The sequence below is a fragment of the Xiphophorus maculatus genome, chromosome 8 (assembly GCF_002775205.1).
Source record: "Xiphophorus maculatus strain JP 163 A chromosome 8, X_maculatus-5.0-male, whole genome shotgun sequence".
NCBI classification, from domain to species: Eukaryota; Metazoa; Chordata; class Actinopteri; order Cyprinodontiformes; family Poeciliidae; genus Xiphophorus; species Xiphophorus maculatus.
The window spans coordinates 12,140,369-12,382,075 of NC_036450.1; the positions used below are offsets into that span (position 1 = coordinate 12,140,369).

Sequence of the window (241,707 nt, forward strand, 5' to 3'; positions counted from 1 at the left end):
TGACTCTCTGTACTAAGCTTCCCGTGTATGTGTGTGATAATTGGCTGGTCCGGAAGCCCCTGGCCCGACGTCATGCCCCCCAGAGGTTCCGACCAATCAAGAATATCCGGCCCAAAACCTGACGAACCCCCACACAAGTTATTAACCTGACTGATAGCCACTAATTCACATCAGGAACTCTCTGTGGAAACGGGAGGAAGTGTAAATATGAAGGTCATAAATCTGGCATTTAACTGCGAGTCTGAACTAAGCACTCTTCAAGCCTGACCTGAACGGCAGCTGTTGTCCGTCTCCTCTTAGATGGTGAGGGAGTAGCTTAGGAAGGAGGGCGGAGAAGAGAGGAGAGAAGGAGGTGGTGGTGGTGGTGAGGGGTGAGGAGAAGATTTCAGCACCGGAGCTGTTCACGGCTGGCTTGGACAAGACTGTTCTTTCTGCTTCCCACCGTGTGCGCTCTCTTTGCGCGACTCGGGATAATAAACCGCGGCGCTCGTTCATCTCCCCCTGCGGGGCGAACGGCGGCGGGCGACGGAGAGACGCACGTACTTCATTCGAGTCAAGTCTTTGCCATGCTGAGCGGCCGGGATTGAGACAGGGAAGGTTAAAGTCTCCAATAAGTCACGGTGAAGAGCGACACATCCCGTTTACTGGTGAGTTACCGTCACTAAACCCAGCCTCGGTGCAGGCGTCGTGTGATTTCTAATTTTGCATGATGTAAATAAACAGCGAAATTGTTGTCCGCGCTCAGTTTATGTCGCCTACTCTTGCATAGGTGGATTTGCAGGGAAACCTCATCAAATATGCGTGCAGGCAAAGAATATTTAGGTCAGCATCATTATGGGTGTGGATGAATGCGATTGCTGTTAAACTACTATTCCCCTCGCAGCTGCTTGTGTTTCTCTGTAGTAGCACAACAATGGACACAAACTTGATTTTAAAAATAGAAGAAGAGTATATAGATGCCATTAAAGGAAGTAAATATTAAAACACCTAAGGTTTTCAACTACTCTGTATAATATGTAGAATCCATTCAGGGGTTCTGCAACTACTGGCATGCTTGGATGATCTTCCCTGCTGCAGACACCAGTTTAGGCTGCTTTGTCTACTTTTCCCATGACTGTTGCACGGGAGAGTGCTGCTCCCCATTAAGCTCTCCATCAGTCCTGACCACTGGCCCCTCAAAGGTCCACAAACAAGCCGAATGTGTTGTTAACCTTGGAGCAAGTCCTACTTCTCAGCCTGTGACAGATCCCTGCAGCCTGAGCTGCCTCGCTGCTCCATGCTTTTTGTAAAAACTCTCTCAGCGCCTTCGACTGGCACAGGCTCTGTGCCTCGCAGTGTCTGAATGCCAACATGGTGTCTCCTGCTTAACGACGCATTGAGATTTAAATTCCTCCTCCATTCATCCCGTTCTCTCCCTCTCTCTCTCTCTTTTTTTGCTCTGTTGAAAAGCTGAGTTTAAAGCCCCCATATGCATTTGCTGAGCTATGAGCATTTCCTTAGAGTGTCACAGTGGAATGGTGGGATAAGTGGCAGTGAGATGCAGGAAGGGAAGAGTTCCTAAGGTTCTCACGCAAATCAGTATGTTTCCTCTTGGAGCAATCAGGAGTCAGTCGTATTTAGGGAAAAGCAGGAAACCCATACTCATCCATTTGGATCTTAATGTTAAATATTTCTTGCAAAAATGCAATTTTTGTCATTCACTATTACAATCCACTTTAAAATCAAGTAGAATCCACCTGTTTAATGCAATCACAATATAAATACAAGTGTTCTGTGAAGACCTCAGAGGTTTGTTAGAGCAGTGGTCCCCAACCCCCGGGCCGCGGACCGGTTCCGGTCCGTGGACATTTGGTACCGGGCATGAAATAATTAAATATTTCCGCTTTATGTATTATTTGAGTCTGGAGGTTCTTTTATTTTGAAAATCCTTTAACCGGATTCTCTCGGTTACGTCTTGCGCGCAAACATTGAGCCCACAAGCAGCAAAATGAGTAAGAAACAGATCAGATGTCTTGACAGGAGAATAGATTTATCCCGGTAGGTGATTCCCACATTCCAAGCCCGCTCTTCATGATATGGCGACCGGCTCGTTAATGAGGCAATGAAGCTTCAAACTGCTTCGCCGCGTAGAGACCAAGCGCCCTGTGCATAAGCAACACTTCGGATGTCATTGTCTCCCAGGTGGGTCTGTCTCGTTGCGGAGAAACAAGCTCAGGGCTCCCATTAGTCGTTATCCTGAGTAAAAATTTTCACAAAAGTAAAATGTTCGTTTTTGTGGCGCATCTGTATCTTATTTTGAAGGGATATGTAAAAGTTACCATAGCGACCAGAGTCAGAGAGCGTTAGGGCAGTGGTCGAGACGAGATGAGAGGAGTAGAGCTTGTGAGTCTTAAGTCTGGTTCACACGGCACGATTTAAGGCTTGTCGGCCGATTTTCCAAACTTCTGTGACCACACACGACACCAGCTGATAAAAGTACAACAGGTTTGATTGGTACACACAGCAGGAGCAACACACCACACAAGAACCGATTCCACTCACGAACATCCCGATTCCAGAAGAAAATCCAGTAAAACCCCCAACATACCGTACGTGAATTTAGAATAATCAAACACGGATGACGATGTAGAAGCAATAGTGATAGTTTGTGGTCTCATTTTAAGCGATAAAAGACGTAACAAAAAGAAAAGGCATTTGATAAAAGATGGCGGGAGCAGCCGCTCTATTTGCTGCACTATGATTTGGAGGTGAGTTATGTTTTTTCATAGTTAACATTTTTAACTGAATAAAATAACCGCATATAATAAACATGTATAAAAATTACCTTTACATATAGTAATAAGCATTTCCACATGTCACCTCTGATGTCCACCGGACTCTCAGTTGCACCAGGTCAACTGTTTGGGATTCCTCTCAGTTCTTACGTCACCACGCTTTCTGATTGGCTACCTGTGACATTCAACAATCTGCGATAATCAGACCAAGACAATGTTGAATAGGCCCAGTTTTAGATCGGGCATATTCAACACACCACCACGTAACACACCACACACTGCAGGACGTTGAAAGATTGTCGTAAAAGGAAAATCGGGGCAAAAGAAAAAAATAAGGCTTTAGCGGGAACACCAACATGCAGAAGCATAAACTGACGGTTTCTTCCCCCTTCCTCCTCCGGGTCGCAGCAAAATTGCCAAGCCTTGACCTGTCCGTGGTAATAAAAAGGTTGGGGACCACTGTGTTAGAGGACATTAGTAAAGAAATGGCATCATGAAGACCAAGGCTGTGTTTAAATTTAATGCAGCGTTAGCTTATGAATCAATACTAGTGGCCAGATGCCCTAACCCAAATCTTTATTATGTTTTCCACAATGGAAAAGAGTTTCAAGAAGTAATCCATGGTTAAAAGAAAGCCACGAGAAATCTTGCTTAAACCAGAACATTTTGACTCGAGTGCAAAATTTTATGTTGCTACTATGTAACTATGCAACACAAATCTGTAATCAACTTCCAAAAACTGCAAAACAGATGAAATTCTGAGTTTCTTTAAACCGAGGCTAACTAACCTATTTAGAGTTTCATTTAATTAGTAGTAAGTGGAACCTAGATCAACATATTTAATGTATATTTGCTTGATGATGTTAATTATGACATTTGACAAAATGTAATGCTTATTGCTTGTTTCATAATTGATGAGTTTATGATGTTTTTTATGATCTAAAGCACTTTGAGCTGCCTTGTGGCTGAACTATACAAACAAACAAACAAACTTTACTTATGTGCAACATAAAACCCAATGCTACTCCTTCTCCTGGATTGGCTGCCGTTTGCAAAACAGCCAATCATTGCCATTTGTTTTCCTTGCTGCTGATTGGCTGTACCCCCAAGAGTGAAAATAAGGAAGACTGTTTATGCTAGCTTCTGTGGTAGCGTCAAGACCATTTCCACTGTATGCATTAATGTATGTTATTTGTGTTTGAACTATCAAAATAGGCAGAAATGTGCTTCTCATGTATTTATAGATTTTAGCTATTTGTGCTCCTAAGACCAAATACTGGACATTCACTGTATATCAAGAAATGGTCATTTGTTAGAACATACTAAGACTAAATCTAATGTAAAATGTATGGCCAAACTTGCACAGTGATGTTAACAGATCCTCTCCATCAAACTGATGGAGTTTGAGGTATTTTGATGGTTATATAAATATTACAATCTCTCAATACTTATAGCTCCAACTACAGTGAAAGGTGGTTTGGCAAATATTGACTCAAGGGGGCTGAAGCGACAAAAAAGTGAAAAAGATCAAGAGGTATGATTACCTTAGCTGGGAACTGTATTTGTGTTTGATGATTGTAGCTGGCTCAGATCTGGGTGAACTCGTTAGAGTAATTAGTTCCAGTTCTTTGCTTGCCTGGTTTCTGAGTGAGATCCTCAGCAAGAGGCGGACTCATTCCCACGAAAAAGCATGCACAGTGATCTGCTCATTTAAAAACTTCCCTGCCTTCTCCAGGACACGGAATGAAAAGGAGGACTGGTTAGGATTCAAATCAGCACATGCCAGTGAGAAACCAGCTTTGGGAACGGAATCATACAGTCAGACAAATGCATACAAACTCCTTCCCCCACAGTATTAGAGAGAGCCAGGTACAGCTTAGCATCCTCTGTACAGTGAAAAATTTATGAAAAGGGAACCAGCATGTAGACTCATGCCAGCCTAATGTAGCTTGAACACAGAGATGCTTTTACTGGAATTTAAATTAAAGACACATAGATCTATTTATATTTAGCATCCCAAGCTTTAAGAAATTCTCACATGAGCCAAGTAGAGTAGAAAAAAAATAAATAATTTGTTGAGTTCCTAACACGATATTTTCTCAGTGCAGCCAGCTGTAAAGTGTGAACAATAGAACAGTTGTTATTATGAAGGAGTGATAAAGCTAAGAAAATATAGAACTTGAAATAAAAACAGAGATACAAAGTTTATATAAAACTGGCCTACGCATGAGAAAACAAACCAATTGCCTAAATGCCAACAGTTTAATAGGCCTTTATGGTACTTTTGTAAAATTTATCAAAGTGTTTTAGATACAGTACCATCCACTCTTTGACCCGAATAAAAAAAGTAAAAGTAAATCTGTATTTTATTGCAGTAGCTTAATGTCTCTGTAAAAAAGTGAAGCATCAGACATCAAATTTTAAAAAATCATTTTTAAAAAAAAGAAAACATGTCTTTTCAAAATAAAAAATAAAAATCTGATCATGATCAATTTCAACAATTCAATAGAAAAAAACTTCATGTTTTTATAAATATCTTTAGTTAGCACATCTTTGGTCTGAGGCTGAGCTGACCACTGGATAATGGTGTTGCGTCTTTTAGATAGATGGGACTCTGCAGTGACCAGTACAGACCCTTTTTTACTTTAGGATCAGAATAGTTATTAAACAGAAACTTACATTGTTGAAGTAATCCCAGTTTGGTACCTAACTCTACAATTTTGGATTTCAGTTTGATTGTTCAACTCTGAGATTCTGTCTGCATTTTTCCTGTTGCGGAAATCCTAGTGCCATATCCTGAAGAATTCTGCAATGACTGTCTTGGATCTTCTGCTTAGTAACACAAAGTTTTCTCTTTACCTTGGTTTTATTCAGTTTTATGAAGGACTTTACATAGAGATCAATTTCTCTTTGTCATTCCTCAAAATTGAAAACACATGAGAACATACCAGTAAACTATGGGATGGTAAGAAACCTAGTCTCCAAACTGAACTCCAACAAACTGCAGTGAAACTTTGTTTAGCTCTGTCCTGCTTCCAGCTTCTCTGTCTGTGACGAAAAAAGCATCTCCCCAGCATGATTGTGCCACCGCCATAATTCACTGTGGGGATAATATGTTTCGAGGTGATGTGTAGAGGACAGCAGAGGAGGGAATACTAATGCTGACTTTGGAGTGCCCTTTTTTGTCCTTAACTTAGAAAAAAAGAGCAATATCATTTTGCAAAAAATAGCCTGAGGTAGAATTCAAAATTATTAGAGCCTCAATGTCATTGAACCCTCAGTCAATTTACTGTTGGTGCTGTTAACTGTCACAGCATGAGACAAGTGTGCTTGTCTGAGATAATTTCGATGAAGTCACCAGATTATGAAAGAAAGCATTCAAAAACGCAAAAAGCACTTCCAGATATTTGAAGAAGAATGCTGTGGAACCAACTTCTTAAATTGTTCCTATTTATATGAATGCCCTCATGAGAGTCATCAGCTTTCAAGCGCCAGCAGTCAGTCTCGGACGTCTGCTGATTTTAATCAAGAGCATTTATAGACGGTAAAACTTCAACAATCCTCCAGTGTCTTCTGTAGAAAAACATAAGGTTTCAGTGAAAAGAGTAAAAAAAAAGGAAAAATGTTTTCTCAAAATGCATAAGAACATGCTGAACAGGTTGTGAAAAATAAGTCAACTGTAGATTTCCCTCAACATTTTCAGAATACTCAGCTGAATTGCACGATAGCAGTAGAAAAAACATTTCTTCAGCCATATACGTCAGGTTGTGCCCCAAGCAGCGGCCCAGTTTTCCCTCTCTTTATCCGGATCTTTTTTTATCCGGGGGCATTTAAATCATTCACATTGGTCTTGGAGGGAAAGCAAAGATGGCAGAGGCAGCTGTTTCTGCAGGAGCCTGGTGATCACCGTGCCTCGGGGATCTTTATCCCTTCCTTCTCTGCTCGCATCGCCCATCGGATGTAATGCAGAAGCTAAATCAGAGAGACTGCTGAAACTGCTAGAATAATTCTGAAACAGGTACTACATAAAGTGAAACGGGGGGGGGGGAGACAATCTGTGCAAAACTGTTGTGATAGGTAAGCAAGTTTTGGCAGATGGAGAAACAAATTGGCTGTAAATAAGAGGCTGTAAAAGCAATGCTACTAAAACTGTAATTTTAGGTGGAGTCATAGCAAGCTAGAAATCTTTCAAATAAAAGTTTATTTCTTATTCCTAATTTAGTCTTCTTGTGTTTCAAGCATTGGACACATACAGTATACATGAGAAAAAAACTCTGCATACTGATCCAGAAATCCTCGATATAATGGTTTTATTAAATTAAATCTTTAGTGAATATCATCACTGGGAACATTATTATTGTTACTGATCACATTATTTAAAACAACAGAAGCAATTCAATTAGAGCGTTAGAAAGAACCAGAGGTTCTGCTGCAAGTTATGGATGAGCTTTTCTTTTTTCACTTCTTTGATCGACTACGGCACATCTGAACCTGTCAGCCATCACCAATTTCTCACACTGCTCTGGTTTGATATTGCTCTTTTCTTATAGTCTGTTTCATATTTTCAACTCCACTGAGGGTTTTAAACCCATCTCTTTCTTCACCAGAAATCTTCCAGAGGAGCGGGTCAAATCAGGACTCGATGCTTGTCATTTCATTACTTCAGTAAAATGGCTTTGAGGCTGGACACTGATCAGTTCTGCAGTGTGACACAGAATGCTGGCCACCATTAAAAATTGGTTAATTAGGAAACAGTTTCCACAAGGGAACAGAATGTTACTAAGATTTTTTGAGTTTTGTTTATATTCTTCATTCTGCTGTGTAAATAATAACACATGGCTTTGCACATGGTCTGGTTTCAGTCTAATCCCACTTCGAAACTAAGCTAGAGAAAAGGGCTTGATAGTTTTGTCTTAGCTGATAACATATAAATGAAAATGTTATCTTTTCTAATAATTTAGGATGTGGTAAAAGTATTCTCACATATTTCCAGATTTTGACAATCACAAACTGATCTATTTGAAAATTGTTTACACCAATACCCCTTAATAAAATCCAGTGCAACCAGCTAGCCTAAAAAGTTGCATCATTTTTACATGGAAGATTAACCAAGAAACACCAAGAAGACCAAAGAACACAGTCACTAACAAGAAAGGATGAATCGTAAAATTTGACAACAGGCCTATGGCAACTGTAAGAACTTCAGAAATCCATGGCTGAGGTGGAAAAGTATTTTGACAAAACAGATACTAGTTGAACACTTCTCAAATCTAACAGAATGACAGAAAAAGGTAAGAAAAAAGGCAAAGGTGTTTTTGGCGTTTCCTATAAGGACTAGTAATCATGTAGAAGAAAAGTCTCTGGTAAGAGGGGACTAAAGTGGAATTTTTTGGTCAATAAGCAAACTGCTGTTTGTGGATGGAAACTAATAATGCACTTAGCCATGAAGACATAATTTACACCTTGAAAGGTGCTGGAAGCATCTGCTCTAAGGATAATCATGAGACTGGAAATCTGAAACGGGGAAGTTGAAAGAGACAGGATGGATGAAGCTAGGAAAATCAGAGGTTCACCTTGCAGGAAGACAAATATGCAACTAGAACTACAGTGGTGGGGTCTAAATGCAAACACAACACACACAAAACATAAATAAACATAAAACACGTATCTCTCTTCTCCATATCGATAAAATATTTTGTGTTACTACATCACATAAAATCCTAAAAAGATGCCAACTTTGTAAGTCAATACTGTTTTGAGAGCAGAAAATGTATTACACACTGACAGAGATGGAGCCTGAAAACACGACTCATGTGTTTCATGATATTGTTACATTAAGAGTGATGCTGGAAGTCTTTTACCACTTACTCATTCTGCACTTCTATACCTCTATATTTCCAGAAGCTTCGAAAGACAGAAGCCTAGAAATTTTGCTCGATCCATTTTTTTTATTTCCAGAGGCAAAAAAGCGTGGAATGATACTGAGATATTACATCTTCATAAGCACAAAATGCTTTGAGAGAGGGGGTTTTCAGAGTTATAAGAAATGTATGCAGGCAGCGCAGCATTGATGAGCATGTTCATGTAACCTCTTGTTCTTATTGTCTGACTTGAAATGTCACGCACATGAGCGATATTCCCTGGAGACGTGGATGTCCTGAGAAATGTTCTCCCAAACAGAAATTACAGGAACATGTCTGTTACTCAAGCTCAAGTTGTCTGAGAGCTTGTCCGTAACTGAGAATGCTCAGCCTCCTAATCAGTCTGGAGCAGACGTTCAGACTCCCCTAAGACACTGTAAACCAAGTTATACCCTTTACCCTATGAGCAAAATCTAAATATTTCTGCCAGAGAAACTGTGCTTCAGCCTTATCTCTGTGAAACCATTTTTTTTGTCTGAACTTGATGTAATTTATGTAAAAAGGATGGTATCATCTTTACAAAATGAAGAACCAATATATCTTGAAAAGATGAAAAGGAGTACTTTTTTATTATTAAAGTTTAACTCATATTTCCATCCAAATTTAATATACACAAAGACTGAATAAGTCAAAGACACCCTTTACATTTTCATTTAACAAAAAAAAAACAGTGAATTATTTAGAGTACATCCACACAGATCAACTAAACTAGAACTTCACTAGGTGAAATGCATGAAATTGATTATTTCTATGTTATGGCGCCTATTTTATGTGTGTGTGTGTCTGGCTTGCCAGATTAATGCTCTCCTTATGTTTCCATTTTTCAAATATTGATTGAACGATGCTGCTTGAGATGTTAAAAACATGGGCGGTTGTTACAAACCTAATAACTGCGAAATAATTTCCTTGCTGGGATGAATAAAGTAATTCTATTCTATTCTATTCTATTCTAATCCTTCCTTGAACATCTCGTAACTTTAACCCTGGCTTCCCTGGTTTGTTGTTTGTTGGTTTACAATGATGTCTGTTCAGTAGTTTTCTCTCAAACACCTTTAAGGCTGTCTTCATAGAACATCTCTATAAATACTGAGATTCTAATTACAGGGAGAGAAAAGAGGTATATTTTTTCAGAACTAAATGAATTAAATCAATGCTTTCCTCTAAACAAGTCATGTTGACTTTACATTGATGCCCAACTCAAATTTTTATCTCAAGTATATTTTTAGAGTATTTTTACAGAAAAATAAGCCAGATCTATATTTATTTGTTCTTCAAAAGCTTTTCAGTTTAGTAACCCAACGTCAAGCTGTCAGTGATGAGAAAAAAACAAAAAAACATCACATGTCTCTCTGGAGAGTGTGACGTTTCATGCAGGTACTGAGCAGCACAAACGTTGACAGTAAGGCGCAAACGAAAAAAAAAACAACTATTTTGATCAGTTTGACAGGCTGGTGGTCAGAAGCTTTGGTATCTGAAGTTGCAAATGGCAGGTTGTGCAGCGCCATCTGATGCATTTAGGTATCACAGTCAGGTACTGACCCACTTATGTCAGCTACAGCTTGTACACTGCGTTGAAAGGAAACCCGAAAACAAAGGGACAATATTTAAAATTCATAAGTCAAACTAAAAAATGACAAGGTCCTGTGGAGAGTTTATTTTCTTTTCCCATGGCATCTTATAACTGCTCAGTAAAGGCAATACAGAAGCAGATTTTTAACGGATCCTGTCTTCTTTCATCTGTCTGCTTTTAATTTTAAAATGCCAATATTTTTGTTGTTAAAAATAATAATATGAACATTAAAATTACATTTTTGACAATATTTAGGGACAGCCTAATGTTCCTTACCCTTCTTGCACTTAGAACTGGTTAGTTTAAAACCACAGTACTGTGTCACGTTGGGGTTTTATGTCACAGACAATGAAGGGAATACTTTTAAAATCGGAGGGGAATAACACGATTTGTAACATTTTGCCATAAAAAATATGAATATTGTGGGATGTATATTTACAACCCCTTTACTCTGAAAATACTAAATGAAAATCAGTCCATCCAGTAAATTGAGTTCAAAATAAAGGTGTCAGAGGTTTGTTGGGGAATATTAGAATAGAATCGAAAATATGAATATTTATTCATGTTCTGTCTATTGAGAGCATGTGCAATCACACAAAGGTAAAACAAATGATGGAAATACAAATACGTTACTGTACAGTACAGTAAGGGCAGGTTTACAACATAAGAAAAAAAACAAAAATGCAGCTGAGTAGGTTAATTCAGAGAAGAAAATGTATACAAAATGTCCTTCTTAGACAATATCCTGAATTCTAAACTTCTCATGGAGCAGTGTTCAATCCATCATCTAAAATAACTGGATCGGCTATGTAATAAGTGTTGCCCTACAATGGCATGCCCATCTGAACCAGTAAACTTTAGGAATTTCACAATTTTATATGATTATAATTCAGAAATCAAAATGGTAATTAATTTCACATATGTTGTATATGGAGTGGTATTTGTCCAAGTATTATTTTCCTTGGTTCAAAGGGTACCAGGTGTCGTGGATTTAACCTCTTTTGTTAAATCCGCAGATGATGTGCCACACTTAATGTATTCTGTTCTATCTTTTACTCAAAATAGAATAATGAAATAACTTTATGGTAACAGAGTGTTGATTTTTGTTAGTTGAGTCAGAATTGTCCATTTGAGTTTGTGGGCTGAGACAGGAGATGATCCATTTGGCCCTCATGCAAAACACCATGTATCTTAGAAAAATAACACCTCACAGGTTTCCCTAAACACACCATTCTTAGAATGAATGGTGGTGGTGGAAGCATCATACTTTTTTGTCAGTAGGTTCTTGGTTTCTAGTAACCAACAGGAAACTGAATAAAGGGCGAACAGAAAATCTGTTGAGTGTTGCTAAAGAGCTGACACAATGGAATTCAAAACACAAACAGAGCTACAATGGAACTGCTCATTCATCACAGCATATTCAGGTATTAGAACAGCCTAGCTAAAGGCAAGTCACAAAATTGATTGGAATCTTTGACAGACTTTGATGTTCAAAGATATTCTCCATCCATTTTATTTGAAGTCAAATGGTTTTTTTGTTTGTTTTTTTTTTTGCAAAAATAGTCAAAAGTTATAATTATCTGCTATTCTGTGTTAGTCAATTGCATAGAATTTAAATAGCATGTTGGTTTTTGTGATTGTATTGTGATAAATGTGTAAAAGTTCATGATGTGTGTATATTTTTTCAAGGCACTGTATGGACCCGATCAAACAGATTCTGTTTTCTATTGGCTCTGATGTTGGGTGCCTTAGGGGGTGTAATAGAACTGGATTTCTTATTATTGTTCCTTATTCCTCCCTCATTGCATGTGAGCCCTATTGACTTTGCTGGCTATTAAGGAACAATTTGTTTTCTGTTTATTATCTCATTTAAAATGGAGCAGCCCATTAGCTGCACTGAACAATAACAGAGGATCCAGCTGAGGATCCAGCTGTGGTAGCAGCGTTAGAGTGATATATCAGCCTTGGCTTGCTCGTTTTAGGCCTCACCCTCTAGCATCTCTCAGCTTTTAAGCTTGTTGTTTTGGTGCTGGGCGGTAACAGCAGCAATTCAAAGCCTTCCTTTTTTATCCCTGGTGTCTAATGACTGTCTCTGTTCGATGCCTATGTGAGCACTTCACTGAACTAAAGTGCGAGGGCCAGGTCAGTGAATAATTAAGTTCCTGTAATAGTCACCTGTGCCATTATGTGCTGCGAATGCCGCAACATCTCTTTTTCAAGTTCAGATATGAACCTTTGCACTGAAATCTTTAAGTATTCATGTGTTAATTTGTGTCTTTACCTATTGGTCGTCCTATTGGGGATTATTTGTGATAGAGAACTGTGTGGAAACGTGATGGTAGACATTGCTTAAAAAGGAAAATAAAATTGTAAAGAGGCTTGAAATAATCGTTTATACTGAAACCTGTTCATGAGTCATCATTGTTTACTCTCATCACACATAAGACCCACTCATAGCTGAGGGCTTTTGGTTCAAACCACTTGGGAACGGTCCCAAGCAACTTTCCCAGGAATAAATTTTAAGTGTTAAAATATTATATTTTTACAATCTCTTATATGCAATGTTACACCTTTGAGTTTATTTATACACATTCTTACAAAAGTACTGATATTCCTTGAACTTTTTCATTACATCACAGTAGAACCACAAAACAGAGCATTTCATGTCTTTTTGTTCTTGTGGTGTATGTCTCTATCAGCTTTGCTCATCTAATCACTTATTTCTTTATTAGAAAATAACTCAACACTTGCCACAAATTCTCATTCTTGGCACTGGCTGGTCTATTAGAACATCGATATGAACCATTCAGCACAGGTTGAATGCTTAGGGTCATTCTCCTGCTGGAACAGGAGGAAATCATGAATTTGTGTTAGTTTTCTGCTATAAGTAGGGTTTCACATATATACATAAAAGTCAAATTTTGAACTCATCTGACCAGAGAGCCTTCTTCTACTGTGACATTGGTTCTTGGCTTCATCTTGGAGTCATGCTCTCAGAGAAATATAAGTTGATAGGCCTCAGCTGAAATTAATGACATGTGAAATTCAAAATATGGAACATGCCATTGTAGTAAAGCAGAATGGTGTTGATTTTAACTGTGAATGGGGAGCATCTTTGGCTCTAACATCACCATAGCAACTATTTGACACTATCGACACACTATTAAAAAGCTTTTTCTGTTTAGGTATCACACGCATTGGGACTTTCTCAATGGTTCCCTTTATTCTGATCAGACTAAGATTTAGTTTTTTAACAAGAAACTCTGATGCATGGACTCGTGGTATATTTAAAACAACCAGACTTTAAGATTAAAAACTATAAGATCCATTCACAGAAAATGAACTATTAATGTTTCTTCAACAGGATAACATCCCCAAAATATGAGGCTAAATCCACAGATTTGACCAATTTCAGCAATAAAAAACGGTATATTAGAGTTTATTTTTATATCGTCTTTTGCACTTACTTGCAAGAACCAGAGTTAAACATTATTTAACTCTGGTTTACATAGTTGGACCATTTTCTGCATGGAGAAAATGGTCCAAATCCAGGACTCAAACACCAAACTACCATGTTGAAGACTACGGATGCTGCACATGGTGCACATTATCAACCAACTTAACCATCCAGCACCAAATTTAACTTTGTTGAAGACTGTGAGTCAAATCGTTTTTGAGCTCCATATAGTCTATGAAGGCTACTCAGGGCCTGATGGCATATGGCCTAAGAGCCTTTTAGACTTCTTGACTTGGAAGGAAGAGAGGGAATGACTCGCATTTTACTCCAGATAAATGTGATTAGGTTTCAAACAAGCACTCATGTAGAGCATGGATGGATAGAATTGCATTTCAGAGCAAAGACGCATATCCCATGAGTAACATAATCAGGCTGAATACACAATGCTGCTTTTCTCCACAATGCAATTGCATCTCACTTAGGCGGAAATGAGAACATGGTCGGGTTCTCCACTTCTTACTTCAGCAGGAAAGGGAAATTACGTCAGAGTTGACTAGAGGAACGATATAAATATAAGCAACCCTGGTTGACTGTATGATAAAGGCTGCAAGATGACATGGGTCTGGGTCAGTTTCAACTTCTAGCAGGATAAACCCCAAAACATACAGCCAAAGCTAGGATATAAAGATATGGATCAAAATGTATTCATCTGTTTGAATTACCCATTCACAGTCCTAATGTAAACCTCTTGAGATTCTTTTGCGAGACTTGAAAATTGTTATTCACACATGATTCATCCATCTGGCTGAGCTTGAGCTATTTGGAGGAAGAATGGGCAAAGATTTATTTTACTCAATGTGCAAATGTGGTGGACAGAAATCTTTAAAAAAAATGGCAGCTGTAGTATCACCAAAGGTGGTTCTACAAAGTATTTACTTAAAATGGCATAAAATACAGATGAACTCCACATTTTTAAGCTTTTTAAAGAAAATTGAAACTCATACATATATATATATATATATATATATATATATATATATATATATATATATATATATATATATATATATATATATATATATATATATATATATATATATATATATATATTGTTTTTTACTATTCATGATCATTTACTGCTTTGTATTGGTCTCGCAAATCGAATTGAAAATTATAAGTACCATAGGTGCTTTTGCAAGGTGAGTAAGTAAATGCTACTCCAATAACCTCTAAAATTTTATATGAGACTAAGGTCATTTCCTATAAGTGTCAGTAAAGTAGAGCTTAATAAAAATATTTTCTTTTTTCATAGAGGTTGAATTTTAAATTCATCATATCAAATACTCTCAATATCTTGAATGTGTAAAGTCATTCAAGAACAAACCTCCATAGGTTTTTCATTAAAAAAAACAAAACACCTCACATAATTTTGACTTTTAATTGGACAGTATGTAATGAGATAAAATAAATGAGCTTTCATTGAAATATCACACAAGTATACCCCAGACAATATATTAAATTAGTTTGAGGTTATTGGATAAAGATCCATCTTTAATTAAACTTTATATAATCCTGGGCATTGAGACCTCAGCTTGTTACTAAAAAACAAAGCAGTGTGCATTTTGACATCGCTCTGTCCCAACCGGCATGAACTTATTTAGCAATTTGAGCAGCAGTTGCTCACTTGTTGGCTCAGACTGCACAGGCGACTAGTGACTCTTGCAATTTCACCAACATTCTTCCCCTGGACACTTTTAGATACTGTTACTATTTTGGTTTAGAGGTTTAGAAATGCTCTGATCCAGTCAAGACGGCCTTAAAACTTAGTCCTTCTCAATTTTAAGTGATTTTAAGTGCTCAAATCCTTACATTTTTCCTACTTTAAGTACACTAACTTTAAGGAGAAAATGTTATGTAAGATTGTGGTCACAATCTTACATAACACAAAAATTAATGTTTCTCCTTGTGTGTCCATGTGTGTGTGTTTTTTTAAAAGAGAAAAAGAAATAAAATGCTATGAAATGAATAGATATAGTTTAAGTTATGTAGATGGGTGAAAGTATAGGAATTTTTAATGAAGTCAAACAACTATAAATTTAAGACAATGGTTTTGGCACATTTCATTGTAAAACCTTGAAAAAGATGTTTGACTGCAAGTGGCATTACTCTAAACCTTTTACCCCAAATTAAACATAAAAGGGATATTCTTCACATAAAAACCCATCTGATGACCTCTTTGATAAATCTATTATAACATTGCTTGTTTACTTTGTGTTTTAATTGCATTTGAAGAAACACAGCTTTAAGTAAATAATGCTCCAGCATCACCTTCCCACACACTGTAGCATGCAAAAATTGATCACCAGCTAAGAGAGCTTGCTACAGATTTTTCTTTTTTTTTACTTATAAATTCTGTGGCATGATTGTTGCAGCTCTTAGATGCCATAAGATGCACAAAAATGTCACTGCTAAGGGAACACTGCATCAGTCACTTGATAATTTTACTTATTGTCATATTCAGACTCACTGTACTGATGAACATCCTCCTAAGTCAACTCAGTGAAGCTCTAACTGATACACTTTGACCTACTCACTGAAGCTGTGAATGTTTTGAGTATTATGGGTTCCTGTTTATTGTTTGTAAAAATGAGATGATCACATCCAAAGACCGGTAGCTCATCCTGTATGTGGGTTCCTCTCCTTGTCCTCCAACTTCCATCTTAATTCCTTTCTCTAAGTAGCTGTTAGTTGTGAGTTGGTGCATGTCTGGTTGTTTGTTCGGTGTGTTGCACTGATTGACTTATATAGGATGAAGCATGTGTCTTGCTCAATGACCGCCGGAGCCCTCTACCAGGATAAGTAATATACACCCAATGGATGCTGTCTTTTGCAAGCAACACTTGTCTTTAGATTTTTGAATGCAGTTGGTTCCACTGTTTTTTATTTATTTACAGGTATCGGATTAAAAAACAGCTGTATGTGTCCTTTTACTAGACAAATATGTACTTCATGTTTTGCTCTGTCACATGAAATCCTTACACAGTAGAACAATATTTTTGGTTTTAATGTGACAAAATGTGAAAAAAGTGCAAATATTTAAGGTATTTGATGGCATGTTTTCAGTAGCCACTGAAAACATTCTTATGTCTATAGAGCTTCCAACAATAACTGGATCATTGGTTTTGCAAAGGCACATGACTCATATTTTCTCCTTCCAGTTATTCCTTAGAATAACAAAAAGAATTTGACTCATCAGCATTGAAATGAGTTAAGAGAAAACAAAACTTGGCAGTAAAAAAAAACAGTACTATTGATTGTTAGACGCCAGGAGAGTGGGTGAATTTGCGTGAACTCATCGTAGCTCTGATAGTCAGCTGGTGGTTGGATGAAATTGACAGGCTTTTATGTTCTCGAGTTGGGATTGTAAGCTTAAGTCTCAGCTCTTCTGTTCGTAGAGATATGAAAGTGTTGAGGATGCGAGAACCAGTGAGGCAACAGAAATTCTAACGAGGTGAAAATTCTCAGTTAATCATTCCCGATAAGCATTTGTTCATGTCTGCTCAGGCGTAATCCGGGATATGATGAGCTGCAGAGAGCCAAACACTCATTAACACAAGGTTTGGATGCTGTCATTGATATGCACAGTAGCTATTGCTCATGTTGAGATGAGGCGGAACATTTCTACTTTAATTCATTAATTTCCATTAAAATACTATGTATTAAAAATTTTAATTTCTATTACATTTAGTTAACCTAAAAATAAAAGCAGGTAGATTATCTATTATGTAATATGCATGGAAAGATGAACACAATAGCCACAAATGACTCCTGTACTGTGTACAGTAGAGCTGAAGACGTTTTATATTAGTTTATCAGTATTCTATGCAAATATCATGCTGCTTTTATCCATTATATTGAAAAGTTGCTTCTTTGCACCATCAGCTGCTCCGGGGTTGCCCCAACACAGAGGCAGCCTTCTTTTAATCATTAGATAAACTTTTTTTCTGTGTTCCTGGTTCTCGTGCTGCTGCCGTAGCAGAGAGCTGCAGAGAAAAGCATTCTCTTTTCCACAGGCTTATAAAAATATGCAACATATGCTGACTAGTTGAAAACCCAATTATCTAGAGTGCATCTCCAAATCCCATTCGAGCAATAACATTCAGCATATTTGTGCTATGAAATTTCATAACACATTGTTTTACTATGTTCAGTGTCGCTGCTTGGTATGTATATCTACTGTTTACCACTTTTTCTTTGGATGAAAAACACATTCTGGATGTCTTAGATGTTCTGTCCCTTGCAAAAGTTTTCATAGCCCCTTGACTTTCTACTGTCAAAGTTCAGAGTTTGTAGCAAGACAGAGAAATACATTTCACCAGATACAAGTCATTTCTTTTCAAAGCTGAACTTTGCCAAAGTTATTGCAGCTATAAATTCCACCACTGAAAAAACTACAATCCCAATGTTGTGTGCAGTTTTTAGTTGTAATAATTGGGTGAAAAAGTTGAAGAATTTGGACTGTACTGTTCCTTATACTGGGTATCAAACTGAATAAGAAGCTAGCACAGCCATTACTCCCTTTGTCAGCAAGTTGCAGAGTCACTAAGGCAGTTCAACTTAAACTCTGCTGCTTTCGGTTTGACCCGAGTGCAAAAGGCAACGTGCACTGCAGTTCTGAAAATAAATATGGTTGGTTAAGACAGGATTCTATCACAAAAGTTTTAAAAGTTTTACAAATATAGATGTTAACTATATTAAAGTGTACTCAACTGTGTAACTTGTTACATGACTGAGTTGGAGGTGTAATGGTTGTGGATTAGCTCTACTTCTTATCCACCTTCCTAAAGTGGAAGGATATGAAAGAGAAGGTTTGGGTTGTGATAGAAGACTGTTTGAAAGCCATTTTCAAAAATGTGGGCTCAAAAATTGAGTGCATGTTAAATTTATGTGTTGTACAAATGGTTTAGGTACAGTAGTGGACATTTGATTTTGAGGGGTCAAGCTTTCTTAGTCAATATAGACAAATGGAGAAACATCTTAAATTTTGGGGTTATCAAACTTTATTTGCATTTGAGCTAAAAACTGATATAAGTTACATTCTTGTCTCCCTATTCTTGTACTAAGTCAAATTTCACAATGAAAATCAAAGATGTGAAAAGTTATACAATTATATATTTATAAAAAAAATATGCTTCTTTCCATTTCTTTGTAGACATGGGAGTGCTTATGTCAAAGAAGCAGCAGGTGGAGAAGGTGCAGAAATGCAGTGCGGTCGTCTCGGCCTTCCAGGCGGGCATTAAGGATCGTGCAGTCAAGCAGACAGATGCGGAAATGGGGGAAGGTGAAGAAGATGCCAAAACTTCAGCCGGTCCCAATGACAAAAACACCGAGGAAGTGAAACCAGAGGAAACAGACAATAACGCAGGTCCGTCAACCTCCCAACAGTCCTCAGCTCCAGTTAGAGATGAATGTAAAGTTAACCAGGAAGCGTGGTCGAGGTTAAGGGACGGGAAAGGTGTGGAGCCTGAAGACCTCGACAAGAGGCATCAACTCACGCCTCCTGCATTTGTACGACCAAAAAGGGAACCTGATGATGACCAGCCTGTTGAGGTGGACCTGGAAAACAAAGAGCAGGTATTGATTATATTACTGATTCTCTCTGGTAAAGGTTTCCCCAAATGTTATTGACTTACAAACAGTAGATTACTCTCTTGGTATCTTTATGAATAATATTTATGCCCTAAGATTCTTATAATATATGCTTTTCATTTATTTTACATAAGTTCTTTCAGGGCTGAGCTTTCTCTGTTCCAAACCTAGTATTTTAGTATTCTTTTTTCCCAGAATACTGGCAGATGAGCTGAAAAGTCACTGTGTTCTTCTTAGCTTTTGTTCTGCAGTGTTCTTATAAACACACAAAAAATTAGTTAGTTTTACTCCCCTAATATGAAAGGTACTAAGTTTAGAACTAAGTTTAGAACCATGCACATAAGGCAGTGCATGGTTCCACTTCACAACCATGCACTGCCTTATGTTAGTTGCATAAAATCCCAATCCCATAAAACCCCGATATAATACATTGGAATTTGTGGGATAAGGTGTAGGAATACTTTTGCAGGGCACTTTATCAGTTGCTATCTTGTCAGTATCAGAATACAGTACATGCAATACATCTCAACAAAATATGAGACCAAAACCACAGTGAGGAATGTGGAATTATTGGACGTGGCAAAATATCACAAAATCTTTTTTTGTCTAAAGTCTACAATGTCTTTTTCCCTCTTCATATATAATTAGTCTTACTAGGGTACAGAGGTGATAAAATATGAGCTTGAAGTTGTTCCTATAGCCAGTTTTTGTGTCCCAGTAGCTGTGATATGTTGTCTTTGTGTATGATTGCTCTTCATGTTGAGCATGCTGTGGGCGGCCTGCTTTGGCTGGCTCTGAGAGGTGACTATTTTCAGGGTGACTCTGACTAACAGGAGAGGGAGTTCACACGGGCAACACCACCTGCAGTTCTTTTTTCTATTTTAAATGGAGTAAACACGTGGTAGAATCTGACAAGTTGCACAAAATGTAAAAGTAGGAATCCGTCTCCAGTAGTGCGAGTTTAAATAAACGTGTGTTTTGATTTTGATCATTTTTACCAGCACATAAATGTGAAGAACTATAGTGATAATTTGAAGTTGTTTGGTTTGCTAAACTTCTATGTGACACCAATAAAACCTAGAGAAATATTTCCGTCTCATTTGCTGGTGAACTGAATTTTATTTGGTTAATAAAGATAAATCATTCTCATAGTGTTTATGGCTACAAAAGGTGTGGGTCCATATGGAAAACCAAATGGAAAAGTTATTCTTGACTTGCTTCACCAGTGATATAACATATTTAGATATATATAATTAGAAAAGGTTTGAACAAGGTTTGACATAAAAGAAAAACAAACACATCCCCATACGTTTCAAACAGTGACAAAAAACTGGAAAAAAAGAAAACTGAGAAGAATAAAATATCCTGTTTTTTTGCAACTAGAACTCAATGTTGGATTTTCCCTAAAGAAAGCAAAACATTTCTGTATCTTACCATAAATGTTTGTGGTTACAGAACTGTTGCATGTTCTGTAATGAGACGATGCTTCGTTTTTTTTCCTGCAATAGTCTAAAGTTGCACATAGTTTTCTTTTCTATTTGGCCACACTATAAACACTTTAATTGGTTCATCGAACCTTCAAATTAGCCCTCTTTACTTTGAAGGCTGGAATGTTTGTTGGAGAACATTAATGAACAAACAGCACAATGGAGACCAAGGAATACAACAAAGCATAAGGTTGTGGAGAAGTTAAATAAAAAGCGGTATTGCAAATCAATATTACAACCTGTGGATATTGCACAGTTTAATTCACTATTTGACTATGGAACTAAACAAGTGCAAACCCACATGACCAAATAAAGTGTCAACTGACTCAACACTGACTGCTGATGAACCCCACAGGAAACATCCATACAATGTGAATGATAGGCTCCCATTTTCACAAACCTTTACATGTTTCTCAGCTTTTATAGAACCAGTCCTCTCTCACCACAACTTCCTAATTCATGATATAGTATATTGTGACTGACTGTATGAAATGCTTTTTTCAGTCTATAAAAATTTCAACTTCAGCTTTCTTTTGGTAACAAAAAAGTACAGACAATTTATACTCAGTCACCTTAACTAGTTTCTTTCCTCCTGATTTTTCTTGCAAGTATTTTTAATCTGTTCCGAATCAATGGATTCCTTTTATAAAAGAATATATATATATAATAAAATGTAAAATGTGTGGTTTTAACAGAAAGAGTTGTGAAAAAGTTCAAGATTTTCCTGGAGCACTTTAATCATTTAATTCTCATGTGATGCAATTTGAGAATAAAGAATATTCTCGATTGGCATGACTTGCAGTTCTCTCCTATGTTCTAAATTTTTTGCATGTTTTGCTATTATATATAAGATACTTTTTGTGGACATTAATTTTTTTTTAAATTATTTTAAAAAATCCAAACTGTCTTATTTTTGTCATATTTCAGAAGATGTGGCCAGCATACCATAAGTGTAATGATCTCCCTAGGCAATTTTTGAGTACACATAATGGATGTATTTCTTTTTCCTTTTCCACTAAATAGTTCCTTTATCTATTTATCTACTGAAGCACATAGATAAAATATTAAAATGTGAGGGCATCTTTATGAAAAATCTCTCTTTTCATGTGTAGAGACCGGCACTCAGACTTCCCTCCAGGGCAGTCTGTCTAATAGAAAGAGTGGTTTCTGCCATATTCAAAATATATTCCATCTCTGCCCTCTTTGTGACACCCAGCTTTTAACTTCCCCTTTGAGCGAGGCCATTTGGGAGAGCTCTAAACACTCCCGCCTGCCAGCTTATTCAGAAATTATCATTCGTGAAGCAGCGAGACAAAGAGACATAAAAGGCTCCTGCTACCTGAAACGCATTCTGGTGTTGTTTAACGTAATAGAAAGTAAAGTCAATGAGCTTTTAATGCCACTGTTTTCACTCAAATGACTGTTCCGCTGAATCATTCAGCAAATTCCCCGAGTTAAGCTTTCTGCTTTCTCCACTAGCCGCCGAGCGACGAGATGTGTGATGTCTGTGAGGTGTGGACGGCGGACGACCTCTACCCCTGCAGGATCTGCACGCGGGTGTTCCATGACGGCTGCCTGAGGGAGCTGGGCTATCTTCGTGCCGAGGCCTTGCAGGAGATGAGAGACACGGCCCACACTGTGACTGGCTGGAGCTGCTACTATTGTGTGAGTCAGCAAAGTCGTAATAATGGACATCCAGCATGAACTCACTGTATCGTGCAGTGTAATAGTAAGTAGGCAAGTTTGTATTGATCCTCAAAGGTCCAGCTGTAAAATGTATTCAAATATAAACTTTGTATGAATCTCAGACATGCAGAAAATGTGGCTACATGTGCATTTTCACATAAATGTAATCCCACATAAGAAATAGAAACCCTGGAATATTTTGATGGTATAATGTGGGAAAAATGTAAATAAAGCTATAGGATAATTATGGATTTACAGGCAAAACAACAAATCATAGACCTCATTATTCATATTGACCCGTCATATCATTTTAAAATAGTCACCCAGGAGCAGTTACAAATACTTTACAAATGCATATTTGAAACAATAAGCAATTTGGAGTTTAATGACTTGCCCTACAACATTGTGATATATGGTGAAGGAAAAACCTACTGTTCTCGCCGATACGCAGCGTTTCCATGTGATAGCCGTGGGATAATAATGAGACAATCTTCACTGTCCAAATCTGTGAGTCCTATCTTTAGCGACCTTTGATAACATCAAAGTGATAGGTCAACGTGACTCATTATAAAAGCCTGGAACATGTTGTTATTGCGGAACAATTTCTGGTTCAGCTGAGTTCCAACACATCAGATTCTCATCATGAATTCAGAGCAAATTCAAAAAATGCACAACTCCTCAGCAAACAGATGATGTAATGTTGTTGTGAAGCACAAACAGATGCCCGGCCTTTGTTAGAAGACTCTTCAAAGTGAAGTAGGGGCTTCTCTTTCTTCTGCCGTCCCTGAGAAACAAATTCCCTTTGCCAAAGCTTTGCTGTAAGGAAATGTTTTCCACTCTGTTGGAAAGGCAGTATTTCTGTCTGCGGCTGATTTCCTCGCTGTGCTTAGAATGAGAGCGGGGGGAAACGTTTTGATTTTGAATTCTGTCTCTTAGATTTGAAATGCTTAAAATTATGATGATTGGCTGCCAAAAAACATGGGAGAAATGCATGGAAAAATTGAAATCCTTTGAAGCCACTCATAAACCTGGCAGATGGACCTATAGTTAGTCTAACACATGTTGTTTACCTGAAAGGACACCTTGAGATATGATTTAAAGTCTTAATTTCTGTTCCTTGGAACGATCTGGTTCATGTGAGTTTTGTTGAACAAAAACTACCTTCTTATTCTTCATAAAAAAGGAAACTACTGATTTGTATATTGATTTAAAAAAAAAAAAAACAGTGACAGGCAGAGCTTAAAGGAGGCCATTTTTGTTATAAATACCTACTGTATGTACTACTGAACACATCACTGACATTATCCAGGCAGCATCAAAGATCTATTTATACAATCTGTTAGCCAAAGATTAGACAATATTATTTATATCCTCCATTCCCACAGGAGTCGTTTATGTGCCAGAGAACATATTATTCTTTTTTACACAAAACAATGTGAAATGGATTAGTGCAGATGCAGCAATTTCATAAAAGCACTTGATTTAACTGAGCTCTTTGACTGCTGGAGTCATTAGATGTTGCTAAGTAAAACACGTGATGGATGCTTTTTTTTTTTTGCAAAGAAAAAAAAAAAGCATCTGAAAATGCTGCTTATTGACAACAGCATTTGTTGTGTTTGATGATTTGTAATGATAGATGGTTACAGACTAAACATAACACACAACTAACAGATCTTACGCCTTATCAGAGAATAATCACCATATTCGTAATGAGATTTAATGCACCTGGGTAGACCTGCTACTCTTCTGACAGATGTTTTTATTATAAGACAAGATATCAATCTGAGATTCTCAAATCATAATACTCTTGATTTTACTCTGTCAACGTTGGATGAACTTATTTGGTGCTAATGAAGGTAACTTTTGTGGCTGATGCTGATTTTTTTAAGCTTGATAAACAAGATAATTGGCTTCAAATGTGTCAATAATGAAACACAGTTGAAATATGTGCTGCAGTTTTAACTCAGAATTAATTTTCTTGACTTTCTTTCCTTCTCAAAATACATTCAAATTTAGTTTCTAAACAACTTCTGTGATGAATGTGGCAGCAAGTAATCGTTGGAGGATGAGAACAAAAGAACGTGGTGCAAAACATGGGTGTTTTAGAATGACATATGCTTTTTTAATGTTTCTGTCAATATTCAATGATTTTGTTTTTGCTTAGTAGCCACATTTTTTATGCAAATCTATATGCTTCGACTTCCTGTCACTTTTCTGCAGGAACACCTGAATTTCCCCACAGAGGGGTAATAAAGTTTATATCTCTTCTTCTATTACATTCTAATGGTTGAGCATATTGATTGCTTCACTCTGTTTCATCTACTTGAATGAAAAGGGATCTTGTTTGATGATATTTCTACATATTAAAAAGTATTACCGAGAACTAGTTCTACATCCTTCTAAACTGTAAAATTGTTTGGGGCTAGTTCTTAAAGGATGGGAATCTATTTGTACTTCAATAAATATTAGTGGATATTATAGTTTCCATCGGGAGGTAATACTTTGTTCAGTAGGTCTAAATCTTGACTTGGGAATAAGGAACTTTTGTAAACACCTTTAATATTGAATACTACAACATGTAGATGGAAAAGAGTGTGTAGGTGGTGGTCTGTTATGTTTAAAAGTGCTACCTGAGTAAAAAATATATAAATTAGTTCCTGAGGTTGAGGAACTTTATCAAACATTGCTAAAGCTCAATAGTACTGTACTTCATTGGAAGTAGTATTTTTGGCAGAGGAACATTTATAAGTAATGCTAAACCTTGAAAATAACTACATCTACTTATTACTGCTTGGAAATAGTTATTTTTGGACAAAATGTTGTAGTTCTAAATAAATAAGTAAAACATTTGGATGAAATTGAGTTAAATGTCTCAAAATATTGAAAAACGTGAAACATGGACTTACATTTGAGGACACAACATTTTGGTAAACACTTTGAAGACCTATTGAAAATGCCTACAATTCCTTAAAATTAGGTTTTAGAGAAAATACATCATAAAATGTACAATATGACCGCAGTTAATTTTTTTTCAGAAATATAAAGTGTATCTTGTTGAACTTGTGTGTTCAAAGGATGAGGAACATTGCTCGGGTGTTCTAATATTGAAAATACATGCTTGGATGAGAATTGTTCTTCCGTGTTGAATCACAATAATTGCGCCTGTACGCAACAGATGCAATTACTGTGATTCAGTTTTTCATTTTAAAATGTCATCAACCTTGGAATGGCCTCCAAAGCCAGACACATTGTTGTTGTGTTACCTGGTATGAATAAATAGCTAAGGAGATAAAACAGGGAAGATTTTAGTAAGTTTCCTCCTGAGAATTATATTCCCATATTTACTGAAAACACAATTTTTCAGCACTCAGATGGACTGGTGAAAGCTTAAAGCATCATTATAAATATGGATGTTGGCTATCGTTTAACAGCAGGGTGTTTGGCAGTTACTGTGCTCTACGTAACGGCTGAAAATATAAAAATGCAGGGCATTGTCAGGCAATCTGTTGCTCAGTTACTGCTGGTTGACATAATGAGATCACGACTTCCTCTTTTGGGCTCAACTTAATGTGTGAGCAGTGGGAAAGTCAGGCATTTTTCTCACCTACTGTTTATCCCCAACAATCTTCCTCAAATAGCTTTGTGACGATTGTCTTTCTTTATCAGACTGAAATTTTTACTAATACCAGCATGGCTATCATATATGCTTTTCATTTCTCCAGACCTTTATTATTATTAACACAGTGTGTTAACTAATGTTCACTGACCAACCTCTGCAGCCTTCACAAAATAGATTTATTTATACAGATTTGAAACTACGCAGGCAGGTTATATTTACAAGTTGGATAACCATTGAAGCCAATTGGATACACATAAGTTAATGGATGGGGATCCAGGCAAAAGGAGTTGAATACAAAGGGACACCACACTTTTCAGATTTACTTTGAAATATTGAAGATCACATTTTGTTTGTGATCATCAATTTATGCATAATTATGTATAAATCTACCACATCCACTGCTAATATAAAAGCGTTGAGGTTATGAGACTTATGTTAAAAAAGCGGTACGGATACTTCTGCAAGGAAATCTACATAATCTCCTACATGTGAACATGTAGGAGATTTTTCGTCTTTTAGATTACACAGCATGTTGCAAGTTTTGCTTCAATGTGTAAGTTTATGGAAACCTAATTAATGAATGTTAAATTTAAGACTCTAGAATCTAAGATGATACTTTCTGTACATTTTGTAATTATTTTTATTGCCCTGTACCCTGCAGGACAATGTGAATCTTCTTCTAACAGAGGAAGAGATGTACAGTTTAATGGAGACATTCAAGCAGTGTAAGATCATCCCAGGTGAGTCAGTAAATATGCTGTATGTTTTTTTGTTTGTTTGTTTTTTTTTGCTTCCAGTAGAAAGTTTTATTTCAAGTTTTGTGTTGGTCACTGGTAGTGTTGGTAGCCTATCAATGAACTCATTCAGACTTTTGGTCACGGAAAACATTAATCAGATTAGAAGTCAAGTGGCCTATCATAACTCTGTCATTAGCTTTAAACACTCCAAGAATCTGGCAGTGTTGTAATCTGCACATTACAAAAAGTGGTTCTAAAAAATTTTGAGTTTTGTTGCAGAACTTTGTAATTTTATATTGGAAACAATACTTTGTGTCCTTTTCATTCCACTTCTATTTATTTTTCTTATATGTGTTGCTCTATCAAATAAATCCCAGTAAGATATATTTAAGTTTCCAAAATGTGGAAAAGGACATGCATATTGTGCAAGGAGTCATATCTGTCAGGTTTTGGTGATGTGTATAAGTTGACAAGACTGATCTACCATATTAAATTATGACGATAACATCATAATTAACAAAAATAAGTATGGAAACGTCAGCCTGTGTCAAGTTAATCTAAAGGATATGTCTTCCCTTAATCTTTTTTTAAATTTTTCTCAGATCTCAGTTTTTTCCTTGTTATCCTAAAGCTCGGCAGGATGACGGGTATAGGTGGTCCCGTCTTCGCTGACCATGAGTCATCCTAAACTAATTATATCTGGAAGACCAGTGGGTGACTAATTTACTGTGATGTGATGAATTGCTCCTTGCCGTTGTAGAGTCATGCCTCGTGTCAGATGAGCTGCTGCAGTACCGCCACTTTGTATCCAAGCAGCAGTTTGATAAGGACCTGAGTGATGAGCAAGAGGAGGAGGTCTTAGCCCAGTTTGCTTCTCTGGATCCTGAGAAGAAGGGTCACATCGAATGGTCAGACTTTCTCTACTTTGAGTCGCTGGCTGTTCTAAGGAAGTTCAGGACTGAGGTATAGTATTTGGATAGTGAAAAAACATATATGTGTTGTCATTAAAAATTGGAATAGAATAGAATAGAAAATAAAATAAATATCCTCTACTATACCATAGTGGCACAATTTCTATTAAACCGCAATGTAAAACTGTGTGTATAATATCACACCAATAATAATAAAGAAATTTAGAATATCAGTGTAGTAGCTAAGTTGGGGTAAGCTGAGCCAAAGTGTAAATCAGCCACCGCTGATTTGCAAATGATTTTGGCAAAAACTCTAAATAATGCCTTTTGCAGTAAACTGCATAAAAATATGTATATATGGTATGCGTGGTCTGAATAATTTTTATTAATAGAAGCAAGTACATAGAGTCCTGGTTCAGTTTGCCAGCACTGTTGTGAATTTATTTTCTTTTCTTATTTCTTCTTTAGAACTCACTGGTGCGTCTATTGACCGCTAAGGAGAGAGACAAGGCAAGGACGGTTTTTCAAGGACTGGTCATGGATAAAGACGGCGTGATCACCAGAGCAGAAGGCCGCCAGGCCCAGCAGTCCTGGTTCCACAAGCTCAAAGATCCTCAATCCTGCAATGTGAGGTGAGGGCTCAACACCTCGCCACTAAAGGCAGCAGTCTGGGGAGTTAGGATCTGATCTGCATGCAGACAGCAGCTGGTGAAGCCAGAGAAAAAAAAAAAAAAAAAGGGGGTGAACTGCTTCAAGTACTGGAACAGAGATGGAGAGAAAGAAGCAGTCGTTAAATCTGGTTCATTCCTGTGTCATAAATCATCATAGTCTGTTGTCACTAAAGTGCTCACAGCACACAGACACAAATTCTCTGCTCAGCAAAAATCAGAGGGCTGCCTAAAATGCTAAATGAAACGCAGCTTATAGATTTGAGAATTATTTTGTTTATCTATTCAAATAAAATTGCCATACAGAAGGCTTAGCCAGCAGTGCGATTCAGTAAGGTGTGGCACTAAGTTGTGTCACTTCATCTTTAACACTTCATGTCATTATTTCATTTCATTCTTCAATTTTTTTTCGCTATGGTAACAGATAGGTTTTTTTTTTTTTGCTTGTTTTTTTTTTTTCACAGTTTATGATTTTTAAAATTATTTCATTGGTTTATGGGTCTTTATAACAGCCTGGATTGCTTGATGTTGTCATTTACTTTTGACAAGCAGGTTTTTAAAAATATTTTTTTCTAGTAAAATTGGCGTAACAAAAAACTCAAACCTAAAAATAAGTTGGTCACTAGCAATAATCACCATGTGGATATTATTATTTTCACTCATATTTGACTTTGCAAGATTTCACATTTACAACATTAATTAAAAACAGATCTCTTACTAGCAACAGTCAATAAGCAATATAGTCAAAATCATTAGACATCTTAGATCAGAAATTTTGAGTAATTTGTCATGAATTTAATCAAGTCAGTTTGATTAAGTTAAAATAAAAAATAAATAATCAGTTTAATTCTATTTAGTTCAAATTATATAAAACCAGTTAAACAACTGTTTGAATCAGAGAAATATTTACAAGTTAGAAATGAAACTGTCAGTGAATTTCGTCGTTTCTCTTGTGAAACCAGTACAAATATGTGCTTCTGTGTGTGTGTGTGTGTATGTGTTTGTGCATGCACCTGCTGTGTTTTGTCAATGAAACAGACATAGAAAGTAATCTAATTTCTAATCAGTACATCTTCTGAAGGGCAAAAGCATGCAACAATCCCACAGCACATCCCACTTCTGTGGAGCTTTGTGGTCAAACTGGATCAAAGGAGAAATAAAATTTGAAATTAATTTCACAGCACAACACAGTCAGAGGCAACAACAAAACAACAATGAAGAAAATTTTGCTCTGCTGCTATCACATTGTTCAATTCTGAATGCTGAACTTAATTAAGGCAAATGCAGTATTTTACATCTTGTTCACGGTTCTTTTGTGACCTCCTGGTTAGTGATCAATGCAAGATTGAAACACTTGGACTAGGAGGCTAGTCCATCCTGGACAACTTCACCACTGTTCATTGTTTTCTCCATTTGTAGATGATGGCTCTCACTGTTTGTCAGAGATCTAAGTGTAACAAAAAAAAGTAGATTCTGACATCTCTAAGTGGGTAAATGCCTTTTCACAGCACTGTATAACAGTTATCATTTTATGCTTTAAAAATCCAAAGTAATCATTGCCCTGATCAATATATACAGTGCATTACTCCATGAATGCCAGGTAATTGATATAACCTTCTTAGAGTGCACTGCAGATATCTCAAAACACTAAAATCTCAAATATCTTTCATCTTCACCAGCATCCATCTGTGTGTGCATGTGCTTTGTGTACTGTTTAACCTCTTGTGCTGGTGCTGTCACATCTCCTGTGCTGTACCATTCCATATACCTCTCACCTATTCCCCACAGACTCATGGGATTCTGCTCTCCTATGACTTGTGGGTGAGTGTGACTCAGCACTGCATGGCCTGTCACTTTTTTCTCACTCTAACAGCCCTCATCTCCCTGTAGTCCTTCAAGTATTCTCAGACAAACTCTTGATTTAGATTTAGAGAGGAGAGAGAGTGGGAGATTCCTCTTAGCTCTGAACTGAGACGCTTTCTGAACATAAATCATTCAAAGAGGCGTACTTAGGGGTCAATGAAGTTTGATGAGCGGAGTGCAGGCTCTTTATGCCCTTGGGTCATGCTACACAAGGCATGGCTCAACAATTAGATGGCCTGTAATTACAAGGATTAGAAAAAAAGTCTTTTGTTCTCTTCAGCTGAGCTTTTCTTTAAAAGCTGTGCTTAACAGACAACAGGAAAATTTTAATCTAACACTAACACAGTCTTAGTCTTGCTCAATGCATGTTAAATATATATATTTTTTGTTTGATTACATTCACAAATATAGAAAGTAGTGTCTTAACGAGACATCAGGATATTAGTTAAACTATGACTTAAAATTGAATATTGCCCAGCCTTACTCAGAGATGGCATTTCACAGTATAATCCAGGACGACTACAAGAAAAAAATCCGTGTGTATCGTCGACAATCGGTCTCATTCCTTCATCATCATCATCAGAGCTACGCAGCATCAGCTGAGAATACCGCCTCATTCAGCTGTTTCAACATGACCTCCAAAGAAAATTACCTGTTATGATCTCGTTCCAAGTCTGAAAGCACAGCTTTCACATACTCACAATGACATTACTGCAAATCAAAAATGCAAATAACTGCTAATCCTCTATTCCTTAGTTAAATTAGAATATTTTGAAAACATTGCCAGTTTTGAAAATATTTATGTTTTATTTAACATTTATGCCAGTTATTATTTTTTTATGAGGCCGCCATCTCCTAAAGTCATACTTTTCTTCACTGTTTTATTATTTAGCATAAGTCATGTTGGACCCATCTGTGAGAGCAGTCCAGCCAGCTCTGGAAGCGAAAGGAGCAAGACCGATGAAAACAGGTTTGTATTTTTAGTGAAAACTAAATATTTGACAGAAAACAATATGCTCTGAAACATCTCCTACACTCTGTCTTAATTGGCTGATGCAACCTTGACTGTAGGTTGTTCCTGGGCAGCATCATTACTTGTAGCAAAACAATGCAGCCCAGAAGTGTTCGCAAGGACAGTGACGGCCCACTTCAAGCTAAACTCCCCTCATAAATGGCATCAAACTTACTTTTGACTTGTCAATAGGGCATGAAGGTACTGGCTCTTTGGAATAACAAGATGTTTTGGGACTTTTTTATGCTCTACATGATTCAGCAATAATTACAGCTACTGCTGTGGCTTACTCCGGGGATTCCTAATTGCACATTGGGAGTTGTATTAGGCAGAGCACTAATTAACAAAGTGTGTTTCATTTTTTATAACCTAATTTTCAAAGCATCAAGCGGCATATTATCATAAGACCTCCGTCTGATGGTCTTCTTAACTATATTACTTGGATTGATGGTAGTTTAATGCTTTGTAAAATAATCCCTCTTTATACACTGGCATGTTTTATATCTTATTTATGAAAATTATTTTTTTTAATGATTAATATGTTTTATTATATTATTAGTTATTATTTTTAATGTTAATTATTAATATTAATATTAAAAATATTAATTATTAATATTAGTATGTTTTTTAAACATAAAATTATGGTCAATTCCCTAGACATTTTTGCTGTGTGGTTTTAAACTTCCCAAGACGGTCATTGCTCATACTGCACTGCAGTTGAGTTCGGAAGCTGGAATTTCAGAGTCTCAACCTGGAATAATCAACAGAACCTACTCTAGTTTACAATTTAGACATAAAAATAATGTGGTTAACAAATCCCAGACCTCAAAATCCTATATGGCTGCTGTGTGCAGATACACCTCCACCACATGATGTTCCCACCTTCCTATCTCCAAATCCTTCTACAATAAAGCTGATCTGGTGATTTCTGGGGGTTGTGCATTTTGATTTTCTCCTTTGAACATGCATTGTTTATTGAAAACCATTGAGTTTTATTCTGGTGTTAACTTAGCAATCTATGTCCTCCTGTATTTTACTTTCCTTACTACTAACATGTATTAACAAGAGTTTAGTTCTCTCTATTCAATGTTTTATGTTAAAGACAAACAAAAAAAAAGTTTTCTGATGTAATAATAAACAAATCCATAATATAATTTTATAGCATGAGTTGTAGTTGTCTAAGTAACTATTTGTTTTCTTATATGCAATAGGCCATTGACCTGGGCAGACTTTTTAAGGGAGAGTGCCATCTACATTTTGGCAGCTCGGCCTAATAGCTCTGCCATGCACATCCGGATGCCTCTATAGTCCAGGTTCCTCCAGTGCGGCCTGCAGAGAGAGGAAGAGTGATGTAGTCCATGGATGAACAGGGGGAAGAGATAAACTTGCCGACATGATGTCATGACAAGTGAAACTGAGGAAACCGATTGAAGCACCAAGAGGTAGTAGCGAATGAAGCAATCAACAGAAACTCTCCTCTCCAGAGTCACTTCAGCATAACACAGGCAACATGAATGTGTTTGATACACAGACACCCCAAGTGGAAGCAGCTGTCATAGCTCCAAACTCTAAACAGTTTCCAAAACGTGTAAGAGATACGATGAGAAGGACAGCCACCCTCTTCATGATTGGCCGGTTTGTGAAATTTCTGAAACTTTGGGTGTCTCTATTAACACATAAGAAGCCAGGATGCTAAAAGTGACATAATGCCATATAAGGTAAATAACACTCATTTCTGAGTGAGTTCATTAGTGACAAGCTGTTACTCTGTTCAAGTATTTGTTACTTCAAGCTTCTCCATGTGCTAATGATAAACACATGACATTGCATTGGGTTTTCAGTTCAGAGCCCCTGGTGAATCAATGCTATCTACATACAATAAAAGCCAACTGCTACACATACCAATATAAATTATTATTCATTAAAGCTGTATTTATTCCTGTATCTTTAGACGTATCCTGTTTATCCCAGTTTCATCCAAGAATCTGTGTTCTTCTGAAATACTAACTGTGAAAAGGATGTGAACATTAATGAAAGCTAACCTTCTAAGTGACATGTATGTATATGTATATATACTGCCATATAGTCCTACTGCTTTTGTTGTGCTCTCCGAGCTGCACTATGACAAAGTAAAAACAATCGCTTATTTCGTTCTAATCACAATATTTGCACCGTGAGACTGATATAAAATTTAATCATTGTCTGACATAAACACTGTAATGAATTACTGAAAGAAAGTGAGATGTGACAGAGAAATGGGGTTTCTTTCCCAGTAGGCGTAGCTATTGAGAAAAAAAAGGTTGCCAGGAAAAGATGGACTGAAAAAGTGTAAATGAGATTTCCCTTTAAACCACTGGGGTATTGGACATTGTGTAGTGTATATGAAAGATGTATGCCTTGTTCTTTTAATGAATAAAGTGTAGAAATAAAATTTAACTTGTTGGTTGAAGAGATATGTCACAGTGTTGTAATAAACACTTGGATTTACACTTTAGCTTGTGTCCTGTGTTGTTTTCATAATGTATCAACGCGTTGTGGAGAGTGAAGTGTTGTCTGGTGCTAAGTTAGAGAGATCAACTAACCTAATAGTCAGTGATGCTGGAGGATGCCAGGGTACCTGGTGAAAACCCACGCATGTATGAGGAGAACATGCAATCTCCAACAAAAAACTCCCACCTCTGGGTGGGACTTGAAGTCAGGACCTTATGTCTATAAGGTAAGAGTGCTAGCACTTCAAGAGACTATTATCACAAAATCACTAGTAAACTTATTTGTACTTCTGGAAAATCTGATAAAATAACAGTAACTGAAGTCTACTTTAAGTTATACTTCTCTTTGGTCGCTTTAGTGGCCTTTATTTAACCGTTGTCAGACAATAATGCAGAAAGGGAAGGTCTTTTCACTGGTGTTTCCTTGGAGGCAACCATGACTGATCAAAACAAGAATGCCATCAAACACCAATCCCTTTTGTAGCAACTACTCTGCTCTTCTAATTCAATCAGAATGACAGATGCCTTGTGCTCATCAACAATTTGCCCTCACCTAACTGTAGGATCACGGACGTTATGCAAGCATGTCAGTTTGTGGCGGGGGTAAACGAGGTTTTCATGATTTATTATTAACTTCCATTAATTTAATTATGGAATTCCATCTCATCACTCTTCACAGCAAACTGGACTGCAAGCGATGCAAATTGCCACCATAAAAACTGAAACAGCTAGAATATTTATGTTTCAAAGCTCTCTGAATGTACCGTAGTCTCAATTTTGGACTAATGTTGCCACTATTCATTGTTTCAGTAATATTGATGTATGACATAGTATTTTGAAATTAGTAAACAAAATGTACATTTTCTTAGTTCACAGAATTGGATCGTAAGCTTGAATTTACATTTGCTCACAAAACTCAGCTTCTCCAAACTGAAAACATTTTACTTTTTCTGCCAATAACACAAAACTTATGCCAAGTTTCAGATTCAAGTGAAGAAACAATGCAAGGCAAAGAGTTCCACAGAGCATCCAGATGACCAGGCTTTTTTTTCCCCCAGGTGAGCAAATGTTTGTTTGTTTTTTTTTACATGAAAATAAATAACGCTAAATAATAACTACACCTAAGAAATATTATTAAACCAGAGTAACAAGGAATAAGTAAAAACAAGAAATAAACATGACTAGAAACACTAAGAAGGACTGAAAACAGAATCAAGACTGATCAAATGAAGAAACGAAGGAACACAGAATAATCAAACCTCAAAAACATAAACTGGCTTTTGTCTGAATTCACCTTAAACTGATTCAGTCTTAAAACTGTAGATTGAGATTTGAGTGTTCAAAACTCTCAGCCTTAAAATGGCCGAAGGTCATGGGGAAAGAGGTGTCTGCCATGAGGCTACCTTCTTCTTGCTAAGTGGACTTCCCACATGAAATAGTTGTTTACATCAAATGCTATTGTGCGTTGGTCTAGAAGTCAATCTTCAAGGACCGCTATCCCAAATGTTTTACTTATTCCCCTCATTCAATACAAGTGAATGAAATGATGTTTCATCAGCAGGCCTCTTCAGAACTTTGTCTTACTAATGAAGTAGTTGGACCTTTTGAATCAGATGTGTGGGAGCAGAGACGTCGGAAACTGGAAGAACACCGGCCACGAGGGCTGGAGATGGACAATCACATTATAAGTTATCTGGTAAGTGGAAAAGGACAACCAGTAAAAAGAATAAAAACTTTAATTTGCAGCCAGATAGTTTTTAAACCTTTGCTACATTTCCATTGTGTGCATACAATGATTGGAGTTCAATCTTGCAGTTACATTACTCCAAATATTAACTTGGAAATCACGCTGTTGAGATTGTGAACTAATCATGCAAAAGTGTGGGAGAAAAATGGTTTTGATGGGATATTATGCAATTGTTTCATAACAGATTCAATTGTTAATCTCTTGACCGTGCTAATTGCTGCACAAAATGCTTGGTCAAATGTGAATGAGTTTGATCATTTAACCCAAATAAACTGAAAATATATTCCTGATGAAAACATTTCCCTGAAAAGACAGAAATAGAAGCAATATGTGATTTAGTATTTGCATTTTATGATTCTAGTACCTTTTTCTCAAATGATAATGTTTATACAGTAAAGTAACTGACAGTAAACCATATATCTCAGTTTTTCATTGTGTGTTTTCTTCCTGCAAAGTCTTTACACAAAGAAAGTATTTGCTGAAATTGAAAGATTAGAGGCGAACACAGAGCAGAATCCCAATTGTTCCAGTTCAGCATCTTACATTTGGTTATATATTTTGCAGCCTTTTGTAACGGGTACCAGGGTTCCGGACTCGTCAGCAGCAGATGAAGCTGAAAAACAGCATGTAAATGAGCACACGGGAGATACCGTCTGTGTTACTCCAATTTCTTGCAGCTTATTTATTGAACAAACCAGCTCATTTAACTGTCAACACAGCCTAATTTATAGTTCAGTAATTTACTGTACATATTAGACATATTCCACCATTGACATAAACATCAACATTCGCTTAAAGTTTAAACCTGCATTGAAGGGTTTAAACCTTAAAACCGCAAGACCTCTAGAATGCTCAGTTTTAAGTTCATGACCACATTAATAAGTAAGGATACTTACCCAAAGCAGCCAGCAGGGGTTTTTTGTGTTCAAGCTTGCAGCAGGCAGCAGTTCAACAATAAACACCCCATTCTGACTCATGGTGCTGATTTTCTACAAGTTTCCAAATTCATTCTAAGCCATCTAGTTTGATAGAGTTCATTTTGATGAAAACAGTATATGGTTTGTTAGGGGTTGCAGCAAAAACAGCTGAACTAGAAGCTAAAATACACTGCCTGGCCAAAAAAAGTCGCCACCTGGATTTAACTAAGCAAATAGGTACAAGCCTCCTATTGGATAAGTACTGCATAGGCAATTATCTTTCAGCTGGCAACAAGTTATTTAACCCCAGCTGATGCAATGAGTAACTCTTCATTTCTTAAACAACCATGGCAAAAGACATCCTGTGGTCATGGAAAAGATGTTAGTCTGTTTAAGAAGGGTCAAATCATTGGTATGCATCAAGCAGAGAAAACATCTAAGGAGATTACAGAAACTACTAGAATTCGGTTAAGAACTGTCCTACGCATCATAAAAACTGGAAGGATGGTGGGGAACCATCGTCTTCCAGGAAGAAATGTGGTCAGAAAAAAAATCCTGAATGATCGTGATCGGCGATTACTTAAACGTTTGGTCAAATCGAAGAAAAACAGCAGAACTCAGGAGTATGTTTAATTGTGAACGCAAAAGCATTTCCACACGCACAATGCGAAGGGAACTCAAGGGGTTGGGATTGAACAGCTGTGTAGCCGTAAGAAAACCTCTAATCAGTAAGGCTGACCAGAAAAAAAGGCTTCAGTTTGCTAGGGAGCATAAAGATTGGACTCTGGAGGAATGGAAGAGGGTCATGTGGTCTGATAAGTCCAGATTTACCCTGTTCCAGAGTGATGGGCGCATCAGGGTAAGAAGAAAGGCAGGTGAAGTGATGCACCCATCAGGCCTAGTGCCTACTGTACAAGCCTGTGGGGGCAGTGCTATGATCTGGGGTTGCTGCAGTTGGTCAGGTCTAGGTTCAGCAACATTGTGTGCCCAAAGAATGAGGTCAGCTGACTACCTGAATGACCAGGTTATTCCATCAATGGATTTTGTCTTCCCAAATGGAACAGGCATATTCCAAGATGACAATGCCAGGATTCATCAGGCTCACATTGTGAAAGAGTGGTTCAGGGAGCATGAGACATCTTTTTCACACATGGATTGGCCACCACAGAGTCCAGACCTTAACCCCATTGAGAATCTTTGGGATGTGCTGGAGAAGGCTTTGCGCAGTGGTCAGACTCTCCCATCATCAATACAAGATCTTGGTGAAAGATTAATGCAATACTGGATGGAAATAAATCTCATGACACTGCAGAAGCTTATTGAAACAATGCCACAGCGAATGCGGGCTGTAATCAAAGCTAAAGGCGGTCCAACAAAATATGAGTGTGACCATTTTTTTGGTGGCGACTTTTTTTTTGGCCAGGAAGTGTATATATACATATATAAAAAAAGCTTTATGTTCCTCACAAGTTTGTGTTTTAAACACAAACATTTGACAATCTAAATTGCTCTCACTAGTGAAACACATCAGTCTGAGTAATTCTTCAAAGTTTGCTAAGAATCTGAGCTTTTTTGTTTGAATAACACCAAATAAAACTTTAATTTTTGCCCATATAAAACTCCATAGACCCAAGGAGAATCACCAGGCCTCCATAGTGCAGTGATCATATCTGGCCACAGGATGGAGCCAAATCCACATTCTCTGATTCAGCAAAGTGTAAATTGGACTCAAACTGCTTCAATTCACCAAAATATATTTTTGTCAACTCCTATCAGCTTTAAACAGTTTCCTCCACATGCTCATTGCCACACATTTACAATTCAGTTTCAAAACTAAAAATGAAACACAGAAGACAACTGTAGTAAAAAACATGATTCAGTGATAAAGTTGGAACCAAACCATCAGGGTCATTGAATGCAGGAGTTTTCAGTAACATCAACTCTTATCATTGTCCTTATAGAAACAGAAAAATGTTTCCTCCCTGCATTTTCCAGCCTTTATGAAAGAAATCTGGATAAAAAGATCTAATCTGCCAAAGAAATGACTCATTACATCAGCAATATTCACATTTAAAATGACTTCTCAGTCAGAGACTGGATTCTTTAAAGAACAATTACAGACTGGAAATTGTTGGGCCAATCTGATTTGGAGTGATAGGCTGGGATGAGAGAAACATTTAGACTGCTGGTTTATTATTTTGTAAAGAATAAAGCAAAATAAACACGTGACAAAGTTCAGCAACATAAAACCATTTGATTGTTTTCTTTTAGTTTTTTCAGCTATAAATCCCTCATATTTGTTTTATTTACAGTTGTGTATTAAAAGAAAATTATCTCAACTTAAGTATTTTTTCTATTAAAGTTAAAGTTGCTGCTGTTGATTCATTGGGATGTACAGTTTTATCTTTCAAATCTATTTCAGCTCTCAGTGTTTGAAAAATATTAACACCATAAAAAAGCAACAAAAAATAACTCTCAAAACAAGTTTAAAAATATAGAAAATCTATATGGAAATTGAAAAATATTCAAGAAATATGGACTTTAAACAAGCTTCTATATCTTCCTGAGACAATATCTGTATATTTTCATCTTATTTCAAGTTTACTGAGATATTTACAGTCAAAACTACACAAAATACGTGGAATGAGAGTTGCAAAAATAGACATAAATTTAGCAAACAACTGCATAAACCCATGTATCAAATTGTCCTCTTTGATGGCCTCTGAGGCCACTGCTGTTTTAGCACAAAATTATGGCCAAATCAAACTAGTTGTGATGGAAACAACATCCAGCAGAGGGCGCAGTTCCTGCTAGTTTAGGTTTTATTGCAGTCTGAGTTGTGGTTCACCATCTAACTTCTCATTGTGGAATCAAACTCAGGAAACAGTTTGGATTTTACAGAGCTGAAGTTGGCTTCAGATTGAGCTTCCAATTCAGGAAATGGGTAAAGGGCCTTTACCCATTAGGGCCACCTACTGGTTGAGCATTTTCAATCTGCTTGAGTTTAAAAGCTGAAATACTTGCACTCTTAAAATATGGGCTACATTATTCTACACCAATAGCAGAAAACTTTAAACTACAGATTGTGATTAGTGAAAATTGTGCCATAAATCCAGGTAAAAGCCAGGATCTGGCAGACAGGGGACAAGTTACTAGTTATCTCTCTGAGTTTTTAACTCTTCACTATAGCATGTAGTTATTGTTTCTAGTAATCTTTCTCCAGTTCACCTCTTGTGATTTCTGTGCCTCCATGGTTTAAGGATGCCTTGTTGGTCCCCAGATTCTCCTCCACTCCTCTGTTGTCTGCTGCAGCTCTGCTGTCCTCACATTCATCTGCCTGATTGTCTCCAACACCATTTGGATCTCACAAACTATTCACTTCCTGAAGAAGCTTCTCTTTAACATAACTCCTTACTATATTCTACATTTACCATCATCTGCCAGGCTGAACCTCAACCACACCTTGAACCAGGGAGCTTTTCAGAGACTTCAGTGACCTCTGAGGTTACTCAAAGTCGCTTTCTAATGGGCAGAAAGTGATTTAAACTCTGTCAGAGTCTAAATCACTTTCTGCTTAGTGAAATCCACCATGTCCTCCCTTTTCATAGAGAGACATGGTGACTGTGGTCCAGATACATTAAAAGGATTGAAATCAAACCTGTATTGAAGCTTCACAAATCAAAGCTTTAATGCAGCTTCATTTAGGGAAAGAAAAAAAAAAAAAAAAAAAAAAAAAAACTAGAAACTTGGGTTTAGATAATCTGGCCTGAATAATCTACATGATTAAAGTGTACATATTTTAGTTTTTGAAGTAGATCACATTAAAGATGCTCAAAGTAGCAAGAAATTACGTAGAATTGTCCTTTAGTGATTTCCCAAATTAGAAACTCCAATTTTCCAGCAGAACCTTAAAGGCCTGGTGTAATAACCAATAAAAGTAGAACAAAAATCATTTTCAGCAAGGTCAGATTAACCATATTGGCAGCTGGGCAATTTGCTGACCTATAACTTTTGCCGCCTCTCTTTTTATTGTTTTATTATGCACCTTATTTCTGTTATGCTAAACGTAACATTAATATCAACCAATACCCGATTGCTGCTCTCCTTAGCCATCCTCTCTGCTATTTCATTCCCCTTAATCTTATAATGTACTGAAACCCAAATAAAATTATCTGTAAGAATCATCAAATTGATTCTATGAAGTGTTTGTTTTATTTAGAGTTGATGACATGTTATGCTGCAACATGACCCTTCAGAGTAAGAGTCTTCACTTATAATTTTAAAAAGAGAACAAAATAAAAAGTTAAATTTGTACATTTATCTTGTGGCCATTTTTTAAACAGGCTCAAATTAAATGAGGACTTTATTAAGCCCAGTTACCTAAACATAAGTTCCAGTTACACCAGCTGGAAAAAGACAGATTCAGTTGAAACAACTGACCACAAAAAGACTTTTAAACCTTAAATTTCCAAATCTTAACTAAAGACGTGGATCTGGTTCCACAGAGACAATAGAAGGAAGCTCTGATTGGAGGAGTTCAGTCTCACCTGGAGCACAGCTGCTCTGATTGGCTGTCAGCCGTCCAGATCCTGTTCTGGGTTCTTTCCCACACTGGGGGCAGCTGGTACAGACCGGATCCATCAGAACATTCTGACCCAAAGCACAGCAGGATGGATGCTCCTCCTCACCAAAGCTGCTCCTGTGAAGACATTTCTTCATCACTGAAATAGTTCACTAGCAACAGGCTGGAGCTGAAGATGTTCATGAAGGTCCACAAAAAACAAGGGACCAGAAACTGTGTCAGAACATTGATGATTTCTGGTTTTAAGTACTTCATTGAATTATATTTGGTATCATGGCTGATGCCAGTGTTCCCAGTCTGGAAGATGCTGGGTTTCACTGCTTCAGTGGGTTTACAGACAATCTGAATTGTTGCTCTTCACAAGCTTGGTTGTTTGTTTCCATGCAACATTTTAATCCATATTAATTCATTCAGACCTTCATTCAAACTCTACTGATTTACTGACCAACATCCTTCATGTCCAACTTTAAATTAAGTTACTGTTTATTAAAACACCGAGATCAACCAGTTAATATCATTTAGATTTTATCTCTATAAAGTCACGTGAATCAGTTAGAAACTGGTTTCTTACGTTCTGTCTGATGGTCCAGGTTCATTACTCAAGTATGGAGGAGGACCTTTGGACCAATCACTCCTCACAGACGGACTGATGGATCCTGGAGGTTTTGCTCTGTTCCTTTTCCGATGCCGATCTTCCATCTTTTGGCCTTTTGGAGAGAGAAACCAGAACCAGTCAGTCCAGTGATCCAGTTCCAGTAACTGTCCTGTGAAGCAGAAAGCTGGTTCCCATCATGTGTTCAAAGGATCAGAGTGAATCATTTGAATGAATGAGTGAACATTTCCTATGAACTAGTGAACTTATTTAGCTCCCAGTGGACTTGAATGCATCATGACTCTATTGTAGCTCTGTATGGAGGGAGTCAGTGTGCAGAAGGTTCTGAGGGAGCAGCAGCTCAGGTCGGGTCCACAGCTCTCCTCCAGACAGAACCGGGTCCAGCTGGGATCTCAGCAACATGTCAGCCTCTGTGTGAAGCTCAGCAGGATTTCCTCTCAGCTCAAGAGACACAAAGCAGCTTTCAGGGACCACAGCATCCAGCTGAGGTACCAGCTGGACCCACTGCAAGGAATCATGGGTAAACAGCTGCTTCAATAGGGGGATGAAGCCCCCAAACACTCAGCGAGGCCTGAAACATATTTAGTCAATTGATTCGTCTCAGAATTGAAACTCAATATAAAGAGAAACATTAATGCAACATTTTTAGCTAAAAACTGAAATGTAAATAGTTTCTTACAACTGATATTGTCATGTTGAGTCTATATTTCTAGCCCATATGCAGAACACGACAGAGGAGAGCAATATATAGTGTGAGTGAATTTATTACAACAGCAATGATTGAATGCACTGAAGATAACGGGTCTATCCAGGGGGGGGGAAGGCTCACGGAGTGGTCAGCACACTATAAAGAACACAGCAAGGAGATGGTGAGTTCACAGGGTATAGGAGACGGGAGTGATGACAGTAAATTGGAATAATCTTACTTGTTGAACAGGAGTTGGAGATTTGGAGGGATAACTGCAGTGCTCGGGGTCCTTGTTTCCTTGTGGTCCAGCGCTTAGCCACAGAGATCCAGAAGGTTGCGAGGGAGTGTAGCCGGAGGGCGGACAGGTAGGTTCAGGCAGAACAGAGACAGAGGAGCGGCACGACTGCCAGTCGGAACATCCAGGAGGAACTTGCGATCAGCCGGAGGAGGTGAGTCTGGAAACTCGGGCAACCAGTGGATATGTTCCACGGCGTCACGAGGGAGGTCTAGTATAGGAAGCCAGGGGGAATCGTCACGAGGAGAACCCAGGACGTCTCAGGGAAACACCTGAGGCAGGAGACAACAAGGAGAATCACCAAGTGATCAGACACCGAGGAGGAAAACAGAGACTAGCTCAAGGGGGCTCAGCGGTACCGTTACTGGCTAACACTCAGGCATCGAAGTACTGGCAGTCAGCTCCTCTTGTACACCTTGCCTGACGAGCAGATTGATCACAGGTGCGCAGGATGACAACACACCACTCCAGAGAGAGGTGAGTCTGGCGCCATCTGGTGGCTAGATGGTGAGAAGCAGCAAGCAGACTCTTAAGGAAAACAAAGAACCCCGGAACACAACAGATATAAAATGTGTTTCAATTATTATTATTATTGCTCCATTTAAAAGTATTAAGTTATTTTAGAGGTGCACCGATTGCACATCAAGCAGGTTAATATTATCTTTTTTTGTTTGGTGACAAGTTTTGAAGTTAGGAAATATTTGATAAGAACAACTTTATAATTAAACCAAAAACAGTTGAGGCTGTAAAAGCAGCTTTAATGAACTGTGTGTCTCACCTGGACCAAAGGAGTCAGAGGACAAACCCAGCTGGTTGGACAGAGTCGAATCTCTGTGGTGAAGACGTTGGATCATCAATCTGCAGGCTCTCTGTCCTTTCTTCATTACAGCATCTATGGCGGCGAGGGCCTTGTCTGCTCTGGTTTGGTTCTTCTGAAGTATATTCTCTCTCTCCGAAAGAGTAAAGACACAATCTGATAGAAGGCCATCGAGGAGCTGCATATTTATTTTCTTAGTAACAGCACATTTGCTTTCATACTCTCAGGATAGCACTGTCTTTAACATTCCTCTGACAGTCTGGAAAAAAGAGATAGCTAAATTATTTTAGCATAACTCCAGTTTTACTTGGCATATCAGCAATTTAAAAACGGCTGTGTGGTTAAATAATCTCCACTCTAAATTCAAGTTGAAGTGAGACTCGGGGAGGCGGATTCTTGGGGCTTCGTCTTCCCAAGCCAAGTTAAATGGTGAAAAACGTATTTATTTATATTCCCTCATCAAAAACATACCCGGAGTATTGATTTGTTTCTTTTATGCATGTTTGAGAAATCCATTAGTCTTCCGAGGTAGCACGCAAAAGGAATTGATCTCACCATGCGCCTCATTTTCCACCCAACAACTTCTCCTCTCGTTGGAGCTGCAGTCTATCTGCTGTGATGAACCTTCCTCCTCCCAACACCCTTAATTAAAGAATAAAACAGCTACAACAGACCTGCATAAAAACGTAATCACACAGTTTGTACATTTACTCCATTTTACAATGACTAAAACGTGAAAAATGTTTAGTGAAATTAAAAAATATAACAAAAGACAGTAAAGAGCTCATCAAGCTTTATTAGTAGAACATGCACAAATGAATGGTGTGCAATGTATTTTAATTTAAACAGCATAATTTAGCAATGTGCATATTGAGTGAATAAAATATTTTGAGACATCAATCACAGAGCCAATAGGCAATCATGCTCATTTCGAACACCAAACGAATTCACAACTAAATGAAAATAACCTTGACCAAAGATATCTAGCATGGAAAAACCTCTGAGATATGAGGCACACACTCTTTTCATCTTTGGAGTCTTATATAACATTTTTGAGGGACTGAAAAAAAAAATCTGTCTTTTTGCATGTGCATATTTTTTCTACAATTGAAGTTGGGACCAGATTTCCAAAAAAGACAACAACAAAAAAAAGATACAAGCAGTCAGAACAAACAGCAATGATCACATTTTAATCCTAACTTGCTCCTCCACCTTTCTCCAACACATCTGTCAGGCCATTTTTCTCTCCCTTTAGGCCTGTAAAATCTGACTTGTTTGCTGGGTTCAGACTATGCCTGTGCCCTGTGTGCAGGTTGAGGTGTTCTTGCAGCCAACCCTTTTGGATGAATGTTTCATGGCACAGTGGACACCTGAAGGGCTTGACATCAGGATGAACACGTATGTGCCGGGTCAGTTTGCTCTTCTGGGAAAAGCCCTCCCCACAGACCAAACAGGAATACTGTCTGTGTTCCTTCAGGTGGCCCATGTAGTTCTCAAGGTGCTGGAAGATTTTGTCACACTTTCTGCACAGGTAGGGTCTCTCAACTAGGACGCTGTGTGAAGCCCCTATTAGTACATCTTCACCAGTCTTTGTCGACTGTGCCTCGGAGAGGTTAGATATTTTGGAATCTATCAGGTCTCCACCATGTTCCAGTTGGCCTTTGTGTGCATAAATGTTTTTATCTTGTTTTTCTTCATGTCCTACTTGCTTGTGTTGTTTTTGGGAGATGTCCACCAGCTTTACGTGATCTGCAGCACTTCTAATCTCTAAACCTGGGAATGAAATGAGGTCTTGAAAAACTTCATCCTTGAGAGCTGTTGTGGGGTTTTTCACACCTTGCTCTGACTTCAAAGTGTCAAGCTCAAATTTTTGATCCTCTGATGACTCCAATTTAGGTTTCACAAACTTCATGTCTTCTATAGTCACATATGTATTTTCATTATCCACCTTAGATTCGTGGCTGACCCCATCCATTGCCGGACCAAGAACCACTCCTTCCTCCTTTGTCTTATCTTCCTGGATGCTGGTGCTGGGCTGGGCCACATCCTTTTCCCTCCGATTTTCAAAACTGGAGCATAGCCAGCTTCTCTCTGGCTGCTGGTTTTCAGTTTGCTTGGAGCAACTTGAAGGTTTATTGGAAAACATAATGGGTTTAAGGAACTGCAACACAGCTTGACTGCATTTCTCTACCACCTCGCTCATCTGGAGGATGCTGGCTGTGCTCAGGTAACTGACCAGTTCTGCCAAAGGTACCTAAATAGGAGAAAAAAGAAGGAAAAACAAACATTAATTGCATACCATTATGTGAGATTACCTGTCTCTGATAAACCTTTAACAGCAAAAGGAAGCCTCTATGTTTCACCAAGCAGAGGGTAAGGTCAATAAACAATAATAGGAGCTCATCAAGTATGACTGCTTTCCTTATTCCTGTTGAAAAAAGCCTTGGGGACTGTGTGTTGAAGACACTTAAAACACTGTTACAAGGTGTGGAAGGAGTATTGTTTGGGCTGGAGGACTTTTTCGCTGTGCAACTTGCAGAAACTGAATCAAACGCACTGTTCAATGAAATCCAAATGGACAAACAAGCAGTGACACAATGTTATTTGAAAGGGAGTTTGCCAAAGTTCTTCTACCTCAAAACCGCAGACTGATAAAGTCATGCCTATAGAAGCTATTACTTCTAAAGGCGCTTCTACAAATGAGACATTCTTTTTTTCCATGACTGCATCTCTGCTTACTGAGTACTGCACCTCAAGAAGTCCAGTGTAGCAGGACAGCAGCAGCGTCTTCGCCACTCTCGCACTGGCAACTGCAGTCACACTCATCTCTGCCTGGTCTTCATAGAGCAGGAACTGATCGCGGAAGAAATCAGAGGATGCTGCAAGCACCACCCTGTGTCCGTGGAAGTGGACACACTGTTCCGCAGAGGAGTTTTGGCTTCTGAAGATGAGCGTGATGTCACAGAACCGACGGTCTTCTCTTAGAGCATTCATCTTGTGCAGGACAGAGCTCCCATGGGCAGGCAGACTGAAGTACAAAGTGTCACAGGAGCTTGACATGATGATCTTCCTTTATCTAGAGTGAATAGTTAGATCACAATTTTACTTTCCAATGATGGCACCACCATTATTTTTACAATAGTGATGGTGTATTCAGAGGTATTTGCAGGGTAGAGTTTAGTAATATAGTGTTTTGGATGTAATCCTAAAAAAATTTATGTTAGTTTCATCTGACCAGAGACATATTTGCGACTTTCTTGGAACTTTCCCTTCATGTTCCAAGGTGTGAGGATTACTGCAGTTCCTCCAGAGTTACTAAAAGGCCTCTGGGTTGCTTTTTTGATTAAAGTTCTGCTTTACTGGACTTTCAGTTTAGGTCCATTGCCATTAAGATGTTGGTTGAATCAATATTGAATCATAACATTGATTCAAAATAAATTAAACAAATATGGGCATGTAGATCCAAATTTAGATGATGGTTGAGTCAAAATTGATAAAGTATCAGTTACGGTTGAAAAGCTAACATTGATTCAACATGTAAGTCACCAACCGCTTTTTGTATTATATCAAGGCTTTAAAATGGATTTAATATTTCAGCCATACCATATTTTAATGTAGATTCACTCATATTTTATTGTCTGGGTGGTTATGTCTTGGTAGGTTTGCAATCGCTTGCTTAGTGTAATACAAGTTCATAAAGCAATTATAAGAATTGTATTTTTAAAAAGAATTGAAAACCATGTATTATGCTCTTTCTTCCCCACAACTATGCAACCCTTTGTTTTGGATTATTGCACAAAGAATATTTTTTACAAAAGTAGTAGTTAAAAGCTATTTTAAGTGTGTGTAATTGAATTTCAGTTATAGTTATGGTTCATATGATTAAAGAAAAAGGCAAATACAATTATCAGGCACAAGGATTTAAAGAAGCAGCCCCACCTTGTTCTGCAGGGTAATCCAGATATAGTAAACAAAACGACTCTTCTTCAACTTTATTGGTAGAAAAAGGAACTAAATTACTTTTTTCAGATTTTATGCACTTAAGAAAATAATAACTGGAAATTGTTGCTAATAGTCCATGCATGCATGAGGAAAAGAATAATCTCCCATCTCTGAGAAGTCTGCCTGACTCTGCGATCCATCTGCTCTGTACTGCAGACTCAGAGATTCTGAGCGACTCTGAAATCCTTAACTCTTTCAGTGCTTTGAGTAGGCCACAGCCGACCAGCAAGAGAAGGGGTGCAATACCCAAAATGAACCGTATGGTGGTGGTATTGCTCAGCAATATAATTATCACATACACTCATTCCCTTCAGACTGCTACTCAAAACGTTTGAGTTGAAACTGGAGCCAAACTCCTCTCTATTATGGTCTTCATGGAACAGAAACTGGTCCCAGAGGATTTTAGTTTTACCCTGCGGCTGTGGACAGACAGAGCTGCTTGGGTTCCAAAGGATGAGTGAGATGTCATGGAACCAATGTTCTCCCCTCGGTGAGTTCATTTTGTGCAGGACAGAGTCCCTACAACCAGGCAGAGTGAAGTCAGAGGCCAAATTTTTGAAGTCACTGATAAAAACAGTTGGCTTTAAAGAAAAGTTTCAGATCTGCATATGCTTTGGTTTTGGATGTTCTCATCAGAAACAGGTAACAAAACTTTTTTTTTTCCTTTTGATAACTGCTACTCCTCCCTGGTCATCCTTACTTTCTGTCTTATCTGGTTGGAGATGTCCACTTGTTTATTTGCGGTGGCTTTAGTATTAGTTATACCTTAGTCACACAACAGGTCTAAGTTTCCGTTTCTCTCAATTAGTTTTCAGCAAGGCTTCCTTTTTATGTTTTTGCAAGTTCACTGAATCTTTGTAATGTAATGGTCCCAGCTTGTCAGTTGTCGGTTAGTTTGACCTTTGGTGAATTCTGAAAAAATCTCCTTTACAAAATTTCAGGTTTTGCCCCATCAACTTAGTTAATAAATTAATTCTCTGTTCCTTCTTCTTGCAGTCAAGTCCCTTTTTGACCTGTTAGAAATGAGATCAGCGCAGCATTCTTTTACGAACACCTGAACAAACCTGATCTTTTGTCAATTTTTTTTAATTCATGTGAATTCTTTAGCAAAGTCGATGCAAAGTATCTGCGGTAAATGTCAAAATGTACTTCAGCTTCCTGTCAAGATATGGTTGAAATTAGTTAGAGGATGTGGGTCTACATGTGTCATATAAACAGAAGCAGAGGATTCAGCCACCAAATGTTGTACATCTGGACCATTTGTGACCTTCATTTTTGGGTCAAGGTCACAAATACAAACTTGACTGACTTGGGATAATTTTTGGACACACCTGAACTCCATTAACGTTTTGATTTATTATCTAAATGTTTTTGTAAGTTGCCACTGATGAATCCTTTCAGACAAAGTAAGAAGCAGACTTAACCCTCAGACATGAAAATGTCTTGATCATTTCAAAGATTGGGAATATACTTACAAAAGGTCCTGTTATGGACTCATTAGATATTCAAACATCAAGCATAAGGTATGAGTGCTTTATTTCAGAAAAAAAATGCAAACAAGTAAAAGAAGCAAAACTGATGGTGGACAATGTTCAAGCATTGAATCTGAGAGAAAATGTTCTCCCAAAACGTAGAAATCATTAGTGAACTGCTCTCTGCTCAAGATAAGAGAACTTTATATTCACCCTGAAATTTTGACTCAGCTTGTGAGTTTCAAATACATAAAGATATATGTGATAACAGCAATAGGATGGAGCTGCAGAGGCAATGTGGGAGTAACCTGTAGAGATTATTGTGAAAACGAGATCAGCACAGCATTCTTTTACAAACACCTGAACATGTCTGTATTCATTCAGACATACAGACATTACTTTTAATTATTCATCACAAATGCATGATTGTCAAGCATATGATGATGATCATGTCTAAAGTTACCACCTTTACAGGTACTGAAATTTTATTTGGTTCATTTTGTGGAAATTGAGGAACATGTTGAAGCTTTCAAATGAATTTGAGAGAACTACGAATGATTTTTTATTCTGAAAGTTTCTCAAGTGTCACATAACCGAAAAGAATGGTTATCAAAATGTTTTAATATGCGTCAGAATTTTATGACTTTTATGAGATCTACACTCAGTGGCCACTTTATTTGGTATGCCTTATCAGTACTGGTTGGACACCCTGCTGCCTGCAGAGCTGCCTTGATTCTTAGTGGCATAGGCCTAAATAATAAAATATATCAAAAACACAAAGATTTTGGTCTATATTAGCTTCTTGGCATCATATAGCTGGTGTAGATTTGCCAGCTCGCAAATCCATTGTCTTAAGGTTACTCATGTCCCAATCTTCAACATTGCAGATTTAAGTATTGCAGATGGTCGCTAAGACTGGATTGTGCTTCCTGTCTGCTCTTATCACATGCTTTCTGAAAATGAGAAAGCTTTTTTTGATGCAAAAAAGGTTAAAGGTAATTTTATTTATATAGCACAATTTCATCAACAAGGCAATTCAAAGGGCTTTACAGGAATTAATAGGAAATACAAACAAAATAACAAACCAAAGGAAAGAGCAAAAGAGGAAAAAGCTAATAATGTTGAACCAAGGTAAATAAACTAGATACTCCTATTCAGGGTTGGTAGATAAGTATAAGTAAGTATCCGCTGGTCTAATTCCTTTTCTGGTTTGGAAGAATAGGAGTCTAAAAAGTAGTTACTAAGATAGTTTTTCTGGGTTCCAAGTTCTAATCCCTGTTCTGGGTTGCTAAATAAGTGTAAGTAAATAAGTATCCTCTGGACTTCTGGGGTACTAGATAAGTATAAGTATTCTCTGGGCTTTCTAAGTGTGCTCTAAATTAGTAAAAGTAATGAGTACTCCACAGTTTCTAAGTAATAATAAAAAACTAAATGTTCCTGTTCTGGAAGATTTTTTTCTGGATTATAAGTTCGTTCTAATTCCTTTTCTGGGTTGCAATAATAGGAGTCTCTCTGCATCTAAATAGTGAGAACTCTACGGTTTCTAAAATATAAGCTAAAAAGTGACTAATAAACTAGAGTCTCTGGATTCTAAGTTTGTTCTAATTCCTTTTCTGGGTTAAAAGTGAGTACTCCACAGTTTCTAACAAAATAAAATAAAAAAGAGGAAAGGACACATAAGGCAACATTCAGACAAAACAAAGACGAGTGAAGGCGGTGACATCACAGAGCCAGGAAACCACGTTGCTGAGTCTCCCGGCAGAAGTCCGATAAAGATCTTGTTATCAAGGCATGATGTCCTTGGGAGCGTTCAGCTCCACAGCTGCATGGATAACAGGAGGGGGTGAAGTGGGAAGGAGCGTTATGTTTACATATCTTCAAGGAGATTGGAAATATGCAGCCCTTCCAAAGCAACACTGGGAAAGCCAATTCAGATACAGAATGTCTTAGGTCGGGTAGATTATAAATTTCAATCTTCCCTAAAGTCTCTCCGATACATCCCAATTATCCAGATTAGTTTGGTCATTCCATTGAGTCGAAACTAGCAACTTCTCCAAGATCGATTCCATTCCATAAGTGAGTTTTGGAGTCTCAGCTGGGCTGAGAGTCTCAGCAAGACTCACATCCAACTTGCGTCTCTGTCCACACCAACAGTCTGAGTGTTCGCTATTTCGGCCAAGTCTGTCCAAGTCCGTCACAAATTTCTCGATAAGCCAGGAATTCGCAAGCTCCAAACAGCAGAAATCCTGTTATCATGAATAAATCCAGGATGTATCCATCGGGGTGTGTCCCCGTAGGACAAGAGGGTTCTTCTGTGCCCAGTCTTCTCGTTGAGTAAATTTGATCAATTGCATTGAAAGACTGGCTGACCAGATCCATAATTTGTAGATTCGGAGGATGTGCAAAGAAAGGCTCCAAAAATATAGAAAAAGACAGGACAGGAAGTGTTGTGCAGGGAAAACTCACACAGTATATCACCCTAAGAACATCTTCCCTATAACAGAATCTTGTTGTCAACATCACACAGTGATCAAGGTGATCAAAGTTGATGGGAAGATGGATGGAAATAAATGATGCAGGGCAACTGTGGAAGAAAACCTGCTGCAAGCTGCAAAGCACCTGAGACTAGGGTGGAGTTTCACAACTAGAGTTCTGCACAACATATGGAATCATAATCATCAATGATCATCAAAAATACCTTAACTGATATGAGACTGATGTGCTTTGAGGTGTTCTACACTCCTACCCTGGAAACTAAATGGTTACCAACATTTTAAATGGCTATGGGACGGCAGAGGCTGCATCCAAGAATGTCATCATAAATTCATATCTTCCTAAAATTGTGCGTTCCTCATCTTGGGCACATTTGAATTCCAGACCAAAATAAAACACTTCTCTTAAAAATGTTAAATCTGACAGAACTTCAGGGATTCTGCAATAAAAAAAATATAAAAAATCAGTCTCAAGATGGGAGGAAAAGGGATTCTAAAAAGTGCTGGCTCAAGAGCTGGAGAAAACACACACCACACTTTTCAGATTTGTGTTGGTGCAAGCTTGTGAAAACTATGTGTCATTTTCCTTTCATTTTGTGATAATTTTGTTTGTGTAATACTTTCTTAAGTAACGCTACATAATAGCTACTCCACCCATATCCAGTTACTTAACTGAACATTTTAATTTAGCATAAACCACACACCCACACACTACCATGGAGATTTCCTGTAAACCCACAAACTTGTTAATGTTATTTCTTATCTGCCTGAGTGGCATTTGGAGCACTAGAAGAACACATAAAATTTATCTTGACATCGGTGTTTGTTCAAACACAGTTATATCATCAAACTGAATTCAAAAGGTTTTAATGCTGGAAAAAAGTGAGCTTTGAACATGTATGCTTGTGTTATTATTTTCGGAGGTGGTAAGAAATGATTTACATTTCCTTGAGTAATATTTTTGACTGCATTGCAATTTTAGAAGTAGCCTTAATACTTTTCATTTTTACTATATTGTCATGAATATAACCAAAAATGCACCACACGCAGACATGTTTACAAGCAAGAGGGACTTCTTGCTGTGAATGTTATTGAATGTTATTTTCAATCTGCTGCGCCATTTGGAGGTCAGGTGAACATAAAGTAAAATTATGTATTATACTTATAAAAGAAAGTTACTCAAGCATAACCGAGTAAATGTATTCCACCTCTTTTTTTTTTCTTACACGAGTACAGTTATGGGCAACTCCGTCCAATCTGAGGATTAAAAAAAGCGCTTTTTGTGATCAAATAAAAAGTTGGTTTGTTGTCCGAGGATAAATTTGAATGCGAGGGATTTAGTTGACTGTGGATTAAACGTACCCAGAAGCAACTTACTTGACCTGTCGTCCTGCTCCGCCCAAACCATCCTCGTCACAGCGCAGTCGGCTTCCCCACTGACGGACGGAGTCAAAGCAGTAGACGGGAGTAACTATCAGAGGTTGTACGCTTGGGTTCGTGTTATTTTGTTGTTGTTTCTTACTTCGAAGAACGCAGCAAGTCGTAATAAAAAAAAACAAACACCTTCCGCCGAGTGAACAAGGTGGAGGAAGAGATACGGGGAGCGACAGAATGGCAGCCGGGGACAAATTAACGGAGCGGCTGTCGACGACTGGGGATTGTAGCATAGCTAGCTAATGGGGAGTCGAGAGCTGGACTTCACGCCGACCTGAGTTCATTTGAGGAAACTCAGAGCAGCAACACACTGCGGCAAGCTGGGTAAGAGTTTGGTCGTTATAATGCATGTGTTACGCTATAACCATCCTTCTTCGCTGTTTCCTTATTGGCTTCTCAGTTGAGGTGTAAAAGCGCTGTTTTGTTGTTGTTTCTGTAACTTGATTGTCCGTTTTGCGGGTGAAAATGTTGGCAAACCAATTAGATAAGCCTCATCAACTGAAGAGAGAATTGTAAAAACACTTCATTTTCTGTATTGTTCAAGGGGCTGTGTTGTTCAAGGTCATACGGTCGTCATATGATCATCCGTCAGGGTAAAAACTAATCCAAAAATACTTACTCAGATATAACTGAATTCATGAGGTTGTGTTATAATTTGCACAGGTCGTCGGTACAAATGCAAAATGTCTAAACAAGCATGTCAAAACAAACGATTGACTCTGATCGATCTAGACAGCTGCAGCGTTTTAAAAACCGAACCTCGCTAATAATTAATTATGTCCCTGAATTTACATTGAAAGCTGAGAAATGTTTTAACCCCCTAAATTACCCCCCCAAAAATGCTGATGCATTTATTTGAGATATTGTCATAAAACGTCTAGCAAATTTGTTAAATGTTTATCTTTTTTTAGTGGTTGGAACAGTCAAGTAATACAATTGTACGTTGTTTTTTACTGTTAAATATTATACTTTTAAGTTGAAAAACTGTGACAGAGCAATATGCACGCATTGACATCAGTTGTGTAGACATGTACTACACACTAACACTTTTGCTTTACTACTAAACAACATTTAGTATAATGTTTAATGCCTACAACTGCTTGGTCAAAAACTGTTGTGGTAATATGCTCTGACATCATAAGTCTGAAAGTAAGGAAATCTTTCTTGAGCAGCTTAAAAACTCTGCAGCGAACAGCTCAGTTGTTTTGTATTGCTATATTTGTTCATTTCCAAATTTAAATGAAGTTTAATGTGCATTCATCACTTATACATCTCATTTTATGCCCTTTATATGTTGTTGGAAATTCCCAAATGAGATGTGCTAAATTGGTAGAAGAATTCTAAATCAGAGAAATGCACTTATTTTAAGTTTTGAGGCGGAATTAGATCATATGTATTTTCATATGAGATCGTCTCCGCAATGCATTAGTCATACACATTTTATAACCTTTAAAATCACCTGTCCATGTCATTTCACTTACTTTTTGAATTTCAGTGGTTGACTTCATAACCTCTTCCTCCTGTGTAATGTCTCATTGGTTCTTATCTTGGTTTTGTTATATGTATTATAAATTGTTAGGTTTATATATCTGGACACTGACAGGCTTACCAGATTTCTGTTTACCTTAGCATTTCAATCATACTTCTATAATGGGCCTGGGTTTAATGCTCAGACTCTCCTGGTATCCACATTCAAAATTGGATGAAAGTTTTAGGAGTTTCAGCTCCTTAACATGTGCCATCTTCTTTTTAAAGCTCAAAATGTAATTAAACAATTGACTCAAAGGCTTTTTCATGAGTAGGTGTGGGCAGTTCCTTTGTCGTGCCATTATCAATTAAGCTGATTAAAGGCCTGGAGTTGATTTGAGGTGTAGTGTTCGCATTTGGAAGATTTTGCTGACAACATGCTGATAAAGGAGCTCTACATGCAAGTGAAACAAACTATGTTTGCTAAGCTGCAAAAACAACAACAAAAACATATTTGAGAGATTGCTGCAACATTAGAAGTGGAAAAATTCAACGTCTGGTACAATCTGATAAAGTAAGAAAGCACTGAATGACTTGGATGTCCATGGAGGACAACATGGATGATTGCAGAATCATTTCCAGAAACCTAAGTCACAACAGTCAACCAGATGAGCACCACTCTTCAGGAGGTAGGTATACCAACATACCAAGTCTACTATAAAAAGAAGACTGCATGAAAGCACACAGAGGGTTCAGATCATGGTGCAAGCCACTCCTCAGCCTCAAGAATAAAATAAGCTAGATTGGATTTTGCCAAAAACATCTAAAGAAGTTAGCACAGCTCTGGAAGAACATTCTTTGGACAGACGAAACCAAGATCAACCTCTACCAAAATGATGGCAAGAAAAAAGTATGAAGAAGGCAGAGAGCATCTCCTGATAAAAAGCATACCACATTATTTGTAAAATATGGCTTGCGGTTTTTTTTGCTGTCAGTGGCACTGAGACACTAATGTTTAGTGGTAATGATTATAGTACAGAAACAGTCGATTGAATTCTGAGGTGTTCAAATGCAGTTAAATGTAGTCAAACAGATTGATATGTTTATGGCGTTTCATAATGCAAATGGACAATTACCTAAAACATTCAGCCAAAGCAACCAAAAAGTAATCCAAATTGTTAAAAAAAAAAAAGTGAAATGGCCCCTTGGCAGGTGTGAGTTGATTCATAGTCAGTACAAAACATCCTGAGGAAATCAGTTGTCTGTACCAACGATGCAACGGGATGAAATTCCACAAAATGATCAAAACTGCAAAATTAAAAAAAATTATGAATGAATTAAAGTGGCTGATTTAGTAATAATAGAGTTGTTTGGGTGCCAATGAAAGATTATTGTGCTAAATGATTAACAAAGTCAGTAAATTGGGGTAATGTGATGATGTTCAGGTGGTGTATTAGGAAGGAGATGATCTCTGGAGTTTTGTTATTGTCTGTTTATTTTTCTTTTTAGCTATTAAAAGCATTATAAAATTAGTTGCAACCTATTTAATCTCCATTTAACAGAAAACTTCTCCATTTCATCATCTTTCCTTTTCGCGTCTTCCATCGGCTGACTCTTTAATAATTTGCCTTGTGGTACATACTTTGAGTTTGTCCTAAATGTCCTACTTGTAGTCATGCTGAAAGTCATTGAAATATTAATCATTATAATACATAAGCTTCTTCAGTTCTCTATGGACAAAAAATATCCAACATAACAGTTTTTTTCATCTTTGATCATCTCAGCATGTTATTTGTCAGTTTTATGCTGCTCTGTTTGCATTCTCAGCATTTCTGTGGTCATTCTAGTTGAGCCTTTGCTACTACTTACCCCAGATCTGGAGATATTCTCATTCAATCTCTATAATGGCTTGGGAGACATTCAAGAGAACATTGCAAGCATATCAAAATGAGGGAAATGTGTCCCAGAAGGATCACAGAGAGTTCACATGTTTTCATCTGTGTAGGAATTATCCATTTGCAGATGAAGAGCTTATAGAAATGCTCTCTTCCTTTTCTATGTGAACTAAAACTGTGCAAAAGACATGCATTTTATGATTTAATATTTTATTTTCAAAGAATCTTGCTTTTTTGTAAAGTCTTTAAGCGGTTTTGACAAACGTTTTTGCTTTTCTTATAAAATAATTGGCAGTTTCAGACATTTGAAGCGAAAACCTGAGTCATATTGCTAAACAATGCTCTTATTTGACTGGAGTGATGTTCTATATAGATGATTAATTTCAGAAGTTGGCTCGTCTGTTTCTCTTCAGAACAAACTGTTTCCAGTTCAGATGTCCTGAGAATGTCTCTTTATTCTGGTTTTGTGTGTTAAAGCTTTAAAGTTTGCAACATTTGAATCAGTTTTGACAAATAACACTAATATGAACTCTTATTCTGACTCTATAATCTGTTAGAGGGACCTCTTGGAGGATACAGTAAGTATACATTCATCACATCAATCTGTGCTGGAGTTATTGTTTCTCCAGCACATATGTTCTTTTCTTCTTCTGATGTAGTGTTTCACTTGTATGTAGGCAGGGTTGATTCATTTGACAAAGAGACTTCAGTTTTCATTTTGGGTTTTACTGGAAGAAAACAATGGTGACAGTTATGATTGAGGGGAAAGTACATTCTTGGTGCATCTAAAATCATGTCTTACAGTTTTATTCAGGTCAGAACAGCAAACTTCTCTGTCAGCTGGTGCAATTACAAAAAAGGGGGTTGACAGGTTTAAAATGGAACAAGAAGACACGGCAAAGTTTTGCCTGGAAGATGTTCAGTTATTGTCATGTAAGCCTGGGTGATTAAAACTCCTGTTTGGTAATGTTGAACAGTTTGTCCAACACTGCCAGGACTGAGTTAAAAATCTATATCAAATAATTTCAGAATGAACTTAATTGGTTTTTGATCAAGGTATTTCAAAAAGCTGATTTTCCATAATGTTTTGTTTTAACTTTTAACAGAGCAATGCTTTCACTTTGATTTAAAACCATAGTAAGCAATGTGTGAAAACAAGTATGAACACGTGCAGGAAAAGGAAACTCCTGCACACCCGTCTTACTTTCATGGCTTTATTCTGTGGTTTGTTCTGTATGTTTTTCATTGATGATGTAATGTGAAAAGTTTTGCCAAAGTTATTCAGGTGTGACGATTTTTTTGTTTGCCAAATGGCAAATATCCCCAGCACCTTTGTTGAAGATGTGTATATGCTGAAAAAAAATTTATGCACTATGGAAAAAGGCAAGAAATGAAAACAAATAAGAAAATAAATAATTATTTTATTTTAAAATTTGTTTGTAATAAAATCAGCATCTCTACAATTCTTGTCATTCTTAACACTTCTCGTAGAACAAGCTTTTAGTTGTTTATAAGGACTCCCAATAGCTGCAGTACGATTTTCATCCTCACACCTGAATACTTTTTGTGCAGTTCTGTTTTGATTGTATTGTAATAAAGTGTAACTAAAGCATTTTAAAGTTATATTGCACTTTTTGGCCAATCAGAGTGTTTAATGTGGACATAGTTAATAAATAAGACTGTTGTGGGGGCTTTTGTATAAGATGAGGGCAAAAAAAATAGCCTTAGAATGAAAATGTTTGGTGTGTCACAAAGTGTTTGTCTTTTATTACTTACGTCATTTGCCTTCATTTTAGTTTCAAAGCACATAGCACCACAAATGTCCTGTGACTTTTACGCAAGCATATTTTTCGAAGAAAAAAGTAACCCATATCCTGTTTTCGCCTTTGAAAGGAGACAAAATGTTTCTACACTAAGAAAACATTTTTCTTAGTTTTCTAATTTTTTTGTAATTAGAAAAAAATTACAAAAAAAGTCAATTGTGTGAGAATGTAATAATTTATGTATGCTCTAGTCTTCTGAAATATGACAGGATTAGGCCAACTGTTTCCTGTTGCCAAATGGACATTTGAGGCGTAAGAAAAACCTGAATTGTAGAGAGGGTGGATATTCAGTTGTCAAATCAGTGACAAATCAATATAACATTTCAATTATGAAAAATAAAAACGTCTAGGATAAATTCAGATTTAGTTACAGCTGCAGCTCATGCTTGTGTCAGTTGATCAGATTCAGTATAAGTGTTATAAAGACTGATAGTGTTAGTTACAACCAGGCACGATTGAATGTTTGGCAAATTATTGCTGCAGCACTTATTTGAAAATCACCGCATCTTCTATATACTTTTTTTATATTATGAGCACAGTTTTAATGAGTGAGTTTTTCTTTTTTTTTTTACTCGATTAACCCATAGGCATTTGGGATAAATAAGTCCATGATGTATTAATAACTACGTTTATATGCACAACAATTTTCTGTCTACTGACCTTTGCAAACATTTGACTCTACCTCAATTTATGTTGCATAAAATTTTCCGCTAAGCGCTGACTGCTCAATTACTTTTAGTCACAGTGTGTGTCATTTGTGTTCACCCATAACCTCAATTACAACCAAAGCACTTAAAATATGTGCGGTTGGTGCTATATTGAAATGGCTATTTGTTGATTTTACCAAGGTAGGCTTGATCTAATTTATGCACAGTTCGGTCTTAATTTTGTCTTTACATTGATTTAACTTTCTTTGGAGCATTTATTTTGTTAAACTTTGATTTTACATTTAGCTTTTTCCTGTACTAAGCTTATAAAATGCTTTTATGATTTTTTTTTTGTTGTCTCTACAGACTGAAAAAAAAGAGATATTTTGATATTTTATCTGCTGTTGTCAAACAGGTTGGATCAAAAGAAATGCTGAATGAATGATTGATGCATCTTTGAAAGAAATCAAAATCACTCTTGCTTAAAAAAAAATATGTGCAGGCTAACTACATACTAGAAATGCTTGGGAACTTGTAAACTTTCTAAAACAAATACACTGTTGCATAAGCAAAGAAGGCGAGCCTTACCAGTAACAGGCAATATGAACTTTAGACAACATTCCTGAAAGTGACCAAAACAGTTACTTCTGTTTACTTTAGCTTAAATGATCTATCCTGTCATTTGGTGGCATAAAAGTGATGCAGTACAGAGATTCAACTGATAGCACACTGCGCTGGGTGTGTTTATGTTATGTGTCTGCGGTTAGTGACAGCATCTAAGCTATGAAATAGACAATAACATGACTTGGGAAATGGGAAGTTTTATTTAGTATTTTAAGGGTAAGACATCCAGATTGATCTTATATGCCAATAGCTACGTTTTGCTATATTTTCTGAGATTTTTATGGAAACCGGAAACATTTCCTCACCACATAATGAGACAAGTTTCCCTTTGAGATTGAATATTTCATCCTAAAAAAGTGATCTGCTCTATACTAATCAAAGTTGTGCATTTGGTTTTAAGGTGGGCTACATTTGGTATGATTTGACATCTTAAATTTTGTACTCGTTGATCTTCTACAACAAACAAGACTTCTGGCTACGATGGTGCAGATAGCACAGCTGGTTTGAGGTGAGGCCTGTGAACATTTTTGAGACGGGTTGTTTTGCACGGCTTCTCTGTAGCATACAGATGGTGTGTAAAGTACCGTCACACTCCCCTACTGCTGACTCCTCCTTCTGTTTTTATATCAGTCTTTGAAGGGGATTTCCCTTTTGAGGCGACATAGGCTGAGTTCAAAGGTGTTGATGCTTTTAAGTGATTGGAGGTTTAATGAGAAGATGGAAAAGCATTATTTGAATCGCTATCATTATTTTACATAGTTTGCCTGGGTTGCTACTGTTGACAACTGTTGCTGTTGGAGTTTTCTATGTCACTTGAGAAATATTTTGGCCTTTTCAGCTATGAGTCAGTGTGAACTGTCTTTGCCAGCTTTTCCCTTATGGACACCAGAACCTTGCAAGTTTTTCTCAGAAAAGCACAAAGGTACTTTCCTGTCAGGACCATGCCTCATTTTTCTGAGGTGTTGCTGTTTTCTACTTTGCCAAACCTCTATCATGTGTTTTTTATGCAGTCTTTGCAAATTACATCATAGAATTAAATAATTTTATCAGCATAAATCAATGAAACCAACTGATTCATTGCTGGCATTTTGCCCTGTGGGTTTTCACAAATTTTTAAGTCAAAAAGAAATCCATTGAAGTCTTTAGAGTGTTCAGCAGTCACTGTAGGATCTTATCTGAGGTCCTAATGGCGGGCTCTCTACCTGACAACTTCAGTGTTTTATATATTGTTTGGATTTGATTTTTGGCATACTAAAGGTATAGCTAGCTTGAGAAGATACAGGGTACAACTGCAAAGTATCGGAAAAACAGGCAATTTTGTTATAATTGTTAAATATTTAAATAACTTCTGCGTTTTACCTCACATTTTCACCACTTGTCTCATATTTTTTCCACCATTACAATGTCCACAACACTCTTCTGAGCTTGTGGGTCTTCAAGACCGCAAAAATCTCAATTAGAAATGGCCAAAAATATTCTTGTCATGCAGAGCAGAAAAAAATCAAGGCACTTAAATATAGTAACTTATCAAATACTGAATCCAAGATCTCCAAGCTGCAGTCTTTGACATATTTTGCAGCTCTACTGGGGCACATATCCTTGGACATATGAACTGGACCAGAAGTTTGGGTCGGATCAACCACTTAGATTCCTTTGTGGTGAAGTGAAATAATATTGTCAGTATAGCTGATGTATACTGTATACAAAAGTAGAAATTTTGAGTTTCTTATTTTTTTTTTTTTTGAAATGTTGAGCCAATAATATGGATATTAATGATCCATGTTTTATTTGCTTTTTGTCTGATAATATACGTTTTAGCTCCTATGCACACAGAAACCAGATAGCTGTCCATTTAAGGCAATAAAGGAGAAAAACAGCAGCCACTAACTAAATGAGTTATTTATCAGAAAATTACCATACCTTGCTATGTTTTACAGGACTAAAAAAGAATTAGTAGGGGTTAAAAGAAAAATCTCCAGCTGGTCAACTGTATTTAAAAAGAGAGATTCCCATAAAAAACCTGGAAATGTACCAAAAAGGCTTTTATATGGGAAAAATGGCAACAGGCATGTAATGGCCGATGAAGCCTTCTGAGAAGATTTCATTCTTTGTTTACAGTTTGCTCAATGTTTTTTTTATGAAGATGGTTAAAAGAAGCTTTCATATTCTAAAGAGAATACAATTTACTATGCAGAAAAGGGTACAGATGAATTAATGTGTGCACACAAACATATAAATCTTTTTCTGCATATTAAATAATGTTTATTAGAGGGGTGTGAGCTGAAAAGATTTATACCTACAAAATCTGCTTGACTTAGTGTGCAGAGCATTGTAGAGTATTTCAATTTCTACATCATGATGATGTTCCTGGTCGAGCTTAACAATAAAACTTTAGGTAAGTTAGACCTAGTTAGAAATTGATCTTTTTTCTGTTTATAGTGGTTATATTCTCAATTCTTTCACTTTCAGTACCTGTTTTTGAAAAAAAAAGTATTCAAATTTTTTTGAAATGAGCAACTTTGTCATGATAATTGCCTGCCTGACCCATTTTGGGGATCGTGCATTAACCCAGAGCTGCTAAAGCTGGAGCTGTGTTCCTCTGTCAGTGGCTATATTGTGCCTTTGTTTTCTGTCTTGTTTTAACCTGACCTATTTTGAAACTGCTGTTGAGTCATTTGTTCAATTTTTTTTTTCTTCAAATGTTTTCCTGTTTGGTAGAATTTATTGCATTTGTACTTCTAACTATAGTAACAATGGAATCATGCATGTAAACATAATAAAATAGTCAAATGATGTTGTTTCGTCATCTTTATCTAGCTTTTACTTAATCTAGCACTGATGCACTTAATTTGCATTGCAGTGCTCTATCAGAATTAAGGGATACAGACTGAAAGTTTGTCAAAGTTATTGTAGTTCTCCAAGGAACAGTGTTGTAACTTTAAAGGAAGCTCAACATGTTTTTGATTGAATTGCCCAGTTCATGTCAGTTGAATAGGAGGCACTTGTAGCTGCCAGTGGACCCGAGAGGTGATAAGCAGTAAAATGTGGCTGAACTGATATCCATAACTCAAGCAAGCATGGCTGATAACACACATCTGACTCACTGTCTGCAGGCTTGGTGATAAACGTTTTGGGTGTGTAAACAGCAACAAAAATTAGTGAACTGTCTTTTTTTTCATTCTTCTCTATAGACTTGTTTTAAGCTTCCAACCATGCAACCTCAGCAATGTCAGTGTCACCTAAAACAGAGGATTTAAAAATATTTAGCACTACAGTACTGTCCCTTACAAAAGCTTGCAGACACTTTAACATTTTGTCATATTACAGCCATAAACTTGGACTTATTTCATAGGAATTTATCAGATAAACCAACTTATGGTACAGTATAATTGAAGAAAAATGACATATGGTTTTCAAAACTGTTTTACATATTAAAAACATAAAAAGTGAGGCATATAATTGCATTAATGTCATTCAGATAATATCATAGAACCACCGATTGCTGTAGTTATAGCAGCAAATCTTTCTGGGTTTGTCTACCAGCTTTACACAGCAGATTTTCCCCCTTTTGTCCCTGGAAAATAGCTCAAGCTCAGTATGTTCTTTGAATTATTTGCTATGATGTAAGGTTTTTATTTTGGAAAATAAGGATAAAATCGAGATTGTGAGTATTCTGCAAAGGAGTTCTATAATATTTTTAACTTTATTGCCCAGCAGTGAGCCAGAAACTGACTCAACTGCATAAATAGACACATCTTCAGGAACTGCTGCGTTCACTCACTTATTTTTGACTTATTTCTCCTTTTGTTGCAGTTTTTCAGTAAGGAGCACATGGCCTTTATTCTGCTGACAGACATGGACCCTCTTTCTTCCAACCCTACAACACTTGACGGCTTATCCACTGACCCTGACCCCAAGCAGGAAGTAAAGGCAGTTACTTTAACTCTTCACCTTTACCACCTGGGAAAGACTGAAGAAAGGAGCAGCTGCTCAGAAGACACCCTCACATTTCCACCGGGAGAGTATGTAGCAGAAGAACTGTGCATCACTGCTGCCAAAGCTTGTGGTGAGTTCCCTTAGCATTTTACTTCTCAGATTTAACCTATACAACTGTCATATTTGTTTAGCTGATTTAGGTCTTTACTTAGCAAATCTTTTAATGGTTTTTGCACAAAAAAAACCAAAAACTCCAATCCGTTTCACTCTCGAACAATCATCTTGGGTTTATAGGCAGTTACTTACTATGCTCCGTTTACATATTTCTTGTTCTGCATTAGCAACTTTTTAAGTGTTTACGTACATCGTGTTCTCATTTTTAACATCACATCTTATTGTTCCTGTAAGATTGTTTGGTTCTGCTTTTGATGGTGTTTGTGTGCCTTGCTGAGGAACCACACCTGATCTAAATGCATCATAGCATTTAGATCGGATCGGAAAGTGTTGTTTTGTTTTAATCAATAAACAAATACGTGTAGTGAAAATTGTGGATAAAGTGTATGGTCAGTCCACCAGTATTTCTGATATTTAAAGCAAACAACAAATCAATAAATATCAGTATTGACAATTATCGAGATTGCAAATAGGAAACGCTTATATAATGATACGTTTTTCAGTCATATCGTCCAGCCCTAACACAAACTAGTATTGACAATATATTAAACACTGTTTGCTATAAACATAGATGGTACAACACAATACAGCACAAGGGTGCACTAAAATGCCATAAATTTCATTTTAAAAAATCTGAATGACAACCTACATATATTAACGCGGTCTTAAGGCCTCCATGTTTTTTTGTCAAGTATGTACATCTCAGTCTCAGTTTGTAAAGTTCAGAAGCAGTTCAGTGTATCAGCCAGTCTACAAATATGACCGGTATTTTCACTTCTAGTGTTGGCTATAGGTGTCCTTTGACTATAGCCACTTTCACTACACGTAGTTACAAATGCCCCCTTAACTAAAGACTGTACATGAATAAAGAGTGGCACACATGCGCTGCACCCTTGCGGTAATGGACAGATTCCACAGGCAGTCAGCAGGGCATACTAAGATACTGGATACTAAAGTATAATTTCTAGAGTAAAATTATGGTAAAAAGCTGAAACAGGTGGAGCTTTTGATCTGATTTCAGGGTATTTCTGGTTCTTCAAAGAAAATGTATCAAGATGACAAGACTTTTTGTTTTACTACACTAAGAAAAAGTGATTTTTTTTTTGTAACTTTTCCTCATAATCATGTACAGACAAAGTTTGCTAGACAGTTAGAAACGGGAGGTATTACATGCAAATCTGTGGGAGTCAGGGTAGTGATGCTGCTGTAACAGTGGTTAGTCCGTTAAGGACACATCTGGAAACAATAAAACTCTTTTGCTTTGCTTTAATGCTATTCTGTTTTACTCTTGGGTTGGTAGCGAGTAGAACTTCTTAAAAATATTTCCCTGCAGCCAACTGCATCTTGTATTGCTGAAAAATCCTGATTGTGCTTTTAGCATTTAGACAATGTTCTCTTTGTAATTTAATGGAAAAAGCATTTCTGTTTTTTATAGAAAACAAAAAATATTGTATCTATTATTTCCAGAAATTCACAACAAAGAAAATCAAACAAGTACTTTGATTTTGTTGCTCAATGGAGCAACAATTTCTTTGTTGCTCCATTGATTATAGTTATTATTCTTTATTGAACTCAGTCTGCTTTCACATCTTGTTTTAATTTTTTTTAAGATAACTCATATGTGGAAGTGTTCTGTTTTCGATCTGCTTCTTGCCTGTGTTTCTTCTTCCACAATCTCTTGCCCCATTTTTTTGATATGTTAAACAAGTTTTGCCTCTTGCTCTTCCTTGTGTTCTCTATCCTCTAATATTGAATTCCTCTGCAGCTCAGTCTGTTTTTTATTTACTCGTCTGTCTTTCCTGCTGTCTCTCTCTCTTTTTGTCTCTTTCTTGGTTGAACCACATTTGTATCACACGTGTGACATTGTTTTCAATGGTTGGGCACGATTACAGACAGACATCTTTGTTAAGTTTGTGTTCTGGTGGTCCTGAATAGGCATGTAACAAAACAGTATCAACATGTAACAATAACATGGTAATGGCTTGTAGCATACAATGACACCATCATGTATGTTAATAATGCAAGAACACATTTGCAACGATCATTAAACTTTAAATTCTAATGAACAGTAACTCTGGAACTGGAAGACATTTTAAATATCCAAATAAATAAACAAAACAAGTAATAAAATAAGTTAAAGGCTCTGTAAACAAAATTGTCCTTCAAAAAAGGGCTAGATTTTTGAAACTTTTGTCATTACGTTTTTGGTAGAAAGAGAAGAGAAAAACAGTAAATCATGCAAATGGAAAATATTGAGCTTGTTTTACTTTATCATGCAATTAACTGATTTACATCACTGCATTCCTACGTAGTGATGTCTGCAAAATGTATGCTACATTGCAAAACATTTTATTTTCTATTTCATGTTACATAACTTCTAAAAATAGCACAATGCATTCAATTTGACTGTGCATGTATAAACATTGCCTCGCAAAAGAATTCATACCCTTTCAACTTTTGCACATTTTCTCACATTACAACCACAAAACCTCAATGCATTTTCTGGGATTACCTGTGATAGACCAATAGAATATAGAGCTTTTTTGTGAAGGGGAAGGCTAAGGAGGTATGATTTATACATTTTCTTACAAATAAAAAACTAAGCAGAGTGGTGGGCATTTGTGTTTAACCCCCCTACACAGAACCACCATATTAATGCAAATCTAAGCCTCTAGTCTTATGTCTCCACCAGATTTACATCTAGGAACTGAAATTTTTGCCGTGCTGCATCTGCAGTTGTGCAGATGCTTTTTCCATTTCCAGATGATTGAACAGTGTTCTGTGAGTTGTCTGAAGGTTGGGGCATTGTTTTTGCAAACCATCACTGCCTTAAACTGTATGCTAAGTTTGCTTGGACTTCTGGAGCAAAGCCATTACTCTGTATTTGATTTAGAGGTGTCAAAGTGACGGACGTCAGATATAAATGTGTTCTTAATCTTAAAGATATTTGTAAGTTTTTGCTAACTGTTTATACTTTTCCTTCATTTTATAGTAAACACACCCAGTTCAGTTGTTTAATTTATATGTAGGCATTTCATATCTTAATGAACATGGGACTTGACTTGTTCAAACTTTGACATTACTTCCCCTGTTGTGGTTCGGCTACTTCCTTTTAAGCAGGACTTCTCATCTCTTGCACTTGCCTCACACTTGACTGCTTCCTGTGGTACAATGACATTTTCTGTCTGCCAGTTCCAGTTGGTATGATTGGTAAAACTGCTTACTTTGTTCTGGTGCAGACTGAAAAACAGTGGGAGCATAAGACACAATAATGCAAAGACAATTGGACTTAATTCTTAGTAGTTTGTCACTTTTACAATGTAATCACAAGATGAAACACATACAGTTCACACTGATTGTTGTCGTTATTAGATCTGTCACCCTTTATTGCAAAACTAGAGATTTTTGCAACTGACAGAAAACAGAGGGATTTTTCATCAGACAACGTTAAAATATCAGCCTGTTAAAATATACTACAAATCTTTGGGTGAATAAAGAAATGCTCACTGCATCTCAGGGTTTTCTTATTATTGAAGCGATGCTGAGGTTACATTTGCGAGGTGGTTGGTGGTTCTCTGGGGAATTCTCACAATGTTCAGCGGTGTTTCTGTAGATTTGAGACGAAAAGGTTTGAATGTAGTAAGCCACAAATTCAACAAAGTAAAATAAAAAATCTGAAGTTTTAGCAAAATGTTTTTTCCTGTTAAGCACCTGAGCTATTGCATGTGAGTCTTCATAATAATTAAGATTTTTCTTTTGTTTGGTTAAGTGTACCAATACAGACAGCTGACAAAGGTGCCTTATTTTCTTATTAAGTATCAAAAAGGTGGGTTAATGTCATACTTTCCTATAAGTCCACGTTTTAGTTTTCATTATGGCATTTATATTGGAGCTAAACTAAAAATTTAAGGATATTTGTTCTCTCTTTCAGGAATTAGCCCGGTGTACTGCAGCTTGTTTTGCCTGATGAGAGAAAATGACCGGATATATTTTCCTCCTAATCACATCTTCAAACTGCACAACTCAGCCAGTGAAAACCTGCACTTCAGAATCAGGTAGCAAACTTTAGGGGTTTTCATTCTTCAATTTAAAAAAAAAAAAACAAAAACAAAACTTGTTTCAGTGGTGAATATTTTTTTCTAGTTTTGCTGATTTTTCTTTTCTTTTTTGATATGCTTTTTGTCCAGATACTATTTTCCAGGCTGGTATAACAGCAGTAGCTCCTTCTACGCCCATCGTTATGGCTTGTCCAAAGAGATGGAAAGCCCAGTAATGGATGACTGTGTCATGGCCTACCTGTTTGCTCAGGTTTGTCTTAGTGCCTCATGCATTACAGCAGAAAATGTTGCTTAAGGACTAATCTTCTCTACTGAAGCTCCAACACTTCTCTTTTTGTTCTCATTTACCCTTTATAAGATGACAAGAAGAGCTGCTGGGTGGAGATAGCTTCTTATTTCCTTCTCTTTGACTGACTGGCAGTCTGCATGTCCTCTGTGTCAGCCCTTTGTTTTGTTTAGCTATGAAAACAGGAAGTGAAGTAGTAAGAGTTTTCAAGAAGCGCAAATGAGGAACAAGACTCGTTTTAGGATTCCATGTGTTTGCATGAGTCTTTGCATACAGGCCTGTGGTTTTGTGTATATGCCTGAGTTTCAAAATAATTTCTGCTTTTTTTGTCCTCACATTTGTGCAAACCTCACATGCACACACACCACACCACTTTGGTTTGACTGTTTATCTCTAGGGTTACTTTGTCACCATGAGCAGCTACAAAGTTTTTGCTGTATGTATATATGCACAGTAGTTGTTTAAAGGTTTAAGGTATCTTGTCTCCTGATACACAGCGAGCTGCTAACATAACATGTTTGACCTGCTCCTTTCACTGCTACATTTATTTTTAATATTTATACTTTTTAAATCCTTCACCTGTTGCAGTGGCGCAGTGACTTTTTAAATGGCTGGGTTCATATTCCGGTCAGCCATGAATCTCAGGAGGAGTGCCTGGGTATGGCTGTTCTTGACATGATGAGACTAGCTAAAGAGAGCAATCTGTCACCGGTGGATATCTACAATGATACCAGGTATTGGATACTTCCTCATTTAATATGGTAAAAATGGCTTGTACCATCCAGAGGAACGCTTCACACTAAAGACAGTCATTGACCCATTCTGGCACATATTCATTTGCTGAGTGAATATGAGAAATGTTGATGAAACGTAGAGCTGCAGCTCCGACAAATTTGGAAACTCCCCTGTTGATTAATTCATTAATTTATTGGGTAATTGGATAGCCATGTTCGACATCATTAGGCTTCTTTTGGAAGCACCATACTAGTATTTGAAATTAAAATGTCATCTGTAGTTTTCTTGCATAAAAGTATTTCTGAACAGCAACTCTGTAACAAATATAGTGTGGCTTGTACTGCATTTTTTTATGTATAACTGGTAGGTGTTCTCCACGAATTGGCACTGAATAGTTCATATACATCCATTAAAGCTGCAGTGTGTAACCTTTACAAATATGTTTTTTTTAATATATACAGTATATATATGTTAAAACTGTCACTATGTTGTGACAGTATAGCATGAGATATATATACGGTAATCTGAAAAAAATCAAGCTTGTCTGCCTCCTCCCTGTGGTATTGCAGCCATTTTCAGAAATACAGTGCTCAGTCAGAAACAACCAATCAGAGTCAAGAGGGTCTTAGCGGTGCTCAAATCCTCCCCCTCACTGAATGAAATATCTTTAATTTTTTTTCACCTTCATCTCCATCTAAAACCCGCCTGACCCCTTCCCTGCTTTAGCTACAAGTCCTTCCTCCCCAGATGCATGAGGAACCGCATCCAAGAGTACAACCTGCTGACCCGGAAGAGGATCCGCTACCGCTTCCGACGGTTCATCCAGCAGTTCAGTGAGTGCAAAGCCACTGTATGCAACCTGAAGCTCAAATACTTGATGAACCTGGAGATGCTGCTGCCCTCTGTGTACTCTGAGCGCTTCCAAGTGACTGACCTGTCCTCACGAGAGGTTACCATCGTGGTGATGGGCAACAAGGGCATCCTTTGGTCTAAAGGAAAAGGAGAGGAGGGAGCAGAGGAGGTAAAGGCTTTAATGAAAACCCAGAGGATGTTGATGTGTCGAGTCATAGGGGACAAGTAAAAAAAATTCCTGTGTTTACCTTTTATGTGACTAGGAGCTGGAGATATATTGTGATTTCCCAGAGGTGATCGACATCAGCATCAAACAGGGCAGCAAGGAAGGCTCAGCAGAAAGTCGCATCGTTTCCCTCACCAGACAGGACAGTCAGATCTTGGTACAGTGCTTCCCCCTTTCTGCACAGCTGTTACTAATAACTATAATACCTTTCAGATGTAATTATTGATGAAGAGTCTAGAGCTAATTTACTGCACATGCATGACATCCAGGAAACCTGTTTGTAACTTTGAATGTAAGTCGTGTCTCTTCTTTGACAACAGCAGAAATATTAAGGCTTTACTCAGAGCAATCTGTTCCCTAAGCAAAATATCTGCAAAATTATTGACAGATGTAATCAAAGTAGTTGAGAAGGAGCCTAAGATGAGATATTAGCTTCAAAATTTAATATTCTTTGCAACTCATGCAGTGCTGTGCAAAATTACTCATATGGCATAAACGTTAAGTACTTCTAATAAGTAAGAAGGATGAACTTTTAAATTACATTTTCAAGGACGCAAAAACGTTTTACCAGTAAAGCTTAAGTTTTGTAATTACCTTGTATTCACATTTTTATTTGAAAAAGCAAAAATATAAATTTATGTAGCCCAAAATTTACATTGATTTCAGTACATCTAGTGCAGAATAACAGTTCCATTGAATTATTTATTTTGCATCTCAAAGGAGCTGGAGTTCCAGTTGCTCTCCGAGGCCCTGTCTTTTGTTTCTTTGGTTGATGGATACTACCGACTGGTCGCCGACGCCCATCACTACCTGTGTAAAGAAGTTGCCCCACCAAGACTTCTCGAGTGCATTCAGAGTTACTGCCATGGCCCTGTATCGTGAGTTTCTCTGTTGTTTACTAAACCAGCACATGAAGCATGTCGTCATGCCCTCACAACCACAAACCTTTTAACGCAAAGGGCACATTTTGCTTCTTTGATCACAGGATGGAGTTTACAATTAGTAAGCTGCGTCGTTTGGGTAACTATCAAGGCCTCTACATCCTACGCTGCAGCCCCCGAGAGTATGACAAATTCTTCATGTCCTTTGTTGTTGGGGTAAGATGTTTTGAATTTGTTCCCCTGCGTCTCATTTGAACCAGTAGGTTCCAGGATTACGTAACAGCTATTATTCAAGGAGGACAACATTTTGTTTTTAGTTGCACTAAATGTTTGATTTAAGTATGCAATTCTATACAGGATTACTGCAGAATTTGGAAACATACCAGGAAAATCTTCATGATCCAATGTTTTTCTTTCATTTATTTCAAGTGTCTTTTCCTCCACGCTTTTATTCTTGTCTTTGCTCACTTTCCTTGTCCTTCATTGTGTCATTCTTCCTGGTGTCCATCCTTCTCTGTGCTCTTATTTTCTTGAGACTTTCCCTTTCAGCTTTCCTTTTGTTGTCTCCTGTTAATTTCTTCATTCTGTTTTTTTCTGCCTCTCTTCTTCCCTTCACTATTTCCTTGTTGTTGCACTTTCTTTTTTGCATTTTTCCTTTATTTGTGTCTTCCATTCTTCCTCTCTTCCTTACTTCTTTTCTTACTGTTTGTAATTCAGTTTCTGGTATTCCTGGTATAAGTCAGGTTAAAGAAAATGCAGGCTTTTACACATGTTAAACCACTAGAGGGAGCAATTGGGCTATTTTTGTATACCTTTGCAATCGTTTACTCTTTCATTTTTATTTGTACCTTCAGTACCACTGCTTTTAGTAATTGTAAATTTAATTTACTAAGAATAATAATTAAACATGTAGGGAAACTTGTTTTTGTTTTTCAGTATGAAACCATGGTGGATTATAAACATTGTCAGATTGTGAAGACGGAGTCGGGAGAGTTCATCCTGAGCGGTGCCAAAAGAAGCTTTGGTTCTCTGAAAGAGCTCATGCATTGCTACCAAAAGGAGGCGCTCCGCACTGATGGGTACACTTTCCAGCTCATCAGGTGCTGTCCACCCAGCCAGAAAGGTCAGAATTCAAATTAACATAATAAAATAACAATACCGAGAGTAGGGAAGCGTTAGGAATTGTTGTTTTCTTTTTTATATGTAATCTCTGTACTTTAGTCTTAACAGTTTACTCGATTGTACTTTTGGTATCTTGGTTTCCCCACACATAAAAGAACATGAAACCATTATACAAGAAGAAATACTGAAAACAGTACAGCCCAAGACAAGTCAGCAATAAATTTCGGTCATATTCATATACATTAATTGTAACATTACTGAAAAGTCAATTTATTTAAGTAACTCAATTCACCAAGTGAAACAGAATATATAAATTAAATCTAGACTGATGTTTTTAAGCCTTTATTTCTCTCAATTACATTTATATTTTCATTCACAGCTAGTGGAAACACTTGAATAATTTAAAGTTGGAATATTGCAGTGGACCAATACTACTTTAGATGCTTAGACATTCCCAAAATATTGTTATACTTACAACTACTTTCAGTCTTTGAAATAATTTCTGCACATAATTTCCATCCTTTTTTTTATTATTATGAAACTTGTTTCTAAATAAAATAAATGTCCTCTAAGGGTTGTGGTCTTGCTGAAATTATGTGCATGAAATTTCAAAGTCAAAGGTTTTTTTCCCCAGGTCCTCTTTATCTTTATGCTTCCACAGACAAATCCAACCTGCTGGTGTGCAGAAATAACCAAACTACAGACGTCCCTCCATCTCCATCACTTCACAAACACATCAGCCAGATGGTTTTCCACAAAATCCGCAAAGAAGACCTTATCTTTGTAAGTCGATGTTTAATGTCACCATTATCAATAACGGCCATATCTACACCTCTGTTCTTGTGATGTATAATTACTGGGAAATCAACTTTTTGTTGAATGACTATTGAAAAGGCTTAATTTTCCAGACTATAATTGTTATTTAAAAATAACATAAAATTCAGAAACTTTTTTATTTCCTTTTTTTTTTCCAATTTATTAACTTTCCATTGTTTGAGCTACTTACTGATTATTAACATCTTTTTGCATCAAAACTCCTTCCACTTGGGTTCAATTTAAATACAAAGGTTGAGCTATTTTTTTAAAAAATTGTGTAAAATGAGGTTATGCTGATCATAAGCTGTTATTTAAAGATAAACATTTACAGGAAGTACTGTGCAGTATCAGGAATATTTTGTACACATGCCTATTATCTCATAAACTAATGTAAAAATCTAGAAAATTATTTTAGGAAGTGTATGACATTTTTAATTAAACATTTTCAGAAACTCTGTAGGAAATGGTAAAAGAGAATAACTACTCCCCTAAAAGTGTCCATATGTACATAAAGAGTAATAATAAAAAAATAAAGGCTGGATGAGAACCCAAATTTATCCAGCCAGTGCATATAGTGAGTGTGGGATCTTGGGTCATAAAATTTCCATAGAAACAATCTATTTTAAAGATTTTTTACACATCTTTTCCAGTTACGGAAATTATTGGAAAAGGCCCTCTGCATTCTGGGTTTGACTCTTTGTTACAACTTCTTCTTTTTGATACTTTCAGTATGTCATTGAAATATCTCGGTGTAAATCTGGACGTGAACTGTACACTTATAATAACAATATAATAATGCTAAATGTAGAAACAAAATAAACAGAAAGGTTGCAGACCTAAGTATGCAATAACTTTTGATTATAAACAATTTTTGCTGCATCAGCTGCAGTCCTGCAGGACATGTTGGACTTTCTCTTCCTGTGACCTTTAGTTTACCGTATTTTTCAATTTCTCTATGAAGTTTTTTTTTTTTTTTTTTTTGCCAAAACACAGTACTCTGACATAGATCAGAAACAGAAAAAATGACAATTTTCCTTTCCTCAAACATATTGAATTTTTTATTTCTTTTTAAAAAAATTAGGAGCTTGTTTGAGGCTTCTTCATTTTGAGACAGTTATTTGGTTTTTGATGGGGTTTTGTCTGAGTGAAATATGGAATGTCATACTTTTTGAGAGTGGCTTAATGGCAATTAAACTGTTTCAGAATGAAAGTCTGGGCCAAGGAACGTTTACAAAGCTCTTTCGTGGTGTGAGGAAGGAACTGGGGGATTATGGGGAGGTTCACCAGATGGATGTGGCGGTCAAGATTCTGGACAAGGCTCATCGTAGTTTTTCAGAGGTTGGTCATGTTGAATGAGTTAAGTAATGATCATTTCAAGGGTTTAGATTGGAATAATTATGTTCTTGTTTTCTTCCTCAGTCCTTCTTTGAGGCCGCCAGCATGATGAGCCAGCTGTCCCACAAGCACTTACTCCTCATTTATGGTGTGTGTGTTTGTGGTGACGAAAGTAAGTAACGTACACCAAAACTAAAAAACATCCTTTCACACAATTATGGCAGATTGGTGTTTTTTTTTTTATATTCAAAATGAGTTGGTCTGTTTTATATTCTGGAACTAAGTAATTATTCTCTAACCCTCTGCCATTGTTTTGGACCCACAATTCTCAACAACTCTTTATATTCATTGATGTTTATGGTCCAAAGGCAGCTTTTCCATCAGACTGAGGTCTGAACATTTCCTTATTCAGCCGTTCTGCTCTGACTTGGCTGCTCTGTTTGGAATCGTTGTCCTGTTAAATGACTGAATTTGGGTCAAGATGTGGTTGTTAAACAGATGGCCTCCATTTATGTGGAAGAGTTCATTGGCATGGGGTTAACACACACACCTGAATGCTCCATACCCGCAAACCACAGGAAATGCATTTTATTAGTTCCTGATGCATAAAATCTAAAACTAAAAGAAATGTGGTTCCATTTGATTCTTCCTCCAGTCTATGTAAAGTTTTGATACAGTCTAGTTTTTACAGGTCTGGAGACAATATTTCCAGCCTTTCTGCTCTATTTTTTGTCTTTTACACACACCGTCACCTGTGAAAGTTGCAAAAGATGACAGAAGCTGAATGCATCACATAACAAGAGTTGCTTATTGAATTTTGGTGTAATTTTGTTTTGAAGAATTGAGCCTAAATTGCTGGAATCCTTTTGAAAGATTTAGACACAGTATTAAAGAAATTATAGATAAAACTGTCAAATTATTGGTGGAGCTGCTCTACTTTACTGAAATTGTAGGGACCAGAGTAATATATTTTCTTGCTCTTTGTCTTTACATGTATTTCAGACATGATGGTGCAGGAGTATGGAAAGTTTGGCTCTCTGGACATTTATTTGAAAAAGAAGAAAAACTGTGTCAACATCACCTGGAAGCTAGAAGTGGCCAAACAGTTAGCCTGGGCTATGCATTACCTGGTAAGACTTTACAAGAAATCCAGTCTGTCTTGTTCTGAATTAACTGTTTGTCATTTTAATTTTTGAGGCCTTCAACAATTCTAGTGCACGGTAAAAAAAAGAGTCTGTTTTCAATTTATTTTCTACAGGAGGATAAAAGCGTAGTTCATGGGAATGTTTGTGCCAAAAACATTCTGCTGATCAGAGAGGAGGACCGGAAGACGGGCAGCCTGCCTTTCATCAAGCTCAGTGATCCTGGTATCAGCATCACCGTTCTGCCTAGAGAAGGTGAGAAACTTCACGTAACGCATGAAGGCGCAAACGTCATTCCTGTGTGAGGCCATGTGAAAATAAAAGGCACCAGAACTGTTTGGTGTGATCTTCTGCTACCTGTACAGACACTGATCACCTCCACTTTCTGTAACTCCTGTTTTTTCTCTTTTTTTCCTTTTTTCTTTTTCTTACACATCTGCTTCCTAGTTCTGGTGGAGCGTATCCCGTGGGTGCCCCCTGAGTGCATCGAAAACCCCCAGAATCTGAGCTTAGCAACAGACAAGTGGGGCTTCGGGACGACGCTTTGGGAGATCTGCAGCGGGGGAGAAAAACCACTCAGCACCCTGGACTCCTCAAAGGTCCCACAGCTACAAATATATGCTTGATAAATATTGACTTTGTTTTACTATTAAGAATGAATTCAGTGATGGTTAAATTTGATTTTAATTAATTTCTCCTGCATTTTGAACAAAAATGCAAACGCTTCCCCAAACTCAGGAGAAGTGATGAAACACATACCCAATGGATTCTGCAAACTTAATGTCTGCGTTACCTACGTTTGATCATTTTTCCATGTGAAACTTCTGAACCTTACTGTATGCATCTGCAGAAGAACCTGTTCTATGAGGACAGGCACCAGCTGCCGGCTCCAAAGTGGACTGAGTTGGCCAACCTGATAAACAGCTGCATGGACTATGAGCCTTTACACCGACCCTCCTTCAGGACAATCATCAGAGACCTCAACAGTCTTTTCACTCCAGGTGGGAAAACAAGTAGAAGTAGAAAACATGTTTGAGTCTATAATAAGAGTTTATCTTGTGTGAACTACCAGTGAGCAGGAAGTGTATGGATGTAGCAGCAAACTGCAATATCCAACATGTTTGTCCACCGACTACAGTTAAACATTTAGCTTTTATGCACCATCTCACCACGTCTTTTGCTACCGATAATGAAAAGGACATTTTTGAAACATGATTTTGCAGATTATGAATTGCTGGTGGAGAGCGACATGGTTCCCAACAGGACCCGAGGGTTTGGCTTCCCGTGGGCCTCAGTGAGCCAGGAGCCAGCACAGTTTGAGGAGAGACACTTGATCTTCCTCAAGCAGCTGGGCAAAGTAAGCCAAACTCTCTGTGAATGCACAGAAACAGCTGTCATGACTACAAGGACTTGCAGTCCGTTTGCTAACTGTTTGTATAAAGTGTCCATCTTTACAGAGAAATAGAGATACTTCTAGAAACATATTTTAGAGAAATAATGTTTTAATTTAAGCCACTAGCCCAGATCTATTAAACAGTTTCCTTTGGAGAAATATTTTGGAATGAGGCATTGTCCAACTCTGTTGCACAGTACCATACTTGTTACTTTATGTAGCTTTTGTTTACATTAATCTAAGGTTGTTTCTCACCGGTGTTTCAATGTGTTCTCATTCTGCCTGAACGCTGCAGGGCAACTTTGGCAGTGTTGAGATGTGCCGGTACGACCCGCTGCAGGACAGCACCGGGGAGGTGGTGGCTGTGAAGAAGCTGCAGCACAGTACAGCTGAGCACCTTCGGGACTTTGAGCGGGAAATCGAAATCCTCAAATCGCTTCACCATGAGAACATTGTTAAATACAAAGGAGTGTGCTACAGTGCAGGTGTGAAAAAATGCCTCGGCAACTACCTGAAAATGTTTTTATTTTCCCTCTCAAACTTACTGCTTTCCCTCTACAGTGCTTCTATTTTGTTTCTTGTGTAACAGCAAGTTTTTATCAATGACATGTTCACACTACCTTTGTTTTCAATTAATTTTCTACCATGAAAACAAAGAAATCCCATTCATATTCAACCATCTTCTTCCTGTAGGTAGAAGAAACCTTCGTCTCATCATGGAGTACCTCCCCTTCGGCAGCTTGAGAGATTATCTCATCAAACACAAGGACCACATTGACTCCATAAAACTGCTGCACTACGCATCGCAGATATGCAAGGTAACACAATTAAAAAGCTTGCAGACAAACTGAAGTACATGCTGATGAGCCTGATGCTGATTAAATCATGAACTTCTTCCAGGGCATGGACTACCTCGGTGGCAAACGGTACATTCACAGAGACCTGGCCACCAGGAACATTCTGGTGGAGAGCGAGATGAGGGTGAAGATCGGCGATTTTGGCCTAACTAAAGTCCTGCCGCAGGACAAGGAGTACTACACTGTCAGGGAGCCTGGGGAGAGCCCCATCTTCTGGTGAGGACTGTCGGGGAGCAACTATGCTGTTTTTGTTTAGGCATATGTTTTTGTCAAAAGAAGATGGAGAAACAGCGACTGGCTGTCAAGAAGATGTAAAAAGATTAAATAATCTTTTTAAACAGTGAGGCAGATCAAAAATAGATTTGTCCAGAGTGCTGTTTGTCACACATGCATCAAATAATATAATTTTAATAGAAAGACACTCCATTCTGTATGAAGAGTGCAAGTTTTCGGAGATTTGGATGATGATTCTGGAACACTAAAATGCAACAAACCCCCTATGTGTGACATGGGAAGACGGGATCTTTTTTCTGGTGTGATAATTTCATCTTTTGTGTTCATGCCACATCCATCCACAGGACTACTTTATGTGGTTTCTAAATGCTCAAGGATTTAATCTTCTGCCTGAAAATTGATGTGAATAATTAAATGCCCTTATTTTTAAACGGTAAAGAGCAAAATGGATAATTTTTTTATTTGCATCTCTTAATGGATACATTAAAAGAATCTGCTGAATTTTGTTTATCCGTTTATTGGATTATTATAATAATTGTTAGTCGCAGCCGTAATAATGTCTTGCTGTTTGTTGCAGGTATGCCCCTGAGTCGCTGACAGAGAGCAAGTTCTCCGTAGCGTCTGACGTCTGGAGCTTCGGCGTCGTTCTGTATGAGCTCTTTACCTACAGTGACAAGAACTGCAGCCCCCCAGCGGTACGGCGCCTCTTTGTTCTTAGTTTAACTACCCACCTCACACTTAAATTAAATATCTTCATTCAAGTTGAGTTTGAAAACAACCATCAGTTTTACTGCCTCACATATGTGATCGGGACTCTTTTTTTTTTTTTTTTTAAACAATTATTGAGAGCAAACTCTTCTGTGTTGTAGGTTTTCATGGAGAAAATTGGAAATGAAAAGCAGGGCCAGATGATCGTCTACCATTTGATCGACCTGCTGAAACAAGGATATAGACTCCCTGCTCCTGAAAACTGCCTAAAGGAGGTCTGCAGCAATTACAAGTTTAGTGTTTATTGTCACCATAATGTGGCTTTAACTTCTTCCTTTTGCTCCTTCAGATTCACAAGATCATGATGGAGTGCTGGAGCAGTGACCCGAAACTGCGGCCCACATTCAAGGCCCTAATCCAGCGGGTGGAGACTGTGCGAGAGAGCAAGGACGGATGAGATGGACGCAGCGAATTCCTGAACTGTTGACCTGCTGGTGTTGACGTGCGCAAGTCAGTCGTCACACAACAATCAGAGTTACCAATGGAGTTTAGGTGGTGGCTGTATTCGCACTTGTGGCAGCTCGACCGCTTCATGAAGAAAAGACTGAAATAACGAGAACACTACAGCTAACTCAAAGATTTTCTCTGATGTTTTCAAGTACAATTCTACGTTTTTTTTCGTTTTTTTTTTTTGGTGTTTACAATACAAACTGCATTCCGAACAGACTTTCAGCCATGTGGCTGCACTTGAAATCACAAGGAAACCAAGAGGTTCCAGTTCTTCACCGGAGTTGGTGCTAGGGTCAGTCTTTAAGTGGTTCTGCCTTGCTTTTCCACCACTGTCATTACATCATTATAAACATCTCATCTAATTATTGTTTGGTCCCCCCCATCTTCTGAGAATGGAGGCAATTCAACCAAAGAAATAGGATTTATCCAAGTATTACTGCAAGCAGATGCCCCAATATAACCAACGTGGTTTATTAACACTTCTAAAAAACTGAGCTTTTGGATGCCTGATCTAACACAGCTTTTAGAGAAAGATTTATTAACACACCTGTGTTGAAGAACTGAGTCAGAAAGGAGAATAATCAGCTCTGACCACAGCCGTAAACCGGCTTACTTAAACTCTGAGATAGATCATTTCAGAATAAGCTGTGAAAAGAGACGGTCATCTTCTGTTATTCTTATGCTAATCTGACAAATTACTATTGTTGAAGCACAGTTTTTACAGTTTTAATAAAGCCCAAAACTAAATTCTGGTTTTAAACGTTTTAAACGTGGCATTTATTAAAAAGAGTTCTTTCCTTTGGTCCGATTGCGACCTGGATTAGCACGGGATTCCGAGCCCGGCTTAGATTTTGTCTTGGTGAAGCTCTGGGAACAGTTTGGTGGAAAAGGCTCTAATGAGACCCAGAGATTTGTTTGGACCTTCTCTGTTACTGTGGAATCAAATGTGCATAGATAAAGCGACTTGCAAAAGTATTTACACCCTGAGAAGTTTAACAAACGTGTGAAGGCTTCACCAACAACTGCATTAATACAGTTTAAATTATACACAGACAAACTGGATTAGTAATGAAGGGAGTTCTAAAGGGAATTACCGAACTGAACCGAACTGAACATTAACCGGTTAGTGCGCGACTTGCCAGTGGAAAAACGCCTATAGTGAATCTGGGGAGGCAGCTAGAGATTAGGGAAATTGCAGATAGGCCTTCCAACCTCAAAGACTTGGAGTTCATCACAAAACCTAAAACATTAAAGACCAGTGGAAAGATGAAAAATGTGCCCAGTAATTACAGGAAGAGCTGGACTGCCGTTATGCCAAGCAAGATTTTTCCATTGATTGTTGAGGAAGGTAGAGTTTTCAACTAAATACATGGGAGTTGTGAAGTGACAAAATTTAAAAAGACTTTAGGGGTAGGGATAATTTTACATGGCACCCTAAGTCATACACTTTGCAAGGTGAAAAAAGATTTTAATATCAAAGATATTGAAATGTTTGCATCTTTTTATTAAAAATTGTGTTTAACAACCATGAATGCTCAACAATTAAACGCTTTGTGGAGCCTGCATTGTGTGAGCGATCATCAAGTTACACTGTAATGCCTCTGAAAGGTTTTTATTTTAATTTACATATTCTTTTTTAATGCATCACACATTCTGAATGATATAAGGGTTCATTATCAGCCTATGGAAAGCTTTAAAATAAGTGGATGCCTATATTTTGTGCAAGCTATTAGTTTATTTAAAGAGTTTTGTGATTTCTGGTCAGTTAGAGATGCTGTCTTTTGATATGAATATTTGCATTACATTACCAACCATAAATGAGTGGTAAGAAGGGCTGCTTTGTTTTTTTTTAATTCATGTCACTATTTTGGGAATATTTCAAGGGGACCTATTATGCAAAGTTCACTTTTTGCATGTTTTTGTATTTCAATTTGGCTCTCAGTTGCTTGTAAAAACAGTTCATGTGATTTAAAACAAAATCACCCACAAAAGACTATTTTTTGGAAGTAAGTTCATATGAACCTCCAAATTATTCAGGCGCTGCCCTGTTACCTAGCAACCGTTGCGGAGCTCCAGCATGTTTTTTTCAGCTGTTTTTACCGCATGTTTGTATAGCCATAGACGTATCCTAACTTGTTCAAGAAAACATAATAGGTCCCCTTTAAGACTAAGTATGATGGATATTGATGACTGAAGGCTTTAAAGAAATTATGCATTTTGAAATATTTTTTAATGATCAATTTTTTCTGCCATAAATGACAGATCCTTATTCATATTGTTCTTATTTAATTCAGTGCCTTTACTTTGTTAAAAATATTATAACTGCAAAAATTCATAAAACATGTTGAAAAATTGGAACTTAAAAGAGCAAGTTCAGTTATGCTTACTTTGTTTAAAGCTGTGAAAAAGGCATCTTTGTTTCAGTTGTACAACTTTTACTAATGATGAATTTGTGTTGTTTATGGTCAAATATGTTAATTTGTAAAGTGTGAGTTTATTTCATGACCAAAGATTTTTATACAAAGAAACATTTATACTGCTCGGCTCTTTTCCACATTCATTTCCAGCCAGTTGGATTGAGCTTTTACTGTGAATGTAAATGATCACAAATGTTTGGTGTAAAAAAAAAACGTGTTTACTCATTTAATTCACAAAAGATTTATTAATTTTGATCATAAAGTTAAGAGATTGTATTTTTTTTCTAAAGTCTGGATGTTTGTTTTTGATGGCAAATAAAATTCAGATCTTTGCCTTTTTGTTATCAAAGATATAAATAAAAATGATATTTCAATCTTCCAACAAAAAAAGTCACTGTCATTTAAGCACAATGACACTGTGTTAACGAGTCGTCCTGCAGTACTTAAAATTTATTCACGTTCCAAGGAAGGCGACAGTCAACATACAGAACATGAATTTTATTAAAATAAATTCAAAGACAAACAGTTAATGGCTGCTATTAAACAAATATGAACCAAATGTTTCCCTTCTTGTTTGCTCAAAACAAATTATTGTACAGTGCCTAATCTTTATTATCACACCAGACTTTTCTCCTTTCTGCCTCAGCACAACCGTCCGATATCGTTCTTGGTGCAGCCTTGGTTACAGCACATCCCCGCCACGCCCAGAGAAAAGTTTCTCTTCTTCTTGGTCACTACAAGCCGGTCGGCTGCGTCTTTATTCTGCACCTGCTCACCTAAAGCTATGGACTCCCTCGGCAGGCCTGGGGAGCCTGAAGACGATTGTTGTCTCTCGTTTGTGACTGTGAAGAGGGTCAAGAGGTCAGCTAGCGAGTTGGAGGCAGCAAAGGGGAGAGGAGAGTTATCGTCTCTGAGATCTGTGTCATACTGCCAGGTCCTCCGCTCGGCTTCGGGTGCAACATCACCGAGGGAAGTCCAGTGGAACAGCTCTGGAGGAAGAAAAAAAATCATCCTAAATTTATTAAATATTCTTCTCCCGAGATGATTTTAGAAAAAATGACTTTCAAAACTATTTCAGTTGATCATAATAACCTTTCTTCCAACTTTTTTCAACATTTTTTTTCAATTTTATTTAAATCTCGACTGTTCCACAGAGAAATGCAGATTTTAATTTTCCCACCACATTAATAAAATCTCACTGTGAGATTGAGATCTCAATAACAGAGTAAATAGTTTGACTCACCTCCTTCCCCCTCTGTGGACCGTTTCCACCGAGAGCCCCCGCAGGTGAAAATGACAGCTCTGATAAACTCTCTCCCGCACAGTTTCACCCCATAGTCCCTGGGCACAATCAGTCTGCTCATCACATCGGCTCCCACGCTGTTGCATGCGCCTCCGACGCACATCACGGCCAAGGCAACGGTCACCTTCCACAGCATCTTCACTAAAGGCTGAAACTGTAACCTAACTGGGAAGCTGAAATGTTTTTTTCAGAGTTGAGGATCCTGCTCCTGACTTTTTCACCTGCAGAGTTCAATTAAAGCCCATTGAAACAGCAACAAATGCTCCAGTTTTTCCTGCGTCTTGCTCCTCTGGTTCTCTCTGAGCCAGTGGCCACAACCTTATATACTGTAGTCGGTAGTTCAATCATGGACTTGTGTGTTTCTGCTGCCCGGCCGCCCTCCCTCCCTTCTCGCAACACACACGCACGTCACTTGGATTGATGGCACTGACGTACTTTTGAGTTATTTCTTTGTTGCAGTAATATAATTGCGGACACCGTCTATGCACGTAGATAAAAAAATAAAATACAGACGATGAAACAAAGATGAATAAAATGTTTTTGATTTTATTTTTTTTCCAGAAAGCGACAGATTATTACAAAATAATATCTGAGACAATGTTATTGCAAGATTTTTTTTTTTAGTGGCTTTACAAATACTTTCAATATGTCAGATGCAAATTATGCAAGTAAATATAAATGTACAAATAAAAAGCTTTGGTATGACGACCCCAATTATTGAGTAGTGAAGCAGAAACTGACTAATGAGATGCTGCACCAATAAATAAGTAATGACGGACATTCTGCCCCCTAGTGGTCGGAAATCATCACCTACGGTAATTGTCAGGAGCAAATAATGAGTCATTGACAGTGTCTGCTTATTACTATCATTTGTATTTTATACCACAACAGCACAGTAAATGTATACATTTAACTCATCTAAAATCAGTAAACTTCATCAGCCAATCAGCTTTCAATAATGACATTGCTATACAAAATCAAAACAGCTACAGATTTATTTAAAGGTTCATGATGTAGACTTGGTGCAAACCGCAGACTCCAACACGTTCAAGGAACCCAAATTGGACCTGACAGCTGTTCTCTATGATAAAACAGAAATAGCACAGGTGAACGCACCGGTCGGACGGTTTGGATCTTGATTCGTGTCACAACTGATGAATCACTTCTCCAAAAAAGAGATGAGGCCGGTTTTGGCCCGGCGGGCCTTCTCTATGCTCTCGTACGTTGGCGTCCCCAGAGGCAGGTCCAAACGATCGTGCTCAGACGCCATGATATTCTCAGCCTCGCCTAAAGGTCCAACGAAACCAAACATAAATGGAATGCGGCATATGGATGTCGTCTTCTACCCAAACATAAGACAGTCATTTTTCTTCTTTAATCCAGAAACATTTTGTGAATCAGTAGTTCTGCCTCTGAAAGTCAGTATGTTTGAGCTGTACTACAATCAATTCTTCCTGTAAGACATTTAAATAAATTCATATGCATGAATGATCAGTTTGGACCTTTTAATTATGCTTCTAATTATCTATATATTTTATTTTACTAACACTGGCTTACGTTTCTGAATATCCCAACTAATTTTTAAGGTTCTTAAACAACATGTGTAAACTTTTGATGCTGTGTCTGTTAGATCTACACAATACGTCTAAAACTGCTCACCTAGTTTGTTTTTAAAGTGGCAGTTTCATGCATTTTCCAGGCACAGTGACATTTTATAGCATAATCAAGTAACTATGTTACTTTTAGTTGTTATAAAAATGGTGTAAATATCAAACATGACTTAAAAGAAATGTTACTTTGCAATTTGATGCCTTGAAAATGAGCTTCTGTCTGTGTAAGAAGCTTCTACTCTTTCTGACACTCCGCCCTCACTGCATCATCACAATGTTTCTCCATTATGCAGTTTATAACCGTTCTTACGAGAGCTGGACTGAAAAGTAGTTGGTATGTTGAGCTCAGCAGATTCAGGACAGACAGGAACTTTGTGAAAGCAAGCGTTTAGGCACTCCGAATGGTTGACTGGAGGATTTATCAAACATCCATGAAAGAATCAACGCAACACTCCAGCGTTTCAATTAAATAACATTATAATATGATATAAACCTAAAAAAGTCCCATTTATACAGTACAATCTCTAAAAAAACATTTAAAGTTGTCGTGCCATCCTTCCACCATTGACAAATAAAGAGCCTGAATGATTTTAAAACACAAAATCAAAACGACATTTATGTTCATGACGCATGTTTGTTCATATCTCAACAGAAAAAACCCCCAAAGAACATGTTTCTACATCTACATCCAAATAGCCTCACCTCTCATCCGATAAATGAGTGTCCCATAGGCGCTGTCCATCTGATAGGCAAATATGAAACCGAGAGGAATAATCGGAGCCAGCATGCCGGGATTTTTTCTTTTAATGGCTCTGAGGATGACCAGACAAAAAGAAGCAAGGTGTTCACATTTTTGGCAACACATTTTATATTGGTCATCACCCAATATCTTCCTCTCAGACTGTAAACAGTGTGGCTGTTCCACATCTCACCCTGCTGTTAGTCCCAATGTGGCCACTGTAAAGAAGGAGCCGAAGTATTTGAGAGACTCTCTGGACCAGGCAATCTGCATGGCCATCTGTCTCTCTCTCATCTGGTTCTGCATCAGGATCTGACGCTCCATCTATGCAGAAACACACAAGCATAAACAGATGCACATCAGGAAAGAGGACGTCATTAGACACTTAAATACAAAATAAAATGTGTATGAAGAACTTAGTTAACGTGAAAATAATAAAATAACATTTCAATTTTAAATAATTTGGGTTTGGTCCTTTCAGAATTGATCCCCACAGGAGCCTAGATGGAGCTAATCTGTTAAAATTGAACTTAATGCCAAAAGGCAAAAAGCTTTAAAAAAAAAAAAAGTACTTTTTGTTAAAACCTTTGCTGTTTAAGGTCAGATAATGTTACTTTAATTACAATTTGGCAAAAACAAGCATAATGGGAAGTTATATTCCAACTAGAAATTCAAAAGTCTACATGACTCAAGTTTATCAGTATCCTGGACTAGGCGACATGGCTTAAAAAAAAATCTCAGATTTTTTTAAAGCCAATTTCTGATTTTAATGGATATGTTTCATCACACTTTTTTGTTAAAAAGAAATAAGCAATGACAGAAAATTATTTTAAAAATAGGCTTTCAATCATTCCCTCTGTGAGTTGACCAGAATTCAAACTTGAAATAAAGAAGCTGTGAAACACGCCTATCAATCAAGATGCTCTCTTGATGCTTTCCTGGCCAACATATACGCAACTACACAAACCCAAAGAGTGCATTAGTAAAAAAAAAAAAAATTAAAAAATCCAGATTTTCCAAAAATTAAATCTTCAAAAACAAAACAAAAAAGATTACTTGATAAAATTAGTTCATTGCCCAATCCAAAAGTATCAAGTAAAAGGTTTATAGGACAAGTTTCTTTATATTTTTGCATATATCCCACATTCTAAAATTGAAACTACAGAAGGAGGCAGCAAGTCGGCCATGTCAGACGCTGCCGGGGGTAAATCAAGGTGGAGCCAGTCAGTCAGTCCAGGGTCAGGGATGCTGCATCCATGCTGATTAACCTCAGGAAGGTGAAAGCTTTGTTTTTAGTTTCCTGTTCGACACGCACACAATGGCCTGTGTCCATTTAGACAAATACATGCGTCCTGCAGAGCCCTACTGAGTGACATTCTCAGTTAAAAAGCCTTTTATTTTTTAAAAGTGAAAGTGTCAAAGATGAGTTTTTGTTTTCAGCCACCAGGGAAGTGACTCTGACCTGATGATGGTTCAAAGCTAGCATTCAGCTGAGCTAACAATGTATGTGAAAATAGTAAATTGGACTGTTTTCCACAAGCTGTTGATTTGACAAATTTACATTGACAGATGCATTGTGTCAATGTTAGGCGCAAGAAACAAAATTGCACAATTAACACAAAAAGATTTTCAAGCCACAAGAAACGACATCTAATTTTTGGGGAAGAAAATGAGGAGGGTGCAGGGGGGAAAGATGGAACAAATGAAATAAATTGAATTCTTAGGAAACTGAGCAAAACAGGGGCGTTTGTTTGAATGAGTCAGAAGCAATTTAATAAGACTTTATGAGGGAGTTGGCTACACTTCGATTCACTCCCAGCATGAAATGTCTTTAACTTGTCAAACGCCAGGCAAGGCCACTCAGTGCCTTCCTCAGGATGACAGTAGGCATGATAAGTAGCCTGGCAACCCATTATCAGCCACATCGGTCATTTCGCTCAAACTGAGGTCCTTAGCAAGTTGAACACATTCAGAATCTCACAAAAACATTCATAAACTTTGAATTTCTTCTTTTGTGGTGTCCATTAATATTTCACCCCCTTTAACTCTAATTCCTTACAATAAAATCTACAGCGAACAAGTGTCTTTATAAGCAGTAAAAAAAAAGAGCACTTAATTCTAATTTACTTATTAATCCTTATTAACATCAGAGGTCCTTAGAGAAAATCAGGGAACAAAGTAAAAAAATATAGCCTTTATGAAAAACAAGGAAGAACCTTCAGCAGATGATTGGTGGAAATTTTTGTCAAACCCCCTCAAATGCTAGGTGGTGAAGGCATAATGCTTATTGGTGCATTTTTAGCACAGATCAAAGATCTTATTGTAAGATAATACATTAACTGAATGTTTCAAGTTCTATCTAAATATTCCTAATTTAGCTAATTTACCTTCAAAAGACTTTAATACATGGATTTTGTGCTAAATTCAAATTAACCATCTACAGTCCAATATTCTAATTTTAATGTTGATTAAAATGCACACAACACTCATCAGCTCTGCCATTTGTACAGACTATGAAAACTACGACTTTCTTTCCATTTAACAATAATGCAGCACTTTGTATTGGTCTATTGCATACAGGGACGTTTGTTGGTTCTCACATAAGATGTGAAAAATTTTCAAAGGGTATCAAACCAAACATACAAATGCTTTGAATAATGTGGCCTTATATCTGTTGGTTTATTATGGAGCTAAAAATTCACAAATGCACAGGACAAGATTCTTGTGCACTTGTGAATCTCGTTCTGTGCATTTGTGAATCTTTTGCATTTGTGGATCTTGTCCTGTGAATTTGTGGATCTTGGTCTGTGCATTTGTGAATTATGAGACAGTTTTAGCTCCACAAAGTACTTAGGCGGGTCATACCGTCAGGCCCAATTTGTCGATCCACCTTAGGCAACAGCCTCTTCTCCAACATTAACCAGATTTTGTCAGGTGATCTAACTCCTTTTGTGCGTTTCCAGCTCTTCCTGAACTCCAATATTTTTCATATGAGAAAACAAAAAAGTCCCTGCTGGTAAAGACATGACGCATTTCTTGAAGGAGACCAGGTGGGTTAATTACAGACTTAAGTAAACTAATGCTAGTTAGTTTTGGCAAAGAGAGAAACTACACAGCAAAGTTAACCTGTAATCATGAGGCCAAAGCGTCACTTGAGGGTAAAATTACAGTCTAAGCTACTTACACTCACAAAGCGCAATCAACTCTTAAACTGAATTAATTGTATTTTCCTTAAATATACAGTTGGACTGAATGCGAAGAGTGTGATCAGCCGCTGTGAGTTTTATATTACTTTAACCAACAACGGTCAACTGTGGCAAAACAAAAGTCCTACGCAAGGAGTTTCAGGAAGTCTTGAGAGTTTGCAAAGGCAATAAACATACAGATGCATCACCAGGACTGACTGTGAGTGGTTCAGTCTTTTCATTGCACTCTGCAGGAAGAAAGACAACATTTGCTTAGGCATTCTTTTTCAAAAGTAATGCTTCAATACATACAAACACTCTCAATGTTGCAGAGCAACAGAAACGTCATGGAGTCAGTCTAAGATTATGCAAAGACTTCAGAGTTATAAAATATATAAATGAAGTCTCCAAGGGAAAACAAGAAGTCATGTAGGGAAAAGATATGTTGACGCTTATTTTTTTCTGATGCTTTCTATTTCTATATAAAAGTCAGAAATGTTTTGTCTTAATTCAGTGGGAAGTGTTCAAATATGGAGTTTGGAGTAAATAGATAATGGATAGAAGGAAGGAAGCAAAGAAAAAAAGTTAGGAGGATACAAAGAAGGGAGGCAAAATACAAGGTTAAAAAAAGGAAAGACAAGACAGAGGGAAGGAGGAAGAACACAAGCAAAGACAAGAAATAAAATTATGAATGAATGAAGAAAAGTAAGAGGGAAGAAAACAAGGATAGAAAGAATGAAGGACACACAGAAGGAAAGAAGGACACAAAGGAGAAGGTAAACAGTGAAGGAAGTGAAGAGAGGTAATTTGACAGGAAGGACGACACAATGAAAAAAGCCAAAGGGAGGACAGCAGGTAACACAAAAAAGACAGAAAAGAAGTAATGACCCAGGGGAGTAAAGACAGCAGGACACAAGAGAGGAAAGAAGGAAGTTACCGTAAGGAAGCACATGAGGACAAAACTGAGGAAGGAAGAAACAAAGAAAAGAAGAAATAAAGGAAGGCTAACAAGAACATTTACAAGGATGACAGGAAAGACACAAAGGAGGACGAATCTTAGGAAACATTAAGTCTGTGGAAAATGAACAAAATCTGAATATATAAATAGCTTTACACACCCATATTTTCATTGTCCATACTTCTCCAGACTGGAGTTACAAAAAGTATACTTTAGCAATGTTTCAAATGTAAAATGAACTAAATAGCTTACATCGAATAAAGGCATAAGTCGCAGTTACACTTACTGCAAGAGAGCCCTAGAGGGAAACATGGCCATTCAGAGTGAACGGCTGACTACCATGACTGTGATCTGGAAATGACTGGAGGTTTTAACCATGTTTTTTTGAGGAGTTTTAGTAGAAAGTTTCACACCTGCATTAAATCTGAAACCAACCCTTGGAATCCACTGATAGGACCTGCGACACGTGCTTACCGCACCGATGACTCATTCCAGGAAGTGGGAACTTACAGCAGCGTTAGACCCAAGAGCTTCGGTAATGAGAGTTTCTCTCATCACCGAAGCTGAGTAATGTTTCGAAGCAGAAACCCGCTGAGGCAGAAACTAATACAAGTCGATGGTTCTAGAAAGTGATGATGGTGCACATTAATGAGAACAGAAACCATGAAATGACCCAGGTATATACATTACACTTAACCGTAGAGAGAAAAGTCAAGTAGAATTCGTACTGATTTTTCATTGAATCTGAAACAGACTACAAAGGCTAATTTAGGTAAACAAATTCAGTCACTGCTCAAATAACTGCTTGGTAAAAGTCAATAAGGAGCCCATTTGGGATGAGGTCCAGCTAGCATCCTTTTGATCAAGATGCCCCAACTTTGACTTTGTGTATTTTAATGTCTAACTCCAGTTAAAGTCAAGTTTATCTGTACAGCACATTTCAGCAGCAAATCAGTTCAAAGTGATTTACATAAAATAAAAGGCTGTGCAGAAAAAAAACTACTTCCACTTCAACTATCTGGAATAGCGTCCAAAGCACATATGGAGGAGGAACTGTGATGCTGCGGGCCTGTTCCCATCCAAATAGACTTGGAACATTGTTAAAGTCCGTGGCTTAATAACCGTTTATTAGAGCATTTTGAATAGCTGGTTGCTTCACACAAGGAAACCCAAAATTAGCTCATTATTAGATCTCTAATGCTTCTTTAGACACAAAGTTTAAAGCATTCTACCATGACCTAAGTTCAGTAAGAAACCTGTGGGGTGAGCTGAAGAGAGCAAACATAACAGAAGCGTCAGGACTGATCTGAAGAGGCTTGTTCACAGCAGGAGTACAGCCAAACCATTGTCTTATAACGCTCAAAGGATTTTCTCAAGATAAACGTTGGAGTTTCCGAAATCTTTCAATGAATGATGATGATGCAATAAAAGTTGGGTTTCCTTCTGAACTCTTCACCGACAGTGCCAGTAAATATGGAACGGTGTTACTTGATGACAACTTAGTTGTGCTGAAAACTTTGATGAGAATTTAAAGCGGTACGTGTTCTTGGAAACGGTTCAAACGTTCTGCACGCTGGCGACATCACAGAGTATGACAAAGTGGTTTTGAGAAAGGCCGGACAAGCCGAGACAGTGACTGGAAACAGCAGTGAAGAAAAAAACAATGAAAAGAAGAAATGAGACATGAATCCAGTCTGAAGGTGACAAAGTGAGAAGAAAATGAGGCTAAATCCAAGCCAGGAGCTCACTGACATTTATAAGGGCTTCAGCCTGAATCAAATTTGGGCAAAAGCTTGAGAAAAAAAAATGTGCAGAAATCATCACAAATCAGCCTAGATATTCACACTTCACTGTAGCAGCTGTTGGGAGGGGAAGCAGAAGTATATAAGTCAAACAACACAGAGGGAAGCACACACTCAAAACAAGTAGCACCTACATACGATCGATTGCTTTTTATGCCACACTGATAAACTCAAGATATATAGTAACCTGGAATAACTAAGTTTCAACACAAAGTTTTAATCAGTATATCTCATAGATCTCTGATTGGTTTCTTTTAAGGCTTTTTCTCTCCAAATAATACAAAATAGAAGAAAGATTTACAGAAATACATGAGCTCCTGAGGAGATGACACACTTCCCAATGATTAATATTTCATAATCATATTCATAGTGTATTGCAAGAACATGTGGTTATGTGACAATGAATATAGTCAGTATCAGGAGGTTGCTCAGTCATTTTGGCTTCATCAAGTTTTGATCACCTGTGAACTTTAACAGGAGTTGAATGACTTGGAAACTAATAATAAAACATTGTAAAATGAGTACCTTTTATTTACCATTTATTTAATTTTTATCTGAAAATAACAAGTCTAAAATTTAATTTTCTATTGACAATCAATGGAAGAATCTTTTATTTGCTTTATAGCAACTAAGGGCACAGAAAGACCTCCTTGCCATCACCCTAATCATTAGCTTCCTCCACAGATTTACTTTAGGACTCTGACTGAACCACTTTAAAATATTAATATTGCTTCCAGTTAGAAAGAGCATGCTGGTGAAATTAAAATACTAGTTTAAACCTAATTCTGCACGTGGTATGAATAATTAAGTGCTAAACTGAATTATTGTTATTGTTATTGAACTGAATTATTATTTGGATATATGGCAACAGAATATACCAACACATATTGGAGTTATTCTGGTTTGAATACATTCTTCAAGGAGATTCAGACTACTTGTTTGGGGGAACTAACACTCATATTAGGACATTTAAAGTTAGTCAGGCAAACTGTACCAGACATTATATTGATTTAACCAAACCCGTCAACTGCAAATGCACAATACAAGAATTGTAGAAGTGGATATGATAATTCAATACCTTATCATGAAAATCACACCCAAAAACACTTTTAATTTTGAACGGCAAACACAAAGAAAATCCACAAAACCCCACGGGGTTCATGCCAACTTCACCCGCAAGGAGATTCCAACCAACAACCTTTTACATGTGACCACTGCACCATCATGCTGCCCCCTGTCACAATCTAGCATGTGCTCAAAGAATACAGAACCAACTCTATGAAATTCCTGGAGAGACTACATTTCAGGGAGGTTTCTCAGTAAGATGTGAGCAGAAGTTCACTCTCTGCAATCGTGCAACTCAGTTTCCAAATGTTCTCTGTGTAACTTCTCTACTGGAATTAAGTTGACATTTACATGCTGTCACAATCCGATGCAGAGGCGTTCTTCCTCTTTGGCAAAATTATTAAGAATAATACAAACCAGTTTTGCCATCATGACCCTGCAAAGACTGAATATAATAATATATATATATATATATATATATATATATATATATATATATATATAAATAATATAATGAATGGAAATCCATCTAAAAGTCTAAATATCATCAACAAACTAAAAAGTTGCAAGGTTGATGTTCTGTACCTCTTTAAAAAGATGCATCATTTTGAAATGAAAAAAAAAGTACATCAGGGGAGCAAAACATGGGCAGCTTTTCAAAAGGAATCAAGCTGGGATCTAATATCCAGTGTTCTTTACGCCGCTTTAAGGTTGTTGTTTTGTTTTTTTTTCATTTTCAAATTAGTTAATGTAGAGTGCAAGGCAAGACCTTGGATCACCTCCATGCTCACATTAACGCAAAATATGGTAGAGAAGAACTAGCAGCCAAATATTTTTCAGAAAAAAGACAATGCCTACGTCATTTCATTGCTTGCATTTGCTTTTTAAGGCATGCGTCAGGAAAATCAGACCAATAGCCAGTAAATGTTATGGTGGATCTCTGGAGGCCATTATTCAAACACAATGACTGCGTAGCTTTGACTTAAGGCAACAGCACGACAGGGATCAATTAACCATGACCGATGGGACGTAAAAAACAGACAGAAAGACATTTTTGACATCTTAATGCAGGGGGAGGCAACAACGTAGCTTTGTGTAGACGTTTTAAAACGACAAGGGTCACTCTGACTTATTCAATTAGGCAAATTAAATTTCAAATGCAAAAAAATAAAGTAGTTAAATTATTTCATATAATTGACCAGTAAGAGCTCTCACCCTCAGTGACCCAGGACATTTTTACTGAATGTTTCATCTACGCCACATTTTTATTTAATTTTTCACGTTGCTTAAAGTATTCAATTAAACTGTATACAAGGTGATTCTGAGTGTGCACTATAAAAACTGAAAGCAGCTAAAGACAGTTGGGGCTATGAAACAATGCAGAGCCACTTCAGTAATGCATAAATATGCATCTAATATCCCTCAATGAATCATCTTCAGGACTCAGATGAGGGTGCTGTGAAATTCAATTGCCAAACCTTTGGCATCACTGTATTGTGTTGTATTAGTCATCATCTTCCACGTTTAAAGCTGAAAAAAACTGAGAGGATTTCAGGTGCAGACCACAGAGAGACCCTTTTGGGTCTAAATTTTATAATTTCGTTGACATTATGACACTCACGAATCCCACCTGCTGCTCGACGGCTTGCAGGCATGAATGAATCAAACAAAATTATCTCTAATGGACAACATGGGTGGGGAGGGGAATAATATTTTGTTTGAATTAAAAAAACATGGAACAACAAAAAATAATAATGAGAGCAATAAAATCCTGTTTTCTCCAAATAGAAATACGAGGACAGCTTTGAAACGGTGGATTTGTGACTCATAACAAAACAAAAACGCCTGACGGACATGAGAGGTTAGTGTTTCATTCTGATGTATGGATGTAACATCTACCCAAGTATCCATGCTGTCATATTTTGAGTACATTATTTAATGAATCCAGGAATCCATCCTATCCTGGAAGGCATTTGCTTTAATCTCCCTTTACTCTGCTATACCTAAAAAAAACCAAGAGCAACAAATAAGCTCCTTCATTTATGTTTCTTATTTTAGAAACAATAGTGCAATAACAGAATGATTAAAACCAAAGAACACAGACAAGTAAGGAATAAATTTTCATACGCAATTATAAGTGGTCTAGGTCAGTGGTGTCAAACTCCAGTCCTCAAGGGCCACTATCCTGCAGTTTTTAGATGTGCCAGTTTTTAGAGGTACAAAACACTGGACTGAAATGGCTTAATTTCCTCCTTCTTGTGTAGAGGCCTGCTAATGACGTAATTATTCTATTCAGGTGTGGTGCAGCAGAGGCGCATCTAAAAGTTGCAGGGCAGTGGCCCTCCAGGACTGGAGTTTGACCCCTGTGGTCTAGGTAACAAAATGTTCACCTCTGTATCACGTCCGACAGCTCAGTGGAAAGAGCAGATGTCTTACAATCTGAAAGTTATGGGTTTAATTTAAGTTTCCTCCTGTCACATGTTGATGTGTCCCTAGGCAAGGGACCCAAACCAAAGTCAATCTGTATATTGGTATGAATGTGCGACTGGTAAATGTGGCTCTAAAGTGTTTTATAAATTCAGCCCATTTACACCTGTTTGAGCAGTAACAGAGGCTTTTTACCTCATTAGTGGGTGTCTTGGTATTAAAAATATTTATTAGGCAGAATAGAAACCTTTTATTGCAGGTTTACAGAAGGTTTGGTGAAATATTAACATCGTGTTGCGGACCTGCCCATTCTTATTCAGTTACTTTCAGACATAATGTCTTGTCTCATTCTTGAAAAGATACATCCAGAATAGCAGTGACAGACATGATGAAACCAAGGTTCTTCTACTAACACATTATTCAAATGTTCAACTTGGTGGTGATGCATTTTCAGCATTATGATTAAATCTTCAGTGCATGAGCATGGTGACGCATCCTGCTCAGCAACAACTAAAACCAGAAGAACCTAAGCAAATATCTTAACTTTCCTGGATATATATTTGAAAGGTATACATGTTATATATGTATAAGTTTGTTAAAAAACAAAAAGTATTTTAATGTATATTCACCACACCTTCAGTGTATATATATTTGCTTCTGTTGCTGTTGTTCATCTCTTCTTCTGGGGTGGTTGGGTTAGGATTTTTTTTTTCTTTTTATACACACAAAAATTGTAGCCTATTTAAAATATGAGCTCTGAAAATGAAAACCTTAAAAACAAAAAAGTTAATTCTCCTGTGACACAAGAAGCACAATTAAAGAGAACATGGGCCTGCTCATGAAAATGGCACCGTTGAAAAAATAGGATCAAATCTGCCATTCAAGACAACTTAAGATGCACTTTTCTGTGAACCTTTCAGTAGCAATTTTGCTAGAACTCAGGCTTCTCATCTGTCTTTTTAGTCAAACACTGCACAGGTGGCTCATTTATAAGACTAATTTTTTTGTTTCTCAATATTGAAAAAACACGTACTCTATTAAAAATATAAGATGCAATGGAGCTAATCAGCTAATCAGCTTAACTCATGACCTGAAGCAGTCCACAATGATTTTAGTTAATGAACTGATGCATCTGTTAAAAGTGTAACAGCCAAACTCCTTTAAAGTACAGTACGAGCTTTTTCTGGTGTTGGAGTCACCTTGACTTACCTGCAACCGTGAATTGTTAAGCATGAACTCCTGCTGCTTTTGTAAGTTTGCATCCATGGATTTAGACATGAGAAAGCCCATGTTTGAAACTGGGAAGTAAAACATAGAGAAAGACAAAATGTTATTCTGCAATTGAAACAAAAGCAACAACACTTTTTTCATGTTATAGTGACCTTGCAAGGCTACAGAGAAAATACGTCCTTGTTTAGCATGGGGTTAACTAGCAAATATAAGCACATTCGCTTTTTATTTCTATTATAAAACCGAATATTCTGCATTGTGCATTGCTTAAAAGCTTGAGATAGTTTCATACATGTTTGTCTCAGTTAACTCGGGAAACAAGTGAGAGGAGCTAATATGGCTAACCTAATTACATAGCTTATTCTGTTCCTCCTTAAAGGATTTCGTTTTAACCCATTAATTTTAAGTTTTGGCTAACTATAAATAAAAGTTTTACATACCTATAATACTTTGAAATGTAAAAGTAAGAGGAACTATATTACAAAAAGAGAAACATTCAAGGATGTTTACAAAAGCAAAGACAACGTGAGCTGCAGTCCTAGAAACGGAAGTTTATTAATGCCTTACTTCCGGGAAGATCTTCAAAATAAGTTACATATTATTGTTTTTATTCGTTAGTTCTTAACTTAGAGATGTCGGGTTTATAAATAACAAAAGCTATTTCTTAGTTTCTGCACAAATTAGAGTTAAAAATGGATTAAATCTGTTTGCCAGCTGCTGTTATTATTTTGTGTCCAGCAGTGTCTTCACACTGCTGCAGAGAAGACAAAGAAATGGCTCCCTCTGTTGAAAAAACAAGGTTTTAAAGATTATAGAAATAAAACAAAAGTTTTAATTATAATAATTCTTTTTAAAGTTAAAAATCTGAACTAAGAACCTGAAGGAAAAAACATTTATATATCTCCAGAAATGAGGAGGAAAAATAAATAAAAAAGCTGAAGATATGTAGAATTTCTTGCAAGTCTACAACACATTTTACACTCTATGCATGTTATGGACATATATTCAGGCTAAAAAAAAGAGACTGCAACCTTTGATAGTTCAATTATTTCTAGGGATTTATGTATTAGAACATAATAAAATCAACTTGTCCTCTACCATCATCAAGAGTGAAAACACAAATACTTCCATAATTTCAACAGTTATTAAAAAAAGACTTAGCCTGTAACTTAAGCCAAATATTTTTTCTTCTTCAATACTTCCAGACAAAGTAAAGCCAATTTTTTTGGTATCTCTGTCTTCTTATGAACTTTAACCTTCACCATATTAAGGCGAGACAGAGAGATGACATAGACTTTAGCGCTTGTCTTTTTTATCTCTCTCTTGGCTGCACAGTTGGCTCTTGAGGTAAAACCTGCTGTCTTATTTCTTTTTTACTTGTGAATATATTTATACTGTGCTGTGAGCACTTCAAATTTCTTCTTTGTGCACACAAACTTGGGCAATAAGCTCCTTCTAAATAATGTTTCTCTATGTAGAATGATGGAGTTTTTGATTGCTTGTTGATATTATAACCCTTCCCAGATTGATGGGTAGAAACAGATACTTCTCTTAAGAAATTGCTGACGTCTTTCCACCTTGGTATTCTGTTCAGAGTACTCTCCTATGTATAACATTTAGGTGTTCTTACCTTTTATGATCACTAGATATTGTGAATTTGATTAATAAAACTAAGCGGTTACCTTCCCATTTACATCCTGTGGGAACATCTAAAGAGGACTGAGTTCTTCCCACAAATGTTTTTCCCAAAAACATTTTGTTTAATACACACAGGCACAAAAATATATGTTGTGTGTTTCGCCAGTGCTTTAAAATTATAATTCAAATATTTTCTTCATACTAATCTATTTTTTGGAGGATAACCCAGAAACTTTAAGATTGACTTACCTTTCATTGGGACTGCAAAAAAAGAAAGAGAGGAAGAAAGAAACAAAGAAAGGATGAAAGAGGCAAAAAAACATTAACAAAAAAATCTTACCAGGGCTTTTTCTGGTAACATTATTTAACACTAACGTCTGAATTTAGCAGAGGAAAAGCAGTTTCCACACAAGAGTTTTCACCCATCTCAGAAATCTTTCCTGTTGTGACAGGTATCATTTTGCCTTAAGTCACAGAGGAGGTAGCATTAACAACAACAGCTTTCCAGGAGATGCATTAAAAAATGGTAAAGGATTTTAAACTCTGAGATAACATTAGTACTGATAGAATCAGACACAGACTTTTACTACCGGAAGGAAATTTGTTGTGTACCAGCTTGCACAGGAAGAAAAGAAAATCACTGGCAAACCCACAAAATTTTCCCCAGTCACATTGTAAATATATTATGGTGATATGTGCCAGAGATAAATAGTTAAATTATTACATATATTTCTTACAGGACAGGTGGGAATTCCACTTGACTGGCAGCAAGGCTGGTGATGGAAACTCAGGGTTATTTAAATTTCCGTTCTTTTGTTTGTTTTTTTGTTGGAGATTACATCTTGTGAATGTATCTGTATTGTGTTGGGAACATTGTTGTTATTCTGGATTGTACTTTTAGAACGGCATTTGCATACGGTGCTTGAAAAACCACAAATTGTTAGCTATATGGCACAAGATACAATAAAGAAACAAAAGAAAGATATAAATAAACAAATTATTTATTCAAAAAGTAGCCAAAAGTTTTCCCTTTATCTCTTTAAACCAGGAATATGGATATTTTATTCAACAGTTCTGGCTGGTTTGTCTAATTTATTTATTTATTGGTCGTTTTGGTCATTTGCCTATTTTAGCAGTTCTGATGTTTTCTTATTCAATGTTTCTACAATCAGTTACTTTCAGGGAACAAAATACATTTGTGCAGTGGAAGATTTGATAGAGACAGAAAAAGATATGTTGATTCAACTTTTTAAATAAACATGATTAGTCACTGGCAGCAAGATAGCCACTTAATTTTCATACTGTCCCTGACAAAGCACTGTCCCTCCTCCACATGATGCTGCTCACTGCCTATCAGCTGACCCTTTCTTACAAGAAAGACAAGTCAGCTATTTAGAAATAAATGGAATAAAAACAGTCATGGTGAGAAAACTACAAGTGCACCATGCACTCATGTGGTATTCCTATTAGTAAGTAATATTCTACAAGCAGGACCTCGACTTAAGTAGCTGGTTGGCTACCAGAGCTGATAGTTGAATATCAACTTGTAAAGTCACCCTGTTATGCTCCCAGAGTTACTATAACCTTGTATATTCACCTAGTCATAAGACAAATCGAATAGTTTCAGTTTTGAGTGAGTTGTTACTAATGCTGTAATAATATATGAGCATTGAAATTAATGTCTGTGGTAATTTATGCTTTCGTTTTTATTCTTCTGTGTTACTTACTGTACGTGAGTTTTTATTATGTTACTTTACATGCGATATAATTTGATTCACGGTTTATTAAAGAAGCTCCTGGTTTCTCATGTTGGTGAGAAATCATGGTTAAGATCTTGATAAAACAAAACAAAAGCAAAAAAAAAAAGAAAAGAAAAGAAAAATGCGCCGTCACTTTTACGGTAATAGTGACTGACTTGGCTTAAAAGAGTCTCTGTGATTTGGAGAACCCCGAAACACCACACGAGAATGCGGGGGGAAAACAGACAGTATAAAACGCACACTGAGTCAGCTGGGATTCATTTCTTTACGCCTTCACAGTTCCTGGACGTTTTTTACGCTGTTGTCACAAACTACTGACGTCGCACCTCAACTGCAAAGAGCTCGCCGCGCTGATTAGGGAGGCTGCCAGTTACAGTGGAAACTGCTTCTTCTACTCGTTGTTTATGGTAAGTGTAATTTGGTTTTTATATCTATATTTGAAAAAAGAAACAAGTTTAAATACTTCTTTACAGCGTTTACTTACAGTTTTATAATTTTTTTTAAAACACAGTGAACACATAGTATGTAGTAATAATACTATTTGTGAAGTCCCTGATGAGCAGCACGCCTCAACTTTATTCATATGACTGAGTTCAGTTAGATACAGCCATGCGGTGTGGGTGTATTACTTAAGGAGGAAGGACCTCCTCTTTATTAAAAGCGCTCGAAGAAATTATAGTATCATTTAGACGTGAAGGAAGAAGGAAGCAGCACATGAAAATACAAAAGGCTGATTGTATCAATCTGCAGGTAGGACAGCAGTTTGAGTAATACTCTGTTTTTAGCTTTCAAATTTTTGCTTTACTTAGCCACGATTAATAGTTGCAGGCACCTATTTTTATTACTCATATAGTCATACTAACGTAATACAAGGGGAATATTTAAAGGTATACCTTCGAAAGGTTTTTAAAAAACCTTTTGTCTCTCTATTTTAGTAGCTTAACTATAGCGTTAATTTAATGTATGTTTTGCCCCACGTTAAAAAAAATATTTTTAAAGGTTAGTTATTTGTTAGTACTACAATTTTTTTTAAAAATTATTTTATATTATATATATAAAAATATATATATATATATATGTATATATATATATTTTTTTTTATTTTATTTTTTATTTTTTTTACAAATCTCCTTTTATGGAAACTGCAAGCGTTTGTAAATTACTCCATGATAATTTATCTAGGTTTTTATGCTGCCTTGATAAGTCTGGACAAGTAGAGGATTTACATTTACATCTCAACTTGATTTTACTATTACAGTATTTTGAGTTTTCAAAAATAAAAAAGCAATGTTACCACCTGCTAATGGAATGCAGGTGCCAACTTTTACCAACTGAGCTTTAAAAAAATCTGCATTAACTGTCTGATAGTCCAGTCCTTATTTGATAAGTCAGAACGTTGGCTGAGACCCAAAACCATTTTCAGCATATGTTGTTAAGTCATTTGTGGAAGTCATAGGTGGTAAGCACTGAAAACGTCATACCGTTTCAGTGTTACTATTTTGTACAATAATTCGTAAAACAGATTCATGGCAAAACCAGAGATGACATTTCACAGTGTGAAAATATTTAGCTGTTTCAATGAAGTTCTTAGTTATGAATCATTCTGCCGAAGAAATATGATGTTATCCACAGCTGAACACACATTCTTATATTTTTTGTGGTTTCCTGATGTTATCTAAACTAAACATTTTGCAACAGTAAGAGCTTAGTCATACTTAGGTCGGTGATAAAAAAAAAATGTATATCTTAGCATCATGTGTTGTTGATGATCACAGTGTCATGCACTGCAAAATTTTCAGCTGACCTTCATCTGCAAAGTGACTTGTGATTATCTGTGACCAAAGGTTTTCAATATTTTGTTTACACTTTTTATTCATTCTCAGATTTCAATGGACTTGGTCATTGTTGTAGCTCTTGTAGTTCTGCAAGTGTCCCTGCAGCCATCTCTTGCAGGTGGGTAGTAACTATATACTTGTGAAACATGAGGAGTTTCTATTTCTATTTCAATTTTACACACAAGCTAACTTAAATCTGCAAAGCAAGCTTGTTACTTAAATGAACCTGAGATTTAGTGTGTGTATGTTATGTATTTTGTGCAAGTTTATTCTAAAACATCTACTACACATTATTGTCTTGCAGCCTTGTTTACAGTGGAGGCAGAGCACACTTCATATAATTCTGAGTATGGAGGAAATGTTGTGATGGGCTGCAGGTTTTCTTCCAAACCAGCAAATTCTCAAAATGACCTCAAGGTTATCTGGCACTGGATGGACGACAGTCCAGATCAGGAAGTGATACGGCTAGTAGGCAACTTGGAGAGCTCTTCTTCTTCGAAGTTCAAGGGTCGAGTGAAGCTTCTCACTGATGAACTGAAAAATAGCTGGGCAAAGATACAGGTACTTCTTTTCTTTTTATTTATTTACTTATTTAATATGAACAATACAAAACACACTGGTGTGTTTGTATTGATATCTGGTCAATACAACACATTGGCATCTGGTCAATTGGCATCTGGTCAATACAATTTGTTTGTCAATACAAACAAATTGACAAACAAATTGTTTATTGACAACACTTTGTTTGTTGTCAAACACCCTGACAATACAAACAGGGTGTTTGTATTGTCAATACAATACAAACACCCTGGTGTTTGTATTGTATTGACCAGATGAGTTATAGTTTAAGCATTATGGCAAACATGCCATTTTTTAATGCCTGGCCACAAGAAGCTTTTCTCTGTATAAAAATAAAAATAAAATGTTTCTGGCACCGAATCAGTTTCTGTTAACCAGAGTTTACATAACAATTGTCAGATGACTGATGAGACAGTTGGGTAATTTCTTTATGACATATGTTGCTTGCCTGTTTGAACTTGCCAACACATTTTATGCTGCCAAAAATGAATGACTTTGAAGTTTGTTCGTTCTTAATCCTGTTAGGGCAATATGTGCATTAACAATATGCAACACAATTTTATGATTTGTTGTACTTCATTAAATGCTTGGAGACAGAAGTAGAAATGAAGTTATGATTCAAGTTCATTTGAAGTAGTTTGTCTTATGGTACATAATGATTTTTTCCCTTCCATCTCACTTCAAAGATTTCAGATCTCAGGATCACTGACTCTGGGACGTATCAGTGTTTGGTTCAAACAACAGAAGGGACCGATTATAAAACTATAGCTTTGTCAGTTGGAGGTAAGATCACTCTTTGAGTCTGTTACGATGTGCATTTTTTGTTCATTACAGCAGAACTTTTGTTCCAGGAATGGTCTTGCTCAATGACTGTTGCACATGGTTATTTCTGGGCAGTTAAAAGTAAAACTAATTTTGAAAATGAAAGTAAACCCATCACTGTTCAGTCTGATAGAGAAAAAGCTTGAGACCTTTTCGGATGCAGTTCCTTGCAGAGGTTTTCACATACCTAAAACATTTTTAGACTTTATTGGGATTTTGTTTGATCTTTTGAGACAATAAGTGCAAAAGTAGGCATGCACAGACTTTTACTTTAACAAACAAAAATGGGCAAAGTTTGACATCTACTTATATCCAGTGCCTCCAAAACATAAATGTGCTTTAGTTTAAGCCAATCCATTATGTCTGAACCCAAACACAACATTTGAATTCTTATTTACATTATTTATTCTAATAAAATGTCGCTAATCTTAATTGTTTATTCTTTTCTAGCACCATATCACTCAGTCTCAAAACAGATTGAGAGGACAGCAGAGGGGGATAAAGTGGTGTTAACCTGCCAGTCTGAGGGATACCCTCAGTCTCCTGTTGTGTGGCAGGATGGGCATCTGCAGAGTTACAGTTCCAACACCACAACCACAACAACGCCAGACGGTCTCATTAAAGTCGTCAGTCAGATTGAAGTCAGCTCTTCAGAGAAAACAAAATACACATGTAACTTTACAAAAGACCACTCGTCTGCAACATTTCACATTCCAGGTAAATTCTTAACATTTGTGAAGGTTTTTTTTTTATATAGTGATCAAAGAACTTGCTTCAGAAAGGTACTAAATGGGCAAAGAATCAGTTCAAAGTTTAAATGTCATAGAAAATTTACTGACTCTGGAAATCAGCAAGAAATGATATCTTCTTCTTTGTGCTACTTCAGTTTCCTGTTTTGTTCATGCTTTCCCCCCTTTTTTCACATCTTAAATGAACTCTCAGGCTCCCTCAAGTCGATATGAAAGCAAACTTATCTTTGCACCTACCTACAGTGGCAAAGAGATGCAAGAATTACCCCTTCTTTTTACTGCAACTGTAGGTGTTTTGGAACAATTCAACATTGTGTAGGGGTGCTGAGAAAAAAGTTTTTATTTAGTTTTTAGTTTTATTTAATTTTAGTTTTTATTTAATTTTTGGCTATATGGTCTGCTTCTTAGGTTCACTGGAAAGTATATTCTAAAAGACTGGAGGTTAATTTTAGTCTTTAAGGGACAGAACTTGATCAGCTTAAAGCAGAGAGGATCCAGTATTCTTTAGGAAACGATGAAAATCACCAACAAAAACAGTAAAAGTAATCTGAAAAGATATTTTGATGCTCAGCACAAATACTGTTGCATAAGGCTAAACTATTTCTCCTTCACAGCGACTATTAGTTTTGCTTTTGCCCACTATAGGGAAGTCTGCTGCAATTTGTCTTTGGTAAATTTGGTTCTTTCCAAAGTGGTTTATAAAACCCATATGTGGACATAAACAAAATGTTTGTCTGAGATTAATTTTATGTACGTTATTAAAGAGGTTGCTCTGTATTTTCTCTCTTACTACAGATGACATACCACTCCGTCAAGGAGAAAATGACATCCTCATCGTTGTTTTGTGTGTAGGATTAGTATTGACTGCCATTGGTCTTGGAGTGGTCATTTACCGACGCCGAAAAGGTAACTGCCTGCTTATTCAATTAAACACAGAACCAAAACTTAATGTCATTTGTTAGTATTTTTGGCAACATTATACTGTCCAAAAATGATCAATTTGTAAAGAAAGATGAAGTCACGTATGTCCCAGTTAAGGTTTTCAGTCCCTGATACCAACCCAAGTCATTTAGGAAAGGCATTTATTGATGCCAAGTCCCGGTCGGATACTTTGTTAGAAATAAAGCTGGTGTTTGAAAATTGGTTGGGGGGATTATGGTTGTGTATGAAAAGCAAATTCAGCACTGATATTTTTGTGCTAAACTCTTTCAGAGATCCACCAACCATTGCAAGAAAAACACTTTCCTTAGCAAAATACAATATTGAATAAATACAGGAAGTGTGGATGTATTTTAGCAGCTCACTGCAGCATCAAGAAATATAAGCTCAAACCATTTCAGTTAAGAAAAAGCAAGACAGCAACTTGGAGCTGTTGTATTGCATATGTACAATCTTATCTCAGAAGGACTTGCAGCACACAAGTGCTCTTTGGTTTGATAAGTTCACATTGGTACTCATTGCTTATGTGTAGGTGCTAGAAGTGGTGATAGTACAGGGGTTGTTTGGTGACTACAACATGGGTCAGCATGGGTCATCCATCCATCCATCCATCCATCCATCCATCCATCCATCCATCCATCCATCCATCCATCCATCCATCCATCCATCCATCCATCCATCCATCCATCCATCCATCTTGTATTGGTCGTGGGCTGTGGGATTTTTCTCAGGACTATTACATCCTACCACAGTTTTTTGTTTGTTTTGCAGCTTAGTGAAGAATTGCAGCCTGTATTTAAAATGTCATCACTAAAACTTTTTAATTTGTTGGTTTGCAATGCTACTACCTGAAAAGAAAATATACTAAAAATCTGACAATATAAATAGCAATATAAATCATTACTAGCAGCATATTGTACAGTGTTTAGATTTTGTTAATAAGCATTTGTACATATTTTACTTCACCATATAATTCTGACCACTTAAGTTTCAGATTGCTATACAGTTACTGAATAAAGTATTTGAGAAAATCGGAATATTCTTCTGTAGAGTAACATCTACTTCTAAGGAAGCATCAGTGTGTGAAACAAGCCAAATCTGAAAAAATAGCTAAGAATTTTCCACATTTGGGAATGTTAAATGAATTTGTCAACATAGATAAGTTGAGAAAGAAAGTAAAACAAAAAGTGATGCACAGATAAATCTAGAAGAGATGCATAACAGACCAGTGGAAAAGGGAAGCATCACTTGAGTCTGACTTTCACTTTGGTTCTTTATTTAGCTTTATAACTTGCTGCATTGCTAGAAAATTCTGGAGTGTCTCTCATGTTTTTAGTGTTTGACCTAAAAGCTCAAACAGTCTGACATTACTGTCTGTGCAGTTCACAGCATGCTTCATATCCTTCCTGTTCTGGAGCCAAGCCAGAACAGGAAGAGACAAAAAAAAATAAAGGCTTTGTGGTAAAATCAAAAACAATAACACATTATTTCAATGAGAAATATAAATCTAGGTTTTTTTATGTATGGCAATGGCAATGCAATTTCCACTTGAAAGAGGAAGTGTTTCTCAAAATGTTTTTGACGATCTCATGTTTGATTTAGTACCGTACCTTTTGTCATTTTAATTTAGTGGAATTTCACCAGCATGTGACATTTTGTTTATACTAGTCATGTGAGCATGACTTTGCTTTTTTTTTGTTGAAGTTGAGGACTTCATGAATCTGCCTGGAATCACCCTGCTTGGTTTTGCCAAAAGGGGAAATTCACAGCTATTTGTGAATGCGTAGGTGCTTTTTTGCTCCAGCGCTTTTCATCCAAACTAACACCCTCTTCCCTTGTACACTTATTACACACACTTTCAGATAAACGAACAGGCTAATTTGACAAGAAATCCTGTTTGAGTTACGGGTATAGAAATCTCTGGGTGACTATATTCAGGAAACGTCAGCAAAAGTCAGATACTTACTTCGTGTAAGTATCGCATTCTGAGCGATACTTACAAGAATATTGTTGTCACACAAAGACTGAATGTTAACTATGTAAATAAGAGACGGGAAGAAAAATGAAGTCATAATGCTCTTGTAATAACACCTTAACACTATCATCCAGCATCTTTCCACATTTGTTGGTGTCACTATAAAAGTGTAAAAATTCTTAAAATAATCTAATTTTTTGCAGTTGAATACGCTCACAAACAAAAACAGTAGAAGAATCCAAACTTTAACTTCAATATTGAGTTGGAAGAAAAAAAATCCCAAGTTAAGAAATTTTTTTTTTTTTTAAAGACACTATGGCTTTTTTCTTGCAGCCATTTCTTAATTTCTGTTTAACATAAGTACAAGTACTTGTGTTTCCCTCTTTGCTTAGTAGAAAGAGAAATTGGCCCCTTTGTCACATATTTGTACCTCAAAGTAAAAGGGGATCATGTTATAGTTCCTAAATACTCTCATCCACATTGCAAAGGAAATGGTTACAGTAAAAATGATTCAGCTACATTTAATTGAAATGTTAAGATTACAAATAAGTGTGGAAACCAATAACTTTATTAGTTACTTAATGTTTGGATTTTTCCTAAATTTTCATTGTGAGATTATTATAATGCAACAAAAGATAATTTAATCATCTTTACTAAGGTTAGCATAAAATCTTTTGAAAAGTGCTGCATTTTGTTCCTAAACTTCAAATTCCAAATTCGTTAAATGTGTTGCAAGAGAAATGAATAGAAAGCATACTGTAAAGCATTAATTTAAAGCTAATATGTCTTATTCCAATGTAAATGTGCTGTGTTTTGCTTTTAGAGGCAGACAGACCATCCACTATTCTTTTCTTTGTATTTGTGCTTTTATATATTTTTTATCTAACATTTTGTATCAACACACTGAATCAAAGGTCCCCTTGTTTTATAGATATCAGAACTCCCAGGACCCATAGCTGCCTGGCTGGTGATGTGGAGTCCATGTCTGCAGCTGCCTGTAAGTCTGAACAGCTCCATTCTTCTGTACCGAACAACAACGTTACTATCTCTGAAAGCACCATTTAACAGCTACAAAAAAAAGTCAGTTGAAGTCAAATCATTGATATATTAGGCCTCTTCTATGTTTACACTTGTCATGATTAAATTAGTTGGTAATTATTAACTCTGGAACTGATTAGCTAAGGTGTTAAATAAGTCCCCTGTTTTCCTGATAATGTTAATTTTCCCTCAGGCCTACAGAAAGACAAAGGAAACGAAGTTGAGGAAATAGTTGTTACTGAAGGTAAGACGTGACGCTGAGTTACGATACTGTTGTGTTGTCTGATATCTGTCTCTTGTTGTCCACAGTGATATGATCCTCTACTATCATCACTGCCTTTAGGTTCTAGTAAAAGTCTTTAGAATAGAAAGCAACTATCTAAAAAAAAAAAAGAAGAAAGAAATGAAGTTGAAATACTGCGCTAAATGCATAAAATAAAAGAATGCTTACTAATGTAGGAAACTCCATTAGTAAGCTACTAGACAAATTCACCCATTTTAGACACAATAATATAAAATTATATGTTCAAGAAGGAAGTAAAAGAAGAACATTGTTTCTTTTAACATTCTCTTTCAACGAGTTTGTTTTTTGCTGAACGTCCCACAGAGGAAAATCTGAGATCGCATCTGAAAGCTCGTTACTCCGAGTTTTATCTCACTACAAAAAAAACGAGACGCCTCTGTGATAGTTTCGCTGCCTTACAGGCTGCAAAACAAGTGAGTCAGAGACAGTTTTCCAATCCCATTGAAAAAAATAGCAGACTCCTCTTCCTTTTTAATCTCGTTTACTGGAAGCCCAATAATTTGACTGCATGAAATTAAAACGATTCCAAGGTCAACTGATTCTTTCAACCCATACATTGTAGCTACGCAAGTGCACTAATTTCTTACCCATAGACAAACAATTTCATACTTGTTAACTCAAACCAATATTTTTTCTGTTAGGTATTTTTTGCAAATTATGCAGATGTTCAAATTTTGCTCATATTTTGCTCATATTTCAATAATTTTTAAGAATTTTACTTATATTTTGCTCATCCAGGTGACACAGTTCAAGGACTTCAAAGCATATGAACACACAAGCAGCATATTTTTTTCCGTTGCAATATATGTTACTTTTGAGAAATCTGAGGTGTCCCACATGGCTCACTGTTAGGACTTTTCTTTTTTTTCCTACTGGCAGTATTTACATTAGTGTTATGAAACTAAGAGTTTGGACTGATGCCTTCAGCTAATAATGTTATATGGTTCAGAATTACAGAGCTTCTTTTCATTTTCAGGGAAGGGATGTCAGTGAGACTCCAGGATCTACTCGCAAATACCGGTGAAGTCTTGTTACCTGAGGGAGGGACTTCCTGGAAGTGGGAAAACAACCGTAGCTGACATCCTGCTCTCATCTTGGACTAATGCTGCTTCTATTTTCCTTGATGCCAGCTTTTTGGATCTTCTTATGTATGTCAACTACACCACCTGGAAGGTGACTTGTTCCAGGAAGCAAGAATGCGGCTCTATCTTGGTGGAAAAGATATCAGCGGAGAAGTTGAGGACTATTCTGTCCCAGTCCAACAAGACTCTGCTGCGATTGGATAAAGAAGGGAGCCACTTTTTCATGAGACTTTGAGGAGGTTTTTAAGTGAAAGAGGATCTTATAGAGCATTAGTCACATCCTTTGGATGTGACTGCCCTGTTCTTGAGCAAGATCTGAAGACGAGGGACACTGAAGTGTCAAGAACAATCTACAAAGTACTGAGGACACAGAGGCGTTGAACAAAAAACATGTTGCATTTTTTAAGAAATGATAGTATGTATAGTTTTTTAAAGCCCAAATATGCTGCAAAGTAAACACATTTTAAATTTATGTGCAATAAATATAGATTTTTGTATTTTTATAATTTGTCTTTGTTGTCTACTTAATTAAAGAGATTACATTTCACACATTGGTTTATTTCAAGAGACGGCTTCTTAACATTTCTCGAAATGCTGCCAGGGGAAATTTGAGCTCCGTCCTTTTGTGCAATAGTGAAGACATGCAATATTGGTCTCAGACTCTTTCATTTTTAAAACATTTGATAACTCAAGCATACTTTGAACTCAAGCATACTTTGAGACTTTGTGCAGGTTTCAGTTCTTTGTACGTGCATGAGAAAAAGAAAGGTCTTGATTTAGATCAGTTGCTGGATTGCAAGCGAAGCAGCAACAGCTTCTCTAATATCAGCTGAAGATGAGGAAGTGCCATGACTTTACTGGCAAGAGACTGGACTTGTTACAGTAATATTTAGTTTAAAATAAGACAGTTTATTTTGACATCATCTTTTTCAGAAAAATTAATGGACTTTTTTCTGAGATTATGAGTAATTCAGGGTATTGGCCAAGAAACTTCTGGTTACCATTGCTGTAAAAACGTTCATTCCTCTTCTGCTGTTACATATTTTGTCACATTTCAACCACATAGTTCAATGTTTTATTGGGATTTTATGTGATTGACTAGCTCAAACCTGAAAATTGTGTATTGTATTCATCTACCAAAGTCTGCAATCTCCTTTAACTACGACTGCAGCGGCAAGTGTTTTGTGCTGTATTGCTACCAGCTTTGCACATGTAAAAACTGAAAGTTGTGCCCGTTCTTTTTAAAATAGCTCAAGCTCTTGTGTCTTCCACTAAAGCCTCAGGTCTTTTGCAGCCTCTAAGTTTTCTTTTAGGATTGACCTGTCATCATCTACATCTTTTCTTTCCCTGCTAAAGAAAAGTATCCCCTCTGTTTAATACTGCCACCACCATGTTTCATTGCTATGACACATCATTGCAATGATGTGTCATAGAGATGCGTCATATTATTCTTCCATCTCATTTACCATTTTGCATTTAGACCAAAAAGTTGGCCTTCTTTCTTCTTGCCTCTCTTTTGTGAAGACGCTTCAAGTTTCTATGAGTAAAACTTTTGCATAACCACTTCACTCCACTTCACAATTAAGCATTTCTTTGTCTTGGTCTATTACATAAAATCCTAATAAAATATATTAAGGCTTGTGGTTAAGACTAGATTTGAGAAGAAGTGTAAAAATGCTTGCGAGGGCACTGCTGCTTTTCATTAACTCTCAGGAGACTAAATGGCTGAATCTAAGTTTTAGTATTTTAAGTTGTGTCTGTGTGGACACACCTTAAACTGCTGTAACCGGCAAATATCGTGTTGTTTTCTTTATGAAGCATAAATGGAGAAGTTAAATACCAACCACAGATAGCGACCCTGAAGTTCCTATGGTTGACATGTGACAGTGACATAAATTTGCACATGTTGTTGCATTTTCATAAGAAATTATTAATGCATCAGATAAAAATGCACAGCTGCAGGAGCAGTCAAAGTCAAAGACGAACATGATTGGATGTCAAACCTAATTTGAAAGATTGCAATGGTTATTAAAGTTTTGTCTTTTGTTACATATGTAAGAGCTTATTGTAAAGTTTAAAGCTTCCACTTCAACTTACAGAGTTTAGAAAATTGTGACGGATTCCTCATGCATGGCAGCAAATACTGAATCTGCAGAAAGAATTCACAACCTCTGGTCATTTTACATTTGTCATTAGGCCTTTTTGTTACTGTGACCTAAAACCACAACTTAAACACATTTCCTGTTCCTGGAACATTGAAATAACAAGCGATTAAGGTTAAGATGATCTTATCTCAAAATGCCTATGGCAAAAAAGAAACTGGACCAGTTGCTAGAAAGGCAATAGGTTGTACAATCTGTCAGTTTTATTGTTGTGTTTTTTTAGCCCGTTAGTTGGAAAACACTTCCTTGTGCCCTGTTTTTATTTTATTCTGTCTGCCTGGATAAATAGGTGAATTCCTTATCCAACCATATGCAATATGAATAATGTCCCTCACTACCTTGCCCCTGCTTGGTTGTTTTTTAAATAGGATTTCTTCCTGAAAAGACTTTTTGCTCAGCTCCATGAAAAAAGAGACAGGAATTCCTCTGACGTTCATAAAGGAATCGCCAGATTGTTATCAAATCATAAACTTCAGAAGCCAATATGGGAACTGTGGTAATTTACAGCGACATACTGTAATTTGTCTCAGCAGCCTTGTCAAAAAAACAAAACAAACAAAAAAAATACCCACATTTATCATCATTCATTGATAGACCGCTGTGGGATTTGCTATATGTGTCATCCTTATTAAGAAATCTGGGTTCAGGAAGCAATGCATCATTTGGAAACTCCCATTACAGTTGGTACTACAGCCCCTTTTGAGTACTGGTATTTTTGAGGAAATCTGCATGTATTTTATGACATCACTTTTGTTCTATCTAACAAAAGGCAGATAGAACAAGACAGAATCTATAAAATCAAACATATGTGACACAATCATAACTGAGCTGAAAGTTTGCCACACAGTGAGACACGGGAGGAGGAACCCCCATGACACATTTGTGAACCTTTTGTTTTTCTATATTTTTGGTCAACATTCAGTCTCGCAGCTTTAAAATGAACCTGCTATAAAATGACAGACTTACAAAATCAGCAGAAGATTAAAATATTATTTTATTTTTTTTATTATTATGTGTCTAAGCATTTTACTAACAACACGGCTAATAAAGTTTACAGTAGAACTGCATATTGTATCATAACATAGTTTCATTTGTATCACAGTGAAGGGAATCTTAATAATGTAAAGTACTAAAGGTGTTGTTGCAATCTTAAAAATTCTGGATTGTGCAAGAAAGGCTTCCTCTATTTTTTAACTTTGTTTCCCATCATAAAAACCTCAAATCTACTGAATATGAGTTTCGATTGCAACAGTTTCTCCTGATCATTTGAGAAGCGTTCATCCACTTTTTGAGTTCCCCAATTTTTCAGTACGGAGAAATGATTCCTTCAGACCCTCTGTCCACTCAACTGGACAAAGCATATCTAAACAATATAAAAATCTATAATTTCATGACTGTCACTGTCTGGCTTCTGATTCCCCAATGAGGATGAAAATTTGCCTTTTAACTTGATATGAATGCACATCAGACAATACAAACACAGCTCTAAAACAGATACACCGTATCTGTCTTCTATTGTGAATATGAAATTATTGTAATCATAACCTAATGAAATTTTTTTCAGTAGAATTTTTTGCTCTTTAAAAGGAATATTCAAGATAACTTAAAAATATTTACAATCAATAAATTACAAATAAAAAAAATGTAATGTCAATGTAAAAAGGCGACCTTTTTACTAGTTTTCTAGACGCTTGATGCACGGCTTTTTGTTTATACAATCCCATTAATTTTTTTTTATCTTACCTCAGACGTCCACTAGATGGTGCCATCTTCTTTTCCATGCAGCCTCTGGGTTTTTCGATTTCTGTGATAATAAAACCATATAGCTTCATTTAAGTCTGTTTGCTACCCTTGAATTAAATAGTTTTGCAGAAGAAAAAAAAACCATATAAAGAAACAAAAGCATCTGAGTTCACTTTAGCTGTTGTTGGTGTGTTGCAATCTCATTTTGTGGTTTAGCTTAAAGTGTGCAATAAGGAACCACTGAACAAACTCCAGAAACTGTATACTGAGTATTACAACTAGACTTAACAAGCTAGAAATCTCCTCAATATGAGGGACTTTACAAAAGTAGCACAAAGTCTTTCTTAAGCGTATTTTTCCGTCAAAAGGGGATAAATGTCAATTGTTATCGTGCCGCTTTTAAAATCTTATCATTTAAACCAAGAAAAATGATTTTCCCTGAAACTGAATGCTGTTGATGCTTTACTCCATTACCCATCAACCCCATCCTGCCTCCCAACACAGCCACAAACCACACACAACACACACTGAATAAGTTTACCCTCCATTCAAACAGCTTGATCCCCCCCCCCCCCCCCCCCCCCCCCCCCCCCCCCCCCCCCCATTTCCTCTTTCAACGTCAACCCCTCTGACCAACAAAGTTTCATCAATCTGTAATTAATATTCGAGGGAAAAGAGGAGAGCATCGGGAAGCAATTATTCAATAATGTATGGATGTAAATGCACACTCAGTCCACACAAACACACGTACACAAGCACATATACATCACCATGATCGACTCTTCCTCTCCTCAGAGATCAGGTTACTTGCGTTTGATGCAACTACACACAAACGGTGGTTTAACTAATTTACACAAATCACATTTTAGCATAATCTTTCATTGTTACAAATCCTATGGTGTCCGTCGTTGGTATTCACAGACTACTCAGTGCAACTACATGCTTTCATGTACTCTGCAACATGAAAGCTTGAAGTATCCTAATAACCTGAGAGAAGGTTGTAGAAACAAAAATGTACATAAAAATGAAAAACTAAATTGTAAAAGTGGAATATGTACAGTAAATATTCAATAACAAGACTTTGATCTGCACAGCTGACAAGGTATTTCTGGTAAAACCACAATATTCAGTATATGATAGCATTTTATACAATGAGCCCACATAAAGAGATGTATTCATATTACATCTCATGTTTCATTATTGTGAAGTTACATATTCAGGATGGTGTGCAGTTAACGTTCCACCCCACACAATATTTTGCATTTTGGGCAGGAGTTTCTTTTTTAACCAGAAGTTAAAAACTTCTGATGGCTGCTTCTCTGATTAACTAAATTCATACCTGGCATGTCAGTTTCTGTCTTGGCACATGTGCCATACTGGTTCCTTTCTGAGAGGATTGAACAGAGTGATACTGCAAACATTGAATGATTTTTCTTCTAACAACCATGCTTTAAACTTCTCCACAACGTTCTCCCTGGTCTGTCTGCCGTGTTCCTCGATCTTAATGATGCTGTTTGTTCACTCGTGTTCTCTAACAAACCTCTGAGAGTCACAGAGCAGCTGTATTTATACTGGCATCAGATTACAAACAGGTGTTTTTTATTTACTAATTAGGTGAAGTCTGAAGGCTGTTTCGTCGCACAGGATTTTATTTAGGGGCATCCCCATAAAAGGGGGCTGAATACAAATGCACAGGTCACTTTTCAGACAATAAGAAAAATGATTTTAAAAAGGAATGAATACTTTAGCAAGGTATTGTAAGTACATTTTATGAAATCAAAAATATTTATTCTCTGTACTTGCTGAAAAGGTTTGAATAAAGGTAAATAAAAACGGAGGAAGTCTCTGGTCTGATATCCCAACAGTTTTAACCACTAAACTAAACACTTTACCTACAGACAAAGCTATTGTAAATATAGCGGCTACATTAAATGATGTATCACAGCTGAGTGACAAGCAGGCCCCAAAGATGCAACACTTTGGTGGTAGGGTTCATTTTGGAGTCCAGCGGCTCCAGTTTATAGCCATAAACTCTTGGCTGGCATTGACCCCATGTGTCTGGTAATTGGGATCAGATGAGTGGCAGCAAAAGCGAGGCGACCAGGCTTCTCCAAGACCTGCTCTAACCTGGAAGCATTTATTTTATGGAAAAGATGTTTAGTTAAAGTGCAGCACTGCAGCCTGCAGCCCAGCCCCTCTAATGACCCTCCAAGTCCCCCCGCCCGGGCCTGGAGACAGAGTCCTGTGATGGATACGACTGGTGAAACAGGGACACATACACACATTCACACACATGCTTCCATCACTGTGTGCTGTGATGGATATGACTGGTGAAAGCTCTGAGCGCTGCTTCCTGAGCCCTTCACTTCCTTCCTCGCAAGCCTCGACCGGCGAAGCTGAGCCAGGTTTCACTAAACTACGGCTGGATTGGGTTGCAGATTAAGAGGCTTCCTGTCCTGTTCATTGGCCGAGTTCATCTGCTTTTCTGACGGTCACTTTTGTTTATAACCACGCAGTGACTTTACTGAGGATAAATGATTCCTATTAGGATGGATGAGAGGCTGAGGGGAAGAGGTTTACGAAAGAAAAAAAAATACAGATAAATGACAGAAGAAAAGTCTAAGTATTCACTGATCAGTATTTTTAAGAACCTAATGAAGAATATCAATGCTGAACTATTTATAGTTGTACTGTTCATTTTTTCTGTCTATCTGTCATCTAATTTAAGTGCATGAATTATGCTCTACAAATAAAATACCAAGACACAATATTTTGTAAATAAATGAAACTAAATAAATCTACAAGATTTATATATGTAATATGTATGAAATATGCAGTTATATAAAATAAATAAAGTAAATAAAGCATGTTTAAAAGCACCAAAGAATTTCAACCAACAAATTCATCATGTATTAACAGATAATAAATAAACAAATTAAAAGAACTACAAGAAATTATAAAAATATAGAATTTGAAAAAAAAAAAACCCATTCAAACATAAAATGTTTCTAAAAGATAAAAATGTTGTTTCTAGAAATATAAAGGCAGAAAAAAGGGCCAAAACAAGAAATTATAATAAAACATTAAAATAAATGACAAATTTGGTTTGCTTAAATTAAAAAATAATTTTAAAAAGCAGGTAAGTGTTTACTTAACAGCACTAAGGTTATGGCAACACAATTGTGTATTTTGCCATTCTTGAAAACTAAGAAAAATGTATATGCTGGAGGAACTCAGACAAAAAGTTTTACTCCTGTGGGAAAGTGGGAAAAATGAATTAAAGAACATTTCTCTAACAAAAACATATTTTCTTCCCGATTTTCCAAAAATAATTCTGTTCAAAAAAACATTCTCGATCCCAGTTACTCATATCACACAATTTTCCTTTCTGTTAGACTTCTCTTTCTCAGACAAGCGTCAGGGAAACAATTATATCTGTAAAATCACGTCCATTGTCATTTTGTTCGCCATCCCATCAGCAGCCGCCCCACACCTCTCATCCTCCTCCTCCTGCTGCTGCTCTCCTGCTGGCAGTCCTTGATTACTCCCGTCTCCTGGGGGAAGGTTTAAACCCCTCAGAGATAGTAATATCGAAAGCACTACTGGGCCAGTCACTTCAGATCAGGGCGGGGGGAGGAAATGGCGATGGACATAAAGCTAAATATATAATTCCTCCCATGCCGGTAATCACGATGTCCAGACAATTCGAAATGACAGTTTAACCACTTTGGACTGGGGAACGCTTTGTTCCCATTTGAGAACCAGGGTGGACCGTCTGCTGGGTCCCTGTGGAGGTTGGGGAGCGTCCTAGTGGGTGTGGAGGCCTTCCTGGGGTCCAGTGTGGTCTCTCTAAATGCTGTGGGGGAGCTGGAGGGGAGCATGGCACACGCTCCATTAAATTAAAATGACTCACAGACCAGACAGGAGCAATTCTGGGAATGACTGACGGAAGGAAACTCTCTCATTGCCTGCTATTTGCTTACCTGATTATTAGGATATCCAGCTTCCTCCTAAAATGCTCATTCATTTCCCCGTTAGAGGAACCGAGAGCACCCACCTGGATTAATAGACACAACCAAACCTGATGCCAGATATATCTGTGTGCACATGTATATATAAAAAAAGTCTATAAATATTAATGGGCTAATCTGTACATATTTTTCTCCCCTCTGTGGCTTTGACATGATCAGAGACACTCCTAAATTCATTTAAATTTTTAGGCCCTATTTGCATATGCAGAGATTTTACTTCCAAACAGGCCCTCTCAATATGTCTTTTTACCCATCATCACAACCAGAGAGGAGAGTGCATTTCATTTTCAAGCACTGATTGGATCCTTGATGAGATCTTCAGGGTGGCTTCTCGCACTGCGATGCTCCTTCACTCTCCAGAGGTGATGAGAGGCGAGAGAGAGGAAGGAGGAGGAGGGGGGATGAGAGGTAAGTATGTGGAGTCAAACCCACTCTGTCTGTCCTGAAGTGGTCAACGCTGTTGTTGTCCAACCGTCCTCTATCTGCTGCTGGAGCAACGTGAGCAAGACAAGAGCAAGACGGCAGCATGTGTTCCTCTTCGTCAGTGTATTCTGTACAGTAAAACGAACATCTGACTGGCGAACGAATGCCAAGATTCTCTTGGACTGTATGAAAAATGCAGCTTCAAAGTGGAAATATTCCGAAAGGGAAATCAAAAATGATGAATGGCTCTGAATTTACTTGGAAAGACATTCAGTTGTGTGCAAAAGTTTTAAACAGGCTTTAATTTAGTCCAAGGAATCATTTCTATTGTAGTCACTTAAAGTGATTCTGATCAATGGACTTTTGTGTGTGTGAGGTTTTGCTCTTTATGCAGGACCAGAAAAATGCATCAGCCTTCATCTGGTTTTATCAAACAGCCTTTTGAAGAGAACTTGTTGGTGGTAATAAACTGAACCTTTGTTTTGTGTCTGTGTGTATATATTTTTATATAATAACAAATTCAAAAAATTATATATTTAAAATTTTTACATATTACATCATTTTGATATATATCACTTAATTATAAAATTATACATTTTATTAATTATAAAATTGTGATGTATTGATTCTATATTATAGAATCAATATATTGTAATTTTGGCAGTAGTAGTTTTAGTATGAGTTTTAATTTTCTATTTGTTTGTAATAATCTGTTATTCTGTTTTCAGTTTATAATGATTAACTGTAGTTTTGTTGTTTTAAATTAATTGGATGCACACTGCTATTTTAAAGGTAAACTAATCATTGATCCTCCTATTGTATAACACAATTATAATTATTTTTCATTATTTTCTCTTATTTTCTGTAGCTTGGTTTTCACAGTCTCATAATGTTGTGCCCCCATATTGTAAAATGAATGGAAATTAAACAAAACGAACCAGAGAACTCCCACTGTATTTGTGGTTATTGAGCTACTAAACACCGACAGCCTAAAAGACGAAGCGAGAATCTTCTCAAAAGACAAGCTCAGTGAAAAATGTTTTTGATAAATGCCAGCATTAACCTAATATCATCAGTGTGAAACCAGAAACAGGTGCTGATGTTGGTGTGCTGCATTCACTGCAACATTATGCGATTTGCGAAGGAACACGACACACAAGAGGCTATATTTGTACGTTGCGTTGTTTATACAATTTAATTAAAGCACAGCAGGCTATAAAAAAGACAGAATAGAGTGATATTAAATCCATCTTAGTGTTTCAGGAATATGTTTAAAAATTAAACTGATCACTAAAGGAGGCTCTGGGTGTATGAAAGATTTTATATCTGTTACCTTCAACCAATGATGCAGCACCAGTGCATGCAAAGGCTTTTTGGTCATTTTTTATGACAGAACAGTCTGAAAAAAAATCCTACTCCTGTTTGTCAAATATAAATGCCGTATAAATGCCTTTACAAGCATTTATATGACCAATTAAGATCAGAGTCTAGCTGCTACCACAAACATTAATGTGAAAATTAATGAAAAAGTTGATCAAGACCAGAAAGTCTGCATCAAGTCAGAATAGAAAAATATTTTGCACAATCCTGGATGGCCAGTAGTTGTTTTTTTTTAACTTATCTACTTACAGAAATTATGTATTTAAATTTTAGAGGTGCTGTGTGACCTAAAACTCAATTGCATAAATGTTGAACTTTTCCTTAATTTAGGTAGAAACCTGGGATGGTGAATCAGTCGAGTTAAACCATGGATACACCTAAAACAAAAAAAAATGCAAGAAAGGACACATCCTGGACAAAATCTGTAGCAGCAGAAGCTTATTGTGTTCTTGAAAACTTTAAGACAGTTCAGTGTCTCAACTCTTCGGTTGCTATAATATCAAACTTTTAATCTTCTGTGAACATCCATCTTTGAGGGAATAACATTCAACATTGCTTAGCAGTGAGCGCCAGAATGGACACAGGTGTAATACCATTTTGCGCCTCAAGATGGGGTTGTTAATCATCGTTGCATTCCGTCTGCCCTCGGTCAAACGTGACAAAACGAGTTAGTCCATTCGGTTTGTTCACCATGTCAGGCTCTTGTCATTCATTAAAGAGTGTAGTTGTTAAAAACGTCAGTATTTAGAAAATATTCACAACTAAGCCCAAATTCTCTTCTGGTGCTTGCAGATCCTAGTATTTCTTCTAACCAACATGTTACTCATCTTTCTCACTAAGCCAAATTATGTATTTTAGCAGACAGATCATGAAAAGGTTTTGTAGAGGAGTTCTCTGATGCTACAGACTCAGGTTTCTATTGGCCTGTCAAAATGTATACTTGACTTAGAGACAAAAAAAAAAGACATTGCTTGCCTGGGCGTTTATAGGAATGTGCTCTTTAATCAGTAGATACACTGCTGACCACATTTAAAAGCAATCCAGGTAAAGACGCGTACAAAGCCTTAACATAAATCCGTCTTGTATTGCAGCAACATATTCTCAAACAGACAAATGAGGAACAATGTGACCTTTAATTTCAGTACATTTATTGAGTAGGAAAGAAATACCACATAATGAAATAATTGCTTTTTAACAGACTCAACAGTGGCACAATCATTGGTTCCCCTGCTGTACAACACTCTTTTGGCAAAACAACACAGGGAAAGTTGTAGTAAAATCCAGCCTTTAATTTCACTACATTAAATCAGTGGGGGGAAAATAGAAGTTGAGAAAAAAAACAACCTCTCAGCTGCAGCAAAGAGTGATATCTCTGGATTAGCACGGTGAAAATTAATATTTGAGACAAAATCAAACTCCATATGATTATGGAGTGAAACAATTGGCAGATTTTTAGGGGAAAAAAACCCTTCATTTCTACTCTTAAGTATAGTAGAGGATCTTTGATGCTGTGGGACTCTTTTCTTCCAATAACAATGTGACCTTTAAAGAGTGCACGAAACAATTAACTCTGACACACAATCAGATTTTAAAAGGCTGATGGTTTCTGCCAGGAAAATAGAGAATTTAACATTAATGGATCTCAAAAATATGATGATTTAAAATAAATGTTTTTTGTTTTTACCAAACAGTAAGACAAACCTTTTCCATGCCATACCAAGTGCCAAGCATGTAGGCAACAACATTGTGAAATGTTAGGAGTGTTGTCCATAAAGGGGGTTGAGCAGACTATTAACAGAAGAAGAACCAGTAATTGTGCCACTGGTAAATTTGTTAAATAGCAATTATTACCTAATGTAGGATTTTCCCCTGCTGAATAAATATACTCAAATCAGAAGTTTTGTTTTTCCTTTTTTTTTTTTTACTGTGTGAGTACGCTACACTGCAGTAGAGAATGAATTCATCTTAAGTTTTATGCATTTTTACAGGAAGTGCTACTGAATGTGACCTTTCTAATATTTAGGATTCAAACTTTGACCCTTGTTGCAAAAAGAACGAAAACAACTTTTACAAACAGCATGTTTGCACTTTGCGCCGGCTGTGAATAAAGGCCTGCCCTATCAAATTAAACGTTTACTGAACTAATTTGGCCTTGTATATTTTTTTGAGGCGTCGCCAAAGGATACAGCCAAATTTCCACAGAGACAAACCTCTACCGCTTTCTTGTTGGCAAACAAGCGCGGTCTCACACGCTAACGGCGGACGCTCGCAGACATGTACGTCAAAAAGGCAGCGCTGCTGGTAGTAGTAAACATTCGAAAAGGAACAGGGGTAATTCAGTTGATAAATGTCAACCGAAATGAAGCTATCAGCTGAAAGCAATTTCCTTGTGCTTTGCCTGTGTTGTGCGCCAGGGACTTTGGGAGAATTTTCTCCCCTCCATCGATCATGAAGCCTCTGTTTTAGGCCAAGGTACACAATGCCCTCAAATTGCTGACATATGGACCAAGAATCACCACAAAAACCTGACATTTCCACCCCGCCCTCCTCTGTCCCAGCCTGTCCACTCCTCTGCTAAACTCTTGTTTATCCAGTGACTCTGGACTGTTTGGACCATTAAAGAGCAGCCACAGACAGAGGACTCTGGGCATTAAAACCACGCACAGTAGGACCCCCAGTGAAACCTGCAATGCTCCCCTATTCCTAAATCCAATTTGAAGAAGTGAGAATGCATTGTAATAAAAATTTAATTAGCAGCTGCAGTCATCAAATGACTGTGTGGCTGTGCGATCAAGTGTGGGCAGACTGAAAATAAAGACTGTCTGACTTGCGGGCTGCCTGTGACCAGTAGCGGAAGGAGAAAAAGAAATCATGATAAAGATGATGACACCAGCCACATAATGGCACAGAAAGCCTCCAGCTGGTATAAACAGCGGGCAGATGAAAGCAGAGCCGGACACAATGTGAGTGTGTGTGTTTTTTTTCCCCATTCCAACTATTCCTGTTATTGACTTGGTTTCAACAGCTCCTGCAAACCAGCTATTCTCAGCTGCAAGTTTGAAAAGTGAAGCTATTTAAAGACAAAGGAGGCCAAGTGTAGAACATTAAAAGCCTCTTTTCCTAATGGACGACCACGGTGCCAGCAGCCGGGGCCCCCAGAAGGTCCCTGCACAGGAAAAGTCCATTATCACTCCAGCTAATGGAGCAAGGGGCCGGCTTTAAACCAAAAAGTAAAGCAAATGAAAAGAAAACAAGAGAGAACAAGATGACGCACATGCTTCAAAGCAGTGTTTCTTTAATGGGGTCCATCAATAATGTGTCTTTCCTGACTTTATTGTGTTTAAAATAGAGTAGCCATGTTATCAATCCTAGACATGGACAGAAATTAAAGGCTCTTTTTTTCCTCCCTCCTGATGTGCATTTATACCAAACTGAAAATCAATGCGAAACAAATGTTTGGCAACACGCTAATGGTATCTGCCTAAGTTTCGAGAACAAACTGCGTCTTGCTCTTGCCACCAAGGGTAAGACGCAGTTTACATTCGGATGGGTGCGCTTGGTTTGTATAAACAGGCAGCCCCTGTGGCAAGGAGTTTGATTAGGAGGAGGCCCACAAATCCCATTAAAAGGCCATTCGTCCCCTGTTGGATGTTTGTTTGAAGATGGGGAGAGTAACAAGGAAGAGGAGGGAGGTGACAGGCAGTCTGTCGTCGTTGTTGCCGTTTCTGTGCCAGTTTCTGTTTACGCCTTTATGCAGCTGGACGCAGATATCGCACAGCAATGATGGGTATCCAACAGTGTGGTCAAGAAGAAAAGATTCAGCAGACCAAAATGTGCGTCTGTGGATGATTCAGAAGCGAGGTCTCCATCATGATCCAGTCTCTGTTACCAACAGGTTCAAGTTCTTCTTATCGATGCTGAAATATGTAACTGGAGACTTATTGGTTTTCTTTTCTTACGGTTATCCTAAAAGCTCTTTGGTCTTGGCTGCAAGTTGTTTGTCAATTTCCACAGCAATGTTGTCTGCCATCTGTTGAATCTATGAAAAAAAAGAATTTATAGGAAGTTAAAAGTATTTTTTTTCTCTCTTTTAGCTGTAAAGTGCCTTGTAGGGTTTGTACCTGTTTTTCTACGAGTCGTATTGTGTCTTCAGAGTGACCCTCTTTTGCTTTTTTCACCTGGTTGACAGAATTGGAGCGCACTCTCCTCAGAGAGTCTTTAGCCTTGTTGCTGAATTGTTTGGCCAACTTGGCAAGGTTTTCTCTGTGTTCCCGTGTCACCCTGCCGTTAAAAGGAGGGAAAACATTGGCAAAAAAACAGTTTGATGACAAGGATTCCCGCTGGAGTAGGGAGATCTCTGAAACAGTTCAAAGGTTGCCTAATCACAACAAATTCACAGCTCAATAAAAATAAGAGGTTTCTGCAACTCCACCATCAGTTTCAGATTTGTTGTGGATAAGCTTATGTGATTAGGACAGTCAATTAATCAGCATCCTGAGAAAATGCAGGTGAGAGGGTTTTATGTACAGTTTCGTTGCACTGTTCAGTGGGACTTCCTGTGCAATAAGGTTGACCTGCTGCAGCTCTCTGTACACATATCACAGAGGGTACAGTTAGAAATAATCTTGGACACAAAATCCAAAATGTAGGTGCTTTTGCTGGTCACTGTGAGCTGCTCATATTATTCTGAGATCCCAAACTGTTTAGTTTTGTATTGTGCTAACCTGAGTGAAGTTGCCCCTTCCCCTGACCTTCTTCAAATTAAACAAAACTGGCTTCAAACGTTTGTGCTATGTTTGTGTAGGTTTGTGCAACGCAACTTTTTCTTGTGCTGCTGTCAGCAAGCCAGTCCAAAATCATAATCAAACAAAATATGGTGTTAATAAAAAATATATATGTTTTTAACAGGAGAAAGAATTCCACACATGATCTCAAAGTTATGTAATAACTAAATTCATATATTCTACGTCTGAAATTTAGTTGTTATAAAACATTCAGATGAAAAAAATTGTAACTATCTTTGTGACGAACGTCTAATAAAGTAGCTAAAGAGCAGATTTAAAACATGATTTTTCCTACATTGCCTTGTATCTTACTGACAATCAAGGCTAATCACTTGAGGTAAAGAAAACTTTATTTCTGAAACATCTAAAAAAAAAAAGTGAAACTGCTAACTGCAAAATAAGTGTAAAGTCCAAAAGAAAACTTAAAACTAGTGAAGGGTCGTCGTAAAAAATACTTTTGCCGTTCTTTGCATCCTACATAGTTACAACTTTATCTGATTGTAGCATGGATGAGCTTAAAAAAAGATCGTGAATGTAAATGCACAAAATGATATCCTCACTCAGGCAAATGGATATACTTAGTGCTTGTTAGCCTTAAACATAAACCTTGTAGTTCTGACTCACAGCTTTGAACTACAATCACTTCGAGGACATAAAGCTGAGTTGGAGACAAGAAAAAAAAAATCCTCCCAACAAGTTTGCATCTACTTTGCATTTGTCAGTCAGAAAAGACCAGCTTCCCGTTACACTATGCTTTTCTTGCCCTTAATTGGCTTTTTCGTCTTGTTTTTGCTGCGGGAACAATTTGCAAACAATCCGAGTGCCGCGTCTATTTACTGCAAACAATGCGGCCTAATTAACGATTCCAGGGCCAATCAAGAAGCGCCTTTCTTTGGAAATGCAAATGGAGGCTCGGAGCGTGCCGAGACTGATTGCAGAGGGAAAAGCAGACCCGACTCTTGTGTCCCTCCTCTGCCAGACTAACACCTGCTGCTCCACGTGCACACCACCACACATGCACATAAACACAGGAGGCGTGCAGACTCACATGCACACTGTGTATATGCAAAAACCCGTAGTCTTTACACACAGAAAGCGGCTTGTTGAGTGAGTGACGGATTGTTTTGTGTGAGGTTGTTTGATTTGGCAGGGGAAAAAATAGAAAGGGTGCGAGATATTTAGCAAGAGTAGAAATAGAGAGAGTGACCTGACAATCATGCCAACACACTGAGGCTGTCTAAAACTCCTTCTGAAAAGTCAATAAACCTGTCAGCTACAGCTAAGATTGTGGATTTTTTTATTAATGAAGTGAAACAAAAACCGTGAGAAATTATGTGTGAGATTTGGCTGCGATATTTGCATGGTGGATGATGTTTCATGGGAAGAACAGACAGAAGTTTGTGTTAAAAACAAGAGAGGAAGGGGAAAAAAAACAGAAAAATGACAGAGGAAAAACAAAAGTGAAGAGAAGATGGAAAAGAAGGAAAAGTGGTAAAGCGGAGGAAAGGCTTTCTGGCCTCTGGCATATTTATGTGTCAGAAGGGGGACTCACTTGGGAACGGGCACCTTGATGATCGTCCCGTCCGCCTCTGGGTTTAAGTTCATGCTGCTCTCTCTCAGGGCGCGGGTGGCCGCCGCTGTAGCCTGGGGCGGGAGGCAGAAACACACACACACACACACACACACACACCAACACACACACACACACACACACACACACACACACACACACACACACACACACAGAAATACAACTTCAGCACCGGTGTGAAAGGAAAAGCAGAGCCACGGCTACAGGTAGTGACTGCGTTCCAGCTGGCAATCATTAGGGTAGTGAGTGTATGTGTGTGTGTAAGTGTGTGTGCCAGGGGAATCCCATGTAGCGTGGAAGTGCCTTGGGCCACTGTCAGCGCCGGGTCTCATGGGACGGGCCTGAGAGGTTGCAGGGGCACAGAGTTGACCTTTGACAACCTCACAGGAGAGTCTGCCTGCACTCGCATTTGATACATGAACACTAACATGTGTTCAGCTCATTTGAATTCAATAAATATTGTTCAGAAAGATGGAAGTAAGGATGATTAGTAGAGCCATATTTAAAAAACACAAATGTTTCATTTTAAAATTCTTCTCTAACCCCTTCCAAGCTGATTCCTTAGCAGATTCTCAAACAGATGTTACACAGGTTTATATGGGCTATATTTACTGTTTAATGGTATTGGGAAAGCATCCAATTGCAATATAGTTCTTGAATATTATACCTGTGATATTGATTGCAATTGACCCATACTTTTTTCAACATTCTTCCTCTTTTCCATCATCCCAACACCCTTCCAACAAATTAAAACCTTGATTTCTAAGATCTTGATCAGGTACGCACATAAAAAACACTAAAATTCCATCTGAGTGGCTAAATATATTACTGTCAACCATAGTATGCATGGCACTAAATATTACATCCAAATAGTTATTTACAATTGTTATATAACATATAGTGACATTGCAATGCAACAGAAAGAAGGTCATGTTATAATAAAACCTTTTCCAATGAATGATTTTTAATTCAGTTTACAGACATTTAGATTTCTTTATTTATAGTTTTATCTGGTTGCTTTTCCAAAGAAACAATGTTTTTATTGTGAGAATGAATTCTATACATATAATTCATTCATATCAGATTTGATTTATTTAACACCTGTTTGCACTAAATAATATATGAAGGCCAACTGATTTAATCAAATATCTCAATATTCAAAAAAGGTTTGCCTTAATTGTCTGGTGTGAAAAATGTTTATCTTCCATATTTCCAGTTTCTTTGACTGTCACACTTCAATGTTTCAGAACAAACCAATTAAATATTAGTCAAAGACAACACAAGTAAACACAAAAAGCAGTTTTTAAATGAAGGTGTTCATTATTAAGGGAGAAAATAAAGCAAACCTACACGGCAATTTCTGAAAAACTTATTAGGTATTAAACCTAATAATTGGTTGTGCCACCCTTAGCAGCAGCATCAACTGCAATCAAGTGTTTGTGACAACTATTAATGCATCTTTTCCAACTGTGGAGGAATTGTGATCCACTTGTCTTTGCAGAATTGTTGTAATTCGGCCACATTGGAGGGGAGCGGCCTTTTTAAGATCGTCCCGCATCATCTCAATAGGATTTAGGATTCTCACTCCAAAGTCTTCATTTTGTTTTAATTTTTTTTTCAGCCAGAGGTGGACTTGCTGGTGTGTTTTGGGTCACTGTCCAAACCAAAGTTTGTTTCAGCTTGACGTTCTGAACAGGTGGGTGGATATTCTCCTTCTGGACGTCTTGGTCGACAGCAGAATTTATGCGTCCATTTATCACAGCAAGTCTTCCAGGTTCTGGAGCAGCAAAACAGCCCCAGATTATCACACTGCCACCACCCTATTTTAATGTCGGAAGCATGTTCTTTTTCTGAAATGCGGTGTTATTTTTATGCCACATGTAATGAGACACACACCATCCAAAGAGTTCAACTTTTGTCTCATCTGTCCATAGAAAGTCTTCCTGAAAGTCTTGGGGATCATCAAGAAATGTTCTGAAAAAAACTGAGATGAGCTTTACCCTTCTTTTTGTTCAGCAGTGTTTTTTGTCTTAAAGCTCTGCCATGCAGACCTTTTTTGCCTAATCTTGTTATTATGGTGGAGACATGACCTCTGAACTTGTTGTGGGGTTTTCTGTGAACTATTGAATGAGTTGTTCTTGCAGTGACTTTGGTCAGCTGGCTGATCCTGGGAAGCTTCACCGCTGTTCCATGTCTTCGCCATGTTTTGTTGATAACGGGTTGCAATTTGGTTCACTGGAGTCCCTACATTTAAAAAATGGCTTTCCAGACTAATAAATCTAATTTTCTTTCTCATTTGTTTCTGATTTTTTTTTTTTAAAACTCAGCATGATGTCTAGTTCTTGAGGATGTTTTGATGTTCTTCATTTTGTGAGTCAGGTCCTATTTAAACGATGTCTTGATTTAGAACAGGTGAGGCAGTAATCAGTTCTGTGTGTAGCTAGACGCAGGGGTGTCAAACTCCAGTCCTCAAGGGCCGGTGTCCTCCAACTTTTAGATGTGCCTCTGCTGCACCACACCTGAATAGAATAATTAGGTCATTAGCAAGGCTGGGAGAACTGATCTACACAAGGAGGAGGTAATTAAGCCATTTCATTCCAGTGTTTTGTACCTGTGGCACATCTAAAAGCTGTAGGACAGCGGCCCTCGAGGACTGGAGTTTGACACCTGTGAGCTAGAGACATGAACTCAGGTTCAACAGTTTTGTCAAGACAAGTTTGCCAAAATTCTTCCAAAGTGATAAAAAGGACTAATTTACAATTAATGCAAATGTTTGTTTGTTATTGTGGCCACAGAGGATTTGTCACAACTTGAAGTGTGACAAAAACTGAAAAAGCAGAAGTGACTTTTCATGGCTCTATAATTGTTGGTGTTCATGTTGAAAATCTAATCAGTTATATTAAATATATAGTAAAGAAAACATAAAAGTTTTTATAGCAGTCATCTTTTTTGCACAACAACAAATTATTGTTACAGAAACCTCTAACCCCACTAAGAACGTATCTACTATCATGCATTTTTTTTTAACTGGTACCAAAAAAAATCTAAGCTTGACATACACCAACAGGAGAATATAAAGTATCACCAATATCCAACACAATCTTTCACTCTCTAGATTACTGAACTACACTGGAGAGCTACAGTAATGGTATATATGCACAAGAGGAAGGAAGTTAATTTTTCAGCTGCATAATAATTCCCTTAACTGATCTTTTGAAAGTATGCAAAAGTGTTATACACAGAAATTTAAGCCATTCAATTTCCTCCTGTCCGCCCCTCCACCTTTCTATTCCACTCTTTTCTTTGACGGCTCCTTCTGGACTTTTCCCACTGCGGGCAAAGAAATGGCAACAAGATTAAAGGAATTTATTTGTGAGTATTAAAAAAATTCATGAGGTTTCTTTTCCTTTGTTAAAGTCATCCGGAAAGCAGGCCTCCAGTTGCTTTCTGAGAGCAGGGTGATAGATTTATCCCATACCTATGTTTGATTGTTCTCAGGATCGAATTCATCACAGTTTCCTCTCTCAGATGAGCAAGAGTTCAATTCCTCTGAAAAATAAAAAAAAAGTGCTGGGCAGGTTCTGGTTAATGTGTTGGAGAGGAAGAGAAATTACAGTGAAGTTTTGCATCAAACGCTTCCAGCCCAGTTCAAAGAAAGCAGGAGAGCAGAGAGGAATGTGATCGAGAGGCTGTGTGTACCTTTAAAAGGGACAATATTAAAATGCCTAAACATGGCATTCATGCCCACACACATAGTAAACTGCTCCCACATTTACATATGTTGGCTGCACTGTCCACTTTTGTTGAATGTTCTTAATGAATGAATAAAAACAATGGCAGAGACTCTTCAGTGGCAGGTAATGGATAGGTGTCATTATAAGCCTATTAGGTCTTGCGATTGAAGACTCACCTCTGTGCAGAACTTGGGTAACACTGGTCCTGACAGAGTGGCATGTGAGAGAAACAGAGTGTGTCTGTCTGAGCATGTGTGGTCTGTGGTTAATAAAAGATGGAAAAAATAAATAAATTAAAAAAAAACACTCTCTGGGGAAATATTTAACCTGATTCAGCTTTAGAACTGTATCTTAGATTGAAATTTTGATAAAAACTTTGATGTTTTTATGCTGCCGATCCACCTGGAAACAAAGCCAGGTAAGTCACAGCTCCTTGATGACCGGATAACATTAGACAAGGTGAAAAACTGTTATTACTCGACAACCTGCCCTTTTAGAAATCACCCACGTTTATCACATCTGCTTAAGCTAATAGATGCTTTTGGAACCATATCTGTAAAGTAACAAGGAAAGGTTTACATGCAGAAAAGCAACAGTCTGGACTGTTGAGGCCTTTAGAAAGTTGAACTGGATAGATTTTTTTAAAGGGAAAATGAATATAGATAAACATAAAATATTGCTGTAAATACACCGGAATTGGTCAAAATGCTAATTTCCATTTATTCAGTCTTCTGATTGCAAAATATAATGCTATTTCACATACTGCAAAGGTAAAGCATTAACATATTAAGCATTTGTTAAAATATAATGACATTAATATTTATATAGAGATAGTTAAACATTTTGTTGATACTTATGGAGTTCTTCATCTGATCTTAGCATCTATTTTATACTTGCTACTAAAAGGAATTGTGTTTCTTTTTACCTTTTCACACTGGAACCTCACATTTTATTGCAAAGCAAATAAAAAATAAGGTTCTGATGACCTCCACGGCATACAGTACAGACCAAATGTTTGGACACACCTTCTCATTGAATTCAATGAGAAGGTGTGTCCAAACGTTTGGTCTGTACTGTAGATTTCGTTTGCATGTTTACATTTGTGATGGTAGGACAGGAAATAAGCCTTTTCCCTGGTATCAGATGTGAACAATTAATCTGCATGTGTAAAATGTTTAATGGTGCCTTCAGGATACTAATGCTTGTTTTTGTCTTGTCACCATATCCTGACTCTTGCCTTATTTAAACGTTATGCTCTCTTGTTTTTTTTCATTTTGAACAGCAGTTAACAGAAAGTGGCCTGGGTGTTACCAGAGGGCAGTGGTAACTTCATATTACCCAAGGGCAGTGGTTCCCAAAGATTTTCTGGGCCCCCCTATGGATTGCAATAAAATCCCCCCCAACAAAGAAAGAAAAAAAAAAAAAATCAACTGGGCACACACATCGTTCAACCAGACATAAACCTATACACATGTTTTGTTTTCAAACTCCACTGAAGTTTATTTCACACTTCAGATTGCAACAAAACACACTACAAACCATCTTTACAGTGAAACACTTTTGTGTAACTGTTTTATTTATTTATTTATTTATTATTTATATTTTTTTCTTTCATTTATCCATACCGCTTCCCACGCCCCCCTGCAATGGCACACACTTTGGGAACCACTGCCCTAGGAAAACAGGAAGTCATTGACTACTAAGTAAATATTCCTAGACGTTGCAAAGTATAAATAAAAACATTCAAATTACAGTAACTTCATATTAATTTAATGAGCTCAACAAGCTCATTAAATAAGGTGATATTTTCTCCCTACTGAATAAATTAACTGATATACTTTTTATATGCTAAAGTGTAAGATTATACCACTGCATCAAAAGTTGAATCTAGTTCAAGACTTTTTACAGAAATGGCGATGCAGCGACATTACCAGAAATGTTTTACCATTAGGAATCTACTGTTGTAAACCTTAATTATGTGATGAAAGCAACATGATTTTAGCAATAAAGCATCTCGACATTTCTGCCAAGTATTTTCTTTTGCATCATGTTGCAAAATTATACCTCGAAATAAAACTAAACTTGATCAGGAAGCTGAGCAGACACAAAAAACATTGTGAAATCCAACTCTCACATACATGATTTAATAATGTTGGGTCAAATGCAAATTCTAGCATCAAAGAGTCTGGATACCTCTGACCCCTCAAACAAAATCTACAAAGAAATTGAGCCATTTAAAAGAAAAAAGAAAAATAATCCATTTCTTCCTTACCCAGGGGTAAAATGAGGTCATTTCCTATCTGGGACGACTCACACGCAGACATAAGTCCACTACAGTGCACACATACCCTTCTTTGCTATCTTTCACCTTCAGAACAAAGGGGTCCTTGAGTGATCAATCAATTAGCATCTGAGACTCGGGGCCCAGAAAGAGGCTGGTCAGGTTTCATTTACACACAGAGTGATGTGGGGTTCCAGTTCTGGTCTGGCTCACTTTTCCTTCACTGAAGACCATCTATCTGTCTCTGCTTTGGGTTATTTGTACAAAGCTTATTTATTCAGCGCTTGTCCGGAATGAGACAAACAGATACAGGTAGGAAGAAACTACATTGACGTGTGTGTGGGGGCGTGTGGGTGTGTGTGTGATCGTCTTACTTCAGGGAAGCTGCTCATGTTGACCATAATGACTTGAGGGGACTTCATGGAGATCTGACCCAGCTGGTTCAGAGGAAACTTCCCATCTTGAGTCGTCACCACAATGTGATCCAGAGCCCCTAAATAAATACAGACCAGGGGAGGTGTTTCATTTCTTTATTTATCTGCCTCCATGTTGCATTGGTTGCAGTGACGAACACGATATGCACTCTTACACTGTGGCAACTGCATTTCTTCAATATTTGGCAGAATTTTCACACAAAGGACTCTCTTTTAACGTTGTTTTAGGCAGTGAAAAAAAAGACTTATCAAATTTGTGAAGTATTTAAACTCGTATGTTTTGCATTATATACTGAGGTCAAGTTCTCCTGTTGTTATTGGGCCTCTAATCAATGTGGTGATATGTTCTGGCTTGATGTGACTGCGTTTCTGTAGATTTGGAATTAATGAAAACAGAATCAATCATCCAGTTGCTCAGTCTAACAAACAGAAAGACAAAGGAATCTACAGCAGAAGCCACAAATAACACATGTAAAAATTAAGCCTACTGTCAAGCTGTTAAAAATGTCCACGATCTTTTGTCTCCCCTTAACAGTCACCAGCGACAGAAACAAATGTTTTGCCAACACAAGCTGACTCCTGCTCCACCCACTTCTCATCCCTTTTTTTTTTTGCTTCCTTGCTCCATCCATCCTTCCCCCTCCTCCATCTGGCTAACCTCAGACGCAGTTGTTTCCTTCTCCTCCACCTCTGCCTTACATCATCTCCTCCCTTCTTTTCCCCCAGGGGGGTGTGCTGGTGCTGTGTGTGGAGAAGTGGGGTGACAGGGAGGTGAGCCAGTGGTGTAATTTTCTCTATAGGATCAATTTGTCTTTTGATTTCAAGGACAGAAAAAGAGACGCACTAATCAGAGAGTCAATATGAGCGAGGAGTATTAAAAATAATAGATGTGATCAAATGTATATTGAATGAATAACACAATTATATAACATCTTAGTTTTATTTTAAATGTCAGTTTAACCAGATGTTTAAAGTAAAAGGGCAAACACTAATTTTTTTTTACCTGAATTTACTCTGTTGACTACCTACATATTTACAAGTGCTTGAATTTAGTATTTGTTTAAAGTGGGGTTCTGATAAGACAATATGAGCAATCAGTATCTTACTTGTGCAGAATACTCTCTTAGCGGATTAATTGGCATGAAACAGATTTTAATTTGTCAAAGTGGGGTAAAGCAAAACCCGATTTCTATCTTCCAGTTGAAAAAGTTTTATGTTTTATCTTGAATACCATTCAGTCATCTAAGCATGGGTATTTATAGTTGCTTTGATCAATTAAATTCCAGGTATGCTCATGACAATTCAGTAGCCTTGAAGTGAAGTCAAATAGCATACTGCAATTAATAAGTATTACTAGTATATCGTTGACAGATAATTTGTTCCAACATGAGTTAATGCTTGACTCTCTCATGTTTGTAAACATCTGACTTTAAGCAAACAACTCAAGACTTAAAAAAAATAACATTTTCTTTCAGCTGACTGTTTTCCATGCAGAACAGTTCCGATATTGCTAGGCTGACATTAGCCTAGCATGTTTTCATATGACTTATTGATAATTTGGCTTGTAACATGCAGGCAGTACAATATAAATGCATAACTGAATAGTCTTCAATCACAAGCCACCTGAAAAGTTTGTCACCTTTGTCTTTTTCTTTTAAACATCTCCCACACTTTTGAGATAATCTACTTTTTTTGTATTTGGCTGCACCATAAAAGGTGTTTAAAAATAAATTTAAAAGGCCTTTAAATGTTACGATAATGTTTACAGTCTTTTTTATGCAAGAACATGTGTACAAAACTTTTAATATTTGTCCATGCTTAAATTGAAGCATGGTTTTTAAACATGTACAAACAGGCCTTAGCTAGAACTACAAATGTCATTTCGTCATACTTTGCTCCCAAGCAGCCCTTTTTAAAATAATCTTATAAAATAGTTTCCAATTATACATTGCAGGCTTTCTGAAGATCTTTCAATGTTTTCCTTCAATACTGAGATGCATTTTCTTTTTTTTTCTTTTATTTTAGATGAATGTTTGTCTTGCTGCTCAAATATGATCTATGAATTATTCAGACATTACAAAGTAATGAAAGAAAGCTTCGGCTTTAGAGAAGGGACAACTCAGCTTGACTATTTTTCTTTTAAACTTGGAGCCAAACAAAACTTTGCTAATACCATCCAAAATAAAAGCAGACATGGACAACAGTGTTTCATATAAAAGAAAATGAAAAAGAATGAATGAATTAATTAGTTTTAGAGGTAATCAAATTTTGATTTGTAGAGAGATAAAACCTCGTTACTCAGTTTCCAGTCTTGCTGACTCCTGCAACAACAATGCGTTTAGGATTTAGTCCCCAAACGAATGACCTATACACTCTTTGTTTACATAAAAACAAATTTAGTTTCCAAGCGGTAAAACCCTTACTTAATCAGCTCAATATGCTGGACAAGCCACTGATCTCTCCACGCTCTATGCATCTATCTGTGTGATTTCCTGTTATACATCTGACGCACAAACACATACTGTACATACAAGAACGGATTCATAGCAACACACAGCAAAAGATACAATGCTATCCACACAGAGTCTCCCACTGGTAGCTTTAATAAGACCCAGATGACAAACCCGCATACAGTTGCATGAGACAAAACTGACGTCATTCAATTCCTCATCTCTCCTGTCAGATCCAAGTCATGTTGCCTCCCTGGATTATTGTGCAGCTGGACAGAGGAGGGAGGGATGGACAATCAAGAGGAAAGCAGTGACAGACAGACCGGTAGAGGGAGAGGACAGGAAGGATGACAAAGCAAAGGGATTAATCTAAAATAGATGAATAAAACAACAGAGACAGTAAAGAGAGGAATTGGAAAAGCTAATTGGTAGAGGTTTAGGAGTGAGACTGTGTGAAATATTTCTGAGAAGTGTAGACATGTTTCTTAAGCAGCTTCTACATAAGCAGCTAATATATGGATGTTCTACTCCCAGGGCTACTCCATAATATTCTTCACAAGAAGCAAGTTTACATGATAACTACAAATAAATTTATCAGGGGTTTATTTAAAACCTTTGTTTGACTCCATAGATCAAAATAATAATAAATGTATTTGTTTATTACTTTTTACACTTCTCTGTCTTAAATAGAATACATTAGATCAAATTAAACAACTTATTTAAATGTCTTTTGTAAATGTAGTGATACTGTGGTATTTCTCCTCAAGATTATTATACTGTGCAGTTCGTATAAAGGTCCTTGTAATAATCTATTGTAATAAATGAAAAGAAGATCTCAACACAGGAGATTCACTCTAAACGACCAAGTGATAAATCAGGGGGTAAAATGCATAAGGCAAGCCTGGAGACCGATCATACAAATCAAGGCTCAATTTATACTGTAGCTCCACAAGCTGAATTATCCAACATGTACATATACAGTTATAAATAAAAGTAACTTGAAACCAATCAATTCCAGCAAATCATCTTTACCTTTAACTATCCAAAACCTTTTATAAATCACCCTGCTGTAAACAGTTGAGGTTTTGCATGTCTGAATTGCAGACACTTTTTTTTTTTATTAGTAGGCTCTTTGCAAACATCTGTAAACCGGACAAAATTTCTTCCCAAATGATGTTAAAAAAATCTGCCTGCAAAGTTTCAACAGTACGCTTTCGCTGAGACTTTGTTTTCTTCTTCTTAGTTTCTACTAGCAAGATGTTTTCATTTCCTGTCTTAATGCTATGCATTAGACTGTTGACATCATTCTAAAGATTTAAAATGTCATATTAACACATTAAAATGTGCTTGATACAAGTTTAGACTATGTTTCTATTATTTGAAGTCATTACATACATGGGGAAAAACAGATATGTGCATAATATCAGGATTTGATACAATCAAATTGTCATTTAGGCTTTTGTTTAATATACAGCTTATTGTTTGGTCTCTGTGCAAAACATAGTGAAAGTTTCTTTGGAAGGGTTTGGAATCCCTGATGTAAAACACAACCGAGAAGGAAGTAATTTTCAGTTTTAAGACAGATTCTGTTGCAGTATCCTTCTATGGCAGCTTCTATTACACACTCCACTCCCCCAATTTGTTAGAACCCAGAAACAAAGGGTCACGGCCCGGATGTAGTTTGGGAAACAAAGGTCAAAGCCAGGTCAAACTCATGTCACACATGGATCTCCTCATATTAAGCCCTGTGGGACTTTGTGAGGAAGATGGAAACACAGTTTTTGCTTTCTAATTGAAAGCAAAAACGAACAATAGGGTCCAATGAATCTACAACATTACGCAAAAACAGAATAGATTAAAATAGAGTCACTCAATCTGTGATTTTTCTTAACGTTATGCTGATTTGCATAGACCTAATTTTGAGAAGGAAGTATGTAATATATAAAAATAAGATTCAGAGTGATTTGTCTTGTAGATGTACAGAATGACTTTTAACAAAACTTATTCCATTTTACAGTTTATCTGTTGATATCCTAAGTAAGTTCAAGTGTGGACTCAGCAGTAACTTTTGCTTTCAGAGGAGTTTCTGAGTGTAGGATCATGTCTATTTGTTACATATTACATAAACTTTAATTCCAACAACCTTTTTCAAGTTTAATCTAATAAAATAAACTAAATAAGATTGATTTAAGAATGTTTTATCTCAAATAGAAAACACTTGAAAACTAAAACATGAGTCTAAAAACCCTAAAAAAGAAAATCTAATTCCAAAACATTGTTACATGTTGAAATTGGCTGTGCATGCAGAAATTATGCTTTATCTCATTGTAAGCTGTTTTCTCTTGCACCTGGAGAAAAATGAGAGTGAATCAAACAGGGGACGTGTGAGGAGGTCCAAGAGACACAAGCCAACTACCTGACGAGGTTCGGATGCTGAGGTTACGCGTGAACTCGTCTTTGAGTGCACTGAGGACTGCGGTCATGTCCTCCTTCACTTCATCCAGACTGATGATGTCTTCCACCAAAGATGAATTAATATTCACCTTAGCTGACTGGCCCTTTGCCTTGGCTTAGAGGAAGAAAAAGGAGAAAATGAGACTCAAATATAAAGACAAATAACATCTAATCAACAAACTTCCATCTGAGCCAAAGGAAGAGAAGATGTTACACAAATCTGAGCTTCAGTGTCACGACTCTCTTCTCTGACCTTTTGCTTTCTTGGTGGCGTAGAGCCTGATGCATGCAGGAGCAGGGTGGAGGGAGGTACCAGGACAAATCGGTGGTCTGAAACCGACCCATGAGGTGACTGTGAGTGGAGACCTGGCAGGCCGTACCAGGGACTGACACAGAAAGGGTCGCAGCAGGTTCAAGTGATTCAAAACCATGACTGTAAACAAGCCAAAAATGAAAAGTTTTGATAAAAAGACATGAATGTGATGTACAGATTTTAAAAGTCATGTATAATTTTAAACCATTTGACAGCTGCAATGAACATATTTATTAAAATGAGGTAATAGCTCATGTTAGCCAGCAGGAGGTAGGCCAACATCTTCTTCCTACTTCCAACAGCATAAAGGGTGCTTCCTCTAATCGAGAAATATATAACTTGATGCAATATTAAGCACAGCTATGGAGAGTATTAGTATAAATAGGGGTCTTTTTTGAATTACTTCAAGTAAGGCAAGAAACTGACTAAGATTAAAATTCTATTGATAAAAAATGTACCTAGCAACAGGTGATGTGGACAAAGCCTTCATACACAGCAAAATATGACTCCAGCTATATGCATAATTTATTCTATGGTAATCAAAAAAGAAAACCTGAATAACTTAACTAGAACACTAAAACATAATCCACCCAAATAGATAAACAGTTGGAGAATTTTGTTGATTGTTTTGTATTGAGGAAATCTGTTTTTTGTGCTGTAATAAACATCTCATTGCCATTTACTGAAATACCAAGACAAAACCAAAAAGCATTATATATTTCCTTACAATTTCTACAAGTTCATATGGTTCAAAGATGGTTATATGAAACTAAAGGTTCATAATCTATAATGTTGGCAGCAGGAATTTGGTTGCAACATAACAGAATCATGATGAATAAAAATGAGAATTAACATGTCAATAAGTAGTTAGAATACAAACTATTTTACAAATAAAGTTAGCCACATATTTTTGTTGAAAAGGTCAGTGAACATTTAATAATAATGATGATTTTAATTATGATGATGATGATGAAGTCTACTTAAGTCTACTTTTATATATGAACGTTAGGCAACATTTTAAATGCACTTGGATGCATCACCTTTTGGTTGATGCTTTTATAGACTGAAAATAATTAAAGTTCCCATTATCAGTCTATAAAATAACAAAAAGGATCATGGATCAGAGCTCATCAAAGCAAAATAGTTAATTTCTGATCACTGGTCAGCTGATTGGTGCATCTCTAGTTCTATAACTATATACTTGCCCATCTATAAAAGGGAAAATAAGCCAGTTTACACAAAGCAAAGAGGAGCAAAAAAATTCACAATTTAAAGTCTTTTGAATGTCTGAAATTATTTAAAAAAAAACCTAAAGCATAGTTAATTATATGTTCTCAATGAGAAGAATGGGATTTGATACTGTAGATAATCCTGCAAAAAGCAGCACAAGCAGCAGCTTCAATATATTTCCAATTCTGCAGCTTCTTCTTACACTGACAAAACTATGAAGACATAATGATCCCTACATTCAGCCTACACTCAGTCATTTTGGGCATTCCTGAACAGAAACACAACAATTCGACTCCATGCTCTGCTTTTCTATAGATGAATTATAGCCCACCTTCCAGCTTGCCTCTTGACTGTGAACTCTGTCACTGACCCTCTTTCTGCACATGCAAACAAAGACCATCTCTGCAATAGTTAAGCCCACACAGACACAAGCACAAAGTAAAGCCTGTCTTTCAAAGTCAGTGAATGTATAGGGCTTGTAGTACGCTAGTCCCTGACTGGCATCTTCTTTTGTCTGGGGAGAATTCACAGCTTTTAACTCTGAAGAGGAAAATGCCATCAGTTCTGCACTGAAGTAGTTCAGCCAAAGAGAACTTTACTTAGCTGATACTGCAGTAAATTTCACCTATATACTCTGCCAAATAATAATAATAAAAAAAACCCCAACATAACAGTAAATAATTGAAAGTCAAATATTACAAAGAAAATCACGTCATGTATAATAATTCAGTTCTTTCTCAATTGAAGCCGAGTATGCAGATTAAAATGTGTACAGTTCTCCATAAGCATTTCATTTTTGTGAAATTTATGTGTGCTTTCACATCATAAAATTATAAAAATCATAGCAAAACTAATTTTTTTTCTTATTATTACAAAATCCCAGATACAATCCCGATGTTTCCTCAGCGTCTAGTCTTTGCTGTCAATTCAAGAAACTTTCTACTTAGGCTAAACTTTGGACCACCACTCCTGAAATAAATCTGCAACAGGCAACTGAAACTGGGGAGGAGGGGGTCCGAACAAGCCGACACGATTCGCCACACAGTGGCAGAGCTGATGGGTAGACATGTGGGAAGGTGACAGATCTCTTTACAAAATAAGTCAAGCGAACAAAGTGAAGCCCAGGTGTTCAATGGGACACTGTAGTCTGGTATCCTGCAGGTTTCACAACCAGCTGCAGCCACACCCCTGTTTCTTCATCCAGCAGCGGGGAGCCAGCTGGTCAGCCCACATGCCCTCACTGTTTGCTTTAGAAAGGAACACTGAAGAGTATCTGATAATGTTCTGCATCACTCTGCAACAAATTTTCCACTGGGAGTGGAGAAAAGAAGTCAAAAAAGTACTAAAGGAGAGCTTTAATAAAAGGAACATCCTGTTATTCCTTTTCTCCCCTGGGAAGTCCAAAATATAAGCACGGATTGTTTTTTTGGTTTTTTTCAAATAACAAAACTAATCAGAATTTTGACCTTTTTTTTTTTTACATTTACAAATAACTTAAAATTAAGAACACTGTTGGATCTTACAAAGTCTAATCTGTATTTTTAAGTATTAAAAAAATAGATTAAAAAGCTCCTTTTAAAGATTTGCCAATCTTTAGCTTCTTTTATTGATTAGATTTTTATAAGAGGACAATATTTACAAAATCAGTCCTCCAGGCTCCATTGGTACTACAAAACTGAAACCCTGTAGGCAAAAATCCAAAAGGAATGGAAAGTTAAAAATGTACAATGAATAAAGACATAGATATTTCCAGTCAAAATAAACAAATAAAAACAGCTGCAGACATGTACAGAAGTGGTTGTCGTTTATTTAGATTGATAAAAGCAGGATGGCTGGTGCCTATCTATCTCCAGTCCATCACAGGACAAGCAACCATGTACACCCCTACACACACACACACACACACACACACACACACACACACACACACACACACACACACACACACAGACATATTATCGCAATTTTGTAATAACCAGTTAACCCAACTCATGTTTTGGACTTGGGGAAGAATCCACGGTTATGTATTGAGTTTTAAAAAATATTTTCAGATGCAAATAAGTCTTTAAACCACCTGGCCAAGTGCTTAATACCACTCACCATGCAGCAGACCAATTATGACCCTGCTATCTCTCCGCTAGAGTGGTTCCACTTCAACATAATGTATATGCACAAGATAAGGTGAGCAAAACAAAACTTTGTGGTGAACCAGTGGATGTCAAGGCTTCTTTACAACACACTGTTTTTACAATTAATTATTAGTCCTGAAAATGCAACCAGGTCGTAAGCTTTATAGACTTGAGTAATAAGCACACCGAAAAATGTAGAGCCATTAAATAATATTCTTCATTCAGACATGTTGTATCTTTACGAATTTTCAACTAAAGCCTTGTGAAGGTCGGGGTAATGAGAATAAATATATCAACATAAATATAGCAACGTGACTAAATTCTTCAACAAATATCTAGTGTTAACTGCGCCAAAAAGGCAACACCGCTTTAAATTACACAAAAGTCTTCCTTACCTATTCGGGGTCAGGCTTTACAGGAGAAGCATGTTAGCTAAAGAGAGAAGCGCCACAGTTGACAAGTTCGTCATCAACAAGAGGCGCTATTACAGATAAGTGCGCTCGAGACAGTCTACGGGTTGCACCGGGCGGGCGGAGTTACACGAAAACGTTGGACGTTTTCGAGCACATAGGGCATACGGGAGATACCAGATACTAAACCAACTGCCTCCACGGACATGTCTGGCAGCTAAAAAATCTACGCCATCACCCTGCGCCTTTGTTGTCAGGCTGGACCCGAGCGGATGTGTTTTCTCTCGGAGCTAACAAACTCAGTCAGTTATTTAGGTGGACAATTGAGATCTGAGATGATTGCAGTGACGTTTTGACGCCACTGGATCATCCCAAAAGTGGGATTGGAGTGAACATTAAATCGTAGGACTTGTTGTTGAAGAAGAACAAACAAAGGTAATGTCAGAGCAGCTAGAAGCTACGTCCCACTTCTCTTTTGAAACGTGGCTTTTACTCTCAGATAAAGTTATTCTTAGTAAAACGTAGCACGTTTAGTATTATGCTGTATAATATGTGTAATTATTAACTACTGGTAATAAATAGTTCATTCTTGCTGTGTTAGTTAAGATCAGGTTAAAAGCAAAATTACTTATTTGTTGTGAACATCTCGTTCTCTAAAAGGAAATGAGTTTTTACGTGACAACAAATGTTTTAAAAGGTACAACTCACTTCAGCAGCAGTAAATCAATATGAAAGAAAATATACACTTTTGTATTTTTAAAAGATGAAATTAAACATTGCTTCTCCATTTGTTTTCTAGATAGACGTGATTTGTTTTGCAACAAATGACACAACAGGGGAAGTATTACGTTGGAGATCGTTCTTAGGTATAAATTGCCAATTGTTTTAACCAGTTCATGGCCTGTGTAAATAAAAATAAGAATGATCAAAGTTACGTTTATTTCCGCAGCACATTAAAAATAGTAAAAGTTGATTAAAGTTCTCCACAATTTTGCCAACCAAACAGCAAAAATAAATAGAGAACACAACAAGCAAAATACAAAAATAAATAAAACTTTAAATAAAATAAAAAATACAATAGGGCTAGATAATCTAGTAGTTCTGTTAGAGATGCAGGCATGATGAGTTTGTTGGCTAATATTTGAGTTGTCTTTTTGTTTGCAGTTTAACCCATGAATTTCAGTTATACACATTGATCTGAGTTCAGTTTTCTTTAATTCTGCAATTAAGTTTAACAAACACTGAAAATGTTCTGAGCCCAACAGAAAAATAAGGAGTTTTGAGATGGTTCCAATTATGAAACAAAAAACAAATCCTTAATCGTTATCTGACTATTACTAAATTCCCCAAAATGGAATGAATGAATGCATTGTTTGTTGGTGTGTGTGTTTGTTGCTTGGAAAAAAGTTGGAGATTACAGTACATTTAATTAACAGGACCAAATTTTGATCCATATTTTCCATATTTTAAAAGTCACTGTTCATCATCAAAAAACTCCATTCTACAGTTTTGGTTTGTTAACACATTCATCTTTTCATTTGTATAGTTCAAGCATGTCAATAAAGATGTAAGTTCTTTATGGGTTTTTTTGTCTTCTTTCATTTAGTTTGGTTATCATATCAATATTTGCCAATGATCATTCAGCGCTTTGTAAAGCTGATGTAAATTCTCAGCGATTAAGTTATACTTTTGCGGTTTTCCCATGAGTTTCCCTTGACAGGTATTATTATTCAATGATAATATTGCAATATTCACATTTCTTAATATCATGCATTGCTAATAGAAATTGTGGATACTTGTTTTTATCAAACTATGGTATAGTTTTTTTGTTGTTGTTTTTTTTTTACCCAGTTTTCTAATTTTGAACAAAAAACTTCCAGATCCTAGAGTTTAGATAAACGTTTGAGTGTAAAATCTCACACAGTAGATTCCACAATAACATTATTAATGAAACAGAAATTAAACCAACTGTACAAGTTTGTGAAAAACTAAATCCAGACCTAAAACCCTGGATGTAGGAGGCTCTGTACATTATTTTCTCCATATTGTAAAGCCATGTGTATATGTGAACTCAAAACGTTGTTATTAAAAGTTTTTGGTGACATTGTTTTAATCTACTTTCCACAGGGTACACATGTCGTCTGCAGCAGAGACTGTGGAAAATGCCTCCATTATTGCAGAGAGTGCGTCTCATGATGGAAACCGCCTGTGGATTGGCAACATTGATCCCAAAATCACAGAGTGAGTAAATCCAGTCCAGTTTCAGCTGGGCATTTATTTTATGTATGTGCAGAAAAGCTCTCAGCCTGCTTCTTTTACCCGTCAATTATTATATACTGCGATCCTAAAGGTGTCAGCTTTACTTATCTTTATAGAAATATATCCCTGATAAAAAGGTGTTAAAATGCAGAATAAAATTTTATTACAAGGTGGTGTTATAAGCTTCTACAGGGTAATAAATATGCCTCATGCAGTTTTTAAAAAGTGATGCCATAATAGAGTTTATGGTATGACCCTAAGAGTTTAGTTTTAACATGTATGGCTATGCCACATAGGAGGCAACATATCATGGTTGCATGTATGATTAATTAACTGTGTATGTTGTGTGTGGGGGTGAGCTGGTGTGTGTGTGTCATGGGCTGAGACAGAGCAGACGAGCCTGGGTGTGTGAAGGAGATGCAGTGAGGCGAGGAGACCTGCTCTGCTAAGGAGCAGCCATCATTCCTCACTCACCTGCCCTGTTTACTCTCTCTGTGTCAACCTGAAGGTGTGTGTGTGCGTGTCTGTGTGTGAGGGTGTTAAAATCCACACCAGACGTTTGAGTGGCAGCTTGTAGAGGTGCAAGCTTCAACACATACAAGAGTCTGAACATCATTAACTCACTTTGTCTCACTCGCTTGCATGCATCTTCTCTTGCCAGATAGTCTTGATTGATAAAAATATTCAGAAAACATTTTTAGGGTGAGGGGCGCGTTACGAAGCCTGTTTGGGCTGCTGGAAAATGTACGGACCCAGGTTCTGGTGGGCGTCTAGACAGGCGTTTCCTTCCCCTAACTGTGCTCTGCTCTGCTTCTCCTTCTCTTTAAATAGTCCAGTGGTTCAGCGTAGGGAGGGAAAACAAGAGAAATGCACGTGGCCCCTGTTACTGATTGGGAAGATTAATTAACTCCAGGATTAAACATGCAGGACTCCCTCTGATTGTCCTGCAAAACCAAACTTGGTGCAGAGGGGAGACCAGGAGCTGAACAATCTGCACTGCTTTGACACGTTTCAAATCAACAGTGAATAAGATTAGTTTGTTGTTTATTTCAGCTAATTAACTAACCAACAATGTTTTCTTCAAAACCGTGTAAAAACGTAGAATCTGTGTGGAAACGTGCTTAGCTTGTATCGTAGAGTAAGTGAATTATATTTTTAAGATGTAATTTTTTACTTTGTATTTATTTGCATAAATATTTAAGAAATTCAAGCCACTCAAAGCACCTTAATTTTGTAATCTTTTTGCACTTTGTCACATAACAAACACACTTTGATCTATTTGATTAGAATTTTTTTGATACACAAAAAGTGTTGTATAATTATAATGTGAAAGGAAATGAGGATGGATAGCTGATAAAGTGCAGCCCAACCATATCTGCAGTAATGATTAAAGACAAAAATGATTCTACAAAGTATTGACTAATCGGGCTGAATACGTATATATGCCACACTTTTCGAATGTTTTTCTGGATGGTCTTGTACCCTGCCTCTCACCCAATAACTACTGCAGATAGGCTCCAGCCACACGCGGTCCTCTGTGGATAAGTGGTTAAAACAGTAACTATATGGCTATTTCTAACTCTTTATACATATAAACTACTTGTTTATTACTGAAACTTCTAATAAATGCATCAAAGTTTGGTTTTTAGCATCACAGAAGATGTTCAAGTTAGAGGAATATTTTCGCAAAGTTCTTTTCTGCTGTGGTTGTTTTGAGCAAAGTATTGGATCATAAAGGATGCGACAATGAAGAAAGCAGCACATCAACACAATCTGTTGTGTTTCCTATGTAGCTGTTTATAGTTGAAGAGACAAACACGCCACTTTTTCTTGTGCACAATTGAGGCCTGAGGCAAAGCAGGTGTTACTGAAACTTTCAACACACATTTGTGTTTTTGTGCGTTTGCCTGCTCTGTGGTAATCCATCACAGTCTTCCTCTTTGTTCCCTCTCTGGACCTCGTGTTACATGCAGTGTCGTGGGCCTGCCATTTGTCATGTGTTTTTATTAGCGAACTTGGACGATAACCACCAGCAATGACTCATTTCTCCGCCATAGGATGAAGAAACTGCAGAAATCCTAAACTTAAAGCCTATTTTTCCTCCTAACTTACACTTATCCCACTTAAAGCCTATTGTTATCTTTCTCTAGACTCGACTTCTGTGACCTTCTCTTCCTTCCTTCCTCTCATATCTGTCTCACCTGGTTTCTAATCTCTTTTTTTCCTCAGCTTCATCTTCCTTCTCCCACACCTTTCACCTTGCTGTCAACATCCCCTCTCTGAACTTTACTCTCCCTTTACCCACCTTTCCCTCCCTTTTCCTCCCCTCTTTCCCACCTCCCTCCCCCTCTTCCTCTGGTGGGTTTTATAGCCCCCAGGAGGCATAACCCATTGTAGTTCAGCTCACTATAGCATCCCAAAAAATGTTCTTGGAGTTTAATCTGTTCTAAAAATAAACATATAAAGTAGTATGTGGCTAAATAGAATAATTACGTGAAATTTGATGAATTGCAAATTAAATTGCTGCTTTTTGGTTGCTGGAAACAGCTGTCTTAAAATGTGTTAAATCGAAGGAAGGTCTTGTTGCTGATCAACATTGAAGTTAATTGTTACATTAGAACAAGGTTAGAAATCAGATCCATTTTTAGCTCTGATTTTTCTTTATACATTTATGCAGTGCGTGATGAGCCACCTCCAGGTGGGAAACCTTTAGGGTGTTGTCTGGGAAAATCAGAAATTGTGTCGCCTGCTGCCCACTAGGGACTCATAGAGAGAGAGGGGTGGAAGACATTAGTGCAACCTGTTGCTCAAACCCCCCCCCAGATTCATCCTGAGCATCCAGCACCGAGTCCATTTCCAACACACATAGCGCACGCTTGCACCGTCACGTCACACAGTCATTTTTGTGGTTTCACACACACACACACTAACACGAAACCACTTACGGACTTAAAAATAACAACTGCCTAAACAATAAGAGACTGCAGTTTTAAGCCCCTCTGAACAGTTACACAAAGCACCTGGGGGTCACTCTCGGGCCTGAACAGTTACAGTGAGAAACGCCAACAAAAACACAGGAAGGTCTTCAGTGACGGTTTTTGTTTATTTATTTTCAACGTGAGTTTATTTTTGTGTTTTGTAAGGCATTTATAAAGGATCATTAAACGGCACTGTTTCATTTTGTTCAAGAATTTTGAAGTCGTTAATGGTTGGGTGACTCCATCAGATGATTAATTACAGAGGAAAATATAAACAGATCAAAACTTTTTCTAATGTTTGGTGTAACATACAAACCTAAAAGGTGAGATATGACTAAAGATGCCCTTAGTACAGTGAGGAGCAGAGACAGTGTTGTAAGGGAGCTAGTGGGGTTTTATAAAAGAATAATCAAAAACTCAATCATTGGCACCACAGCAATCCCTTTACAATGAATGTATGTATACGCTAAACTAGAACAGCATAATATATCCCAAATAAATTTTAATCACAGTTTTGCTGTGTGAATGAATATTGTTGTGGAATGCAGTATTTTCTGAGGGTGTCAAGATTTGACTCTTTGCATACCAGCAATACATTCCAGCTCTTAGATTGAGTCTGACTGCAGTAGGTGCCCAGATGACAGTACTTAAGATGCTGAAGATCACAAGAAGAGCTGGAAGGATAGTAATAACAGATGAGAAAAGGAGGAGTGGGGTAAATGCGGGTTTATTGGAAATTATATTGTTTTTTTCATGATTTTCCAGTATGTATGCACTTCTTCATCCTGGTCTTTAGTAAATAGAAATAATTGCTATAATCCTACCAAGCATAACTTACTTGTTTTGGTGCCCTCTAACAATCTTCTGGCTGTTTCCAGAATAAATAAATGAGTTCTTTGAGTGCCCCTGAACTTAATACTCTTCTGTGCTGTTGGAGAAACAATTTATTCCCATGACTGCTAATGGTCATAACACACACACACACATACACGCCTACACTCACACATGCTGCGTATCTTTTCAATGGCCGCATATCTGTCGTCATCCTCAGTCCAGCGGTGCCCTGCAGCTTCTACGTCGTCATTGGAGGTTGTTTGTGCCGAACTCCAGGGCTCGGGGGGATTTGAGACTTCCTCTGTTTTATTCCCTCATTGTCCTGCTACTGTATCCTCAGCATTGTCTCAATAAGAGATTTACTGTTAGTGGCTGGCCACACCAGCTGGCCTGCTGCTAAAAAGGTGTCAAGGAGAGAAAGCTGTCATTCTCATTAGCCAGGCCTGACACATTCACACAAGCAGTGGCAAAATGATTTTACGTTTTGGAGCTTGTCTTCTTGTCCTTTTTAAAAATTATGTTTACTATTCATAATCATATAATAACATAATGTAATAGATATTGTCACCGTTCTAAAATAATGTCCTAAGTAATTTTTTTGCCAAAAGTGATTTTTTTTATTTTTTTTTTATTAATTCAGTCATTATTTTAGGAAGGTGATGATATCTAGCAGTTTTAGTTTCTGATTCTTCATAAAGGTTGAATACTTTTAGATTAAGTTTAAAAATATTGTTGGTTAATAATCACGGGGAATGCATTTTGTAAAATTGTTCTGACCACTTAAAATGTTTTTGTTTTGCTGTGTTTTGAGCTTTATTTGGTTGTTTTTCCACAAGATTCTAATTAATTTATTGCTCAGACTTTTTTTATGCATTAATTAATTCAGTGTGGGCAAGTAGGTGTTTAATATTGTTTCATGACTTAATGTATATAGTTTTTGACTAACCTTTTTTTTGTTTGCCTTTTCTTCATTCTCCTGACAGGTATCACCTGGTGAAGCTTTTGGAGAAGTTTGGCAAAGTTAAACAGTTTGACTTCCTGTTTCATAAGTCCGGGCCTTTGGAGGGGCAGCCACGTGGCTACTGCTTCGTCAATTTCAGCACCAGAGAGGTAAACAAACCAGACATGTATCTTTTTTTTTGTTTTTATCTGATTTGTTGTAAATATTCTGCACATATAATTTGGGTTTGTGTAGGTAAGTTGTATTAAAACTTCTTTTTTTGTTGTCAAGGAACCCATTTTGATGTTTGTGCACACATTCAGAGGGGAGCGAAAGCAGAAAAGTCTGTCATATAGACTCTCACAGATGGAGTCTGTATATTTTATCAGAGAAGGGCCATTCATTTGGTGTAAAATTTTAAGTGAAATTGTTCAATAGACTTCACGAGAAGACAGGAACTCACTGTTTGTTTTCATTGAAATGGACCGTGTTTCTAAGGAAAAAGAAATAAAATAAAAGGATTTAAAAAGACTGCGGTCAACTTCACAGGTTTTGTCGGGCAGTATTTGTTTTGGAGTGTGCCTGGGGATCATGATAAGCATCTCGTTTCACAGCTAGTGTCTATCAGTGGGATATGAAGCCCTCCCAACAGGATTATACAGAGGAAGTGGCTGTTTATCTTACACACTCGCACTCACTCGCTTGTAGACACGGTCAGATAAAGAACTTCAGGAATATAATTTTACATAAAAGCCGCTCGTACATTTGATGAGACAAAGCTCAGAATGTGCTACACATGATTTACCTTCGGCCCTTTGTAAGCAGATTGTCTCTTTGCCATCTATCATCATTTATCTAATGATTTAATGGTGTGGATGTAATTGCACACTGATTTTAGTGATAATTTTGAACAGTCTGTTGTTCCCTCTTTCCTATTCCTCTTTCCTCTTCTTTGTGTTGCCTACAGGAGGCAGAGAGGGCGATCCAGTGTTTAAATGGAAAGCTAGCTTTGTCCAAGAAGCTGGTTGTGCGCTGGGCGCACGCTCAGGTGAGGGTAAGTGTCACGCTGAATCATAGCAGTTTACTATTGCTTCTGTAAATGCATGTAAAAGTCAAAGTGAATTTGTTTGATTGTCTAGACCTTTAGCCGGTGCTGTTTGTCTGGCGTGAAATCAATGATATATTGTTGAGGGAATCGAAATGTAAGATAAAAAAACATTTATTTTTGTAGTTTCCATCCTATATTCTTTTATATGCAGTTTACAGAGAGCAGCAAGAGCCCTGCACAAACCCAGGGCTGTCTAACAATAGGCAGCTGACTGACGAAGGGTGAAGGGATATCCTGCACAGAGACGAATCCCGCCCTTCATACACACATACGCACATAGACATGACAGAGGGAGGTGAAGGTCAATGCTGGAACCTCTTTAACAACATGCTGTTAAATAAATCTGGAGCTGGACTGAATTTTCTTATTGGATTAGAAATGGAAGCTATTTGCATTGATATCCTCACAGATATCAAGAATTAATGCATTGCTGTATTTGTAAGGGTAATTTGAAATTGAGTTTGAGCTGTCAGGACCCTCCTCTATGTTGTTTTGCTGAACTTTCTGCATATAATGCAGCAGAATCATTACATGTTTTATTGCAAATATTATACGGGGGTTAACATTTTGTATAATTGTTTTTCACTCTTGCAATCAAATTGTCTACATTTTCCAGACCTTTTATGATGTTAGCTAAAATCTCTGCAGATCCCACACATACTGGGCACAAATTTTATGTTCAGGTCAGCACTGCAGAGCATTATTTGCAAAATCTAGTTAACCCAGAGACAATTTCTGTCTCTCTGGTGAACACCTTGCAGCTTGAGTAGTCAGCTGTAAAACAAGACAAGTATATTTGCACCATTTTTAAGAAAAAAATATTAGGTGAACATATAAATATGTACATAGCGTTCTTTGGTTTTTCAATCTTTTCTAATGTTTATGTGTTCATATTTAATGTCTGTATTCTGGGAGCATGTGACACCAATGTCAAATTTCATGTTTATGCAGATAAATTGTGATTCTGAAAAACATTTGTTTTTTGATTTCTGCATCCTGCATCCATCCTGCAAAAATATATGCCATAATTTCTATGCCACGTTTTGTTATGTTTTTAAAAATGTCCTAAACCAGAAGCAGAGTCTGGAAAAGATTGTGTGAGAACCGTGCTCTAGCTAACTCTAGGCCATGCTCTGTCTGAAGCACTTCAAGCTGATTTGACAGTTGTTTCACCCTGGAAGAATTTAGCAGAGTTTGTTTCCTTATAGCAGCTCAGATCATGCTTTCGGCTTGGTTCAAGATGGCCTCCTTCACTTCTACCCCAATGATAGTGTTTGACCAAATCTGAAACCAGTCAAGAGCTCAGAGCTGCTTGGACTCTCCTTTGGTGGAGATGATTCTAGGGCATTTCCTCTTCTTAGAGTTTAACTCCTGGAGCTGCCAAAAGATGTCAAATAAGTGACTCATTGGCTGCATGTATTGAAAATATTTATAAACCAGTCTGAAATACAAAGATCCAAGTAAATGTCCTGAGGTTTAACAAACATCCTTTATAAACTATTTTATAAATAATATAAAATACATTTTTAATTAAACAGAAGTCAAATCTAATTTATTTTCCCTAAAAAAGTAATTACATTTTATCTGTGTTCGGAGTTATTGTGTAGTAACTTTGTGAAGTTTAAGTAAAAGTTTCAAGTAAAATGCAGCACAGGTTTGGTTTTCTCCTGCTTATACACATTGGATTACATGTAATATATTCATTTAGTAAAATGTCATTATTGTATCAGGTTTGGCATACAGGAAATTCTAAACATATTACAGTAAATCAGTGTGTTCATCTTCATGTGAAAATATCCTAAATCAAGAATTGATTTCATTAGAATTTTTAACTTTATTTTAAATTCTGAAATATTAGGTGAATATATAAATGCATATCTATACACTGTGTTCTTTCAACACTAAAAAAGCCTTTTAAAACATCTGATTCATAATATAGAGTAGCTGTTAAAAGGACTCCGCAGTGCAGAGATTTAACTGACCCACCTGAAACATTTTTTTTTCTGAGCTCTCCTGGATTGTTTACAGATTATTCCAGCCTCATTGGCTCTGTGCAGATCCCTGGCATTCCGGCCTGGAGGAATAGGTGGAAGGGAAGGGTCCTGGCTGGGGGAAACGTCATTGTTTCACACACTATGCATTTCTTATGTCACTGAACAGTATGCAGTTTTTAATTCCACCAGTGTAGCTTGAGAACAAGGTCTATAAATGTGTTTATTAACGGAGACTCTTACAGGAAGCGACAGAAATAACCTGTCATGTGATCATCATCCTTTGTTTTGTTTGTGTGTTTTTTTTCTCTCTGCAGGTTACATGGTGATTTGGAAGGTGGTTTTGAGAGGAATGAGTGCAGATGTTTGTTGTTGCTCATCAGATGGTCCAACATTATCCTCACTCATCTCTTAGGGTGTGACTGAGCTGGACACAGTGCACCGATTGGTTAATATTTGCTTGACTGGACGAGGAAAAAGTTCGGAAGTTTTTTGTTGATCGTACATGTGGAACTAAGTCTGTCAGTGTTCAATTTCCGGATGACTGTAAATGATTGTGTTTACTTTGCTCTGATTGCTACTAATAGAAATCTTTCTTCCTCTTCTACTTATTCAACAGAAAATATTTAATCTTATGCTGACATCTTTATGTTTTATTATCCATAATTTGTGACTGTCCTCATGTCTGTTTCTTGCTTCTTGGTTTTTTTTTTTCATCTGTTTGTCCCTTGCCATCTTTTTTTTTCTCGCCACTTATTCTTCACAGAGGTTTGAAGGTTTTCGCAATGAGAAGACGATGCCTGCAAGCCTGGAACCGTCATGCAGTGGTTCAACAGAGGCAGGCTCTATTACAACAAGCAACCTCAGGTTGGTATCCTATTTCAGTTTGCAAGTCTGGATTAGATGGAAAAAGACAATTCGGTTTGAAAAAAAACAAACTGTTCCAGACTTTTCCCTTCACAGTTGGGAGGATGTTCTCAAGCAAGCTTTTCTCTCCTCCAAATGTAACAATGATCAGACCACTAGTCATGTCCTATAAAATTAGAGCCTTTGTTGTTTGCAGAACTGTAATCCTTTTTTTTTTTAATGGTGCCTTTGAAGTTATGGCTTCTTCCTTGCTGAATGGCTTTTGAGTACAATATGGTACATGTGGGGTTTTTTTTGTTTGTTTTTTGGTTGCTTGTTTTTTTACTGGGGATAATGAGATGCTTTTAACAGATTCAGGAAGCATCTTCACAAGGTCTTTTCACTTTGATCTTTGGTTGATATTTACATTTTGCACCAAAACACATTAATCTCTGAAGCACAGATCTAGTGTTTTTTCCTGAGCAGTAATAATGGCTGGGCATCCTCATGGTGTTAATACTTGGATATAATTGTTTGAACAGATGAGTGCCAACTTCAGGCATCAGGAAATTGGATGAATCAGCCTTGTGTAGGTTCACTTTTCTCTTCCTGAAATCTTGCCTGATTTCTTTTTTTTTTATTTTATCTTGTCACACAAGGTATTGAGTTTGAGGTGTCGCCTTAAAGACATCAACAGATGTGCTGCTACTTAACTCCAATGCTTACAAAGCCATGACATCACAACTTAGTATTTCCTAAACATTCAAAACAGAAAAAAAATATTCTGAATTTGAGCAAAGTCATAAAGAAATACTCTAAGGTAGTCTAATTTTTCTGGTGTTTAGCAAATAGAAACAAATGGTAACCCTAACTGACCTAAAACAGGAAGCTTTTAGTCTTTTCATAAAATGTATGTATTTCATTTCAACTGTGTGTTTTCAATACCTAACTAAACCACGTATGAAAATTTAAGAGCTGCATTTTTTTCATAGTTTTATGGTGTTTCTGAAAGTAAGCTCTACTTGGTCTGGTTTCTGGTGTCACTCCTAAGAAACCTAGACCAGTATGAACTGGATTAGTCACCAACTAATAAGGCGTCAAAGGTATTTAAATTGTATGTAACATTTAGGTCAGAAGTTAGCATGTTCTTAATGCTGGTGTAACTAATCGTTGTGCTTTAACTAGCTGAACATGAGGGTTCATGCAGGCCTATCCCTATAAACACCAATCAGCCAAATACTGTCAGCTCCAATAAACACACTTCTGTGTAGAAAGGTAAAATCCGTCAGGTTTTCTGGGACATATTAGCATACTTCGCCTCTGTGGTGTGAACCCCACATCTATATAGTGTTGAAACACCTCCCCCACTTGATTCATACACTTCCCCCCCTTTTTTTCTCCTTACTTCTTTTGCTTCTTCTACCTTTACCCATCCCTTGTCTACTCTCTCTCACACAAGCCCCACAATTTTTTCTGCAGTCCTGTCTCTTTTGCTCCTCCATACTCTCTCTCATTTAAATACAAGCACGGTTGTTGATCTCAGTTTGTTTGTAATCCGCCCCACCTGTCAGTAAAACTGATATTGCCTACATTTTTTTCTCCTTCTCCTCTCTCAGTTCTGCGTCTCCTCTCACCCTCACTGCCAACATCTCCTCTCTGAATTTTTTTTTTTTCCTCCTACCTCTCCAGCACGAGCGCTAAGATACGTGCCATTGAGGCCAAGCTCCAGATGATGGAGGAGAATCCAGATGATAGCTACTCGGGCCCGTCGGCCTATGTTTACAACAAACCGCCTGAGAGGAAGCGCTGGGAGCCCTACTCTAAATCGCACCACAGTAACCAGAGCAGGCCCTTCCGCAAGTTTAGGAGATGACCCATCCTCCTGCCTGCTCTGAAGCCCTCTACTCCCCTCCTCCTCCATGTTCTGCTCCTAATTCCCCCCCACCATCTCTCTCACAGACTTGTAAATTTGAGAAGATTTTGAAGCTGCAGCAGATGAACAGCACCAGGACTGTGGATGATGTGTTTATTTTTACTGCTGTGCCAGCGATCTGACTGGCTCATCTATTAAACTGCTCTTTCACTCGTGCGCATTTCTAATGCAGCTCACATCTTCTACACACATCTAATCTTTGGTTTAACATGTTTTCTTGTTTTCACTTCATGTTATTTAATTATTAAAATGTTTTGGATTTGTGTTGGAGTTCTACTTTTTTCATAATCTTTCATTTGTTCAGGTAGACTGAAGTAATAAAGCACAAGCTGCTCGCGGGTCTTTGTTTTTGTTACCTCTTTAGGACGCTTTGCGTTTTGGAGAACAGGAGTCTCCACAACTGTAACCACTGAAGAAAGCCCAGCCCTGATGTGTTTGTCATTTTTTGGGTTAGGAGGTGGGATATATTCTCTCAATGACTTCCCGTCCTGCTGCATCCGTTGACTCTACAAGTTGGATTAGAAGTCAAAGGAAGTGTGGTGCCCACAGCCCTCTGGTGCATCTCAAACATCTAACTTCATGCAGGCTCCTGTTTTTATTCTAGAGAAGTTTAAAACAGGTTTTCATGAAGTAATAAGCAAAATAGAAGCAGGATGTATTTCATAGATTTGTTTGCCATTGGACTTTGGGGACTAAAACTGTCTTATGAGGCTTTAAAAAAAATGGGCTTCAATACCCAAAATGTTATATCACATTTTCATTAATAATCAGAATTGATGAGGATATTTAAAAAAAAAGTTGGTTTGAAACAAGACTGAAGAGACAATATATTCAGCTTCCTAATAGATTTGTTTACAGTTTAAGTTTGCCATATACTAAAACTGATTGGGTTAATGCTTCTTTTTAGGCTACATAAATGACTGGTAGTAATTACAATGCCCTACTAATATAAACGTCTGTCCTTGTTTTTCTCAACTGAATTACCTGAGGGGTTTTTGCAATGGCTGCATGAACCTTTACAACTTGCAACTTTATTTTTGTATTAAGAAAATCAAGAAAGTGGGACTTGGCAATAATTTTTTCAATCAAGTATCTTTGGGTGAAAAACTTGGCTTATTGGATGTTTCAGAGTTGGAGTATTTTGTGGATGTGTGCTTCTGTCTTTGTTTAGGTGATTTCAGTGAATATTAATATTGTTTTAATGTTGAAGATAAAATATTTCATTGTAATTTTTTTCCTTTAGCTTTTATCTTAAAAACATAGCGTTAGAGGGTAAACTGGTTCTCTGACAGTACCATTGTGCCTTGTATTTTAACCAGTTAACATGCACCAGAAAATCACCGGTATTCTTGTGGAGACAGATGACAGCTGGCTAATGGCGCTTCGAGATTCAAAATCATATATCCATCAACCAGACACTTGATGAATTTATTTATGTATTATTTTAAAAACCAAATTGGAAAGCTACTATTGGGTTCAGATTTTGGTGATTGATTGATTGATTGATTGATTGATTGATCGTTTTCACTATTCTTCAAGAAAACGCTCAAAATGGAGCTGTATGCGACATTAAAAATTACAAATATATATTTTTGTTTATTTAGGTGATCATTTAAGACACGATTTACAGAGACTTCTTGGGGATTGTATAAAATCAATGAGTCGAATAAATTTCGATAGAGTACTCGTTATTTTTTCTGAACTGTTTATTATTATGATTATTATCATTATTATTATTATTTATTTATTTTATTATTATTATTATTATTATTATTATAAAGCGAGGCCTACACAGGAAACGGAAAATGGGTCCATTGTAGTTGAAAGCATCTGAACTAAATTTACAATTTCAGGATGAAATTTATGCGGGAATTTTGTTTTTTGATATTTTAGTTTGTTTGTTTGTTTTTTCTTTTTTCTTTTAGCCAATCAGACATGATGAATGCCTGGTTAAAAGGTTTAGAAGGAACTGTAATTATTATTTACATGAATATGATTAAAAAATTACAATTTAACAGTTAAAATGTATACGATCACTTGTTAGAAATCCACAAATAGTAACATTTATTTATAAGTTCAGTACATTACTTTTGTTATTCTTTTTATTCGTTCAGAGGACACCAACACGCAGATGCATAACTTGAGTAAGTTTGTGTCACAGCTGTTGCAAACTGTGTCCACCCTTCTGAAACTCTTTCCTCTCCCTCCCCCTTCTTTAACTATAAGGCAGGCCCGCAGAGCCGCGCAAACTTTCCCTGCAGCTCTGCAGAGACACTTTGGTTCTGTTCTCCTTGCGCTCTGGTCGCCGCAGCCCAGCCGGCCTGTCCTGAAGACTCGGAGTAAAAAAGCTGCCAAGCCCTCCGTTTGATTCACTTCCTGTAGACGGGCTTCTACTCAAAAGTGGAGAGAGAGAGAGAGAGAAAGAAGGAGGGAGAAGAAGTCGGACACGGGAGTCATTGCATCTGCAAAGCTTATGCCTGGTTGCCCAGATCTGAACGCGCTGCAGGGTTCAGCGGAGAAAAACTTATTGTATCAAAAACAGAAACGGTGCACCAGATATCCAACGGATATTGCAAACCTTGACGCCGACTGACGCGCTGTTTCTTCCCCTGGTTTGAGGCGCAGAGTTTGGAGACCCTGAAGACTGAGACTGCAGGGGGGGTTCATGTACTGGAAAAATGAAGTTTTGTCCCCTCTCTCAGAGGGAAATAAGATTATGTCTGAAGGAATTCCAACAAAGCAGGTACTGACACTTTGGGAAACTGTTATCAGGGGGTGCGTATAGCACCATTTTGGGCCTGGGTTTTGCGCAAACTCTGTGCGTAAAAAACAACAACAAAAAAACGCTCCTTCATTGCATGTCTCCTCCGGCCAGACCGCGCTGTTTCTTTGCATCCCGCAGCCTCCCGCTTTGTGCGTTTTTTTTTCTTTCTTTTTGCCTTTCTGTGATGTCACAGGAATCACTGCTTGTGTACTGAGATCAGCCGCACGCGCCAGCCGCCGTGAGGAGGCACGCGCCCTCTCTGTTATGAATAGCGTGATTTGCGGTCCGCGTATCTCTCTCCCTCTCTCTCCTCCGTTTGTGTCGAGCGCAGCCAGTTCGCCCTGAAGAGAATTAGATTTTAATTACAGCCATTAAAAATCAAATTTGCAATTCTTTGGGTGACCCGTTGCCTTCTGCTGATTGACAGATGAAATTGACACTCCGGGTCCCTCTTATCCGCAGCTATTTGTAATTACAGGTAGTTGTCCCCCCCCTCCACTCTTGCTGTCCTGGATTGCGCAGAAAATACTATTATTCTCAGAGGCATGGGTTAAGGGCATGAGGGGGGAAAAAAATCAATCCAAATTGAAATAGCTTCATTAAAATGTGCCTTTTGTTGCGGGGGCCCCGTTAGCGGTTTTAAGCGCGGTTTATTGTCGGGACTGCTTTATAAAGGAGCAGCCCTGCATGAAGACGGTTCCGCAAATGTCTCCCGGGGATTTTTCTCAGCTGAAGATGAGATCTGGAAACTGATGAAGACCGGGAACTCACTGAAGGCTTTCTCGTAGGTGATCTGCGCCGAGCATCAGAGCACACCGGGAACCCCGCGCAGCACTGTGGACTCCAAACACACACCGATGGTGAGCGCCTCTCTATCGTTTGACATCAGTGCATCTGTTTAGAAGTGGGAAATTGCGCAATAAAAATGGCGACATGATGCACCGGATTTTTTTTAAATTTTTTTTTATGATTGCCTCTGTTTTCAGTCTCTCTCGGACGGGGAGTCCCAGCGCTCCAATATGGAGCGGGAAGACATCCGCTCTCCTCCCAGCACTCCGTCCACCCCCTCCGTGTGCTCGCCGACCTCCACCGCCAGCTCCGTGCCGTCCACCGGGAAGAACGTGTGCGCCAGCTGCGGGCTGGAGATCCTGGACAGATACTTGCTGAAGGTGAGCCGGAGACCTTCCCTATTGTAATTCCAGACTCATAAAAAAAAAAAAAAATGTGTAAAATCTTGCATGAAAATCGACAGACAACAGCCTGTCTGCAAAGTACAAACAGAAGCAAAGTGTGCGTGTTTACTGTGGTCTTACTGGGAATGTAACAGACGCGCTGTGTGTTTGTTCTGGTGTGCTGGAGTGAAAAGAAAGTCTCAACATCTTAATGCGCCTATTGTGCTGGACGATGGCACTTTAAATACCCAAACTGCGGAACGACAAAGAGAAAAACAAATCTAAAGTATTTATACAACAATTGAAAAAAGGCTATCATCATTATTATTTGAACGGATCGTGAATGTTAACAGATGCGGCTGATGTTATCTGCAGCGTCAAATGTTCGGAAACTGGTTTTGTGAGGTCTGTTGTCTCACAACAGTAATAATTACATATTCAAACTTTTATGACAGCTTAAACAAAAAATATGCATGTTGTAATAAACATTTTTATTACTTAAATATTAACCTAAAAACAATAATAAAATAGTTTCCCTTCGTTTTTCCAAGTTATTATTTAAATTCGACCAACTATTTAATCATTGAAATTATTTCAATAATATTTTGAAAAAAAAATAAATGCATGTAAGAATTATTTATGCTAAAAATATTTTAGTCAGTAAACGAAGTAGCTAAATAGAAAGAAAGGCTATATTTACCGTGTTTCTCATTAAATATAGCCTTTAAAATATTTCTCTTTGTATTCTAAAATATAACAGAGATTGTAGTTTATTACGTCAAATTCTTTTTGTGAAATGTTCTTTGGTAATTCAACCCTACATAATTTAATGTAGACAAACTGACAATCTAGTGGTAAAGAAAACTCATAATTGTTAAAATATCATGCTGCTCTCTAAGTTTGCGGCTAACAAACCAAACAAAAGGAAAAAAAGCCACGCATTTCACAAACTGCAAAAATAATTATTATTATCATCACCAAATTTTTTATTGTTATTGTTATTGTTATTATTATTATTATTATTATTATTATTATTATTATTATTATTATTATTATTATTATTATTATTGTTGTTATTATTATTATTTGCAGCAGTAGTAGTAGTAGTAATGCTATATATCTTTTTTTAATAGATTAAAAATACAATATAATAATTCACAGTATGTGCAAACATAAAACTGGACTGACTTTTAAAAAACAGCAACATAAAAATCGAGACAAATCGAAGCAATCTTTTGACACTTTTTTTATATTTTATTTATTTTCCTGTTTTTTTATTTATTTATTTATTTATTTATTTATTTTTACATTTTACTAAATGTAAATCATAAGTGATAGGCCTGATCCCTCTCGGGGAAAACTGGCGATAATCTCGTTAACCGAGTCGAGATCAGCCTCATATTAGTGCTGATTAGGCGGAACTCTGCAGCATGTGGCAGCAGGGTTATCTCAGCACTGACAAGCTAACTCACTGTTCTTTTTTTTTTTTTTTTTTTTTTTTTTTTTTGGGCTGGAGGTGGCGGGGGTCTGATCGTGGATTTGACACGGCTGGTGTCTTTTCGCAGGTGAACAACCTGATTTGGCACGTGCGCTGCCTGGAGTGCTCGGTGTGCAGAACGTCACTGCGTCAGCACAGCAGCTGCTACATCAAGAACAAGGAGATCTTCTGCAAAATGGATTATTTCAGGTAGGGGTAAGTTTATGGTCGCGTTTTCAAAACACCACGTCTGCTCTATACTTTTTCCATCTCTCTCTCTCTCTTTCTCTCCTACACACACGCAAACATATGAGCATGCACACGCACCCTGCATCCTGTATATCCTTGGAGATAGATGCGGGCTGCTTCATGTAATTTTGAAAAGCTCTTTCAAAAGCTGAAAGTGTGTATCAAAATAAAAGCCACTGCTCACAGGGAAGAGCTGAAAGATCTGCGTTGTTGTTATGGCTATCTGACGCACAACGTTTCTATGAGCCACAGAAAGGAAAGCACCCCTCTCTGCTTCTCAAGCATAAAACGTGTTTGTTATGAGAGTTTAAATCTTTATACTTATTAGGAGGACAAGTTCACGTTTTGGATTTGACTGCTTTTAAAAATGCGTTTATGCGTTCCTTGAGTTTATTTAATCTCTTATTTTTCCCACTGTTATCAGCTTGGAGGTGTTGCTGTTTCCTGACTGTAAACGAGATTTCCACATGATTCACACAATGTAGCATACAGAGCAGTCAGCATTTAGCTGCTGTTAGTCCGAACGCCAAAATTTACCCAATTACGTTACAAATCGCAAACTCACTCGTAAGGCACCAAGACCAACAGGTCAAATTTGTGTATTTATGAATAGATCTATATCATAACCCTGGTAAATGTAGGTTTAAAGATGATTTTTTTCTTCAGAATTTCTTCTTTCTTGTGGCTGGAAGTGCTGATGTTTTGGAGTTGGTCAGTCAGACATTAGGGAGATTCAAGGGAGGCCTTCCAACCTGAAAGAGCTGAAGCTCACCATCAATAAGTATAAATATCAAATGTAGAAATGCACAAGAATCTGCTCAGCAATCTGGAGCAACAAGATTTTATTGTACTGATTGTAATAAAAATTATCTGCTCATGTAGAAAGATAAATATAATTTTGCTATAAAGTTTTTGCTTAATTAAAAAAAAAAAAATCAAAACGAGACAAAGTTTTAAATCATTTGGATAATTTTGCCCCAAATTATTATTGCAGTGTCTGTAGCTTTTATTGCTTGCAATATTTAATGACTTCATTCTTGGATCTACCAGTAATTATTTTCTTAAACCCAAAGGGTGATCAAAAGATCACTATGCACTATGCACTATGCATGCATATGTGTGTGTGTGTTTGTGTGGTGTGTGGGGTTGAAATGGGTTCACGCCAGCAGCGTAGTAATATTATGTTCAGTAGCTGGGTTGGGGTCAGACACACAACGCCTATTTATGCTTAACACTGCAGTTTGTGAGTGTTTGTGTGTGAGGGTGTGTGTGTCAAACAGAGCAGAGAAAGAGAGCGCATGGAGCAGCGCGTGAACTTGGGTGTTTGTCTGATCAGAACCTGACACCAGGCCAGGCCAGCGCTCTGAGGTTTATAATCACCCGCAATTAGCTGTCCTCCAACCCCAGACCCACAGGCCTCCAGACCAGCAATTAGACCGCCCCGAGAGTCTGGTCCAGCATGTTCCTGACATGAATGTGACTCTTATCCAAACTGAAACTCTGATACAAAGAGACATGAAGCTGCACACTTTCACGCGCATTATTTGAAATGCATATTATATACAAATAATATGATTTCACATGGAGATCTGTGTTCATTTACGAGCTGTCAGTCATTTTGCAATTCTTAAAAATAAACTGGAGTTTCATATTTGCCTTGCTATGTTGTGTTACTGAACCAGTGGCCTGTTTAAAGGCTCCGTCCTTTGCTTTTTAAAATTAAACTATGACACACAAAGCCACACTGTAGAGTTTATTCTGAATTCGATACATATTTCCCCCAAAAAATTAACATAATCTAGCTTTTATGTCATTGAAAATATTGATTGTTATATTTTAGGCTTTAATTCTGAATGTGTGTCAGCTTAGTAATGCCATCAAAGCACAATGTTTGACTTTCTGTATGTAAAGTTGTACATATTTACCTTTTGAGATCCAGCATATGGTGCTATTTTACAGGGTGAATTATAAACCGAATCATCCGACCAGTTTTTCCCACAGAGCAGCAGGGTTCTTGATGAAATAATTACATGGCTATGTGCAGTGCCAGTGTTAAGAGGCCTTCAGTAGAGTTATTTAGCTACAGATGGAGCTCTTATTTATGATGCCCAAATAAATGTAAAAAAAAGTTCAACTAAGAAAAGTGGAGAAGTTTGCCAATCAAGTATGTTTATGGTTTTGACTAAATATTAACATCTTAGCTGATTAAAATAGGGCAACACTTCCAATTGCCAAATTAAAAGTACAATTTAACTGTTTTAACGCAGAAATAAATCAAAACATAATAGTGAGGATTTGTATGTTTTGCAGGTCAAACCCTATCAAGTAAAAAAGTGAATCCTCTGATTTTGTAACGATTTTCAGATAAAATATCAAAATTTCCTAGTTAAATTCTTAAAAATTGATTTGCTGTTTCTTTAAGTTGGCCTGAGAGTATAAAATTGTGTAAATGCATAGCAGTAAACAGTTTGGTTCTGCTGCAGGGCCTGCTGTGCCTCGCCCCGTTCTGTAAACACAAACTGCAGTCTGGGCTTAGGCCATCAGATTTAAAAGTGAGCTAAACACCCCTGGAGTCCCGATCCTCTGGGCCGCTTTCAGACCTCTGGAGATGTTTCCTCATCTGTGTCAGCCTCTCATCTGGCTTTGGACTGACAGCTCCTTTAATGGGGCGTAATAGCAGGAAATCAGAGTGGGTTTCCCTCTGCGTATGTGTGTGCAGGGATGGAGTTGAAGGGGGGTTTGAAGGGGATAAAGCCCCCGCTGTGCCTCTCAAACCAATGTCAGACCTTGGGAGTTTATCTCGCACACACTCTTACAGATATATATATATATATATATATATATATATAGATATAGGTATATATCTATATATATAAAATGATTCTTTATCAGCCTCCTACTCTTCCCAGCCTTCCCCTCACTCCACCGGTGCCTCGTCCGTGAGCTGCAGGCAATATGGGAAGTTGCTCTGCTGCACTAATCAGGGGCTCCCTGGGACGTCAGGGCTGTAACTATGAGTGTGTGTTTCACATCTAAATGTCCGTGCACCTCTTTATGCATGTGCACTCTTTGTTATTTTTGGAATAGCAATTATTCATCACCTACCCACTTCTATTTAACTGATTAGGTCTCCATGGTAGCAAAAAAAAAGGGGGGAAAACAGTGGGCACAGAGAGAATGGTTTGAATTTTTTTTAAGCAAATAAAAAAAAATCTGTCTGCATTTGTTCTATTTAGTTAAATGCAATGATTGTATTCTCAGATTTGAGCAGAAAGACTTGAATAGTTAAAGAAAAAAAAACAAATCCAAAAATCTGCAAAGAATGCGAACAACTTCTTCTTTTCTTTTATTTGATTCCTCTGCTGCAAACCTGAGACAAACCATAAAACCACACAGTCAGGCATGATCAGAGTTTCTACAAATCTAATAATAGCGAAGCGAGTTTCTCAGAGCTCATAAGGAATAATGCAAGAATCGGTAGCCCCTGAAAGCGCTTTCAGCAGTAAGAAGATTACTATAAAAAAAAAATAATATGAAAATTAGTCAAACAAGAGGCCGGTAATGAAAATGAGTTTAGTGGTGTGGGATGTTGTAGAGGTGGCCAGAAATGACAGTGTTCCAACATAAATATGTTTTTTTTTCCTTTTCTTTTTTTTAAATGAAGAACAGTGTAGAAGGAGGGAACTGATCGAGATAGAAGAGTGAGAGGTTGAAACAAGGGGATGGTTTACAGCTTTTCTGGGTTCTGTCTCTTAGCATGAAACTGACAAGCTGTCATGCTGGATTAGTCACAACGTTTCACAATGTTTTCCTTCTTACTGTAAAAACGGGCTGGAATCCTTTGTAACAATGTGCACAGCGAGCCACAGGGTCAATTTGTTTCTGGCACGGCTTTATTGGCTCGTAAGCACGGTCCATGCTGTGGCGAGTTTCATCCCTCTGTGGCTAGTAACAATTTATTGGATCTATTATTACTTGCTGATTTATTCTGAAATGATAAAATCCAGAAGGGAATACAGTTAGATGGCGAGTAAGACACAGTCAACGACTTGCCCTCTATGATACTACATGCATAAAAATGAAACGTCTCGCTCTTATGCAGAAGAGGAGCTGCAACCTTGTGATGTCGAGGCTGTAGTACGCTTTTATCCCAGACAGAGTGGACTTGAGTGCACTGAAACGCTGCCAAACCCACTCACTTGGCAACGCACCCTAGTCCTCCTGCTCTCTCGCTTACGTTCCTCACGTTGCCACTTCCCTCTGCACTACAACTGTTTGCCCCGGTCCTTCGCCTTCCCGATGGATGTCTATTATCCTGCTCCTTCCCCTTGCCTATATTCCTCTAAAGTATTTTTGAAATATAACTTTCCTTTGAGCTTTATTCATGGCTTCTGATATCGAAAAGGATATCTCCATAGCAAGCATTAATCACCATAAATCTGGCTGTACACTCCGGTTAAAGGTTGCCGTTTATGCAGCTCTTTTTTTCATTTTTTTTTCAGGCTGCCTCCTTCACCAGAATTGCCAGCTGCTGACCTCAACAATAGCTCTTAACCTAACCCCAACCATCTTGAACTTGAAGCATTTAACATTCATTAAAGTCCATAATGCACACTTCAGAACACAGTTCAATACCATGCTCCATTCATGTGTAAAGCAGATTTTTTTGGACATTTTAAAGCATCTGAAAAACGTGATATTCTACAGCAATTTTCTTTATTTGCATTATTTGTCTTGTCTATTCCTGTATGATTGTTTAAAATTAGATTAAGCAACTGTATTTATTAATGCATGTGACCAAAAACCAAGTGCTAAAAAACAGAAGAGGATGTCATCATTGAATATTATATTTTACCTGGAAAATAACAGTGAAAAGTGTTTTACTGTTTGAAGTTTCTTCTTATGTACAAATACAGTCAATACACTTGGCCTTGTGTTTGTGTGTTTAGATGAGTCTATTTCCAGGATAGTGCTAATGCTGGAGCTAATGCTACTGTTTCCTTTCTTTTACTCCCCTTGTTTTTCTTTCCCATAGAAAGAACACCTGACTCAGTACTTCTGTGCTTAATGGAGTCAGAAAATCGGCATTAATCAAAGTGTTTTTCCCATGAATTTTGCGAACTCATTTTGTTTTCCTTTTTCCATATTAGATGTGCTCCCATGTTTGTTTATCTCTCTCTCTGCTTATTTTACTCTTAACATCCAGCTGGTCAAGGACAGATGCCCAGTAATAATGAGCCAGAATTGATTGGTTTCTTCCTATTAAAATGGGACTTCTTCCTTCCCATTCTCAGGATTTGTTGTTAATGACTCAATGAAATTGAGTGCCTTGCTTGCAAAACGTTTTTACTAATCACCATACAATACAGTCAACTAAATTTGACTGCATTGTATTTCTCAATTTGGACTGCATGCAATCTAATTTGAATCTAGCTTCATGACTGATTTGACTAGAATGAACTAGATTAATTTAAACAGAATTTTGACCAGGCAGTTCTATACAATTAGTCTTGAAACCAGATTGTCTTGCAAAATATCTCAAGATATATTTGTTTTCAATTAGTGCTGTATGAAAAATGCAGTTGGCTTTATTTATTTATTTATTTATTTATTTTATTCACACATCAGTTCTCGTTAACCCACGTTTTGCTACCACTTCCCTTTTTTCTCTTTCATCACAAATTCACCTCCACTCTTGGTTAGCATTGGCATAGCTACATTTAACAGCTGTAGGTATCAAGGGTGCAGAGGCCAACCAATCTTTTGTGACTGTGATATTGCACATATTTATTTTGTGATGGTGGCTGTGATTTGGTTCATTAAATACATTTAGAGTACCATAACTTCTTATATCTACAAACATGTTATATTTTTCTCATCTGTCATATTCACAGCCTCTGAAATGCAGCTATTCTTTTTTTTCATTTTTTTTTTTTTAGGATGAAAAATATTTTTTTCTGCAGAATTTGTTGATCTAACAACTTAATGTCCACTTCCTCAACTACAGCTATCCCCTTTCTCTTGTAGTGCCTCCTCAGATATTCATTTCTCACCCACTGTCTCCCCCCATGCTCATCAACTCCCCAAACCGCCCACCCGCAACAGTAACTAACACACAGACGAGCTCACTGTTACTATCAGTTACAGTGTTGTGACCTGAAATGATGTCATCGTCTTTCCTCCTACTCCAATGTGTGCAAGCCCCTGCTCCTCCGTCTAATTTAGGATGTGTGTTTACTTGTGTGTGCGTGCGTTGGGGAGGGGGCATGGGTGTGTGTGTGTGTGTGTGTGTGCGTGTGTGTGTGTGTGTGTGTGTGTCAGGGCCTTCATGGATCAACCAGGAAATTGCAGGTGTTGGTTTGTTTGTATTCAAGGCTCAGTTTGCAGGACTTTTTTTCTAAAAGCTTCATCCTCCTCCAAGGTTTCTTCCCTCAAAGGCTTCGGAAAATGCCACAAGTTTAAACACACATACAGACATACACACGCATACTTCATCTTGGTAAAAAATGTTCTGAAAGAGAAGGATGTAATTGTGGATGTTTCATTTTTAGGATTTGTTTTCGAGTGAACACTGTCCTCATTTCTCTCTCTGTGTTTCCTTCTCCCTCTCCGCCCCATGCTGTTCTCCTCTTCTCTCCTTCACAGTAGGTTTGGTACCAAGTGTGCCCGCTGTGGGCGGCAGATATATGCCAGCGACTGGGTGCGTCGTGCGAGGGGGAACGCATACCACTTGGCCTGCTTTGCGTGCTACTCGTGTAAGAGGCAGCTGTCTACGGGAGAAGAGTTCGGCTTGGTGGAGGAGAAGGTTTTGTGTCGGATCCACTACGACACCATGGTGGAGAACCTCAAGCGGGCGGCTGAGAGTGGTGAGGGGCAAAGATGTTTCCCTGTGCCTTTAGGCATTTTCTGTATGCTGCAAGCATATATTTTCTTGTGGCTCACACTATTATTTAGGACAACATGATTCACAAATCTAGCCAATATGAAAGAATGGCAAGAAGTGTTAACAGACAGGCAAAAGATGCCCTTTGCAGTAGGACACATAGCAAGCACTCATTGCCGTCAGTCAAAATCTTTTGAGCTACATGCAAAACACTGTGGGTGTGGAGATCATTTTCTTCAGCAGAGACCCAGGAAGCTGGTCAGAGTTTCTTGTTAGTATTTAGATGAAGCTAAATACAGTGTAATTCTGGAAGAAAACCTGTAATATGCTGTAAAAGACTTGACACTATGGTAGAAAATACAACCGCAGCTGCATTATTATGTATTATGAAAAAGCATAGTCACATATTGGTCTCCACCCAAATTCAGTTGAGAATGTGAAGCAGGACTTAAAAATCAATGTTCACAGAAGGTCTTTATCTGACTGAGTTTAAGCTGTTTTGCAAAGGAAAAGGGTTTCAGTTCTAGGTTTGTGAAGCTGGTGTAGCCATACACTCCAAAATACCTGCTGTTGTAATTGTAAAGGTGAGTTTTACAATTACTGACTTGGTTGGGCTGAGTGGAAATGAACAACATACTTTTCAGATTTAATTTTCTGTAAAAAACAAACAAAATGCACTACTTTAAGTTTATCTTTCACATAAGTTCTAGCGCTTAAATTAGAAGATAACATAAATGCACTTAACATGACAAATGATAGCACACACTATAAAAGTGTCCTTTGTTTTGCCTTTTCAATCACTGACAGCTGTTTGAAGTTAATTTGAAACTATTTTAGGACCGTAACTCATAAAACTTAGCAAAATATTTTGCAGTTAAATGCAACTGATAAGTTTTAATAGATAATCTGACTTACTTTTGGGTTGAAAATGTTTTTAACAGTGTTGATATATGCTATGAAACTTCTTAATGCTCATCAAAACGTTTGCCAATTTTCTGTAAGTCATCTGAAAGTTTAATTCTTTTTTTTTTTGTTTTTGTAAACATTAAACCCCTATCGCAATATTTTGAAAGCATGGTGCAACACAACATATTAAATGTAAAATATGGATCTGCTGGAAGATGCTGACAATAAACAAAACGTGTGATACCTCTTAGCTGCAAATGTGGACTGGATCTATATCTGATAATTCGGTGTGTTTTTCAGGTAATGGTATTACATTAGAGGGTGCAGTTCCGACAGAACAGGACAGTCAGCCTAAACCGGCTAAAAGAGCACGAACGTCGTTCACTGCAGAACAGCTACAGGTGAGACTCTCCCTTCAATGAATGTCTTAGAAACTTTGCATCTTTTTTAGCAACTCTTGTGGTTGATCTCTATTAATATGTTGTCAACGTATGAAGATCATGCAGGCGCAGTTTGCTCAGGACAACAATCCAGACGCCCAAACGCTACAGAAACTGGCAGACATGACGGGCCTGAGCAGAAGAGTTATACAGGTCAGAAAGGTCACACATATTCACAATCTACTCATCTGCATGCAAACTCAAATAACTCAGTTCCACAATTATTTGTCTTGATCAAAGCAGATATATAGAATAATAAAGGTGTTTTTTTTTCTTACACTTTTTTTTTACATCAGCATAAAGCGGTGAAGGGAAAAAGCGTAGCTACATGATGTTTGTGTCTTCATAGGTGTGGTTTCAAAACTGCAGAGCGCGACATAAAAAGCACACGCCCCAGCACAGCGGTGCTCCGCAGGGTCATCCTCAGTCTAGGATACCCTCGTCGCTGCCCGATGAGCTGCATTACTCCCCATTCGGCAGTCCTGAACGAGCGCGCATGGTAGCTCTTCACGGGTACATCGATAGTGAGTTTACTTTTATTTTTTTTTCAGCCCTACGGTGTTTTTGAAGCTTCATCAAATACAAGATATTCATTTATGTGTCTCTTTTTTTTTTTAAAATACATGTTTTCCAGGTCATCCGTTTTCCGTCCTGACCTCTCAGAGCCTCCCTCACCAGGCCATGTCGCTACCCCAGCTCCCCCTCAGCCGCTAGCTCTCCACGTGACCCCTGACCTCTGAATCTTTACTCCGGATCTGCCGTCAGTGAAGCCGCCTGACCTCACTTGAAAATTGTGCAAGAGTCGTGGAGAAAAGACTAATCTTCCAATCATGGACAGAAGAGAAAGAGACAGATCTGCCGTCGTCTTCTCTTCTTTTCAGTGGATGGGGACATTCAGCCTGTGGCCAGTGTGTCAAATCAATCACCTTCCAGCATTTATTATCAGCAGGAACTCTCAATCTGTGTTTTACATCCACTGATGGACCCACCCTGATTCTCATGTACAGCATCTTCCGCTCTGCTCTCCCACCTTCAAACTTGGGGAATTTTAAATGGATGTAATTGATAAAAGAAGCAGGACTGCAGCTTCTCGAAGGTTGTCAGATTGTTGAAGATTAAATTAATATGTCACTGTGGCCCGTTGGGAAGGGCTCACACATTAGAGGTAAGACTCCTCCCTTTTTTTTTCTCAAAGCAACCATGAAGGAAAGTTAAATGTAAACGATATACTGTTTGCATTTGAAATAACTATTTACTTAATGATATTGTAAAAAACAAAACAAAGAAAAATTCAAGTTTTCAATTACGCTTTAGCTTAACAGCTTTACAATTAAAATGGTGGTATGAAAAAAATACAAATAAAACAAGATGTGCCTTATTCATTAAAATAAAGTTTCCTCATTAGTAAATTAAAAACTAAAGATGGTAGATGGTTTAAAATGGTATTAAATATTTATAAAATGCCCCTCCAGATTACACTCACACATTTCGCTCTTAAATTAAAATCAAAAGGCATAAAATTGGATGAGGTTTTTTTTTTTATTGAATAAAGGCTCTGGCATCTGTTCTAATTCTTTTACACTGCTCCTAATAAAGAGAAAATCTCATTTTAACATCTACTCAAACCATTCCTGAAGAAAGTCACATGTTTGTATTTTCAGTAATTTATATTTAGAAGGTTGCTTGATTTGCCTCTCTGTGTATGTGTGTGTGTGTATTTTTTTTATACCATAAGGAAAACAGAACTTTGGTACAATATCGACCCAATTAAACCAAGTGGGTTTGTACATGGTGAGAAGTGTGCATGTGTTTCTGCATGTTTTATGGGCGGGGAGAGTGAGTGAGTGTGTGTTTGTATCTTAGTGCCATGGCTGTTGTGTTGAGACAGAATCCAACGACACCTCAAAGAACTTGTATTTATTGACATGATAAGAATTCCTGTAAAAAGCACTTTTTCCCACTTTCTGACATCGTTTTGTTAAGTCAAGAAATATTAACAAGAAAAAAGAGAAAAAGAAATAAAACAAAGGGTTTATTTGAGAGACTGTGCATCATAAATGTTTTGTGTAATAAAATGCAATAAATCAGAATGTGATCATTTGGTTTGGGTGTGTTTTTTTTTAAAAGATCATTTATGACAATACATAGATGAACATTATCTTATTAAAAACATTATCAAACCAATTGAGCAGCACAAAAAATTAGCCTGATAGTTAAATTAGTCTTGAGTGAAATTAAAGCATCTATTTAGATACACAAAATCTAATTGTTTATTGGATCAACTTCTATGGGTTTTTGTGTGCTGATGGCTCTGTGCATGTTTAGTTCTTTGGGTGAAGGATGATTGTCTCACATTATTACTGGACACCTTGTTTTTGTTCCTGTTACTGATGGGCAGAAAGCAGGAAAACGGCATCCAAAACTGAATTAGAAATGTATTTTTGGGGCGTGCTGTGGTGGCGTAGGGGATAGCGCGACCCACGTTTGGAGGCATTGCGTCCTCAAGGCGGCCGTCGCGGGTTCGATTCCCAGACCTGGCGACATTTGCCACATGTCTTCCCCCTTTCCTGTCAGCCTGCTTTCATATAAGGGACACTAGAGCCCACCAAAGACCCCCTAGAGGGGAGAAAAGAAATGTAATTTTAAATTATTATTAAAAGATAGCTGTGTGACTGACTTGTCAAAATTATGTAAACAAGTGCTACCTGCTTATGATTGCATAGCAACAAAACTGACTAATAATTCTGCTAATATCTGACGTTTTTATTGATCGTCTTAATTAAAGTTTATAACCATTTTATCCTAACTTCTAACTGCATTTTTAGAGAATAAAAGTATGGAATGAATCTTTTAGAAAATGAATTTTGGCTTTAGTGCTTGCTTAGGCCTTGAAGAGTTTGTTCAATAGGAGCAAATAATGAATTTCAGTTGCTGCAACAACTGAAGTGTTTAACTTTAAGTGAACTGATTTCATAGGCATAAAGGTACATTAGTACTGAAACACACAATCCTGCAGGTGGAAAGAGCCTTAGTGTTGAGAAGGAAAGAGAGCATTTTGCTGATTAAAAAAACATCTCAAAGAAAAAACGTCGATTACAATTCTATTCATTTATTCAGCTATGTCTTGAGTACAATAAAGAAAGAGGGAAAACCCCACAGCTCAGTTTATGTGAAACAGCACAATTTTAAACACTATTAAGACAATCTTGCTGTTCTCCTCAGATCTGCTTGCAAGAGGTTTGTAGAGGAATATCAGTTAAAGGCACGTCCCAAGCCCTGCGACATGTGCTCACTATCCACTCATGTTCATTGTCATCTGTGGAAAGGGTTAGATGGAAATAAATTCTTATTAATATCAGAAACAAACAATAGTAAAAGCTATTACTTGTTGCAATAAAATATTTTTCATAATAACCCTTTTCAGGAGCAAATCTATTTTTTCAGCTGTTTTATAACATTCTGTATATTTGAGTACAAAAAAAAAATCAATGATGAACTTGCTTAAATAGTATCTTATCATTTTTGAATTCCACAAATACTGAAACAAAACAATTCTGGAATTGGCTTTTGGAGTGTTGTGGAGGGTAGTTACACAACTTTTGGGGCATCTGGACTAATTTACATCAGTTCAAGTTCAAAATCTGTAACTCGTGGGCATTAAAATAAGCAATGGGATATTCTAGAGTAGACCAATTTAAACACAGTTTGTAAACTTTAGTACATGGTTATTTTCTTTACTAAAATGTAATAAAAATATCATATTTAGTGGTTTCCTTAGCATTGTAGAAAATAACACTGGTTTAGTTCATCCTGAATTGTTGTTTATAAACCAAACATGTAGTGAAATGGCCTTTAATTTTTTAGGTAATGTGTCTTTTGTTTTTGGATCAAAAACCTACTTCTGCATGACAAAATATTCAAATCAGATTGTGATGAGGCAAATTAAATATAAGGATCGCCAATATCACAAAAATCAATGTGAAAATCCCCACGCACTGATTAAGCACTACCAGATTTTTGTCTTTCAGAAAATGAAAGGGAAAAAAAATACATTTTTCCACTCATTTTTTTTTTCTGAAAGCAAATTCCAGACATCTCCTGGTTTTTGAAGACAATCAACAATCGTAATAAACAAAACAAAGCAACAAAAATGAACCGTCTTCTTATTCCGGCATAAAGGGTAAGAAGAGGCTGAGCGCATTTTGTTGAGCTCATTTTAAGTGTAACAATCAGTAGCTTGCATATTTAAACTGCAGGTCGTTTTTTGCGCTAGACTGCAGAACTGAAGTGTCATTCAAATCTTGGATACATTTGTCAAAGCAAGATAAGCCTAACAATTAGAGGAAAATAACTTCTTAGTGCCACTTCAGACACCAACAAATAATAACCCACCAAAAATGGACGCCAATCTTTTTTTTTTATATAAACCAAACGACCGCCAGAGGAGCCGATAATAAACCAGTTTCTCCTTGTTAGACGCTGAAACGAGAAGCTAATTGCAGGGGAAGTGAGCTTTTTCTGGAGCGCGCGCAGCTGCACGCACTTGAGCCGCTCGCGGGCCTCACCCCGAGGGTCCACGAAGCGCGCGGGGCCCCTATTGTAGACGCAGAGGTGCAGGTCTGCGGCTCGCGCGCTGATTGTGTGTAATTGGCAGTGGTGGGCGTGGTCGCCACCAGCCACTTCAAGGGCATAACAGCCCGGCTCTCCTTTCTACCTGCGCCGATCGCGAGGGCAATTGGACCCTCTATCGGCCACGCGACAGCTGCCACAGCAAACATTTGCGCCGTCTTTGTGACTTAGTTGAAAATGGGACAGGTAATTACTGACGGCAATATCCGTGTTTCCATGAGACTGACCTCAATTAGTCACAGCCCCGAGGCTTAATGATGATTAGATTGAGACATTTTTATATTTGCTGTAATTCTGCCCTCTTCAGATTGTATAGCAGCGTTTATCTGAGGATTAAAGTCACATGTAATTGGCAGCTTAAGTTAAATGAGGGCACAGGTGGCTGGTATATTTTAGGCTTTGCAGGCACTGTATTAATGCATAACATTTCCAGTCCATGAACTTAAAAATATTCAGATTTTAGCTAGCTAAAATCACACATTTTATATTCAGGGCTATGGTACATTTTATATTTCCAATTTTTTTTATGTCCCAATTTTTAAATAACAAGCATTATGTACCAAATGCTTAGCCAGTGGTTGGAATCAGCCAATTTTTATTTTAATTGACTCTGATTGGTGATTTGAGCATACTAAATGATCTTATTTTTCCCCTTAATCTATTTAATATATCAAAACTGAGAACTCCCACCTTTTTCAGCTCAAGTGTCAGCCAACAGCATGAACTTTTATGCACTATATAACAATCATTAGGCAAGTAAATCATACCGGGTCAACTTGGAAATTGACAGATCAGAACCACAACCCCCCCCCCAGAAAACCCACACATCAAAAATAGAGAGGAAACATTTGATTGATGCATCTCTAATATAAATATAAATAGTTTTTCATATTAATCCAGACCTTAAAAATAAAATACACGTCTTAAAGTGTATTTAAGAAGCTGAATGGGAAGTATACTCCCATTCAGCAGTTTTTGTTGTGGATACCGATCTGGACTGACAACAAACATGGATGATCTTCATACAAGGCACACAGGAGTGAGTGTGGAAGCGATAATGGCACCTTGTTAAAGTCTGTTTATCTTAACCCTCAAAACATACTCTGAGGGAAAAGTGTTTCCTTCCAGCCTGATCGCTGTGATTTAACACTTGCACATGTACACAAAGAGTTACACCCACTCTGGCTCAATAAAAAAAAAATCAGTTTTCTTCATTTGTGGTAATTTGCATAAGATATAATGGGGTTCTGCGGGACATTAAAGTGAAACTGAGGCAGAAATAGGAGCATTTCGACTGCTCCTGTGATAGTTACCAGAGGCTGAGTTTAAGATCATTATGTGCTATTATCCTGTATGCACAGTTTGTAGAGGCACTACAGTGAAATCACACAATATAAAAACGCCAAAACAAACCTTCAAATATGCTCACATAAGTCAAGCGTCTCCCAGAAACTGTCAGAAAATCAGCTTGTGGCTTTCATATCAGATTAAAACTAAAAAAAAAACTAAAAAAAACCCCGACATTAATTCATCAGTCAAAGATCAGGGGATTAAGCTATAATTCAAATTTTAGGGTGAAAGCCTGAAAGATGTTTGAAAAGGGAGAATTTCCAAAGAATTTTCAGTTCCACTCCCCAGAGCCCAGGCTGATTTTATCTGTCTGTGAAACACCTCGACTGGACGGGGACAAAGGGAGCAGGCCACGGTTCGGTCACTGGAGGTGTTTTCCTTGGCAGTGGAATGTTTTCTGTCCACAGTTTCAGATGGAAGCAGTCATTCCAGCAACAGGAAAGTAAGACCAAATCATATGGCAACACGCGGGCCATTCTGCTAAGCGGGTATACAGTAAAAAGTATCCGGGAGGGTGTTTGTTTTGAAAATAACTCAACGTGTTCAATCAGATGATGCTGGAGGTTTGATTGTGCAGATGTGAACTTTGTGTCTTTTCTCAATCTTTTTAATTACACAAATCGCTCATATTACACCTCCAAAGTTAAGCAACAATTCTAATCAGCAGCAACAAATTTAAATACAATTAAATGTCCATAGAAGTCTCCTTGAAATAAAATAAAACCGACATTTTAAATTAATTTGAAATATTCATTTTGTTCACTGTGTGAGTTGTGTTCCAGATTTAGATAATGTATATATTCTTCATACATGCTTTAGATTTTTATTGTCTGTGTATTTCTGGATGCATTTTTTTAAAAAAATAAAAATGCCTAAATTGTTAACATTGAGGCTAATCAGGTTAGGGAAATTTGATTGAAGGGGGCTGAAACCAAAATGACGATTCCTGTGGCAATGAAAACTTGTAGGTCTGACCATGCAGGACTCTTTAGTCAGCAGATCCTTTTGCTGCTGTTGCTCATACATGCATCTCCTCATCTGTCCTGACTCTCAGCTCTTACAAGTACTAATGCTATTTTGAATCATTGTGGCTGTTATTCTCCACCTCCCTGCCTTTACGGCAGGAATTCATTACGCGGCCATGCTTCCCGCTGGGTTGTACGTGTTTCCCTCGTTATGCTGCCTCCTCTCCCCAATCGACCCTGTTATGTTAAATGGATGTTTTGGCTACTTTCATATCTGTGCCATTTTTTTCTTCTTCCGTTTTCAAAACCAATGGACACATTTTTCATTTGGTGTCTAAATCGTATTTTAAGAATAAAAATACATACAGTATTGGAAGAAACGCCTTTAGGTTCACCAAGACACTCTGCTGAAAATAAGGACACACAAGACTGAGATATATGTTTTAACTTACTTCTTAAGCCCAGTGAATCATTTGTGTCCACTCACTACTACAATTTCCTGTAGATTTTCACATTCTTGTCCTGCAAGATGCTATGCAAAAATTGCTTCAGAGATCCTCCAAAAGAATCTGTAACCACTTGGGAGATATTAGCCACAGATCCTATTGTTTTGCAGCTTGGCACCTTTCCAGAACGGCTTGTTTATCCATGTTAATATTAGCAACCAAGGAGGTCAGTAATTTAAATATGCTCATGCTTCCTAGTTACATCTGTCCAAGCTAACAGAGTAGAATGCAGGTAAAAAGAACTTTATCTATGCAACATTTTTTAATGTTTGTCTTCACTGGCAGAGTTTTCCATCGCCTCACATCCACAGCTGCATGGGGATCTCCTTCCTCTTTCTTGCCACAGTAAGCGCCCCCACTGGGAGGGCGGGTCTTCCCTGTGTCCCATCATCTTTGCAGTCCTCATCCTGGGCGGAAGCCGCTGGGCAATAAATTCAGTCTTCACACCCACCCTGACAAATATGCCTTCACCTCCCAGGGTTGAAAAATAAATTCTTACAGGATACAGAAGCATTCCTTTCAAGAGTTGTATATCAAGACAAAAGGGAAAGAATACATAGGCATAAATAGTATTTGTCATCAGCTGCCACATATAGAGCACATCCCTCGGAGGGCACGAACACGACCACGGCCGAAAACAGGCAGACATCAATTCCACAGTTCCTGTTTTTCCTCTATATCTATTTAAATCAAGAGTGAGTATTGTTCAAAGGTACTCTGTTCCTCATGTCTTCAGTCTTTGGTACACATTTTTTCCCATATTGTCTTTCTGTTGCCCTTTCCCCCCTTATCTCATTTTTCTGTTCGTCACTGCCAGAGTTAAAATAGCAAAGAAGAACTTGCATCAGGAAGAAATATAAAAAAGCACATTTTTGCAATCTTAAGCATCTGATATTGATCTAGATTTTATCTTCTGCCTTTACATGTATGAAAATGAGATCTGAGTGCTTGTGGAACTTCTGTTTTACATTGCAAATAGCTAATCCGAATACAAACCCTGCATAAAAAATCATTTAGGCGAGTCACTCATACGTTCCTTTCAGGATTTCTATCTGAATACCTATTTTCGTTATTCTGGGCAAACAGCCAGTAAATCTCAAATGCAGGATCAATCTGATAGAGATGATAATCCTGACATTTTGGTTAATCTTTGCCATACTTGAAAATGAGATATAATATTTTCAGTCTTTAAATGCTTGGTGCTGTTCGACAAAGATCCAGTTAAGAAACATAAAAGCCACAAAAGGCAATGCAAGTTTTCATATTCACTGTACTTTTTCAAATTGTGCCCCATTACAATCAAAAACTTCAATGTTTTTTTTAAATGGGATGTTATGTGATAGACAAACACAAACATAACTGTGAAGTGGAGAAAAAAAATAATTTTCACAATTTTGATGAATAAAAATCTGGCAGAATCAGTCCCCTTAATAAGATGCCCCTAAATTAAATATGGTACAACCAATTGCTGATTTTCTGATGTAATGCCAGTATAAATATGGTTGTTCTTTGAGGGTTCAGGTCAAGAATAAGGTTTTGAAAAACCTTTAAGTAGGCTTAGGTTAGAAAACTATATCCTAAGCTTTCAATAGCTCATACAGTGTCCATCTTCAAAAAGTATGGCACACATGTTGACCAACCAAGTCATGGCTGTTTACTAAAGCTGGCAAGTCAGGGAAGGAAATTGCTTAACAGAGAAGCAACTTGAAGGCTCATAGTACTCTGGAAGAACTGCAGAGGTCCAAAGCTGAAGTGGATGAATGTGTGTACAGAACAACTATTACATTGACATGAGCAGAACTTTAGTTTTATTTGTCATATTTGGTGTTATAGACTGTATACAATTTGTTCTTTAATTCAGATTTTCCTGTGTGATTATCCTGATCAGTTATTTATTTTGCGTTTAGTAATTTCTAGTCATTTTTCTCAATATTCTTTCATTATCTACCTAAATGGACCCCAATTATGATCCTCAGAGCTCACTGCCAAACAGGTTTTAAATGTCTCCCTATTCTGATATACGTGCTTCAAAAACTTTATTGCAGAGGTATTGGACAGAAGACAACGGCCCAGAACAAATGGTTCTGTGGACCCTGAGGACCAGGATTGGGGACCAGTGCTTTTCCTTCCATGCCTTTTCTCAAATGCTCCTCAGTGGCTGGGGTTTTGCTTTTCCTTCATGTTTCCCTCCTGTGCCAAGTAAGTTTGTTGCTTTCTGGATCAAAGTGCTGAAATGATTAGTCTTCCCAGACAATTCCTCAGCATCTCCTGTAAGGTCCTGAGGTGAGCAACGCTATCATTTTCTGTCACAACAAGTCTAGGAGACTTGATGAACAGAGGATGACGGAATTAGAGAATATCTCTCTGGGCACCTGACAGACTGCATTTACGGTACTTCAAATTCTGGGCATTGATTCAGTCATGAAATGTGCATCCAATGTTTCTTTTAGGACAAAAAAAATGCCTGTAAAAGGATACCTGTCAGATGACATTACTCAGAAATTTCAAATCAGATAATGCAGGGTCTCATTTAACTTCACTCCATAGGTTCATAGTGAACGTTCCTAGACCAAGGAAACTTTTAGAATATAGGCAAAGAAAAATGTTCTACTCAAACCACATTTATGAAACAACTGTAGCTTTAGTTAGGCATAAAATCTACTTATCAGGAAATGTTGTCTGTGTTGCCACCTCTTATTCAATATTCTTTATCTAATCCTATTGGTTGTTCCCTTTAGAACCAGAACTACACAGCTGGACCTCTCTCTCCAAGCTTTCATCTTGGTTTATACGCTCAGGTCTTTCAGGCAACACCTGCTCTTCTACCGCCACTATTTAGAAGTGAAATATTTTAATTTGAATATTAATTTTTTACTTTTTATGTAAAATTATGTTGAAAAGATAATATAATCGAACATCTGAAGTCTTTTATTTATTCCACTTTTTAGGATTGAATTAACTGAATTGACTTTAAATTCCATTTGCATCCTTCACATATCAATACAATTTAGAAAAGAGACATTACTTTTTCCATCATCTATATCAGCTTTTCCTTTGCAGGATTGTGGACAGTGGAGGATATTTAGGGTACACCTTCGCCTGGTCGCCAGACCATCACAGCGTAACATAGAAACATGCATACACACGCCCACTCACTACCGAAGACAACTCAGGCAGATTAATTAACCTAACACAGATGTTTTTGGACTGAGGAAGCTGGAAGCTCACAGAGAACCCACACATGCACAAAGCGAACATGTCAACTCCATGCAGAAAGATCACGGACTAAAATCTGAACCCAAAACCTTTTTGTTTCAAGGCAACAGTCCCTCCCACCAACTGCTCCACCCAACATTTTTTTCCAGACAACTGGAAAATGAATAAAGGACTATGCTCTAAAGAGTCCTGCAAAGCCATATTGATCCTACTTTAGAAGGATTCTTTGTTTTACACAAATAAAGAACTGAAACATGTTCAAGTTAAAACATAGGAGTTGAATGAACAGTAACACTCTTACTGTTGTAATAATGTTTCTTTACTAGGTCACTTAGTAAAAAGATTTAACATTCACCGGTATATCAGTGAAAGATGCTTCTCCGAACAAAAAAAGTCTGTGTACATAATTTGAAATGGAAATTTGTGTTTGCTCTTGACTTTCATCTTTCTAATTTACTTTGGCACCACAGCCCTCCATGCTTGGATGTTTCTCACTCAGACCGAGCCAATTTGGCAAAAGGTTAGTGGAAGAAAAATGCATAAACTGAAAGACGTGAGCTCAGTTTACTTTAAAGTAAGTAAAAGTGCAGTTACACAACAACTATAGGGTCTTTTGTTCACAACAGCACGCAATCCACTGTTATATGTGACTGCATTATAATAGTGAAGACATCAATTCGTGAGGATTGTCTTTGAGAAGGCTACAAAAGTGGTTAAATAACATATTTTTTCTTCATGAACCACATGTTTGTTTTACCTGCATTTCTGAGGAATTCGCCAGAGTAGGTAGTGATGACTCTGATTTTTGGGTCATAGAAACCATCTGCACAATCGTAGCAGCCATCAGGGATAAGTGGTGGTGGGTGTACATTTGTCAGCTGAGTTTCTCCTGTGTAAACAGAAAGCTTGGCATTAGAGCGTTAAAGATTTTTTTCTTTTCTTTTTCCATAATCATAATGTTAACTTGAAGGGCAAAATAATATTTGATGCTATTGCACAAAACCAAGGTGACTCCTGGTTGATTACTCAGTTTTTTCTAATGTGTCCCACCTGATTCCTTTTCCATGTACTAGATGGAAAAGTCTCCAACTTTTAAAACAGTTATTGTTAATAACAAAAACAGATGGTGGAATACCCTACAAATAATAGGAGGGTCACTCCATCAAAGACTGCAAGTAGATTGCCCAAAAAATTGCAAATAATGTTTTTTCATTGGTCAAACACAGATGATTTTGAGTTTTTCTCATCTGAAATAACAAGTATAGTTAAACTATTCCCTAAAAATCAAAGGCTGACAATGAATATTTGGACACTTAGACAGCTATTTCTTGCAAACAGAAACTGTAAATCGCAGATGTATGGTTTTTGAGGCATGTACATGTAAAGTTACAAAGTAAATTGAAGCAGTTTTGTTATTGCAACATCACAATAAATTCTAGAGTACATGCCAGTAGTATATTTGGTCTTTGATGCCCAGAACAGATATTTTTGTGGCTGAGATGCTAAAGCTCACAAAAAGTTGTGGGGACATAGCTATGAAGGAGAAAAAAAAGAAGAAATGAGCTGGAAAAATAATGTTGTCTTGTTGTGCAACTCTAACAAATAGTTTTCACAGTTTACAGCTAAAGTATTCATTCTTTTCCATCAAGATCATATTAAGTGGTATTTGGTACTTCCCAGTCCTGGCCTTGCAAGCGCTATTAAAGCATCTGGACTTAGTGAAACAAAAAATAATAAAAATGTGGCACACCCATTCCCAAAAATTGGAAAACAATTCAACTCAAAAGCCAAAATTTCAATCTAATCTCCTATTTATATGACCAAAATGATGTACTGTGTATGGTTTTAAAAATCTAAATGAAAATATTTCAGCTTTTTATATGTAGTCTATCACTCTTTAAAATCAAAAGTAGTATTTGAATACATTTTTATTGCCTATTTTCTCTGTTTGTTTTGTAATTTCTTGGATTTTTTTTTTTTTGCTAATTTTGATTCAAGCCTTTAAACCTGCCAATTATCTTGCTGTCACATTACTATTCTTTCACTTTGCTACTATGTGAATTATTTTGTTTTTAAACTAAATGATGTGTGCGTTTGGAAGAAAACTGAACAGAGAAAAAATGGAATCAGCGCAAATATAATAAATTCCAACCTGGTGGTATGAATCCATAGCATCTTTCAGTATAGAAACGTCTGTCATAACCATCACAGTAGTCCCAGTTCTTGTTCCGGTACACCAGACCATCAGGGAAGATAAATGTCCCCTTAGGAAAGAAAACATCAAAAACATGAATCAGAATTTTGTCCCTCAATAATAGTATCGGTGTTGCTATTTCACCTCTTTTGATAAAATGCACAGAGTTTTGGTATAACTGTATGCTTTCTTTTAGAGTTGAAAACAAACAAGAAGTAAATTGAAAGATGAAAGGCAGAAACAAACCTATACCAGTCAAGATAATGCTCAGTGTTGTTGAGCATTTCCCATGTGAATACTTCTTTCACAGAAAATAGTTACAGCACAAACAGTTGCATATGAGGTCTAGGGGGTTATCCTGCATACCTCAGACATAGTTACTGAAGAGATAAGTAGATGCTGAGGTTTTCAAATGACATTCCCCAGCACTTAAAGCGCCACAAAAGAATTTATATTTCCCCCTATTGTCTTTAGATTGAGGCAGGCCTCTCTGAGATGGATATCTCAAACCTTTTCTGTGCAAAACCAACAATGTAAGCAGAATAATAATTGTCTCATGTTTTGCAAAAGTATTAAACACAAACTTAACTGTATCTTAATTGAATTTTGTGTGATAGACCAACACCAGGGAAGTGAAAATTATTTTTTTTTTTTGCCAAAACCAAATCTGAAAAGGGTGTAGTGCAGAATTTGTTCTTAGAAGATGCCTTAAACAATCAAACTGTGATGCAATTACAGCTACAACTATTTTAGGGCACTTTCAGTTTTGCAAAAAAAAAAAACAACCTAAAGAAAATTAATGTTAAGTTTCAACTGATCAGAGCACATCTCTATACATGTTTGCCGTGTCTCCTATATCGTTTGAGGAAAATTGTTGTTGGGGCAAGGCTTTTGGTCAGTATTGGGATTTTTTTTCTCGCAACTCTTTCATAAAGGTCAGATATGCAGACTGAATAATAGCTTTTTCCAATTGAGCTGTGAGCTTCAATGCATAGGGATATAACATGACAGAATGTGAAAAAGATCAAGGGTACAAAGCCACAATAGTTCATGCTTTGGAAACACTGAATCAACTAGTACTTTTTATAATCTCAAATAGAGAAAATAGCTAATATTTCAAATTTTAAGTATTGAATTAAAATACTAAATGAGATTACACATAAAGAAAAAATAAGACCCTTGTGAATGTAAATCTTAGTACTGCATCAGCTAATCTAAAGACTCTTTGCAAAGAGCCAGGTTCTCAGGCTGACACTGAATGCAGGTGGAAGGTAACATGAGCCAGGATTTACCATGGATCAGAGCTGCCAACATTTAAAATGGAGCACAACTGCAGCAATGATAAAAAAAAATGGAATGATCGCTTTACTTGCAAAGCTCATGAAAGATCATATCAGAGCAGGGAAGAACAAAGCATGATACTTGGAAATAATGGGAGCAACATAATTACCCCAACAATAATGGTGAGTGATTGCTAAAAGGGAACAGATGTAGCATTAAGTATAACCAATGCGAAACACAGTCATGTAATTGAATGGATGCAATCCAAAATTAAAGCAAGAAACACACACAAACTCACAAAGAAACTCACGTCTATAGCTATGCCTTCCTCCCAGGTGGCTTTATATTGACTTCCATTTGTAAAGTACAGCACGCCTTTGCCATGAAACTTCCCGTCTTTTATCTCTCCCACATACTTAGTATCCGTGGGAAAGGTGTATTCTCCATCACCTTCCATCCTATGGTAAAAAATAAATAAATAAAAAGATAAATATTAAATACATGATCAACTTCTTCTCGACTGATAACTTACTATGGCCCAATATTAATGCAATTTAGCTTTTTTTAAATATATACTTACCTTCCATTTTTTATTTTTCCTTTGTATCTGTTTCCAATCAGCTCCATTGCTTAAACTGTTTTGTGTCTTCTGGAAACACCAAAAATACAGAAAAAGACTAAGTGAAAACAAAACAATTTTTTTTTTATTTAGAACAATAAAAATGCCATGAAAAAAAAGTTACTAGCGGTAATTTTCGCATGTACTCAAACACAACTACGAAGAAAAGAGATTAAGATAGGGTAATGTTTGTGTATTGTTACCATGGCAACGTGGTAAGGGTTACGCTTTGCTTAGCCAACTGCTCAAAACAGTAAAAATAAAACAAATGCCAAGCGAAAAGATTACTTGTTTTTAATTTTTCGTAAATAAGTTCTTTCAAAAAAAAAATTTAAAAATCATTTAAGATTTACACGTAGCTCGTACGTGACTGCGTCATCAGGATGACGACGACGTAAGCTGACCTTCCTCTCTGCGGCCTTGTCGTTCTCGTCCCTGAAACAGACGAGGAGGACGTTGAATGGTTTTCTCGGCCGTGTTTGATTTTAGTCGCCTGAATTAGAAAACCAGCAGCTGGCCATGCCGACAACACTGGAAGTACCGACTCTGCAGGACCTGAAAGTGGATGAGGTAAGCAGTGGCTACTGTTACTAAGAGAAGGCATGGTAGCCAACTAGCAAGCTAACCGGCTAGCTGCTAAAGCTGTCCCATTGAAGTCATATCGGTGAAAGTCAGTTACAAGGATTGCAAGATGAATTATGTATAAATGAAATTACTGTGTGCACGTCCAAAGTAAAAACTCGAAAATGTACGTATGTCCTTCTGAAGGAACGATAACGTTGGTTTGCGGCACGACAAACAAGTCACATTTCACATTCTGCTTCTTATTAAGTAACAATGACTTTATAGAAACTACTTTACATCCTTCGTTGAATTGGATTTGCAATTCAGGTGGCTTCGTTTTGGCAAAAAAAAAAAAAATCTGTCCTTGAAATTCAGGTCATCGCTGTCAGTAGTTCAGGTCAATGTCAACACTGAGATAAACTGGAAGCTTTCTGTAATTCAGTAGTTGTTCAATTTACGAAACACTTGACGATATTTGTCGTATTCACATATATAAAACCATTATTAATGCAGCAAATCTGTTACCTTTATTAATATGACAGAACTTGTGCAGAATTATTTAACAATTGCGAGCAAGTTTTTTACTTCATTGTTTTAGCATATGCCTGTCTTGTCTTTATTTTGTCTGTGTTTTTGCAGTTTACTCAAGCCTGCGCTAAGAATGGAAGTTTATTTATACATTTACAGATACAAAGTTGTGTACCACCTTCAGAAAAAGGCATATGACAAATATTCTTTGATTGCAGTAGGATTTGTGAAGTTTCATAGTTGTTTATTTCTACAAATATTTTAGCTGCAAAGGATAGTGTATAAAAAAGTGAAAATGGAACTTTTCTCTTAATATACTCTTGTAATCGACTGTAAGAGCATTTGAAGAGACTTTCTGAACACCTATCCTTTTCCTGCTCACAAAAGTTTAGGGAAAAAAGACCAGTGCACAATATGACAACGCTATGATGTGATTTGCACCCTAAAACATTTGTCTGTATAGTTTTATAATTTTGAAAATTAAAGGGGGAAGGTGGGACATAAAAAAACAAAAACAGTATCACTTTAAATTCTAAGAAAGTAAATAAAACCCATGCACTGCATAACTTAATTTAATTGTTCATGTTTTCAGGAAGTAACTGAGAGCAAGGAAAATACACATTCGAAAACATCTTAAACATATTAACTTTACATTTCCCGTTAAAGCACACACTAACAGTGGTGGTGTTTTATTTGCTATGTGTTTTACATGTCAACTAATCCAGTAACTTATTTTAGTGAAGAAGAAAAATATCTGGGATCAAATAGTTGACAGATTAATCCACTGCTTTGTTAGTTAAACATCTGTGGGGAAAAACGTTTGAGGTGATTGTGGGGAACATAGATTTTCTTAAAACATAGATCGCATATTTTTTTGCATTGTCTTTTTCTTAAAATTAACTTTTCTCCTTGAACAAGAATGTAAATGAATAATATTACAAGGATGAAACTTTTAAAATGGCACATTCCCTAAATTCTAGATCTGCCTTTAATCGACACACCTTTGTTTATTCATCTCTCATTCAGGAGCAAAAATTTTAGGCTGCATGAAGGGGCTAAAAAAATGAATTATTTTGACCTTTTTTTTTTTGGTCGTTTTTTTCTGAACCCCTCAATGTTTTGTCATTCTTTTTTGCTTTAGGTAAATGTCTCATCTGCAGTTCTGAAGGCTGCTGCACACCATTATGGCTCCCAGTGTGACAAACCCAATAAGGAGTTTATGCTCTGTCGCTGGGAGGAGAAAGACCCAAGAAAGTGTTTACAAGAAGGGAGGAAGGTCAATGAATGTGCACTTAACTTCTTCAGGTAACTTTACTTATTCAGCATTTTATGTTTTTGATACCTAATTCATAAGAATGGAAACCGTGCCTGGCGCATTTACCCAAAATCTATCAAAGATGACATTTAGAAAGATTAGTTGACTAACTGGTTTCTTGAGTTCATGGTTCATATTTAAGGGTAAAAAATAAGTGTGTAACAATTTTCTTTGCCTTTTCAGAGGAAAAATTCTTATTATATTTGAGAGAATTCAACACTGTGTTGATTGTGAAGAATAATTACATTTTCAGATTTAAAAATTGCATGCCTGCTGTCATCTGCAAAATGGATCCTAGGTCCTATGCTCAGAGAGTGATTAAAGATGTGGCTGAATGCTGGAGCCAACACAGTGCAGACCTTAGGAGTCCATATGAAACTCTGGTCATAAGAGGTTTGTGGTCAGAGTTTGTATGTTTCTTACTCAGTGATGGACATGTGGGAAGAAAATGTGGTCTGAAGTTGCAAATGTTCGTCCTAGATAGTTGTTTTTATGGACTTCAAAGCTGTTATATAGATTGAAGATTTAAAAAGTTTCAGGTTTTGTGTCTTGTTCTGCAATTAGGCTTTGCAATTTATTATGGGCTGTAGAGGTTTGTAACAAAAACTAGTGCTGAACAACAGTAGGAGAAAAAGCTGGTGAGATTTTAGGTTTTAGGATTGATGATGTAAGGTTCATGTTTTATGAAATATTTTAGAAATTCAACCTCAAACAGTTTATATGGTGTTTTTTTTCATAATGTGGCAGATTGACTTGTTGAAAAGGGCAAAGTTTAATGCTGTTTATATAGCGGCTGTCTTTAAATTTGAAAGTAGTTCCACATTTCTGCACATATGGCGATAAGACATTTTACACCTTGATAATGAGTTATAAAAAATAGTTTTTATAAAAGTAAATTTACCAACTTCAAAATTTTGGTTGAACATTTGTTTACTTTATGTTTTCTGAGACACATTTTGATGTCAACAGTTGGTTTCCATTGTGTAAAAGGTAGTCCCAAAAGCTGGAACCATGCAACTATGGGTCTTTTTTTCATGTGTTTATTATTTGTCATCTTATATGGGAGTCAGCATTTTCCAAGTCTGAAAAAATACTGTAATTTTGACAATATCTACAACAATAAAATTGGTCCGACCTATTTGGACGTTTCTGAACAATATATCTAGTTTTTAAAGAAAAATGCCTCCAGTTTTACAGCAGTATGTCACTTGTCTGTTGCTTTGATGTTTTTCTAGGTGACAAACATCATCTCTGAAAACCAGAAAAAAAAAAACTTTTTTCTTTGCTGACAATTGTGAGTCATACTTGGCAGTAGATTGAAATATAATTGCATGTCTGTATACATCTCAGACAAATCAAGGGAAACTGTGCTGAGTCCTTCACGGAGTACTGGACCTGCTTGGATTACACCAACCTGACAGAACTACGTCACTGCCGCAAACAGCAGCAAGCTTTTGACAGCTGTGTCCTTGATAAGTTGGGCTGGGTGAGACCTGACCTGGGAGATCTATCTAAGGTGAGACAGACGAATGTACTGTGATTCTTTATTTGTGCTGATTATTACGCACCCCAATACAAAATGTTCACCATCTGAGAACCTTGAGTAAAATTGACACTGTTTCAAAATCTGATGGTATTACTAAAACATATTTTATGATCTAATTGCTTTTAATGAACAGAAACGTTGTGTCTGACATTCATTTTTACTCTAATTTTGATATAGAGATTTATGATAAATCTAATAAACACCATCTACATGTTGTTCTATTATGTACATTTGGTAATTTTGCAATATGTTAAACCTGTTTTGCCATTTTACTCTTCATAGAGTAGCACAAAGAGTGTTACTGAGTATAAACTGACTTTCCTGGTTAATTATTTGGATTCTGTAACTGGCAGCCAGCCAGCACCAGGCCATTTAGTAAACAGTACAAAGCTGCTTGTAGATTACCAAACCATATTAATATTTTTAAACAAACAAATGAGCTTTTCTTATAAGCGATAGACAAATCTTTTCTCATTTTAAAACTTTGATATACTGTGATAATGGTAACCTGTTCATAAAGACATGATTGCTTCTGCAATGAACATCTAATAAACCTTTGATTTTTTATTTTTTTTTTCCATTTGCTTTCTGACAGGTAACCAAAGTGTCAACTTCGCGGCCTCTCCCAGAGAACCCCTACCACTCTAGACCACGTCCTGAGCCCAACCCGACCATCGAAGGCAACCTGGAGCCTGCCAAACATGGCAGCAGGTTATTTTTCTGGACCTGGTGAAACGGCACTAGGAGAAAAAAAAAAAAATCTATCACCCTCCAAAGTCATGGTTTCTGTCCAAAAACAGTTAGGCTAGCTATGAGCATCCATGTAATGATGATGATGATGATGATATCAAGTGGTTTAAATCACTCAGGTGTGAGCGTTTTACACCTTTTTCTGTGGATGTGGTTGGATTTGGACAGGACTCATGTCTGTACAGCCTTTTTAAAAGCAGCACCGCACCGTCTTTGTCAAACAGTTTGATGAAGGAAAGAAAAACAGATGATTGGCAGAACAAAATAAATCAGTTCATGCAGCTTTCTGAAACATTTCTGTAAATGTAATGAGTGAACAAAAACAACAAGTTTCGTCCAATGTGTCAAAACAACATTGTTGTTTAAATAAAGATTTAAATTATATTTCTGGAATTTAATGAGTTTTTTGTGTCTTGCTTATTACTTGTTACTCACATGACCCACATTAAACTTTCTGTAACCGTAGCATCAGGTATTTAGAGTTGTAATTGTAGAGCTGTGTTTTGCCAGAAAGATTCAAGCTGAAGTTAAAGGTCAAAGCTCAGGGTCAGTACCTGCAGCCAGCGAGAAAGAGGCTTCTGCTTCCTCCCTTTCTCTCGGCGCTCTTCCTGCCTCTGACCTGGACTGGAAGAAGACCAGAGGGGCAGTGTGCACAGATTCACAGCAAAGGTATGTTATTGCCGACGGCACGTGTGCACAAACACACTTCGGTGACCTCGGATCCAAGGAGAAGTGAGGCCAAGTCAAAGACGCGCTGGCCTGTGGAACATGTGGGACCGTGCCAACTCTCACACACAGGCGCTCACGTATGACAGAGACTGAGTTCAAGCAAAGGAACACACAGTCTCTATTAAAAAGTATTCACCCCCTCGGATGGTTTACCCTTTTATTGCTTTAACAAATCAATCAGGATCAACAAAATGTGGCTTTTTTTGACAGAAACATTTTCAGAAAAACCCTTTTAATGTCAAAATAAAAACTCAGTTTTACAAAATAATGACAAAAAATATTTAATTGATTTGTAAAAGCATTTAGAAATAAAACATCCAAGGAAGGTGTGCAGGTTTTCCAAGGTGTACCCCTCCTCTTGTCTGATGACTGATGGAGGTAGGCACCACATAATGGGTGGAGAGTCATTTGTCTCCCTTTGATTCCCTTCAATTTTAACTTACTGTCTTCAGATCACTCACTTAGTAGTCTAGACTTGTGTAATTTAATATCAATTTAAACAGTTTTTCAGCAGTAACCCATAAGAACTATGGAGGAGCTGCATTGATCCACAGGTAAGGTGAAATAACCACATTTTTATACCACAACTTTCTCTTTATCATGAATACATTCCATGTTCAGCAGAGAAAAGTCAACATAAATTTCCAATGGCTCCTATGTGAGTGTGTACTGTTTTATTTTTTTCAATGCAGGTAGTATTTCATCAAGTTTACAAACGAGGTGTTGGTGACAGCAGTTGCAGAAATCCCCTCGCAAGGTGTGGTCTCGATCTGCAGCTTGCACAGGAAATGTCTGACAGACCCTCTTCTGACCTGGACAGACAGACAAAGAGAGAAGGGATGCAGAGGGGAACAAAGGTGTGGACAGAGGGAAGCGGTAAGGAGAAGGGGGTGTTACTGGCAAGAAGTGGCAAACAGAAAAAAAGGGGAGGAAAGCAAAAAAGAGGAGGATATACTGGTGAAGAATGATAGAAAATAATGAAACTACTAAACTGAAAGAAAGCTGAGAGTAAAAGTCAGGAACAATTTCAAAACAGATTGATGATAGATAAAGAGTAGGGGCTCAGAGGTTGTTCAGGGGCCGGCGGTGAGGCCCGGGGCTCGTGGCAGGCCTGTCTCCATGCGACTTGCAGGAAGCGGGAGGTCATCAGTGTTTGACACAGGACCGCCACAGGAAGGGGGCTCTGGCACAGGAAAGAAATACAATACAAAGTTCTTTTAAAGCTACAACCCGCCTCGGAGACTGACGCGTTAAAACACTGAAGCAGCTTGGCTTGTTCATGTGTCAATATCTCTGTTGTCTTGCAGAATGAATGTTTGAAATGTTCATCTGTTAACCAGAAACCCAGAGAAGATTTTTTTTTCAATAATATTGAGAATGTACATTTGTTCAGAAAATTTCTAAAAAAAACACTTTCACATCAGACATTTTCAGCTTGCTTATTTGTCTGAAACACTACCTTGAAATGTCCACATCTGTTGCATCAGGACTTTTAAGAACCAACAATATGTGGGCATATTTCACTAGACAAACTCTGAAATGTAGGTGCTTTTGATTTGTTTATGTTGGCGCTCCCTCCTTCCTACTGGCTCTGATCTTTAGACACTACACACTGGTGAGTGTTACTTTCATGTGTCCCATTATCCCCCCCCTCCTCATGTTGCACAGGTTGGCTTTGAACTACTATGCAGGTTGGCGCATAAAGCACATGCCCACCAGGTCACAAGTACCACCACTGCATCCCCAACCAGCACTTAAGGGGATTACTAATCTGAGAGCTTCAAAAGATTAAGCTTCTACAGGAAACAGGAGTGCAGAAAAGCTCCATCTACCAGATGACATTGGTCTAGGGAAAGCATTCCCTACTCCTCTTGTAACCATGAGATGTTTGAGGGGTTTATTTCATGTTCAGACTATTTTAAATCACTCCACAACAAATCAATGAGATGAAGATCCGGGCTTCAACTTGACCCGTGACTTTCCATTTTTTTAATTCCAAGCAAATCCTTGGCGGATTCACCGATATATTTTGATAGATCCTAATCATGTAGCAGGCTCCAGTTACTGTTCAGCTTTAATTTCTTCACAAATGGTTTCACATTTTCTCTCTGATTCAGGGTGGAACTCGTGGTAATGGTAAGAGTTAGTCCAGTTCTGCTGTGGTTAAAGCTTTTTTAAAACCCTGCAAATTTGAACTCTGCTGGTGTGAGTTTTTGCCCCTGGAATGCTGTATTTTATTTACACCAAACATGCAATTGCCTCTGGTGTCCAATTATTTTCCTTTTAGACTCAAATGTCCAAAAAACATCATTCCAGAGATCCTGGACTTTGTCTTATGTTTTTTTTCCCCAGCAAAATTCAGTCTGGACTTTATGATTTTCTTGCACAGAAAATGTTTTCATGAAAGTTACACTTGAACAGTCTCTTTCTGATTGTACAGGAATCCACCTTTATATCAAGAGCTGAAAGCACCTGCTGAGTCTTCTTTTAGCATCTTGCAGTCTGCTTTCAGGATGAACAACTGTACTAGGCATGAGTGCAGTTGTTTTGATCGTCCTGCCCCTGGAGGACAATCAAACTGTGATTGTGATTGACTTCAAGTGTCTTTAATTCCTCATCAGACTCATGTGATGCTACAGTCTACAGTTTTGAAAAATGCAGAGAAGCAATGTTCTAATGTCCACCTAATCAACTATACCAAAGTCTAACTTTAACCATTTTAAGCTTGAAAAAAAAAGTCAAAATATCCTAATCCATTCCTTAGTAAAAAAATGCATTTCTTTTAGTTACATTTCACAGAAAAAATTAAAGGTCTTTAGTTGTATTGCTTATTGATGTATATTTAATCTTCAGCTTGGCCTATTGTTAAAACTGAAATTTAATGTCTGTAAAGTACGTCAGAAAACACACAGGATGTTGTAAGGTGTCCACATTGTTCCATATGACTGCATATATTTGAGTGTGTGTGTAAACATGTATAACCCTGTGTGGATTAGAGAAAATCCTTCTCAAACTCAAACTTGCAGGCCCAATTCTTGCATCTAATTGCAGTCGCTTGCATAATTATTTTAGTCCAGACAAGGAACAGTTCAAATACTAAGTCATCAAAGCCACAAAGCCTGTATGTAGCCTAAGCTGAGTTGTTTTAAGAAGCAGCCTTTGACACGTCAATGAAAATAATTTGAACTGCGTTTTAAGTAGTCCTCACAGTTGCTTTAGGTAATCTTGGCTTCTTTTTTTCAGGTATCTGCTTTACGACAATGACATGCACACAGTTTTAGCCGAAACTGAGCTGATTCACACTGGTCCTCCAAATCAGGATGGTGACAGAGTGATGACCATAGCTTGTGTTTTGCATTCCAGCTCGGCACGCTTCACAGCTGCTCTTTCACACTGCAGTTTTGCCTCTGAATGCCACTCTTAAGATAACATTTAGCAACTTCTAAGGTCTCAGTCGAGGTGTGTGTCAGCTGAAGGCAAGACAGTGCAGGAGAGCCTTCGCTTCATGGCTCACCAATGAAGCTTGGTCACACGCACACCGTAACATCCCGGCTCAGTCATACAGAGTTGCACAAAAGCAGTGGGGAAAAGAAAAAAAAGGACCAGCATACACATTAAAAGCAGTGGCAGGAATCTTTCTTGCATCCACGATTAAATCTGCAGGACACCGCTTTTTCAAGTAGAGAATTTAATGATAATTAGAAACTTTTGAAATGACCTTGCCAAGAGGGATTTTCAGAGGACTCAACTTTGTTTATTTCACGTGTTTAAAAATAAAACTCCAACCATTTCTTTTCTCTACATGTTTATTCTGTGGTATCTGAGCAAATGGACTAATGTAGCATGTGATGAAAAGAGATGTCAAAATGACAGCCCAGCCTGTTGTCACACAGCTTAACACTCAAGAAGCTGTGGTTGGTGATCCATATAGAACACTGTTTATTTTTCTGCAGGTGTGTATGTGTGCTTGAGTACAAGTAGGTGTATGATGGATATAAAGTGCTTGCAGCCTTATATGTTGCATTTCTATGTGTAGGAAAGTTCTGAAATGTGTGTGAGTGTGTGTTGCTGCTGCTCCTTTTGGGCTGGTGTGTGTTTATCTTGGCCAGATCCCAGACCTTCATCACTTCTCCGCTGATAGCTCTATTCCTCCATCCCTCTGTCCCTCCGGCTATTTACAAGTCTACCGCAGACTGCCTCTCCTCGCATGCCAACATCCTATACTTTTTTTCTCTCTCTCCTCTCTCTTTCCAAAAAAACCCTCCCCTTTCTTGCTCTTCCTGTTCTCAGCCAAGCAGATTAAATCCCGACTGAGTGTATATCCATATCCATCCTTGACTCATTTTTTCCTTTGTATTATTGATTGTTTATATGCTAATTGTCCCTTCCTGTTCTCCATGTGGAGACTAAAATACTCCTAAAGTAAACTTTCTGTTGACTTGCATTAGACAAAAAGTCAAGACGCTTCCCATAGCCGATGTGACAGTTTTGTTTGGGAATTGCATTCAGTGCATTCAACAAAATGTTTTTTTTTTCATAATTTGTAGTTGAAATAAAATGTGTATACACTACATAAAAAGATAGGTAAAATAGAGACTGGCACCTACAATACTACCAAATCAGTCACAAAAAGGCTTGAGGACCATAAGAAATAAGCAGCAGCAGCAAAAAAAAAAAAAAAAAACAGTTTTAGAGAGACCATCACAACTCATTAATATCAGTCTCATAGAACATTTTAGACAGAGCTAAAACAGTACAAGCAAGGAGCAGGATACAAACCTGACTCAATTACACAAATCCTACAGTTTAAAAGGCAATTGTGCCAAATACTAAGAAAAATTGTGTAAACTATAAGATTTGAAGAAAGTATTTTAAAAATCTCAATGTTGTCTCTCAGTATTTCTTTGTATTTGTGCAGATCTCACTCATAAACCATACTGTAGACATGCAGTGGGATGGAACCTCCCTCTACTGAACCACACAAACAAAAATAAAGGGAAAACAATCTGAAGTGTGTTTTGTCTGTGGCACATGTAGAGGATTGTTTATGGATATTCTACTGTTGGAAAGCACAGGAACTCCTTGTGAGTTAGCAGAGTTAACACCAGAGAAGAGTCATATGTCATTGTAAGGTCTTAGGGGATACACGTTGGGGGTAAAAATCTTTAAGATAATATTTGAACACACACACACAAAACAACTTGAAGCAAATGCAACAAGTTTCTTTGAAAAGAAAAACCCTATTTGCAAGCAATACCTTGATTTATTTACATGTTCACTTCACTATGAGGGACTTTCTTCCACTTCTCCACCAAACAGTATCCATATTGCTTAATATGTACAGTGATTAAATACAGTCTGTGTGGCACATGCTCATAATTTTAAATGTGTTGTAAAGACTTAACTTTTTATAGTTTTTATTTTCTCACACTGTTTTTTATGCGGCTAGGCCTTTCAACGACTGAATTGGATACATAGATCTGTTGGTTAATACACAAGATACCAATCTAGAAGCACAATGGCTAAATACCAAATCTTCTTTGTTCTAATAATTTAAAGCAGAATTACTTTTTTTTTTCATTGAGCAGAGACTAGAGGACAGGAATGAGCACAGATGAAATTACGTCATAATATATCAAACCGATCACAAGAAAATAACTGCGATTATTTCTTTGTGGTATTAAGGATTTTTGTCAGTATATCTTATGCAATAGAAATCCAGTTAATTTCCATTTAAATGGTACCATATTTGTAAAGAAAATTAATTTGTGAGTGGTGTAGCAGAGTTTAGTTTGAGAGTTAGCTGATGAAAGGCTTGGTGGAAGTAGCATGATGCTGTGGGGCAAAATCTCCCTGATTCTGTAATCTCATCTCTCCATTCCTAGGGATGAGTTTCCATCCTCAAGAAATATTGATGCTTTCACTCATAGAGTCGAGAGGATGCAATAGTCTGCCTTCATTCCTGACCTCAATCCTACTGAACATGTGTTGGATCACTTTAGGTTCTGTTTTTGTCAGAATCTAATTGGCTGACTTGTGACAAATGCCGTCCTACAGTGGTGGATGACTATTGCTGGTGACCAGCAAAAAGAGGAGGCTCCAGGCTTGTTATGCGTAGTATATTGCCAATATATCTTTTTTCTTAAAACATCAATCCTCTGATCAACAAGCGAGACCAAACAGAAGTCAGTAGCAGAATAAGTTGTTTGGCATTGGCAGAGATGATTTTGCAAGTTTTACATGGCCACAACCCACATTTTCAACTTTGCTGCTCAACCCCAAAATGCCTTTTCCATGCAAATGTGGTACCAAACAAAGAAAAAATAAACAGGCTTTCCCAATAGAATACAATTTATTGCCAAAAAGCATTGTTGCAAGAGAGAAATATTCAACATGTAGAAATTTTGATCTTGACTAAATAGATAATTGTTTCTTTTGGTATTTTATGGCACTCAATGTTCAGTCTGAGTGTTGTTCATCTCGGCCTTGAGGGAAAGGGAAAATACCGTTGAGAAATTCCCAGCTATCCCACCTGGTAAACTCTTACCACAATGTCGTGACCTCAGTTCACATTTATTTTAGAAGCGCAAGTCATCTGGGATATTCAGTGTTAATTTGTAAAACTGTAAAAAATTAACAAAAGGTTCTGAAAGGTTACCATTTACATAGTCCAGAATTTTGTAGGCAGGTAAACTTTTTTTTTTTTTTTTAAATGAGGAAAAAACATACAAAAAAATAGACTGGGGAAAATCCAAAACAATAAATCATGGAAGGAATACAGGCTGGTGGCAACAACAGGAGGGGTGCAGAGAGCTGTAAATCTACAAATATGTTAACTTATTAGCACAGGGAACACAGAGAGCAATAAGACATTTTTTTTTGTTGAAAGAAAAATAAACATATAAGTAATGTAATGGTGGTATGCTGCCATGAGAGAAGAGAAACATAAACAAGACACTCAACAATAGGACATGAACCGTTATGGTAAAAGCCATATGAACGCAGTTTTCAAAGCAAGTATTAGCAAACCCAAAATACAGAAAAAAACGTCCCAAATATAGCAAGACATGATGACAAGTTTATAAGGTGCTTGAAGTAATAACGTAAATTATGTTCTTAGAGGAAAACAGGAATTTCTAGATATAAATGTTTCATCCCTGGTGAAGTCCATGCTTTATTTAGGAGGACAAACCATGTCTTTTGCTCCTTGTAACCACTGCCTGTGAAGTCCAACCTTGACAATAACCCGCATCTCCAGATGAATTTAATTCGCAGATTTTTTTTTCATGCATATGCAGTTTAATACATTTTAAACAGATGAATGATTTCAATGACCACTGTAAAACTTAAAATCCCACCCATAAGTCAAAATCATTTCGGAGGAACTTCCCCCTCGTCAGCTCTTATTATTGACTGCTTTCTGACAGTATCATAGCATCAAAGTGACGAGACAGGGATAATGTTGTGTGCACTCAGACACACAGAGATACACATCAGCTGACGTACAGCACTTATAACCCTGCTGGCTGTCTTATTCCCATGGAATCCCCTGGGAAGTTCACATTGCCCCTTATCCTGTTGTGCTTGTGGTTTCTGCTAGGTATACTGCAGCATTCTTCCACTGTGTGTTCATCTAAACAGAGCTAGTTAGAAAGGACGCGCAGCGGCAGGGGCTGCACGGCTGTGGCAGGTCTCCTCTGGGTGGTTCCTATGTGACACGGAGCTCAGAAAGTTTTGGGTTTCCTACGCATGTCAAGGTAAATTAACTGCTTCCAGCGCCGAGTCTGCTCTGATGCCCTGGTGGGCTATCACTCACAATACTTTTCCTCCCTCTCTGGCCGCCTCCCATACACCACCTAGTATGCAATGCCACATAATACAACCTCTGACAATCGTCCCGAGTTCAGATGTCAGGTTTTTCCTATTATAGACTCTGTCGGGCCTCACATCCTGCTGTCTTGTGCTCCGTTTTCCACTTGTGTCACAGTGTGTCAAAGCCCAGTATTCACTTGTCATCTTTAAAATTGTATGAATTAAAAGTATGACTTTGCCAGACCTTAAATGTTTGCAGTTTCTTAAATAGAAAATGGAAAGCCAAATTTCATTGTACTCAATTTAAGTCGTCATATAGCTCCATGTTATATCCATCCTGAGATAGTGTCCTATCTAATGCTTGCTTGCTAATGTTATTTTTGTGCTAAAATCACTTATCCTTAACTTTCTGCAATTTCCTATTGTTTCATTAAAAGACCATTCCGCTTACAAATTTCTGCTTTTGTTGTTTTTTGTAAGATCATTATCAGGTTGCCACACACAGGAAAGCTGAGTAAATATAAAAAGCAGTTTTCAAATAATTGTTTTCATTTGTTAAGGAAAAATGAAGCTGTCACACCCACCCTAGCCCAGTATGAAGGTGTCTGATTCCTGCTTATTAAATCATGAATCAATTGTAATTACCAATGTGTTGTTGGTGCAACTTCACAAGGCACAACCAGGTTTGGTTAATGCCAGACTTGTAAAACCAAGACATTATGTAAATGGAACCTGTCTGACAACATGAAGTAGGCTAAAACATCTCAAAAGCAACACATCTTGCCTTGATGTATAGAAACTCTATCGGTTTGGAAGAGTTACATATTTAAGGATTTGAGCTCCAGCAAACTGCCGTGAGAGTCAACACCCACAACCGTGAACCAACCAATATTTGATATTAATCGATGACTGATCCAGGAGATCAAAGAAGAACTCCAGCACAACATCTAAATAATTGCTGGCCTCTGTTACCTGTGTTAAGATTAGTGCTCATGATTCAATATTAAGACAATTGAGAGTTCTAAGTCAAAACACGCTGCAGACGAAACAAAGGCAAATGTCCAGCTAGCATTACCCCTAAACTGATCTTGATGACCCCCAAGATAACAGGAAAATATTGTGTGGACTGATGAGACAAAAGTGGACCTTGTTGGGATGTCTGGCATAAAACTACATAGCCATTTTAATACAAGAACATCAAACCAGCCATCAAATGTGACAATGGCAATGTAAAGATCTGGGACTTCTTTGCTGCTTGACTTGCTGTAAATGGCAGAACCAAGAAATTTGCTCCTAATTTGAGACAATTTCTGTTTTCACAGAGAGTCAGGTTGGTTTGGAAAGACTATTCCATTTTTAGGTAAATAATTGTATTACTTAAAATAGTTATTTTTTTATTAATTATTGCTGTCTTAGCATGATATTACAACTTGTTTGAGAATTCAAAATATTTAATTGTAACAAAAAAAACATAAGGTGGGATATCTGTAAGGAGGCAAATACTTTCTCCTTGCATTGGATTGTAATTGCTATGTAGCAAATTTTTTGTTCTTTAAGTAAATATGATCATATGTGTTAAAGGTTTTTGTACCAAGAATCAAAGTCCTTTCTTTTCACCCAGGAGTTGTTTTTTTTTTACCACCAAAATAAACACACAGCATTTTCAGGTTTACCTAGGCTGTTGGCGTCTTTTGCTACACCATGTTACTACACTGATTCTTAATTGTGAATGTAGTCAGTTTGTGAGTCAAAACTAAAATAACTTTATACTACAGAAAAATAAACTGACAGGGATTTTTCCTGAGAGGAAACCTTTAGTTTACCATATGACATGTTTCTTAATAGTGCTAAAGTGTTCAGTGTTCTTTAAATAAACAATGTGGAGTTTTGCATAGTGGGGCATGAAAGAATGCAGAAGTCTCGCTGCCCCTCTCGCACACATGTCAGCAATTTGGCTGCCTTGTGTATTTTGGATGTTGAAGAAAAAAAGGAGCATTTCAAAGTAAACGAAAGAAGGAAAGTCTTATCCGCCTGGCAGCTGCGCTCTGGACAAAATTGCTTTCAGCTGATGCGCCGCTGCTCAAACCTGCTTGGGTAATGTCAAGTGATGCATTGCAATCCTGAGAAAACAACAGAGACAAAAAAATAAATAAGAAGGAAAAGAAAGGTTGGAAAGTTCCAGTGTGCGTTCAGGCAAAGCCCACAAATGCTTCATATAAAAACACACTCATGGAAAACTTTCTTTTGTTCTCAGTGTTTTCTTTTATTTGCAATTAATCCTATACAAATACATATTATTAATGGCACCTTGCACACAAGATTTTATGCATTTCTAAGTACCTTGCAAGATTTTGGAAGGATAATGAAAACACTAATAAAGAACTATTGTGTGTGTGAGGTCTGAAGAAGAAAGTAGAGATAAGTAGAGATACTTTAAAATTATCTTTATTTTAGATTAAAAGAAGGTGATAAATATGTTCTTCCAGCATTCTTTAAGCTAATAGGTTAAGAACAGAATTTAACTTTCCACATTTAATAGAGGTTAAAGATTAAAAGTCCAGCACTATTATCAACAAAGGTTTGAAAAATGACAATGAGATTTTACTCAGCTGTCTTTATTTCATTTTCCTCACGTGGTTTTCCTGCTTGAACAGAAACTGAGGTGTTTTCTTATATTTTCAGTCTGTTTCTTAAGGTTTTCAGTTTGCCCTTCGTAACCTATAGGAAGTAATCATTTCTAATAACTTTAATATGCTCTGAGTGGCCATGCAAATGTTAGGAGAAATCTCTAGATTCCTGCAATTAACTTTTGGCAAGTACTGATACAGATATTACCCAAACAAAGCAGCAGACATTTCATGTGTGCTTGGTCGTTCAGTTTTACAAAGCTACATGAAGCTTTGATGGTAGAGAGATGTCCTGCTGAATTTTTTATGAAAAACTACATTTGTATTTGCAATCAGATATTGCAATTTTTGGCATGTCTGGTAATGATATGTGAAAAAATTATTTGTACAAGCATAATAAAAACATTTTCAAAATTCAAACCTTTTAACTTTTTCATTAAGGGGAAAAGCTAGTTTTTAAAAAGCATCTTTGAAAGGTAACTAACCTTTCAAACATCTTAACCTTTCACTAATTAAAATGTGAGGTATTTCACATGAATTTTTTTAAAATGCTTTCTTTAATTTTTTTAAGGTGATACTGCCTGCTTCCACAGAGTCAAACTTTGAAGGGAAAGTTGCTCACTTATTCTGCAAAATAGGAAACAGAGCAACATGCCAGGAAGGCAGATCTGTGCTACTCTTCATTAGTAAAGAGATGCCAACAGAACATAGCTGCTCATCTCAATGTCTCATATCTACACTCATAGCAAAAACCAAGATGTTTCAAAGAACTGAATAAAAGTTTGTATTTTCACCAAAATAGTGAGGATGATAAGCAAAATCTCTAAAGATCTCTGTTTGAAAACTGTAGCAAAGAATTGTGTCTTGCGGCAAAGTATACCTAATAACAAAAACCTTTCAGAAGTTTATAGGGGGCTATATCTATAACATACTCTAATGCTATTCATAACCCTTAAAAAAGTAATTATTTACATTTAACACAATGTAAATATAACATAAATTTATAAAGCAGGCAAAAATGTTTATATACATATTATTATTTTTTTCTAATTTGTACAATTTTGTTCAGCTGTAAATGCCTGAAAACTGAGGCATTTAGGCATGATTATAGAGCTAGATTATGGTACTCTATATAACATTATTGCTGTTTAGGACCAATGCAATCGTTATTATTATTATTATTATTATTATTATTATTATTATTATTATTATTATTATTATTATTATTATTATTATTATTATTATTTATTTATTTATTTTCAATACTTCTTTTGTTTACAATTTACAATTTTGTATATTGCTGGAATTTTCATTAATTTTGTCACAAAGTTTTGAGATTTTTCCATGTGCAACTAATTTATAATATTTATACTGGAGCTCACATTGAGCTGTATGTTGAACTTATAATGAAATGTTAAGAGATCTGGATTGGCTATATTCTCATAGTTATAATTTATACTTCCAAAATAAAATTTTTCCATTCTTTACATTCCATTAAGTACCATTAGGAACATTTGTGAAGACTTTCTAAGAATACTTAAACACATTTTAATGGCCTGCAAATGTGCTTATAATGCATCATGGACATGACCCTCATAGGGACTGTCACATATTTTTCTTCCATTAAAATATACACTGAAGGCCACCCAACGGAAATGAAGGAAAGTTTATTGGCTTTAATAAAAAGCACATGATACCCCTTAAGGCAACTTGATTGTAAAACTATTATTTAATGATGTCTCAAAGCGGAATGTGAAACTTTAGATTCACTGCTCTGTTCAGCTTTTAAATGTGAAAATAACAGACCACTAAAGTCTGCTAAAGACTCACTATTCTAACCTTGACGGTTTTCCCCCTCGAACTCTCTCGGATAATTGTGCAAAAACAACAGCAACAGGAAAAAAGAAACAAAATTTGGGAACCTTGGCACAAACCAACTAAGGCAAGCAGACCGGGCCAGGCTGTTTTGTGTTTCCAGAACCCAACAGGTTCACAAACTCTCTCTCTCTCTCTGCCCGTCTATGTTTACATTCTACTGGCAGGGGGAAGCTCGAAGTGTTTGGCTCCCTCTGCACACACTGGGAACTATCAGACAATTCACATTTTAAACTATTTTGATATCAGCTCTATGGAGAGTTGCTGTTTCCCTGAGAACAGGACTGGCCTCTGGGCTCTGGGGCCCGGTCTGCATCACCAGAAGGATAAACAGAAGGCGGAGAGGACAGAGGGCGGGGTTCAAAACACACCCAAGCAATGGGAAGAGTGAGGAAACGTCCATTTTGGTTCCCGCTCTGTTAATGTATTTCTACAGTGAAAACAAACAAGTTGAGTCGCATAGTGAAGCTGCTGCTGTCAATACTCCAAACCTCCTAATTGTGAATTACACTGCAAATGTATCAAAAATGAGAACAACCGTTGAAGTAGAGCCGCAGTGAACTTGAGGTCATGGTTTTCTGGTGAGTGGCTCGATCGCTCTTTGAGGTTAAAGGTGCTGGAATTAGAGGGTGAACTTTCAGTCCTCAGTAATTACGGAAGTAGTTGTTTTTCACTGTGCCCTTGCATTGCCTCAAGGTGTGTGGGTGTGTATATTAACACACATTAAAAATACAGAATTTTTTGGGCGGGCTTTTAACATTTATTTTATTGCAGAAGCATAATCTGTTACACACAAAGCAATCAGTTTACCTTACTTTCTTGCAGCCGGGTGCCAAGATAGACATGGCTTCTTTGACCGATTTCCTGACTTTTTAAATCACCTGTTTTCTTTTCTTTCTGATTTGGAAGAGTTGCTAAACAAAATGCCATTTATCACATTATATTTACACAGTTACACATCAAAATATTAAAAATAAAACAAGTTAAATGGTGGCAAAAAATTTGAAATGCTTCAAATTTATATTACACTGTTTCGGATGTCATTCTCAATTTATTCATTTTTGCAGAATAGATGTATTTAAATTATTTATATTTATTCAGATTTTATTAGATTATTATACGACAGTAAAATACTCGCTAATTTGAAGACTTTTCATACACCTTTACCAGGGCTTCCAAGAAAGGTGGTAGATTTGCACGTTATTCTGGAAATTATTACACTAAATCGTTGATACTTTCTGCTAAATATCCTTTCTACCTGTTCTATCTCAGAATAAAATATATTTTTAGAATCATTTGAGCTCTTCAGACTGAAAGTGTTGCTAATGCGTGTACTTACAGCAACTTTCCAGCCAATCAACAGGCCCACTTCAGGTTTGAATGACCTATTAGCCAAATGTGTTTGTTCAGTGTTTAGTCACTATTACCCTCAGTGTGATCCCTGCACTAAAGGGCTAATGGCTGAAAATTCTCCCCCCATTGAGTTCAGCGTCAAATAATTGATCGCATGTGAGAGCACTGGCACGCGTTTCCTTCTTGTTTTCCTAAAAGAGGTGATATCATGCGCTCAGGCTGCTTGTTCGTCAGTGAGATAGTGTGATTGTTTCCGGTGTCGGAGAAAAAAAGAGAGTAAAGATGGATGAGAGGGCAGCATAATTCTCTGTGAGGTACTGGGTCGGTAAATCACACTTCAAATCATGCACACTTATCGCTAAAATAGATGGAGAATGTGCCAAAATACAGTCAGAACAGGACCTTTTCTACAAGTTGGTATTTTAAATGTTCTGCGATTACGTCAGGAGGAAATTGCTCTTTATCAAAAGCTAAAATAATTTGCTGTAGCCTATGATTTCAATGACTCAAGAGGAAAGACCAGCTGTGAGGATTTTTGGTCTGGCTACAGTCTATTTCATCTTATGCAAAATTTGTTTTTGCTTTTTCAGATTTTTGTGGCAACACACTAGCATTGCTTAATCTGTTGTTTTAACTTTTTCAATAAAGAATCAGCATTTCATTGAGAAAGTCAGATTTTTGCACTTTGGACTCATTCTACGTAAATTGCATGTGTTCTAACGGTAAACCCAAAGTTATTCAGTAAATATTTATTTTTATGTGTAATATGTGCAATCATATTATGCAAGCTTAATTATTGTTCAGGGGTTTGCAAAAGAGGAGCTAAAAAGTTACATGTTTCTTTTGGACCTTTCATAATGACTCGCAATAACTTTGGCAAAAGATTATAAAAAACAAACAAATAATGTTTTAAATGTAGGTGCCGATTTTCGTAGTTTATCAGTTTTTTAAACGAATAATTGCACTTAATTGCTGCTACAAAATTACTAAGGCTATGAGCAATAATTTTAGATCAGTCTTTCTTGTTATTAGTTTGAAAACTAGAGCTTTTTCAACATAATTTTGGACAAACACCAGCATCTGATTCAAGAAAATGTGCCCATCCTTTTCTTGCGAAAGGTTTATGTTTTTTTTTCTACTTTAAAATCGAAAGAGAAAGAAATAAAATGCTGGTATTTAAAAAATGGCCACAGATTTCCTGTATTAGATATATACCAGAAATTAAAGTTGTCGCCTTCAAAAGCTCTAGACGGGTTTTATTTTGCTGGACAGAGGGCAAAATTTTGTCAAAGCTGCAGACTGCTGTCCTAATTTGTTCAGTTAGTGCGAGGGATGAGTGTGTCCTTTATGCATGTGTGTGTAAGCGTACGTCTGCCCCATGTTGCACTTACCTGAATTTCTATTGTCTCTTTCTGCTGCTTCATTTTGACAAATTTGTGTTTCCAGGAAGTCTCTGAGGTCACAGCAGCATCTGTTGCTACTTATGTCCACAATAAAGTCATGAGTCACGTGCACACACACACACACACACGCACACACACACACACACACGCACACACACCTACACACACACACACATAGAGCGCATCAGTAAAGGTTACAGAAGAGCTGAGACCCAATCAGACATAAAGGCATGTTTAAAGTTTCAAAAGTGACTTTAAAGAGCGATTCACGTCATATCCTCCACATGTAATGTAAATCGGTGTGTGTGGGAGTTTTACTATTTGTTTTAGCATTATGTCTATTGTAGTTATGTCAATACATTGTTTTAATTATAAAAATAGTGTTTAAAATTAAAACTTTATTGTAGTGTCTCTTTCATAGTATATTTGTGTTTCCAGTTCATATATCAGATTACTGAGAAAACAGTATATTACTGAGGAAGCTGAGTAGCTTTAGTCTGGTTGAAGATGACCACGGCATAACTCGTCATCTTTAAGAATATAACTGATGTTTCATTTCCCAAAACCACATTTTTGCTCAGAAACTTTGCTCAGGATTTCTGTTGGAACTAAACAACAAATGTCTTTGCTCTTATTAAAACTAGCATGACATTTAAAAAACAGCAAGTAGCAAGATAAAAAAAATTAGAAATTGTTGACACTGAAGCCTAATGCTTCCATGTCAGAGAGCTCTGTACATTACATGCAGAAATTTAAAAAAAATTAAAATGTTTATTTTTTACATTCAAGATAAAGTTGCATTGTAAGTGATTAAATTAACTTGACGAAGCAATGTTTGTACATTTTGTAACTCAGGTTTGTGAATGAAATTAACTGAAACATGATTCATTACTGACTCATCTGCTCCTTTTTTGAGTCTGCTGAAGATATTTTTAATCTGTCTGCTGTTTGTTGGCAATACCAGTTGTGTAAATCCAGTAGTTTTGGACACAAACTAATGGATGACTTTCAACCAGAAGGAAACATGCCACAGACATCAAACCAGCACAGATAAAACACACTGCATGTTTTCACACATCCTCAGGGATTACGTTAAAATGTATGTATTTCTCATAAGATTGGTCATCACAAATCATCTAACTTTGTATGCACTTAGATGTGGAGTCAAGTTCAGAATATTTTAGGTAGGAATTTTATGTTTCCTTTTCTATGTCAAACTGCACTCTGCTCTTTGCCTGATGCCTAGTATCTGCCATGAATGGCAGGTAGGTAAGCATGCATTTTACACAGAATGTGCAGCTTATCTAAAAAAATCACTTAATTTACATTTACTGGAGATAGGGAACAGAATGGTATTTGCTGCTCAACTGCTGCCATTTACGATTTTGTCTAAAATCAATAACATTTCGGCAGTCAGGTCATCAAACCCGCTTTCTCATTGTTTTCAGAACACATCCCGAAGTACAGTGAGATACATTGGTTATATGCTGCTGGAGGGACTGGTGCATTGTAAAATAAAGGGCATTATGAGAAAATGATGAAAACACTTGGTCTTCCAAATGGAAAATTCTGGAGTTGGCATGTTAATCGAATTTAGCTTCTTATGTTGGTAATTAATAGGGCTAGCTTTACAAAAACATCAGTATCTTCATGCTTTCCTTTAATGATGTAGACCTCTATTTTCAGTGACTTGTAGTTGCAGGTTTTGTTAATTTTTTGTGCTTATGGCATTTTATCAGCTTTTAATTCTAGTTGGAGTTGTGTTTGACAATAAAAGAAAAACGCACAAAAAACCTCTACATTTCTGAGTATCTTCTGCTAATCCAACCTTGAGTGGTGACATTTATTGCACTGTGCTGAGCCGAAATGTTGAAAAGTAAAGATATAAAGATGGCATAGGGAAGCGGCCCCGCCTGTTAACAGGCAGACATGTTAGAGGCGCGAGGACCACCCAATTGTAGCTTCCTCCCACAAAATTCAACCAGATGTGTAATGAAGGCCAGTGCATACATGAGGATGGTGTGTGTGTAATCATTCTCACCTGGGTCATAGTGTGTGTGTGCGGATCCAGCCCCCTGTAGAGAGGTTAATGGATGCAACCCCAAGTTATTGTGGGGTTCAGACGTGTCATTTCTTCCGTCTATAGAGCTGATTTTACATGAACTCACCCTACATGCTTATTTTGTGATGTCCAACTTTTACTTTTTTCTTTTTTTGCAGTTTAGGTTTTCTTCCACCCCAGGGCTTACATGAGGAATTAATTTTAATATTGCGCTTCCCTTTTCCCCAAACCCCCTCAACTGACAGCCCACCTCCATTTCCACCTACACCTCCACCCTCTCCTGCCCCCTGTCTCCTCCTCACCCCTACCTTACAGCTGTTGTTTTGGATTAGTCAAATAGCTCCTGTCAGATCCAGTGATCCCTCTCCTCTGCCACCCACAAAGCTGCAAAGCATTCTCGGCTGCTCCCTCTGTGTCTCGTGCACATGTGCAGAAGCTGCATTGGTGGAGCTGGCAGGTGCGTGTCAAGGTGTCTGCATGAGCAGGGCGTTCAGCTTGCCGCGGTTGCACAGAGCCGCACAGACTTTCTTACTATTCAAGCCCAGAGAGGCGCATCGGTGTTGGCATACCGCTCACACCTCTTAAGAGCAATAACAAAAAAGATTTGTTGTTTTAAACTGGGAAAGGAGGCTTCCCAGCGAAAATTCCCAGTATTTGACTTGCCTGGAATTCACCTTCCTTTGCAGAGGCTCCTCCCTTCCCCTTTATGCATCCCGGAGAGTCTTTTCATGGCAAAATTTATTATTTTCTTTTATTTGCACAATTTTGACAGCTGTGGGTCTGGTCATCGGCACTGCGTGAGACAGACTGACACTGAAAAAAGTTTTGACGTGATGATGGCAGGAGTAATAGTGTTATTCCAATCATTTGGAGACAGGGAGTCTCTGCGCGTGTGGAGTCCAGTTGAACAAGCATTGCAGAGATATGCATCGAAGCAGAAATGGGAGAGGTGCTACACGATAATTTGACACAGACATGTCAAATCAATTATGTCGGTTTAGTGAAAGCAGAAAGAGGAATTGCTTACATTTGTGGTTTTAGTGTACAACATGGTTTCAGAAAAATCTACGACAGTCTTGTGCAAGATCACCCACACGAAGGTTGTCTCAGTTCTCACAGTTGAATACGGAATTGTTTGTTTCACAGATACAATACTAAAATGCAAAGATAAATTCTTGATCCATGTTGCTTGGTATGATGGAGTTTCCTTAAACTGGATCAAACACAATTATTGAGGTAGAATGTCAAGAAGGGAATAAAAAAGACCATTGGACCAATAAATGTAACAATTGAGAATGCTGCTTAATTATATTTTTATATTAAGTATGATCAATTTCAATACTTAAAACATTTTTTGTTGTCACTCGTTACCACCAACTCTCTGTACTCTTCTTGACCATTTCTAAAATACTTATCTTGGAGGTCTGAGGGGGTGTAGAGTGAAAGGAAATGGTGAGAGTACAGCCCCCTGAGGTGCGCCTGTGCTGCTAACCACCTGGTTAAACATGCAGACAGACAAATTTTGGTTTCCATTTTAAAGCTTTTGAGAAAACTTATTCTCATGTCCTGAATAAGTCATTTTAATCAGATTTTAGAAAGAATGCACTTAAGCTTGCATGTACAACATTTGCTGCCTTTGTCCTTAAAAAAGTACAGCCTGTCTGCATGTGATGACGGTTGGTTCTGTTGGTTTTCTACTACTTTACTACATCTACAAGTAAATTACTTGCCATATTGAAATATAGTTTCTATCAAAACCCGTGAATAATCTGGTTAGTGATTTTGGATCACCATTATTTTGAACTTTTGCTTTTCTTTTTTTCCCCACATGAATCATTTTTAGAAGCAAAGCATATTTGCCCTTAAAAATAAACAGTTTAATGAGTAAAAACAACAAAAATCAGAAGCTGCGCAGTAGTATGTTGCTTACACAGGAAGACTTTGTATGCAGATGTTGTGGTCACAAGATAAATTGTGCTTCAGCTGAGATAAAAGGAGTGTTGTTTCCCTTCCTAATAACGCAGTAACACTTCTTACAAAAATATGACATCCTTAAATCGGACAAATCCTTTGTTTCATGCTGCTCACATCAATATGGTAGCTGTTAACTCTTTATGGCAACATAAGTAATGTATCAATCACTCCCATGTTTATACACACATAGATTGATGTGGTGGCTTTAATCAGTTAAGTGGCTCTTTGCCAGCCAGCTCAATCCGGTAGGCAGACACTATTATAAAGTCATCAGACCCTGACACGCATCATCTGTGTGCCTTTTTACATACATTAGGACAAATTATTGAGCTCTGTTAAATATATATTGACATTCAAGGAGTTTCTTCTTAATGGTATCTCTAAATAAACAGATTGGACCCATTTGATATTTGATTGATATAAGATTTCAAATGTAATTTAAGCAAAGACCCAGATGGATACCTTTAGACCAAGAGGTCTTTAGAACATGAGAGTCTGCCTTCGGTAACCAAAGACAATGAGCCATGAAGTCACCCATGTGTCTCTATACAAACCCCATTCCTTTATTCAGAATTCAAAATAATAATACCTATTTAAAGAAGTTGAAGATATCAACTTTGAAAAAAAAACAACAATTTTCCAAAATATGAAACTCAGGCGTTCCCTTCACCTCCACGGCCACAGGTGCATACATACGCATATCGCTTCTACACACATTTGTAAAAGAATAAATTTCAACATGGCACCATGAAACTTCCTTCGCAAGTAACTTTTAGCAATATCATAAGCAATGGAGTAAGTGGAGGAACTTCTACGTTTTTTGAAAATGGCAGAGCAATCTGAGATTCTTGCTCCTCCATTTTCTACAAAAATCTCAAACTCTGACAAATTAATTTAGTCACAGTTAATTCTTTTTTTACTTAAAAAAACTACCAACCTGATGATAATAGATGTGATAGACACATTCTATGTTTCAGTTCTGTTCTCCTTCACCTGTGGGTTGTTTCAGATCAACTCAGCCAGAGCGCTACGGTGTGATTTGAATCATCATCATGGACAATAATCTCAACCAACATAAACTGGAAAAACAATGTTATGTGGGGGATCAAATTTGGGATCTACCACACCAAGACATTAGGACAAATTCAACCTTTTGTTTGAGTTCATTTATTCAATGGGGGGAAATTCTGCCTGGATTCTCTGTGATTAAATTCCAACTTGGCTTTTTACAATAGCTGCATCTTCATACAATGAATAGATCAAATTCAGGATACTTAAATTATTAAATAAAACATTTTTAACTGAGAAAATATCTTTGAGCATATGCATAAGGAGAGTTTATTGCTCTTTATTAAGCCTAAAACATTTCTCTTGAGGAGTCAAATGGCTGTAATTTGTCTGGGAAAGCTGCAGAAAGAAAGGAAAGACTAAAATTTGGCATTTAGCTGCACTTCCATCAGTAATATGTCAAGTAGCTTTAGTTCAAAACTTGAACTGTTTTTTCTAGTAACAATTTGTTCCTTTCCTCTTCCCTTTTCACCTTCATCATTCCATCCTGGTGTGTGCTCCAAACAACCAACTTCATCACATGTTCATCCTCAATTTAAGACAAGGTTCTACCTCTTAAACTCACTGCTTCCTCTGAAAGACAATGGCCTGGCGGAGCAGCTGTGTACAGAGTTGTGTTTGCAATGGTAGCAGGCAAATGTATCAGTACATCCTATTATTTCATATGTTGGTCAGCTGTGTTTCTGTGGAAGTAGATTTTAATGAACATTAAGAGTGGTGGTGGTGCTGCTGCTGCTAGCTTATAGCTATGTGTGTATTTAGATTTATGATGCAGGAAGCAGCGATGGTGTCACTGAAAAAACAATAGGCAGAAAATTCACAACTACACACACATTAAACATTTTTGCTCTCACTTGTCTAGCAAAGCCCTTGCGTCTCCTGCAAGAAACTCCCTTCCTGCTGAAGTGCTCTAAGAAACACCCCCCCCCCCTGTTTGACGTCAGCTTAAAGTGACTGATGTTATGCATCCTCCTCTATACTTTACAGTAAAATACCTGCAGCTGTGGTTGCCAGAATTGTACCATATACGGCAACCACAGCTGCCAGGATTGTACGGTAAATTGAGAACTTTTTTTTATAATGTAGAACAAATAAATATCCTTACAAAAGTACTCTTATTTCCATTTTTTTTGCATTTTCTCTTGTCCCCCTACTTGTATAAAGTCATGATTATAAAATTAAAGGAATGATATCGATGATCTTGCAAATAAAAATCTGACAGTTGTGACAGATTTGCATTTATTCCACTTTACTCTGATACTAATAGATAAAAGCCAGAGTAATTGCAGCATAAATTAGTCTGATGACTTGTCTACCTTACCTGACATTGTGCACAGGGGGAAAAGACTCCATGATGACTCTGGAGGAGCTGCAGAGATTTACAGCTAACACACCTAAATATGTTCGATATGCAGAACTCTGCGGATGTTTGGCATGCTGAGGAGGTAGTTGGATCATTAGAATCAGCTGTGTTGGAACACAAACACATCTAAGACTGGCAGGACACCGGCCCTTGAGGACTGAAGCTGAAGCTTTTGTGCAGAGCTGACACTGCACATGACCCTGGTGGTAGCAGCATTACCTGTTAGGATGCTCGTCTTTACCACTCAGGAAAGCTAGTCAGAGACGCCTGGAGGAACATTGACCTAGATAAAGGTCAATGTTGGAAAAAGACTTTAAATAGAGCCAAATGATACTAAACATGCAGCCAAAACTATTGAACAAAGCTCTGAACAGTAAGCTGTTGTATCATTCATAATGTGGATAATCATGTGTTATTTTCCTTCTACTTCACAACTACTATATGTACTAACTTTGTTTGTCCATCCAAATGTGATAAACACATTCAGGCTTGTAATTGAGCTAAACTGTTAACAACACTTTTCAGAACAATGCAAGGTAGGACACTATACCTTGCATTGTATAGGTATAGTGCATATATATATATATATATATATATATATATATATATATATATATATATATATATATATATATATATATATATATATATATATATATATATAAAGACACTAAAGAGAATCCATACACTAAAGGTGTCATATTTATTTCATGAAATTATGGCTTTAAGAAGAAAAACAATGTTTCAGTATTGCTTTACATCAGCCAACTCTGTTTTATTAATGCATCGGATGCAGAAATATTGCAATCACTTCCTTTTGTTGCAGAGAAAATGATAGATATTCCTGAATGGAGGCCCAAAGTGTGCCCATTATGTGTTTTGTCATGAGACAATGGCCTTAAGGCTCAGTGTTCACTTATTACAAGCTTCCTTTCATGTAACTCATCCCCCCCTCTATTTTGATGGAAGGCCTACTTGAGACAGGCAGAAAAGTCTTGGCCGCTGCCCTCTCCCGCTGTGAATGCAGACCGTCACCCAGAGATAAAGGTGATATAAAATACAAGAGATTATGGTCGTTACACTGAGCTCTTCCTCCAGTTCTCTTTCACAATGCAATAACAGTCAATCACCTGCATAAAGCAGCCTAAATATAGGGTTTAAGACTTGTTACACCACTACACGCAGCCTTGGCTTATAATTGAAACTTTTCTATTCTGTTTTTTTTTCTTCTTCTTCTTTTTTTCAAATGCTTTGGCTGCTGAGAGGAGATTGGCAGCTTTGAGTGGCCAGCAGATGAAGCGGCTGGCGCGGTAATGAATAGAACGCTGATTGCAGGATCCCCGAGATGCAAATTACGGTGCCTGCCACCCCTGACGACCGGCAATTACCGGGCCGCGGTGGCGGACGCCTCGTGCATATTCATCGCACCCGCTGGGCATATTGATCAACAACTTACTTAAGGCAAGAATCAGTGAAATATATCATGTCGCTCTGTCAGTTTTTGAAAGAAATACCTCTTTCATGTCCTGCTGTCAGATTTGACAGTAATATGTAGTAGGACAAACCATTTAAAAATGAACTAACACTTATTTTTAATCAGGCTAAGGCCTGTGCTAATTGCTAATACATCCTGTCGCAAAAACTGTGGCGAAATACAACAGTCATTAAGATCTAACTCAAATATTAATTTCTGCTTTTAGTTTACCTTATTAACTGTGATTGATGTTCTTTACCCTCCTTGATGTTATCCAGGTATAGTTTTTCTGCTTCCATCCCCACACAGGAAAATAACAAATATTTAGATAATTGTGGACAAGAAGACTTATTATTTGATATACAGGGGTATTAATGAAGTGAGTTTCTCTGCACCACCTTTGTTTAATCATTCTCTTTTAGGTGTTTGTTAGGACTGAGCTAGTTTCTTCATCAAATTTCCATTTTGCTTTGATTGTTTTGACTTAATATTTTGCCATCAACTTCTCTCTGAAGCATACATATTTTTCTCTAAATAATTTCTAAGGGAATACACATGCACTCTCTGCAGACTTCAGAGCGTTTCATATGAATATGAAAGGGACTTCTCTCTCGACAACGGAAAAACAAGAGCGCTGCCAGCAGCAAATTGGACCAAATGAAGGAAAGCTGAGCAACGCCGGATTCTGAGCCGTTTCCCTCGAAACAAAAACAAACATGTTACGATCAGACGAACGACAGATCACAGACAGAAAGATGCCACTGTTGCCCTAAGGTCAGTGTTGGATTCAGAGCCTTGGCGTTAGCCATCAATGCTTCAAAAACAAATAGTTGCAACAATAGAATCTTTCATATTTTAATGTTAAGTAAATTTTTTTTACAGTTTCATCAAGCTTTTCATGCTGAAATCACAAAACATAACAAGCAGGAATTAGTGTTCAGCATTAGATGCATGGTGACAAAACTACTAGTCCTTTAATGCTGAATACACTTACAGACCAAGTCCACCACCGATCTGTGATCACCGACACTAGATGGGCTCAGGATGGCAGAAAAAGTTGTAAACGTTTCCCTTTTCTGCTGTACACTATAGCATACATAGCAATGCTACAATTTGTTTCAAATAAACTAGAAAAGTGCTAATTGACCTTTGCTTCTATGTAATAAATTTAATATTCAGACACCCTGAGGTGTTTACTGAGATACGAACTCAGTAATATTTGGAGGCCTTTTGGTCATGTTTAGTCAACACCACAGGTAGAAATTCAGCACAACATGAGCAGCTTAAAATGCCTTCTTTGTTTTTATTTGAAATTTTTCTTCTGGCACTTAAATAAATCATAGTTTGTAATATGTGCAAAACTGAACAGATAGCAGGTTTGACATGCCCCAGTGAAAGAGTAAAGAGTTATCTTTTCAAATTAGCTGGCCAATTAGGGAAGATTTGGGGCTTTAATTTTTATAGAAGTGCTCGCAATAGAAACATACAATGCCCCCAAGGTTGATATGCTTTCTTAAAGTTTCTAAATGCTTTAGTCAAGGAGTAAATTAAAGTACCAAAGCCCTCTGACTCAGCCTCTGTTCAAAGCTATTTTCATGGGAGCTTATTTTAGAAAGCATAGTGAAACTCTTGGTAGTTTATCCAAAGTAACCACATTGATAGTTAGCAACACGAAGCAAATGAAACTCAGACTATCGCTTGGGAAATCCAATTTTACTTTCAAACACATTTTTATTTTAATTAGACAGGTAAGCTGCTGAAGAAAATTCATGTTAAATGCGTTATCTCACAGGAAATACTGATAAGATGTTTTCTTTTCTTGTTACCTCTTGCATTTGGTATATTAAATGACTATAATGTTCTGCCTTCTTTCTTCACTGTTTGATTTTAATGAAATACATTGGAAGATAAAGTAAGTGCAGTAAAATTGATTGTTGATGTTAATGGAAGATTTACCTGGTATACCTTCTGTCCTTCTGTGATCATTTTCTCCACCATTAATGGAAGTTTTGTTAAAATTGATGTTCTGTGATATCTTTGTTGTTCTATTTCATCAAATGAACTAGCTGAGTGTTTCTGTGTTTTTATCCTGGATAAAACTAACAGAGAAATTGTTTTTATTGTTGTGCTTGTTTTTCCATAGAGGATATAACTGGCCATATGATCTTGGTGGTAGAAAATAGTTCTTGCTCACTGATTTTGTGTTTAATTGTGTCTCTTTCTTGAATGGAGCCACTGATAAAGCTATTGGCTCAATTTGGCACTCTGTCCTTTCCATAGACAGATTTTTTGTCAAGGAGATTCTTTGTTGAGCTTGCACCTTTTCATGACAGAGACAAACCAGTGCTGCATTTACCGTCAGTAAAATGCAGCATTAGTGCATTAGTACACTTAGCTGCCTGATTCCATTTTAAGCTCTCTCTTTCCTGCATGGAGTTATTGGTGCTGCCATTAAATATGTTCACTCTTTCTTTCCCATAGAAAGTGCACCAGCCTCAGTGCTTCTGTCATTTATTTGTCTCCTTCCTGTTCTCTGTTGTATTATTCTTAGTTTTTGAGTTGTTACTGTGAACAGAAAAATGTTACTTTTTTATGTATGCGATGAAACCCCAGGTGCTTCTAATAAGTAAAGCATATAAAACTGTTAAAATCTCTCCACAACATCCAACTCCATTATGCATTCATTATACTCATGCAATATGTTTAATGAAATTAGATGTCAAAGATGTACAAATTTGTTTCTCTTGCTGTGACTGTGAATTCTGTGATATGACTGCATTTATTCTTGGCTGTATTTCCAAACTGCTCCATGACTGTCATCACACATCACCTTTGTCCAGCTCCTGTCCCAGGAGAAAAATAATATAAGCAAAAAAACAATAAGCTGTCATCACGAAATAACAAAAAGTGCTTCCAGTTTGGAAGGAAATTTTATATTCTAATCCCATCACTCATAAAAGGAAATTAACAGAAACAGGCATGTTTTCAAGGTTTTTATTGCTAGTTTGTAGAACCTAATCTGATGGCATGAAAGAACCGCAAATTAGCTAATAATGGGTGACGTGTACTAACTTATTACATTACAAAAACATACTTGTTACAACCAAGTTTGCTTTTGTAGCCAACACTGTATAAATCATCAGACAGTGTCAAAAATAGTGGAGATCAACCGTGAGAGAACATTCAAGGAAAGGAAAGTGAGAGCTGAAAATAAAAACTAACTTTAGTTGCGTAAGAGGTGCAGACATTGGAAAAAGTAGTAAGTTTATTTTGAATAACTTGCACAGTTGCTCACAAGCCAAAAATGCACAATGTTGTTTTGCAGCTTTTAAAAGCCCTGCCCTGCGTGTCCTTTTGCTGCTCCTATAGATCATGTGCAGAATAAGACTCTTAGTCAAGTTTCCTCTCTTAAATAACGGTTAACACACACATACACACGCACGCTAGCACACAAACAGGCTTTTTTCTCCTTTCAACTTTTATACAGTCACCAGCTATGCATATAGATCTGTATCTAAAATATTACCAAACTCCCTGATAGTCATCTAAAAGTACACACTGAGTGGTCTGACATGTTTCCGTCACACAAAAGCAACCTGCACTTAGTCAGGGGGGGGGAGGAAAACCCAAACGAAGAAGGAAAAAAAACAACAGATACTGAAGCGAAAGAACAGGAGGAAAAAGCATGTGCAGGTGCTGACCTCCAGAGTTGCTCACATATGTTGTTATCTGTGTGTAATTTCTCCACCGTAGATACTTATCTCCTTATCGCAGTGCGGCTGGTGGACTGAAGTCTAACTCATCAAACAGCAACTTGGGGGCTAAATTACATGTAAGGGGAAGCAGTGCTTCAAATTGGTGGAATAACAAATGCACTTCCATATAGGGTTGCTTTAGATTTAAAGCTTTGATGGAAAACGGTGAGAAACAAGGCAGAAGCAGAACAAATCTGTGCCAAAGGAAACAGTCTTTGTTTTTATTGCTGTACAGAATTCTGAATATTGTTCTTTTAGTTTATCCTACCCACTTATTTTTGGGACTCATGTGAAAGTAGAAAGCATACAACTTTATGATTAATTCATTAAAAATAAGGTCAATTTCTGGAGTTAGTTTCTATTTAAGAAATCAAATCACAAGCTTCCTTTTTAGAATGTTTTCTCTCCTCAGTATAAAATGAATGAGTATAAAAAATATTTTTAGACTCCAGAGGCCTTTAATTGAATTAGTGACTATTCTGTTTTAAACTGTAGCTCACCATTACTATTATGGCATAAAATAAAAGAATCGCACCTGTCACTTACAGTTTTGGGTTCTTTTTATTTTTCCCATACAGCACAAAATGTAATAGCTTTACAGCTAGTGGCAGTGTAAAACTTAAACTGGGTTATGTTCTTAACTCTGTTGCAGTAACTACAAATTAATGAAAGATTTATTTCAGCTGCTTTTGAACTGCTAAGAGACCAAATCAAGGAGTTAAATATAAGTGTAACAAAAACACAAAAACAAAATGCAGTCAGTTTATTTCTATGAACTGACTCTCAAAACAGTTCAGATATAGTTATTGGAATTTTTCCTCCTGTAAAATTGATAATTTCTTAAAATTAGGCTTCAAAATGCCCAATGATGAACTGGCGACATGTCCAGGGTGAGCCCCGCCTCTCGCCCATTGACCTGCTGGAGATAAACTGTTGGATGCCCCTCATATGAACATAAAAGTAACTGAATATTGAGCCTTTTCAAGGATCTACTTATCAATGCAGATAAGGGTTTCTCAGAACTTAAGTAGTAACAAAAAAAACCTACCCAGACTCCATCTATTTTCACCAAATTTTGCTTCTGGAGAGTTTGACGTCATGATCTAAGTTTGTTGGGTCCAGCTTGTATTTTAAACTTACTTTTCTTCAGTCAGACTGCAAGAAAAGCTGAACGTTTGTCCTGCAAAACCTTTCTGTCCAACAAGATGATAGGGAGTTCAGTTCAGGTATTTTTGGTTGCAGTGAGCAAATCAGAGGGTGTGAAACATTTGGACTTACTCTGTTGGAGGGATCTGAACAACAGATGTTTTGGCAAACTGATTATGAAGGCCAATTTTGTCCTGTGAAAGTGAAATGAGATCATAAGATGAAAGCTAAATGTTCACTGTTCATTGAGATTTGCCTGATTAATGGCATCTTGAGCCTCTGAAAAATGCCTCAACATGTGCATTAAAAATATGTAAATAAAAGTGATATCTCAGTTACAGAGATACAAAATGAGGCATAAGCTGCTAAAATGAATTAATTCACTCAATATTCATATATATTTTTGCGTTCTTATCTTTGTTTTAGTTGTTTTGTAAGCTTTTTTTTTTTACCTGAAAAATTATCTGTGTTGGAAATCATTCAAATCAAGAGTCATTAGAAAATGAAATCACCGTTTCCTGCACTTTGTTGACCCCTAAATCTTCTTAATTTAGTGTTTTAAACTGAAGAAGTGGTTCTTTAAAAATGCTCTTTAGATACCTGAATATTTTGAAACTGCAATGATTTGAATAGAAAACCAGATGTCACAAACTCAGTAAAATAGCCTATTACCACACTGAACGATCAGAAGATAAATTCTGCACTTGGTTGCTTGGTGTTAGATACAAATATAGAGAACTAGTTAAATATGTACCACTCTGGTATTGTTAAATCTAAATTAGATTGCAAAAAAGTATAGTATTTTGAACTACAAGTGTGGTATTTTTCTATCAGGTGTTGTTAGTTTTACACTGTAAGTAACACAGCGGATACTTTTAAAAAGTTCCACTCAAAATATTGTTAAAAATTTTTCAGGGTCATCAGGTTGTTTTTAGTTGTATGTTTTGGGACACATTGGACCAACCTTTTTCATTCTTGTCAGTCAGGAGAGGTTTTTGTATTGAAACTCCAATGGATTCCAGCCTATTTCTCATTGTTAAATAAATATTAATCTTAGCTAATGTCAGTAAAACCTGCTTTAGAAATTTTGTGGCTTACTTCATATTGTCTGACAGATTTGACTTAATAGATTGTTTTTTATTATTTGGGTTTCACACAAATCAGGCCTGGGTGTGGCTATCTATTTTTGCTAAAACAAAAATAGATTGGATAAAAATCTTAGTCAAGGCCTGGTTGGTTTGGATGGCTTTTTCCACTAAGTAAATCCTCCCAACAATTACATTTAGTTTTTATTTGGGTTATTTCTGTCTGAAACACTTACGCATTATAAAAGAACGAGTAAATGTTTCGTATCTGATTTTGTGAGTACCTCACCTGGACGTTGGCAGACCCACAGCATCACCGTTCCTGGAGTGCTACAGGGTCTGCCCTCTGTGGTCACATGATCACATGTGACAGAGGTCACAAGGGGTCAAGTGGGGTCATGAGTGGCATCCTGACATCCTGCCAGTCTAATCATCTGTTTATTTATTTAATGACCAAACTCTGCTCTGCACTGACTGAAGGAGGCAGAAAGTGAAAGTGAGAGTGAGGGCAGATTAATTAAACATCTGATATGACTGATCTCATGTTGGGATGAGAATCACATGGCTACTATCTGTGGTCAGCACGAGTTGTTTCTCAATCACTTTGAAGTGAATGCATATTGACTTATGCATTCAGTCAATATTCACTTGGACTCACATCATACAGATGATATTATTTTTTTAAATAATCATTATTACTCGTATTGTCTTGCTTCAGAGGCTTGTATTATATGTACATGCTTTTTTTCTCCTTGTGCTACTATATATGTCTTGCTATATTTCTGCACCTCTTCCTGTTTCACCATACATGTCACACAGGAAACATACTTAAATTTCCATACTATAATAATTTGCTCTCCATATCCATTTTTTCTCCATGTCTTATCATATTGTGAATCATGCTGTTTGTTTGCACCAATAACAACAAACACTGAAGTGACCTTCCAGCCCTAGGAAAGTCATAAAAGTTACTCCACCATGCAGCTCGGGTCATGAAAAAACAAACAAAAAAACTTAAAATACAGAAGTAACAAACAAGTTTAGAGAACAATGAGTTTATGCATTTTTAAATTCTCTTTAGTTACATGGAAACCCTTTTAAAATAACATTTTACTCTTATTTGTTAGAAAAGCGATAAAGTGAGTGTTGTAAGATGACCTACGTGTAGCTTGTTGCTGCCCCCTAGTGGATTTAAGGTGCTCAATTTGGATTTATTTTGCTTGTATTTACAACTTCTTACCACTTGGTGGTGGCAGATGACAATACTAACACTAAATCTCAAACTGATGCAAAATGATAAATTTGAAGTCAAGTCCTCAGATCAAAGTTTTTGCTTTGAGGCAAATGTATTAAATTTGAAGTGCTTAGATTATTTACTGAGATAAAAGCCAGAAGTTTACAGACACTATATAAAAATACAGTTGCGCTTGTTTTTTTTGTTTCAGTGTCATAACTAAACCTTTTCAGTCATGATGTTGGATTTAGCTATTATAATTTTTTCCTATTTGCTAAATGCTAAGCATAATGAGAGATTGTTTTTAGGAGTTCTTATCACTTTTTTCTAAGCCAGATGTTACATACTCTCAGTTTAAATTGTCTGACGTAGGTGAATCATTGTTGGTATGCTTTCTCTAGCTTGACAATCACAGGGTCAGGCTTGTAGGCCACCTTGCCCTCACACACACCTCTTCAGTTCTTCACACAAATAATCTGTCACTGAGATCAGGGCTTTGTGATGGTCACTCTAGGAAATTTCTTGCATTAATCAGTTTGGAACTAATTTGGCTGTATATTTGGATGGTTAAACTTCCTGGCTGATGTTGTAACATGTTGCTTCAATCTTTCCTCATAACATTGTTACCTTATGAAGAAATGATTCACTGTTTTGTGAAGTGAATCATTTCCTCCTGCAACAAATCTCCCCAAAAACATTATGTTGCCACCTCTGTATTTCACAGTTTTCAAGGAGTTCAAACTCGATCATACTGACCAAGCAATTTAATTTTAGATTAATCTGAACTTGGGATGTGTCATCAAAAACTTTAATATGGCTTTTATGGTACTTATCGTGTGTGTTTCTGCCCATGTTGAAACAGGGTTTTTGCCACTGTCTACAATGACATTCTAACCAGCTTAAAGCAGCATCTAAACAAAGTCTTTTGGTTTGTTCTGGGATTGATACACACATTTCACAGCAGGAAATGTCTTTCTTTATGACTCAGAATTTTTTCTCTCCCTAATTGCTGGACATTCCTACGGTATTTATAGCTCAGTATAAATGGATGAACATGTTACTTTCAGACACCTGGGATTTGTGGGATGAATCACAGTTTTGTCCACAGTTCTCCTACCTGATTCCTTTGAGTTGCTGCCTTTGCTGACAAAACTGGAAAAATGTTTTGTCTGGTTTAACGTCAGAAATCGAGACAGAATGTGAGTCTGATGGTATCATTGCATCTTAGTAGTTAATATTTAATCTTTTGCACCATGTCATGTGCAGGCATTTTTTTCTGCTCAAAGGTTATTTAAAAGGAGAAGAATTTGTGCCATAAAGGCTGAAAATTAAAAAAGGGAAATGGATTAGATTTCAGTCATGATGGTGCACATTGTTCACCCAGTTCAAAACAGTATTGTAAAGGGCTTTTACTCATCTTAAAATGTTATAAGTTGTTCATGATGAATGCATTGTTTTTCAGCATGTAAAGTAACTAAAGCAGTCAGACAAATACAGTATATAGAAATAAAAGAAAAACATTGTCTCTCAGATATAATTTAAGCTGCAAAAAGAAAGGAGTTTCTTGAGTTTGTGCGAATAACTTATTTGCCTTATTTTCATCTATTTGTCACAAATATTAAAGTATTGTCAAAATAAAATGGTGCTGTGTCTTATAATAAGAAAAAGCGTGGTGAACTGCAGTCAATCTATTTAAAATGTTTCTTTTTTTTAACTGAAAACTGCTCCAAAAATATGCTTACCCTTTGAACACTTTGCAAGTTATTCTGAACTAAAATAGAAGAAGTTAAAAAGGACACCAACATCAGCTCTTCACCTCACAGTTAACTGGAATTTGCAGGTATTCATTGCAGGACATGTGATAATGCAAATAGAACATTTGCAATTTTGCACGACTCCTCTCACTGTAATTTGAATATGACTGCATGTGAGAATTAAAAGCTTTACACACACATTTTTAATGTCACAAGTTCTTCTGTGCTTTCGAGGGACTGTGCATGGACAAAGTTCACCAGAGGTGCAATGAGAGCATCACTTGATTGGACAGGAACAGGAAAGTGCCTTACAAAAGACTGAAAAACACACACACAACTAAACTGATAAGGCTACAGCAAACATCTAAAACTTCCCATCCTGATCTAAAGAGATTGATTGATATTTTATTGGAATATTTCAAATTTATACATCACCACTTTTAAAATGATGCCTACATTTTTACAATTCAAATATAGTTGTGACTATATAACCAAAGCAGCACAAAAGCATGTTGTCTGCACTGTAGGAGAAGGTTAAATATTTAATCACCAGCAGGCAGAAAAACAGGTCAAATTACGGAAAACATGTTTGAACCAAACACAGGAAGTGCTTCCTCAGAGAAAACATATCTGCTTTGCAATCTATGGCAAGAATTCAAAGTCGATGGACATTAAAGTGTATTTTTCTCCTGTGAGGTTTGCTACATTGCAAAATTACAAAACTGCAGCTCATCAAAATGAAACTTCTAAACAATGATACTATTTAATTTGAAACAGATTAAAATATGTATATGGATAGCAACATAGAGCTAAACAGATGGTTAACATTCTGTTAACCTTCTCTATTTCTCCACCACCTACTTTATAATACTTAAGTCACTTACAGTGGGTGTTGGGTTCCTAAGGATTGGTTAATGATTTACTGTTTTGGCGCCAGCAAGTTTGCATTTACCCATCACTCTCCTTAAAGTTTAGAAACCTGATGTTGCAAAGCTAGCTCAGAAAGCTAAATGCAGATATAGCCAACTTGCATTAGCTAGAGGCAGAAGGTGGATGGGAGGAAGAGTCCTGAGAGCAAGTCTTTGTGGTGGTTTTCTAGACAGCATAACTCAGCTATAACTTAAAAACAGCAGCAGACAAACATGTTATTAGCTGTGTTACTGCTGTAGAAGAGGAAAGAAATCAAAATCAAAATTTCTGTATATTGTTGCTATTTACATAATGTCTGAACATCAGCTGCTGGAGGTTAGAAAAGTAAGAGTTTAAAACAATTTCAGAATACATAATTTTTTAGAAAACAGTCTACTTTGGTGCTTGCCTGCTAACAACTACCGTGATACTGATCCGTTTTTATTTTCCTAGTTAATATATTGAACATCATCCTTTTAAGGAGATAATCTGTGTATAATATCTCCTCAAAAGGAGATAATAAAATTCTTGACGCTATTTCTACATCCTCTATTGTGTAGTGTGGTAGTGCTACTGTAACATTAAACATTTTTCTATTCAAAAAGCATAGAGTCATGATTCAGGTGGAGTACAATAAACACACCTCCTGAAAGAATAGCTCCTCCCACTTCCTGCATATCTGTACAGGCTATATATAGCCTGCACAGGCTCACCTGTGGTGGTATCAGCAACACAGAGCCTCCTGCATCCTTCTGGATCACAGCTTCACTCCATCTGAAGTAAAACCTGGTAAGAAGGAAACATTTTCAAAACTACTACTATTGTTGTTGTAGTTTATCAAGTAATATTATAGAAAATAAGTATATAAAAATGTGTTTATAAGATTGGTATTGAATAAAGAAATTGTTTAAAAACATATTTGAGATAAAATTCAATGTAATATTATAAAGAAAATATTGTAAAAAAAAAAAAAACAACCTTCCATGTGAAAATTAATTAGGATTTTTTTCCCCTGTTCAGTTCTATTCAGAGCTATCATCCCAGCTACTTGTCAACTGCTAGGAAGCTGATATGAAAAACTGAAATGACAGTTAATTTCCTGCAGAACAAAGTGTCTCCTTGTGCAGGTGGAATTCCCTCTGAATATTTTCTAGATCATTTTCCTGAGTTCAATCTTTTATCTGAACAAGGGCTGCCTGTCTCCCGCTGTGGGTCCTTTGTGGTGTTGTGGGAACGGTGTTGCGAGGATCAAGTGACAGAGACACAGAGAGGTTCACTTGACTACTAATCAGCCACCAAAGCCCTGCACAACACACACACACACACACACACACACACGTACACCCGGACGAAGATATGCTGCCTTGCACACTGTTTCACATCCAAACAACTGTTAGTCATGCTTCATGCACAGGAAGTAATGTGAATACCTGTTTAAGAGAAGATAAAATCTGAGGATTAAGCATTAAAAAATAAAACATTAACCCTAGTTAGATTCCCTCTTCTTTTTATTCTTCTTTTAAATTCACCACAAATCTTATTACCGCAGTGAAAGGCTGCAAAAGTGTCCTCAGCACGTCCTGAGAGGCTCTTCTTTGACTCAGAGCCAAGCTGTGCTCATTTACATTTTGATTTCATGATGGCTGGAGTCGAAGCTGAATTTGCACACAGCTGAGAATAACACGCTGAAGTGGCTCTGACCATAAAGTCGTCCGTCTCTCAGATGCAGATGGTTAGCCTGAATGGCTACTGGCCGCCTGTAAATCCACTCACTGAAAAGCTTCTTTCATCATCTTCAGTGGGCGATCAGTTGAATTGACTATTAGGCTCTACTTGTGTTTCCATTAAAAAAAAGGCCGGCCAAGCACCGTCCAGTGCAGCCCATTTGCTTAAGGGCTTTTTCTGAAACTAGATACCGTGTAAGGGTAGCTTTAAACAACTTAAATGTCTTAAAAAGGTCCTTCAGGCTGACATTTAAACTTGTCTGTTTTCGTAATGATTACTTTTTAAATGTGAACCTGTTAAAGCCATCAGAGACGGAAACAAATCCTGTACCTGATTCCTTTTAGATTTTTTTTACAAATGCAGTCTTAATCCATTTAAAAAGGCAAAACATCCTCTTAATGTAACAGAATCAGAAGCATTTAGCCTTCTGATAGCCACTTTTTCTTACAGTGCTTGCTGTGCACTGCACAGGGTTCGCCTGCTTACCACTCAGTGAACATCCAAATAAATAGAAAACATGTTATCAGTGCAACAAGAGCTTGACCTCATTTCCTCTGCTCTGACAGCTGACCATCATGGCCTCTAGCATCTCTGTGAGAAGCTTCTCCATGAACCGCCCCTCGTTTTCCAGTCGTTCTCTGATGGACACTGGCCGCGCACGGTCCAGGGCATCCGTCTCTTTTGCTCCATCCAGCCCGCTGACCCGTTCAGCCTCCATCAGCCAAGATCTCAACGGACCAGTGAGCCTCCAGCTGAACGGACTGCACGGCAACAGCACCAATGAGAAGGAGGCCATGCAGAGTCTCAACAGCCGTCTGGCCAACTACCTGGATAAGGTATGAAGTGTAATAAGAGAACAGCATTGTCAGGTCACAGGAAATGGGGAAAGGATCCAGCTCGACGTAACCCGAAACACTTCCTTTCTCTTTGTTTCTTTAAGGTGCGCTCACTGGAGCGCTCCAATGCCGACCTGGAGATAAAGATCAAACAGCTGATGATCGAGCGCATCCCCAAAGGTCATGACCTTGATTCAATGATGGCCCAGGCACATGCTGTTGAGCAAGAGGTGGGCATGAAAGATGTAGAATAACATATAGAATTCTACAAGGGTCAAAATAATTCATTTTATTGCATAATTTTATAGAAACAAAGCATTCATGATAGCAGTCGTGAGGTGCTTAAAACCCAAATGAAACAGTAGTAGGCACTACTGGTAAACATGTGAAAAAACCCTTAAATACGCTTTTTATTACAGAAGCACAAAATCACATACCTGGAGTTGTCTCTATATTGATTTCACTGTAGCAATAGTTGCAGCCATTTCCTAGTCTATTAGGATCAGCAGGCATTTCCCTCTCAAATGATTAAAAAGGAAGTTAAAACTTATTTTCATACCTCATTACTTGACCATATTTTGTAACTTTGACATGTTTTTACTTTTTCACTTCAAATGTTGTTTCCGAAAACAACATTTGATTTATTTAAATAGCATAAAAATTAAGGATAAATAAAGCATTATAAAAATATTTCTGTATTTTCATGGTGTGATTACTGACCTGCATTAACCACTTGATATGATATATTTTAAAACTTAAATTATTAAATACTCTACATACTGTCATATTTTTTTTGAAAATTCCATCATTTTATCCTTGAAAATTATTTATTTTACTGCAAGCTGTGCAACTAAATCAGACTGCTGTGTGTTACTAAGTTACCCTGCTGTGCATGTGTCTTTACAAGGTCATAAAACATGAACAGAAACCAGAAGAATGAAGGGATTTAGCCTTCACTCTGAGATTGGATGAGCTGTGTTTAACCTCTGTTAATATTAATCAGGTGCGGAAGAAGACCCTGGAGAATGCTCGTCTCATGTTAGAGATCGATAACGCTAAACTGGCTGCTGATGACTTCAGAATCAAGTGAGTGGTTAAAGATTACATCACGATAAGCAAATTGTTTGTCTTTAATGTGATAAAACTTGTTAAATAGAACCTAGGTCTTATTCTATCAGAGCCTTTTTTCAATCTTTAACGGAGAATTGATCTTGAAAAAATCGGCATCACATCTAATAAAAGATGGAAAACAAACGTTGTGATCAGCTTAAAACAGACTCAAAATGGCCCAATTGTATCATGCTTACTCATGATGCAATTAAAAAGTATTTGTCCCCTTTTTTGCATACAGTTTCTTTTGTTGTCACATTTTAATGTTTCAGATAATTAAATAATTCTTAATTTTATACAAAGATGACCTGAGCAAATGCAGAATTATTTTTTCCAGATGTTTACTTGATCTGTTCTTGTTAAAATCTGATCCATACCAATCTGTTTCTGTGTGAAAACACAACTGCCTTTAACTGTCATTAAGCGTGTACAATAACTGGCAATGAACAAGTGGAAAATATAATGTTCCTCACGTTGCTGTTTGTTTTCCACATTGGATGCTTGAATTGCTTGTTTATGGTCAAAACATCTCAATCGGTATAAAGACTGACTTCTCGCTCCAAAGTCGATGGTGAGGTTGCTGATGACATAGTACCACCATGTGTGACTGAAGATGTTGACCTTGACTGAGACGAGTGAGGTCTGCTATACTGAAGGTGTTCTTCTGTATTTGTTTGTGGCTTCCTGGGTGAGCAGGATTAATTTTGAATTAATTTTAATTGGACAACTACTCTCACACAGACTCACAATTGTTCCATGTAATTTTTTAATTTCTTTAGTTTGGGACCTGATGTGTTGATTTTGAGAACTTTAGCCTCCATGCTAACATTTACATGCTTTCTTGATGCTACTAGTCTGTCAATGATCAGCTCTGAGTGTAACTAATGAAACTGACCAAAAAATGTGGTTAACAGTTAATTCGTGATTAAACAAGGGTTGAACTGTGTTTTCATAGGACCACTTTGTTTTTACTTAGGTTATCATTGACATTAAATTTTGTTTGAGGATTTGAAATATCTAAGAAAAGCAGAAATGGGGGAAATACTTTTTTTACAGTGTACATCTTGGTTCCTGCAGAAAACGGACACCAAGGTAGATATTTGCAATGATTACTTAGGTCAGGGCATGTCTAAAGGAAATGGGAGACACACAATCCTTCAACATACAATTTGTTGCAGATATGTTGTAATAATATGTAATTATGTCACCTTGAGAGACCTGATGTTCTCTGACAACAGAGAAAAAATATGTGAGGAACCTGTACTGTTATTAGCAAAGCGCTTCTATGAAAAATACAATTTCATGCACTTTGTTTTTTTCTATTTTAAGATCTTGACCTCACTGTGTAAAGAGCTCTCTGGTAATTCAGGTTTCTGTTGCATCAATGACACAGAATATAACTAAGGAAACTACATGTACCCACATGCAAGAGCTCTATTTGTAAGTTATAGATATTAGTTTAGTCAGTTCTGTAATATTAATTTAAAGAAAATTATACACAATCTCTGGTTAGGAGAAGCATTTCTCCTATGTTGTGCAGCTTTACCAATAACCTTCTGTTTCAAACAGTAGAGGTTTCTTTTTGATTATTCAAATTGATGTTCTGCTGACCATTTTTGTCCACTTTCCCAAACTTTGGAAGATGGGAAACTGAATTGGTGATGTGTCAGTCTGTGGAGAGAGACTGCGTTGCCCTGAAGAAGGCTAAGACCGACCACGAGCAGATCATTGCTTCTCTGAGAGGAGACCTAGACAGCCTCAAAGAGGAGCTTTATTTCCTCAAGAAAAACCACGAGGAGGTAAGTAAGACATGTTCCCCTGTTCTCTCCTCGTCTATCTCCAGATTCACGTGAACTGCAGTTATTTCAGCCACCTGTTTGGCAGCATTTACCCCACATTTGTGCTATCCTGTTTTCCCCTTGCTATCTTTTATTGTAGCACCTGAACCTACAGGCAGCACATTGTTTGATACAAGCCTGACCCAATTTAGTGGTCTAAGTAGTTTTTGTGGAGCCAAACTGAGGTGGAACTCTGGTTACTGTGGACAAAAGGCAAGCAGATCTGATTGCTCCAAAAATGCACTTTGGATGAAATCAGCTGATCCAAAGTGGCCTCAAAAGAAGATAAGCTTACTCTGCTCCCACTAAATGATACACTGATCTACAATCCATCCCTTTTTTTGTAATCTCTACTTCATTTTACTGTGTTTTTACAGTGTGAAGAACTTTCAATTGAACATTCTCCACCTCCTTTTCCCTCAAGTTTAAATATAATATAATATGCAGTAGGACATGCATATAGTACGTTACTTTATAGAGTAGCATACTCTATAAAGAAAGCCTAAATTAACACTCCATGCTCGACACAGAAAGGTGTTCGTGCCGTTTTTAGGTTTCTCTAATAATGGATTTGTGAGTTTTGGCCAGAACATATTTTCTTTAGTGCCATTTGACCTTAGAAGAATGTTTCAGAACTATTAAATAAGTTTCCACTTTGCAAAGCTGAGATTAAACGGCAGGTTATTTTTAGAGAAGATTGACTTTTGTCCTGGCATACCTTCAAAACTAGCCATACTATTTTAATTCATTTTAACTTTACAGTCGTCAACTTCAAATAACTTCTTAATTTTGCTAAAACAGGATGGGTGTACTTGGATTTCAGTCATTGTTTCTACATTTTGACAATTTTTGAATTAATAATGACAAAGTATTGCATTTTATGTTGTGTTGTACGTTTGTGGTTTTTTACCTGTTTATAGGACAATTTCCTCAGTTGTAAAACCTTTTAGTCCACAATATCTTAAACATATTTATTCCTCTTCAATGCAAACATACACCAGTCTTTTCGGATTTTTTTTTCAAACAAGTATCATCAAACTTGCACTTTACAATTATGATCTATTTATTGTTGTTCTGTCACATAAAATCCTGAGAGAATATCTTTTATGATTGTAACGTCACAGAATGTAAAGAGTTGAATATGTTTTTGAGGCATGGTACAGTATGTCTATATGTACGTGATGGAGTAGATTTACTGAGTACACCTGAGCAGGAATAAAAGAGGGTAAGAAGAAAAGCCGGTGGTAAGATGAGCTTGGTCCAATCAAATATTAATGAGGGACATCTAAATAATGAAAATCTACTTTGCAACTTGAGGTTTTTGTTTCACAGGAACTGCTCTCAGTTTTATTAAACATGTTTGCACAGATGTTAAACATGTTTGAAATACATGCTCACAGCATGACAGTGCAAACACAAAGTGTGCTAATATTTATGCCCCTGAAGGAACTGGAGCAGGTGAGGTCTCGCATTGCCAGAGATGAAGTGAATGTCGAGGTGGACCCTGCCAGCGGACCGGAGCTGGGTACCATTCTGTCTGAACTGCGCTCTCAGTATGAGGGAATTGTTAAGAAAAATAAGGAGCAAGCAGAGCAGTGGTACCGCAAGAAGGTGTGGGACAATTCAAAGCACTCTTAAGTTTATACCCACAATATATCGATTTAAAAGGGCAAAAGTCACACAATTGAAACACATCATTTGTGCAGCTGGAGACGGTGCAGAATGAGGTGAAGGAGAGCAACGAGGCCTTGAGAGGAGCCCAGGGAGAGCTGACTGAGAGGCAGCGCTTCCTGCAGACACTGGAGGTGGAGCTGGACAGTCTGCACAAACAGGTGAGCTGCTGCTGCTGGAATGAAGAGGTCAGACAGAATGGACACTCCAACATAATGTGGAGTGTTTAGTTAGTCTGCATCTCCTCATTAGTCTTGAGGAGACACAGATAAACGAGAGAAAAAAGGAGTAAGTACGTTGAAAATGATAATCGGAGTCAAATCTCCTCTTCTGGAGCTGTACAAACATCAACTTATGTAAATAAAGCAATGTAAACACCGCAGCCTGGACTCTAAGATGACGGTTATATGTATTAACCTAGAACAAAACCACAGTGGGTTATTTAACAGTGTGAAAGAGAGGCTGGTTTCATGAGAGAGAGCAATTACAAAGAAAATCTTTAAAGGAATTAACCTTCAGTCTCAACCAGACAAGTTTTTTCTTTGTTGCATCTTTCATGCCTTTCCAAACTATAGCACTCTACAGTCGGGGAACTCTACTTTTTTTTTTGCATTTTGTTTTTTTTCCACTTGTAATCCCATGTTGACAGTGAACATGTTCTCCCACGTTGATAAGACACGCAACAGCACGTGGGATTCAGTTGTTGAATAGTATTGGGTTACGTACAACGCTGAGACGGCTAATTGTTTTTGAGGTGGGTGTATTTGCTTTGGGTACCAAGGTGTTATCAGTTCACAGGAATCTGCTGATTGTTGTTGGAGAAGCTATTTTAGATATTATAGTAGGAGACATTCTTGTGGCTAAATTACCACAGCAAAACGCCTTCTGATGCAACTGGAGCAGTCGAGGGATCATTAGCTTTTATCAGGCACTCTAAAGTATCCAACTGTACCATGTAAAACACTGTAACATGGTAATAACACTAAAGCTTTTTATGCATGCAGTATTTTAAACAGACTCCATTACTACAACCTTATGCTTCAGTTAATTAATACTTTTGATATTTGTTGAAGTTAAACTGCATTAAGTTTTAGATGAAATTCATCTCTCAATCAACTTGAGGACTGAGCAGTTCTGTGAATTATCTTTATTAAACTAAAAAAAAAAAAACACACACATTGAGATCTCTGGGTATTCTTCAGTATATAAAAATTATTTAAAATCAGCACCAGTAAAAATGTAAAACTTAATAATGAGATCCAGAAATCACTGAAATTACGAGTCAAATCTGTAGTCAGCCAATATATTCCAGTAAAATAACGCTCCAGCCCCACGTTACTAAACATTTGACACTGTATCATACATAATTTGATCCCCAGCTAAGCCAGAATGCTTGGAAAACATTTAGCTGCATGGAAACCATCTATCTAAGCATGCTGAGATGATCAAAGTTGACTCAGCTCAGCATGTCTGAAAGTGAAATTGACGGCTTGGCCTACTTTCTGATAATAACTACTTGGTATCACTCATAGCATTGAAATGTAATTCCCAGGCAGTTAGTTGATCTGTAAATTTGAAAATGAGTCAGTGACGGTGACATTATGAAAAAAGAAAACAATCTTGTTCTGATGCAGCAAAGTCCTGTTAATTCCACACCTTGATTCCGATAAACATGCACTATTTGGATTGAAAGTGTATTTATAGTGAGACACATAATTGAAACTTAATTTCCTCTTGTTTAGACACATGTAATAGTATAGATGGTAAGATAGGAAACCACTAACTCACAGCAGATAAACTCACACTAAAAGAAACAAAAGATAAACAAACCTAATCAATGTAGCTCTGAAACACTTTGGACACAGGTGCTAATGCAAAGAGTAACACCACTTAAGTAATTCATAGAATTAAACTGAGATCATCTTTACAGCAAATAGAAAACATGGAGTCTTAAACTTTGCACAAACTGTACAGAAAACAGATGAAACTTACAATGTGCACCAACAGGCCATTTAACACGCAGAATTAGAGAATCAGCAATCAACCAAAAACTTTCTGGATTTGATATGCAAACTTGCTGGATCAATGGTTTCTTGGATCCATTCTTAGAAGATTTCCCTTCCAGGACGGACTAATGAGACCATTTAGAAGTGGACTTTGGGAAGATGTGGAAAATATGACTGTAGCTTAACCTATATGTGTTTAGAGATTTTCCCTTTGCGTGTCAGAGGAACCCTTCTAAGCTCAAAGAATAACATTACGTCAATAATTTCTGCATTTTACATTCTCACAATAACTTATTCAACTTTAATAAATCTCATTCTTGGTGCGTTGTATATGACAAAGCTTTCACTGGCATAAATAAGAGCTTGCTAAATCTATGGTCTGTTTAAACTGACATTCAGGGTGTAATCTGTTATTTTCACTTTTCTTCCCCCAGATAGCAGCTCTGGAGGGTAACCTGGCTGAGACGGGTCAGAAGTATTCTTCTGAGATGGAGCGGCTGCAGGTCACCCTGAGCCAGATGGAGGACGACCTGTCCCAGCTCAGGCTGGACATGCAGCGCAACAAGACCGACTACGAGCAGCTTCTCCGCATCAAGCAGAACCTGGAAATGGAGATTGCTACCTATAGGCGCCTGTTGGAGGGAGAGGAAACGTGAGTAACTTTTCAGGCTTCAGGCTTACGAGAAAAGTTATATTGCTTAGATTTTTTTGCTAATTAATCAAGTTACAAACTCAGGCAGGAAAAGATGTTAACTTAATTTTGTTGTCTGTTTTTCTGGCTCAGCTGTGACCCAACTTGCAGTTGAGTTGCATGGTTGCACACATTGTTTTCTCATGGATTACAACTTAGGCTGGGTATTTCTTGTTTTGCTTTGTCTGGTACCAGTGCTGAAATAATACCTTAAAGTTGTATAGGTTCCTTAATGATGCATGGACCAATAAATCACTTTTCGATGTACAGACTCCATTTTTAAGCTGCAGGCATTCCTTTGTAGACATATTCCCATGTTTGCCATTTTATGTAAAGACACAACACCGCTCCTTACTAACTAGTTTTATTTCTCCCCCTCAGAGTCAAAGAAGTTATTATTCCACCAAAAAGTAAGTCCTTGGTTTCTTCCTTTTTTGCATGTTTGCTAGATTTATTTTCTTGTACAGTGAATCAGATCAATTTGAAGAGAATAAGGGAAAAATAACGTAAGAAATTTGACATCAGATCAGCAATTACTGACAAGTGTTACCAAAAACAAAAAGGGTTTGACATAAAGAGTCCAAAAGCTTAGCTAAAGGGAAGATCTTGGCTAAAGTGTATATATTTACAGTGATTTTATGTTTGATATGTTGCAAATTTAAACTAATAAAGGCAGTGGAATAGTCATAGCCTTGTGGACTTAAGATATTGAGGTTCTGGTGACTGCTTATAAAACTGATTCAGCAAATTTATCACAAGTGAAGAATGGGGAAAAGTTAAAAGGAAACTCCCTTGGGAAGATTCGGTAACAAAGACATATGAGATAAATAAACAATAAGAAAATGATTCCTGCAGCATACAGATAATTACAGGCCCTAGTGAGATCACATGGGTATACAAAATGGATGGATGGATAGATAGATATTGTACCTGGGGCAGAACATATAACACACCCAAGAGGCCCAGGAATAATTACAGTTCTATGAAACTGCGAACAAGTAAATACAGTGAACAGCTCAGCTCCTGAAGCAACAACTGTGGGTGGGACAGGATTTATCTCGTTGTTGTAACTGTGTTTTAATTTGACTTACTCATGCTGATGGGTTAGCAAATAGGAGGCTGCTTCAAAAATCATTTGACTGAGAAGGAAAAACAAAAATGCAGAGGTTTCTTTGGGGTTAGCCGAATAGTCAAAATGCTATTGAAATATAGAGGATTAGAAGGGATTACGAATACTTAAGAGAGGTAATATTAAGTAGTCATAATGTTTGATTTATTGTTTAGCATCTTGTTCTCCTTGCATCATACTGCTTTTATTTAATCATCAATATTCTTATTTAAGTTGTATCAGTAAATCTATGCAACAAATATGTGTCTAATGATGCAGTTGACATTTAACTCTATTCATAAGTGGAATGGCAAGAGAAATACATTGTAAAAGTATTCAATGTGCTTTAGAAAAGCCTGTTTGGCAACTTCCAGACATCTCCTGTATCAGGAAACTTGCCTTATGCGTTGTTCAGGTGGGATTTGGATCCATTCCTCCAAACAAACTATCTTCAAATCTAAAAGGTTATGGAAAGCTGTGATCTTCAGTTCTTACCATAGATTTTCAATGAAAGTTGGTTGATCGACCCTTGTTTCGCCTATCCTAGTACATTTGTTCAGTTATTCCACCTTGAACTATATGCTGTTTGCTATAGACAGTTCTTGTGATTATTCATATCATAAAATCTGGTATGAAAAACTGATCGTTGCTACGTATTCTGAATACATGTCCAATTCTTGATTATGTCTGTGTTCACAGCAACTTTTGCGTATGCCATCAGTATGTTTCGCCGTAGGGTTGCAAAGAGTTTGAAGGAACTCGTTACTTTTGTTCATCTTATCATGTAATGGGAATCTTTTAATAAGCCATAAATCAAAACTTAACCAACTGATACAGCTTTACACTTTAACAAGATTGTTTTCTAAGTAATCACAGATTTCAGCTTGTTAATTGGCTTCTTTTGTCTTTTTACATATTTTTTCTTTATGTGTTTTACATTTCGTTCTGTGAATTACTTTTCCCCAACATCTGGTGCAAGTTTCATGTCAAAAGTCCCACTAGAAATATATCTCAGAAGATGACATAAACTCACACCATCATCCTCTCTATCTCATTCATTTCAGCTCGGAAATCCTGTTCCTCTCAGCCCTAACGGTTTTTCTTTTTGTTTAGTTGTCATTTGAATCTGATGATTTCAACAAATGTAGTCCATGTGTCTTTTTAGTGAATTTCTTTAAAAAAGCAACGCAAAGCTCACCTGATCGAAAATAATCTCCTTTCTGTGCAGAGGAGCCAGATGTTCGCACCAGAAAGATTGTGAAGGTGGTGACTCAGACGATGATCAATGGGAAAGTGGTGGATGAGTCCAGCGAGGTGGAGCAGATTGAAGAAACAAAGAAATAGGAAAAAGGAAAAAGAGAGTTTATTAAAAGTTAAGGTATTGCTTGCAAAAGAAACACAGAGTAACAATAGAAAACAATATCACCATGTTAGCCTACATTTAAAAGTACACCGATGTTCAGTTTTACAAGAAAAAAGTATTTTGAATGAGACATTTTTGGAGTATACCTTGACTATATAGTATGTTTTTTTGTTTTAGATAAATGTTTCCATACATTGGCTAATCTGAGATTCTTTGATTTTTATTATCTTAATAACAATAGATAACTGCATCTAAACATGTATTTTCATTTTTAGTCAAATCGTTGGGTGAGAGTCGACTAACAAAAATGTTGTGTTATACTTGGAAAAATTTCTGGAATTAGGTATTTATTTCCTTGTGTTGTAAAGTTGACTTTAGAAAACGTGATGCATGGATTTACCTTTACATTTACATATCTTTGGTGGTTTTTGACTGTACTTGAAATAAAGAAGTACCTGTATCCCAGTACAAGTCTATCTCTGATTAGTGTAATAATTTGCAAAACATACAATAAGCCTTGCATCATTGTCATCTGATATAATCTATCTAATATAAAGGAATAGTAATATATATTACTGACTTTGATAAAAGACATAATTATAAAGAAATGTAAAAATATATATTTAGCATTGCGAAAGAATTTATGTTGGTAATTCTAACTGATCCAAAAGATGAATTATTTAGTCTGACTTAATATCAGACAGTGAGGTAAAGGTTGTGTTTCGTTTTATACAGTTTTGGCAAACATCCGGTTGGAACTTTATGTATAAATAATTTCAACTGCAAAAGTTTATTTTTTTTTGCAATCAAATCATCTTTCTGATTACTTATTGGTTGGCTATGACTGCTCTAAAATTAATTATTTGTTCATTTCAGAAAAAATAGTCCACACCATAAAATATAGCCACATCAATTCAAGTGATGGCAATGTCTTTTTAGTCTCTTTTCTCCTCTTGCCATAAACAGAAAATGAGACACGATGAAAGCAGAGATGAGACAGTGATCTTTGGATAAGGGGATGTTTTGAAAACATCAGACTCAAAGTGCAGACTTTGTGTTCAGGAGGTATTTGGAAAACTTGCAGACAGTACTACAACTGATCTCTTTATGGCTTACGAACCTATTGGTGAATGAATATCATCCCTCCATTACTTTTTCCATCAGGTTTCCTTCCTTTTCTCTTTTTGTTTGCACAGACTAAATGTTGATCATCACTTGAACGTCTTAAAAAAACAAAAGTAGTTTGACTACATTCAGTGGTCTGTCTGAGAATCCTCCTGTTTGCTTTGCTTCAATTATTGACACAGCAGCTGTTTGAATACAATGCAGCGACCAAAGTAGTAAGGCACCATATTGTTTTTTAATTAACCTTACAAAGGTACTGAAAATAAGCATTGCATTGTTTAGGAGAGTAAAATATTTTTTATCATAAAGCACAACCTTATTGTTACAGAGATGATTGTTTCACTTGTATTGAGAGAAATAAGAATAAAGAGCTATTGGGCGTAACTGCGCTGCCCTCTGGTGGACTGTACTTAGTGTGACAAATCTCTTTTTAGAAACATTGATATAAACTTTATTTTATCAACCCCATGTAGCCATACAGATTTTGTGCTGCAAAATCCAGGTTTTTATGTGTAAATAGATGACACAATGCTTGGGCATTGTCAGAATGCAGCAACCCACACAATATTACTTGGAGGTAATGAACTAATATTTCTGAATATTTGAACTTCAAATATATATATATATATATATATATATATATATATATATATATATATATATATATATATATATATAAATACTTTTATTAACAAATTAAGTAGTTATTATCATAAAATTAATAAAAATTAAAATACTTGTATATGTTTGATCTTTAACCCTGAAGGGCCCTCCATGACCCAAAAGCTGAGTTAGTACAGTTTGACCAAATACTCCTAAACCTCTGAACACCATTAATCCCATTACTGCCTGAGACGTATTGTATTGGGTTTGGCTTCATTTCCTAGGACTAATAAGGGATTAAACACTTGAATGACCAAAGTGCAGCTTCTTATCATGCTTTCAAGCTTAAATGTCTGCTCTCGTTTGTGTTTGTGATCCTGTGTGATTGTGATGAAGCCTTTTTTTTTTTTTTCAAAGTTACTGTGAACCTACATTTAATATTTTAAAATTTAGCACATTTCTTACCAAGCCCAATTTGGGTAATTTTTTAAACAGCATAAAAACAGACTGAAATGGTCCCATTGACTGTTCATACAAATTAAAATACACTGCATTCCCAAAAATATTTACTCACTTTTCCAAATCATTAAGTTCAGATGGTCCAATCACTTTCATGGCCACAAGTGTATAAAATCCAGCACCGATAGGCCCACAGACTGATTTTACAAACATCTGTGAAAGACTGGGTCACTCTCTCAGGGGTTCAGTGAATTTCAGCATGGCATCATACGTTTAATCTTTTTCTTAACACCTACACTACAGCCTTCATTTGCCTTCCCAGGCGGTTTTACAGCAATTCACACCTTTGAACATGTGACTAAAATTGTTCATTTGGCATTATCAAGGTTATATATGGATTGTCAATTACAACGACTGAAATGTTGAACTGAATGGAGACCTGGGCTATGTGTCCTTAACTGCCAAATTAATTTCCCAAATGATCCATTTGCATTCTTCTTCCAACTTTCAGCAATGGTTCAAAGCTGGAGAAGCTTTTGGATGAAAGGTGAAGGCTCTTAAAGAAACAAGAGAATAAGTCCAATTGGTTTCTAACCAAGCACTTTTGCTTTACATATCCTGGACAGCTGATGATCTTCACCAGCTTGTCTTGAATATCTTCAGAACCAGCATTAATCTGTGAACTATTGAGTTAGTGCTTCAATAAATTGGTATTTTTTATTCAGCATATCCTAACCCATCCTTCTGTGCAGCAACACTTTCCAGCTCACTTTGTGATATCCAGTGTGTTATCAGTCTATAGGACATATAAGGTCTACTTGGAGTTGATTGGGGCCCAAAGAACACTCTGGGATAAAACTCATATGGGATAATAGTCAGATATTTGAATCACCTCATTTTTACTCTTTGACGCAGAGTAACAGTAACTCTACTCTCTGCCAAATCCCCACCCTCCACCCCCACACTATTCCCAGTCTGATGGTTAAACTTTGGCTTCACACACAGCCAGGACAGAGAAAAAAAATCTCTAAACATGAAAAAAGCCTCTTACAAGTGGGCCCAACATGTACAGAGTGGATAAGCGAGGTTAGCTGCAACGTGAGCAAGGTGGAAAGTAAATTCAGGAACCATGTCGATTATCTGCACCATAATCTGGCTGTGTGTGGAATGTGGAATGCCAGCTTGTGAATGAAAGAAAATCTAAACCAAAGCAATCAATGCTGGTATAAAACACTACAGCTTCTTTTATTATGGGCAATTTCTAATCAAAATTTGGATTATAATGTCTCAGAAATCAAAAACTGTAGAAGAAAAGCATATTTTAAAGAACGAACTGTGAGGGATTTTTAAAGTAAAAGTTTTTAGGTGTCTTTGTGTAAACAAAGATGAGTTTCAGTGTCCAGGAGAACAGAAAAAGGAATAAAAATGTAAGCACATTATTTCAGGCAAGACTAATTCTCACCAAGAACTTTTAACCCGAACATTGTTCATATCCTTAACCAATGTAAGATTTAAGTAATATTTCACTTTCTTCTTCCTGAAGGCAATACCAATTTTTTGCAGGGACCAGTTTTGATATATCGATCTGTGGAAGGAGCAAAAATATTAGGGGTTTGCAGAGTTCTGTCATCTTAATGAAAGTTCATCACAGAAGATGAATATTCAGAATGTTAGTGCAAAGATGCAAAAAAACTAGTCTGTATTTATCAGACACAAAGTGCTGTACTGCCAACACTTTTCCTCTGATGATTGAGAAGGGAAGCAATAATTTTTTACTCTTTTTTTTCAATGAAATGAAAATATTTTTTTTATTATTATTTCAAGAATAACTCTCCTTTTACATTGTTTTTTTTTTTCTTTTATCTTTTTGGAAATGTCCATCTCATTTCTTTGTCAAAAATAAACATCTACATCTGACAGCGAAATGTATGAACTTTATCATGAATAACAACCAAAAACAAAGATCAAGTTCTATAAAACAGATTTGGACATATCCAAAAGTTGTTCTAAAACTATATTTTATTTGTCAAAAAAAAACACAAACCATTTATTATTTACATTTTAAATTTTTTTGCAAGTGTCAAGATTTGTGTACATGAAATTTACCATAACACAGTTGCAATCTAATTTATGCATTTAAATTTCTAATTAATAAATAAAATCTTGAATCATTTTTGTGTAAAAAAAAATCTTTATTTGTTTTGTACATTCACTCACAAACATTACTGCAAAGTAAAATTTTTCTTTTGCATGTATGCATGTATGTATGTATTTGTGTCTGTATGTAGCCTTTATTTAACCAGGAAAGTCTCATTGAGATTGCATCTCTTTTTCAAGAGAACTCTGGCCAAAATACTAATCATAATACTAATAATACATGGATATGTGAAGGAGGTGGAAGAAAAATTCATAAAAAGCAGAAGAAGAGAAATATTCTTCTTTTGTCAATCTCTTTGCATTTTTCAACTCCATCACTGTCATAGATTAACCAAACACACATGCTCTCAGGTTTTTCCCTCTGTTTGCTCTCTATCCACAAAGACAGCATCTGACTGGCACTTGCTTCTCATCCCCGTTTCTCTTTCTTGGATTTTGCTCAGCAGGCCCCAGACTGCAGAACGGGCTGGAACTGTCCGGCCATGCAGATTTCCTCCTGTTTCTGACGGACGACGCGTTGAATCGCTGGAGGCAGGCCACGGGGGTTCCTGGAGAACACAAGGGCATAGCCATCCTCGCAGCTGCCATCGTCTTTCAGGGAGCGGCAAGCATAGGTGATGGCATAGTTGTCATAGTCGGTGTCGATGACCCAGTAGTTGTCGCCTAGTTTGACAGAAAAGTACTATGTTTGTAGGAATGAAGTGTAAAAATGCAAATGTGTGATGGGAAGTAGTGCTGAACATACCTCCGCTTGAGAGGTAGCTGGCCAGGCCCTGGTAGTTCATGAACATCTTGCCAGGAGTGGTAGGGTCAGGTACAGAGTACTGAGCAGCCATATCAGCGCAGACAACCCAGAAGCTGCAAAACCAAAAATCAGATCAATGATGCAAGAAAAGTTCTTTAGCTTTTCTTTTCTGAATGCTTACAACAATTATTTTGGAATATACTAACTACAAATCTTCAAAACATGCAAAAAAAAAAAGACATCCATGACACATCTCTTCCTAATTCCTTTATTATTGAGTGAAAACTCTGCTTATAATTAATGCTTAGGATGCTTTTGTTCCTAGATATTTCTGTCCTGAACATGTTTTTTTAAAACCTGGCTAAGAAAAATAACATCTTTTCCTGCCCTGGTCAGGTCACCATCAGTTTTTAAAGAAGGGAAAAACATTTTAAAGAGCAGCATCTGATGCAGAACCTCTTTTGAAAACTCTGTTCTTTACCCAAACAATGTGACCCGTCCCCTGGAAGAGGCAGTCATGGAGCCATCATCGTCAATGGTGTACTCGGCGGAGATGTTGTCCTGCAGGAAGAGCCCCTCTGGGTCTTTCTTCTGCAGGGCATACCACTTCCCAGCATACTGTCATAAAAGGGAAGTCAGAAATATTTGATCTTTTTTTCTCCTGACATTCATATCTCAATGTGTTTTTTGTACTCACTCTCTTTGGATCAAAGTCTTCTTTGACTGAGAAACTATCTACAATGCAGGAGGCAGACAGACTGCGTTCAACGCAGGACACAAAGACCAGCAGCAGGGCCAACTTAAAGGATCCCATTCTGTAATGAAGCATAAGGCACACCAAAACATGTGTTTAAGAGAAATAGACTACATACTTTTTCACCATTTAGAGTAATTTTAAACAAAATACACAAAAACTCTATTGCAACATTTAAATTCAGTCTGAACTCTGTTCTAATATCAAATAAGGTTCAACATTCAATGAGGATTGTCTTTAGTCTGCGACTTTCCTGCATTTTTTTACTAGAGCGCAGAAGGTATAGATGCAGCTCAAAAGCAACAATTTAACTAGTAAATAGGCAACTAATGTTAAAATCCAAATCCAGCATCTTACCTGTTTGGGTTAAGAGTAGCAGCCGAGATTAAAAATCAAAGTTCTGGGTGTGGATGTGTTCGCTCTGCAGCAGATCAGGTCCTGGGCTGGTGTCTGCCTTTATATACGTGCCCAACAGTCAAGCTTATGGCTGATTTTCATTGCTTGGAACTAAATAAGGTGCTTAAATCTAGAGGTAATCTCTTTGGGTTGAAATCCTTGTCGTAATCTGGCTTCTATGTCCAAGACTTACGATAAAAACAGTTAGACCGTTATGTAACTGACTGGAAACACAGCAGAACAGGCACATGCGTAACACCGGCTGACAAATTAGTTGTATTTAAACAGAGGCTTTTAATTAATTGCTTCCGTGGGTTACAATAAAAACACAGCATTCTTGTTTGGTCTTTTATAAACAGCTGAATTATGTTTGCCAATACCATACAACAGAATATGATACCCAGTATATGCTCTAAAATACAGATAAAATCATATTAATTCAACATTTATCGAAGATGCATTATGGAATTTAGGCAATATAAATAATTTTGGTAATTCCACTGAAACAAACAGGAACATTTTTGAAGGTTTTTAGAAAAAATATATTATTAGCAATCAATTATAGTTCAATTTGATTTCTGAGTGGTACCTGAAAGACTGACATGTTGTTTCACAACCCACATCAGAGATTTCATATTAAGTGATAAATAAATTGAAGAAAATAATATTTGAATGGTTCTAGAAAAGCTGCAAAGAGTTTAATAAAAGTACATCTAAAAACAATAAAACAAAAACTAAACAACAGATCACCTCTAAAAATAAACACGTGATTGTGCAAACTTAACTGTTTTAAAAATAGCGATGGCAATCGCTCTTAAACATCAGCCACTATCTGATCCTGATGAAGGAGAACAACTTATTGCACTTAATGAGAGGCATTCTGAGACACTTTGGGTGAAGAAGTCACGAAAGGTCAGGGTAAATCTAGAAATAAACACAAGTATATTTGGCACTTTGGACAGATGGCAGAGTTTAGTCTGTAAACAAGCCCAAGTAATACAGTCAGATAATTAGATGAATAAAAGTTACTTAACTGTGGATGCTGTTATTACCAAACTCGCTTTATCAATTACATAATTTCTCAGTCACTAAGTATTGAAAGTATGAAACTTTGTTAACTCAATCCACATAGAGGGAGAAAGTAGACATTTGTTTATCTCTTTAAACAGACATTGGCTCTCATTCCCTGGTTTATCCCTATCACTATCAGTCCAGTATATTGTGTAATTGCTAATTGCATAATAACGTATTATATAGCTGTCTGCCGTCTCACTATTATGTGTGCAGACAGAAAAGGTCAGTCCTGTAGACTGACTCTCACAGTAAAGGCTCTCCTCAGAGAGGAAGATAACAGGGAAGTCAGCCAAGACTACTGATCTATTTTTTTCCATTGACTATATCAGGCACGTAATCCTACTTTTGCTGCTCAAAATAGATAGCTGACAAAACACTGATATAACTGTTGAATGGAAACTTCAAGGGCTCAATGCAAAATCTGTTAAATATGTGGCAGAAATGTCCATTTCTGTTTTGAAATTGTTAATAAGAACCAAAATGGGACTTTTGGTTGCACCACTAACCAATGGATTGAACACACAGCAGTGTGGAAACCCATTGCTCAGTTTTATTTATTTTCCAAAGAGGACAAATTCTGATTGTATCACTAGAAAGTTTAGAATAAAAGATCAAAAACTGTCTGGGCCAAGCTGGTGGATGCTGCATCCTGCTTCGAGCTGCGGAGCTGATGGGCAAACTGGTCTGAATCTAGTGATGCATTGAGGCTGTATTTGATATGTGGCTGTTTAAATATTTGTTTTATCTTATAGGTGTCAGTGTGAAAAGCTGATCATCATTCATGGAGGATACGGCATATTTGTTTTGCTGCTAATATGATTGTGGAGGTTCACTGAAGGAGACTTTGAAGATGTAATTTGGAAAATTGTAGTTCATCATTGAAAGGACTGAGGACACATGGAGAAGAAGCAGGGTTTTTTCCTTGCTGCTGAAATATTTATTGTATTCTGAATGATTAAGATTGGGTCTCAGGAGAAAAAGTTTCAGGAAAAAAGCTCCCAAATAGTACAATATATCCCCAAAGATGAAATATATCATCCCTTCAGCTTCGGGTTTAGGATTTTCCCTGGTTCTACCCACTTTGCTGGGATAACTTTGATAGGGAAGCATCCATGGATCATTCTTATTAGAAGACAGCTGGCAAGAGAAATGTTGCAAGAACTTTATTAGGAATATTTGGAGGATTCACTCATTTTGCCCGAATTTCCCCAGTTATTTGAAGCTCGAAGTGTGGTCAAGTTGAAGAACTTATAATTGTGTTTGCTTCCATCTACTGGGGCTTGTCAGCAGTGCAACCAGTGCAGTGGACAATTTTTTATTTATTTTTTGGGGTTATTTACTTCTAATATGTAAATTATGCCAAGCTTACCACACAAATAAAATACATTCCACATAAAGCTTAAGAAAGCACAATAACTATAGAACACTGTATTAACACCTATTAATTTCAGGACCTTTCTTTTTAAGTCAAGAAATTAAATAGACATCATTTACTTAACAGATGTTTTTCAACTGCGCCACTGTGGGCTGCACAGTGGTGCAGGGGGTAACACTGTCGCCTCGCAGTAAGAAGGTTCTGGGTTTTTCACACAAGTATAAGCTAATGAATGGATAAGTGTTTCAAATGGACCCATCCTTATATAAGTTAAATAAATAATTATGTGGCTTTATTTGTTTCGCTTACTGCTTAAAAATTCATCTCAATAGCCAATCATTCTGATTCAAGCAGAATTACGCTCCAAACACAATATTGTTACATGTTTACATTTTGTTGTGGAATTTACATTTATGTTAATTTCTCTATATTTATTCAGTAGGGGAAGAAATCCCACATTACTGTAACAAAGTCAACAATTCCACAATTATTACAAACCTGCTCTTAACATTAGGCTCTTGATGTGCCAAATGTCCTCTCTCCTCTGCAGCTCACTTCATGGGTTCTTTAAAAGATTTAGGTCCAAAAGCTGAGATGGGGAAGGGAGAAGATTGATTCTATCTGTCTGATTAACCATCTCAACAAGCTCTTGTAGAAATCTCTTGAATCATTATCTAGCAAAAAGATCAATTTATGACTCATTTTCAGTTTACCATAAGAGGCACTTGGAATTGAACTTGAAATATCCTGGTAACAGTTCATGAGATTATTTTTTAGTAGAGAAATTGGCCCACAGCATTAAACGTCCTCCACCTTACTTTACAATGGCCATGAAATGCTTTTTAAACACATTCTACTTTCCTTTCACGTTTTTCGTAGCCTGTTTTCCAAAACCTTGAAACAATGAAAATGATGTTCCACATACCATACATTAGTGTTATGTATAACTATATGAATCTAATTTTAATCATAGGTCAAACAAGATAGTATCCTGTTATAGCACAAAATCACATTCACTCACAGTTTGAGAACTAGCAGGGCAACAAACTTACATTCACACACATACATGCATACACACTTGTCGTTATGTATTATAGTGGCAGCAGATTATCTAGTTGACCTTTTGCTTAAGGTCTTTATGCAGCCTTATAATAGACGGGTCCTCCTAGCTCTGAA

At 37.1% G+C, this 241,707-nt stretch overlaps 13 protein-coding genes and 1 long non-coding RNA gene across 21 annotated transcripts; 7 read left to right on the forward strand and 7 right to left on the reverse strand.

Annotated features, from left to right (window-relative positions):
* Positions 1 to 384: 384 nt before the first annotated feature.
* phf24 (PHD finger protein 24) lies at positions 385 to 33,847 on the forward strand. 2 transcript variants are annotated; one of them, XM_005810008.2, is made up of 8 exons: positions 387 to 647; positions 18,935 to 19,356; positions 22,338 to 22,523; positions 26,825 to 26,903; positions 27,661 to 27,863; positions 28,280 to 28,443; positions 31,235 to 31,312; positions 32,566 to 33,847. In XM_005810008.2, exons 2-8 carry the CDS (start codon positions 18,937 to 18,939, stop codon positions 32,660 to 32,662), a joined length of 1,227 nt encoding a protein of 408 aa, XP_005810065.1. In that variant the 5' UTR covers positions 387 to 647; positions 18,935 to 18,936; the 3' UTR covers positions 32,663 to 33,847. The 2 variants fall into 2 exon arrangements, with proteins under 2 accessions (XP_023194638.1, XP_005810065.1); XM_023338870.1 differs by lacking the exons at positions 31,235 to 31,312; positions 32,566 to 33,847 and adding an exon at positions 30,268 to 31,097 and having other exon boundaries at positions 385 to 647.
* Positions 33,848 to 42,470: 8,623 nt separating this feature from the next.
* On the reverse strand, positions 42,471 to 43,105 carry LOC111609538. The gene is made up of 3 exons (XR_002753176.1): positions 43,045 to 43,105; positions 42,629 to 42,957; positions 42,471 to 42,546 (listed from the first exon to the last, which is right to left on the reverse strand). It is a non-coding gene; the product is annotated as an uncharacterized LOC111609538 (long non-coding RNA).
* Positions 43,106 to 44,347: 1,242 nt separating this feature from the next.
* Positions 44,348 to 52,902, reverse strand: LOC106699964 (zinc finger and BTB domain-containing protein 6-like). Of its 3 annotated transcripts, none has more exons than XM_023338105.1 (3): positions 52,831 to 52,902; positions 46,254 to 46,578; positions 44,348 to 45,756 (listed from the first exon to the last, which is right to left on the reverse strand). In XM_023338105.1, exons 2-3 carry the CDS (start codon positions 46,560 to 46,562, stop codon positions 44,698 to 44,700), a joined length of 1,368 nt encoding a protein of 455 aa, XP_023193873.1. In that variant the 5' UTR covers positions 46,563 to 46,578; positions 52,831 to 52,902; the 3' UTR covers positions 44,348 to 44,697. The 3 variants fall into 3 exon arrangements, with proteins under 3 accessions (XP_023193873.1, XP_023193872.1, XP_023193874.1); XM_023338104.1 differs by having other exon boundaries at positions 52,846 to 52,897; XM_023338106.1 differs by lacking the exon at positions 52,831 to 52,902 and adding an exon at positions 47,442 to 47,551.
* Positions 52,903 to 52,921: 19 nt separating this feature from the next.
* LOC102224189 (tyrosine-protein kinase JAK2) lies at positions 52,922 to 79,977 on the forward strand. The gene is made up of 24 exons (XM_014472896.2): positions 52,922 to 53,226; positions 63,172 to 63,424; positions 67,400 to 67,523; positions 67,656 to 67,776; positions 68,401 to 68,546; positions 69,274 to 69,568; positions 69,663 to 69,782; positions 70,346 to 70,503; positions 70,611 to 70,722; positions 71,443 to 71,629; positions 72,290 to 72,411; positions 73,648 to 73,782; positions 73,864 to 73,951; positions 74,782 to 74,909; positions 75,038 to 75,176; positions 75,369 to 75,520; positions 75,772 to 75,922; positions 76,145 to 76,278; positions 76,610 to 76,799; positions 77,008 to 77,132; positions 77,215 to 77,387; positions 77,983 to 78,100; positions 78,275 to 78,388; positions 78,463 to 79,977. The coding sequence occupies exons 2-24, from the start codon at positions 63,190 to 63,192 to the stop codon at positions 78,568 to 78,570; spliced, it is 3,375 nt and encodes a 1,124-aa protein (XP_014328382.1). The 5' UTR covers positions 52,922 to 53,226; positions 63,172 to 63,189; the 3' UTR covers positions 78,571 to 79,977.
* A 101-nt stretch (positions 79,978 to 80,078) lies between these two features.
* On the reverse strand, positions 80,079 to 82,623 carry LOC102224441 (relaxin-3-like). The gene is made up of 2 exons (XM_005810009.2): positions 82,284 to 82,623; positions 80,079 to 82,029 (listed from the first exon to the last, which is right to left on the reverse strand). Exons 1-2 carry the CDS (start codon positions 82,477 to 82,479, stop codon positions 81,683 to 81,685), a joined length of 543 nt encoding a protein of 180 aa, XP_005810066.1. The 5' UTR covers positions 82,480 to 82,623; the 3' UTR covers positions 80,079 to 81,682.
* Positions 82,624 to 83,197: 574 nt separating this feature from the next.
* On the reverse strand, positions 83,198 to 95,910 carry plgrkt (plasminogen receptor with a C-terminal lysine). The gene is made up of 5 exons (XM_005810010.3): positions 95,800 to 95,910; positions 95,339 to 95,427; positions 84,886 to 85,016; positions 84,656 to 84,765; positions 83,198 to 83,630 (listed from the first exon to the last, which is right to left on the reverse strand). Exons 2-5 carry the CDS (start codon positions 95,417 to 95,419, stop codon positions 83,503 to 83,505), a joined length of 450 nt encoding a protein of 149 aa, XP_005810067.1. The 5' UTR covers positions 95,420 to 95,427; positions 95,800 to 95,910; the 3' UTR covers positions 83,198 to 83,502.
* A 3,124-nt stretch (positions 95,911 to 99,034) lies between these two features.
* LOC102228651 (programmed cell death 1 ligand 1) lies at positions 99,035 to 108,096 on the forward strand. Of its 2 annotated transcripts, none has more exons than XM_023337942.1 (9): positions 99,035 to 99,164; positions 100,641 to 100,710; positions 100,897 to 101,153; positions 101,858 to 101,954; positions 102,444 to 102,710; positions 103,538 to 103,648; positions 106,588 to 106,653; positions 106,888 to 106,938; positions 107,975 to 108,096. In XM_023337942.1, exons 1-9 carry the CDS (start codon positions 99,162 to 99,164, stop codon positions 107,989 to 107,991), a joined length of 939 nt encoding a protein of 312 aa, XP_023193710.1. In that variant the 5' UTR covers positions 99,035 to 99,161; the 3' UTR covers positions 107,992 to 108,096. The 2 variants fall into 2 exon arrangements, with proteins under 2 accessions (XP_023193710.1, XP_023193709.1); XM_023337941.1 differs by lacking the exon at positions 99,035 to 99,164 and adding an exon at positions 99,435 to 99,507.
* An 11,616-nt stretch (positions 108,097 to 119,712) lies between these two features.
* mrrf (mitochondrial ribosome recycling factor) lies at positions 119,713 to 139,698 on the reverse strand. The gene is made up of 7 exons (XM_005810011.3): positions 139,615 to 139,698; positions 135,801 to 135,980; positions 135,510 to 135,662; positions 130,584 to 130,702; positions 124,156 to 124,247; positions 121,941 to 122,100; positions 119,713 to 121,858 (listed from the first exon to the last, which is right to left on the reverse strand). The coding sequence occupies exons 2-7, from the start codon at positions 135,976 to 135,978 to the stop codon at positions 121,781 to 121,783; spliced, it is 780 nt and encodes a 259-aa protein (XP_005810068.1). The 5' UTR covers positions 135,979 to 135,980; positions 139,615 to 139,698; the 3' UTR covers positions 119,713 to 121,780.
* A 166-nt stretch (positions 139,699 to 139,864) lies between these two features.
* Positions 139,865 to 152,856, forward strand: rbm18 (RNA binding motif protein 18). 3 transcript variants are annotated; one of them, XM_023337664.1, is made up of 7 exons: positions 139,865 to 140,064; positions 140,429 to 140,495; positions 141,757 to 141,870; positions 146,684 to 146,810; positions 147,608 to 147,694; positions 150,506 to 150,606; positions 152,275 to 152,856. In XM_023337664.1, exons 3-7 carry the CDS (start codon positions 141,764 to 141,766, stop codon positions 152,456 to 152,458), a joined length of 606 nt encoding a protein of 201 aa, XP_023193432.1. In that variant the 5' UTR covers positions 139,865 to 140,064; positions 140,429 to 140,495; positions 141,757 to 141,763; the 3' UTR covers positions 152,459 to 152,856. The 3 variants fall into 3 exon arrangements, with proteins under 3 accessions (XP_023193432.1, XP_005810082.1, XP_023193433.1); XM_005810025.2 differs by lacking the exon at positions 140,429 to 140,495; XM_023337665.1 differs by lacking the exon at positions 140,429 to 140,495 and having other exon boundaries at positions 147,608 to 147,688.
* A 1,904-nt stretch (positions 152,857 to 154,760) lies between these two features.
* Positions 154,761 to 168,511, forward strand: lhx6 (LIM homeobox 6). 2 transcript variants are annotated; one of them, XM_005810026.2, is made up of 9 exons: positions 154,761 to 155,261; positions 156,071 to 156,142; positions 156,269 to 156,451; positions 158,020 to 158,141; positions 164,826 to 165,046; positions 166,270 to 166,370; positions 166,467 to 166,562; positions 166,759 to 166,933; positions 167,044 to 168,511. In XM_005810026.2, exons 1-9 carry the CDS (start codon positions 155,184 to 155,186, stop codon positions 167,121 to 167,123), a joined length of 1,128 nt encoding a protein of 375 aa, XP_005810083.1. In that variant the 5' UTR covers positions 154,761 to 155,183; the 3' UTR covers positions 167,124 to 168,511. The 2 variants fall into 2 exon arrangements, with proteins under 2 accessions (XP_005810083.1, XP_023193618.1); XM_023337850.1 differs by having other exon boundaries at positions 154,765 to 155,261; positions 164,829 to 165,046.
* Positions 168,512 to 169,498: 987 nt separating this feature from the next.
* morn5 (MORN repeat containing 5) lies at positions 169,499 to 181,330 on the reverse strand. Its single transcript, XM_005810012.3, has 5 exons — positions 181,131 to 181,330; positions 180,861 to 181,008; positions 179,228 to 179,339; positions 177,833 to 177,964; positions 169,499 to 169,725 (listed from the first exon to the last, which is right to left on the reverse strand). Exons 1-5 carry the CDS (start codon positions 181,175 to 181,177, stop codon positions 169,628 to 169,630), a joined length of 537 nt encoding a protein of 178 aa, XP_005810069.1. The 5' UTR covers positions 181,178 to 181,330; the 3' UTR covers positions 169,499 to 169,627.
* A 222-nt stretch (positions 181,331 to 181,552) lies between these two features.
* Positions 181,553 to 186,256, forward strand: ndufa8 (NADH:ubiquinone oxidoreductase subunit A8). The gene is made up of 4 exons (XM_005810013.3): positions 181,553 to 181,739; positions 183,403 to 183,566; positions 184,927 to 185,092; positions 185,718 to 186,256. The coding sequence occupies exons 1-4, from the start codon at positions 181,689 to 181,691 to the stop codon at positions 185,853 to 185,855; spliced, it is 519 nt and encodes a 172-aa protein (XP_005810070.1). The 5' UTR covers positions 181,553 to 181,688; the 3' UTR covers positions 185,856 to 186,256.
* A 33,945-nt stretch (positions 186,257 to 220,201) lies between these two features.
* LOC102225749 (keratin, type I cytoskeletal 18-like) lies at positions 220,202 to 232,311 on the forward strand. The gene is made up of 10 exons (XM_005810014.3): positions 220,202 to 220,284; positions 221,787 to 222,056; positions 222,161 to 222,286; positions 223,060 to 223,142; positions 224,809 to 224,965; positions 226,451 to 226,615; positions 226,711 to 226,836; positions 229,116 to 229,333; positions 229,754 to 229,782; positions 231,709 to 232,311. Exons 2-10 carry the CDS (start codon positions 221,796 to 221,798, stop codon positions 231,822 to 231,824), a joined length of 1,281 nt encoding a protein of 426 aa, XP_005810071.1. The 5' UTR covers positions 220,202 to 220,284; positions 221,787 to 221,795; the 3' UTR covers positions 231,825 to 232,311.
* A 3,890-nt stretch (positions 232,312 to 236,201) lies between these two features.
* On the reverse strand, positions 236,202 to 238,151 carry LOC102226014 (purpurin-like). The gene is made up of 5 exons (XM_005810015.2): positions 238,044 to 238,151; positions 237,630 to 237,747; positions 237,414 to 237,550; positions 236,933 to 237,045; positions 236,202 to 236,850 (listed from the first exon to the last, which is right to left on the reverse strand). Exons 2-5 carry the CDS (start codon positions 237,744 to 237,746, stop codon positions 236,627 to 236,629), a joined length of 591 nt encoding a protein of 196 aa, XP_005810072.1. The 5' UTR covers position 237,747; positions 238,044 to 238,151; the 3' UTR covers positions 236,202 to 236,626.
* Positions 238,152 to 241,707: the final 3,556 nt, after the last annotated feature.

Excerpts from the sequence above, each read along its gene's own strand:
- phf24 (XM_005810008.2), top strand. The coding sequence starts at position 18,937 with ATGGGAGTGCTTATGTCAAAGAAGCAGCAGGTGGAGAAGGTGCAGAAA. Across the intron at positions 26,904-27,660 it reads GCAGTGTAAGATCATCCCAG|AGTCATGCCTCGTGTCAGAT; the intron begins GTGAGTCAGTAA and ends TTGCCGTTGTAG. Across the intron at positions 31,313-32,565 it reads AGCAAGACCGATGAAAACAG|GCCATTGACCTGGGCAGACT; the intron begins GTTTGTATTTTT and ends TATATGCAATAG.
- LOC106699964 (XM_023338105.1), bottom strand. The coding sequence starts at position 46,562 with ATGTCAAGCTCCTGTGACACTTTGTACTTCAGTCTGCCTGCCCATGGG. Across the intron at positions 45,757-46,253 it reads GCTACACTGGACTTCTTGAG|GTACCTTTGGCAGAACTGGT; the intron begins GTGCAGTACTCA and ends TCTCCTATTTAG.
- LOC102224189 (XM_014472896.2), top strand. The coding sequence starts at position 63,190 with ATGGCCTTTATTCTGCTGACAGACATGGACCCTCTTTCTTCCAACCCT. Across the intron at positions 73,783-73,863 it reads CTCATCGTAGTTTTTCAGAG|TCCTTCTTTGAGGCCGCCAG; the intron begins GTTGGTCATGTT and ends TTTCTTCCTCAG. Across the intron at positions 75,177-75,368 it reads CACCGTTCTGCCTAGAGAAG|TTCTGGTGGAGCGTATCCCG; the intron begins GTGAGAAACTTC and ends TCTGCTTCCTAG.
- LOC102224441 (XM_005810009.2), bottom strand. The coding sequence starts at position 82,479 with ATGCTGTGGAAGGTGACCGTTGCCTTGGCCGTGATGTGCGTCGGAGGC. Across the intron at positions 82,030-82,283 it reads GTCCACAGAGGGGGAAGGAG|AGCTGTTCCACTGGACTTCC; the intron begins GTGAGTCAAACT and ends TTCTTCCTCCAG.
- plgrkt (XM_005810010.3), bottom strand. The coding sequence starts at position 95,419 with ATGGGCTTTCTCATGTCTAAATCCATGGATGCAAACTTACAAAAGCAG. Across the intron at positions 84,766-84,885 it reads ACATTGGGACTAACAGCAGG|AGCCATTAAAAGAAAAAATC; the intron begins GTGAGATGTGGA and ends GGTCATCCTCAG. Across the intron at positions 83,631-84,655 it reads ACTCATTTATCGGATGAGAG|GCGAGGCTGAGAATATCATG; the intron begins GTGAGGCTATTT and ends TTGGACCTTTAG.
- LOC102228651 (XM_023337941.1), top strand. The coding sequence starts at position 99,472 with ATGAAAATACAAAAGGCTGATTGTATCAATCTGCAG. Across the intron at positions 101,955-102,443 it reads TATAGCTTTGTCAGTTGGAG|CACCATATCACTCAGTCTCA; the intron begins GTAAGATCACTC and ends ATTCTTTTCTAG. Across the intron at positions 103,649-106,587 it reads CATTTACCGACGCCGAAAAG|ATATCAGAACTCCCAGGACC; the intron begins GTAACTGCCTGC and ends CTTGTTTTATAG.
- mrrf (XM_005810011.3), bottom strand. The coding sequence starts at position 135,978 with ATGGTTTTGAATCACTTGAACCTGCTGCGACCCTTTCTGTGTCAGTCC. Across the intron at positions 135,663-135,800 it reads CGCCACCAAGAAAGCAAAAG|CCAAGGCAAAGGGCCAGTCA; the intron begins GTCAGAGAAGAG and ends TCTTCCTCTAAG. Across the intron at positions 130,703-135,509 it reads CAGCATCCGAACCTCGTCAG|GGGCTCTGGATCACATTGTG; the intron begins GTAGTTGGCTTG and ends GTATTTATTTAG.
- rbm18 (XM_023337664.1), top strand. The coding sequence starts at position 141,764 with ATGTCGTCTGCAGCAGAGACTGTGGAAAATGCCTCCATTATTGCAGAG. Across the intron at positions 147,695-150,505 it reads GGGCGCACGCTCAGGTGAGG|AGGTTTGAAGGTTTTCGCAA; the intron begins GTAAGTGTCACG and ends TATTCTTCACAG. Across the intron at positions 150,607-152,274 it reads ATTACAACAAGCAACCTCAG|CACGAGCGCTAAGATACGTG; the intron begins GTTGGTATCCTA and ends CTACCTCTCCAG.
- lhx6 (XM_005810026.2), top strand. The coding sequence starts at position 155,184 with ATGTACTGGAAAAATGAAGTTTTGTCCCCTCTCTCAGAGGGAAATAAG. Across the intron at positions 156,143-156,268 it reads ACTCCAAACACACACCGATG|TCTCTCTCGGACGGGGAGTC; the intron begins GTGAGCGCCTCT and ends CTCTGTTTTCAG. Across the intron at positions 156,452-158,019 it reads TGGACAGATACTTGCTGAAG|GTGAACAACCTGATTTGGCA; the intron begins GTGAGCCGGAGA and ends GTCTTTTCGCAG.
- morn5 (XM_005810012.3), bottom strand. The coding sequence starts at position 181,177 with ATGGAGCTGATTGGAAACAGATACAAAGGAAAAATAAAAAATGGAAG. Across the intron at positions 179,340-180,860 it reads AGGAAGGCATAGCTATAGAC|GGGACATTTATCTTCCCTGA; the intron begins GTGAGTTTCTTT and ends TTCTTTCCTAAG. Across the intron at positions 177,965-179,227 it reads CTATGGATTCATACCACCAG|GAGAAACTCAGCTGACAAAT; the intron begins GTTGGAATTTAT and ends CTGTTTACACAG.
- ndufa8 (XM_005810013.3), top strand. The coding sequence starts at position 181,689 with ATGCCGACAACACTGGAAGTACCGACTCTGCAGGACCTGAAAGTGGAT. Across the intron at positions 181,740-183,402 it reads AGGACCTGAAAGTGGATGAG|GTAAATGTCTCATCTGCAGT; the intron begins GTAAGCAGTGGC and ends TTTTTGCTTTAG. Across the intron at positions 183,567-184,926 it reads TGTGCACTTAACTTCTTCAG|ACAAATCAAGGGAAACTGTG; the intron begins GTAACTTTACTT and ends TATACATCTCAG.
- LOC102225749 (XM_005810014.3), top strand. The coding sequence starts at position 221,796 with ATGGCCTCTAGCATCTCTGTGAGAAGCTTCTCCATGAACCGCCCCTCG. Across the intron at positions 226,837-229,115 it reads TGGACAGTCTGCACAAACAG|ATAGCAGCTCTGGAGGGTAA; the intron begins GTGAGCTGCTGC and ends TTCTTCCCCCAG. Across the intron at positions 229,334-229,753 it reads CTGTTGGAGGGAGAGGAAAC|AGTCAAAGAAGTTATTATTC; the intron begins GTGAGTAACTTT and ends TCTCCCCCTCAG.
- LOC102226014 (XM_005810015.2), bottom strand. The coding sequence starts at position 237,746 with ATGGGATCCTTTAAGTTGGCCCTGCTGCTGGTCTTTGTGTCCTGCGTT. Across the intron at positions 237,046-237,413 it reads GGACGGGTCACATTGTTTGG|CTTCTGGGTTGTCTGCGCTG; the intron begins GTAAAGAACAGA and ends TTGGTTTTGCAG. Across the intron at positions 236,851-236,932 it reads CAGCTACCTCTCAAGCGGAG|GCGACAACTACTGGGTCATC; the intron begins GTATGTTCAGCA and ends CTGTCAAACTAG.